This window comes from Manis javanica, chromosome 14, assembly GCF_040802235.1.
Source record: "Manis javanica isolate MJ-LG chromosome 14, MJ_LKY, whole genome shotgun sequence".
Taxonomy (NCBI): domain Eukaryota; kingdom Metazoa; phylum Chordata; class Mammalia; order Pholidota; family Manidae; genus Manis; species Manis javanica.
Window position 1 is genome coordinate 51516428 of NC_133169.1, and position 243793 is coordinate 51760220.

The 243793-nt window shown below is 44.7% G+C and overlaps 4 protein-coding genes and 2 long non-coding RNA genes across 11 annotated transcripts; 3 read left to right on the forward strand and 3 right to left on the reverse strand.

Moving 5' to 3' along the window:
* The first annotated feature begins 27581 nt into the window (after positions 1–27581).
* LOC140846254 (uncharacterized) lies at positions 27582–30555 on the forward strand. The gene is made up of 3 exons (XR_012125270.1): positions 27582–27662; positions 29869–29984; positions 30452–30555. It is a non-coding gene; the product is annotated as an uncharacterized lncRNA (long non-coding RNA).
* A 16619-nt stretch (positions 30556–47174) lies between these two features.
* On the reverse strand, positions 47175–50284 carry CSF2 (colony stimulating factor 2). Its single transcript, XM_017653350.3, has 4 exons — positions 48910–50284; positions 48769–48810; positions 48215–48340; positions 47175–47544 (listed from the first exon to the last, which is right to left on the reverse strand). Exons 1-4 carry the CDS (start codon positions 49066–49068, stop codon positions 47437–47439), a joined length of 435 nt encoding a protein of 144 aa, XP_017508839.1. The 5' UTR covers positions 49069–50284; the 3' UTR covers positions 47175–47436.
* A 10336-nt stretch (positions 50285–60620) lies between these two features.
* Positions 60621–62426, reverse strand: LOC108392856 (interleukin-3-like). The gene is made up of 3 exons (XM_073221452.1): positions 62187–62426; positions 60919–61114; positions 60621–60844 (listed from the first exon to the last, which is right to left on the reverse strand). Exons 1-3 carry the CDS (start codon positions 62424–62426, stop codon positions 60621–60623), a joined length of 660 nt encoding a protein of 219 aa, XP_073077553.1.
* A 37490-nt stretch (positions 62427–99916) lies between these two features.
* LOC108406593 (uncharacterized) lies at positions 99917–101579 on the reverse strand. Its single transcript, XR_001855487.3, has 2 exons — positions 100877–101579; positions 99917–100782 (listed from the first exon to the last, which is right to left on the reverse strand). It is a non-coding gene; the product is annotated as an uncharacterized lncRNA (long non-coding RNA).
* Positions 101580–101794: 215 nt separating this feature from the next.
* On the forward strand, positions 101795–155958 carry ACSL6 (acyl-CoA synthetase long chain family member 6). 6 transcript variants are annotated; one of them, XM_017675365.3, is made up of 21 exons: positions 101795–101951; positions 116999–117219; positions 119065–119179; positions 119814–119878; positions 120148–120249; positions 120762–120861; positions 121460–121638; positions 122588–122620; positions 123825–123876; positions 131817–131890; positions 133426–133503; positions 134941–135075; positions 135456–135590; positions 136628–136723; positions 137669–137741; positions 139769–139857; positions 140623–140739; positions 143269–143412; positions 144370–144471; positions 145367–145438; positions 152369–155958. In XM_017675365.3, exons 1-21 carry the CDS (start codon positions 101903–101905, stop codon positions 152504–152506), a joined length of 2169 nt encoding a protein of 722 aa, XP_017530854.3. In that variant the 5' UTR covers positions 101795–101902; the 3' UTR covers positions 152507–155958. The 6 variants fall into 6 exon arrangements, with proteins under 6 accessions (XP_017530854.3, XP_017530855.3, XP_017530857.3 ...); XM_017675366.3 differs by lacking the exon at positions 133426–133503 and adding an exon at positions 133560–133637; XM_017675368.3 differs by lacking the exon at positions 101795–101951 and adding an exon at positions 112044–112301.
* A 3251-nt stretch (positions 155959–159209) lies between these two features.
* Positions 159210–242477, forward strand: MEIKIN (meiotic kinetochore factor). The gene is made up of 10 exons (XM_073221620.1): positions 159210–159822; positions 160260–160347; positions 161993–162053; positions 168827–168961; positions 175467–175586; positions 180423–180493; positions 184632–184712; positions 189022–189141; positions 226679–226802; positions 242243–242477. The coding sequence occupies exons 1-10, from the start codon at positions 159449–159451 to the stop codon at positions 242272–242274; spliced, it is 1206 nt and encodes a 401-aa protein (XP_073077721.1). The 5' UTR covers positions 159210–159448; the 3' UTR covers positions 242275–242477.
* The last annotated feature ends 1316 nt before the right edge of the window (positions 242478–243793 follow it).

Here is a 243793-nt window from a genome sequence, read left to right on the forward strand (position 1 = left end):
GAGTTGATGGGCATTTGTATTGTTCCCACTTTGTGACTATTCTGAATAGTGCTGTTGTGAATGTTTGTGTTCAATTTTTCATTTGAACAACTGTTTTCAATTTTTATTATATACCCAGGAGTGGAATTGCCAAGTCAATAGTAATTCTATATTTAACTTGCTGAGAGACACCAAACTATTTTTCACAGGAGCTGCCCCATTTCACATTACAGTTTCTTCACATTCCTGATAAGATATATTTTCCTTGTTTTTAAAAATATTATAGCCTTTCTAGTAGTTTTAAAGTGTTATCTCATTGTGGTTTTGATTTGTATTTCATTAATGAATAATGAGTTGAGCATCTTCTCATGTGTTTATTTGCCATTTGTCTTTTTTTAGGGAAATGTCTATTCAAGTCCTTTTCCCATTTTAAAATTGTGTTATCCCTTTATTATTGACTTGTAATATGATTTCTTTATATATCCTGGATAGTAGACCCATGTCAGATAATACAATTTGCTTTCTCCTGTGGGTTGTCTTTTCTCTTTCTTGATGGTGTCCATTGAAGTACAAAAGTTCTTAAATTTTAATGAAGTCCAGCTTATCTGCCTTTTCTTTTCTCTTTGGTTGGTTGCTTTACTTGTCATATCTAAGAAACCATTACCAAATCTGAAGTCATGAAGACTTACCCCAATGTTTCTTCAAAGAGTTTTATGGTTTTAGCCTTTATATTAGGGGTTTTGATCCATCTTTAGTTAATTTTGTAAGTTAGGTAAGGTTCAACTTCATTCTTTTGCATGTGGATATCTAGTCATTCTGGCACCATCTGTTGAAGAAATTATTCTTTCTTCAGAATGGTGTTGGCATTCTTGTCAAAAATCAATAGATGTATAGAATCATTTGTGGACTCTTAGATCTAGTCTATTGACCTATATGTCACTCCGTATACCAGTACTACACTGCTTTAATTTCTGTAGCTTTGTAGTAAGTTTTGAAATTGATATAAATGTAAGTCTTCCAATTCTGTTTGACTATTGTTTTAGCTATTTCTGTTTCCTTGCAATTCCATATAAATTTTAGAATCAGCTATTCCATTTATGCAGAAAAAGTCATTGAATTTTGACTGGGATTGCACTGAATCTGTAGATTCTTTGGGGAGTAGTGCTATCTTAACAATCCATGAACATGGGATGTCTAAGTCTTGTTTAATTTCTTTCAACCATGTTTTATTGTTTTTAGTAGACGAGTATTGCATCTCCCTGCTTAAATTTATCCCTCAGTATTCTTTTCTTTATCATGCTATTTTAAATGAAACTGTTTTTAAATTTCCTTTTCAGATGTTCATAGCCAGTCTATAGAAGTACAACTAATTTTTGTGTGTGCTTGGATTTTGATTGGGATTATATTGAATCCATAGATCATTTGAGGGAGAATTAACATATTAACAACATTGAGCCTTATTATTAATGAATACAGTCTCTGTTATTTAGGTCTTCTTTGATTTTTTTGTTATTGTGGTTTTCAGTATACAAAATCTTCACATATTTTGTTACATTTATGCCTAAGTATTCATTTTTGTGCTATTATAAATGGTACTCTTTTTTTTAACTTCAGTTCCCATTCACTGATAATATATAGAAATACAATTCATTTTTTATTTTGACTTCTTATCCTGTGACCTGTTTAACTGTTAGTTCATTCTAGTATCTTTCTTATAAACTTCAAAATTTTATATGTAGACAAGTATGTCTGCAAAAAGACAGTTTTATTTCTTCATTCCCAATCTGTAGGCATTTTATTTAATTTTCTTACCTTATTGCATTGCCTAGGACCTACCTGCACTATGATGATGAAAAGGAATGGTGAGGGCAGTTCTCTCTGTCTCAAGTTCAGTCTTAGGGAAAAGCACTTTGGTTTCTCACCATTAAGTATGGTGCAAACTGAAGGTTTTATGCAGATGACTTTTGTCAGGTTATGAATATTTCTTTCTCTTCCAAGTTTGCTGAGATTATTTGTTGTGAATGGAAGTTGCATTTTATCAAATGCTTTTTCTTTAACTACTAATGCATTCAGTCACATGGGATTTTTCTTTAGTCTGCTGATGTCATGAATTACATTAATTGAGTTTTAAATGCTGAACTCTTCTTGCATTCCTGGGGTAAACCCCACTCAGTCATATTGTTATCCATCTGATATATTGATGGATTTGATATGCTAATATTTTGTTGTAGGTTTTCATGTCTATATTCATGAGGAGTGTAGTTTTATTTTCCTTTTTTTTTTTCTGGTCTTATTATCAGGGTAATGCTGACCTCAAAAAGTGAGTTGGAAAATGTTCCCTTCTCCTCTTTTCCAGAAGAGTTTTGTGTAGAATTGCTAGTATTTCTTCCTTAAATGTTTGGTAGAATCCACCAATGAATCTGTTTGTACCCAAAGGTTTCTTTATTGGAATATACTTTTACAAGTGTAGAATTATTCCTGTTTATCTCTTCTTGAATGAACTTTTTGTTGTTTGTATCTTTCAAGGAATTTTTTTCTTTTCATCCAAGTTCACTGGAATGTACTTTTATAGTGTATGATTATAACTGCTATTTATTTCTTCTTGAATGAGCTTTTGCTAGTTTGTGTCTTTCAAGGAATTTTTTCATCTCATCCTAGTTGAATTTATTTATCTCAGAGTAGTCTGTAGTGATAGCCCTTCTTTTATCTTTGATATAGGTAATTTGTGTCTTCTTTTTCAATATAAGTCTCACTAGAAGTTTGTGTTTTATTGATCTTTTCCAAGAGTTAAATTTTAGTTTCATGGATTTTTCTCTATTGTTTCTCTGTTTTCAGTTGCACTGATTTCTGCCTTTACCAAATTATTTCTTTCCTTCTGCTTGCTTTCCATTTAATTTGCTCTTCCTATTCTATACTCTTAGGGCAGAAATTTAGGCTATTTACTGGAAAGACATATATTCTAATATAAGCATTTAATGATACACATTTCTTTGTAAGCACTGCTTTGGCTATATTTGCAAAAATATAATTTTTTATATTGGCATAATTTTAGATTTATAGAACAGTTTCAAAGATAGTACAGAAAGATCCTATATATATATACAAATATATATACAATATCTATTCCACCCAGTTTCCCCTCATGATAACAACTTATACAACGATAGTATGTTTTTCAAAACTAAGAAATTACTAGTGATATATTACTATCCCCTTAAGATCCAGACTTTATTCAGATTTTGCCACATTTTCTATAGCGTTCCCTTTCTGTTCCAGGATATAATCCAGGACACCACAGTGCATTTACTCATCATGTCTCCTTCATTTATTCTTTCCCTGTTGTTTTCAACATCATTAACAATTTTAAAGAGTACCAGTCAGATATTTTATAGAAGGTCCATCAACTTATGTTTGATGTTTTCTTTTGATTAGACTAAAGTTTTGGATTTTAGAGAAGAATGTGTCCTTCTCATTGCATCCTTTTGAGGCACCTAACATCAACATGACTTGACTTGTTACTGCTGATGTAAACCTTGATCACTTGGTCAAGGTTATTGCACAAATATTTGTATGATGTGTTTTCATTTAAATTCAATTCAGAATATTTTCTAGTTTCCTTTATGACTTCTACTTTGACTCATGAGTTATTTAGAAGCATGTTGCTTAATACCAAATATTTGGGGATTTTCCATACATCTTTCTGTTTTTTACTTCTAATTTTATCTGTTGTGGTCAGAGAACATACTTTGCATGATTATGGTTTTAAATGTGTTGAGCATTGTTTTATGGAAAAGAATATGGTATGCCTGTTGGATGTTTCATGCGCACTTGAAAAGAATATGTATTTTGCTGTTGTTGAGAAGAGTGTGTTATAAATATATCAACTAGGTAAACCTGGTTGATAGTACTGTTAAGGTTTTCTATATCCTTATATATTTTCTCCTTGTTCTATCAATCATTGAGGAGTGTTGAAGTCTAACTATAATTATGGATCTGTCTATTTCTGCTCAATTCTGCCAGTTTTTGCTTCATGTGTTTTAAAACTTTATTAGGTACATTTACAATTAGGATTGTTAGTGTTTTCTTGGTTAATATACCCTTTATTATCATGTCCCTCTTGTACCTGGTAATATTTATTGTTCAGAAGTCTATTTTGTCTGATATTCATGTAGCCACTCCAGCATCCTTTTGATTTGTGTTTTAATGGCATATCACTTGCCATCATTTTACTTTTTTTAAGTCAATGGACTTTATTTTTTAGAGAAGTTTTAGATTTACAGAAAAGCTGAGCAGTTTTCCCATTTACCTTCTTCCCCTCCCCACAGTTTTTACTATCATTAACATCTTGCATTAGCATGATACATTTGTTACAGTTCATGAGCAAATACTGATACATTATTATTAACTAATATCCATAGTTTATGGAAAGATTTACTCTTTTATACAGTTCTATGGGTTTTGACAAATATGTAATGACATGTATGCACCACTACTATATCATACTGACTAGTTTCATAGTCCTAAAAATGCCATGCTTCCCCTATTCATTAATTCCCCTGACTTGTTGAGTTCCTGGCCAACTACTGATCTTTTTACTGTTTCCATAGTTTTGCCCTTTCCAGAATGTTCTGTAGTTGGAGGCACACATTATATAACCTTTCCAGTTTGGTTTCTTTCACTTAGAAATATGCATTTAAGATTTCTCCATGTCTTTTCATGGCTTGATAGCTCAGTTCTTTATGCTGATAAATAGTATTTCCTTATATGTCTCTGCCACAGTTTATTTATTCATGCACCTATCAAAGGACATCCTGGATATTTCCAGATTTTGGTAATTATGAGTAAAGCTGCTATGAACATCTGTGTGCAGGTTTTTGTGGAAATAAGTTTTCAGTTCATTTGGATAAATACTGAGGAGCACAACTTCTAGATCATACTATAAAGCTATGTTTAGCTTTGTAAGAAACTGTCAGACTATCTCCAACGTTACTGTTCCGATTCTTCATTCCCACCAGCAGTAAATGAGAGTTCCTGTTGCTCTGTGTTCTCTCTAGCATTTGGTATTGGTGTTTTGGTTTTTCAGCATTTTCATAGTGTCATAGTTTTAATTTTTCAATTCCCTAGTATTGTATGATGTTAAGCTTCTTTTCATGTGCTTATTTACCTTCTCTACATCTTCTTTGATGAGGTGTCTGTTTAGATACTGTACCCATTTTTTGACTGGGTTTTTTGTTATCTTATTGTTGAGTTTTAAGAGTTCTTTGTATATATACATAGTTTGCAAATATTTTTTCTGAGTCATTTTACTTTTAATCTGTCTTTACATTTAAAGTAGGTTTCTTATAGACAGCATGGAGTCACCTTGCTTTTTCATTGAATTTGCCAGTCTTTATCTCTTGATTTGTGTGTTGAGACCATTTATACTTAAATATTTATGAAATAGAAAAAAATGTACCATTTATATAATCTATTACTATTTGTTCCCATCTGTTCTTTGTTCCATTTGTCCTCTTTTTTATGCCTGCTTTTGGATTGATTATTTTTTATTATTCCATTTTATCTCTACTATTGGCCTATTTGTACTTGTTTTGAACAAATTTTAGTAGTTATCCTAGAGTTTACAATATACTCCTTTAATCAGTAATCAGTCACAATCATCCTTTAATACTATGCTATTTTGTGTATAGTTGAAGAACCTTGTAATCTCCAAATTTCTCCCATCCAATTTCCGTGCTATAATTGCCATATTTTACTGTATCACATACTATAATTATACAATATTTGCTACTTTTTTATCTGAAAAAATATTTCAGATATCTGGTTTTCAGTCTAGCATGTAAGGAGTTTAGAAGTTGCCATTCCATCTTAACAAGTAAAAAAGTTAAAAAACTTAAAACTCAACAACTCTTCTTAGATCCATCAGAGGAGGGAGGTCACAGCACAAACTTCTGCCCCATAAATCGGAGAGAAAGATTCATAGATAGAGAATCACAACTTACTAGAACAGAAACCCACCTCCATGGGATAGAAAAACCTGAACTATGATTAACAAATTGTTGGCAGCTCACTGTGGACAAGCTTGAGAGATTAAAATCTCTAGGGGGATCCCAGTCATCAGAAGTCTCTCACATTTTCATGACTGTCTTTTCCCAATGTATATTCTTGCTTCTTTTGCTGTATATTAATTGACCAGCTATATGTGGGTTTATTTTTGGGCTCTCTATTCTGTTCCTTTGATCAGGTTTTTTCTTGTGCTGGTACTATACTATTTCTGATTACTGTAGCTTTGTAGTATGGCTTGCAGTCAGGGACTATAATAATACCCCCATCTCTGTTCTTCTTTCTCAAGATTGCTTTGGCTATTTGGGGTCTTTTGTGGTTGCACATGAATTTTAAGATTATTTGCTCTAGTTCTTTGGAAAATGCCATTTGTGTTTTGATAAAGATTGCATTGCATCTGTAAATTGCTTTGGGCAAGATGGCCATTGAGACAGTATTAATTCTTCCTATTCCTGAGCATGAGATACATCTCCATTTATTGTGTCTTCTTCAATTTCTTTCATCAGTGTCTTATAGGTTTCAGAGTACAGGTTTTTCACCACCTTGGTGAGGTTTATGTCTAACCATTTTTTTATTTTTGATGCAATTGTAAATTGAATTGTTTTCCAGATTTCTCTTTCTTCTAGTTCATTGTTAGTATATAGGAATGCAACAGATTTCTGTGTATTAATTTTGTATCCTGCAACTTTGCTCAATCCATTTATTAATTCTAATAGCATTTTGGTGGAGTCTTTAGAGTTTTCTCTGTATAGTATCATGTCATCTGCAAATAGTGACCGTTTTACTTCTCCCTTACCAATTTGGATAACTTTTATCTTTTTATCTTGTCTGATTGCCTTGGCTGGGACCTCCAGTACTCTGTTGAGTAGAATTGGTGAGAGTGGGCATCCTTGTCTTTTTCCTCACCTTACAGGAAAAGCTTTCAGCTTTTTGCCATTGAGTGTGAAGTTAGCTGTGGGTTTGTCATATATAGCCTTTATTATGTTCAGGTATGTTCCCTCTATATCCACTTTGGTGAGAATTTTTATCATGAATTGGTTTTGAATTTTGTCGAATGCTATTTCAGCATCTATTGATATTATCATATGTTTTTATCCTTCATTTTGTTATGGTGGTGTATCACATTGATTGATTTACAAATACTGTACCACTCTTGCATCCCTGGAATAAATCCTACTTGGTCATTATGGAGATCCTTTTGGTGTATTTTTTAATTCAGTTTGCTAATATTTTGTTGAGGATTTTTACATCTGTATTCATCAAGGATATTGGTCTGTAATTTTCTTTTTTTTGTAGTGTCTTTGTCTGATTTCAGTATTAGAGTAATGGTGGCCTCATAGAATGCATTTGGAAATATACCCACCTCTTCTATTTTTTGGAATACTCTAAAAAGGATGGATAATAGCTCTTCTTTAAATGTTTGGTAGAATTCAGGTGTCAAGCCATCTGGTATTGGACTTTTTTGTTTGTTGGGAGTTTTTTGCCTACCAATTCAATGTCATTACAGGTAATTGGTCTGTTCAGGTTTTCTGTTTCTCCCTGGGTCAGTCAGTCTTGGAAGGTTGTAATTTTTTAGGAATTTATTTATTGCTTCTAGGTTGTCCAATTTATTGGCATATAATGTTTCATTGAATTCTCTTATAATTCTTTGTATTTTTGTAGTGTCTGTTGTAACTTCTTTTTCATTTCTGATTTTATTTGTGTCCTCTTTTTTTCTTGATTAAGTCTGGCTAAAGATTTGTCTGTTTTGTTTATCTTCTCAAAGAAGCAGCTCTTGGTTTCATTTTTTTCTATTATTTCTGCTCTGCTCTTTATTATGTCCTTTCATCTATTAACTTTGGTTTTATTTGTTCTTCTTTTTTCTAGTTTTGACTTTAGACTGTTTATTTAGGATTGTTCTTGTTCCCTGAGATAGGCCTCTATTGCTGTGTGCTCCCATCTTAGAACTGCTTTTGTGGCATTGCACCTGTTTTTGAACTGTGGTTGTATTTTTATATTCAATTGTCTCCATGTATTGTTTGACATCTCTTTGATTTGTTCATTGACCCATTGATTATTTAGAAGCATGTTGTTTGGCTTCAATGTGTTTGTAGGATTTTTTATTTTCTTCATGTAATTTATTTCTAGTTTCATACCATTGTGATATGAAAAGATGCTTGATGCAATTTCAATCTTTTTTAATTTATTGAGGCTCTTTTTGTGTCCTAATATGTGACCTATTCTGGAGAATGTTTCATGTGCACTCGAGAAAAATGTGTCTTGCTGCTTTTGGGTGAAAAGTTCTGTAAATATCTGTTAAGTCCATCTGATCCAATGTATTGTTTAGCACCTCTGTTTCCTTATTTAATTTATGTCTTGTTGATCTGTCTATTGATGCAAGTGGTGTATTAAAGTCTCCTAAAATGAAGGTGTTGCAATCTATTTTCCCCTTTAGGTCTGTTAGTATTTGTTTCATATATTTAGGTGTTCCTATGCTGGGTCCATAAATATTTGCAATTGTTACATCTGCTTTGGAACTGATCCTTTTATCATTTATGTAATGTCCTTCTTTGCCTCTTGTTACTTTCTTTTGTTTGTTGAGTGTATTTTGTCTAAGTACTGATACTCCTGCTTTTTTCTTCCATTTATTTTCATGAAATAACCTTTTTCCATTCCTCCATTTTCTGTCTGTGTATGTCTTTAGATCTGAAATGAGTCTCCTGTAAGCAGCGCATAGATGGATCTTGTTTCTTAATCCATTCTGCCACCTTATGTTTTTTGATTGGTGCATTCAGTCCCTTTACATTTAAGGTAGGTTTTGATAGTATGTATTTATTGCCATTTTATTAATTGTTTTCTGGTTGTTGCGGGGTTTTTTTTGTAATTCCTCTCTGTTATTTTCTTCCCCTTGTGTACTCTTGTTTTTTGTGGTTTCCTTTAGTGTTATGCTTGGATTTTTTTTTCTTTTACTTTTTGTGTATCAGTTATTGGCTTTAGGTTTGTGGTTACCATAAGGTTCCTGTGGTCTATAGTAAGTTGATGGTAGCTCTATTTTTCAACACAATCTAAAAGTACTACCTTTTTATTCATCTTCCTCTACCATACTTTATGTATAAGATATCATAATCTATGTATTTTTGTGCATCCCTTGACTGATTTTGTGCATACTTGATTTTACTACTTTTTTTAACTTCATACTTGCTTAGTAAGTAATTGACCTACTATTTTACTGTAGGTTTATTTTCAGTGGTGAAAAACATTTAGGGTTAAGAACTTTTCAGTGTCCCTTTAATATATTCTATAAGGCTCGCTTAGTGGTGGTGAATTCTTTTAATTTTCATTTATCTGGGAAGCTTAACCTCTCCTTCAATTCTGAATTATAACATTGCTGTGTAGAGGATTCTTGGTTGAAAGCCCTTCTGTTTCAGTACATTAAATATTTCATACCACTCCCTTCTGACCTATAAAGTTTCTTCTGAGAAGTCTGGTGGGGTTTCCCTTATAAGTAATTTTTTTCTCTCTCTCTGGCTGCTTTCAATACTCTCTCCTTATCCTTAATCTTTGCCATTTTAATTATTATATGTCTTGGTGTTACCTTCCTAGGGTTCCTTTTGTTAGGGGATCTCTGTACTTCTATGACCTGAGTACTATTTCCTTTCCCAGAGTTGGGAAATTTTCAGCTATTATTTCTTCAAAGAGACTTTCTACTCTTCTTCTTCTGGTACCCCTATTATGTGAATATTGTTTTGTTTGGAGTTGTTACACAGCTCTTTTAACATCTTCTCATTTTTAGAAATTCTTTTATCTCTCTGTTCTCAGCTTGCTCTTTTCCTGTTCTCTCCTCTACTTCTAGCAGTCTACTGTTCATTCCTTTCATTGTATTTTTTATTTCTGTTACTGTATTCTTCAGCTCTAATTGACTGTTTTTCAAATCTTCTATCTCTTTGATGAAGTTCTTGCTGAGATCATCAATTCTTTTTTCCCAGGTCAGTAAATATCTTTATGACTGTTACCCTGAAATTTTTATCAAGAAGATTAGTGATCTCTCTTTCATTTACCCCTCTTTCTGGTGTCTTATCTTGTTATTTTGTTTGGAGCATATTCCTCTACTTCCTCATTTTGTCTGGGTTTTGGTGTTTCTTCCTATGTATTAGATCAGCTATACCTCTTGGTCTAGAAAGTTATTGCATTATGAAGTGGGCATCCTGTGGTGCCCAGAAGCTCAAGATTCTTTGCTCACCACTATCTGCTTCTCCTTTAAGGTGGAACCACAGTTGCTGTTGAAGGGTTGTGGGCAGGGCTGCCTTTCTGCCTCTCTGCTGCCTGTGGCTGATCTCTGTCAGCAGAGACTAACAGCTCACCTCTGCATGATTTGTTGCAGGTGGAGCCATCCTTTGCCTGCTGGTCAGCAATGACAGCTGCTCTGGGCTGGCACACAGGGAGCATTGCTCTGGGTCTGAGTACCCACTGAGGGAGCTGGGGAGTTTAGAGCTGCCTCCCACAAGCACCCACCAGTTGGGTTGAGGGAGGGCTGGGAAAGCCTCCCTCCACCTGCCAAGCAGCAAAATTGGACTGCTACTGGGCAGAGCAGGCTGGCTGGTGCAGGTGCCCAAGAAAGTGCAATGTGGCACTGAGTTGCCAGCGAGGGAGATGGATGGAGCATTTAGAGCTGGAGCATCTGACCAGTTGGACTGAGGCAGGGCTAGGGAAGCATCATTCACCTACCCTTTCCCCTCCTGAGATAGCTCCCTCCAACCCCACCCCTGACCTCTGGCACATTTCCCACTGCTGGTAAATCTTTCAAACTGCTGCCTTTGTGTTGGGTCTCGGCAGGACTGATGGACTGTGCCTGTCCTCCACAAGTGACATGAGTCTTAACCTCCCAAAGTGCTCCAACTGTCTCTGGTATCTGGCCCCATTAATTACCAAAGCCCAATGCAGTGTTGACTCGTGTTCCCAGTGCAGATCTCCAGTGCCAGGTGTGTACTTATACCCTCCCCACTCAGTTCCTCTCCCTCCTGCTTGTGGGGCTGGAATGGGGGAAGGGCTTGGGTCCCATCACTCACAGCTCTGCTACTTTATCCTTTTCATTGTGGTTTTCTCTTCTTCACTGGGTATAGATGGTCTGTTTTGCAGTCTTCAGGTCATTTTCAGGGTTAGTTGTATTTGCTGTAGTTACTTCCTTGGTGTGTATGTGGGAGGCAGTTTCCACCTTGCCTTCCTACTCCACCATCTTTTCTATTACAAAGTCCATGTTTGAGTAATTTCTATTGTCCTATCTTCAAGTTTCCTGGTTTTTCCTTAACTGTGTTTTTCTTTGACAATGAGTCAGTCACAGCTCTCTTACTGTGTTTTTTATTTCTAGGATTCCTATTTGATTCTTTTTTATGATTTCTATATTTCTGCTGATATTCCCCATGTTCATATATGTCATCTATTTTTTTTCATTCAAGCCTGTAATTTGTTTATCATAGACTTATTAAATTCCCTGTCAGATCATTTTAATATCTGGATTTCCCCTGATTGCTTCAGATAATTGCTTTTTCTCTTGAGAGTGCTTTGTGTTCTTGCTTTTTTATGTGTCTTATAATTTTTATTGTATATTTTAGCTTATGTAAGATTATGATGTTAATATTACTTTTTCTGGATGTATACACCATCCTTCTCCATAATCTATCCCATATGTATTTAAAATATAGCATGATACTTGAGGGTTCATTTTATTTATTTGCAGTTTTGATTCCTCTTTGACCTACAGCTATTTAGATAGAGACTTTTTGAAAAAATTCAAGGAGGTTGAGATTTTTACTTAACTTTTTTATTTTTATTTCTATTGTTATAATATTATGATGGAAGAATATGGGCAGTTAAATTTTCCACTTCAAGAAATATGTTGTTTTTATGCTTTTTGACCAAAAGATATATTTAATATTTATGGGATACAGAATTTGCTGTCTCTATTAAACCAAGTTTATTAATTATTGAAAGTAGTCAAGTTCTCTAGTTCTCTATGTCCTTGCTTGTCTTTTTGATCTGTTAAAGATTGAAGGAAGTATTTAAAGGTATGATATGATAATAGTTTTACCAATTTTTTCTTGAATTATAGTTCTTTCTTCCTGGTTATTTTATTTTGTAAGCTATTATTCAGCCTAGAAATATTTGTGAATATTTCCATTTTTGAAATATCACAACAAAACAATCTGATTCCACTTAGTCATTTTTTTCTATTGCTACTTCTGATTTCTTGCTTCATCTACTTTTTTGCTCATCTCTTTACTTTTAATCCATCTGCTTGTGATCATATCACTGCAAAAACTCAAGCCCATGTTTACTGTGGTCCTTTCCCTAGACTACTGGAGTAGGTACCTAACTGGTCTCCTTGTTTCTGAAAGCTCTCCCATGGCATCTCTCACATTATACTCCTTACCATGGCTTCTGGTATATACTCTATCCCCAGCCTACTTCTCCAACCTCATTTCATACCAGTCTCCCCTTTGCTCACCATGCTTTAGCCATACTGGCCTTATTTCTTGTCCTTATTTGTCTCAGGGATTTTGCACTTGGGAGTCCTTCTATCTAGAATTCTTCTTCTCATGACTAATTCGTTCTTTTCATTCAGAACGAAGTGCATTTGTCAGAGAACTCTTTCCTAATACATAATCTAAAGTTCTATCATCAAGTCACTATATTATGTTGTTTTATTCTTCTCTTTAAAGCATTTGATAACATCCGAAGTATTCTTGATTATTCATTTGCGTACTCAGTGAGAATGGGAAGCTGGTATGAAAAGCTTACTGCTGTGTCCTGTTACAGGCTCTGTAACCCTGCATGTCTCAGGGGAGTTCTCTTTAATCATTAGATATTCATCTCATCAGCTCTCTCCTTCTAAAATTTCTTTTATACTCACTTTACCTTGTCTGGAGTTTTTTTTCCCAGATGTCATAATTTTCTTCTTTTTATGTTTTTCCTTCAATTTCTCAGAATTTCTTTCAAGATAATTCACTGATTCTGTTTTCTTTAGAATATAGTATTCTGTTCATTGCTTCCATTGGGATTTTAAAACTGTGATAATTTTTTTCTCTTCACAGCTTTTTTTTCTGATTATATTTTTCCTCTTGACACAACATCTTTTGGAACTGTCTTGGGAAAATTATTCCTCAGGTTGGGTCACTTCTTTTGAACGGGTAAATTTTTTTTTGTTTGACTCACATTTTGATTTGTTTGCTTATCATTACAGAGAGAGGTCTGAGCTTCCTCAGTACCAGAAGTTGAGGTGGATTCTGCCATAGATTATACCTATCCCCCTTACATGCTTTCAGGCTTCTGAGTTGTGCAAGAGCACTATGGAGAATGAGGCTGTGATAAAAGGAAGAGTAAGGTCTGATATATAGAGAATAATCTCCTTCATCAAAGGGAGGCTGCAGCCTTGGAGTCAGAAGAATTGGTAAGTGGCCCAGCAGTGTCTGCAGAGTGGACAAATGTGCTGATAAGCTAGAGCCTCCTTCAGTTGTCTATCGGCTCTGGCAGGAACACCAAGCATGAATCCTGGCACAGAGTTAGTATTCAGAATATGTTTTTCGGAATGAACCAAAGCTGCACAACTGCTCTGTGCTGGCTGCTATGGGAAATGCAGAGACGATAAAGGCATCTCACCTTCCTGCACGGGCTCCTTGTAGCAGGGGATATTAGCTGTTTGAAGAGTTAAAAAACAAAGAAAGGAATTTTTCAGGAACTATAGAGTGCTAAAGGGAGAGATCCCTCTGCACTGCTGGTGAGGGCTTCCAGAAGGGGACAGTATTAGCTGGGTCTTAAAGAAGTGGTTGGAAAAAGGAAGGATGTGGTTAGATGGACTAGGTTGTAGGAGTAGGTGATAACAAAGATGATGTGAAGGACCTAATCAGCATGATGTGTGTGGGAGAAGTAAAAGGATCATTTTTTTCTGGACAGTCAAGGCATGTGGGGTATAGGGTAGTTAGGCCCTGGCCTGGTGAGTCTCTGGGCCTTGATTGCTAAGCATAGGATTTTAGCTTTTACCTTGTGGCTGAAGGAAGGTGTTGGAAGCCTTTGAGCCAGGAAAAAAGAACTATAAGTAGAACTGGTCCAGGAAGCTCTAGAGGTACATTTCCATTGGTATGATGTGAACAAGACACAAGATGTCTCCTCTCATGTTTTCCTCCCTTCACCCCACCTGTCTCTGCTCTATTTCTTTCCCCTGTAATCCGGATCAGTCTCCTGAGATACTCCCTAGAGTAGCTTCTGACTCCTGCCATCCCCACAGCAGTAGCAAAGTCAGCGCCATAAACTTTACTTGCTAGTAGCTATTGGAATCCTGGCTAGAATGTCAGATACAGCAAAGGTACTAGAGTTGTCCAAAGGGGATCTGTATCCTGAACTCTGACCTAACATATATATGTGACAGACAGGCTAAATGTCATATTATGGCTTATGAAAATTTTCCTTAAGAAAAGAAATTACAAATAGAAATTACAAATATTGTCACTGCATGCCTTGGGGATGAATGGGGTGGAGGGAGTGTTGATCTCACTGATTATCTAATCTTCTAAGATTTTTTGCACAACCATCTGAAAAACCACCTTGCCTAAAGGGCCCAAGAGATCTTCATATAGTCACGTGGTTAGAAAGTTGTGGCCTCCCTCAGCCCTTTACTCTGCCTGTGGAAGCCCAGGTCCAACACTGTGTCCAAACCGCTGCTCCCTTTGGCCACTTGCTGAGTGGGGCTTCTTACCAATGGGAAAGGAGATAGAGGTTTCATCCAGGTGTCTTTGGGATTACACTGTTGTACCGTTTTGAGTCTGCTATACTTGCTCCAAACCTCTCCATCTCATTAATATACCCCTTTCCTTGGACTTTTCTAAAAACATCCCTTGTACAAAGTTTTGGTGTATGCAGCAGACGATTGAGAAGATTTTAGGTGCCAAAGGTGATTTATTCTGCCATGGTGCTTGCTCCTTGTGTCACCTGCCCTGAGGGCTTTGCTTCTCATGTGTTCGGAGTGTTTTCCACTACCAGTCTCCACTGTGCATTTTTCCTGTCCTTTGGCAAACTCTTCCCCCGACAGGACCAGATTCAATCTAGAAATGTGCTGTCCAGTGTAATAGCCACTATGGTTATTTAATTAAATATGATTACTCGATTAAAATTAAATTAAATTAAAAATCCTCAGTTGCCCTAAACATGTTTCAAGTGCTTGATAGTCACATGTGGCTGATGATTCCTATATTGGACAGTGTAGATATATAACATTCTCATCATCACAAAAGTTCTACTGGAAATGCTGGTCTAGAATAATATTGCAAAATCCCAGCAGGACTGTCCAGGTGTGTGTAGGTACTCCAAGTCAAGTTGAAGTTCTGCATTGCCACTGTGCAAAGCAAATATACCTCTTCCTTATTCCATTTGCTCATCTGGTAACTATTAGATTACACACACACACACACACACACACACTTCACCCATTAATTCTTACAGATTAGATATCATGAAACTAAGGAACAAGAGAAGCATTTTCCAAATTGCTCCATAATTCCTTACCCACAATAAAGTTCATACCTCACATTATTATGCAAAGAAGTCCCTCTTTTTCAAATTGTGCCCCTTTGGGACTTTCAGAAATAGGAAACCAATATCTGAACCTGTCTCATTTAATGGCAGGTCACTCAGCTTTAAAAGCATGCAAGGGAAACTTTTCTTATCTACTCCTTTGAAGAACTCAGTGAAGGGTTCATCTTCTTCTCAGTCTCTCCTGAAGCTCTGGAGGTAGAGAAGGGGGTCTCAGCATTGGGAAGCCCTTTTTGGGTGCTGTAGTCTTTGTCATCTCACACCTTAACCTCAAAGAAAATGCTTTTTCCTGGGATGGAGCACTTTAGTTCCCACAACTCTTCTCTGAAGTCATTGATGAGTGGGTGGAGGGAGGTGAGGGTGATGGCTCCGGTCTGAACTTTTTGGGTAACCTTAGGAGTGGATCTATCGAAACCAGAGGGTTTTTCCTCACCACACCACCCCCAGGATTCCATTTCCTGCAGATGTGGTATCAGCACCTCTAGCCACCTTGGCCCAGGCCTTCAGCCCTTGTCTTGGGAGGGCTCTGCCCTCTGGCTTGAGCTCCATTTGTACCTCTCCAGTGGAAACAGTGACTTTCTTTGCTCTTGCCTAGTGGGCAGGCTCTTACCTTTCTTACTTGGTTAGCTGAAGTGGGAATTAGAATTACTACCTCTGTGGTTAAAAGACATTTAACCATTTTGCTCCATGAGAAAAAATGGAGAAAGAGGTAGGTAATGGTTTCATCTGCCATACTACCCATGGATATGAATAGAACTTCTGCTCCTAAATGCGGTGGCTGTTTCCCAGTTGCTGTTCTAACTTATGTTTATCCCTTTTACTGACCCTGATGCTATCCCAAACCATCTTCAGTCCTTTGCCCTGTCCCTGTTTCAGCCACTGCTCTAGACTCAAGATGAGCTGGGGGGAAAGCAGTTTTTCAAAGTCTGGGCAAAGAGCCTTAGGCATAAGGGTACTGCTGAGAGGTGAGATGAGGGAATGGAGAGAGGCATTCAGACTCTCTGGCTGCTGGTAGCTGTCTCTCAGGGCTGGACCTTCCATAATCTTCCTTTCTTTCTGTCTTTGAACTTTTTTCCACAGAGGAGTTCTTATCATGTGGCCCCCTGGCTCTCCAATGCCTTGTGTCTTCCCTCCAGCCTCTAGTGGAGGCATTCAGCTGTTCTGTGAGAGAGAGAGTGGGTCCATACCCCTGCCTCCAGGGGCCAGGGAGATCCGTGAGCATGGCAGCAGGCACACGCAGAGACATGGCAGGTGAGCAGAGACATGTGGAGTCAAGTCGTCCATGGTCCACAGGGCCCCCTGCAGAGGAAGCAGGCTCCAAGCTCTAGCCTTTGCTTGGATGACAACTAATGATCCTATAAAAATTAGTTCTGTTTTTTCATTATCCAAATGATGCAAGAATACATTTTCTTCTTGTAACATCTCTAAAAAACAGAATATTCTTTTTATATTAAAAAAGTTATTTAGCCTTACAATTGTAAAGTGGTAAAGTTAAATAAAGTGCCCTTTGACTGCCTCAAGTGATCCCAAGCCCCTCTCCGAGTTCCTACCAGTAACCACAGTTCTCAGCTAGGAGTACATCCTTCCAGATAATTTCTGTGCATTTACCCACTGACTCCATATATGAATAAAAAACAGATAGGATTGGCTTGTGTTTTTCAGCTTTCTTTCTTCCTCCCTCTCCCCTCCCCTCCTCTCCCCTCCCTTCCCTTTTTTTCCTTCTTTTCATAAATGATCTACCATACATATCATCTGCAATTATCAGTCAGTAACATCTCTTAAAGGTCTCTGCATGTTGGTTCAGAGACATCATCTATCCATCATTTTGGAATTACTGCACAATATTCTCTAGCATGAACACACTTCACTTTATTTATTCATCTCTGGTTCATGGACATTTTCTGTCTCCCAGAATTCACTATTAAAAATTAGGCTGCAATAAATATTCTTGCATATGCTTCATTAGACACATGAACAGGCATCTTCCTTGGGTAGATACAACGTAAGAAATTATATTCATAAGGTATATGTATTTACATTTAGTAGAGTCTGTCAACTTAATCTCTAGAGAAAAGTGAGACCCACTAAGAGTCACTAACATTACACACCCTGTTGAAACCACTGTGTAGATAATTATTGAATATTGTATATGGAATTCCTGACTTTTGCATTTCCCAAGTTCCTTAGTGATATTAAACATCTTTTTATGTATTTATTGGGCATCTCTGTTTCATCTTCTGTTAAATACTTGTTCATATCCTATCTCAATGAAGTTAAGATTTTGCTTGTTAACTTTTTTATACTCTGTAAATACTCTGAATATTAATTCTTTGTCTATCACAAGTGATACAAATGTTTACTCCCAGTGTCTCACTTGTCTATTATTTTATAGTTTATTTTATTATACCACAGTGTTTCATTTTAATGGAGTAAAATGAACAATTTTTTAAATGACTTAATTTTTGGTGTCTTATTTTGTCTTTTCCTCCAAGGCCATAAATATATTATCCTGTATTTTTCTACTATGTTTTTTCTTTATATTTAGGGCTTTAATATTTCTGAATTTATTCTTGTGAGTGGTGTGAGGAGGGACTAGTTTTATTTTTCCTCCTAAATGATAACTGTGTGGAAGCTTTATTGATTGTCTCCCCAGTAATTTATTTTTCCCTCATCCTGCTGTTTTGAATTTCCCAGCTGTGTGGTGTTTGTGAAATTGCTCTCACCTACTTGGCTTATAGCAATCAATGCACCCCATACCCCCTCGCTAAGGGCATCAGTGGGTCAAATGAGTAAATGATAATTTGGGGGCCATTGACACATGAAGCAATATGCTCTGTGAGCTTCTGAGAAAGAAGCTTTCTTTTTACTATTGACTCAGTTACCAATTAAAATTATCTTACTCCCATAAGGAAAGTTAGTCTTAGGATGCACCAGTATAAATGAAGGCAAAGAAGAGAGAATGAAAGAAATCAATTTCTTGCTAATATCATTGATCTGCTGGATTAATCCTATTCTGAAATCTAACCTACCTCTGGATATTACTTTTACATAAGCCAGTACATTTTCTTTATTATTTAAGCCAGTTCGAACTGAATTTTCTTTTACTTAAAACTTAAAGTATTTCTCACCAATTTAATAGCAATTGTCTCAATAGTGTTTAAGGAAAGATTCATCTGTTTCACACTGAAACATTACTTGTGGTGGACTGAGGCCTGCTTACTGAGCAGCTTAGAGTAAACATGAATACAAAATTCCAAGACTCTACAGCTAGGTAAAGACAGAACACCAAAATATTGGAAATAAGGGTTTTTAAGGCCTGGAATATATATACTGGGCCTGTGTGATGTGTCTTACTGAAAAGCAAAGTTATTACTTTATCTGGTGCTGATATGGGCAGGATTACAAAAGGCAATGAGTGCTCTTCTAGGCTTTTCTGACCTGGTGGCCATCTCATTCTATGCAAGCAGCCAAGACCATTGAGCCTGGGGGATGCCTTTGTGAGAAAGCAAGAAAGGCAGGGGGAGCCACAACCCCCACATGAACCCTCATCTCAGAAATATCCTTTGTACTTCCGTTACCTACCTCAGGAGCAAACCAAAATAAAAGCAAGCTTGAAGAGAGTCCAAGTCAGCATTACCACATGTTCCTGAATCTGGACTTGATCTCACTCATAAATATATGGATCTGTTTCCAGAACTCTTTATTTTGGCTTATTTGTTTATTTATTTATCACTACCACACTTTAAACTTCTGTTGCTTTACAGCATATTTTGATAGCATATAGGGCAAATCTTTCATCATAGATTTTAAAAATGATCTTGAGTTTCTTCCATAGGAATTTTAGAATCAGTCTGTCAGGATCTATGAGAATTTCTGCAGGAATTTGATTTTGATAGAATTAGGATAGAATTTGTAGACTAACTGGATAATTGGCTTTTGTGGTATTTGGGAAAGTTGTTGGTGTTTTGTTTGTTGATCTTCTGTCTGACCACATCATTCAACTCCTGGGTTTTCCATGTAGTCTCACATCCCCAAGAGATAATTCTGATAGTGATTAGGAACACAGAGTCTGAAGACAGACTGCCTGGGTTTAAATTCTAGATTGCCGTTTACTAAACAAGTACCTCAACATCTCTATTATTTAGTTTTCTCATCTGTAAAAATGAGTTTGATACTAATACCTACCCTCATAAGGTGATTGTTAGGATTAAATGAGTTAAGATACATAAAGCATTTAATAAAAAGCAAGCAGTCATCACCATCATCATTTATTTATTTAAAAATAATCTCTAGTTTTTGTTTTTTTCCATCCTCATACCTATTTTTCTTGCCTTAATTGCACTGGCTGGAATTTCAATACAGTATTGAATGGTAATACAGATAACAGGCCTTGTTGTCTTATTCCTGACTTTAATGGAATTTTTTTTAATGTTTCATTATTAAAATATATCTGCTATAGATTTCTGGTATAATCCTTGATCTTATTAAGGATGGTTCCTGGCAGTCCTACTGTACAAAGAGTTGGCTCAAACAGTGAGCAGAGGCCAAGCATTAGGTACTAGCTAATCTTGCTCACATCCCATTAGGCACAAAGTAGCCAGGGGCACAGAGAAGTAGAAACAGGGCTGCAGATTCTCCAAGCTGGCCTGATAGCCACCCTCCGTCCTCCCTTGGTGAGTCCCATGCTTGAAAGGAGCATCGTGGAAATGTGCCCGGGCTGTGCAGGCAGTAGTCTCTGCAGCAGTGGAATGGGCTCCAGTGTGTGTGCAAGCACATGGCAGGGTGTACATGTGTGCATGGGTACCCACGCGTGCTCACACTCGTCCTGGTCCCTGCAGCAGCAGCATGTGGTTCTGCTTAGCTGTCCTTCCTGCAGTTAGGACAGGGGCTCCTGACTGCTGTGTATCCGTGGGACTGTCATAGTTGTCTGTGTGCAGCACCCCTATATCGCCTGCCCCCATCCCCTAGAGGCAAGCAGGGTGATGACTAGAGCATCAGACCTGCGGTTTCCATAACAGGAAGTCATTTAGATGCTGAAAGCTAATTTTAGATGTGTTGATATGGGGTTTTCAAAGAATGTTTCAGGAGTGGTTTTAGGCTCAAGGCACAGCCCCCTATTCCTCTCACCTACAAGGGCCTGACAGTTTCCCACTGTTGTTGTCACTGTCTAGCTGGGTGAGCTCATGCCCTGCTGGGCAGGGCTCTTGGGTGAAATGCTAGGGCTGATTTTCCCTGGATTCCAGGCTGCCTGAGTCACTGTTTTTGGCCTTGAACTTCAGGCACTTGTTGTGACTCAGCGTGCTGGCTCTAGGCTAGGCAGACACAGGCTCTCTTATCCCTGACGAGGACTGCTTGGAGGCTCCAAGCATCCTATCAGGACAGGGCCATCCACCCTGACCCAGGCAGAGGCCTGGGCAGAGATGACATGAAGCTTCTGGCCCAAGAGAAGCGAGATCTTGGATGGCAGGCACGTCGGTGGGGGATCTTCTCCAGGTCAGCACCTTCCTGAGCCTTTTAGAAGGGAAAACACTCAGACCCACCATGGCTGCAGGAGAGATCACATCACTGTTTCAGCTCTGAAGGTTGGGACTCCTTCTGGTGGCAAAGACACAGAAAAATCAGAGAATAAGCATAGAAATTTCAAGTTCTGTCCTCCCAGAATGAAAGCGTCACTATATGGCACCGTCAGAGCTGAATGGTTTCTATCTGTGCCAAGGCCTGAACAGAGGAAATAAAAGACTAGGGCTCCCTGCTTGCCTCTGCAAGGGTCTGCAAAGACCATTTCATCTGCTGTCCCATCCCCTAGGGCTTCCACAGCAACCCCTGCAGCAGAGAATGCCAGCCCCACTTTAGAAGAGAAGCTGTCTCCCCCAACTAAGGGAGATGGCCCAGGGTTACACAGGCAATACAGGCAGCGTTAGAGTCGGACTAGGTGCTAGCCTCTGCACCACACTGCCGACGAGGTGCCCGTGTTCAGGGGAGGAACTCTGCATGTGTGATCCAGGCCACAGCCAGCCATGAGCCCCTGCCACAAGCCTACAGCCTCTGAAGTCTCTGCCAGAGCTTTGTCTCCCGTTTGCCCTGCTGTGGGATGAGGAGTAACCTGGTTGATGAGGCTGAACAGCAGGCAGCCTTCACTTTGGCCTCCAAAAGCAATTGGTCTCCTGAGGACGACCAAGCAGGGCAGGACAGGTGGCCAGCTCAGGGCCAAGGCTGGACTCAGATCTGGAGAGGAAGAGAACATTCTCACAGAAGCTCCAGTTTGCAGCCTAATGGCATAGAGTTAGATGGCGTGAGCTAAGCCCTGCTTTGAGAGTTCCATAGGAGGTGTCTTTGACCTATTTTCAAGGGCTGTGGTCGCAAGAGGAATTTTTGGCCACATCATAAAGAGTTTTGTGGCCACCTCCGATAGACCCAGCTCAGGAAGTTGTAATTTTCCACAATTATGTTGTTAGTCAGCAGAGTGATCCCAGCCCCCCGCTCCTGGCTTCTGTGCTGCAGCAGGCTGACAGAGGTGACAGTCCAGCACAGAAGCCCTTTCTCCTCAGTGGCAGGCCAGAGGCCCGGGAGGCCTGAGCACTGAGACTGGACCTCTGTGCACCTTTCTTGTTGGTGGAGCCTAATAGCCCCATTCCGAGATTTACACAACTTCCTGAGTGTGTTGTCCTCACCAGGAGATTTAATTTGGGCAAGGAATACCTTAAGATCTCAATGAAAGGATGTGGGTAGAAAGTTTAGCTCCCAGAAAGTCCGCTTAAGGGAAGACCCATGTTCTTTGTAGTATCAGTAACTGTGATGCCCCAGTATATGATCTTTTTGAGGCATCTTGTTTCAAGAAAAGAAAGTGTTAAGCCAGATGAATACATTAATGGAGGCATTTCATAAAGCACTTTCAGGAAGCTCGCAGAGCTCTGAGTTCCTCACCAATTAGAAAGATGGGGCTCTGTGGTGTTCACACCTGGATCCCAGGGTACCCTTCACTCAGGGAGGTAGAATTATGTGCAACCTACCCCTTGGGGAGTTTCTCCTAGTTAGCCTGAGATGGATTGTCTCAGCTCAGCTCCTGGGTTCACCCACGTGCCTCTGAGGAGCATTCATGCTCCTGGAATCGGCGGGGCACTGGCAGGCTGAGGGTTGAGGAGAGTCCTGCCCCCAAGCCATGGGGAGCTACACATCTCAGTTGCCAACTGGAGGCATTTTCCTAAATAGAAAGGACCACAGTGGGGGATCCCTCATGGCCTCTCAGCAGGACTCTCCTCCCCGAGCCTACGGCTGCCTCCAGCTGGGCCTCTGTGATGATTTCTGCCAGGGCATGTGTGTGGTGGACAAGAGCACATGGAAGGAGGAGTCGCTGCCTTTGAGGCAGGCAGGATGGGATGGGGCTGGAGGAAGTGGGATTTTCCTGGTTGTGTTTCTATCAGCAATCATCTTAATGTGGCCACCGGGGGTTGGTTGTTCAAAAGTAACCCCTATTTTTCTGAAGTCCTGGATGCTGCCTTGGTTCTAAAGGGGCCAAGGATTGGCCCAATGTCCCAGATGTTTGGGGTCCTCCAAGGGTCCTTTCCATGCCTATGAAGTGACACAGCCCGTCTACCTACCCTACCCAGGCCCCTGGTACTGATGTGGGTCAGAAGAGGGGACTGAGGAAACGCTTAGCCTCCACATCCTTTATGATGTGGCCAAGAAACAAAGCTGAGAAGCTCTGGATAGTCTGCTCAGAACTGAGGAAGACCATGGCTGACTCCACACAAGGATGTGGGAGTGGTGAAGGAGCGAGTGCTACATCCGGGGCAGGTTGAGAGGGAAGCTGTCTGATGAGTGGTGGTTCATGTACAAACTGCAGACACGAAATCAAGAGGACAACTGAGTAGGAGTGAGGTGGCTACTTGCTGCCCTTAGAAGCAGAGTCTGAGTTCATAGGAAAGTGATTCTTAAATAACACAGGTGGGCAAGCCCCGGGCATTACTATAACCTTCTTTCACAGACATCCTTTTCATAATGTTTCTCATACTTCCCCCACCTTAATCAACAGAGCTTACCATAGCCCAGCGTAACTCAGGGCCTCTTCTCAGCTTCGCCATTATGCATTGAATCTAGGCAGGGACACAGGTGCACCTGGAGGTGGGACCAGCCTTGCAGGGACACCTACCCATACAGAGTCCCCATACAAGTCAATTTGCTTCTGGATCCTTTGCCTCATTCTCTCTGAGAGGCATTTGATAGAAATAACCTTATCTTTGGAGTCCAAGAGTCCTAGTTCAACTCCTCTGCCAACTACTCATTGCCAGACCTTAGACGGTTTCCTGACTCCTCATTTTGCCCATGTTCATTCATTCATTCAACCTATATTGCTTGACATCTTCTCTGAACCAGATACTAGTTAGGTACTTGGGAATCATCAGTAGAGGAAACAGAGTAGTATGTCTGCCTTCAGAAATGTGTTACGATAGCAAGAGAGGTATAAAACAAACAAAAAGCCTAATAACATCTTAGACAGTGACAAAATAATGGAGATTTGGGAGGTTTGGAGTGGTGGTAGAAGGGGCTGTAGTCTTAAATAAGGTAGGCGTGGCAGATCTCCTTGGGAAAATAACATCTGAGCACAGACTTGAGAGTGGTAAAGGAGTTAGACTGTTTCAGACAGAGGGAAGAGCCAGTGCAAAGGCCCTGAGGTTGCTATATTCAAGGGAGCCCGCCTGGCCAGAGTAGTGTGCGTGGGGGGTAGGAGCATGGGGAAAGAAGTCAGACAGGGAAGAAGGATGAAGGGGCTGAAGACACTGGGCCCTGTAGACCATTGTGGGTACTGCGGTTTTTGCTCTGGTAAAACACATAGCCACTGGAGGGTTTTTGAACAGAGTTGTATGATCTAACCTACATTGTAGCAGGATCACTCTGGCCGCTGAGTTGAGAATAGGGTATAGAGCAGGACAGGGAAGTTAGCCAGGTATCTATCAGCAGAGAATAATAGTGGCTTTGACCGTCTGGGTGCGGTGGAGCTGTTAAGAAATGTTGAATGCTGGATATGTTTTGAAAGAAAAGCCACCAAGATTTATGGTGGTTTAGATGTAGCATATGAGAGTGAGAGAGCAGAGTCAGTGAGGACTCCAAGGGTTTTGCTTTGGGCAGCTGGAAACAAGGACTTGACAGCACCCGAGATGGGACAGGTTTGAAGAGGAAGCATTTGCTTTCCAACATGTAAAGTGGGGTAATAATATCCCCCTCAGAGGGTTAAATAAGATGATACATGAAAGTGCTTAGCCTATAGCTAGCTCTCAGCAAAGGCCACTTTCCCTTTCCCTCTCCTGTAGGTGGTGAAGCATGAGCAACTGGGGGTCCTCCAAGCCAATTTACTAATGGCTTTCTGTAAAAATACCGAGCCAATCAGATGCCAAAATAGCCTCCTCCCAGGTGGTTTTCTCACCCTTCAGAGAACTTTCACTGTTGTTGGCAGGGTCTTTCGGTTTGTCACTGGTTACTAGGCGATGTGGGCACACTGGCGTGATGGAGCGCTGCTGCATCGGCGGCACCTCGGGGCCCAGGCAGACCCTCTTCTGGGCGCTCACCCTTCCCGCATCAGTCACTCTGCAGCTGTCAGACGAGCAAGAGGCAATACCTTCTCGGAACAGTGAATTGAGAGTAAGGGAAGGAGTTTCTCCAGAACCTACACCTTTCATTATCAAAAGACAGCTGACATGTATTAGGTCACAACTTCCTCTAAGCTCTTTGAATCATTTGACTCTGAATAAAATTGCTGGCATGTAGCACATTCTAATTGCTGAATGAACAACACATGTATACTAAGAAATTTATTCACAAAGTCTGTAGACACATCTTGACTCTCTATAGAAGAGGAAAGAGATGCCTGCAGGATGCTAACCAAAGTGCTACCTCTGAAAATAGGATGCTTTTACTATACTTGTTTGGATTTTTAACAATGAATTTATATCATTCTTAAGACAATAGCATGATTTTAAAGAAGTCTGTGAAGTGTTCAAGTAAGTTTTGTGTGGTGCCCATAATGGACCAGCTTTCCCAGGAACTGTTTTCAGTGGTTGCATTACTTTGTCTGATGCTACTGTCATTACAATGGGACAGGCCAAGCAGGGCATGTGGGTGGCCACAGCTTAAGAAAACACCATTCCTCAGAAGTGCTCACTCCCCTGTCCCACTGAGGTTGGTGACTGTCCAAACCCAGAGCGACGTTCACTCTCAATCACCTGCTCACTCTTGGAGTGAACCTTTGTTCCAGATGGAAACGTAGGAACAGCTCTGGGTTTTCATTATGCAATTGTATGTGGGTTGAAGGTACGAGGCTTCTAGGTAAACATGGGATATCTTGACAGCTCCAGAATAATAACACCTCTATATCCAGAACGTCTACTTTAGGGCTGCCTATAGGGCTGACTTATGTGAGAAGAGTGATCTCATCCTTATTCTGTTTAAGTTTTGGAGACTGGTTTGTGGGCCCCTGCCAGTAGGGGCATTAGTAAGTGAACCCCAATACATAGGCTTTAGTGGCCTGTAAAATAGTTCAAGAGACAGGTTAAGTTCCCACATGGTCTCTCCAGAAAGCTATCAAATTGTGCAGAAGCAGTCAGTTTGAGTGCCTGCCTTTGAGCCTAGGGTCCTCTAGATTGGAAACCCTGGTATTGTCCCAATCCAACATTTCCCTGGGCTCATACTCAGAGTCCAGAACAGTCCAATTCTTAAAAAGTACATAATTCTCATACTCTTTGACCCTTGGGGTCCCACTTGGGGTGGCAAACCAGCTAGGGGGAATATCACTGGGTGTGTCACAGATACCGCCACCCTGGTCCCCCAGGCCATTGAAGTGTGCTGATGGGAGGGAGTGACTCTTTTTGCCCCAGTGCTGAGTGTCCCCACAGGGCCTCAGCCTCAGCCTTGATATTGCCATTTATGTTGCAACTGGTCCTTGCTTCTGTTTCTTCCCCCGTCATCTTGACACTCCAGTCCTTGTGGTATCTCTGGGGCTGGGATGCCTAGTGGAGAGGAGAGCATTCCTTTGTGGTGAGCAACAGCATGAGCAGGTGGTGAGCAGTGAGCCTCTGCTGACCACTGACTATTCTTCCTCCTGGCAGCAGTCCTCCCAAAGCCCTACGTTGCTAACCCCTGTGTAACACTGCTCTCTGCTCTCCCATGGCCAGGAGCTTAGAAGCTGTTCCAGACGGGGAGGATGTTAGCTTGGGTATCTGATGACCAACATGCCACAGCTTCAGTGGGCATCACCCTCTGGGCATCAGCCTGGATCATGGCCAGGTCAAGGTGCTGAGTGTCAGGCAGGCAATGGGCAGCATCTCCTTAAAGTTCCAGCTGTCCAAGGTACAGGGCCATTAGGCAGAAGGACACTTTGCTGCATTTCAAGTCCAACTCCTCATCGACCAGGGTCAGGGTACTCTGAGAACAAGGACAGAGCTCTGTTGGGTCAAGCCCCAGGGCTCCCTCACCATCTCCCCTGCTTCATTTGGGATGTTTCTGGCTCTGTCCAAGAGCATTTGGCAGAGGCCTCCAAGAGCCCAGGCCAGCTCAGGAGCAGAGGGCGGGAAAGTTGAGGCAAGAAGCCTCCACCTGCCTGGCCTTGAGCACTGCGCCTGCTTGTCTCCTGTGCTCCATCCTCTGTCCTCTACTCCCTGTGACCCCCTTCCTGACCACCTTTTGCCCCCTCTTACCCCCCAACCCCTGCCCAGTTCAGGGCATCATCTTTGGCAGGACAATTATAACGACTTCCTCTCTGACCCTCCCTATTGGTGCTTTTGGCCTGAACAGCAGCCACAGTAATCCTTTAAAAATGTAAACCCAGTTCCTTCTTGTCAGGTCTCAGACAAATGCCACCTCCTTGGAAAGGCTCCCATTAATCATTGCAAAGTCTCCATGCTATCATCTGTTTTATTATCTCCATTGCTTTTATCTCTGACATTACTTGGAGAATTCGTTTGTTCACTGCTTGACTGTCTATTTCCCCCTCTAGAATGTAAGTACCAAGAGGGAAGAGATTCTGTCTTGTTTCCCACTTGTCCCCAGTGCCCAGGACAGTGCCTGGATACACAGTAAGTAGGTGCTCAATAAGTATTTATTTATGAAGAATTTGTCCATCTCTCCATCTATCCACCCTGTAGGAGAGCTCATGCTCCAGGCATTGGGCTGTCGGGCAGTCCTTAGAGGGACCTGGGTACTTAGTGGAGAAGAGAGTGCCTCCTCCCTGGTGGTGAGCAGGGCATGAGCCTGTATGGCCCTGTGAGATGGGGCAAGGGCCCTTGGCAGGGTGGCAGCCAGCCGGTAAGCCACGTGTCTTTTTAAAATCAGCAGGAAGCCAGGCTCTGAGGTAAGAAGCATAACTGCCAGTATGATAAAGGCAGGGAGAGGGTGGCCAGGTGGGGCTGCCCCATGGGGATGTCCAGGCCTCTGCATCTAGCCAGCCAGTCCCATATGCTTCCTGTGGGGAACAAGATGAGGAGAACCCCTCTGAAGGTGCTGGAGCTGGGGCTGCACCAGGTGCCTCACCTTTGTCCTCACTGAGGTGGCTGAGGCACAGGGCTTCTGTCCCTTAGGCCTGCCATTCCTTGAGGCCTGGGATGGGACCCTGTGCTAGGGCGGGTGTTGACCCACGTGCTCTGTGCCCTGGCTGCCTGTGCTTCTCTGTGTTGTAGTCTCTCTGTTGGTAAATGGTTGTGTCTAGGAAAAGGGGTCTCATCTGGAACTGGGGGCTGGAGGCCCAAGGAGGAGTGAGCCTATGGAAGACTGAGATATGAGGTATGAGAGGCAGCCCAGAGCTGGTGGGCGAACCGGAGTAGGGCTCAAGCTGACAATCCTGAGGCAGGATGGGGCAGACGCTTCAAGGCCCCTAGGTCAAGCTGGCATGACAATGACCTGGCATCCCTCTCAGCATCTTAGCCTGGCTGGTTCGAGTGGCAGGGATGGTAATAGAAGAGCACCTGGAAAGCAGTCTCAGAGCCTAGGGTTCAAGTCTCATTTCTGCTGTTCGCTGGCTACATAACTCTGGACAAGTTATTTCTCTGCTCAGAGCTTCAGTTACGCCATCTGTGAAAGGGGGGTGATGGTCTCACATGACTATGATGAGCATTAAAGCATTTATCTAAGTCCTTCCAGTGACACTATAGGCTTCAGTGCCCCACTCCTACCAGGCTCATCTTCTAGGGTGGGGATAGTAGGGGATCTATGGACATAAACTAAGGGAGCCAGCAAACCACTGTCTTGACTCAGTGGCTTGCCCCACCCTGGCCTCTAGCCCAGATTCTAGAGGCCTTAGTCAAGGGGTGGGGGTCAGAGCTGGGGTTTCCCTGTAGGTTCTGTGGGACAGTAACTTTGTAGCTCACTGGAAAGCCCTCAAAACAGCTGGATGTAGCCCTGCCTGAGAAGAGCTCAGAACTGCCAGAACAGATGGGTGGACCAGTTGGACCTGCCCCCTGGGGAAACCCAGGCATGAGCTGGCCCCTGGGCCTGCGTACCATCCCTGTCCATCCTGCTCCAGTGAGGCTCTGAGGAAAGTTTGGGAAGGGAGGCTAGGGTGACCCACAGGCCAAGGGCTGCTCTCACCTGGATCCTTCTCGACGTCTGGCCTGTCCACAGCTCCCAACCCACAGTTCCTGAACTACCCAGGCCTCTTCCACCCCCATCATCTCCACATCCCCATTGCCCCCCTGCCACCCCTCCCGCACACCTGCCCCAAGTCCACTCCCAGCAGGTGCCGCCTTACCCACACTGACCTGCTCTCTGGGGCCAGGGCTGTTATCTGGCCTGTCGGGCTTCCCTGCCTCCATGCCTTCCCACCACTCCCAGCTTCCTTCATCCTCTAGAGGCCGGCCCTTTCTGGCCTCTTCTGAAGCTGCCACCTCCTAGGTTCGCAAGTTCCTTGGAGCTTGATCATTTCTCTCCTTGGCTATATTAGATTCTCAAACTTGTGGTCTAAGGGTCAAATTAGGCCCTGCACCCTCTAATCAGGGTCTCTGCCTTTTCTTGACATGCTTCCCCACACTAGTATTATCTGGTATTCCCCAGACACGTGTGTGCATGCCCTTTGAGGAGAGATTCTGTGATTATGGAGCCACCCTCACCATGAGCTACTAGGGCCAGAATTCTCCCATCTGGCTTCAGCCTCCATGCCAGTATGAGTTTATCCCTGCCATGCCCCTCACCAGGCCTCCTACCATGACCGAAGAGGCATCCTCTTACAGGCATCTTCTTCCCCACCCTTTGCCACCTAGCTAATGACTCCTCCTCCTCTTCTCTTCAAAGACTGGCCTTGATCTACTTGCCCAAGGAACTCTCCTGAGCCCTGCCTGCCAACCCAGATGGGGCTGAATCTGCTCATTGCCTGAGGGGTGTCCCTGGTGCCTGGTGGCCGAGGCACAGTGAGTATTCAGACTAGGGAGGGAGGGCTTTCTCCTGACGACTTTGGTAATAGCAGAGTGAGGCCCCTTCCTGGGCTCAGATGTCCCAATAAGAAAGAGGCTAAGCTAAAGCAACAAAATCTTAATGGAGGATTTCTAAGCTTCAGGCTCTGACCTGTTTGCCCAGGCACTGGTTTTGTGTCTGGCCTTTGGAAGGTGCTATGGTGGACACTGTGAGATGTAGCCCAGACCCCCATTTGTAAATGAAGGATCTGTTCCACCAGCTGCTGGGAGGGCTACCAGAAGACAGCCTCAACTGTCAGCCCTCTTTGGAGCTGCCTCTGTTAAAGCAGATTAACGTGTATAAGATCACACCTACTTCCAGGCAGCACTCAGATCTAGTGACTGATAAATGTGAGGATAAAAAAGCATGGCTTTTTTCCATGCATGACTCTTTTCCATGTTTTTACATCTCTTTCCTATCTTAGGAAAACTCTGAAGGATCTTCCTAGGGGAGCTCGCTGGGCTCAGCCCCATGGAACCTTTGTTGGAACTGCTTAGAAGCTAAGCCTCCCTCTGCCAGAGCCTGCTTCCATCCTCACCCTTTCACTGGTGTCAATCCCAAGGGCTCTCTCTAATAAAGCTCCTGCATGCTAATCTATGACTCAGAGTCTGCTTCCCACAGCAGGGACCTGACCTATGGTGTTTGGTTCCAGGAGTGATGTTTTTAACAAGGAGATGCTGAAATGGGGTTTTAGGGCTGGATCACTCACTGTCTGGCTATCAGCAAAGAACTACTCCTCACTGTTGACAGGTGAAGTACCGACAGCCTAAGGCACTAAAGCAGCAGGGCAGTGTTAAAACTTTCCCTCCTGTTGAAATAGCATGCATTCACTGGTGCCATTTATCAGGTGTTGGAGAAGCCGGGCAGAATCAGCTTCTCTACAGTGGAATTGGCTAACTATTGCTAAGCTTGACTGACTCTCAGAGAAACATAATGAAAAGTCTAGTGAATAATTGGAAATTGAAAGCCAAGTGTGAAAGCCCCAGGTCTCCTTGGGGTATATAAAGATTCCACTCATCTCTTGCAGTGGAAGAAAAGTTAAAAGCTGAGAATCAGCCCAGGATTTATTTGTCAAACTAGTTAAGCTCCTAGGAAAGTTAAACTGCCAGCCAAGGCAGTTTTCCTATGCCAAGGACAGAGCTCTGGGCATGAAAGAATGAGACCCTGACACATGTAATGGGGCCATCTGTTGCACCTGAAAATCTTGAATCTTCAGATTTCCCTGAACCCTCTGAGCCTACCTAAGTGACCCATTCATTTCTCTTAAGAGAGATTCTAACTACTGCCTAACTAAAGATCATACAGAGGCCTCTGTCCTGCAAGACATGTTCACTCATCTTCCCAGGATCTGCTCTCACATCCACCCTTGACCATTAGGCCAGGAACTAATCTGGACAGAGATACACTGGACCTGCTAAAGGGGAAAAGGATCTATACCTCAAAGAAAATGCAGAAGCTGGCCAGCAAGTATGAGCAGGAGTTGGGAATACAGGACTGGCTTCTGGATCAAGGGGGTGGAACAGAAATTTGGATAAAAGAGTTTTTGGATATGGGATCATACTCTCCAAGGACACAGTATTTAAAACTGGCATGGACCCCAAGAGATGGTGCAAATATACCATAGAATAACTCCTAGAAGCATGGAAACATACATGAGATATGTCAGAATTGCTGCGGCAGACTGTGCAGGAAGGAAGTATACAGAAGTGGACACACTAAGCAAGGTTGAAAAATCCACCCAAGGGCCCAGAAAATACCAAAACAAAAAGGAATGTGCTGAAAAGAAGGGCACCAGCATCATTCAGAAGTAAAGTGGTGGCTGTCCTCTACAGGCCTGACAGTAAGAGGAGATGTCACAGAACTGAGCTCACTGAGCAATGCTGCTCATCCTGTAGAGTCAGAATCAATCAGGGGTGATGAGTCCAGTCACCCCAATCAAAAGTCCCTTGCCAAGTGTTCATATCTGAGCCATATCCCCAGAAGGAAGGATCCCACAGCAGCACAGCATGTGTGCTTGAGAATCATGTCCCCAGCTTCCCCACAAGGACCCATGGCCATCTATTTGGGTGACTGGAGATACTGGGAAAAGAAGAATATCCAAACATTTCGGGACTGTTGCACACAGGACTTGAGTTGAAATTGTTATCTGAAGTACACCAAAAGACCCTCTTGTTAAAGTTGGGGGACATTGAATGTCCAAATAGTTAGATTCTTGACCTGAATCCTGCTCACAGCAAGCCCTCTTCTATAGACTCATCCAGTGATATAATCAGACAAACACACTTGATGATTAGCATGTCCATTACTTTGGGTCCTTGGCCAATGTGGCAAGACCTATCACGGTGAGGAAACCAAATGGAAGCCTCCAAAACTTCTCTCCATTCCAGCCAAAATAGTAAATCAAAAAAAAATGTATTTCAGAGGTAATGGCAGAAATCAGTGCCACCACTGAAGACCTAAAGGAAGTCTAACATATCTTTATTAGTTCACCAGTAAAACCCAGACAGATCCTAGAAGATGACAGCAGGCTACCACCAGTTTAACAAGCAGCAGCCACAGTTGCAGCTGCCATGCCTGCCAGATGTGCTATCTCTTCACTGCAGCAGATTAACGTGACCTCAGGCCCACTGTGTGGCCGCTAAGTTGGTGACTACATTCTTCCCCATCCCATCAGAAATAGCTTCATTGGAACAAACAACAGTGTGAATTTCCAGGGCGAGGTTATCTCTCCTTCCCTCTGTCATAATATAGTCCAAGAGGTCTGGACCTTCTGATTAACCCACGGGACATCACACTGTTCTACCCTATCAGTAGTGTTGCACCAATCAGACCAGATTATGAAATGACTAACACTTTGGGGACCATGACAGGACACATGCAGTGCAAAAGATAGGCCCTAAGAAGGTTCAGAGCCTGCCACAGCAGTGAAGCTTTTAGGAATCCAGTGGTCTACAGCATGTTGGGAAATTTCCTTCAAAGTGTAAGACCAATTTCTACTTCTTATACTAGTCACCAGGAGGAAGGAAGCACGATGTTTGGTAGACTTTTTGGGGTTCTGGACACAACCAATTGCCCACCTGAGAATATTCTGACCAATATATCTGGCAATAACACAAAAGCCTGCCATCTTTGTGGGGCCCCAGGTAGGAAAGGGCAGCAGTTTCATGCTGTAGTACAAGCAGCCCTGCCATCTGGGCCATGCAAATCATCAGACTCTGGTTTTTAAAGATGTCAGTAGTAGGAAAAGGTGGCATATCCCTAGGGTTCTGCAGCAAGGCAACAGCAGCTGCATGGGGAAATTACACATCTTTTGAAAAACAGCTGTTATACTCCTGAGTCTTAAAAGGAGCTGGAGGGCCTGGTCAAGTGGCCACACAGCTAGAATGACCGGTGATGAGTTGGTTTCTGTCAGACCTACTAGGCGTTCTGTCAGACCTACTAACTCAGGCAGGTCCAGCAACAACCTGTTGTAAGGTGGAATCAAGTGTGGGCAGGACTGGAGGCCATGAGCAAGCTGCACAAACGAGCGACCAGATCCTCATGCATCCCCCTCCACAACACCAGAGGCTCCTCCTGTGCACACCATGGCCATGTGGGTGACCCCCCAGGACCAGCTGATGGAGGAGGTAAAAGCCCAAGCTTGGTTCACAATAGGTCAGATCAGTATGTGGGTTGAGCCAAAAATGGTTAGTAACTATACTATAGCCCCATTCAGGGGTGACCCTGAAAGAAAATAGGAAAAATCCAGTGGGCTAGAGTTTCAGGTGGTACACCTTGACATCAGCTTTGTGTAGAGAGGTTGTCTGAAGTTAAAATATGGACTTATGGACAGTGGCTAATGGCTTGGCTGTCTCACCAGGGTCATGGAAGGAAAAAGACTAGAAGACCTGGGACAAGGAAGTCCATGATAGAGGCATGCTGTGGACAAATATTAGTGGTGTGAATTATGAAGAGTTTCATATCATATGAAAATGCCCACCAGGGAGCATAGCATGTGGAAGAGGTAAGATAATTGGTAGACATGACTCTTCCAGTTGATGCTACCCAGCTTCTGCCATCCTGCCCCAGTGCTGGCTCAATGCACACATGAATGGAGTGGCCATGGAGGCAGGAATGGAGGTGTGCTTAAACCCTATACCAGGGGTTCTTACTAACACAGTTGACCTAGCTATCGCCACTGTCAGATGTTTGGCCTGCCATCAGTGGAAACCAGTCCTGAGCTCTAGATGCAATATTGTGCCTCAAGGAAATCAACAGGCCACTTGGTTGCTCATTGATTACATTGGCCATCTTACACCCTGGAGGAGCCAGTGATTCATTCTGAGAAAAATAAATACGCATTCCAGGTATGGGTTTCTTATGTGCAGGGCCTCAGCCAAACCACTATCCAAGGGCTTTCAGAGTTTTTGATCCACCAGCATGGGATCTCACATAACAGCATGTCAAACCAAGGGAACAACTTTATAACAAAGAGTAGGGTGTACGGTTATATCACATACTGCACCATTAAGGAGCAGCCAACCTGGTAGAAATTTGGGCAACAACTTGTTTGGAGTCCTAGTTGAAGTGCCAGTTTGGGAGTGGTACTTTTGCAAAGATAATGAGCCATCCTCCAGAACACATTTCTCACTACAAGCCAAAGACCCTCATATGGAGCCAGTACCACTATGGATATAATACCTGTGAACCGGGAGATAGAAGAGGAATTGCTTCTTTTACCATCAGCCCCCAAGATTGTCTTGGGAAATTTGTGCTTCCCATCCCTGCAACTCTGGGCTCTGGGTTTAGAGATTCTGGTTCTCTGGGAAGGAACACTTGCACCAGGGACCACAATGAGAGTCCCATTAAACTAAGCCAAGGCTGCTGTCAGGGCACTTGGACCTCCTGTGTCTAACAGAAGAGAAGTCACTATTGGCAGGGGTACCTGCGCCTGATCCTCAGGGGGAGGGAAGGTTACTGCTACACAGTGCTACCCGAAGGGGTCCGCTTGGCTGCTCTTTGTCACTCCCTCTACCATTTTGACAGTCAAAGGACAATGCACCAAACCCCAGCCTAAAATGGAATCAGAGCCCTCGGAGACGAGGGACTGGATCATGCCACCAGGGAAGTCACCCAGACATGTATTTGTGCTGAGGGGGAATGTGGAATAGATCGTACAGAAGCAGATGACTATCAGTTGTGGCCCTGAGATCAGCCACAACAACAGGAGAAAGAGGTTCATCTCACCAACCTTCCTCTTCTAAGTTTCTTCCAGGGAGAGAAGCCCATCAAAATTATTGGTGTACTTTTTTCTGAGAGCCAGTTTTAAACATGTAACAGCATAGCACTGGAGTCCTGGAGGAGCTGCACCTAGAACCTATGGGAAGTTGTGACATAAGGAAGTGGATCCAAATAGCTCAGGAGGTGGACAAGACAGCGTGCTACCCAGAGCGCCTTTCAGGAGTCCAGAGTTTATTCCCCCAGCTTAGGAGCTCTGATGGAAGACAGCTTTCAGCAGGCATCCCCTCTTTTGAGGACTTCTTTGGCTGAAAAATTTGCCACCCAGAAGTCATGGCTCCTCCTAAGGACAGCTACACCCAATTAATGATCAACATGAAGAATACAGGCTTGACCTCCTCCTCGCCTGAACTTGGAAGAGGCTGCAGGGCCCTCCCAACTCGAGGACTCTTCCTGGGCCAGCTGAGGCTTTGGCTGCCTCTGCACTGAATCCCCACCCCCAACCCCTCTCTCCTGTTCAGTCCTGCTTCCTTCCCTTCTACAAAGTCCTGTATGCTAGTCTCTGTCACAGGGTCTCCATTCCAGGGACCCACCTGAAGCAGGTATCCTAGTCGTGGTTTTGGCACAGAGGTCCCTTCAAGGTAGGAAATACTCCCCCTTCCTAGGAGGTTCTTAGACTCTGTAGACTCAGAGGTGAGTGTCAACCTCAGTGTCCCTAGATATGAAAGGGACTAATTACCCCATCTTCATCTGGCCTGGAATCCCTCCCCTTTATCAGGACCTCTTAGGCCCTCAGATCTCTGAGCCCTGAAGGTCATGAGGATGAAGAGAAAAGCTGGCCAACTGGCACCGAGCACCCTCCGACGACCACAGGACCACCGGCCCGCAGCCCCTGTCCGGCACTGTCCGCTGTGCTCACAGTCTGCACCAGCAGTGGTCCCTACAGCCTTTCCCAGGACAAGCAGCTCACCAGCTGTGGGGACGTGAGTAGGTGGCCCCAGGGGGGATGTGGGGAAGACTTTCCCAGCCCTACTAGGCTTAGAAGGGGAGGTGGGCACAGGAATGGGCTGATTCTTGAGTCTGGCTCCGGGGACAGTGAGGGCCACAGCGGCTGTCTTGCTGGGATCACGGGGAAATGGTGGCTCTGGAAAGAGTCCCTCATAGCCTCTGATTATGGAGAAACTCCAGGAGCCTCTGGGGCTGAGCTCAGGGCATAACTGCCACAATCTACCCGACTACAGCAGCAGCTCGGTCTTTGTCCCTGCCAGGGACAGTAAGTCTATCTGTCCTTCTACTTCTATGTCTGTCGTTCTGTCATTGACACTGTTCCAAGATGGTCTGTCCATCTGTACCTTCCAAGCTCTGATTGAACCGATGTCAGTGCCAGGTACTCTGTTGTTTTATAAGCATCTGTTACTGTCGGGAGCCCCAAGCTAGGTGTGTCTGTCTGTCTGTCTGTCTGTCTGTCTCTCACTGTCATGGGACTACTCTATCTGCATGTGGCTCCTGGACTTTTGGACTGGCCAACTCTAAGGTCAGATGCTCCTTTATACCACAGGGTTCACAATAACTAGGGGGTCCAGGCCCATAGCCACGTCTGGTGTTTTGTTTGGTCCTGGAGCCCAACCAAGGCTGTGTCTCTGTCCCTGAGCTTCAGAGACAGCTGAGCCTTTGGTGTGACTGTGGCCCAGGCCAAGGCTCTTTCAGCTTCCTCTAATTACTGCCTAGGTTCCAGCATGGTTGGTATACACTTCCAGGGGCTGAATTGGTGAGGGGGGTTTTAGGGTCTATCTGAGTCATAGTCCTGTGGACTGGGTACAGCCCTGCCCAAGCCCTGGGAAGGGCTAAGGCTTCTGTCTCAGTTGAGGGGCCCACAGCAACTGGCCCAGAGGGATCTTGGTGGGAAAAGGAGCCAAGAGTTGTGGGGGTCAGTCAAGGAGACGTGTGGGGGGAGACAGCAGACTATGAGCTATTGTGTAGTTTCTGACTCCAAATGTGGCTCTAGCAACGATTGTTGTTTCCTTGGCCTTTCCTCCCAACACATGAAATGACTTCACCCTCATCAAGCCCTGCTGCCAGAAAAGGCCTGGGCAGGAGCCAGGACCTCTACCAGGAGAGCTTGGGGCTGCCCCAGGCTCCAGGCAGGAGGAAGTGTGACACATTGCCAGAGAGCTAGGCTTCCCTCCCTTCTACTGCTTCCTTTGAGATAGTTCTCAAAGCCATTAGCTAGGTACAGGAAGAGGCAGCTATACTGATACTGGGTCCACAGGTCCCCTGACTCCTGAGTGGCCTAACCTCTCAAATGCTGTTGTCAATAAGCATAATGGTAACACCATCCCTGTCTGTGTGTTGAGTATAGCCGGGTGCTGATCTTTGCCCCACAGAACATTTCCTATACTTTGGGAATTCATGCTGCCTTTCCATCCTGACTTCCATAAAACCTGTGTGCATTTATTTTAATCAGAGATGAGAAGAGGTTCACTTTTATCAGACCCTGGAACATAGCGGCTACTGGTACCTATGCAGTGAGGGATTCTCCCTAGACCCAAGGGATAGAGCAGTAGTTCAGAGCAGAGACTCCACAGCCCCCTGAGGGGTCCATGGTAGTACATCCCTGCGGCCCAGAAAGTGGGCAGGCAAGCCCAGGAATAAGTGTCAGGGAGGAAGATGCCCTAGTAGATGTCACATCCACCTCCCACTGGACAAACTGATGTACCCTATAGGGGGAACAGATGTCAGCCACTTGTCTGGGATACATTCCAAGCGTCAGGGGCCAGGTAATGGTGGGAAAGTGTCATGTTCCTGGGGCCCAAGGCTGTAGTGAGGGAGACAGAGAGGTGTGGGTGGTGAGGCTGGGGGGTCCGGAGGGATTGTGGAAGCTGGAGTGGCAGGGCAGTGTCTTAGGCCAGCCCAGAGGGCTTTGAGTTCACACTGAGCCCATGTGGGACCCAGCCAGACTAATCCCTAAAATGCAAGCACTTCAGGGGTGGGTTCCCTGCAGAGCCCGGCACAGTTCCTAATAATTCACAGGTACGCATAAGTATTTGTTAAATGAATTAATGGATGCATGAATCCATCTAGCTGCCATGGGGAGAGAAGCAGGAAGGGTCTGTTTAGGGACAAGTGCCATGGAGAATTTGAGGTGGCTGTCTGCATGGAAGAGGTGGAATAGGTCAGGGCAAGACTGTGGGATGGAGAGAAGTAGGCAGATTGGAAAGGGCAGGAAGGTGAAAGCATCAGGACATAGTGGGGGACTGACTAAGGGAACGAGACCTAAGAGGAGCCCAGGAGTATCTGGTGCTGAGCTCCTCGGCCCAGTCTCTGCTAGGACAGCATTAAATCCATTTCTTCAGGGCCTCCCAGAAGCTCTGGAGCCGAGGGACTTATGAACAAGGACTGCACCCCACATGTGCCAGCAAGACACTATCCACAACCACATCAGACTAGACACTTCATGAGCTGGCTCCTCCAAAAAGGTGTGGGAGAGGAGGTAGCCCCTCCACAGCTGGGGCAGCAGGGCCTTCTGGCAAGTGGTAAACTGCCTACTGCTCTTGTCAATGAGCATGCTTCTCTGCAGCCTGCACAAGCCAGGCTCCCCAAGAGTAGGCTCACAGCCCCGTGAGCAAGCCTGACCTCGGCCCAGGCTTAACCGGATTTGGGTTTTATTTCCCAACTATTGGTTTGTCAGAATGTTGACAGTTGGGCAAGACTGAACAATGTAGAGAAGAATTTCCAATAATGATGAGGACATTTGAGAAGCAGCTTCAGATCATGTGAAGCAAAAGGAGAGATCCAGTGTCTGACGGATAATCAGCATCTTCAAAAAGCAGGAAGACCAACGACATTGTTTATAAAAGACTTCCTTGGAAAAATGTTTCACAGTACTTACTAAAGCAAAAATATGTATATCCGGTGACCCATTATTTTCTTACAATTCCCAACATTTCCAACAAAAATGCATACATTTACTCACCAAAATGTAAGTGCAAGAACACCATAGTAGCTTTATTAATATTAGCCCAGAAGCAGAACTAGCTGAGGTATCCATCAGCAAAAGGTGGTAATACACGGTGGGACCCAGTGGACTACCACATGAATAGACTACAGTTCCATGTGACAACCAGAGACAATTGCACAGATATAACGCTGAGCAAAAGAAGCCAAACATAAAAAAGATCAGATGAAGTTCCAGAATGGGAAGGAAGAAGGTGCAGGGATCCAGGCTGGAATGGGGGGTGTACTTAGGGGTGGACGTTGACTAGGAGGGAGAAGGCCTAGGAAGCCTTTAGGGTGCTGGAAAATGTTCTATATCCTGCTCCAGGTGGTGCTTATATGGGTTTAAGCATAGATACAAATTCACTGAACTGTACACTTAAGATTTGTGTACATAATTGCATGATGAATCAATAAAAAATAAAAATAAAAATTTAAAAAGCTTTTCTCCACCTCTAGAATTGCAGGATCTTGAAGGAAACGCTGAACTTCCCTGCAGGGGAGGGCCCAGGGAGTATGTTTGAGGGCAGAACCAGGGGAGCGGGTGCTGATCTTCCCTTAAAGTTGAGAAAAAGGAAAGGGAGAAAGGTTTTCAGTAAATCATCTCTCAGGTTGAAGGAACAGGTCTGGGCCAGAGATAACATCAGTGCAGCAACATGAAACTGTTTCGCTGCCCTTATCTCAAACCACAGCAAACAATATCTTGTGAAGCTGTATCTTTCCTGGCAGCCATAGCTCAGAGGCTCCACACAGGAGGGAAATTGGTCAGCCATTTCCGAGGGCAAGGTCTGTGCCTAGCAGCCCTTCCAAGGGCTTCTCTGAAAGGGGGCTTCTGTGGGGCCAGGCCTGAGGATTCCATCTAGCTCACCTCCTGTGTTGTCCCAAGGAAGTCCCAGGCCTCTCTGCAGGGCCTTGGGAGCAGGGAACTTCCGGGCCTGGCAGTAGGTGCGATGGCCCTTCCTTATCCCCAGCTCCTGTCTTGAGGGCTGGCCCTGCTCTGACCCACCCGCTCTGATCGCACCTGGGTGCCATGAGCATTCTGGCCTCCCCTCTCTTCAGAAGAACGGAGCCAGCAGGAGGGCACTCTCTGCAGAGGCAGGTTCTCCCAGCTCTGCCCTGGGCCTTGGGGCTACAGGACTCTGCCTCTGTCTGGGCCTCCTTGTGTTGGGGCAGACTGGTCTGGTGCTGGTGCTCCTCTATCCCTGCCACAGCCCCACTTCACCAGTAGGAAAACTATGGCCCAGGAGAGACCTACATGCCAGATTGCTTATTTGTGAAGCCCATGTAACAAGGGGGGAGGGTCCAGGGCGGGACCAGCTAGACCCAGAACGACTGGCCTTGTGCCTCCAATACAAACAGCAGCTTGCCCAGAAGCCCAGTTTGGCACAGTATGGGTCTGATCCCTGCTCCCAACCATACAGACCTTGAATTCCCAAACATACATATGTACAAGCAGCCAGGAAGCCAGCAGAGTAAGGGCTCAGAGCCTGCTTTCCAGGGTCAGCCCTGTCCACTTAAGACTATGCAATGCAGGTCATGCATGTAGCCCACAGTTGTAACTCCATTCGTAGGACCGTTGTGAAACTAATTCAGGATTCCTGGCAGCGCCTTGAAACCTCCAGGCCCATACTGAGAGCTGTCCTGCCTGCACAGGAAAAGACAGGCCTCTTTTTCTGTCCATCCTATCTCAGAAAGAAAGGTACCAGTGCTCTAGGCTTTGAGTGGATCAGCCCTCATTGTAAGCTAATCACTAGCAACTTGCCTGAAGAGCTGACTTGGGGAAATCAGCTGATGCAATTCAAGCCACCAGCAAGGACTCCATTTAGCTGGGGACGCCATGGAGGCAATTTTTCTATGAGTAAGGATGTCCTCTGACCTGAGGTACTCAGCCTCTCTCTTCAGATCCACATTTACAGCCATCACAGTGTTGAAAACTAAGGAGAACACCCACCTGCCATCCCAACACCCTAGTCATCATCCTGGTACCCTTACGACCCTTGGCTCACGTAAGGGGTCATCCTGCATCGATGCCGTTCTGGACCTTTCACAGGTGCCCTGCCATGCCGCTGTGTCAGCCTCCCATCCATCCTTTCATTGCATGGACTGACAGATGGACTGTTTCTGTGGATGAAGCTTCCTTCCTTTTGTGAGACCTCCCTGAATATGAATGCCGTGTCAAAGGATGTGGCCACACTATGGCCCATGACAAAGACTGCATGTGGCTGCCAACAGGGTTGTTCCAGCTCCCAAGACCTAGCATATGAGAGGCTACCTTGCCGCTTTTGTTCATGTCTTGGATTCTTGGTTCCAACCTCAGTATCACTGACTTCTGAAGGGCAAGGGGCCCCAGGAGGCACGGGAGGAAGAAGGTGATAGAGAGCTCAGGTGGTCCCTGGGGAGGCCCTGTGACGTGAGGGGTACTGTTCCATTGTCCTGGGGAAGCTCAATGTATTGATGAGTCTGCCTGCTCAGGCCACTCAGCCCTGCTTTCCTGGCCCGGGGGTGGGCCTAGCACAGCCTAGAGTGTTTTCTCAGGGTCAAGATGGTCCTGTCCTAGGTCTGCCCATGGTTATTTCCCATGAAGGGATATTATTTGGATCTGTTTCCTGGCCCCCTAGGTAAAGAGGATGTCCAGGCTCAGTCCCAGACAACTGGGGGTCAGAGCCATGCCTTCTGTGCCCAGGTATCATGCCCAGAGCTCTGGCCTTCCAAAGTACAACCTCTCCTTAGATCCTGAGGCGGCAGTGTCAGGAATCTCCCAGGAAACTGTGGGCTCTGACCTGCCTGGGTCTCTAGAGCAGTGCCCACATGGCCCTCCCCCCTGGTTCCAGTTCCCAGCAGCCTCGCCAGTACCTCTGCCCAGACCTGAGCCTAATCAAAGGGAAAACTAATCATATGGAAAACCCAAGTGGCCTTCACTGCAGGGTCTCTCATGGGTGGCTTTTGATGGCCTTGGCCAGGGCTTAAGGCTGTCAGGGGGATGAGGGAAGGTGCTCTATGTGGTGCAGCCACCCTCCTACCTATATCTGTCCCCAACATTCCTGTTTCCCACAAGAGGCACCAGAGCCTCTCTGTTCACCTCATTTTTCCTAGTGCTGAGCCAGATGCTCTGAGGCCCTCTGGCTTGACAAAGACCGTCAGCCTAGGCTATGGTCTGGCCTCTGGTACTGGAATCTACCCTGCCTTTGTGGGCTCTGTGCCTGAGAGGCTGAGGCACCTGTCCAAGGCCACACAGCAAGCTAGTGGCAGAGTCATGCTCATGCACACCTGCTGTCCTGAACACGGCAACGAGGTGACAAGGAGGTACATGCAAGCCTCTGATTCTGCTGTTCAGGGCATTGGGCTTAGAGCGGGTTGTGGCAGCAGAGTGCTGGGTCCTCCTGCCTGCACGTCTCAGCAGCCCCAGTCTGCAGTGCAGCCCATGGACTCTGCTGCCAATCACAGAGGAGTGGCCTTGGGAATGCCGAGCACCTGTGTGGTGTTGCTCACAGTTGCTGGTGCTGGACGGTGGGCTTTCTCAATGCTGCAACCCACCTTGGCTCCTGGCTCCTGGCTCCATACCAGCCTTGAAACCTGAACCTGTGTTACAGGGCCAGCCTCCATGTTCTGAGAAAGTTTGACAACTTTGCTCAGTCACATTTGCTGACTTCCAGCCCGATGAAGCCTCTCGAGGTGGAGATGAACAAAGAGTGGCCTGGGGATCCAAGGGCAATGGGTTGGGGTGTCGGACAGGGCTGTGGTGGGCCTCTGTGCTGGCTGCAGGCACGTCCACAGCTTCCCACTGCGCCAACCAGTTTGCCAACAGGTACATGTCGCAGACTGTGTGAGTCTGGCCCCGGCTGGGCTGTGGGTGCAGCTTGGTTCCTAATTATATTCCAAAACAATAGGTATCTTCCTTTTCTACTTTGGTGAGGGAGTTGATGATGGGAGAGGTTTGGATTGTAGGAGGCTGTTTGGATTGTGGGGTAATCTAACAAACAGTTCAAATGATGAGGGTCAGGGTTAGAATTGAGGATGGGGGTCAGACCTTGGTAGGCCAGTCCAGCAGCACTTCAGAACCTGAAAGACCAGTGATTCTCCACAGCCAGTGCCCAGTACTTTGGAGATATGAGTGCGTTAGAGGTGGGGAGGAGCCTGTTATGCTAAGGACACACTGGAAGCTGAGGTGAGGAGCTTTCAGGCCAGAGGAGGGGCTTTTCTAGGAAGTCAGATAGCTCTTTGTTGGTCTAGAAGAAGCTGGGGCTTTGGAGAAGTCCCTGTTCCCTGAGGGCTCCCCACCTGGTCCTGGTCTCCCACTGTGTGCAGCCCTCTGGGAGTAGCCTGCAAGCCGCCGTCCCCTGAGCCATAGGCTGCCCGTCTGAGCCTGTGGTGGACATGAATTAGACTTAGAGCTCCCCAGAAACTATAGCATCTGGAAGTGGGTGGGTGCTGAGTGAGGCTGGGGAGCTGGGTCTGGGAGAGTATCCAGTCTGAGTTCTAAAGGACACAGGAAGGAGGGGGGCAGTAACAAGCTCCACAGACATTGATAGAACCCCTACTCTGTGTCCATTGGCACTGGAGGTGCAGATGACGTGAGGTTCCCCTTGCCTTCCTGGGCTTCTCTTCCTGAGAGATCCCTCACCTTCCACTTCAGGCGCCCTAGCTATGGGGCCATTAGTCCCAGGCCCCTGCCCCTCCAGTCTGTTGAGGCCACAGGAGACTGGACTCTCTCACCAGCATTTCCATACCCCGCCTTTATTGAAGCAGCAGGAACTGATGTACCAGTTACAGAAATATTCCCTTAGGCACCCCTCCCTACCCCTGTCACCCAGCCGCAGCTCATCTGCTGGCCCAGGGCCAGCGAGCTCCCATCCCAACCTCAGTTGTTCTGAGGCCACTGCAGTCCCATCTCCTGTAGCTCTAACCATGTGCACCAGGCTCCCGTGAGAGCACAGGGTCCTTGATCCTCGTGCATGACTTCCACCCTTCAATAGATATGACAACACTCTGTAAGGCTTCCTTGAACTGTAAGAAATCACTTTTCTCAGTAGTACAGTTCTTGGGTGAGTCTGTTGGCTAGATAAGAAATAAGTATTTAAGTCATTTTCTTAGCAAAAAAATAAAAGTAACTCTGTCCTCCCTGCCACCAGGGTCCTATAAGTTCCTAACTCCCCGGGAGGCAACTTGGGCAGGCCCCTCCATCTCTCTGAGGGAGGCCCCTGAGAGCCATCAGGTGGTAGTGGGGCCCAGGGTCTGAGGACCATCCAGAGCTTGGGAAGGGAGCCAGTGGGGTGTGGGTAGGTCCCACAGCAGCCCAGGGCAGGGACACTAGGCCAAGCAGGGTGGGGATGAGTAAGCAGTGGGCAAAGAGAGAGGAGTACCTTAGTCATTTCTCCACAGCACGCTCCTTCAGCCATTGCCCAGCCCCACATCATGGGCTTCCAGGGGGTTTCATCAGCACAGAAGGGGTCCCCAGGGCAGGCAAATGAGCCAGCTTGGACTGGCTGCCTAACCAGGGTTAGCGCCATGGCCCTTCTCTCTCTCCAGGCTGTCTGCAGCCAGCCCTGCCTTCACCTGTCTCAGATCTGCCCCACACTGACCCCTATGTGGAGGGCTTGGCAGAGGGCATAACAGAAACCCCCAGAGCAATCCCTGAATCCCCACTCCCCTGAGCACCAGCCCCTGTCCGTGAATGGACTTCTTTTGGATTGAGAAGTAGTGCCTGAGGCCTCACATGTGGCCAGGGGGGCCGTAAGAAGCTCTTTGCCCCATGGGCCTTGAGCTGTGGTGGCAAAAGAAATGATGTCTCTTGTTCCCCTAAGAATAAACAACTCACTTGCAGCTTTGGGCAGATTCTGGTGAGTTCTTCCATGTCCTTGTAAACCTTTTGTATGTGGTGGTCATGCTCATTATACTTTGTAAGTTCGTTCAGGGTGGAGATGAAATCCTTTGTAAACTCTCCATAGCAGGGCTCCTGAAACAGGGTTGGGGACATCGGGATGGTGGTGGTGCACAGCAGCGTGCCAGCTGACCCCTGAGGACCATCCATAGCCTTGGGAAGAGAGCCAGCACGGTGTGGGAGGTCCCACAGCAGCCCAGGGCAGAGACACGAGGACAAGCAGGATGGGAATGAGTAAGCATCCATCCCTCATCACCCTGGGCAGTTAGAGCCCTAGACCCAAATTCAGGCTGCCCCTGACTCTCCCACAGGAGACCCGTGGGCCCTTCAAGCTGTGCAGTGGGTGTCTGGCCTCTTCCCAGGCCCAGGGCTGATCTGGGATGGTGATCAGAGAGCCCACAGTCTGGCCACTGGCTTATCTCTTGACTGAGCTGGAGGCTCCATTCTCAAACTCTCAGCTTTCTCCCCAGATTCTCATTCCAGCATCTTCTGTTATCTCTGCCCAGGGTGCCAACTGGGGTGATCCCTTTCAGATGTGGTCAGAAAGTCCACGGGGTGACCGCTCCTTACCTCACTGGTGTTCTGGGGCCTTTTGAAGGAACCCTGGAAGGAGGAGAAGTTAGTCAGAAACACAAAGGGCCACCAAGTGCAGTGATGTTTGGTGCAGACTTACATTGTAGATGGTATTGTCAGCCGAAAGCTCTTTCTGAATTTCAGCACAGACTGCAGTGTGGTTGTCCCGGGAAGGAGCGTTGGTGATCTTCAGGGAAGCGAAATGGCCTTCCAAGCCCCAGAGCACACAAGCCAGCAGCATGTACAGGTACATGGTATGGCTTGAGGGTGGCTCCAAGCCAATCCGCATTCTGGGCTTGGCAGCATTTCTGTGGGGGGCATACCTATATATGTGAGTGTAAGGAAATGCTGCATCTCTTATCAGTCATCGCTGGCTTACGTGGAAAACAGAGAGGGCCTTATCGCTGGGCGAGATGTGCTTTTCATGCATTTTCTATGACCACAGCACACTTCATGGATTCTTGTCTGCTGAAATTCAAGCTTGGTCTAAGAATTTTTATTCACAATCATATCTCAAGTTACGGCCTTTCTGCGTGTGAGTGAGGAAGGTCTTTGGCTAGGACTGGCTCTGTCTGCAGATGCCATCCAGAGTGGGAGAGCTGCTGGGGTGCAGAGTCGGGCAGGGGCTCCAGCCGCACCAAGCCAGACTTCCCAGGCCCACCTGTCAGGGAGAAGCCTGGCCCCACTGCTCACCTGACACCTGGGGACAAACCCACTTCCTCACTGTCCCCAGGGGGACATAGGGGGACAGGTTCTGGAACAAGGGACCCAGCCTGCTGGCAAAGCAAGGCAACAGAAGAGAGCTGCTATTTCTTGGCCTGAGCACTATGAAATTTAGGGGAAAGTGCCTAATTACATGCAAAACTTCATATAAAACAAAAACCAGCTCAGAAAAATGCCACCCAAGAGCCATGTGTCAACAACTTACATTCTGCCTCTCAAAGATTAAGATCACTCATTTTAGGGAAAGTTTGGTAAATATGCTGAGCTCTGACCCCAGTGGTTTGGTTTCTTTTTTCCTTGAGCAGCTATCTGCCCATCTGCCTTAGGAGTGGTTCAAGTCCTAAGTGTGAGGGGCAGGGCGTGGCCGTAGGGTCTGGGCCTTTGAGGGTCGCTGGTGTTCTGTCTGACACTAGGGTGTGCCCACTCAGCCGGCGGGCAGCCAAGCTCCAGCACCCCCGAAAGCCTGCCCCAGAATGATGACGCCCCTTCTCTGGGGTGGCTGGCCAAGTCCAAGGGGACCTGGAACCAGTGTCTGGGGTGGGAGCCCATCCTAGTGAGCAGCACAGGGCCCCACGGCCGGCTCCTGCCCCCCGCCCGTCCAGCGGTGCCCATGTGCCTCCCTGCCCCCCACCTCCTGGTTTCCTCCCCTCCCTGCCCTGTGGGGACAGACACTTGTCTCATGGTCAAAACAAACTGGACAACTGCACAAATAACAGAATTTCATAGTTTATTATTATGGTAAAAATCTTGAATAAATATGGAGTATGAGTTTAAATAAATAAATAAATAAATATCAAAATACATAAATATATAAATAAATATTACTGTTCCCTGACAGTGTGAAACATCCCCCAGTCCTCTACCAAGCCTGTATCAGGGTGGGCGTGGCCCAGAGCCAGTGTGTCCTCCATGGCCCTGTTGCCCATGACCCCTCGAGGGGAAGATCCTGCGTTTCAGCTCTGGGTTGGCGGGCAGCAGTCCTTGGGTAAGCTGGTAGAGCTGGCTCCTTGCTGGACTGGCCTGCCTCACCTCCGGACTGGCTCCCAGCAGTCAAAGGGGATGATAAATAGAAAATCCTTCAGGTTCTGTTTGAAACTTTGGAAGGTGATAATCTGGGTTGCACAGGAAGTTTCCTTAAAAAAAAAAAAAGCACAAGAAAACTTGAATCCAGGCAAGAGAGGGTAATGTGGGAGGAGTGTGTTTCTATGCGGCCTCTCAGCACTCTTGGGTCAGGTGACATGTTGCTACCCAGGTGTCACCCACAGGGTGAACAGCTCTGCCAATAGTAGCCAGGGCAGGGGACTGACAAGATGCCAGCCTGAGGTTGCTCTCTCACTGCCTCTGCTCCCAGGCCAGGATGGAATAACTGGGCTGAGGCTAGCTCTGGGAGCTCAGAAGGGACAGGAGTTAAGGCCGTACACCTCACTCCCTTCCCTCAGGAAAGGAACCTTTGGGGCCTTTGTCCATCCTGGGTATGCCCGCATCTTTGCTCCCGTGCAATCCAGGCACCCCACAAGGGGCCAGGGGAAATTCCCCTTGGGCCCTGAACTTCCCCTGGACTGCAGGTAGGCCCTGCATTTCCTGGGGTTTGCCTCACCCCTGACCTCATTCATGAGCACCAGAGCAATACCAGCGTGGTAGCAGGGGCTGCTCCCTCTCTGGAGGGGCCCATTGTTACAAATCTGTTAACAAAGAAACCCTTTGGGGCCCTGAACAGCCACAGTCCTGAAGGTCTCTCTCTATGCAGTCCTCCAGTGCCCTACACTGAGACCTTTCCCCTCGGGGCCCTGGCGGGGCACTCACCTGAGTGGGGGGACAGTGCTGCTTGTAGTGGCTGGCCATGACGGTCAAGGGGCCTGCGAGGGTCTTGAGTCCGCCCTGCAGGCCCTGCTTGTACAGCTCCAGGCGGGTCTGCAGGCATGTCGGCTCCTGTGGGAAATGTCCATCCCTTGGTGAGCAGTGGCCACGTGCCCTCCAGTGGGCACAGGACACCCTCCTCATCACTCCGTCCTGCTCTTACCCCTGTGACCCAAGAGTAGGGCCTGGGAGGGGCACAGGATGATGCCTGATAGTCTCAGGCAGAGCCCAGTCACATACTGCCCTGTCCCTCTTACCCGCCTGTCCCCTGGGAGCCCTGGCCCCTTGCATACTAGGGATGTCCACGGCTGCTAAGCTGGTAAAGGAGCTCACATGACTGCCTCAGGGCAGAGCCAGTGGCCTCCTGAGCACCCCTCCTGGCAGCCAGCTGACTGGAGAGAAAGTGGACAACACTGTGGGGGTCCATCTAAGATGCCACCACCGCCCACCCCTGCAAAGCAGAAACCTCTGGGAAGGTGTGTCAGAGAGAAGCATCTTACCTGGGGGTCAAACATGTCAGAGATGACTTTTACTGTTCCATTCTGTAGAAAAGGAAAATTCATGTTACTCAGATGATAGGCAGGGCAAGTCAGGGCCAGCAAGGTGGCCCGGGCATGGCCCTTACTCCCTCCCTCGCTCACCATTGCAGCATCAGTACCACCGCTCTTGTTCAGAAGGCTCAGGGCCTCCTTGATGGCATTCACATGTTGCCAGGGCCGGGTGACAGGGCTGGGTGTGCGGGTGGGCGCTGAAATGCTGCAGACCACAGTGCCCAAGAGAATCAGGTTCTGCAGCCACATCCTCCTGAGGACTTTAGCCTTTCTCTCTGAGCACTGGGCTCGCTGGCAAAAGAGCTCTTATATACACAGTTAGAGGAAATGATTAATGGTGACCACAAAACGCCAGGGAGGTGGGGGAACTACCTGAACTGTGGAATCTCCTGGCCCTTATCAGCTGCACATGGGAACGGTGAGCCTTTCCTCCAGGTGGTCAGGCTTGGGGGTTTTCATTAATGAGCCTTTCCAAGAACCGGCAGCCCACCCGCCTGCCTCCTTAAGCCCTCTCCAGCCTTCCCTGGGCATTCTGGCCCGTGAGGCTGCCCCCTCCCGCTGAGGGGCCTCTGAGCACAGCTTGGACTTCCTGGCCTGGAGTGGCTGGGGTGGGGCCTCGGAGGCACTGGATCCGTTCCTACACCCAGGCTCTCCATCCTGCCTAGTATCCCAGGAGGCCTCCAGGCTGCCTTGTACCCACCCTGGGGCCCATTCCGACCCCCACCTCCCCTTCTCCTCCTAGAGCCCTCTCCTCTGGCCACAGTGAAGGGTTTGAAGGTGAGGATGACTCTCACAGGCCTGCCCCACTTTCCGCCTAGATGGACTCCTGCCAAACAGTCTAGTCCTGCGACAGTTCACCTCAGCAGCGCCCAAGTACCCAGGGCAGTCGGCACACTCTACCCAGCCAGGGACCTCTACCCCACTGCCCCTGTGGGCAGAGGGGAGGACAACCATGTACATGTGCAGCCAGCAGCCTGCAGAGTGCTCCTTCATGGTGAGATCCCATCGGAGCGGCAGTGGTCTACACAGCCGTATTCAGCCCCAGGCTGCAGAGGTGGGTTGGGCTCTCAGCGGAGCTAGGTCAGGGCCTCGAATCCCAGCTCCAGCACCACCTTGCTGAGTGACTCTTCTCTCTGAGCAATTTGAGCCTTACCTCCTTCTGCAGGGCAGCCTGCCACTCCCCCTACCTACAGCCCCCGGCAGGCACCAGGAGCTTCGGGGGACAACGGTGTCTCAAGCCAGGTCTCCCAGGTTTAATTTCCAATGTGGCCCCTGCTCCAGCCCAGCTCCAGAGGCCTCTCTGTGGGACAGAAACTGCTTCTGGGAAAGCCACAGGCCCTTGAGGGGTGGACAAGTGTTTGATTTTCACAGTGGAACTTGAAGAGGACGGCATGAGCCGGTGTTTGCTGCCCCATGCTCTGGGTTTTGTGGCCGCAGGAGTGTGGGGCCGCACACGTGCCTTTCTGAATGTCAGTGCCTGTGTGCTTGGGTGGGTCTGAACTTACAGATGCATCGGCAGGGGTGAATATTTCACATGAGGTGCATCCTTGTGAGCTCCCCCATTCCTCTGCAGGTGCCCTGCTGATGTGGCAGGAACACCCCACCCAAGATGCGATGTTTCTGGGCCCCAGAGGCTGATTCTGCCTAGAAAAGGGGTTGGACTCGAGTGAGGACCTTCTACTGGGCTCAAGTGGATGGCCTTGAGAGCAGGAAGAACTCGTGGTCTGAGTACTGTGGCCCAAGCCGGCAGCCCTAGAAAGTTTCACTGCATGGCCAGAGGGTTCCTGCACTTGCATAGGAAGCCAGACCTTCATTCTTCAGACCCCATTGAGGTCCTTGCTGGGATCGGGGCCCACCATGAGGCCAGCCCTGCTTTCTGAGCCTGGTAGAATGTTACTATGTGGCCAGGCTCGGAGTGAGAGTGTGGCATGGCCAGGCCCTGACCCATCCTCCACCCTCTCCATGAGGCCTCTGCTCAGCCCTTGCAGGGAGTCCTCAGGGGTCAAGTACACTAGATGCAAATGCCACACAGAGTGGAAGTCTGTGTCAGACAGTGCCCTGGAGGCTGGGTGGTGGCGAGCAGGTACTACAGGCAGTGGCTAAGCTAGTGGTCAGGAGGCAGAGAGCTGTTGTGGCCCCTCAGAGACAGAAGGTCACCTTCATACTGGAAATGAGTCGTCACTGCTCAGACAGTTAGTCAGCAAAGTTTTCCAATATTCTTCAGGACCTGTGCTGGGGAGGAGGCAGTCGGGACCCTCCTGCTGGTCCTGGAGGCCCTCACCTGATGAAGGACAGCAGTGGACAGTCCTGTTGTGTGGGCTGGGCTGTGAGGCGGGAGTGCAGAGCTGAGCAATCCCGAGAAACCACTCCTCCCCGCTGGAGGCGCAAGGGAACCAGAGAGCTCCTGGGAGATGCTGCCTCCCCACACAGGCTGAAAGGGCAAGTCAGGCTGTGGGAGGGAGGGGAGGACAGGTTAGATGGACAGCATCGGGGGCTCAGAGACAGAGAGTTTTAGGAGCAGGTATGGTGCGAGGAGGCAGGCTCCAGAGAGATTTAGGGAATAGAATTTGGTAGACTCAATGATGTAATGGACTTGTTCATTCACTATTTATTGAGCACCTGCTAGGTTTCCAGCAGGGGAAGGGGACTCACGGATGGTAAGAAACAGACCCCTGCCTTTATGGACTTTGTAGCCCCATGGATGGAGGAACAAAATTAATCCATTCACCCCCTTCCCAAAGTGTGCTTTTGAATGTAAGTAGGAAGAGTTAGAACCACTGTCCAGGTGTCTAAGGCAGGGACCCAGGAGACAACAGAAGTTCTGGTGGTCAGGAGGCTGACCCGGGCGTGGCTGTGTCCACATGATCACTAAGGTCACAGGAGGTTATTCAGGAAGAACAGCTAAGGGCCAGGGCAAGATAGCTGGACAAGAGGCTGGACAGCGGCCAACGGCTCTGGGAGAGCAGGAAACAAGGGGAAGCAGGAGCCCCAAGCAGAGGGCCTGCCAGCAGCACGGCCTGTGGTCATGTGCCAGAGTCAGCACACGAGGGGCAGAAGTCCGTGGGCTCCATAGTAAGGTTCATGGGTGGCCACATCTTTTTCTGGAAAGATGACATCAGGGCTGAGGCCATGACACAGGCAGACATTCCTAGATTGCACTGCATGGAAAGTGGCAGTGATAACACCAAGGGGCTACTGATTCAGGGGCCTGATGAGACTGTGGGAGGGTGGGGGCGGGGCCTACGGGGGCAACATGACTCCCCCTTACCACAGGGCCAGGAGAAAACCCTTGGGAAGGGGTTTCCTGTGAGCATCCCTCCCACAGGCTCTGGAGGAAATGGGGCCTTGTGGTCACCCTGGGATCCTTATCACAGAGGAAGTTATCAGAAGGGGAAGGAAGTGGGCCTCAGAGTGCCACATCCCTTGGGACCTCTCTATGGGCACCTGAGCTGGCCTCACCCTCCTTGGACTGCCACCCTTTGATGAGGGTCCTTGTCCTTTCCGGGGACCTGAGGTTCAGGAGAACAGTGGCCCGCCCGGTCCACACAATCAATGATGGCAGAGACAGGATTCAAACCCATATCTGTTCCTGCTCCCCTGATGTCTTCCATTATCTCAGGGATCAGAGAGCCAGGAGATGCTGGTTACCTGGCCAGACCAGCAGAGGGATGCCCTCCTCAGGGCGTCTGTAAAGGGAGACTCCCAGCATTGGCAAGGAAGCTAAAGGAGCTTGTCACTGTGCCAGGGAAACCCTGGGGGCCAAAGGCAGAATTTCCCCAGCAGAGGCTGCATCCAGGCAGCTCTGTGTCTGTCCTGGGCTCTCTACTGCTGACCCCTGGGCAGCCCAAGAAAGTCCCACCCCCTGAGCCTCAGTGCCTTCATCTGTCTGATGGGTTTAGTTATCTCCACCTCAGAGGAAACTGCTGCTCCCAAGAAGCTTTGTGAGGGAATCCTCCGGGCAAGGACGCAGTGCTTCAACCTTCCCTCCCCATTCCCCACCCCTTTGGAGGCTTCTGAAGCCCAAACTATGCAGAAAAGTCAGCCTTGCCAGAATGTTCAGGGACAGTGGCCCCTTACACAGCCCCAGCCCTGAGAGCATCTTCCTGAACAGGTATGAGGTGGAGAACCCAGCCTCCATCCAGATGTGGAGCTTACAGGGCCCTGCAGCCCCCTCAGAAGACTCCAGTGCAGGAACAGCACCGTGAGTGGCTCGTCCTTCCCTGAGCAGGTGTCCTGGTCCCTCCAGGACACACCAGACACATGAAGCAACATCCCTGGCCTTTGTGGTCACTGCTCCAGGTACACCTGTCCCACATCTCTGTCTAGGTCCCTAGAGGTGCACCTTGAAAAGGCCAAACCCCAGTTCTGGTCCTGCTCACAGAGTGTCCCCCAGGCCCCTGGTGCTGGTGAGTCCTGACTGTCTAGGAGGGTATGAGGGTGGTTACCCTGCAAACACATGTGGACTCTGCATCCATATAGCCAAGCTTCCAGGAGGCCCACCACGTGTGGCCAGCCACACCGACTCTGCACACAGAGATCGTGTCTGGTGGTCACACTGTGGGGCAAGGTAGACGAGGCCAATGCTGACAGTCATAGTGTTAAGGGCACCAACCAATAAGGGCACAGAGAATGGGTGGCCAGGAGGGGGCGGTCATGAGGGAGAGTGACCTGGGTTCAGGAAGGCCTTGAGGGGACTGTTGGGTGTGTGGTGTGAGCAGGAGGGGAGTGCGTGTCTCTGACATTTGGGAACCTGGGTGGACAGCAAGGCCACCTGCCGTGATGGAAGGGACCCAAGGGAGCAGGGAGCTTGAGGGCATCAGTCCAGACTGAACTGGATATGGCAATTGAGAGGCCAGGGGACCTTCAGAAAGTCGGTGTGGCCCAGAGATCAAGGAGAAGTCAGGACCCAAGACATCTCACCGCCAGTGAAGAGGAGGTTCCCACCACCAGAGGGCCGCACAGGGCAAGCCGGGTGGGGGTGGTGCCCAGGGAAGGACAAGACGTCCTTTCTCGCTTCGTTCCTTGGTTCTTGGGGCTTCTTTGCTGTTCCCCCAGGACCCAGCAAGTGCACGCCCAGGCTGAGGACACCCATGGGTGGGTGTACCAGCCTGCCCACCATCATGTCTTCCCTCCATCTCTGCCTCCCACCAGCCAGGGTTCTACCTCCAGGGACGGAAACACATTCCCCACCTGTGCCTCTCTACCCGTGGCCTCACCCCCAGCTCAGTTTCATCAGGCGCTCAAAGGCGCCACTGCCTTTATCTGCCTGCTTGGGGAAGAGCCACTGGAAGCTGCATTAAAGCTTAAACAGGGAGACATCAAGGTTTTACAACTCCCAAAGTCCCCAGGTGCCCCCGCTGCCCTCCATGTTAGGGGCTGGAGTCCCGGCCAAGGTGCTGGAAAAGGGCCTGCAGACTGGGCCCAGCTCCCATACCTGCCTCCCCCGGGAGCTGATGGGCCAGAATCAGTATCGCGCATGTGGGATTTCTGTTCTGGCGGCTCTGGAATGAGCTTCCTTCAGGACTTTTCTGTTTGGGCGGGCATGTCTTTTGTCTCTGGTCTTCAGGTCTCAGGAGCCTTGGCCGTGAGCCTCAAAGCCACCCTCTGCTCCCTGTCAAGCACCTCTGCCTCTGTGCAGAGCCCCTTCCTTCTTCTAGTACCTCCCCCAGAGGCCCCCAGCCCCTCATGGGGGTGGGAGTCCCCCCGTTTCCCCCACCAGTCAGACTGAGGGCCCAGCAATAGTGGTAAAGGTGACAATGAATTGGGGGCTTCGGGGGGCCATGAAGTGTCTCAGGGATGGCTGGAGGGGGTCCTTGGGGATCCCTCTTCCCAGCCCTGGGGCCACCAACCTGTAAGTCTCCCTCCCTCAGCACGTGCTCCCCTCTCCCTCAGGCCGCATCCCAGGAAGCCTGTACCAAGCCCCCCACCTGGGGGCACTGCAGCTCCCTTTGTGATGAAGGCAGAGCTGGAGGCTGACCGGAGGCTGTGGGCGTGGCATCTTCTTGCTGCACAACCTCGGGTGTGACCTCTGCCTCTGAGCTCCCTGGGGCTCATCCCCACAGGGCTGGAGGCCTGCCTCGGGGGCTGTCGGGGAGCGCTGGCCCACTGGAGGGATGTTTCCTGTTTGGGCTGCTGTAGGAGAGGCCAGGATGCCAGGGTCTGCCCAGTGTCCACAGCCTTCTGGGTGTGGGGGTGGATTTAAGCTTCCCTGACGGGGCTTTCCCCGTGAAGACCCTTCCCCACACCCAGTGCCAAAAGGCAAATCCTGTGGGCAGCCTGGATATGCAAAGTCAGTCATCTGACTGGGAAATGACTCAGCCACATGGATTCTCCTGTAAAGAACCAGCTGAGAACACCAGATGGGGGACTGGCCCCCCCAGTCCTGCCCCATCCTTGCCAGGAGAAGGTGGCCCCAGCCTGCCAGGGGCCCAGGAGCTGCCTGGTAAAGTCAAGCAGCCCCTGAGTGTGGCTGTCAGCCTGGGAGAGCAGAGTCACATGTATTGGATACCCTCTGATGTGGGGTAGGTCCAGCCCCAGTGCCTCAAACCCCTCCCTGATTCAAGGCTCATGGGCCTCTGAAGGACCACTACCCATTGTTTTGGTTACCCATGTGTCCCTCCCATAAGGCTCAGGACAGACACAGAGGACGGAGCAGGGGAAGGTGCGCCCACCACTGTCACCCCCAGCACTCGCAGCCGTGCCCCACAGCCCTCCCCACCCCAGGGGCTCCCACAGCTCTGCTGTGACTGTCCCCACACTGGCCCCTTCCCCCAGGGGCCTCCCTCCCCACGCCTCCCTGGCACAGCCCCTCTCAGGGACGCACCTCTTGGTCACGTCCCTCTCTGCTGCTGGTCCCTGGCACGGCCCACATGCCCTCCACTGCAGGGCTGCGTCAGGGCATTCACCCAGTGTCTGTAGAGCAAGTCCCAGGGCACCTAGCAGGGAGGGCACCTGTCTGAGGGATGAGGACACCCTGGGGAGCAGGCAGGGCTCCTGGTAGGGAGAAGGGGGGTGTCACAGGGGGCCTTGACTGCAGCCAAGGCAGGAGCGACTGAGCCGTGGTCTCCCTCTCGCTCAGAGGCTCCATGAAGCATGGGGACGACGGACGCAGGGACAGGAACACGCAGGGCCAAACTCCAGAGCTAAGCCCCAGTGAGTAGGTACTGGGGATGCTGGGTAGGAGAGGGGCACCGAGGAGTTGGTGATACACATATGGTGCCTGGGTGAGTGGACGGGGGAGCTGTGGCGCTGTGGCTGTGCTGCTCACCCCTGGAGCTGGAACCGGGGGGTGGGGGCTGTGGAGCCGGGGGCTGCCTCTGGGGGCCTGGGACCAGTCAAGGGGGCCCTGAGCTTCAGAGGGCACTGGCAGCAGCACTGTGGCCTAAGGACTCAGTGACTCTGGAGTCAGACCCCTTCAATTTCTGGGACTCTGTTTCTTCATATGTAAAACAGGGGTAGTGGTGGACTTCAGCCGCACACTGAGGGGCTCCCTAGGCCCCTCTCCTCCCAGGAGGGCAGCAGGTCCTTGGCCTGCCTCCTCTTTCTTCCATGAGGCTGACCTGAGGTTTTCAAGGGGAAAATTGAGGCCCCAGCAGGGTAAGCACTCACTCAGGCCCCCGTGCTCCAGCCTCTCCCTCACTCCCCCCACAGGCCCAGGGATCCTGCTCTGCTCAGCCAGCTCTCTTTCTTCCAGCAGCTCTCTACCCTCAACACCCTGGCTCCTTCATCTTGGTGTCAAACACAGTGTCTGATGGAGCCCCATCCTATCCTCCCCCTCCGCGCACCCACCACTCCCCAGACCATGGGTGTCCCATCTTGCTGTCTCCACAGCGGCCAGGCCAGGGGCCCGGAGAGGAACACGGATGGGGGAAGGCACCAGGCTGGGAGCCAGAGGTGCCTGCGGTCCGGAGGCAAGGCAGTGGCCAGGGTGCTCTGGGGGTCCTGCCCCCACCTGGCCCCCTGGCCCCCACACTCAGGCGCTGTATGCTGCCTAGGCTCTCAGTGCCCCAGCTCACCCTGCACTCTCAGACCTCCATGCCTTTGCCCCCTGGGGCCACGTGCCTCACATCCTCTGCACCTCTCCACCTGACGAATTCCCACTCCTTTCTCAGGCTCCCTGGGTGTGACTCCTGCGGGAAGCCTCTGTGATGAGATCCACACCTGCCCATCCATTGCTTTGTCTGTGTAATGCCCATCACACTGTGGGGGCCACCTGGATGTGGCCAGCAGGCCCCCAAAGGCCTGGCTCAGTGCTTCCCCAGCTGCCCACACCGGCCTGGGCTCAGCCATGGAGGGTCCTCGTGGGTCTGCTGACCTGAGCCAGGCAGGGTGGGAAGCCAGGGCGGGAGGAGCAGAGGCCTTACCTGGAGCAGGAGGGCCCCCAGCGTGGAGGGGGGCGGGCTGGGCCTCTGTGAGCTCCCCTCTCCTCAGACACTTGCCTTCCTGGCAGTTTCCCTTTGCTCTCTCTCTGTGTGTCTGTATTTCCAAATTTTGTCATATTGCCCTCAGAGTGAAAAACTATAATACTTTTTAAATTAAAATAAAATTCCTGGTTGAGGTAATCTATTTTCCTGCTGAAGAGGCAGGCACCTCAGGTTTGGGAAGTTAGGAACTGGGCCATCAGATGCCATCCTGGGATTTACAACAGGGCTTTGCTGCCCCCTGGTGGCAACTGGTCTTACAGACCTGGGCAGGCTCAGAAAAGACCTCAAGCTGACAGAACTGCAGGGGAGACGCAATACCCCAGGGCCTCCCACTGGGGCAGGGAGTCATCAGCCATCTCCACAGGCAGCTGAGCACTGCTGCAGAAATGCCCCAGCCTGTCTGGGAATGACCAGCACTTGGTTCTGGGCCCCAGCTCAGGCTGTGCCTGGGACGGGAAATCTGCCCACAGGCAGTGTCTGAGGTCTGGGATTAAAGGTGAACTTGAGTGCCTCAGGCCCTTTGTTCATCCTAGTCCAACCTAGAGCAGGCTGGATGGCTCCTTAAGAAGGCCACTGATGAGCCCCCCAAATATCGGAGAAGGCCCAGCCCCTCTCAAGCATGTCACCCCCATCACCCACCTCCAGCATGGGTCTTGTCCTCCCTCCCCTGCACCCTGTGATCTTCGTGCACCAGGCCTGTGTCTGAATTGACCACTAGTCCTGCGGTCCTCAAGCACTAACACAGGGTCTGGGCCAGAGGAGGGGTGAGAGAGAAACTGAGGGAGATGTGCAGGCTCCCTACCAGAAGCCACTCCTGTCGCAGGCCTTCCTTCCCTTCCATGAATGCTCACAGCCTATTCCAGGCTCCGGGTCTTCGCACCTGCCGTTGGCTCTGTCCAGAGCTCTTTCCTCCCTGATTGCCACATGGCTGGCACTTTCTTTGTCATTCAGGTTCGGCCATTCCCTGTTGTCACCTCCTCAGGCCTTCCCAGACCAGCCAATCTAAGGCAGCCTCCTGGGGCCAGCACCCTCTGCTAGTTCACTGCCATATCCCCAGGCCGGAGACGGGGCCTGACACACAGGTGCTCAGCCAGTGTGTGCTGACAATATGAGTGCCGAGGCACGGAAGAAATGCAGTGCCCTCCAGCCTGGAGTGAGGCAGTGCCGCTGCAGGACAAAGGGCCAGGAGCGCTGAGGAGGGGCCCTGGAAGGGGACAGCCAGGTAAGAGCAAAATGGCAGACTGCTGGCTACCTCCCCACACCTCAGCTCAGGGAAGTCCAGCAGCTGGTAAAAGTTTAACAACAGACCCTCAGGGAAAATCTGCTTTGTAGCGTTTGCCAGTGCTCAGTGTAAATACTCACTGTGGTCCATTTCAAGCACCAGGTGGTTTGATAAGTGGCTGGCAATTTCTTAAAAGATTTAACAATTGGCTCTGTGAGCCAGTGTGAGCAGGTCCCAGCGACCCCAGGCTCTGGCCTGCCGAAGACAAGGTTCAGGAGGAGCATCTCAGGACAGGCCACATGGCCCATCTCCTCCCCACCAGGGCAGAGGGTAGGTAGCAGGACCCACGTGCCTGGAGGGAGGCAAGGGAGTGAAGAGGTGACAAGCAATGACTCATCCTGGAAACAGGGGTATGGGGCACAAATACTTACCTCACCCAGGATGAAAATAGGACCAGCTCCAAGGTGTGGGTGGGAGGGGAGCAAGAAAGTGAGAACCCCAGTCTAGATTCGGGTCTCTCCCCACCTCCTCTCGGGCTACCTCCCGCCTGGGCCCTGGAGCACCCGAACCCCGTCATGTGCCTCCCTCTAGTGGCTCTGCCAGAGGCTGCAGCAGCTGCAGCCCCGGGGGCCAAGTCCCAGAGGGAGTCTTCCCTGGGCGCCACAGAGCTGTCCCTGCACCAAGCAGAGGGGAGCCCAAGGTAAGAAGGAAGTTACTTTTGTGGGAACACAATCATTTGTTAGGAGGAGGAATGTGGGGGAATAGATTGGTGAGCTGGTAGTAGAGGACTCTTCCACTTCCTCTTGTTCCACTCACCTAGCTGGGCTATTCCCTACTCAGCCTGAGGAGAGGATGGGTCAAGGCAGAAAACAGAGACAACTGGGGCTGGACCCCAGAATCCTGGGTCAGCACCCAAAGTACTTATGGGACTTGTGGTCAGAGAGGGTGACATTGCTCCTTAAGATGGTGACAGAGGAAGGCTCACTCTGCCCTTCCTCCCCGTCCCCCACAGACTGGAGGGGATGCTCCTGCTCGGGGTGCAGACGAGCCAGAGGGGGAGGCACACAGCCTGACAGGCTGGTTGGTCCCCATGGGTCAGGTCGCAGCCTGGAGCCACACACAGGGGTGTCCCAGCCTCCATCTCCCACATCAGTCTGTGCTTCCTCAGGGCCACACTGGCTGTCCTTCCAGTGGGTCCCCGCCTACCCACCCATTTCAGAGAAGAGTCCTGTCCTAGACTAGTGTGCACGACCCAGAGGCAAGCAGCATTTGAGTTGGTTCTGAAGTAGAAACTCGCCATGCTGAGTCAGGTGTAGGGCGCAAAAGACCAAGGTGACAGTGTGGGTAAAGATGTAGTGGTGGGACGAAAGGTGTGTGGTTCATCTTGGAAGCCACAGCACTTCTGATGGCTGCAGTATCAAGAGGGTTGGCAGCTGTGGGAGTAAGGAAACAGAAAGAGCAGGTGGAAGAAGGCCTCTTATGCTATCCTTAGTAAGTGAATAAGGTCCAAAAGACCCTGAGGACTGGGAAATAAAGTATCAGACCAACCTGGTCAGATATTCATGGTTTAAGAGGCAATCTGTCTCCCCAGTGGACCACAGATTGGCAGGGTGTGGGTTCTGGGGCCCACTGGTGGCAGGGAAGCCAGAAGGCTGGGGTGGGAGAGAGCTGCTCTATTATCAGGCAAGAGAGTTCCTAAGACCTGAGTCAAACTGAGACACTGGTGACAAAACATTTGTTCCAAGAGTGTAATTTATTTTCACAGATGTGAGAAATCAGTTTAAAACCTGAAGTACAAATAAATGTACCCCCGAATCCCCCTGTTGATTCCTGTTTAGAAAGAGCAGGACACAGCTCCCCTGCTCAAATAAATACGGTTCACATTGCACAAAGTAATAAATAAATACATAAATAAATAGCCTTCATAGGATCAAAATGAGAACATAGTCACAAAAACAGCCAAAGAGGGGTGGCACATTTCAGAAACTAGACAATTAACAATTCTCTGAGTCTACAGTAAATGAAAATGTTCTGGTCCTGGACTGTGTGAGAGATACCCCGTAATCTTCAGATGTTCTGCTCTTTCTGACGTCCCAAGGGCCTGCGGTGAGAAGGCCCAGAGAGGGAGCCAGACATCGGACTGAGGAAAGTACAGCTCAATGCCTGTTCCTGTCACGCAGGAAACTATTAATGGTTACCAGATACTGCTTCAATTTACGCTGGAAATCACCCTTGTTACTCTCCTCGATACGGATTTGGTCTGCCTGTGAAGAAACGATGAAGGTGGCGTTAGATGAGGCAAGGTTGGAAGGTGGATGACAGGCTGGGGTCAAGTCATGACTGAAGGCAGCACCTGCAGGGGCATCTTGGGGCAGCTCACCTCAGTCGTGGGGGTGGGCAGGATAGGCCGGAATTCCTGTGGAAAGAGACCAAAGCAGACGGGCAGAGACTGACCTGGGAAGGAGGAGGCCCTGCTACCCTCATCCCCGGGAGAGGGGGCAGGGCCAAGGCAGGGGTGGTGGTGGGGGTCCCAGAAATCCTCGACAGCTTCACACACCTTAAGATTTTTCCTGATTTGTGAGTCGTTCCCATACAAATTACTGGCAGCTTCCAGAAATGCATCCAGGTTTGGCCTCAGAAGGGCCCTGTTCTGAGGGGACCAAGAATACATGCGGGGGGAAAGGTTGAGGCGTCTCCTTTCGTGAACAGGCTAAAGTCACCCCACCGTTTCTAAGCCCCTTTCAGGGCATCCTTGGGCACTCCTCTCCTTGTGCCTTTCTTGTCCTGAGTGGGTCCCCGAGCTTCCCTAAAGGGCATAGGCCCGGAGGAGAGGGCACACCCTGGGTGAGGCCCTCTTCCCTCATGCCCAGAGCCCCTGACTCCATGTCAGCTGTGTAGAGGGCCCAGGCGGACCTTTCTACACCTGGGGAAAAAATATGTATTTCCCAAAACTGGCTCTACCCAAGGTGGAGTGCTGGCTAGGGGAAATACTCGCAGCTAAGAGGCCAGATGATAGGGTTAATGCCTTGACTGAATTAAGGGCTCCTAGAAATTAGGAAGAAAATCACAGAGACCCCAGCATGGGAGAGGGAGCTGCATGAGAACCCTGAGTGCCTAAAAGGGGAGAAATACCAATGGCCAATAAACTCAGGAGAGATTCAGCCTCTTGTGTGACCCAAGAAATGCCGTTCAAGCAAAGGAGAGGTAACCCCTGAAGCCGACTGGAGCTCAGAAGCTCACTCTATGTAATGATGTCCAGGGTCACTCAGGGTGGAAGGCGTGGCTCTGTTTTTTAAGGAAAAGGAAGGAAGCAGGTGCAGTCATGGGGGACGTTTTATTCTGCCAGTCCAGGGACTGCCCCACTGAAAACTGAACTTGAGGCCTTTGGTATTGCTCACCTCAAGCTGCCCCTTTCAATTTTGCAACAACAAAAAAAATCATTTTCCTATCATAGCCATGAGCAGGCAATGTTCTAAGCAAGTCCTTTGAGCATCAGACACAGGTCTGGGACCTTCACTCACATTGTGCTGCCTAATTCTAGCAACACACTCACTGGGATAGATGCTGTCAACCCCATTTACAGATGAAAGCTAAGGCCAGGCAGGTGGGGTGACAGGCCTGAGGCCCCCCATGGAGGGGATGGATTGGGCCCCAGATGCAGCCACATGCAGGGCTGAGCTCTTACCCGCAGGATCAATTTGTCATTCCAGTTCAAGGGGTTCTGTGGGGGCAGAGAGAGAGACAGCCCGTTGAGTGAGTCCCGTTGGCTGACAGCACCCTCCCTGCCCATACTTATCCCAGCTACTCACTTGTGAAGCCAAAGGTGACTCGTTGAGGGCTCTCAGAATCTCAGTGACTATCACAGAGTACTGGTCAGGCCGGAGTGTCGGGAAGCCCTGTGCCTGAGGGACTTGGAGTCTGAGCAGGAGCAAGAGAAAGTGCAGAATGGGGAGGCTGCTCATGCTTGCTGGCAGGATGCCGTCTGTCTGGTCCTGGTCCTTCGTGCCGTTCTGAAGCGTCCGAGACCGTCTCCCGTCTTTTATGCACAGCAGCCGCGTGCCCACACCCAGTTGATAGGGGGGCAGGCATCGGAAGAACCTTTATCTGACATGGAACCTCCACAGCTAACCACAGACTTATTCATCACTTTCTAGTACTTGAGATCAGTGCAACTTGGAAAAAAAATTATCGAAAGGGTATCTCCTCATCTTGCCAAGGAGGCTAAGAGCTGGGCAGGCCACTGGCAGAGCAGAGACAGGTGACAGGACCCCTCTAGCAGGTGAGGGCCCACCCGAGTCTGAGCTCCCTGAGCCTCCCGCCCATTGGGCCTGGTCCCGCTGTCCCTGGACAGCTTTGACCCTCAGCTGTCTGGCCACCTGTCACACGGTTCTCATCCACGTGTGGGCTCGAGCACCGAGAACATCATCTGACGCTCTCCCAGCACTGAGTTCCTGGTGGTACAGCCCCCAGGGTTTGCCTCACAGGCTTCGCACAGCTCCTTTTCAACACTTGCTGCTCCTGGCAGACGGAGCCCAGACACCAGATGCCCGTTCTTTCACTCGTCTGGTGGCAGCACAGCCCTGCACTGTGGACTCCTGATGCCCGCAGTCCCCTGCGGCACGGGATTGCTGGGCTCAGGGACCTTGAGGAAGCCGTCACCAGGACACAGGAGGAGGGAGCTGGCCAGGGTCCTAGGGAAGAGGGAAGGGAGGAGAGGAGGGCAACCTGCTAGTCTCGGGCCACCTCTAGTGACAGGGGCTGGTCACCAAAGAGAGAGCTGTGTTGCAGGGTCTGGACCACAGTCGGTGCAGCTGCAAGGACTTGGCAGTGTGGACTGATGGGAGGGTTTACAGAGTGGGGAAGGGGCCAGGACAGACTGGGGGGACAAGGGACCCAAGAAGCAGCAGCCAGAGAGGAAGCAGGAAGCCCAGGAGGGTGGGAGCCCAGGGGGCAGCCCTGCAGGACAAGGTGGCCCCTGCCCTGTGATACCAGTCAAGCTCTGACACAGGCCCAGGGTAGGGCGGTCAGGAAAGGGGTAAGTGTGAGGGGGTCGTGGGGCAGAGTTCTTTGAGGAGAGTAGGCGTGGGGTGGGGAGGTGGAGGCAGGATGGAAGCCAGGGCCCAGGGTGAGGGGCAATGCAGTCAGTATGGGAGACGGAGGAGAGGAGGCCATGCCGAGGTGGGAGAACCTGGGTGTTTCAGGCTTCTGAGCAGGAACAAGTCTTGTAAAGACGAGGACCGGGATGTGGCTGCAGAGGAGGCAGGTGGAGAGGTTGTGACCCAAGGCAGTGTGGTGATAATAGTGCCCACAGCCAGTTAACATGGCTTCTGGCTCAGCCCGGGGCTGGGCCCAGAGCATCCTCAGAAAGCAAGTGGACCGTCTCCAAGACCCCAGGGACGTGAGGCCACACGGGGACTGGGCACAACTCCTTCAGCAAGCTTTCGTGGAGCACCTGCCATGGGCAGGCACTGTGAGTGACACAGACAGGGTCCATCTCCTAAGAAACTCAGTCTTGTGGGGAGACGCAGGCTGAGAGTCTTGCTGCTCCCGCCTGGACCTTGGACCTGTGGCTTCAGCATTACCTGGGAGCTTGTTAGAGGTGCAGACTTCACCCCAAACTTTCTCAACCAGAAATCACATTTTGACAAGGTCCTCATGCCATTCACACGACACTGAAGAAGTTCTTACTTAAAGTCCTCAGCTCAGGCAGGAGTGGGGTTCCCCAGAGACCCAGGGCTTCAGGACTCAACGACGGGTTGGTGTTACAGTCCATATAAAAGTTTTGGGGACCTGTGCACAAAAAAAATGTGATTTTTACATAAGAAAAAAACACCTGTTTTTTTTTTATGTAAACAGGCCTTTTGAGGGAATTTTAAAGCTATGGAGGTTGAATATTCCTGTATGTATTCCTTTGAAAGTTCTTCTTTTGTGTTAGATTATAGCAAAGAAAAATGCTGAGTATTGCTGTTGTAAATATTGATATTTGTAGCATTTGTCTCTTGTTTTAAAAATGAGTCTGAAGTCTATTACAGAAGCAGGAGGTTCATGCTAGGAGCACTGAAAACATTGCAGGGTTTTCAGCCAGGGAAGGGTGGGGTCCCAGGAAGCCCAAAGGGAGAATGGCTGGGAGGTCAGGACAGCAGGGTAGCCAGGGAGGGGTCAGGAGTTCTCCGGACCATAGAGGCAGGGAGGCTGGATTAGAGTGATTCTGATGCAGATGGAGAGAACTGGACAGAGGGAAAGAGTACAAGCTAACTTCCACTGAGCAGCCCTTAGTGCATTTGGGGCACTAAGCTGTTTTCATGGATCAACTTGTTTAATCCTTACAAGGAGCATCTGAGGCAGGTACTCTTTTTACCATTTTACGGATGAGGAAATCAAGGCTGAATTGCTGAGCTCCTGAGGATGAATGCGGGCAGGCCTGTCTGACCCCAGAGGCTGAGCACCCACCTGGGCAGCACTGGAAAGCAACAGATTAGGGGTGAGAATACAGCGCAGCCCCTGGCATTACTGACAAGGAGGCCACTGGTGCCCCTGGAGGGGCAGTTTTAGCGAGTGGTGGTGGCAGTGGGGGGAGTGAGGGTCAGACAGAGACACTGGGAAGAAGTTTTAATCTGAAGGGAGAGAGGGATGGGGCAGCCTGAGGAGCCAAGGGTCAGAGAAGGCACTTTCCAGACAGGAGCGTGAGTATCTCCTGCTGGAGATGAACAGGGTGATGGGCCAGAGTCTTGGGTGCCTGAGGTGGGTGCATGCAGGGAGAGCTCCCAATACCAGGTAGCACATGCCCACTGGGCAGGGTGCTCAGGGAGAGGCTGCCTGGCACGCCGTCCACCTGGCAGGAAGGTGCAGTGGGTTGGGTCCACAGGTTTAGTGGCAGGGAGGCAGCAATGGCTTCTGTGTGCTCCCTAGGGAAGGGGAAGCAGTCAGCCCCTGAGGGTTTGGGGAGGTAGAGTTTACAGGCAAGGAGGGCAGCTTGGTTGGGAGTCTATGAATTGACTGCCTGGGGAATGACCTTGAGGGACTGAGAGCCTGGGGTCAGAGGTCAAGGAGGTGGGGAAAATTCAGGGCCTCTCTGGGCCAGAGTGTAGAATGGAAGACCCCAAGGCAGGGGCCTTGGGCCATTGGAAAAGGTCATGGGGGGCAGGGAAGGGAGCAGGGACTGCCGAGCAAGGGAGGCAGGAGGCGCTGTGTCCAGCCCCTCTAGAAAAGCCCGTTGAGTGCAACCCAACACCATCCCCATGTGCATTCCACAGAGTGAATGTGTTCTGAGGGGCTGCCCAGCCTTCACTGTGGAGGCCATCTGGGTGCCTCCACAAGCCCCTGCTGCCTCTCAGGGGAACTAGGTGGAGCCTGGGCCTCCTCTGGAGTTGACTTTGAGGTTTGCCCTTGACTCTAAAGGAGCCTCTTCAGGTGAAATCACAGGAACTCCCCTTGCCTCCCCCGCACACAAGCCACAGGCCTAACCCCTCCGGAGAGGCCTGGCCTCCTGTAAGAAAGTAATTCCGCCCGGGCATTTGCGTCAGCCTAGCCAGGGAGAGCCTCCTCTGCAGCTGAATGGCTGATTGCAATCAGGAAGGGAAATGAGCTGAGGGTGCCCAGCCCTGGGTCCCACGAGGGAGGCCATGCTAGGGCTGGAGCGGGAGAGCCAGTCCAGGACTGCCACCCGGAGTCTGCAGGGAAGAGACCCTGTGGGTGTCAGTGTGCATCTCCAGGCCATGCCCCGCAATCCCAGCAGGCATGGCCCCATCCTGCTAGGGGCCTGAGCTCACTCCAAGTGGGGTACAGTGCCCAAGGTCTTGGCCCTTAGAGCCATGCAATCAGAGATCTGCCTGCTCCTTCCCGTCCCTTACCCCCACAGGTCTGGTGGAATCTTCTGGGGTGCCCACCACCAGCAGGAACCCAGGCCTAAGTCATCACGATGAACTCCCCTGCCACCCTCTCCATGGCTCATGTGTCAGATTTAGTATGCCCATGACTTCAGTCCTGTTTCCGCTGGTGCCCTGACCATACGGCCTGGCTTTGTCTGGGCAGGAGGCAGCTCAGGGCTTCTGGCCAGCCAAGCAGTGCCATCAGGTGTCACAGGCCCACCGGAGCAGAGCCCATGGAAAAGCCACTTGGGGGCCTGAAGAGGCCCAGCCTCCAATCCCACCCAGCTCTGTACTCTTCCCATGGGGCCTGCCCGGCCTTCACCTGTGCACTCTCAGCTTCCATCCCACGCTGCACACGCAGCCTCTGTGGGCCCTTCTGTGCCAAGTGGCCTTCCTCCCCAAGTCCAGGCTAATAGAGAAGACAGATGGAAAGCCACAGCCTAGAATAATTGGCCCTCAGTGGGGAGCAGGGTCCCAGAAATAGGGTGGCCTCACCGCTGGGCTATCCAGGGTGACCAAGGAAGCACAGCTAAGACCTGAAGGGTGGTCTGGAGCCCACTGTGTCACAGAGGAAGCACTCCCAGACAGAGCAGGATTTCTGCTGCAGATATTCTGTCAATCTCCATTCTACCTACCCCTGCTCTGACACCTGTCAGTCTCCATTCTACCCACCCCTGCTCCGACAGCTGGGCAACTGGGGTGGCCCTGTCATTCTTGTTATTAATAAATATCTGGGCATCCACTGCCCATCACTCTTTTGTTGCCCACCTGAAAACATAAAGATTTGGGGCACACATTCCTATTGTGTTCATAATATTTATCTCAGACAAAATCAAGAGCCAGGGGAGGGACAGGCAGCCCCCCTCAGCCCCACCCTCCCCATGCTCAAAGAAGCTGCCCCCAGACTGTGAGGTGACAATGTTGGGACTTAAATGCTAGCAGCACAATGTTCCAGGACCTTAAGAAATGCCCTTCAAAGTGGTGGAGCCTTTGTGTGTATTGTTAGCCATGCAGATCATGTTGTCGGGCAAAATCTTGTCTGTCAGAGAGAAAGGGGAGGCCAGCACGGGGGTCAGAGCTGCCTAGGGGATAGCAAACCAGGTCCTGGCTGGGCAGGGGGAGCTCAAGCCATGCTGCTGCCTCCCCTGGGCCCACTGTGCCTGGGGGACAGGGGTTCTTATCTTCCTTTGTAAGGTGAGGTGAAACCCCTTGAGGGTGTCTTTTTAAGTTTCACTGGTCTTGAGTTCCAGAAAATGATGAATAAGTTGATGTGTTTGTCATGGAGGTTCCCTATCAGAAAAGAATATCAGCCTATCTGGGGCTTCTCTGTACCTCCACAGTCACCCCACTCCCCGCCCCAGGCCTATAAGAGAGGATGCAGGCTTGGCTGCCTCATATTTCTGTAGGATCAGGGAGGACCACAGAAGCTCCCAGAAACCCAGAGATGGGGAGATCTGTCTGCCTCCACCTTCTCCTCCTCTTCCTTCCCTTCAGCTTCCCAAACACCCTGCCCTTAGGGACCCGTCACCCCCGGGCCTGCTGCTACTGGTATGCCATCTCTGAAATCCAGAATAATCTGACCATCAATTCCGTGAGTAGCTGGGGCCCCACTGGGCAGGGGCGGGGGCAGCTTGGCTCGGTCTCAGACCAGGGCTGTCATGGTTCTGTCCCCCTGCAGGAATCCAGTGACTTTAATCAGCGGCACATCCTGAAGGTGAGGGCTCAGGCTGAGGGCTACGGTCTCCTGGGAGTGACTGTACCCTGCTGCTGGGCCCTGCCCTGGGCTGGGGTGCCCTGGGGTCAGGCACTCCTGGCTGGCCACACCTGAGTGGCAGTCCTTTATCTGACATCTTATCTGCAAATACTTCCTCAGCCTATTCTTTGCCTCAGGTGGGGTAGTAGATGTTTTCTGCCAGGTGTGGGAGCTCTATCTTTTATGTTGGCAAAGCAGGCCTCCTTCCTTTGGGTCTTCTCTGGCTGCTGACTCCGAGTTCCCCCACCCACCCAGGCCCCTTCCCCAGCCCACCTGGAGCCAGGAGGTGGGACAGGCCCTGCCTTGCCTGGGCTTTTCCAGAATGTGCTGTAACCTGGTGATGCACAGCAGGTTCTTCCTGGGACCTGGGACAAAACAGCTCTGGGAGGAAGAGGACGGGGGCAAATGGTATAGGGCACTGGTGGAGACCTCCCAGAAAGGAGGCAGAAGGGATGACACAAGGCTATGAGAAGGACAGCACCTCCCCAGCCCTGCCTCGTGTACTCTGTCCTGCAGGACAAGACCCTTCTGAAGTCTAACCTGGCTGCTTTCAGGAGAATCTCAGAGAAGTTCAACGTTTCTACTGCATCTCCAACCATCAGTAAAAATCTGGAGGGCCTTGAGGTGTGTGAGGCTGGAGAGGGTCTCGCTGGCACTTGGGTCTCCACATCCCAGGAGAACCCACCCCAGGCCAGAGGGAATGGCTGTGGCTTGCCCTTTCCCAAACAGGAGCAGTGTTTCTGCCTTCACCCCAGTTCCCAGCCTGTCCCCTGCCACAGCTACTCCGGGGTTGGGAGCAGAGAGGTCACCCAGTACCTTCTTAGTCATGGAGGCCCTGCTACTCCTAGTGAGACCCCCATTGCCTTCCTGTCTTCCCTGTAAGCTGACTGGCTTCTCTTGCCTCTGGTCCACAGAAACTCCTGGGAACCTTGCCCATACCCACACCCACATCCCAGGTAAGCTACCAGCCAGGCTGGAATGCCCACTGCCGCATGACCCTACCACCCCCAAACCCGACCCAAATTTCTGATTTCCTTAAAGGGAGAAGAGCTCATCCTAGCAAGAGATTTTAATGAGTTCTCAAAGAAGTTGAATGTCTTCCTAAAAACCCTGGATGATACCCTAAAGTCCTTGCTGAGATGCTCAGAAACTCTCAAACTTCACCTGTGCTGAAACCCTTGGTCCAGCATGTGCCTGTGCACAGCCAGGGCCCAGAGCTGGGCTCAGGTCCTGGGCCTCCAATCCTCATCCTCAGTATTGTGGTTAAAGGCCCGGTCTGTCACACGTCTCAGCTGTTGAACATGTGGCTTCTGAACTGGGCTGCTCAAGTTTGGGCTCAGGGTTACCAATGATCATGTCTATTTATGTAGCGGTTTATTTATTTATTATTCATCCTGTTGTGGAGCTATTTATTTTAATAATAGAGCCCTTTCCGGAGCCTCTGAGCAGAGCTCGGAGTGTGAAACTGTGTTCATTTGCTTCTCAGATTTCAAAAGGGTTCCTTCTCCTCTGGGAAAAATAAACACTTTGTAAAGAGTCAGTTTGTGCCCAGTGTTCTGTATCTAGAGTTTCTCCATATGACTTGCATCTGGTTGCGGTTCCACACTCTGCAGTTGATTTTTTCAGTGCTGTGGTTTTGATTCTCTGGGGTTCTGTCTTGAGTGTTTCCCCGTCCAAGCCCTTGCATGGGCTTGCCCAACCCTTCTCCTTCTCCCTGGCCTGGTCACCCCTAGCCCCACCCTCCTCATCCCTGTCCCCACTGCCCACATCTGCTTCCTAGCACCTCTCTGCTCCAGCTGCTTCTCATCATTCCCACCGGCACCTCCATCCGGGCCCAGGCCTGGCTGCCTGAATTCCCCAAGCACCCAGGCCAGGCACCTCCTGCCCCAATCCCCAATTCCCTCTCCAATAGTCAGAGAGGCCTTTCCAGACACCCCTGTGCTCGCATCACCCCTGCTAGCATCCCTCTGGTGACTTACGGTAGGCTCCCTTGGACCAGGCCCCAGGAGAAGCAGCCTAGTTTCTGTCCTAAGGAAAGACCCACTGAGGATACACAGGGCTCCCTCCAGTCCAGGGAACACTTGCTTCTTGGTATCTTAGGATCCTGACCCCCCTGAAGTCCCTTGACCCCGGTTTACACCTTCAGTTCTCTCTCATTCCTTTGCCCTCCTCCAGCTCCTGGGAGCTATGCCTGGGGGTCTGTGGGATGAGAATAGTGTAGCCCATTTTTTTACATTCGAAAACCTTCCCATCTTACTCAATATAAAACAACTCGAAAGGCCAAATGCTAAGCCACTGCAGTGCCACCTTCTACCCAGTTAGCTGTCAGCTAGAGGACGTTTGTTCTAAAGGAATTTACTTACTGCCCTGCATGCAGCCCCCGCCTGTCTGAGCCGAGAAGATAGCCACTGGGGTCGGAGGGCCCTGGAGCCTCAACCCTCCCACAGTTTGCAAGAATGAAGGGCCCAAGTGGACACCTGGAAGTTAGAGGGGCTCAAACCCAGAGTGGAGAAGGCCATCTACTGGGCAAGGTGGCCCATGAAGAGATCGTACGATGACCGCCGGGACCAGAGCAGGGGCCTCAGAAGAGCAGGGTTTTCCCTTGATGGGGAACTTTGAGTAGGGAGGTTCCTGCCGGTGCCTGCAGGGGATCCTGAAGGCTGCGCACATACACCCGCTGGGGACCTGCCTGCTGCAGAGAGCCTTACAGCCAGACAAGCCCAGCCCCAAAAGCAACTCCAGATAAGGGGATACCTCCTCTCCCAGCATACCCAGGAGGAAAGGGCCTAAAGATGGGAGAGAAGAGAAAGGGGAGACCGTGCCCCCCCCGACCCCACCATTTAGGCTCTGTGGTCAGAGCTGACCCACCCTGGCTAGGGAAGAACTGCGTGGCAAATTGGCTCTAAGCTGTACTCACTTTTGTTTTATATTGCAAATGACTCAAGAGGTGGGAATCTACCCAAGAAGCTGACCAGAGTGAGGAAGGAGTATTAGAAAGGGACATATCTGAAGGCAGTGACTGGAAAAAAATTAGAGCAGCATTTCAGGTGTGCCCTACACGTTGCAGTCATTCTGCAGCCGCTGGCAGGTACAGAGCCTGCGGCCCACTGCATGCGGTCCCTGCTAAGCTCAGCCCTCACTTAGAGCCAATTATTCCCACGCATTTGCCTCTGGGTTCAGACGCCCTAACTTGTGCAGGAGCTCTGGCAGGTACAGAAGGGAGCCGGAGAGGAGAGCTGGGGTGCATTTCCACCTCTCTGTCTCTGACTCATGCTGCCTTCCTCTGGGGTACTTCTTTTGGGAGCTTAAGCACTTTGGCTCCTGGATGATTACCTTCTCTCTGTGGCCTCTGGGTGCCTGGATGATGGGTCCTTCTCTCCTCCACCCTCAGTACACAGGAATGAACCTGCATTTGGCTTCTTAAGCAGCTTCTCTTAAACTCGCAGTCGTTTAGGTTGAAATATTTACTGTTGAGCAGTGAGTCATGGGTCTCACAGGTGTATTAGACTTTTTCACCCTGAAAACGTTTTCAGACTTAACTGCTGAGGCACATGCTTGTCCTTCCATTGAATGTGTCCAGGGTGCCACACTCAGGCTGGGTGAGGGTAGAAGGCCCATGGCCTAGAAGGCCACACCTCATTTCTGTGCTGCAGCCCCAGCCTCCTCCTGGCCTGCTACACCTGCAGTCCTCTCTCTGATTATGATAGTATGTGTACCAGGCCCAGAGGTTTCCATGGGGAGGTTCTGTGCTCCTCCCTGAGGCCTGGGTAGAGGGTGGGGACTGGTCTGGGAGTCCTGGGAAATAAACATTCTGGGCTCCCACACCAGGCAGTCGGCGTGGCAAGCAGGTTGGAAGCGCCATGTGAAGACAGCATTCCTAAACGATATAATTTAACTGTGCTGGTCTTCTAATGTTAAATGAATGGATTTGAGTTGTTTCCAGTTTTTCTTGCAAACAAATCTATGAATATTATCCTGGTGTACGTGTATGTGTGTTTATTAGACAGAATATGCCTCCCTTTCCCCAGATGTCCATGTCCTAATGCCAGGAACCTGTGAATATATTATCTTACTTTAGCAGAGAAGGATTTTTTTTTTCATATTCCTTTTTTTTGTTGTTGTTGTTGTTATCATTAATCTACAATTACATGAAGAACATTATGTTTACTAGACAGCCCCTATCACCAAGTCCCCCCTACATACTCCATTACAGTCTCTGCCCATCATTGTAGTAAGATGCTATAGAGTCACTACTTGTCTTCTCTGTGTTGCACAGCCCTCCCTGTGCCCCCCACACACATTATACATGCTAATCATAATGCCCCCTTTCTTTTTTCTCCCCCCTTATCCCTCCCTTCCCACCCCTCCTCCCCAGTCCCTTTCCCTTTGGTAACTGTTAGTCCATTCTTGGGTTCTGTGAGTCTTCTGCTGTTTTTCTCCTTCAGTTTTTTATTTGTTTTTATACTCCACATTTGAGTGAAATCATTTGGTACTTGTCTTTCTCTGCCTGGCTTATTTCACTAAGCATAATACCCTCTGGCTCCATCCATGTTGTTGCAAATGATAGGATTCATTTTCTTCTTATGGCTGAATAATATTCCATTATGTATATGTACCACAGCTTCTTTATACATTCATCTACTGATGAAAACTTAGGTTGCTTCCATTTCTTGGCTATTGTGAATAGTGCTGTGATAAATATAGGGGTGCATATGTCTTTTTCAAACTGGGCTGCTGCATTCTTAGGGTAAATTCCTAGGAGTGGCATTTCTGGGTCCATATAATGATTTTTTTTTTGAGAGGGCATCTCTCATATTTACTGATCAAATGGTTGTTAACAACAATAAAATTCTGTATAGGGGACTCAATGCTCAATGTACAATCATTAATCCACCCCCAGCCTAATTCTCATCAGTCTCCAATCTTCTGAATCATAGCAAACAAGTTCTTACATGGTGAACAAGTTCTTACATAGTGAATAAGTTCTTACATGGTGAATAGTACAAAGGCAGTCATCACAGAAACTTTCAGTTTGATCACACATTATGAACCATAAACAATCAGGTCAAATATGAATATTCATTTGATTTTTATACTTGATTTATATGTGAATCCCACATTTCTCCCTTATTATTATTATTATTATTATTTTTAATAAAGTGCTGAAGTGGTAGGTAGATGCAAGATAAAGGTAGAAAACATAGTTTAGTGCTGTAAGAGGGCAAATTTAGATGATCTGGTGTGTGCCTGTAGACTAAGTGTTAATCCAAGCTAGACAAGGGCAATAAAACATCCACGGATGCAGAAGATTTCTCTCAAAACAGGAGGGGGTGAGGTTCTAAGCCTCACTTCTGTTGATCCCCAGTTTCTCACCTGGTGGCCTCCCTGCTACTGTGCCTGTCTTAGGTTGTTCCTCCCTTGAGGAATCTTACCCGTCTCTGGCTAACCAGTCATCTTCCAGGGCCATACAGGGAAATGTAAGCTTGGTAAGTGAGAGGCAATATTGTTTGAAAAGGTTAGCTTTTTACTTCTTTGAAGATTTATGCCCTTTGGCTTTTATGCCCAGTATTTGTGTTGAGGTATCTTTACCACTTGGAAGAATTATGATACTTGGTAAATTCGATATGAGGCACGAATTCTATTTAAGGGTTGTAATTAGGAAGGAAGAAGAAAAGCTATAGGAGTAGCATACGGAAGATAACATGGGAGGATTGATTATTTCTTTGACATGTCTTCTTGTAGAGTAACTTCAGCATGTATAGGTTTTAAACTACTAATTAAATTGTGTACACACATTAACATAATAGGAATACAGTTACATAACCAAAGCAGACCTATAATTACCAGTCATCTTCAGTGAAACCAAGAAAACCAGTTAGGCACCTTAGGCATTTGTGAAAACTTATCTATGATACGGTGGATATTGTTCAATTGAACTTGAACAGTCTGAGAGAAATCAGACAAATTAAAACAACCCATTCCTGGGAACTGTGCACATCCCATATGTTCTTTTAACAGTAGATAGTCTGTAGTCGTAAGATTTTGGAGTGCTACAACTTGCACTTCTAATTCTTGGTTGAGTTCCAACAGTATAGATCCAGTCAAATTTGTTGTTTTATTGTATGCACAGGCCAGCTTAGATATCTCCTTCTTCATTCCAATGGCAAGTCCAGGAACTGGTGGGATGAATGCAGCTACAACTGCAGCATCGCCTGGATCTTTGTTGAGGTTTTTTGGTGATCAGACAAGTTCTTACATGGTGAACAAGTTCTTACATAGTGAATAAGTTCTTACATGGTGAATAGTACAAGGGCAGTCATCATAGAAACTTTCAGTTTGATCACACATTATGAACCATATGAACTTGTTCACCATGTAAGAACTTGTTTGATTAGCACTGACTCTTCCAGACAGTGCTAATGTTGGAAGTTCTTCTTCATATCGTATCTTAGTTCATTTTCTGGGTAGCCAAATTAGGCTTTGATCCTCTGTATAAACACAAACAGACCCTTTGCCCACACTTTGATATGCCCTTTATACCATTGTGTAGAACTCATTGGAGGTCACCACACAGGAACTGCTTTTTTTTTTAAGAGAAAGGAATACTATCAGAAAAATGTACCTCCATAGCTGATCATCTGACACCCTTTAAGTGATCAAGGATATTTAAAGCATGCATTAATCATTGATTTACAGTTAGTTTTATCCTATCAGGGAGTAATCCCCCTTTTCTTTCTTTCTTTCTTTTATTTTTTGTTATCATTAATCTACATGTACATGACGAATATTATGTTTACTAGGCTCTCCCCTATACCAGGTCCCCCCTATAAACCCCTTTATAGTCACTGTCCATCAGCATAGCAAAATGTTGTAGAATCACTACTTGTCTTCTCTGTGTTGTACAGCCCTCCCCTTTCTCCCACCCCCCCATGCATGCTAATCTTAATATCCCCCTTCTTCTTCCCCCCCTTTATCCCTCCCTACCCACCCATCCTCCCCAGTCCCTTTCCCTTTGGTACCTGTTAGTCCATTCTTGGGTTCTGTGATTCTGCTGCTGCTTTGTTCCTTCAGTTTTTCCTTTGTTCTTAACAAATGAGTGAAATCATTTGGTATTTCTCTTTCACCGCTTGGCTTATTTCACTGAGCATAATACTCTCCAGCTCCATCCATGTTGCTGCAAATGGTAGGATTTGCCCTCTTTTTATGGCTGAGTAGTATTCCATTGTGTATATGTACCACATCTTCTTTATCCATTCATCTATTGATGGACATTTAAGTTGCTTCCAATTCTTGGTTATTGTAAATAGTGCTGCGATAAACATGGGGGTGCATCTGTCTTTCTCAAACTTGATTGCTGTGTTCTTAGGGTAAATTCCTACGAGTGGAATTCCTGGGTCAAATGGTAAGTCTGTTTTGAGCATTTTGATGAACCTCCATACTGCTTTCCACAATGGTTGAACTAATTTACATTCCCACCAGCAGTGTAGAAGGGTTCCCCTTTCTCTACAGCCTTGCAACATTTATTGTTGTTTGTCTTTTGGATGGCAGCCATCCTTACTGGTGTGAGGTGATACCTCATTGTGGTTTTAATTTGCATTTCTCTGATAATTAGTGATGTGGAGCATCTTTTCATGTGTCTGTTGGCCATCTGTATTTCTTTTTTGGAGAACTGTCTGTTCAGTTCCTCCACCCATTTTTTAATTGGATTATTTGTTTTTTGTTTGTTGAGGTATGTGAGCTCTTTATATATTTTGGACGTCAAGCCTTTATCGGATCTGTCATTTACAAATACATTCTCCCACACTGTAGGGTTCCTTTTTGTTCTATTGATGGTGTCTTTTGCTGTACAGAAGCTTTTCAGCTTAATATAGTCCCACTTGTTCATTTTTGCTGTTGTTTTCCTTGCCCGGGGAGATATGTTCAAGAAGAGGTCACTCATGTTTATGTCTAAAAGGTTTTTCCCTTTGTTTTTTTCTAAGAGTTTTATGGTTTCATTACTTACATTCAGGTCTTTGATCCATTTTGAATTTACTTTTGTGCATGGGGTTAGACAGTGGTCCAGTTTCATTCTCCTACATGTAGCTGTCCAGTTTTGCCAGCACCATCTGTTGAAGAGACTGTCATTTTGCCATTGTATGTCCATGGCTCCTTTATCAAATATTAATTGGCCATATATGTTTGGGTTAATTTCTGGAGTCTCTAATCTGTTCCACTGGTCTGTGGCTCTGTTCTTGTGCCAGTACCAAATTGTCTTGATTACTATGGCTTTATAGTAGAGCTTGAAGTTGGGGAGTGAGATCCCCCCTACTTTATTCTTCTTTCTCAGGATTGCTTTGGCTATTCAGGGTCTTTGGTGTTTCCATATGAATTTTTGAATTATTTGTTCCAGTTCTTTGAAGACTGTTGCTGGTAATTTGATAAGGATTCCATCAGATCTGTATATTGCTTTGGGCAGAATGGCCATTTTGACGATATTAATTCTTCCTAGCCATGAGCATGGGATGAGTTTCCATTTGTTAGTGTCCCCTTTAATTTCTCTTAAGAGTGACTTGTAGTTTTCAGGGTATAGGTCTTTCACTTCCTCGGTTAGGTTTATTCCTAGATATTTTATTCTTTTTGATGCAATTGTGATTGGAATTGTTTTTCTGATTTCTCTTTCTATTGGTTCATTGTTAGTGTATAGGATAGCTACAGATTTCTGTGTGTTAACTTTGTATCCTGCAACTTTGCTGTATTCCAATAACAGTTCTGGTAGTTTTGGAGTGGAGTCTTTAGGGTTTTTTATGTACAATATCATATCATCTGCAAATAGTGACAGCTTAACTTCTTCTTTACCAATCTGGATTCCTTGTATTTCTTTGTTTTGTCTGATTGCTGTGGCTAGGACCTCCAGTACTATGTTAAATAACAGTGGGGAGAGTGGGCATCCCTGTCTAGTTCCTGATCTCAGAGGAAAAGCTTTCAGCTTCTTGCTGTTCACTATAATGTTGGCTGTGGGTTTATCATATATGGCCTTCATTATGTTGACGTACTTGCCCTCTATTCCCATTTTGCTGAGAGTTTTTATCATGAATGGATGTTGAATTTTGTCAAATGCTTTTTCAGCATCTATGGAGTAATCATGTGGTTTTTGTCTTTCTTTTTGTTGATGTGGTGGATGATGTTGGTGGATTTTTGAATGTTGTACCATTCTTGCATCCCTGGGATGAATCCCACTTGGTCATGGTGTATGATCCTTTTGATATACTGTTGAATTCTGTTTGCTAATATTTTATTGAGTATTTCTGCATCTACATTCATCAGGGATATTGTTCTGTAATTTTCTTTTTTGGTGGGGTCTTTGCCTGGTTTTGGTATTAGCTTGATGTTGGCTTCATAGAATGAGTTTGGGAGTATTCCCTCCTCTTCTATTTTTTGGAAAACTTTAAGGAGAACGGGTATTATGTCTTCTCTGTGTGTCTGATAAAATTCCAAGGTAAATCCGTCCGGCCTGGGGGTTTTGTTCTTGGGTAGTTTTTTGATTACTGTTTCAATTTCTTTGCTCGCAATTGGTTTGTTTAACTTTTGTGTTTCTTCCTTGGTCAGTCTTGGAAGGTTGTATTTTTCTAGGAAGTTGTCCATTTCTTCTAGGTTTTCCAGCTTGTTGGCATATAGGTTTTCATTGTAGTTTTTAATAATTCTTTGTATTTCTGTGGAGTCTGTCATGATTTTTCCGTTCTCATTTCTGATTCTGTTGATTTGTGTTGATTCTCTTTTTCTCTTAATAAGTTTGGCTAGAGGCTTATCTATTTTGTTTATTTTCTCAAAGAACCAGCTCTTGGTTTCATTGATTTTTGCTATTGTTTTATTCTTCTCAATTTTGTTTATTTCTTCTCTGATCTTTATTATGTCCCTCCTTCTGCTGACTTTAGGCGTCATTTGTTCTTCTTTTTCAGTTTCAATAATTGTGATGTTAGACTATTCATTTGGGATTGTTCTTCCTTCTTCAAGTGTGCCTGGATCGCTATATACTTTCCTCTTAAGGCTGCTTTTGCTGCATCCCACAGAAGTTGGGGCTTTGTGTTGTTGTTGTCATTTATTTCTATATATTCCTTGATCTCTATTTTGATTTGTTCATTGATCCATTGATTATTTAGAAGCATGTTGTTAAGCCTCCATGTGTTTGTGAGCCTTTTTGTTATCTTTGTAGAATTTATTTCTAGTTTTATACCTTTGTGGTCTGAAAAATCGGTTGGTAGAATTTCAACATTTTGGAATTCACTGAGGCTCTTTCGTGGGCTAGTATGTGGTCTCTTCTGGAGAATGTTCCATGTGCACTTGAGAAGAATGTGTATCCTGTTGCTTTTGGATGTAGAGTTCTATAGATGTCTATTAGGTCCATCTGTTCTAGTGTGTTGTTCAGTGCCTGTGTGTCCTTACTTATTTTCTGCCCAGTGGATCTATCCTTTGGGATGAGTGGTGTGTTGAAGTCTCCTAAAATGAATGCATTGCAGTCTATTTCCCCCTTTAGTTCTGTTAGTATTTGTTTCACATATGCTGGTGCTCCTGTGTTGGGTGCATATATACTTAGAATGGTTATATCCTCTTGTTGGACTGAGCCCTTTATCATTATGTAGTGCCCTTCTTTATCTCTTGTTACTTTCTTTGTTTTGAAGTCTATTTTGTCTGATATTAGTACTGCAACCCCTGCTTTCTTCTCGCTGTTGTTTGCCTGAAATATGTTTTTCCAACCCTTGACTTTTAGTCTGTGTATGTCTTTGGGTTTGAGGTGAGTTTCTTGTAAGCAGTATATAGATGGGTCTTGCTTTTTTATCCAGTCTATAACTCTGTGTCTTTTGATTGGTGAATTAAGTCCATTTACATTTAGAGTGAGTATTGAGAGATATGTACTTATTGCCATTGCAGGCTTTAAATTCATGGTTACCAAAGGTTCAAGGTTAGCCTTTTTAGTATCTTACTGCTTAACTTAGCTTGTGTATTGAGCTATTATATACACTGTCTGGAGATTCTATTCTTCTCTCCCTTCTTATTCCTCCTCCTCCTTTCTTTATATGTTGGGTGTTTTATTCTGTGCTCTTTTTAGGGGTGCTCCCATCTAGAGCAGTCCTTTTAAGATGCCCTGTAGAGGTGGTTTGTGGGAAGCAAAGTCCCTCAGCTTTTGCTTGTCTGGAAATTGTTTAATCCCACCATCATATTTAAATGATAGTCATGCTGGATACAGTATCCTTGGTTCAAGTCCCTTCTGTTTCATTGCATTAAGTATATCATGCCATTCTCTTCTGGCCTGTAGGGTTTCTGTTGAGAAGTCTGATGATAGCCTGATGGGTTTTCCTTTATAGGTGACCTTTTTCTCTCTAGCTGCCTTTAAAACTCTTTCCTTGTCCTTGATCCTTGCCATTTTAATTATTATGTGTCTTGGTGTTGTCCTCCTTGGATCCTTTCTGTTGGGGGTTCTGTGTATTTCCGTGGTCTGTTTGATTATTTCCTCCCCCAGTTTGGGGAAGTTTTCAGCAATTATTTCTTCAAAGACACTTTCTGTCCCTTTTCCTCTCTCTTCTTCTTCTGGTACCCCTATAATATGGATATTGTTCCTTTTGGATTGGTCACACAGTTCTCTTATTATTGTTTCGTTCCTGGAGATCCTTTATCTCTCTCTGTCAGCTTCTATACATTCCTGTTCTCTGGTTTCTATTCCTTCAATGGCCTCTTGCATCTTAACCATTATGCTTATAAATCCTTCCAGGGATTGTTTCACTTCTGTAATCTCCTTCCTGGCATCTGTGATCTCCCTTCGGACTTCATCCCATTGCTCTTGCATTTTTCTCTGCATCCCTGTCAGCAAGTTCGTGATTTTTATTTTGAATTCTTTTTCAGGAAGACTGGTTAGGTCTGTCTCCTCAGGTGTTGACTCTGTGATCTTTCTCTGCCTGTAGTTTTGCCTTTTCATGGTGATAGAGATAGTTTGCAGAGCTGGTATGAGTGACGGCTGGAAGAGCTTTCCTTCTTGTTGGTTTGTGGCCTTCCTCTCCCCCTTCATGAGGCGCTGGGTTCTTGCAGGTGTGGATGTGGTCTGGATGTTGTCCTGTGTCCTCTGGTCTCTATTTTAGGAAGAGTTGTCTTTGTTATATTTTCATAGATATATGTGGTTTTGGGAGGATATTTCCGCTGCTCTACTCACGCCACCATCTTGGCTCTGCCTCTCCAGATAATGATTTTTAAATGGGAAGATTATCCTGGATTATCTAAGCCCAGTAGAGCTGCAAAGGTCCTTATAAGAGGGAGTCAAGAGGGTCAGATCCAGAGAAGGGGACTGAACAATGGAAGTAGAAGTCAGAGACAGTGAGAGAGATTTGAAAATGCTACACTGATGACCTTAAAGATGGAGGAAGGAGCCACCAGCCAAGGAATGTAGGAGGCCTCTAGATGCCCAGAAAGTCAGAGACATAGATTCTTCCAGAAGGAATGGAGCCCTACCAATACCTTGATTTTTAAGACTTCTCTTCTCTAGGATGGGAAGATAATAAATTTGTATTATTTTAAGCCAATAAATCTGGTTAGCTGTGTATACACACATGTACCCAGGAGTAGAAGTGCTGAGGCATGCAATTTTACTAATGTTAAATTCAATTTTACTAATGTTAAACAGTATCACAATGTCCAATTTATATTCCCACCAGCCATATTTAAGAATCCCATTGCTCTATATCCTTGCTGCATGTGAAATTGTCTAAAGTTTTCAGGCTTTTTCTGTTTATACCAATCTGGTAGACATACATGATATCTCACTGACATTTACATTTTTGGAGTTCCTCTATTGTGAAATGCCTGCCAACCTTTTGCCCAGTTTTTTTCTGGAATCATCTGCAATTTTCCTATTTGTAGGATTCCTTTAAATATTCTAGATACTATATATGTGGATTATATATGTTGCAAATATCTTCTCCCACTCTTTTCTTATCTTGTCACTCCATGGCATGCTTTGAGGAACCAAAGATCTTCATTTTAATGTACAGATCTTCCTCAATTTATGATCAGGTTACAACCCAATAAACACATCGCAGGTGAAAATGTCCTTAAGTTTAAATGCTTTTCATACCCTTAACCTACTGAATTTATCTTAGCCTCACCTACCTTACTGTGCTCAGAACACTTACATTAGCCTGCCATTGGGCAAAATCATCAAATACAAAGCCTATCTTAGGATAAAGTGCCTAACATCTCATGTAATTTATTGACCACTGTACTGAAAGTGAGAAACAGAATGGTTGTGGGGGTGCAGAATGGTTGTGGGGGTGTCATTGCTGACCTTCTTGATCACATGGCTGACTGGGATTGTGGCTTGCTGCCACCATCCAGTATTGTGTACTACCAGCCCTGGAGGAGATCAAAATTTGAAGTATGGTTCCTATTAAAACATACCACTTTTGCACCAACATAAGGACAAAAAAATCCTAAGTTGAACCATTTTAAGTTGGGGACCATCTGTAGTCACATCTTTTCTTTATGGGTAGTGCTTTCTGTATCTTGTTGAGGAATCCCTGCCTTCCTTACCTTAAGGCCAGGGGATTTTCTTGCATACTACCTAAAAACATTATAGTGTTGCTTTTCGCAGTAATGTCTTTAACCCACCTACAACTGTATGATTTGTTTCCACATTAATACTCATTTGTCCCAGCTGCATTTTTTGAGAAGGCTGTCAAAGCTCTCCCTGTTGATTTGCAACACCATCTTTATCTTATTTCAAGGGTTCATACATATGTGGGCATAGGTCTCTTTCTGGGCTCTCTATTCTGCTCCATTGTCCTATTGATTCTCAAGATTACACTGTCTTAAATATGATAATTTTATACTACACCTTGGTATCTGGTAGAGAGTTCTCTCACCTTGTCCTATTTCTTCAAGAGTGTCTTGGCTATTCATACATATCAATTTTAAATCAGCTCAGCAATTGCTCCCTGAAACCCCCCCCCCAAAATGCTGGGACTTTGGGATTGCACTGATTCTATAAATCAATTTAAATAAAATGGTATCGTTAAAATATTGAGACTTATAATCCATGAATATAGTATATCTATTTTTTATTTCTTTAATGTCACTCAATAAAGTTTAAAATTTTCTCAGTAAAGGACTTATATGTCTTATGTTGAATTTATTCCTGGGAACTTGATATTTTTGCACAACATTTAAAATGGTGTCTTTTTTTTAAATTCACATTAATAAATGTCTTTTTCTGGTATAGAGAAATATAATTGATTTTTATGGATTGAATTTGTACCTAGCAAACTTGTAAACTTTCTTATTAATATTAAACTTTACTTATAGATCTTTGTGGGTTTTATACATAGGTATGTTCTCTGTGAATAGGGACATTTTCCTTCTACTTTTCTTATTTTTAAGCCTCTTCTTTCTTTACTACACAGGCTAGGATATCCTGTAAAATTTTTAACAGAAATAGTGATATGAGGCATCTTTGTCTTGTCACAGATCTCAAAGGGGAAGATTTCATCATTTTACCATTAAGCATGATGTTTCCTCTAAGTATACTGCAGATATACTTTATCAGATGAAGTAAGTTCCTTTCTATTCCTAGGTTTGCAGAGAGTTTTTTTTTTTAACCATGTTTGGATGTTCATTTTATCAAGTTTTTTCAACATATATTGAGAATCGTATGTGTTTTCTTCTTTAATCTGTTAATGTGGTGGATCACATTATTTTCTAATATTAAAATAATCTGTATTCCAGATATACCCAACATGGTCATCATATTTTATTGCCATTTTTATGTATTGCTAGTATGAATATCCTCAAATTTTTTTAAGGATATTTACATCTATGTCATTAGTGAGATTTACAGGAATATATGTCCTGATTTGCCTGGGACAACCGCAGTTTCTACATCATATTATTAATAGTACTCTCTTTCACTCTCAAAAGTACCCTCGTTTGGAGGATAAAGTAAGTATTTGATCACCCTAGTGAAAATAGTTATGATATCACCTTCTCATATTGTCTGTCTAGTTTTGGTATCACAACAATGTTTGCTTATTTTATATTTTCTGGACAAGTTTGTATGTACCAGAACCATGTTTTCCTTAAATGTTTGGTAGAATTCACTGTTGAAGCTATTTGGGGTCAGAGTTTTCTTACTGAATCCATTGTTTTATAGGGTATATGATTATTTACATTTTCTATTTCTCCTTGAGTCAATTCTGAGATCATAATTTTATGCTGATTTGTCAGTTTTTCCTAAATTTTGTTAGCATATGGCTTTCAAAATATTTCTTATCATTTTAATGCCTTCAGCATCAGCAGTGGTAATCTTGATTTTGGTTATTAATTCTTCTCTCTATTTATTATTTCACTAGAGGTTTGTTCATTGTTGTAGTCTTTTCAAAAAACCAACTCTGAGCTTTGCTGATCCCAAGTTGTATTGGATGCTCATTCTCTATTTCATTACTGTTTGCTTTCTATTATTTCCTTTCTTACATTTTCTTTGGTTTATTTTGCTGTTCTTTGTCAAACTTCTTGACATAGATACTTAATGTGCTGCTTTTCACTCTTTACTCATCTCTCATATATATACTTAAGGCTATGAATCAATATGTTTTTCTATAAAAGGCTAGATAGTAAATATATTTGGCTTGGCAGAGCTCTCTCAGAACTACTCAATTCTGCCATTGTAACAGAAAAGCAGAAACAGGCAATAAATAAACAAATGGACCTGACTGTGTTCCAATAAAACTTTATTTACAAAACTAGGCTGTTGGCTGGATTTGGCCAACCCCTGCTCTAAACTTTGCTCTATGTACTGCTTTAGCAACATCTCACAAACTTTGATTAAGTTGTATTTTGTTACTCAGTTCAAACATTTTTAATTTCTATTTTGAATTCTTCTTTGATATGTGAGTTATTTTTTAAATGTGTTATTTAACATCCAAGTAATTAGGGGTTTGTAGTTTTCTTTCTCTCTCTCTCTTTTCTTTTGTTGTTAACTTAATTGTATTGTGGTCAGAGCATATGCCCTATATCATTAATATTCAATAGAAACATAATGCAAATCACATGTGTAATTTAAAATTTTCTAGTACCATCTTTTAATAAAGTAAAAAGAAGTGGATAAAAATTCATTTTAACAATGTATTTGACTTAACTTCATATATCCAAAATAGTATCATTTTAACATGTAATCAATTAAAAATTATTAATGTCATAGTTTAGATTACTTTCTTTTTTTCATAATAAGTCTTCAAAATACAGTGTCTATTTTATGTATACAGCACATCTGAATTAAGACTGGCCATATTTCAACTGTGCAGAGTTCACATTTTTGTGCCTTCTGGCTACTATACTTGACAGTGTAGTGCCAGATGATGGCACCCTTAGAGATTTCTTAAGACTTACTTTATCATTTAATATAGTGTCAGCTTTTATAAATGTTCTACGCATCTTTGATAACAATCTTTATTTTTGAGTTACTGGATAGAGCATTTTACACAAAGCACATTTATCCAAATGTCCATTTGGTCAGGTTTTCTCACTGTGGTGTTCAAATCTTTGTATTCTTACTGAACTTTTGGCATTTCTGGCATGTTAGTCTGTCCACCACAGAATGGTATGTGACAATCTTTCACCATATTGTGAACTTGTCTAATTACCCTTGCAGTTCTGTTGGTTTTCCTTTACATATTTGGAGGTTATGCATATAACATTTAAGTTGTATCTTCTTGAATTGAGCATTCATTTTTATAAAGTAATGATGAATGCTAAAATTCTTTTGTTTCTAGAAGGATGTTTGCTTTACAGTCTATTTTGTCTTACTTTGCTTTCCTTTGGTTATCTTTTGCTTGGTACATCTTCACGTTTTGTTCTTTTTTTGTCAGCTTTTCTTACGTTTTACATGTGTCTCTCATTTTGATTTCTAATCCAGTCTGACAATCTTTATCTTTTACCTAGAATGGTTAGTAGATTTTAATTTGAACATAATATTACTATAATATTTGGATAAACTGATCTTCTTATAGAGAGACTTCCACTTTTTTTCCATTCTATTTCTTTTTTTTCTTTTGGGTTAGTCTTTTTTTTTTTAATCTTTTCTTCTCCCTCTACTAGTTTGGAAGACCTCTAACTAAACCAGACAAGGATGTGTCCTTCTGCATTGAGATCTGTTAACTCCTTCTGGCCAAACCCAAGAAAGGGATAAGACTTTGCCTCCCATTTTCCCAGGGGTCTTCACTCTCCCCTTGGCTGCCCCTACCCTAAATGCTCCTTCCCACCAGCCCAGGGAACCTTATCAAGTTGGGCAGGAGGCCTGGCCCTAAGTCATCTTGCATTGATTCACTGGGCCCTGGATCCCTTAAGAGGCTAGGGTGAAAATCATAGCCCAGAGATGTTAGGCTACAGGTGGCCCCTAAATACCTGCATGTGTACCCCTTGCCCTGTGGATCAGTGGGATTTCCAAGAGCATGGAGCTGGAGAGGGGAGTGCTGGCCTGCCCAGAGCTGCATCGTCCGTCCAAAGCCAGAGCTGACCTTCCTCAAGACATCAAGGCAGCTGACACTAAACATGCCGCCTTGGGAAAGGTGCCTACCCCTGTGTCTCGGCAAGGCAATCACTAAGACTGTGGCTGTGGCTTCTGATCTCAGAAGGCAACAGGAAGCTGTGGCCGAGGCCTCAGCAGCAGCATTTGCTGGTCTAAAAGGAGAAGGAAGTATGTGCTAGGGAACGGGCAGTGGCCCCTCCCTGGCCTGAGCCTGAGTGGCCTCAGTCCAGCAGAGTCCAGGGCCGGACATGAGGCCTCTGATGGCAGCAGTGCCCACTCCTTCCCAGACCACACAGCCCACCCTTAGAGCTGCAGTGGTGCCAGGGACTCTGGGCCCAGCAGAGGTAGAATCTGGGACCAAAGCCCTCAGGGTGACTTGAGACCTCCCCACACACTCCCTCCCTAGGGCTTCTCTGAGTTGGGGCTTCCCGTGATTGCAGCCACAGAGGTTTCTTGGGCCCCTTTTCTCTGACGCTTTTTCCATAGAAGAGCTGGAAACTGATGTGAGCTGCCATGTGGAGTCCCCATCTCTGAAAACCTCACAAATTCTCCCCTGTACCCTCTCATCTGCCTCCACACTCCTGTTCTGCCCAGAGGCCTAGCAGAGCCTCTGGGCTTCCATTTCAGTGGGGCATAATGCCCACATTAGTGAGGCCTGGCCACCTTCTGCCTCTAGGATGGCCATAGACATTCTTGGAATTCATAGTCTGTCCACAGGCAAAGAATATTAGGTCTTAGGATACAGCAAGACAGACAATAAAGAAGTGAATATATGCACAAACAAGATAATTTCAGACAGTGAGAAGGGCTAGCAAAATCCAACAGGGGCTATGGTAGAGTTTGACTGGGTGGGCACCATGAGATTGGGTCCTCAGCAAGGCTTCCCCAAGGAGGGGACATCTGAGCTCAGACCTGGATGGCAAGAGGGAGGCAACAACAGGAAGAATGGGGGGGAGAGAGGAGCTGTGCACAGACTTCCGTGGGAGTACAAGGAGTCTGAGGAACAGTAGACCTTGCAGTTGGCGGGGGACTGGGGGGTGGTGTGCAAGGGGATGAGTCAGAAAGCTAGGCAGGGCCAGATCACACAGAGTTCACAGGCCTGGTAAGGACTCTGGATTTCATTCCAAGTTGGCAGATTTTAAAGCAGACTAATAATGTCACCAAATTCAGTTTTTTCAAGATTAGACTGGCTGCCGTGACAGCGTGGGTCACAGTGGGACAAGCGTAGGAGTGGACGGACTTTCCATATATTTTGAAGATAGAGCTGAAAGAAATTGCTGACAGACTGGATATAGGGTGTGAGAGTCTGAAAGGAGTCAGAGATGAGCTGAAGGGTCTTGGCTCAGCCCCTGCGTGGGTTGGGGTGCCATGAACTGAAATGGGAAAGAGCACAGAAAAGCAGGTTGAGGGGTGGTAGAAATATGGAAGCTCAGTGGTGGCCATCCTATGGTGTACATCCTATGGGTCATGATGCTCCAACCAGCAAGTAGCAGAAAACACAAGTAAAACTGGCCTGAGCACCAAGGGGAACGTAGGGGCTCTGATAACTGAAAAGCCCAGAACTCGGGCATGATTTAGTCAGGGCTTCTCCATGGCTCCTCACTCTGGCTTTGCTTTCAATCTGGCTTCCCACAGTGGGGAAAAATGTCAGCACAGGGTTCAGTCCCAACACCCACCAGAAGAAGAAGCTTCTACTGCCCAACCATTAAACAGAAGTCCTGAAGTTCTGTTCAGTTTGACTGGACCACTTAAAATCCCTAACCACTGGGGCAAATGGGGATAGGGTTACATTAGTTGTCTTCACCCATCAGAGACCAGGCCTGCTGGGTAGGAGCACCTGCTTACCAAAGGGGCAGGAATGGGGTGGAGGCTGGGAAAGCTGCCCTGGTGTCCGCACGGCCGTGGGCCTTTGTAGATGCCACCCAGGTGTCCAGTGGGAGCCGCCAAGAGGAGAGCTGTGTGTGGGAGTCCGAAGCGCGGGAGAGAGGTGGGACATGGAAGGAAACATTTAGTTGTTGTTGATGTACAGACACTACTACACCATGAGGCCAGGAGATGGCTGAGTGGTGAGGACTCACCCACAGGGTGCTCTGGAAAGAAGGCAGCGCAGGAGGGTCAGAGGAGCAGCCAGTGCAGTAGAAGGGAACCCAGGGAGTGTGTGGTCTCAGAACTAAGAGAGGAAAATGTTTCCCTTCAACTATGTTGAAAGCTGTTGAGCCAGAAAAGCAAGACGATAACAAAGTTGTGGATCCTGGATTCAGCTACGTGGTAGTCATGGTGCCTTGACAGTGACACCTCAGTGCATAGACTGAGGTGAGGAAGTGCAGACAGCGAGTAGAGACAACGCTTTCAGGGAGTTTGCTGTGAATGGGGAGGACCAGAGATGTAACATCTGGAAGGGATGTGGAGTAAAGTAAAGGTTAGTCCCTCATGGCTGGAGCCAGAGCCCCCCTGTGGTCCACAGATGTGGTCCCAGAGGAGCAGCCAAGTCCCAGAACAGTCATCCTCTTCTCTGTTCTGGGATGAACTTGGACTCAGAGCAACCCTAGACTAGGAGCCCCTCTCTGCCCCTCTGCCCCTCAGTGCCCCTCTGTCAGAGCGTGCAGCCAGCAGGCTGTGACTACCCACATCCACCTCTGCTCTGCAGCCCAGGCTGGAAAAGAGGCCTGATCCCTGTTCACTGTGGCATGAGGCCAGAGGGAAAGTCCTTGGCTCTGACAAAGGTGAATGTCGGGGGCAGATGGGGCAGGCAGCAGTGGGTTTGGGACAGGAACAGAAGTGAGCAATGAGGAGCAGTAGATCTCCTGGGCGGCATGTCAGGAGAACAGATGAGTGCTGGAAAGTCAGGAGGCCATGTCTGTTGAGATTGTGAGGGTCAAGGGGCTGCAAATGCCTGGAAGGACAGGACAGAAGCAGGGTCCTAAAGGTCCAGGTCATCCTTGGAGGCTGTCCTAGGATAACGGTGGAACCTGGGCTAGGAGAAGCCCTAGAAGCTGGTGCCAAGCCATTGAATGTGTCATGAAAGTGTTTTAGTGTAGTAACCTCCTTCTGCGTTGTGTTGTTTCTTAGCTCATTCCACAAAGAGAAAACATCAAACTCCAGCCCAGAGCCCCATCCACACCTGTGAAAGAAGCCACGTGAGGGATGGTCAGCATGCATAGACCATCAATCTAACTCCCAGGGGCAAGATCTACCCATGGCTAAGTCCAGGACCTCAGGTCTCTCTGAAGAGAGACTTGACTTGGACTTGGCCCAGTTGATCATCATGAGGTGGCGGCAGGGGCAGTCCCTAACAGCTCGGAGTGCAGGAAAGGATCTTAGCTATCCATTGCCTGGACAGAGAAAGAGCTGAAAGAGACAATGTTTGATGAACAGAAGTGAACAAGTGACTGAATAATGGGTCATCAATTCTGAAACTCAATTTCCAAAAAAGTGATAGTGGCTGAAAAAAAAAAAAAAAGGCCAGGTTAGGAAGTATTGAGTCAATCCAGCGAGCATCCTATCTCTTGTCCTGGCAGCTCAGGGGAGGTCCGGGCCCCAGCCGTGCCTGGGATGGGAGGACGCTGACTCATGGGAAACACACTGTAATCAGGATCAGTATGATTTTGTGGGGGAGGATATTAGAGAAAGACCTTTAAGATGTTCCTTTGCCTGGACTTTTCTTTCCTCCCACTGCCTCTTTGTTATCTGGATCCCACACCCACTTCTGCGGGGGCCCTTCCCCAGGACCCCTTCACCTCCTTTCCTGAGCAGCCAGCCCATCCCATTTACTCCCTCCTCTGTATAGCAGGGGACAACACATTTACAAAAAATGAATCCCCTATTGCATATTTGAACAATGCTAAGAGAGTACATCCTAAAAGCTCTCATCACAGGAAAACAATTGCAACTATGTATGGTGATAAATATTAACTAGAGTTACTGCAATGATCCTCTTCACAATATATACAAATAAAGAATCATGTTGTACACTTGAAAAAAAAATGAATCCCTTTTGAAAAGTCACCTATTACATATGTCTTCACTTGCACTCTTTGAAAAAAGGTCACATTTTTCATTTTTCTCTCTGGCTACAAACATGATATATGTTCATTATAAAAAGTTTGGAAAACTCAGAAAAGCATCAAAAAGAGTACAAAAACCATTCTCAATCCCAAACTCAGAGACAGTCACTTAACTTTTGACACATTGATTTAGGTCTTTCCTGACTCCCCTCCCCATATCTTCTTTTTGTTAATTGGAACCATACCTTACATTCCTATTTATAAATTTTATAATGGAATGTAAGTGTCCTTCACAGTAGGAGTTTTACTTATTGCATTCACTGCTGTTTACTCCATGTGGTAGCCACTCAATAAATATTTGTTGGAAGGATGGAATTCATAACTTGTTTTCTCTTAATGCAATATAAACATTTTCTGGCATTACTATGTGCCATTATTATTATTATTATTATTTTGTTATCATTAATCTACAATTACATGAAGAACATTATGGTTACTAGACTCCCCCCTTCACCAAGTCCCTCCCAACAACCCCATTACAGTCACTGTCCATCAGCATAGTAAGATGCTATAGACTCATTACTTGCTTTCTCTGTGTTGCACATCCCTCCCTATCCCCCCCCAACTTAAACATGCTAATCGTAATACCCCCTTTCTTTTTCCCCACCCTTATCCCTCCCTTCTCACCCATCCTCCCCAGTCCCTTTCCCTTTGGTAACTGTTAGTCCATTCTTGGGTTCTGTAAGTCTGCTGCTGTTTTGTTCCTTCAGTTTTTCTTTGTTCTTATACTCCACATATGAATGAAATCATTTGGTACTTGTCTTTCTCTACCTGCCTTATTTCACTGAGCATAATACCCTTTAGCTCCATCCATGTTGTTGCAAATGGTAGGATTTGTTTTCTTCTTATGGCTGATAATATTCCATTGTGTTTATGTACCACATCTTCTTTATCCATTCATCTACTGATGGACACTTAGGTTGCTTCTATTTCTTGGCTACTGTAAATATTGCTGCGATAAACATAGGGGTGCATCTGTCTTTTTCAAACTGTGTGCCATTATTTTTGATGGCTGTATAGTATATTGTCCTGGGTATATACAATGATTGATTTATCTAGCCCACTCTTACTAGATATTAAGGTTGCCTTAAATTTTTTATACCATAGGGAGCATCTTTGAACATTTATATATAGCTATTACTGCATATTATTTCCTAAAGGTAAATTCCTAGAAATGGAATTGCTAGATAGAATGCACTCACTTGAAATTTCTATACCCTTAGCCATATTGCCCTCCCAGCCACAAAAGGCTGATCCAAACACATGTTCTGAATCCTTCTCAATGGACTCTATTACCATGTTTTAAACTTTGATAATTGATAGAAAAGATGTACCTGATTTATTTATTTATTTAAATTTTTTATTCAGGTGTTATTGATATACACTCTTATGAAGGTTTCACATGAAAAAACAATGTGGTTACTACATTTACCCATATTATCAAGTCCCTATCCACACCCCAATGCAGTCACTGTCCATCAGTGCAGTAAGATGCCAAGAGTCACTGTTTGCCTTCTCTGTGCTACACCGTTCTCCCTGTGATCCCCCACACCATGTATACTAAACATAATACCCCTCAATCCCCTCCTCCCTCCTTCCCCACACACCCTCCCACACCCCTCCCCCCTGGTAACCACTAGTTCATTCTTGGAGTCTCTGAGTCTGCTGCTATTTTGTTCCTTCAGTCATGCTTCATTGTTATAACTCCACAAGTGAGAGAAATCATTTGGCACTTGTCTTTATCCTCCTGGCTTATTTCACTGAGCATAATATAAGGTGTACCTGATTTTTATTGAATTTTTTCTTTGATTATTTGTGGGATTGACTCATTTTTATATGTTTCCTAGCTGTTTGTATTTGTTTCTTTTTTGTATTGCTTAGTCATCATCTTGCTTCTATTCTTTCCATGTATGTTTTCTTATAACTGATTTGTAAGAGCCTCCTCATATAATAAATATATTGGGGTTATAAATTTTTTCTAATTTTGTGGGATTTTTTTTAGTATATGAGCTTTCTACTAAATTGATCTATTTCTGGGCTGGTACCACAGACTTAATTTTTGTATTATTCGTTATATTATTTATTGTGGTATTTTAATTTTTAGTGCAGTTCTCATTTCAAAAATATCTTAAGTCAGGATTGTAAATGTGTGTTCTTCAAATGAAATTTAAATCCATTTTGTTAAGTTTAAAAAAAAGATTGCATTAAATGTAAACATAACATTGGAGGGAATTGACCTTTGCAATATTTAGTATTTTAATCCAGGAATAGGGTTTATGTCTTTATTCATTGAAGTCTTCTTTATGTCCTTTTATAAAGTTTTGTCATGTCCTTTATCTAGGTCCTGCATGTATCTTATTTATTCCTAGTTATTTTCTATTTTTCTGGTATATTTTCTGTTATATTTATTTACATATTTCATAAATATTCAGTCACCTTACAAACTCTGCTGTTCAGTTCAATAGTTGTGAGTTGCTTCCCTTGGAGTTTCTCCATTCTAGGTGCTTGCTTGGACCCTTCTTCTTTCTCTCCTCAATCGGCGCATGGAGAGTCCCTCATTTGAGTGCCTGAAGCAGGAGTGCAGATCGGCCAGCACTCCTGACCTCAGGAAAACGGGTCCTCTTCCCCCAAGGGGACTATTTGTGCTTGCCTTGGGAAGATGAGTCTGATCTGGATGCACAGATGTCCAGGGTAAGGCAGCAGGGACCAGACTTCCCAGCTAAAGAACCACAGAAGCAGGTGTCCTGGAAGGAGAAAACCTGGCAGAGGTAGAGTGCATGGAGGCAGTGTGGTCAGTACAGCGGGAGGTTCAGCAGGACCAGGCCTGGGGTGCTTGGGGCTGGCTGGACATGGACATCAGGCTCTGGCCAGAGGATGCAGGCCTGAGGAGCATGGTGATGGCCATGGAAGGGCCCAAGAGGGAGGAGGAGGGGCTGGACGTGTGTTCATGTTGCGCAGGGACCAAGGAAAGGGCTGGAGGGAGCAGAGGTGCCTGGACGAAGACCTGTCTGCCTGAGTCTCCCTCTTCAATGTGGTGAAACTGTCTGCCCCGCTGGAGACGATACCCCACCACTGCAGGAAATCTCTCGTGTGCTTTCCAAAGGCACAGTTCGGAGGTCCATCCTCCTGCTTCCAAAAGGCCCAGGTGGACTCTGGCGCAAACAGCACTGGCCCCGTGTAAATTGTTTCTAATTCTCCGCCAGAACGTATCCTACTGGTACTCACAGCTGCTTAATGATTTTTCTTTCATTCTAAAATTCCACACCACCAAACTTTTGTGAGTGTCTCCTCAGTACCAGATGGCACTTGTCCTGGGTGGCAGAGGTGACAGGCGTCAGGCCTATCCTGGTGCTGAGGTGACAGGCATCAGGCCTCTCCTGGGTGGTGGAGGTGGCAGGCATCAGGCCTCTCCTGGGTGGTGGAGGGGACAGGCATCAGGCCTGTCCTGGGTGATGGAGGTGACAGGCATCAGGCCTGTCCTGGGTGGAGAGGACGGCACTGTGGGTGTCACTCCGACTCTCCACAGGTGTTGGTGGCTGAGTGACCCACCCTCCACCCAGCTCCTTCCCTCATGGTCTCTGGGAATCTGCCTTAGGAAACTGTCCTTTCATCAGTGCACACGTGGCTCCCCATGTCCATCAGTGTTTCACATTCCATCACCTCTCCTTGTTTGGGAGCTTTCTCCTACAGATGAAGCAGACTTCTCTGGAGCTATTTTGCCCAAAGTTGAGTTGCACAGCATGCGTGTCTAGGATGCCCTGGAATTTGGGGTGGAGTGCCTTGTCTGCGTCATCTCTGAGAGCTCATGGCTGAAACTGATGTTGCTACAAGTTCAGGGAATATGCTTTTCCCTTCCACCTGGGGTTTGCCCTGACACAAACCACCGTGAGGATGTCGTCACTTCAAGGATGAGAGCAACGGCTCTGCTTACTGGGGTTGCACTTGCCATCTTTTCCCATGAAACTGTCTTGGCTCCTGAATTCAAATTTCCTCTTCCTGAGACATTAACTCTTGCTGTTTCCATTTTTCCATAGGAAATCGTCTCTTCCTAATTTTAAGTGATTTTCTTGGGAAAAGATACTGAATTGCAGATTCCTCTTGATATGATTTTCACCAGTTTTCCTGTAGTAGGTCTAACGGAAAGAACAGGGCTTGGGGACTGATGGCTTTGGTTTCAAGTCTCAGGCCAGCTGTGGGATCTTGGGCAAGTCCCTTCAGCTCTCTGAGCTTGCAAATCCCCATCTGCAAAACTAGGTAACCAAAAGCAGTAGTGACGTACTCAAGCCTGCTACAGTCTGAATGGAGGGTCCTGGGGAGTAGCTCACATGCTCTAAGTGCAGGAGTGCAGCTGGGCCTCCGGGGCACACTTAAGTCAGGGACAGTCAGAAACGAGGGCCCCTGAAAGCTCAGACTCCAACATGGGCTGGATGAAAAACTATTATGGGGTATTTGTTTGGAGATAGAGTATCCTTGAGCCTGAGCCCTCTTCTGGTCTGGTTTTGCATGCTGACTTCCTCCACCCCTCACTGGCCCTGGAGAGAACTCAACAACGAATTCCTCTCTGTTTCTCATCTCTGTTTCTCTGGGTACATTTGCTTCACTTTTACTGTTTTTTGCAGATGTGTACTCTCTACAGAAAAGGACTAAAATTCCAATTCCAAATTTCCAGAGAACTGTGATGGGTCCAGTTAGCCAACTAGTTCATTGGTAATCTGGACCAATCGTCTGTGCCCAAGGAACAGAGCCGCATTGTGTGAACATGGTGGCCCCCACAGTAAACTTGTGGATGGAATGAAGGGCACAGTGAGAGCAACATTTTCTAGAGAAGCTGCTACTGTGATGATCCTAGCATTCTGATGTCACAGAGCTGCTCTGGGCTGACTGTGAGTGAGCTCATCAAGCAGTTGCCCTGGACGATGCTCAGCAAATCTTTAGGTACTGCCCCTGGCTGCTTATTCCACATCAGCCTAGCACCCTGGAGATGGATTCTGCTTTATTTTAGTGGATATTTGATTTACATATTTAATCCATCTGCTAAAATTTTATTTATAGTTTCTGTGCCTATATTGATATTTGTTATTGGCCCACTTTTAGTTGTTTAAAAATCTGATGTCACATCAAGTTTTGGAATTCTATCTTTACCTCATGAATTGAATGACAAATAATGTTTTTATATAGTATCAAATACTTTATATAATATAGGGATTATTTATATTTTCAATTTTTAAAAATCTCCCTAGGAAATAATAAATGGGACGTTAGGCTGGGAGTCAGAACGCCTGATCCTGCCTTGGGTTTGGTGTCTGTCTTCATTCTGAGTGAGCCTGAGCAAGTGCTGCCCTCCCTGGGGCTCTTGAGGACCAGGGAGGACATGGCCATTGGCTCAGATGTCTTGGGGCCCCACCCAGCAGAGCTTTCTGGGGGACCACCTACTGTGCTTGGGCTTCTTTCTCATGGCAGGTCCCTGGGGACCTCTAGCAGATCTCTGGCCAGTGGGCTTCTTCCACCTCTGAAGTGCTTTGGGCTGTTTTGTGTCTCTCCTGGGCCTGCAGGTACCCTCCCAGAAGGCTGTTTTTATTATATTTTCTTTGGGTCTGAGCCCACATGGGCAGTGTCTTAGGAATTGATTTTTTGACTCCCTGTAATGAGCTCTGAATGGAAAGCATCCTGCCTGCCTCCAAGAAATGCACCATCCTCTTCTGGAAAATCTCTTCCCTTTGGTTTCCCTGGCACTTGGTGCCTACTTCAGAGCTCCTCCTTCCACCACCTTAAAAGGGGCTGGCTCTGCCCCCTCCCTTTCCGCTGTAACATCTTCCTGAGCTGGCATGAGTCACTCTGAAGGTGTTCATGGCCACCTCCAGCCCTACCCTCCCTCCCCAGCCCCAGATCGATGTGGACTTTTAATGGCCACCAGAGAAGGGGGCTGGGGAGAGCCCAGCAGATGAACAGACCAATAACGTTCACCCTCTACTCTTGCGCTGCCGTTCGTGCCACATGGGAGGGCACCATTCTGATTCCCCCAATGATCTTCCCCTGACCTGCTTCTCCTTCCCCAGCACCCCAGCCCTTTCTGAAGCAAGAGAAGGCTCTGGAAGCAGCTCCGTCTTATAGTAGATTTTTCCTTGTTGCATTGTATTCACTCCAGAAAATTGGGAAAATACAAATAAATTCAAAGAAGTAAATCACCTTATAATCCCATCACTCAGCGATAATCACTATTAACCTTTCTTCCAGTTTTTTTCCCACAAATATATAAATGCTTTTAAGCATAACTGGAATCCTACTGGATATACAACCTGCATTTTTGACTTGGCTGCCTGCCGTGACCATCTCTCTGGGTCATGGGGCCGTCTTTTGTGCCATCATCATTTTACAGGCAGCAGAGCGTACCTCCTTACAGATATACAGAAATGCATCTGGCTTTGTGATTGGACATTTGGGGAGTTCCCAACTTTGGGGCGCTATTGTAATCATACTGCAGCAGCAGTCCTTGCCAAAAAATTGCTCCTTTTCTGGTCCCCTTTGTATTCATTCCTAAGCAAACCCACTGGTGGTCGTCCAAGTTGAGAATTTTTTTGGTTTGTGATACATGTTGCCAAACTGCCTTTTAAAAACGGTTGGCAGGATGTCAGCCCCTCACACATTTTCTTGGTCTCTACCCTGCTTTAATTGTTGAGATCATCTGGCCTGGCCAGTGGGCCAAGCAGCCTAGTGGCCACCAGGGAAAGGGTCTGGATCCCGGGTGGATGGGAACAGTGACGGAAAGGGGCTTCCAGGTGAGTGAGGTGGGTCCTCCCTCCTCTCACAGGGATCAGCACCCCTGTGACATGGCTGCAAGAGGGGACCCCACCACAGTCTTTGGAAGAAGGGGACAGAAAAATGGGTAGTGACATTCAGGCAGCAGCTTCACATTTCGCCCAGGGGGGCAGCTAGGCAGGGAAGGGCTGCATTTCTTCTTCCTTGACTTGCCCTTCATGTCCTTTACTTATTTGCCTTTTTTCTTTTTGATTTGGGTTTCACGTCAAACCTTTGTTTCTTTTGAAGGTGGTATACTATCAATATTTTTGGCAAGTTATCTATTTATCTTTTAGATTTTTTAAATGGTGATTTTTAATATGCAGACATTTAAATTTTACATGTAGTCAGATCTTCAAATCTACCAGTCTTTTCCTTTGTGGTTTCTCTCTCCTGTTGTACTTAAAAAGATTTTCCCTACCCCCAGAAGTGGTATAAACATTCATCTGTCTTTTCTCCAAGTTTTTTGTTTGCTTCCTTTCAAAATCTTAAAAATGTGGTTTATTTCCCATCAAACCCTGGGCCTGTGTGAACAGGAGACCTATGTGGTGGTGTCTCTTTACAGACCAGTCCTAGTGGTTTGACCAGCCCTGACTCACAGTGCTGTGGCCTCCGGCTGAATCCCAAGGGGTCCCTCTGTGTCATTCTATGGTTCTGGGATGCCCCAGGAGCCTCTGGTAATTTAACTGGCCTTTTTAAAAGAAAAGAGTCCCATTGCTTGTGTCAGGCTAATTGGCTCATCAGAGAATTTTCAATCAAAAGAAACCTTCCCAAACAAGTGGGTTACTTTGTGTCTGACAGCTGGGCAGTGGCATGTCCATAGAGCAAGTATACCCCACCCAGGCAGGGATGGCTTGTTTGTCCACTGCTACAACCCTAGTCCCTACCTACACAATGCTTTGCACATTGTGCAGACTCAACATATACATGTTAACTGAATGAGAGCATGAGTGACTATCATGTATCCATTTTTTTTTTAAGTGGAGAGGTAGTAACATGGGAAAATACCCCAGGTTTTAAAGAAGTAGCATATAGTACTGAATAAACTGTATCCATCATTCACCCATTTAACAAATATTTATTGAACTGTGGTATGCTTGAGGAAAAGACAGGGTAGATGTAATGATTAAATGAATTAACATATTGTATTAATCTAATTAATCTGTAGGGTTGGTTTCTAGTGAGGCCTCTCTCCTTGGCTTGCAGATGGCTGCCTTACAGGGCCTTTTCTCTGTATGTCTCTTCCTCTTCTGCTAAGGACACCAGTTCTGTTCAATTAGGACTCTACCCTTCTGACCTCATTTCATCTTAATTACCTCCTCACAGGCCCTATCTCTAAATACAGTCACATTAAGGGTTAGGGCTTCAAAATATGATTGTGGCAGTGGGGGACATAATTTAGTCCATAACACATAGGTAAAATGTTTAGAAATAATGCCTGGCATACACTAAGCACTATATAAATATTTGTTATTGTTAGAAATACATAAAATTGCATTGGTCGTTGTCCTCAGGAATGAGATTACAAATGATTTTAGTTTATACTTTTCTGTATTTTCCAACATTTCTACATTGAGCAATTTTATTAATCTGGGAGAAAAAAACACTTCTGTGAAATAAAAGACACAGGTTGACCATTGTTTGCAGCTCTCCAACCATTTTCCCATACGTTCAAAGCCTATGCTCTGCATAGGGTTTCAAGTTCTTGACTCAGCTCTCCCGACTTGTGGTTGTCAGAGTAGAGGGACAAAGGTCTGGCTCAGCTCACTGAGGCTCACCAGCCAGAGCTTCTATCTCCTAGGGATGTAGTGATGGGATGGGGGTGCATCGGGCTATGTGCTCAGCCCCTAGAGCCCACATCCACACCTACTAGAGGGCTGGAAACCCCCTTAGCAGTGGGACAGCGAGTGGGTCCATCTGAGTGCTTGGTTGCAAAAAACAAAATTCATGCTATTTTAAGCAGAAAAGGGGCATATTAAATAATGTTAGGTAGCTCACACCGTGGCTGGGAGGGCTCAAGAAAGAAGGTCATATGTTGGCTTCCAAGAACCACTCCCCAACTATCCACTCTCCATTGCTCCTGCTCCCAGCCTGTGCCATCAGGATGGGGCCCGCATGCAGGACTTTCTCCTGCTCATTGCTGGCTTTCGACTCAAAGGTTCACAAGGGTGTCACTCATTGGCAAGGTCTAAGTCACTCATCTGTCTCTCCCTGCAAGGAAGGCTGGAAAAGAAAATTTTCTGGATTCTACCTTGGGAAGGAGGTACTTACAATATGGGAAACTATCAAAACATAGGGAGTATTCAAAACTGTTAGAAAGCTCAAATGACAGAGGGCCCACCACTCTCAGAGAAGCATGGCCCAGATGGCCTAACTGCAGGACAGCCTGAGTGCAGAGTGGCTGAGCCAATTCTTGGCTGGCTGTTAGGGCCACTACAGGCTGGACACAGGGTGGATGTGTCCAGTGGGGTCTGGGCTTCACAGACCAAAGAGTGGCTGCTTATGATGATAAAGGGATAGCAGAGTCATGGCTTGATACCCAGAAGCCTCTAGATCAGTGCCTCCTTAGCCATGAACACAGAGAGGGACAGAAGCTTGCCCAGGGATACACAGCATGACAGAATCAGAGCTGGTCCTGGAAGTGGTGTCTTTTGCCCCACTTTGAAGCCTGGTAAGATTTAAGGCTCAGCTCGAATATCTCCTTCTCCAGGAGGTCTTCCCTCAGTTAGGCTAGGACCAAATATGTGTCATCAAAATCACCACCATGGACTATTGTCACCACTGCTTCCTAGCTGCCCCCACCTGGCTCCAGTGTCCAGCAGGGGGCTAAGCACATATTAATAGACATTAGCTGAATGAGGGAATGAGAGAACAACTGAATGTGAGTCTGGAGACCAGAATGCTGTGTGACTTCAGGCAGATGCTCTCCTCTCTAGACTTCATTCATCTGCTGTGTTGAATGGGATAATGTTCTGCTTTCTCTGGGCCAGACCCTATGCCAGGGCTGAAAGCATAATAAGGATCCTGCCTGCCTGCTCTCTCCAAGGTGCTGATCTGGGAGGAGACAGGTGTGGACAGAGCTGGCCACTATGGTTGCTGACCTTGCTGACTGAGAGAGAAGTCCAAGGGCCCTTCAACCCAGGCATCTCTGGGCCCTGGGTTCTCTCCTGTGGCTACTATGGCCATCCACACAGTCTAGGGACCTCAGAGTCACAACTGCCTGGGTCCATGGATAGTCGTCAGGAGACCCACAGAGTGGGAAGGAGATCTCTGGAACCCAGGATAGGAAAGAACAAGTCTCCTTGGCCAGTTTTGGAAACAGGGCTAGAAAAGAGATATCCCATAGGCAGGCCCAGGGCCTTCCCCTGTTCCTCAGGGAGACCAAGCCATGCTAGAGGAAAACAGAAAAATACTCAGCTGAGCTTTAAATCTGTCACAGCTCCAGCACAGGTTTTTTAATTAAAATATTCACAAACAGCAGAGACATCTGTAGGAAGAGCAAGTGGATGCAACATCCTGCAGGAGGCCAGGCTAAATGTGTCCCATGACATCACTCTGGAGAGGAGGCTGCCAAGAGCCGCAATGTCCTGGAGCACTTCTGCAGCAAAGCTCCTGATGCTGAGTGCTGCAAAGCAGGGCTGGGCCCAGGGCCTGCTGCCTGGCCCCGGGGCTGCTGCTCTGCAAAGAAATGTTTTGCTGGTCCCCCTGCCTAGGCCTGCCCACTTCTCTAGGCCAATCTGGTCTGGGGGAGGTGTCTTCTTTCTGCCCAGCCTTCTGGATCCCCCTGGGTCTCCTCCTGAGCACCAGCAGGTCTTCAGTTAATCTGCTGCCAATGGGAAAGAAGGGGGCATTCTGACAGTCACATGACACATTTATGGAGAGATCCTACCAGGCTGTGCCGAAGTTTTAGTGGAAACAACTCTCCAAGAGCCCAGATCTTGCAACGGGGAAGAAAGTGGAGGGTCCTATAGTAAACATGGGGAGTGCCTCAGAGGTACACATCTGCACACTTGCACCTACAGGGTATACACAGACAGGCCAGGGCACACATCTGCCGGTACTGCAGGCCCCAAAGGAACAGGCTCCCCAGCCACTGAGCTGTAAGCACATGTGCAGAGGGTAGGTGGTCTCCAGCGGCTCCCAGGAGGCCCCTGGCTCTTCCACCCTCTGCTGCCTCACCTCTGCTCTCTGGTTTCCTACCCTCTTGTTCCTGGGCCAGCTGGGGCCAGGCCTGGGAGAGCAGCAGGTATAGAGCCAGGGTCGGGCTGCCTGAGCGCTGTCCTCGGTGCTGGAGGCCTGCTGGGAGATGCACAGTTAAGACCAAGCAAGAGTGAGAGGAGACTTTGAAATCCAGGTGCCAGTGTCCTTCGGGGCCACCAGAATATCTACTTACTCTTTTAGAAGAATGTGCAACTGGGCTTCCTCCTTTCAATCCCAGACACTGGAACAGAAGGTGTCCAACCCCTCAGCCAGCAGTGTGATCATCCAGATGTGGGTGGCTGTGTGGCCACTCACTGCAGCTCTGAGGGGCTTGTTGAGACTTCATGTGCCACACATGGTTGTGTATGAATATAATGGCCTCTGTCCTGAGATTCTATGACTCCATGTGATCCGCATGAGACTTCCCTGACCTCGTGTGACCCCACGTGGCAGCCTGTGACCACACAGGGCCTCCTGTGACCTTGGGTGGTCCCATCTTCTCAGAAGGGGAGATCTGAGGTCTGGAGACCCCAGAGGATTTGGGCATATTCGGGCCAAGCTGCACCGCCGTCAGAACCTAGATAGAGCCTAATCCTCCTCTCTCTCCTCGCTGGCCGGCACCCTTGGCACCCAGAGGCTCCGTGTGCCTGCAGACTTGGGTCCCAGGGGCCGGCAGCCTCAGCGGGGACCGGCCCACAAGCATGTGTGCCTCCTCTTAAGATGGGTGGCCGCGACCCCTCTGCCACCCAAGCGTGCCCAGCCATAAAACCCAGGGTCGCGCAGGGTAGGGGCCGCCAAGGGTGGGGGGCGCCGCGACGCGGCTCCGCGCTGGCTGCCAGCGCGCTCCTGTCCTGCAGGTTTCCCCGGAACGCCGGGGCCTGACGTTGGGGGCCGGGGGCAAGGTGGGGTGGGGGGGCCGGTCGGCGCTGGGCCGAGCCCCTCCCCCGCCGAGGCCGGGGCGGTTCTGACGCGGCTCGCTCGCGGGGGGCGCCCCAGACCCGGCGGCTGCGGGGTTGGCAGGGGTTCCTGCGCCCGGCTCGCGCCGCCGCCTCCCGCCGAACCTCCGCAACGGCGCGGGGAAGGGGGGGGGCTGCGGAGCGGGGGGCGGGGGCTAAAAATACCCGGCGGCGGCGGCGCGACTGCTCGGGCGGTGGGGCTGCGGGGCTGCGGGGCTGCGGGCCGGAGGCCGGGCCGGGCCGGGCCAGCCCCGCTCACAGACATGCTGACCTTCTTCCTCGTCTCGGGAGGCTCCCTCTGGCTGTTTGCGGGTAAGTCCCCGACCTGTGAGCATCCCCCAAACCCCGTCTCCCGCACACTGGGGGTCTTGGTCCCCCCACTCGGGCTGCCGAGCAGGCCCTTCAAGGCCCCCAGGCCACCCCCTCCCCAAATTCTTACGGGCTCCAGGCCGGGTTTGGGGAGCAGCTGGGTCTGCGGATGAGGGGCCTTGCTTTCTGCGAGCCCCCCCACAGCCTTCCTCCAATCTCGCGGAGGCCAAGACCTCCGCAGGCCAGGACCGTCGGCTGGTTAGACAAGGCGCTGAGCCCACTCATCCCCCGAAGGCTAATCCCGAGGGCTTCCTTGCCCATCTCCAGGGTCCAGAAACCCGGGTTATTGGTCGCAGAGTTCCCGCAGTAGGTCGGTCACGTAACCAGAGCTGATCTGGGGCTTCGTGATCCTGATCGGGGGTGTCCTGCCTTTCCACCCTTCAGCCAGAGTACAAGGTTTCTGCAAAGCGGGGTCACCTGGCTCCTCAGCTCTTCCCAGGGCTTGTGTCCCCATGGCTGTCAGGCCTTTTCCCTTCTCCTCACAGGAGTCAGTCCCAGGCCCCTGCATCCTCTCAGGAGGCTGTGAGGACCTCTTCTGAAGCCCTGCACGGTACTCATCCCCACTCCCCCAAACACGCACACCAGGGGTCTCACCAGGACCCAGTAAGCCACCAGTTCTGCTGCCTGCACCCAGCCGCTCCCCTCTGTGAGCCTTGGGTTCCTCCAGGGTGTAATACCATGGAAGGGTCCCCACCCCCACCCCATCTGCAGGTTCAGCCCTATAATGTATGTGAAGAGCTTGGACCTCAAACTGGCCTTAACCCAGAGCAAGCCCAGAGCAATGCTCATGGATGTTAGTATTTACTACTTCACATTCAGACAGAAGAATCAAAGGAGATAATGAGGTTCTTTTCGAGCCAAGGAAGGGCAGGACGCTGACCCTTCTAAAATCTTTACCTGAAACTCTGCATGTGTTGTTTAATGTCCACAGCAAATCCCTGGTGGTGCTGCGGCTGGTCGTGCTCTCCCCTTTTTTCTGGGGTTCAGAGGTTAATTGACTTGCCCAATGGCACACAGATAATATTTGGCAGAGTTTGATCTGAGGTTTTAATTGATCGATCTTCACTAAGTGCTGGTGGTATCAGGCCTGAAACTCGAGGAGTGGTAGGTCGGTTAATCCCCACCCTCCCCAGCCAGCACCGTTGCCCTAGCCGGGCCACAGGGACAGTTCCCCTGGGCGGGGGAGCTGGCAAGGCCTCTCTAATCCCCTCAGCCCCCTAAGCTCCTTCTGTCTGCCAGCATCCAAGGACAGGCTGTGCACGGTCACTCTGGGCTTGATGTGCTCATCTCGCAGGTGAGGCTGAGGTTCAAGCTGGCATCAGAGTGATCGAAACAGTGGTGACAGTGGCAACACTCGTGGTAGGATCTGCCTGGGTGATGGTCTCAGAGCCTTTCGCCAGTACCAGTACCCCTTTGCCCTACGCTTGGGAGGTCCCCGCTCAGCCCCGGGTCCTAGGGCAACTCTCTGGGGCCTTGGTCTTCTGTGGCTGCCGAGAGGTGTTGGGGGCTTCGGGGCCGCATGTCAGGAGTCATCAGCAGCCTGTGAGAAAACGCCCCTCACAGTGTGGGGTCCTCATGTTATGGAGTTCAGAAGGCACTGACTCAAACTGACCTTCTTATCCAGATCCAGCTTCATTACTGAGCATTTCCTCAAACAGTCAAGTGCCTCCCTGGTAGGGGGAAGCTGCCCATACAGGGACCTCAGAGTGGTGGAGCAGGGTGACTCCAGGTGGAGGGAGCAGCTACTTCCATAGAGGACAAACTTCTCAGTGCAAATATGAAATTCACCAAGATGCCACACCTGGTGTAAGAGAGACTGAGGCTGATGTGTGGCGCCTGTTGGTTGGAACACTCCAGATGCACACTGGAGCATTCCTAGAGCATGTGTCCACCTTGCTTAGGACTTTGCCTGGAATCCAGCCTTTCTCTGGGGGCAGAGGGGACTCCTAGGTTAAGACTGAGAACATGCATCTGCCCTGAAATCTGCAGGGTCCTGTGGCAGCTGCCAGATCCCTTTGGCTCAGTCAGGAAAAGAAGAGGCCCCTGATGTGACACCATCTTTGGTAGACTTGTGTGCTCTTTGTCACCCATTCTGGCCCTGGGGAGATGAGGGTTGCGTCAAGAGGCTGCAGGGAGAGAATGACATGAAGGGTAAGGGGCAGCTACCTGGGGGAGGAACTGACTCTCTGGGGAGGCTGCATGAGCTCTGAACCTAGGAGAGCAAGGGCCACATCTGTCCTTTTCCTGCAGGAGAGGCCAGTGCAGTCTTGGGCCAGCCCAGATCCCACACGTGCGTTCAGTAGCAAAAAAGAAACAAATAGAATAGATACAGCATGAGTCAGATGCTGTGCCCGGCCTGGGAGAACAGTCTCAGCACCACGGGCACTCAGAGACTATGGAGCAGCGCCTGCCTACATGGCACCATGGTGCAAAGCAGAGAGCTACATCCCTCTTAGGACATGGATTTCTAAGAGGGCTCCCCTTCACCTAGGCCAATGCAGCCCTGAGCCCTTGTCATGCAGCAATCAGGTGTCTGTCAGGGGTGGGTCAGCCGAATGCCAGGCAGAGCAAGCCAGGTCAGTGAAGGTGTTCAGGAAGACGTGTTGTGGGGTGGGTCTTCAGGGGCTTGTGCTTGGGAAGCCAGGCAGTGGTAAGGGAATAGAGTCTTGGTAGGGAGGATTCTGGAGGGAAAGTTTTATTTAGGGAGCAGAGGAGCCTGGATTTAGCTGCAGTGGCCAGGCTGAGCCAGTGGGAGAAGATGGAGACCAGGAGAGCAGTGGGGCATATTGTGATGTTTTGATTGAGAATAGATGTAGCCCAGTGATGGCCCACTTGAGGCTGGGCTTCAGTCCCTGAGGGGATGGGGGCTGGCCCGGGTGGAAGAAATCGGCCCTGCAGCCATCTGGCTGTAGGTGTCCAGGGCGGGCTCAGACCTGCACATCCTGGGTCAGTTTAGCCCAATCAGATCCTCCCTCACCCCCAGCTCGCATTAGAGTGGAGGACAGATGTGAGGACTTGGGGCCATCCCAAGGGGCCCAGAAAGGTAGCTAGGACCCCAACAGATGATGGCTTTCTAGGCTAACAGCTGAGACCATGCCTGTCAAAGGAAAGCCTAAATTTGCACATGGTGCACCTCCAGAAGGGAGAATTCTGACCTCAACACCCTTTACCCTCCCCAGCCTATGTAAGATAGAGGGTTGCTCGTAGTGAGAGCACACCACCACCAGGGGGCGGCAGAACCTGTCCATCCTGCTCTCTGACTGGTTTTCTGCCCCCTTGTGATTATAAGGGCTCTTAGGTTGACCTTTAGAAGGCTGGATTTGGTTCACTCTGCTCCGGATGGGACCCAGGCAATCCCATACACACAATAAGCAGTATAAATGAGCACGAGGTTCTGGCTTATTTGCAAAAAGAAGCAGAAGTTCCAGGCATTGGTGTAACAGAAGTTGCCCTGTACAGCTAGCCAGTGGCTGGTGCGCAGTAGACACTCAAATAGTCCTTGGGTGAAATGCCTTGGGGAGGGGGCATGGGGAAGTTGTTTTATGGGGGAAGTGCTGTTGCAAACATGCTGTTGACTCCTGTTCCCTGAGCACCTACCATGTGTCAAGCCCTAAGTTCTAAAGTTCCACAAGCTTCCCTCCGTCTTCCCCACGGCACTGTGGCGCTGTCATCCCCATTCAATAGACAAGGCACTGAGTGAGACACAGGGAGGCTCCGTGGTGACGTGGCTCCTAAGAGCTGTGAGCCAGAGCCCCCACTCTCAGACCTCCATTCTAGGGGGAACCACCGGGCATGAGCAGCCAGGGCCTGAGCCCCTCTAGCAGGCTTGCCAGGCGGCACAGGCAGGCAGCAGTCCTAGGACTGGGGGAGTTTAAAGAGAGAAGAGGTGTGAAGTGCCAAGAGCAGGGCTGGCACCCAGGGAAGGGCTCATTAAATGTTAGCTAAAGTTGTAACAACTTTAACTAGGCCCTGCTTAAAGACATGCAGGGTTCTGACACGCAGAAAGGGAGTAGGGAAAGAGAGGGCATTCCAGGCAGAGGGAGCCGTGTGAGGAGAAACTGGCTGTAGGGGTGAATGAGAGCTAGGATCGGACTCTGCCCAGCCAATGAGGTCGCCATCGCTGGGTTCTGCAGGCCCTGGAACACCCAGCCAGGTGGCATGAACTGAGTTCTGTGAGGAGCTGCGGTGAGGACATATGGCCCAAACTGGGTATGTGAATGGCCACGGTGACACTACCCCTTTGCTCCATAAGCCACCTGCATCTCCTGGTAGCATGTGTTCCACCTACGTACAGTCTTTGGCCTCCACTGCTGGCCTGATGGTCTCCTTGAGGGCAGGGCCAGGGTGTCTCCTCTCTGCGCCCCAGCCCAGGGCTGGGCACACAGCATGTAAATGGTGTGCATCATCTAAATGGATGATGTGAAGAATTCCCTGGACTGGCTCACTTGCTTGCTGCCTTTCTTTTCTTTCTTTCCCTTGTGTTGCAGAGCTAAGACTCTCCAGTGGGCTCCTCCTGACTCTAACCCCTGCCCCAGCTCAGGCTATTGATCATTCTGGGCATTGACTGCAGATCCTGCCAAGTTGGCAGAAGGGCCACTGGGAGGGACAATAAGGTCAACCAGACATTGACGGCAAGGCCTCAGAGAAGGAGAGTCAGAGATGGGGGAAGGTAGTCAGAGCTGGGATAGAAAGAGCAACTGGATGGGATAGGGGCCAGCCAGGGAGACTGGACAGGGAGGTTGGCCAGAGGCCACTTGGTGAGGCCCTGGGGGCCACCAAGGGGAAAGCAGTCACGAGCATGGAGAAGAGGGACCCAGCTGGGGCCCACACATCCAGGCCTGTGGTGACCCCTGGGCTTTGGAAGGCCAGTGCTTCTGACCCCTCTGCTGTGCCCATTAGAGCTGGGCTGTGTGAAGCCACCCAGACCCCAGGGTCCTGCTTAGTGGCTGAAGAGCTTCCGTTTAATGGTGACAGTTCCTTCCAGAAGGTGGGTTGGATGTGGCTGCCTATGGGGATCCTTCAACTGCCGCACAGTTACTGAGTGCCCCATCCTGCCTGCAGGTTCTCCCAAAGCCTGGCTCTGCCTGGGGTGGATAGAAATGGAGGGTGGGCCTTCCCTTAGCCAGCAGGCTGGTGGGCGGTTTCAGTACATAGGTCCCTGATCTCCTTGCCATGGGTCAGGGAAGGCTGTGGCCTGGGAAGCCCCCTTCCATCTGGACTGAAGGTTCCTTTCTCTGCCTCGTGCTTCTCCTCCCCAGGGCAGCTACTTGAACTCTTACAGAGACTTGGACATAGTTCATGGCCCATCTCCGGGTAGGAAGACTGGAGAAGGGAGGCATCAGGTGTGGGTACTTTCTTTAGGCTGAGAGACCCACAGGGCCTGTTTCCCTCACTTACAGGGCATCTGCAGAGCACCCACCAAGCCTCCTGTGGGTCCAGAATCAGCTCCTGAAGTGGTTCTGCCCCAGATTGCTTCTCAGGCTACACGACCACATGGGTTTTGAGGTCACTGTCTCCTGTTAATGGGAGTCTGAGTAGCATCTGTGCTCCAGAGAGGACAGGTAACATCTGTGGCTCATGGACAGCTCCTGGTAACCCTGGCATGTCAGAAAATCAGTGTGTCTGACCTCTGGAGTCTGAACAAAATCTAAGTCTGACTTTGTCATGGTCCCTCTATTGGGTATGGAGTCCAAGCTGAGGAGTGTCCCAGAAGCTGGTCATGGTGCAAACTGGGCTCTGGGCCATCATAGCCCCACCCACAGCCCCAGGGCTCCTGGGGCAGCTGCACTGTGCTCCGCCGGCAGAGGACACATACAGTCTTCCTTCTCAGCAGTCCTCTCTATGCACTGCAAAGCCTGCTGTTTCCCATCACGGTTTCTTCCCGTCTCTTTCTCCATGTTTACTACCAACACCATGAGCATTACCAAAGTTCCCTTACTTAAAAGGGTGCTGCCTCACATCCAGCCATTACTGTTTTTGTAGAAGTCCAAACCAACAGAGCCTCAGCCAGGAGGGGCTGGTCCCGCCCACCCTGACCTAAGGGCCTTCCCCAGGCCACAGAGGCCTCGGCTCCCTCCGGCAGGGGGTGGGGCCAGTGAAAATCCAAGTGGTGGGTGCTCTTGGTGGGTCATTGTAAGCAACGTCCAGCAGCTTTCCTGGGGCAGCCAGGGCCTCGTTTGGCTTTGGTCTGAAAGAGATTTTTGTTTTCCAGTGAGAACAGCCGGGGCCTGGCGCCTGAGCCAGCCGCAGGAATATAAACCCTTTCATGTGACAGGCTCAGAGTGGAGAGATGCGAGCCTGCCAGCAGCAGGCCCTCCCCAGCCTCTCCGCTCCTCGGGAGGTGGTCATTTGCATAGTCCCCATTCATCCTGGCCTTGGAAAGGAGGCCTGAGTTCTCCAGCTCCCTACCCAGCTGAGGGCTGGGCTCTTGAGCCGGGCCTTGACCCTTTCACTGCCAAGGGTTCTCACTGGCCCATCAGGGCTTGGCAGCCCCGGGGGTGGTGAGAGGCAGCAGCTGCTGCCTGGCCCTGGCCTCCAGAGGGAGGATCCAAGAGGTGGCAGGGTCCCCTTGACAGGCACGGCCTTCCGTGGAACTGAGTGAAATTCAGATTTGTTTCTTCTTGTGACATTCAGAAGAGGAATTTTGTCACAGTCTGGGGAGGCCAGAAAATTAAGCTGTTTATCAAATTTGCTGGAAAATTGACCTTTAACCATAGACAAAGCTCTCTTTTCTTTGCCCCTCATCTACCCCATGAAAACATGATGGCACCAGGAACGGTGGGTGCAGGGCCCATGCTGGCTCTGGGCTGCAGGAGCAGCCCCTCGGGTGGGCATCTAGGGACACCACTTGCCTGGGGCTCTTTGGCATCCCATAAACCCAGGCCCTAGGTCAGGTGAGCGGTGGGCGCCATTAGCTCGGGGCTGGGGCTGCAAAGGCATGGGGCATATACACAGCACCAGCCTCTCTTCCTTCTGCAGCTGAATGCCTCTGCCCAGCCTCAGCTTCTTGCCCCAGGCTTCAGGGCAAGCGCCCCTGCCTCCTTCCCAGGAGCCTTGGCTTCTTACAGGCTCTTCCCAAGACTTGCCAGCCCACTTCTGCCACTCCGACCCCTTCTTAGAACATTCCTCCCCGTCCTGCTGCTGCGCCTCTCCTCATTCCCCCATCCCCAGACTCAGGATGTGTCTTAGGTTCTGTTTTTGGTGCTTTCTCTCTGAGCAGGTGTCCCCAGGTGCTCCTGGGTGAACCAACGGGCAAGCCAATCCCTCTCACTTCTCAACCCCAGTGACCTCAGCCATATCTTAGCAGGACCCTCCCTACTTTAAGGAGCTCCCCCCTGATGGGAGGAGGTCCTGGTAACCCTGGCATGTCAGAAAAGCAGCGTGTCTGACCTCTGGAGTCCTATCCTGCCTGTACCTCAGCCATCTGCAGCTGAACTCTGCAAGGGCGGCCCTGCCAGGAGCTTGAACCCCTCGGGTATGTGGTGTGTCCTCAGTTTGGGCCAGTGATGGGAAAGGATCCTGCACCTGAGGCCAGGACACTGCGTCCTAACGGGGACTGGCTGGGATGGGAGAGGGTCATGTTGCAGCCCCGGGATCCGGCTCCTGCATGGTGGGGCCCAGCTAGTGGGTGTCCCTCTGCTTGTGTGGTGCTCATAGCCCCAGCCAGTGTCCCTGGGTCCTGACTGCTGACCCAGGGTGTGGTGTGGAAGGAAGGGCCACGGGCTGAGGCTCATCTATGCCCTCAGACCTGGCTGCTGGACCCCCTCGCCACTTCCAGAGGGACCACTGCTTGTGTCAGGCCCTTCTCTGCTCTGAGCATTTTGTCGGGCTGAGGACATTTATCTCAGCTCATGAGAGACACTGTTTCTGTTTGCGCCTCTGTTCTCAAGGCTATTTGTATCTTTAAGTTCCTGAAAGTGTTTGAGCCTGGCTTTCTGGTGCTGTTGTTGAGAATGTGGGCCTGCGTTCCCAACCAGGGCTTGGGTGAGTGTGCTTCCTGAGAGGTACTGACACGAGAAAGGGAGCCAGAGAGCAGCAAGGGCTGCTTCCTGCCCGAGTGAGCCGGAGAGAGAGGCCTGTTCACAGTGAGTCCAGGCTAGCCTGGACAGGTGGCCCTGCACGGTGCTCGGGCACAGCCCACCTTAGTTGGGCCTTTTCATGTTCTAGGGGTTTAATTGAACCTTCAGAGCCATAATCAGGCTCCTTGGAGAGGCTGGTTAGGTGAGCCGCTGCGTAACCCAGCAACCTGGCCTGTCTCTCACAGGGGATGTGCTGTGGGTCTCACCTGGCGATTCCCCAGGCAGGGAGGCCCTGGGCCCCATCTCTGTCCCAATCACCTGTGGTTCTGTGTCTCTAATTAAAACCCAAGAGAAGGCTGGGGGAAAGGCCCCTCTCTCACCAGAGAAATAAGCGCAAACCCCTGGATGGATGGGGTGGCTGCTGGGCCAAGTGTGGGCTGCTGTGCTTGCATCTCTGCAGGTCACATAGGTATGATGGCGAGACTTCTGCTGTCCTTAACCTGGTGACTGGGCTGCATGCTTCCTGTGGTGTTGCTGCTTCCATGGCTCCCTGCCCCTGGTGCCATGTGTGGTTTCTGTTGGCCAGGACCTAGATCATGGCCGCCCAAAGGGGGCCTGAGAAGCGTTAGGGAAACCTTTTGTCTTAAAAATATCTCTGAAGAGGTCTAAAGTAGGGGTCCAGTCAAGAAGGAAGAGGAATGGGTTTGGTAGCTGAAGCTAAGTTCTCAAGCATTTATGCATTTTAAAGCTTCCTCTGCATGGACTATGGGAGGCTGGGGCCCCTGTGCTCAGGTAATCCCATGCCTTGTTCCAGGTGTGGGCTGCCCAGCCCGGAAGCTTTCCACACGGCTGCTCGAGGTGGTGGGGTGAGCAGTGGAGGTTTTCTCAGCCCCAGGGAAGGTGTTACAAGGCCTGTGGGCTCTAAAGTTGCCACTCAGGATGTGCAGACAGCTCTCAAGAGGTGGCCCAGTGCACTGGGTCATGTTGGGACAGTCTCACTGATGAGGACGTAGACTGGGTTTGGAGGGATAGTGGCCCCATCCTGGCAGACTCAGGAATGCTAGTTGTGGTTAGGGCCTGGCAGGTGGTGGGCTGTGTCCCGTGGCCTGGAGGATTTGCCTTTTACTTGGCAGCAGTGGCCACCATGTGCCTACTGTGTGCCCAGCCACATGCTAGTCATGGAAGTGGAAGTAGCAAAAGGCCAGACCTGGTCCCTGCCCCCCACCCCCCTCTGCCATGTGGAGACAGACCCTGCAGGAGTGGGGCCCTGGGAGGCCCTGGAACCTCAGGGTCCCAGTCTGTCTGCCAGAGGTGCTGAGGGTCTCAGAGCTCAGCTGTGGTCCCCACAGGCCAGGTGTGGATGCTGGCACCAGGATGGCCAGAAGTCAGGACACAGGGCTCTCAGGGCAGGCATTCAGGGGGGGCTGTGTGCCACCCTGGGGTCTGGTGGAGGAGATGAGCCAGTGAGGCCCACCTGCCGGCCCGGCCCCACAGGCTGCTGGGAGGGGCGTGGAGAGCATCTCAGCATGGATGTTCCCCCTGGGGCTGCGCCCGGTTTCCTCCCTCCCCCGAAGCAGACACAGACCGGGCTGTGACCTTGTGGGGAGTGGAGTGGAAGTGGCTCCTGGGAGGGGCTGGGGGCCTCCTGGGGTCGGTGCCAGCCTCCCACAGTCCCAGAGATCCGGCCCCCCACCCTCACTCCCCACTCCTCCTGCCACGCCGACCTCTCAAGCTGGCTGCAGGTCCCCAGCCCAAGGCAGAAGTCCTGGCCCCTGATCAGTGTAGCAGATGGAGGTGTAAAGAGGCTTTGTCCTTAAGCAACCCCTTTGGGCAAACTCCTGTCCAGGACGGAAGACAAGGTGGGGGTGGGGGCAGACGCCGAGGGGCGTGAGATGAGGCTATGGTAACCTGGCAGAGTGGGGGTTAAGGCTGGGTTGCTCGGCTGTGAGCTGCTCTGCACCAGCGCTGCCCAGTGAGCAGATGGAGGGGGGCCAGCCGGGACCTTGAGTGGCCAGCAGCTCCTCAGAGTGTTCTGCGCCCAGGGCCCTGCCAGAGCTGCTCCCACAGCCTCCGGGAGCCTCTCCCACCGCTGCTCACACCTCCCCCACCAGCCAGCTTCCCAGAGCAGGCGGTTGCATCGCTGTCCCCAGGCAGCCAGGCTCCGGGCGGGGCCTTCGCCGCTGCTGTGCTTTGACCAAGATGTGGTAAGCTCTCTCCCTGAACCCCACACGCCCTTTAGAAGGGAGGCTGGTTCGTGCCAGGAGCCCGCTGGAAGGTAGGCTGTGAATGCATGGACGTTTGCAAGTTGTCTTTTGGCACCTTTCCAAAGAAATGGAGCAAGCTCTCCAGCTGACTGTTAGATCTACTGAGTGTTTCCTTTACTGCGGGCCTGGCCCCACCCTCTGTCCATGTCCTTGTTTGAGAGGAGGCCCAGAGGGATGAAGTAAGTAGTCCAAGGTCATTCAGCCATCAGAGGGCTGAGTCAGGGTCCGGCCCCAGCTCCACGCAGCGCAGCGCCAGAGTTCCCCCTTGGGCCCTTCCCCAGATTATCTGCTGGGCATCCTGGGCCTGCAGAGGTGGTGTTTTCTCTTTGAAGCTCCTCGCCGGAGGCAAGGAGGTTCTTTCATGATCTGATGGCTTGTCTCATAGTTCGCCACGGTTTCTGAAGGCCTCCGATGTTTGCAGAGACCCAGAACCCCATTGTAATAACCCTGCCCCACACTTCAGGCATATACAGAAGGAAATTGGGGTGATTCTAAGGGAAGAAAGACTACAAGATCATGGAAGGCCTCAGTGCCAACATGATGAGTTTGGACTTTTGTCCTTAGGTTGTAAGGAGCCAGGTAAGGTTTTCTAGCAGGGCATGATATGGTCACCTAGATGTATCGGGAAAATAACACTGGTATCAGTGTAAGCAAAAGTAATCAGTTAGAGGGGAGGCTGGACTCAACTTTGTGGTGGCTGCACCAGCCCAGGGGCTGTGGGTGTGGAGAGGAGTGTCAGGCATGGTCAGATTTGAGAGAGGTTTAAGAGGTTGTCCTGGCAGAGCCCTCTGGCTAGACTGTGAAAGTCTAGAAGGTGGGGTTAGGAGGCTGGACCAGCACAGAGGTCTCGGAGCCCTGCCATGGGCCCCAGGGCCTTCCGCACAGGACCTGTACCCGGGGGTCAGCCTCTGCCACCCTGCCACCTTGGAGCCAGTATACCCCCCACAGGGGTCCCCTTCCTCCATCTCTCCTTTCCTGGGTTTTGAGAGCTCTCCCCACCCACCGTTCTTGTGCCCTGAATCAGCAGAGGACATGGTGAGGTGGGGTGGCGGGGGTCCCAGTCCCTCCAGCCTGTGGCACCCTTAGTGCTCTGAGCTGGTCTGTGCTGGAGGGAAAGAAGCCTAGGATATGCCGGAGGAGAGGAGGCTACTTGGTGCTGAGGACTGTGTCCTCCTGCCAGGTGAATATTTACAAACACTCACGCTGCTCACTTGGCAACACCAGCCCCACTGACACCCCTGGGGCCCCCCCCCCAATGCTGAGCCCCATGCTGCTGCAACCGTAGAGCCTCCGAGGCAGGATGGGACCAGCTGAGGCCGGGAGCCCAGGGACCACCGAGCGCCACCGCGGGCCCACGGGGAGGGAGTGGAGGTCAGAGGAGGCTGAGGCCCTGTGCCCTCCTGAGGGGAGAGCACACTCTGGGCCTGGGCCCCACCCCGCCCCGAGCCAGGGGTTTGGTGGTGTGGGCTGGCTCGGAGGCCCATGTCCTCAGAGGACCTGAGTTTGCAGCGCTGCCCAGCAGTGGCTTCCAGGTCTGAAGGGAATCTGAGGGTACATGAGAGCAGCCCTAAAGATCTGAGGTCCGTGCCTGGGAGAACGACCCTGTCTGGTCACTGCCTAACCTGGGAGGGGGCGGGGAGGCGCCGTCACTCCGGATGCCTCCCTGGGGGTGGGCAGCTAAGCAGGAGCCTGAAGAGGAGCGGGTGGGCAGCCTGGCTTTTTCCCACTGCCCTCCGTTGCCTCAGGTGAGTGGGCTTCCTGGAGGAGGATCCAGCCGTGACAAGAGGCGGGTCCTCGGGGGGAGGCCAGCAGGGCGCCCACAGCAGTGTCTGCGTGGTGAAGAACAGTGACTCTCCCCTTCCAGGCTGTATTGCTCCCTTGCCCATGCAGCCTGGGCCTGGGGCTTTCTGGGCAGGTCTGGGGCTGGCTTTCTGTGGGTTCAGCACCCACAGAGGAGAGGACAGGTTGTGGGTCTGGAGAGCCCAGTGGTGGTGGCAGGTGGTGTCGGTACAGCACAGGCCCAGTTGGGAGCTGTAGTCTGGGCTTGAGTCCTGGCTCCCCCAGCTGCCCACTGTGTACCTGTAGGTGGGTAACATCTTCAGTGGGATGTCTGTGTCCCCACCTTATCACGAGTCCATGGAGCAGTTCTGAGGGTCAAACAGTGCAGCATGTAGTCAAGAGCCTCTGGGCACCAGGAATTCAGACAGTTTAGCCAAGTTCTGTTCTTCCCTCTCGTGGGGACTGTGATTCTTTGACTTCTGAAAGCTTAGCTCCTGTAGGAGGCCACCCTCACAGACTGTGGCCCTGACCCTTTGCATGATATTTCATGGGCTCAGGACTATTCTCATGTAGAATACTCAGTTCTCCATGTGCTCCGGGCTTGCTCTCAACTCTAGCCCTTATATGTTTGCTTCCCTCTGGTTAGGACACCCTTTCCTCTCTATCCTCCAGTCTCAGCATCCATACTCCTCCCAGGCAGAGGCCTGCCCTGACTCTGCGTACCTGGGTCGGGCATGGGCTCACAGCCCTGGCCGCACTGCATGGCACTGCCTGCTATCTGGTGACTCCCCATGGGACGGATGGCGGCTGCCCATCTGGCTTGTTCCAGTGCCCAGCGCTGAGCTAGAAGGGCCTGCTAGATGGCTGGGTGGGTGGGTACACACGTGGATGGGTGACTTGGCCATTCTGTGCTGAGGTTTGTGAAAACCCCACCGTTGCCACAAACACTCACAGGCTGCAGCAGCTGAGGGCCTGTGAGCGGCTGCCAAGGCCCGGGGCCGGGTGACAGTGAGGGAGCCTTCCAGGGCTCCGTTAGAGGAAATGCCAGTCAGCTCAGAGCCCACCCCAAGAGCCGATCTTCTGCTCCTTCGTGAGTATCTGAGAGGCCTGGCTGTGACTTGGTCTCCCCACTGTAGCTTGGGGAAGCCAACTGGCTGCCTGCCTGGGGTCCTCCCCAGAGTGGTTTTCCTTGGTGAACTCACTGGGGTCCCTAGCTGGGCCTGTGCTTTTCTGACATGGGACAGTGTGATCAGGATTCCTGAGTGGTTCATTCCTGTGGGATGGCCTCAGACTGATCCAGTTCAAGGAGGCTCCTGGTAAAGGTGGGTTTCCGGCTCAGGAACTCAGTGAGAATGATTGGGCTGCTTAGGGGCTCATTTTCTCTGTGGAAAAATGGGGGTCAAGCAGCTGCTGTTTGAGTGGCCACTGTTGGGTTTCTCATTGTTTTCTGAGAAGGGAATCACAGCCATGCTTCCAAAGGTCAAGGGTGGGTGAGGAGGGTGCCGGTGGAAGGTGCTGGCGGCCGGGAGCCCACCCAGCCCTCATGAGGCTGGCAGATCTGTAGGTGTCATGCGGCACTTGCAGCCTCAGGCCCTACTGGGCAGCGATACCCAGGAGGCCCTGGTGAGGACAGCAGCGTCCAGCGCCAGCCCTCCCTTGCCACCATCCCCAGCCCTGGGCCAAGTGCAGAGCCCGGAGCCCAGCTGGCCCTTTGTCTGCCCTGCCAGCGCTGCTTCACTTAGCGGCTGGCGGGAGGACACGGTAGCCTCTGCTCTCTTTGAATCAAGGTCAGTTGCCAGTACTTCTCACAGGAACACTCCCACTGCCCACCCCAGGGCATCCTCTGTGTTCCCCTGACAGGCCCCTTCATCCACTTGGGCTGTGGCAGGTAAGCATGCACCCTGAACACCATCTGTGATGTCACAGAGATGCTGATTACCCCTGGAATGCACATACAGCTTTGCTGAGTTCTTTCTCTCAGAACCTTGAATATCTGCTCCCCACTGCCACATGCTTTTCCTCTGGACTTTAGTTGAGGGGGTCCCGGGAGTGCCTCCCAGGGCCCAGTTAATGGTAGGCAGCTGTGCCTCCTGGGTGTGCAGAGCCACGGGGCACATTGGTCAGCAGCCTGGAGCCAGGGAGCAGGGCCTGCCCCCACCCTGGCTGCTCTTAGGGTCTCTGCTGTTCCTCAGAAAGGCAACCCCAGATCACCTCTGGTCCTGTCAGGCCTTTGACTCTAAACTTTCTCCGAGCAGAGCCCCTGGTGGGCCAGGATGTGGGTCTGGGGGACCTGCCCTGGGTCACCCACTGACCCTTGTCAGATCGGTCCTAGTCCTCCTGTCATGAGGGCTGGAGGTGTCTGTGGGGGCTGGTCTGTGGGCCCTGCCCCCTTCCCTTCTCCCCTGGGGCTGGGAGCTTTGTGGTGCAGTGGGAGGAGCCTGCATCCCTCACCCACCCTCCTCCAGGGCAGTGTGCTCGGCATGTCTGCTGTCCTTCTGTCTTCTCCACATGCCAGGGACACGGATGTGCCACACACCGTCCGCACAGGAGAGGCAAAGCACGCAGGCCCTGGGGCTCAGGGGCAGTAACCCCGGAGCTGTCAGAGCGTGCCCCGGGCACTGGAAGCCATGGAAGCGTCTGTCAGCCATGGCCCAGGCCTGAGCACATGGTTCTCAGGAAAACTGGGCCAGATGTCTGTCAGCTATGATGCCAGGGGTCCTGGTCTGGCCCTGGGAGAGCCCCTCCCAGGCAGCCAGCCTCTGGGATACCCCGTGTGGCTCCAGGAGACTGTGCACCCGGCTCACCTGGGGCCTGCCCTGCAGTGTGTGTCACCAGGGCCTGGCTGAGGCTGGTGGGTCACTTGTGATCCAGGGCTGAGGACTCCTTAGCCTGCCCTCAGGCCCTTCTTTCACTGCTCTTGTCCCTACAGAGTTCATCCTTTCACTTCTGGAGAAGATGCAGGTGCAGGAGATCCTGAGAATGCTGCGGCTGCCCGAGCTGGGTGACCTGGGCCAGTTTTTCCGCAGCCTCTCAGCCACCACCCTTGTGGGTATGGGGGCACTGGCTGCCATCCTCGCCTACTGGTTCACGCACCGGCCAAAGGCCTTACAACCACCGTGCAACCTCCTGATGCAGTCAGAAGAAGTGGAGGTGAGTGGGGTGCAAGTGGCTGGGCTCTGGGAAGTAGTGGGCAGAGACGGGTATCTTGAAGGTAGAAGCCAAACTTGTGGCTTATTTGACCTTAAACAGCCCAGAGAATCTGTTTCCCCAGCGGTGGGCCAGTGGGTCCCCATGGCCTTGGGCAGGGGCTTCTACCGGGTGCCCCTGCTCCTCCCAGGAACTGAGCCCCAGGCAGAGCCTGGCTGTGGCCTTGCCCTGGGCCTCCCGGGTGGGCAGCCTTGGCTCATTGGTGCCCCAGTAGGGAGGCCTAAGCAGGTTCTCCAGGGGCTGCCAGGTAAGTTCCCTCCCTGTGCCCAGCCTTGGTGTGGAGCCGGGACTCGGAGCTGGGCCCACCCCGGGGCCCTGCCCCCCAGAGCACACCGACTCTCAGGTGGAGCTGCCAACAGGAAAAGGTGCAGCAGCCCAGGCTAGGCAAGAGTCTCCAGGCTGAGTCTAGAAGGACTGGTGAGATTTCTTTATTAAGCTTATGGGATTTATTTTGCCTTTTTAAAAAATTGCCTTTTTTCTGAACTTTAATGTATTTGTTCATTTTGAATTAATAATATATTCACACAGTTCAAAAGGAAAAGACATAGATTGCAAAGCCTCCCACTTCTCCCCCTTAGAACCATGCTCATGACTGTCCACAAGTGAGTGTGTGCAGATACCTGGCCCCCCTTTAAACGTTGTCTCTCTGCATACATGGGTCAGCGTGTTGCTTTTTGCCCTTGATAATCTTGGCGTCTTTATCGTCTCACTGCTCCTAAGCCTGGCAAGATTTTGCCTGGTGGTAGGGGGCACAGGTCAAGATAGGGCTGGGGTCTTCAGGGCATTTTCCCAGCAGAAGGAATGACGTTTGCAAAGGTACAGGTATGCACCGTGTGGCTTTAGGAAATGGAGATCACATGCAGTGCAGCCTGGCTGCAGATGGGCTAGCAGCGCGGTGATAGGAAGGGCTGTGGTGACCGGCAGCTGTAGGTTTGGAAGTCGGTTGTGCCTCCTGTTGGCTCTATGATCCTGGGCTGTTCTTCACTCCCTGGGCCTCAGTTTCCTTAAATGCCGAGTCAGTGATAAAGAGCCCCCGCTTGCTGGGGTTCAGTAAGGCCTTGGGGGTATGGCACAGAGAAGGCACTAAGGCTGGCTGTGCTGGGTGAGCCTGTGATCACAACTCCCCTGCAGAGCCCAGCAAGGACAAAGCCCTGTGACCTGGGCAGGGACCCCTGGGGATCGGGTTTATTTTGGGTTTTCAGTACAGGGAGAAATGGCCAATTTGTGCGTAGAACAGTAGCCATGGCAGGGCCAGGTGTGTTCCTGGGAGAGTACCTTCAGCCAGTCCTTCAACTAATTCACGCTGTTATGTGAATGAGGGGTGGCACCCAAATGGTTCTTAACAGAAGGGCCTAGGAGCAGCAGATGGATGGGGCCGTCTTGGCACATGGGTGCTGATGCCAGGAGGAAGCCTGACTCTGCCATGTCTCCCCATCATGTTGGATGAGTGAACCATCGGTGAGTATGAACAGTAACTGAGATTTTAGACACTTTATGTGTGCTGACCAGGTGTGTGAGCACTGTGTGCATGAGCCAGATATGTTTGAGTTTGGATGCCCACCGGTCGAGTGTGTACCCACTACACATACGTGAACAGGTATAGAAGTAGTGCGTGTCCAGTCCAGGTGTGTGTAGGCCATGTGTGTGAGTGTATACAGAGCATTCTCAGCCCCAACCATGTGGCCTGGGTGTGCATGCAAGGTACCTACAGCCTGGTGTGTGCTGGCGTGCCCTCCTGATGGCCCTGCCTGCCTCAGCCAGCTTCTCTGGCCTGTGCTTGGCTTGCAGGACAGTGGTGGGGCCCGGCGATCTGTCATTGGGGATGGCCCTCAGTTGCTCACCCACTACTATGATGATGCCAGGACAATGTATCAGGTGTTCCGCCGTGGGCTTAGCATCTCAGGTGAGAGCAGCCATGGGGGCGTGGAGGGGTGGAGGTAGGCAAGCATGGTGCTGGGACACAGTAGGTGAGGGGTGCCCAGGTTCAGAGGAGAGAAGCCACTCCTGACCTTTCTCCCACCCACTCAAAGAAATAACTGCATTATGAGGCCAAAAGGCTGATTTCAGCTTTGCTCCAGTCCCTAGGACTGTCTGACCTTAGCCCATACTCTTTATCTCCCATTGGCACCTCCTGGTGAACCTTAAACTTCCAGGCCACTGACGGAAGGATCCAGAGGCCTCTGAAATGTCTGGGTGACCCAAGGCATCAGGCAAAGGGAGGTGGTCACAGAGCAGCAGCCTGCCACCTCTGCCCAGTGGCTCCCAGTTCTCCATGCCCTCTGGGGCTGCGTCACACAGGTCATCATGGAAACTGGCACTGTGTCATTCCCCATTCCTGGGCCTCCCTGACTCCTGGGGAGGGCCATGTGTGTGTATGCAGGCTTTATTGGGCTTCAGCAGGTTAGAAAGGCACCCAGGGGACAGTTCCCCCGGGCCATGGCCACCCCACAGTATGGGATGTTCACGTGGGTGTCTGACAGGCAGGTGCAGGTGGCACCCCCACCCTGCCTCCACAAGGCCTGCTCATCTCTCTGCAGGGAATGGACCCTGTCTTGGCTTCAGGAAGCCCAAGCAGCCTTATCAGTGGCTGTCATACCAGGAGGTGAGTGAGAGGACAGACCCCACCCCACGTGCTTGTGCAGACGCGCTGCCTGGGGGGCTTGTGGGCACCCTGCTGGGTCTCAGAGGGGAACTGTTTCTGTGCCCAGCCTCTCTGCCGAGCTCCTGGCAGCAGCCTCATAGGGCTCCCTGCAGACCTGAGTAGGGGGATAGGCAGGCCCCTCAGACCTGTAGGCTCTCCCTCCACTTGGGGATCTCCATCCCCTGCTGAAGAGTCCTTGCATTCCCACCAGTTCCCATGTCTGTGTGCAGGTGGCTGACAGGGCTGAATATCTAGGGTCCGGACTTCTCCAACACAATTGTAAAGCATGTACAGATCAGTTTATCGGCGTTTTTGCACAAAATCGGCCAGAGGTGAGCATCTGCCTTGACTGCTTTTAGAGGTATCAGTGGAGTAGGGAGTTGGGTAATGTAAAACAGCCCTGCTCCCACTGTTTTGAGGGCCTGGAAAACAGGAAAACTGGGCATTCCTGTTCCATGCCACCCCACCCTCTACTCCCCTGGCATTTCTCCTAACCAGGAGTGGACATGCCAGCCAGCTGCCTATCCACAGCCCACCCAGTCCCATAATCAGCTGTTCCTGGAGCCATGGGGGAGGAGAGACCTGGGGAAGAAGCCTGAGCAAACCCTGGAAGTGGGCTCGGGGCTGTCTGGAGTCCGGATTCCCTGGGGCGGGCATGGTCTAGAAGGCTGTGGGTGAGCAGGCACAGCTGGTTAGCCTCGGGGATTCCTTGCCACGTGCAGAGGGCCAGGACAGAGCTCTCTCAGCGCAGGACCCAGAACAGCAGCTCTGGCTGCCTGGGCCTGCGGGCAGTATGGCCCTCCTGTCTGCTCCACTCCCCCGCCCCTGCCTTGCGTCCCCACAGTGGATTATCGCAGAGCTTGCCTGCTACACCTACTCCATGGTGGTGGTCCCGCTCTATGACACCCTGGGCCCTGGGGCCATTCGCTACATCATCAACACAGGTGAGTCCACCACTGCCCCCTCCTGCCACGGGCAGGCAGCACCGCGCCCCGTGGCACAGGGATGGGGACACAGGGCACTGCCGACTGCAAAGCGCTGGGTCCGCGTGTGCTTTCCACGCTAATATAGTGGCTGCTATATTAGCAGCTGATGCTATATTAGTGGCTGATGCTAATAAGCACAGTGCTGCCACTCCAGGGAACACAATGGGTTTCCCTTTTGGCCCTTGAATTGCCTGGGTCCAGGTGTCCCTGCATGGACTTTACCTAAAGGCTCACACACACCACAGGGCCCAGCTGCCAAGAAGGAGCCTCTGCACCAGCCCCCACACAGGCTGCCAACCCTGCAGGTCACTGCAGCCTAGGGCAGATTTGGGGGGTTGGTAAATGTCTCAAGCAGACTTGGGGTGATGAGGGCTAAGCCTGGAGCGAAGGAATGCTTGGAAGCCACTCTAGAAGACTCCCTGGGCTTCTGCCCTTGGTGCCAGGCCCCGTGCACTTCCTTCTGTGCACGGCCCACGGCCCACAAGGCCTGTCTTGGGTGTTTATTTCCACACAAGCCGTGGCACGCACAGCCTGACTCTCCCTGACGGTCCCGCAGCTGACATCAGCACTGTGATTGTGGACCAGCCTCAGAAGGCAGTGCTTCTGCTGGAGCACGTGGAGAGGAAGGAGACCCCGGGGCTGACGCTCATCATCCTCATGGAGCACTTTGAGGAAGCCCTGAGAGACAGAGGGCAGGAGTGTGGGGTGGCCATCATATCCATGCAGGCTGTGGAGGTGAGGGGCTGCCTGCGGGCTACCACTGGGCCCCTGCAAGCCAGAGCTGTGGGTCAACTGCCCTCTCACACCCTAGGGGGATGTCTTAGACCTCAGGGCATGTCAGTGTTGAGATGGGGCAGGCTCCCCAAGGGCTGCTGGTGGGTGGGGGTGTTACCTCTAGGCAACAGGCTCGCTGGGCTGGCACAGTTAATGGCACGCCTGCCCCTGAGCTGCTGACATGGCCTCAGCAGCCTCTGTGTTTCCAGCTAGCCACCAGCCCGTGTGAGCCTGAGGACTGTAGACAGGAGGTGAGACAGGAGGCCCAGTAGTCTTTGAGAGTCTCACAAATGTGTCCCAGACTCCCCACAACCAATGGAACTGATTTTTCTGTGCCTGGACTCTCCAGAGGTGTCAGGTGGGCGTGACACAGGACATCTTGGCCTCCAGGACGTGCAGCCCTGCTCAGTGGCAGCTGACCTCCCCTGTGCCCTACTGGATGTAGGCCCCAGGGCCCTCTGCTCACCTCTTGCCTCCCTGTCTGCTCCTGACTATGCCCATCATGCCTGTGCTCTTGTCCCTTCTGTGGCTTTCAGGGCTACCCCTCGGCTTACAATCACCCTGCCCACTTCTCTGGGAGCCCAGACCCCCAGCCACTATACTCTGCTCAGGCAGGTGTCCAGATGTACCATGGGTACCTCAGGCCATCTCCCCTGTTGTGCATGGGCACAGTGCCTGGCCTGCCCTGGGCCTCAGAGTCCCCATCTGTGATGTGTAGGTGGCCGAGGCCTGGATATATATATGAGGAAAGGCCAAGGAGACAGTGCCTCCATATGGGCTGCGTCAGGCAGGGGTTCCTGAGGCTTGGCACAGGAGCAAGGCATACTATGCTGAGTTTATTTTTATTTATTTACTTATTTGTTTTTGATGAGAACTTTTGAGCACTTAAAAATAGTATTTCCCTCTCCAGGACTGTGGCCAACAGAATCATCATGCTCCTGTGGTAAGTTTATCTGCCAGCAGGTCTTTATTGAGCACGAGGGTGTGCAGGGCCTGTCCTCACAGACCACTCACTATGGTCAGGGGCTCAACAGAGAGGCCAGCAAATGCCCCCAGGACTCCTGTGGTGCCCAGGACTCCTGTGGGTAAGCATGCAGAGAGGGACCTGGAGCAAGAGTCAGGTGCCTGGGAGGGAGAAAAGGAGGCCGGCCAGCCCCGGCCACCCTCAGCTCTCCAGGAGCTTCTGCTTTGGGAAGTCTTGTTTGTGCCCTCTGAATGTAGCGAAGTGTCCAGAGGGTGTGATGGACAAGCAGCAACAGCACTGGAAGTGGACTCAGGACTGAGTGGCCTGTGTGAACTCTGTGTCAGCCCCAGGGGATGCTGTCTGGATCGAGTTACCAGCTCAGCCCTCCTTCCACTACCCCAGAGTTTTCTCAATCACAGGCCTGAGCAGGCCCCTGCTTCCCAGGGCCCTTCCCAGGTATACCCTGCTGTGTGCCCACCACCCACACTGTGCCCCAGACATAGGACACTGCTCTCGGGCCCTCAGCACGCCCTTGTCCTGTGAGCCTCTGCCTGTGCCCAGCTGGATCCCCTCCCAGAATGCCCACCCCCCACTTCATCTGGGGAGATAGAGCTTGTCCTTCAGTCACAACTCGCACCACCTCCTCTGGGAAGCCGTCTCTACCTGTAAGTGAACGTGGCGGGCTCCTCCCGGTGACCCCAGGACCATGTGCCCAGTGTCAGGGCCAAGGCCTGATGCAGAGCGGTCTTGGGGACACGGGCATGCTCTATTCCCAAGCCTGGCCCCAGACATTTGGGAGAAAGCAGGAAGGAGGGCGGGAGCTAGGTCATACCCACTGGAAAAGGGAGATGTCAGTAGAGGCCTAGCTTGCAGCCCCATCCCTTCTAGAATTCAGCTCAGACTCTAGTGGCAGAGGCAGCAGGGCCAGGTGCGAGCTGGTGGGGCAGATTGACATCCATCCCTCATTAGGTTTCTTCAGCTTCTTTCCCCCTTCTTGGGACTCACCTGCCCACCTGTCTGACTGTAGCACTGAGGGCCATGCGTGCACCAACAGACACAGTCACACTCATCTACACTGCACATACCGTGCACACTGGGGGCAGCTAGTGGAGTGGCTCAGAACCGTGGGTCCTGGCTGAGCACACCTACTCTCTTTAACATACACTTCTTCTTGCCTCGGCAGCCCCCGAAGCCCAGCGACCTCTCCATCGTGTGTTTCACGAGCGGCACGACAGGTAAGCAGAGGCACCCAAATGAGCAGCTGGGCCGGGCTCGCACGCTTCCCTGGCAGCCGGGCCGGACGACTACAGGGCTCTCCGGCGCCCTCTGTGGGACGCGCTGGGTCTTGTTCTGTACCAGGCTCAGAACCTGGGTCCTGGCGGCTCCCAGGACCCAGCACGAGGCTGCACGGGGTGGCTGGGCACGGGGTGGATAGTGTGGACTGGGAGGTCCAAGGCAGCCCTTGCCACTTCCCGGAGCTGGGGCCCCAGGAGGGCTGAGCAGCGGGGTCACGTTATTCCTCCTTGAGAAGCAGCTCTCACCCTCCTGCTTCCGGCCCCTGCCTGGCCTTCCCCTCAGGGAAAGGAGGGCGGGGTTTGGGATCTGAGAGCTTGGATCTGAGTCCCACCTCCACGGCTTGCTGAGGGACTAGCAGCCAGTCACTGAACCTCTCTGCCACCACTGTCCCGATTAGTAGGAGATGGAAGGGTGTCTGAAAGGGCAGAGCGGGTGCTCTGAAGGCCGGGCGAGTCCCCCTGGCTGGGCTGTCCTGAAGAGGACAAGCCAAAGTGCCCTACCCTGTGCCTGCAGCTGACAGGAGCGTGCATGGTGGATCAGCAGCAACAGCCAAGGGAGGCTTCCTTAGGGGAGGTGGAAAGCACACGCGGACCCAGCGCTTTGCAGTCGGCAGTGCCCTGTGTCCCCATCCCTGTGCCACGGGGCCTCAGTAGGGCCTGTGAGGAGAGCAGGCCTGCAGACCTGTGCCCTGCCCTCCCAGGTCCCAGTGCAGGGCTCTTCCCACCGCTGTTGCCCCGTCTCCTCTCACAGCTGGGGAGGTCCCTTGCCCTTGTCAGGGATGCGCAAGATGTTTCCAGCCTTCTTTTTCCAGGCCGAGGCCTGGCCACCCCAATGACCACTCTTGGTGGGTAGTGAACTGGGGCTCCCTGCACTTCCACAGATGCAGCCTCTAAGGATTTGTCAGATCCGTGACTGGCCCCACAGGGAGCACCGTCCATGTGGGCGGCTCACGATCAACACAGCTTAATTGAACGGAGATGGATTTTTGCCATCATCCCAAGTGAGTTTGAGGATGTCCGCCACACTCTCCAACCCTGTCAGCCAGGAAATAACAGGGCCCCCCCGCTCTCCCGGAACTGTCATCCAGACCCAATCCAGAATTCAGAAATGCCCTTTGTGTTGATGTTGCTTTTTGTCATGAGTCTCACAGTGTGAAACTGTGGTGGCGTGTCCTTCCACACTGGGCTGGGGAGCAGGTCAGTAATTACTGTGGCCTTTAGCTTTGGACCCTTGCTGCCCAAGACTGCCCCTAGGCTTTTTAAGGGTCACTTGGTCACAGATGCTACCCCTGTATCTGGGAAAGAATTTCCTGATGCAGAAACATGCTGTTGCCCAGCTGGAGAGGTCAGGCCTAAGGTCCAGTGCCTTCCTAGACCATGGAGTCGTAACTGGAGGCTAACCCAACCTGCCCAGGCTCTGGGTGGCAGAGCAGGATGTGTGGGTCCTGGAAACCAGGTCATGATTCAGCGCCCAGCCTTCCACTCTGGAGGCATGGCTGGTGCCAGGCGGAGCCAGGAGAGGGAGCAGTCCTCTCACCCCAGGTTACCCTGTCTGGCTGCACCCTTGGGTGTCCTGTGCGCTGCCTCTCGTAGCCAGCCTTTTCTTGAGCACAGCAGCCATGCATGTCCTCAGCCTCACAGCCCCGGATTCGACTTCCCTTCTGCACCAAGGAGCCTGGCTCCCAGCTTCAGCAGGAGCCACATTGTTCTTTCAGTAGAATAGATGGAAAATATGACCTGCACCTGACATTTGGCTCATGATTCTGGTGGAATCATTCTGGGAAGCATTTCTTCTTGGCATAGGATAGGAACATCTGTGGAGATTTCCCTAATAAGCCAGTGCTTTAGAGGCCCTAATCAGGTGAACAAGGCCTTGGAAGAATTGAGAGCTGGGGGTTTCTCTACGCTTAGTGATGGCCAATGGGTGGGTTATTCATTTCAAAATAGCTGTTAGCTGGGCTGGAATCTGAGCCCCACCCAAAGAAAGATAATTTGAGGGTATAATACAGCCCAGTTTGGGAAACTGGTCCCTGTGAATGATAGTTAGGATGTATCCTTAGGAATTCCTATACCTTCTCTTCCCAGGGAAGAAAATGCAGGGGTCTTTTAAAATTTATCCTTCTCAGTCTGTGTTTTCAGCATTCTTTTTCTAATATATGTAGATCCATTCATTCAGCTCATTTATTGAGTATCCACTATGCAGCAGACCTAGTTTTGTGCAAAGCTGGGGATGGACACAGCCCTGTCCTCATGAGCTCTGAGTTCACGTCATTAGGCAGCTCAATACACTGTGGTCGCTGCCTGGAGGGTCTGCAATCTGGGGTGCATGCAGTGGTAGGCCTCCGAGAGATCAGAACAGCAGGACAGAAAGGATTCCCAGAGGAAGTCAATCTGAGCAGAGTCTTAAATGAGAGGCAGCTATAGAAGAAGAGGAGGAAGGGCATTCTCAGCAGAGGGAGCAGCACACATGGAGGACTGGCAGAAAGAGAGAAGATACTGCTTTGAGGAAGAGAGGGCTGGGAGCTGAGTCTGGGAACACTGGCAGGACAGGAACCCTAGGGGTTGGAGTTTCAAATGGAGGTGTGGCAGGAGGTGGTGTGGAAAGGCTAGAGGAGAGTGAATCATCTGGTGGCTGGATTGTGCCCCTAGGATGCCGCCCTGGAAACGCCTGCTGGTGCTCATACAAAGGCTGCTTGTGGGGTGGGGGCTGCAAGCAGCCACCAACTGTGGTGGACTGAGGAGGGAATGGGAGGCGGGGGCGCTCACCAAGTGTGGAGAGTTCTTCCAAGAGGCTCACCGGTGTCACCAAGGGCACACTCCACGATGGTCAGAGCGACATTGTTTGAATAGTCAGAATCTGGAAACAGCTCACATGGGTGTCAGCCAACAGCACGGTATGCCTACAGTGGGATGTCATACCTCAGTACCGAGGACAGAAACCTGGCACAGGACAGAGTGCGGTTTCTTCTACATAAAATTACAAAACTCAATAAACTCTCCGTGGTTTTAGAAGCCAGGACAGTGGTTGTCTTCCTGGATGGTGGTGCCTGGAATGCTGATGATGTTCTGTTTCTCACTCTGGGTGCTGGTTGCACAGATACATTCACTTCGAAAAACAAAATGTGCTGCGCTGTGCACCTATTTGCGTGCTTTTCCATTTGTATGTTATGCTATAAGAATTTATTAAGCAAAGATTAGCTCTGAAGGAATGACAGCAAGAGTGGCTGCTGGTAGAGGCTGTGGGGTCCAGGAAGAGTGGGGTTTGTTGTTTTCAGGAAATACCTGGAAGTGTTTTTTATAACTGAGATGGAGACCCTAGAGGGGGAGGACGGGGAGGTGGTGCTCCAGGGAGCACAGCCGTCAAAGCTTTGGTTTGTTCAAGGGAGAGAGAAGGCTTCCAAGGGCCATGGAAGAGATGTGCCTTGCCTTGGGGAGGAGAAGAGAGGATCCTGGGGGGCTGGGAGGATGCAGGGAGCCCTCCTCTGTGGAGTAGGCATCAAGGTCCTGGTCTGCTGGTGAGAGGAGTCATGAATGGGCTGGAGTCTAAGGAGGCACAGTGTGGCAGTTTCTGCAAAGAGAGCCCCTCTGGGTGGGAGAGTGTGAGCCTCGGAGTCATATTGTGGGAGGAGTGGGAGAGGCAGGTCGCTGGGCCGGCTTGGCGGGGTTATCAGAACAGCCTGCTCCAGAGCAAGCCTGGGAGCTGAAGCCCAGGGCAGGAGAGTGGCTGCAGGGAGGGACAGAGAGGGACAGCAGCGGAGCCCAGCTTGGGAGGGAGCGAGGAGGCGGAGGGTAGGCAGGGGAAAGGCACATGTCTGGAGTCACATGAAAGGGTCTCGGCATGAGGGAGCTAGCTGGGTCAGTTCTTAGCAGGGGCAGGGCCAGGAGGCTGGGGTGGGGGAGAAAGCATTGAATTGGGGCATCTCTTCTGTTCTGATTGAGGATCCCAGGAAAGGCATTGGCAGGCATTTAGCTGAGCATGTAAACGCCAATCAGCCCTGTAGCTGTGGCTGCTCGGAGGCAGCCTCTCTGGAAATGCTCACCTTTGCCTGTTTGTTCGGCACCATTTGGCTCAAGACTTGTGTGATCATGTGCATGCAACTATATCTCGGTGCTCCTGCTGCATGGCTGTGGGAGCATTTTTAAATGTCTCTTAAGCCTCAATTGCCTTGGATATTAAACAAAGACATCTAATACCTATAGTGTAGGGTTGTTTTCAAGAAATAACTGAGCTACCATGTATGGCATGCCTAGCACAGAGCCCACATTAGTGGGTGTTTAGTAATTGGCTGCTATCATAGTTATGATTTGTATTCCTACTAGCTCTCAAGTCTGATTTTTTTTTTAAAGGTAGATATGGGTTGGGTGAAAGCAAGACTCAATCTCAAAGAAAATCTGGGAGCCTTTAGCAGGGAGATGAACTCTGCCTGCATTATAAAACTTCCAGAGCATTTCTGTCACCAGTACTTTTTGGGACCCACGTGGAAACAAGAAGTCATAGGAGCCCCAGCCAGAGGGTCCAGCACTGTGCCCAACCCCATGCCCACCCAGCCCTGCAGCAGAGATGCCAAGCTCAGCTTCACCCCACAGCTGCTGTCGCTTGAAGCCAGTGTCCCCCAGGGCAGATCTTCACCCAGTGGAATGACCTTCTGTATGTCAGCCATGGGTGACCCAGGAACACCGCTGATGCTAAAATGCCAGAAACTGAGTTTTTTCCCTTCAGCATCTGGAGAGGAAATGAAATGCAAGGATGGCCAGCCTTTGAGGAGAAGATGGTAAATGGACTAGGTGTCCTGCCGCTGAGACGCTGGGGCCTGGCGAGCAGCGACTTGCTTCAACGGAGCATGACGTAAGGAGCGAAGCAGGGCATAGGCCGACTCTGCGATTTTGGTGGCTGTAGCTGGGAACGTGTAGCCTGTTCCTCCGTGTGAGCAGCTTGGAAAATTTTTCATGTCATGTTCAAAAGAAATGCTGCCAGAGGGAAGCACTTGTCCTGAATCAGAGAAGCAAGCAGAGCCTTCGTAAGGCTCACCTCTTGCCTCCCAGTTCGGACACTGCGTCTCGTCTCAGGATTTGTTATCACCATTCACTTCTCCATCTTTTGGAATCATGTGTAGAGATGGCTTAAGGAAATAACTTTAACACTTTTGGGAATATTTAAAAAATCTGTAACTCCTATAAACTCATTAAGTTTATGAAATTGCATCCATATCCACAACGAAATACTTGTTTCTAAAAGGTGTAACTTTTCCCATCATGTTGGAGAGGAAAAGCAGAATTGAATAATTCTTACCATCCTATGTGTATTGGCCTGAACTGAATGGAGGCTTTTGAAATTTTTCAGCAGTGAAGAGAGCTCTCTCTTGAGATTCTCAAACCATCCACCCTGAGGTTACATTAGGCATGAGCAAGTCGGCCGCCCTGGCAGCTCTAAAGAAAGCTCTATAGCACAGGTCCCTCCTTCGTGTCAGTTCTGATTTCATATGTAGTATTTTGTGAATGTTCCTTAGAAAATTCTAGAGCTTGAGAATCCCCAGGTGAAAATTTCCAAGTGATACTCTCAGATTAATTTGTGGACCTATGGAGTCTGCGGGATTTGTACATAGGAGGCAAGTCAGAGGATTTCTTAATATGGGCCTGGGTTTGAGGAAAGTTACTGAGCCGAAAGAAGGACCAGCAGAGATAAAAACAGATCCCACGGTTGTCCTTTCCAAAAGGAAGATATTTTAGCAGCTACTTAGTAGGAAATGCAATTTTTTAGATCTTGTAACCTTCTGTGTCCCCCAAGTGGCCTCTGTGATTCGCAGTGTGGGTGTTAGTGCAGAGCGCTTGCTAAAACCCTGCCCACCACACGCCTTGGTCAGCAGAGATGGACCGTTACTGGTGCTCTTGTCTCTGATGAATGTGTCACATTCTGATGAATGAGGTAAGTTGAGCCTCATGGGATAAAATTATGAGAACAACTTTATCTCTGTCTGCCCCCACTCCTTTAAACTTGTCAGTGGAGGCAGCTCTCTTTCTGCTCCTGGATAAAAACAGCATGTCCTGCCTTCTCTGGTCACTCTCAGGGTAGCCACATGGGTGGCATAAGTCACACACATGGTCTTAATTCAGAAATACTAGCGTCAGTCCCAAGCAGGAGTCCATCCTCTCCATCACGACATCTCCAGCCCCAGCCCCAGCCGGGGCTGGCTGCCAGCCCAGTGGGGAAGGTGCCATCTGTCTTTCCTCTCCTCCTCTCTCGCATTTCTCCTTTCCCTCCAGCCTGCTGATGAAGGCTTCTGCACTCTCCCCGCAGGAGGGAGAGTGAGTAAGTGGGAGAAGGCGATTGGGAGATGGTCTGGGACACTTTCAGTCCTCTTGATGCAGGCAGCACCCTTCCTTGCCCTGCAGCAGGTGGCCTGCCTCCTACCCGGCTTCGGCTTCTGCCTCTGCTGTTCACTTTACTGCTTCCCCCTGACTTGGTGGGGGGAACTGGCCTGCGGCAAGGCTCCTTTTCAGCCCACCATTCCCACCACCACCAGCTCAGACTGCTGTTCCTTCTGCAGACCGCATCTCCAGTCCCTGGGATTTTTTGTTTTTCGTTTTCCATTTGCAGCCACAGGCTCCTTCACCTTTCTGTTTAGACCCTCAGCTGCAGGCCATGTGGTCGGACTCTCCAAGCAATCCCAATAGAGTCGGGGTTAGCTTAGATTCAGGTTGGGGCTGGGAGAGAAGACCCCTCCTTACCCCCCATTTGATGGGCTGTAGAACTCAGGATAGCTCTCTCCAAAGAAATGCTTCCCACAAATGGATTCTTTTATTGAGGTGTAATGCACATAGCAGAAAATTGACCATTGTTAAGTGAATAGTTCAGTAGCATTTACTACAACCCTCTCTTAATTTCTACTCACTTAGCCCTTTTCATACCTCTTTCTGGCCAAGGGTTGCAAACTTAACATACTGGTTTATTTGGTATTTCCTGAGTGAATTCTGCATGTGGTCTGGCCTCTGGCTATTGAAGTTTCCCACCCATCAAATCTGCTGCCTCAGTGGAACTTCTGATTTTACATCTTTTGCATGTGGGTCATATCCTTAGACCCTATAGAAGCCCTGTGAGGGGGGTGCCACTGCTTATTTCACAGGTAAGGAAATCAAGAGAGGAGACATGGCTGCTGGCGTTATGCAAGCAGTGAGACACAAAGCCAGGAGTGGAGCCCAGCCACACCTGTCTGTCAGCAAAATCACTGCTGTGTCCACCCTGCCATGCAATGGTGGCCAAGCTCCTTCCCTCCCCAGCCAGCAGTGCCCTAAGTCCCCACCTGGCCTCTGTCCACTGAGTCATCCTAGCAGCCCTGGGCTTCCTCAGGAGCATTAGTGAACAGCCTTGTCAGAACAAAGCAAGAATATCTGTGTCCCATCTGTGCTGATGAGCAGGCCAGAGGGGATGCCCTCATGCCCTGAACCTCCAGGCTGGCCTGAGCCTGGGCCTTTCCAGGTGCTGGGTACAGCAAGGAGGTCCTGTGCTGAGTTCTGGAGACTTGCCCAGGCCCAGACAGCAGCACAGGGCACTGGGTGTGTGTGAGGCAACTGGAGGCCGAGAGCCTGCGCTCCCCGAGGGAACAGGAGAGAGGAAGGCACAGGTCACCAGTAGCCAGCCCGTCAGGCCTTGAGCCACCCCCCTGTGCCTTCTGCTCCCAAGCTGCTGGAAGTCTCCATGTAGGCTTTGTGCATCTGCAGGACGAAGGTCCCTGACACGACGTTCATCTGCCTAGGGCTGCCGAGGGGCTGTGGACGAGGCCAGAGGCTCAGGTGGATGGCGTGTCTGGGCTGCTGACTCGGGCATGTTCTCGGGGTGGCCCTGGGGCCTCCAACTAATTCACCTTCTTGCCTTCTTCTTTCAGGGAACCCAAAAGGTGCGATGCTTACCCACGGGAATGTGGTGGCTGATTTCTCAGGCTTTCTGAAGGTGACAGAGGTGAATAAAGCAGACTCATTAATGCAGGCGTCTCTTGAGGACACCCTCCAGCAGCCTCAGGAGTTTTGTTGCATTTGTTTCCTTTTTTCCCTGATACAGTGTGGGCTTCCTTTCACAGGTGGGAGTTTCTGTTCTCATTAGAGCAATCCCACTTTTACAGACTCTTATCCCCAAACACTGCAGTGATCCAGACCTGATAAGATCCAGTTGGTTTCTATGAGTGCTAAGATCCCAGAAAGGAAACCATGTAAACCTATTTTTCATTTTTCATTTCAAAAACTGAGATACCTATGGGGTTTTATTTTTGCACTTTTATTTAGAAAATAATCTTTAATAACTTGCTTTTCAAGTAGGTCAGGGTTTAATCTGGTCATTTTGTGTTTAAGGACTCGTAGAGTCTAAGAAACAATGGCACTGCTTATTTATAAGGCTGTCCTTAAAAAGGTAAATCTTAGCTCAAAAAAGCTTGATATCTTTAGCCTGACAAAAGCATGTTAGCATTTATAACCGGCTAAGAAAGAAGGACCTTTTCCACAAGTGGTGCATATCTGAATGTCCTGCACTTTTTTTTAGGGAGAAAGGCAGGTACCTGTTCATATAAGTTAGGCTTTTTCTCCACTGTGGAGAACAGTCAGCACCCACATTCCTGCCACGTGGCACCATAGAGCATGTGCCCTGAACGGTCACGTACTGTGGTAGGAAATGGTGAGAGGTGGTTGGTGGCTGAGCCCAGGTCAGGAGCCTCAGCCAGGTTCCCACGGCTTGCTCAGACTTGTCCAAAAGCCAGCCCAGGAGAAGGAAGGCCCCTGCAAAAGGCCAGAGGGCAGTGAAGTCCAGCAAAGGAGAGGTGCTGAGGGCTTGGCTCGCCCCAGAGCTCAGCCTTGTGCAGGCTCCCCTGGCCGCAACAGCCCCTGTCACCAAGGCCAGTCCCATCTGTGAGACGTGGGCTGGGGGCACAGTAGGGCTCCCTCCAGGCCTTCCTTGTTAGGACCCTGCTTTCAGGCCGGGGCCTTGAGGCCTGGTTCAGCCACCTGTCTAGGCTTGGCCTTGCTCCCCACCCTGTCTGGGGAAGATGCCCGGCCACAGTTGGTACAGACCTAGGGTTCTCTGGAGGAAGGGCTAGAAAGTGCTGACGAGCTGAGGCCCTGTGAGCTGGCCCAGGTGGCCCAGAGCACCTGAGAAACGGGCCTGGGCTGGAGGAGACTTCCCGCGGAGCTGGGCTCTGCCGGTTTATATGTGCTTCATTTGGCTCTTTGCTTCTGCAGATAACCTAGCCCCAGGCTGCGGCCTAACACTGTCTTCCTGCACTGCCATCCCTCTGTCCCTCCTCCTGCGTCTTCATCTTCCCCCTCCCTCTCTCTCTCTGTCTGGCATTGTTTCTCTCTCTCATCTGGAGTCTCTCTCTGCCCCATTCCCCCTCCCCCTCTTCCTGTTTGCCCCTCCAGGACCATTTTCTCTTTAGTGTTTTATGACTCTCTTGTTGTCTTCCTGTCAGTGTTTCTTTCCTTTCTGTCTCCCATGCCCGCCACCTGCAGAAAGTGATCTTTCCGAGACAGGACGATGTGCTCGTCTCCTTCCTGCCTCTGGCTCACATGTTTGAGAGAGTGATCCAGGTAAGACGCCGCCTGACTGACCGGGCCTTGCCTGGGCTCCCTTTCTTCTCTTACAGAGCCAGTGGGCTCCCACTTGTGTGGATGTGCACATTGCCTACTTGCCTTTAGCACACATGTTTGAGCGAATGGTGCAGGTAAGGCCCTGGCTTCAGGGAGGTGCAATCTGTGCCCAGAACCCAGAACCCCAGCAGGGCACTACTTGTCACTGGCACCATGGAGTAGAACTAAACTGCCTTGTCCTCGTAGGCCAGAGGGATCAGAGGACCTTGGCCAGCCTTCCCGTCCCACCTAGGAGCATGGTGCCAGGGAAAACCCCAGGCTTGCCCTGCCCCACCTGTGGACACACCTCAGCTGGCAGAGGCCCCAGCTGATGGCATCTGCTCCAGAGAGTATTAAAGCTTTGCAGAAATGCCCCACCAGTCAAACTCTGTGCATTGCAGCTCTGTTTAAGGCCCAAATGCGTATATTCCATCACCTCCATTAACTGATGACCTCCTAAAAAAGAAACCCACCCAGTCAAGTTGAGGCATCAAGTGGTCACACCCCTCAGGCTGTAGGTGGGACTGGTGTTATGACTGGCCCTGGGACAGGCCTTGTAGGGGTGCAGAGGGCGCTGGGGGCAGAGGAGGATGGGACGTTCACAGAAGGTTGTGGGAGCAAGGAATTCTCCATACGTGTGTCACACAAGGGATCATCCTATAGATAAACTCTGTCTTCTAAGCCTCTCACATCTTGCCTTGGGGGAGACTTGATATCCTAGGACATGCTTTCCAGCTTTCCAGTAGAATGCGAGCAATAGCTGTGAACTAGTTTTGTGACCCTGGACACGCATCTTCAGTTTGCATATTCCTCACCTGTAAAATGGAGGTCACTTAGAGCGCTGCTATGAGCATTAAGGTCAGGAGCATATATTAGGCCCCTGGTGTACCCCTAGTCCCATTAGGAAACAGGCTGGCTCCCCCTTGGCCTCCCACCAAACAGCACCCACAGCCAACATCTCCAGGACTCAGGGGCACCGGGAGTTGCAGAGGTGCTCTGGGGAAACCCACAGGCTCTCTGAGACCTGGAGCAGCCCCCTTGATAGGGTGTAGGACAGCTCAGAGACCTGAGTCCCCAGGGAGGCCCCTGACCAGGGTTTGGGGGACAGCATGAGGGGCAGCACCAGTGAGACTGGCTGCTCTGGAATCTCCCAGAGGCCCAGGATCCCCTCCATCTCTGCCTCTTCCTGCTGTGCCTGTGCAAGACTTAGCAGGTGGGAAGTAGGGAGGCAGGGGGAGTGTCGCCTCAGATAGTGTTCTTCAGTGTCTCATGCAGCATCCAGGTCTGAGTTATGGGGTCATGGGTGCCCTCCATGTAGGGCAGAACCTTGGGAAGCTCTGGGTGGCAGCTGGGAGTCACTGTCCCAATGACGCCTCCCTTCCTGTCCTTTCCCTCCAGTCTGTCGTCTACTGCCACGGAGGGCGCGTTGGCTTCTTCCAAGGGGACATCCGCCTCCTCTCGGATGACATGAAGGCTCTCTGCCCGACAATCTTCCCTGTGGTCCCACGGCTGCTGAACCGAATGTACGACAAGGTGAGCCCTGAAGGGAGTCTTGGGCCAGGCTGGGGGGGCTGCATATCTGCTTGTATGGCCAGGGTCTGGAGCTCTGTGCCCACACCCACTGGGCCTGGAAGTTGCTCCTCTCCTGTATTCCCGGACTCACCCTTCCTTCTCCTGTTTTCTTACTATTCTCCAAAATCCTGGCTGGGGAGATATTTTTTAGGAACTGCTCTCCCTACAATGTGCCCAGAGCTTGGCAATATTAACCTTTAGCTGGATGTCACACATCTGCTGACCTCCTGCAGGGGCAAAATGAGGAGTGCCTCGTTGTTGGCCTTCTGGGCCTTCTTCTCTGAGGGGAATGTCCAGAGGTGGGATATGCAGCTCTGGCAACTGTTTCCAACTGTCCTCAGATCTTCAGCCAAGCAGACACGCCATTAAAGCGCTGGCTCCTGGAGTTTGCAGCAAAACGTAAGCAGGCTGAGGTCCGGAGTGGAATCATCAGGAATGACAGTATCTGGGATGAACTCTTCTTTAATAAGATTCAGGTAAGAAAATGAACAATTATATTGTATAGAGTGGCACTACATGTCCAGTGGGTCATGGTACAGAAGAATGAGAGAAGCTCATCCCAGTGGCCTGTAATCACACAGAATAATAATAATTCTTTTGCTCATGAAATCGAAGCTTATGCCACCACTGAAATCTTAAAGGACTGTTTTCAATGTTTGGAGATGTGATATGTTTGCCAGCAGGCAACCAGCAAGGACTTGACCTCCTCCTGGAAGGCAGGTCCCTTGATCTCCACAGACATCAGGGGATCCTTGCCCGTCGGTGGCCAGGTCCACCAAGGGGCTCCTGAGGCCCGAAGTCTCCTTTGCCCCTCCATGTAGTCTGGGCTTTCCAGCCACTCTAGGTTCTTGCCAGATGGCCAAGAATCTTTCTTTCCCTTCCTCTTTCTTATCCCTTCAACCTGTCCCAAGCCAGGCTGGTCATGAGTTACTTATTTCTGTATCCCGCTGAAGTTTTCAAGCTCTTCATTACTCAAGGAATTTGTAGTTGATTCATAGCATTACTCATTTTTTTTCTTACTACTCCATTGTTAGGTATGAAAATTAATATTTAAACTCCCTTTGCTCAACTTACAGTTGAGTGTTTAGAGAATTCTTCTTCCTCTGCATAATAAATAGAGTGGAATGTGGTATTGATTTACAAATGAAAAAGACTAGGCCATTAAGATGGAAGTGGGAAGAAATTGTCCTAAGTAATTGGTGTGGGTGCTTGCAAATGATGGGAGAAGGAGGGTACAAATGTGTATTTTAAAGAAGGGAGAACCAAAATTATAGACTGCCACCCTGAGTAATGGCACTTAGAGCAAAAGACTTAACATAAACAAGTTGGCCATATTGCGGACTGAGCTGCACAGCTGATTGGGTGAATCCATCTGGAAGGAGAAGGGGCAGATCCTTACCCTAGGGTCCAGGTGGCGTCCAAGTTTGGAATGTTGACCTCAGATGGGGCCCACATGGGCTGGGTGCCGCCTCCTGCAGCCCAGACTTAGGTGGTCTCTGCTCTCCTCCCACAGGCCAGTCTCGGAGGGTGTGTGCGAATGATCGTTACCGGAGCAGCCCCCGCGTCACCAGCTGTCCTGGGATTCCTCCGGGCAGCTCTGGGGTGCCAGGTATTGCCTTTGTGTGGCCCTTCCTAGGGACAGTGGGTTCTGTATGAGGGCAGAGCAGGGAGTCCATTATACCCTCTACCGTACAGAGAAAGATCTTGGGGGCAGGATTTTAGTGGAGAAAAGCCCCTCCCCTGAGGATTAAAGAAGCCCAGAGCCAGCAAAAGCCAGGATGGCCTGGCGACACTCTGGAAGGCGCACGTGTATTCCTTCTGGGAAAAGAGATTAGATGAGCTATCGATACATACTGTCGATGTGCAGGAGATTCCCAAACCACACCTGTAACATCACCCTTGCCTTCTCCAGCTTGCAAAGTGCCTCCCAACCCAGGAGAAGAGCACAGGGAGGCAGAGGAAAGCCATCTGTTTTCTTATTTGATCTAGTAGGTTTTTTCATCTCTAAAAACTCCATTCCTTCATTTATTCATGCGCTCAACTAATATTTACCGATTTATTCAGTACTTGTGCAGAGTATAGTAACATGGTCGTGACTGATGGGTTTTAAGCAAATAGGCACACCTATTTCATAAATGTGTTCACTTAAGTTTTATACTTTAGAAGCCATGGGCTCCTCACACTGTCCTAGTCTACACCAACGTGGCCTGGCCACTCCTCCAAGCAGCCTGTCCCGCCTGGTGTTTCCTGCAAACACATGGAGCTCTGGATGGGAGCATCTTACAGAGTCAAGACAAGACATGTAATAGATTTTTAAATATTTGTCTTCATACATATTACTGAAATGAGAAATGGAGCCAGTGTTGGAAAATAAATCAATAATGTTTACCACGCCTCTTGCCGGTGCTCAGCGTTACCGACCTCCAGAGCACCTCCTTGCCCACCAGCCCCAGCACAGAGCAGCTGGGTGCTCAGTGGGGGATTAGCTGGCTGGAAAGGGCTGCTGGTCAGCTGCGGTAGGTGCGTGTGCTGCAGGTTTCTGTTTTGCTCGAAGGTTTATGAAGGTTATGGCCAAACCGAGTGCACAGCGGGATGTACCTTCACCACGCCTGGAGACTGGACCTCAGGTAGGAAGGCCTGGAGATGTGGGGATGCTTCAGGGCACTGCTGAGTTAAAGCAGCGGCTTCTGAATCCTTCTCATGGAATGTAAGTTTACAGGGGCCCTTAGGAAAAAAGCAGCAGAAACATGAAAACCCCTGATCCTGGTTATGCCTGGGTTGTGGCATTATGGATCTGTTGTTCTCTTTGTTACACATTTTTGTACTTTCCTACTGTTTTTTTGTATTTTCCTATTTCTTTGTAGGTAAGTAGAGCTCATGTTAATAATAACAGTAAATCACAAAATACAGCTCCAGGTGGGAAAGTGCTTATAATATCAGTAAATGTCAACATACTGGATTTTATAAATTCTAAATAGAACCCAGACTTGCATATAGTCATTTTAGAGTGAAGGAAGCAGGCTATGGATTGGACGTGATTTAAGGAGAGGCAAGTGCTTAGCAGCCAGGGCACTCTTGCCTGAAGGGCTGATCCCAAGGCCCTCTGGTAGCTGTGGTCTCCTGTGATGGTCATGTCTAGAAGAAAGTGGCAGCCTCAGAAAGAGCAGCTCCTCCTTCTAGCAGGGCTCATCGTTCAGGGCAAGGAAGAAGCAGCAGGTAGCCTCCGTGCTATCCATCACCAAATTTACCCCAGACACAAGGGAGGAGTCTGAACAATGCTCAGCCAAAGAATCCTTCGGGATACCGACTTTCTCTGTGAGCCTGGCGCCACTCTTCATGCTTGTCTGCTCAGCTACAAACTAGAAAACTTGGGATGATGTGCACGGAAAAGAAATATGCTCCATAGGGCAATACTCTTTTCAGAGCCCCTTGGGGTAGTCAGCAGAAACATGGTAGGATTCTAAAGTGAAGTCATATTTGGCCAAGTCAACTACAGAAGAATTTTCTCCTGAGTTTTATTTCTTTAAACTCTAGTTGAACGAAGCCTATTTTGCATATTAGTCCTCTGATCTCTCTACTCCTGGCAAATTTACTACATGAGCTGTCTTCTGAGGTCCCAGCTCACTAGCTTTTTTCTTATCACTGCCATCGTATTTACTGATGACTTGTACCTACCTCCTTCCTTTTGGACTCTTTCTTCCCTTTTATGTCATCCTCTCCATTTTCCTATGTAGAACTTCCAATGTTTTGCCTTTTTTATTCTTACCATAAAACTTGCAAAAGCTATCGAGGAGAAGATAGATAACTCTGTACAATATTGTAAAAGAAAAAAACCCCAAAAATGTCACAACTTCGTTTTTCATCTACATGGCTTACTTATCTTTTAGGACCTTGGACAGAACCTGCTTAAAAATCCTCTACCTTGCCAGTGAACAGTGTAACAAGCACAATTATTAGGATATAACTTAGACATACTTCTGTGGTTGGAGCATCTAAGAACAAGGAAGTACGAAGTCTTAATTTTGGGAGGCAGGTCACCTCATCCTTGTTTTCTATTTGTTACTCAAAGTATAGCACCTAGACCAGTGAATCAACATCGCCCGGGTGCCTGTAAGAAATGTAGGCGCTCAGGCCTCACCCCACACCTACTGTATCAGAATCTACATTTTAATATAAGATTTCTAGATGATTACTATGCACAGTAATCAACTGTCTGGTGACTGGAAACAAAGAAATATTTTATGATCCCCAACCCATGACATGTGAGCTCGCAATGGGGAAAATATTTTAAGATGGGCACTATTATAAAAAGTCCTGACTTTGGGGTTGGTGTGAGTATGAGCCCCCCACAGACCTCAGCAGGTTGTGCTGACCCCACATGCCTGTCCAGCTCAAGAATCAGATGTAAAACAAGGGCCCAGCAAAGACTGGCCTTTCCTGTCTCCCAGAACTTTGTTCTATCACCGGTGTTTGCCTGTGACACATGCCCACCCGAAGGTGTATTGCTTTCTACCCGTAATTCTGCGCTTTGACCACATGAGGGATTTTACATGGTTTTACGTGACTACTCAAGGGGTTCTATGTGGCACAGAGCACCTTCGGTGCAGAAGTTGCTCAGAGCGCTGACGTGCGCTGTGTTGTTCTGGCGTTGCAGGGCATGTAGGGGCACCGCTGCCCTGCAATCATATCAAGCTCATCGATGTCGAGGAACTGAACTATTGGACCTGCAAAGGAGAGGGAGAGGTAAACGTAGGCATTTAGCCACGTATGTTTCTGGATGCTCCCTGCAGTTAGTAAAAGGAAAAAACATGGAAATGGAATAATATATTTTCCATTCACCCTATGTGTAAAGTCACTTTTGTTTACTGATGTATTAGACTCAACTGAATTTGGCATTTCCTCTCCTGGTAATGAAGCAACCAGCCCCCAAGGCTGGGATGGGGCTCTTCTAAATCAAGATTTGGAATTCCTAAACTTTTCTAAAAATCCATATTTTTTTCCCCTGACTGGCATGGCCTGCTGTTGTGTATCTGCCCTACTGGAAACATGACCATTTGCAAACAGGCCAGATGGGGTAGGTGGAGCAGGCCTGTGCTTGTTCATTCCATGGGAACAGAAGGGAATGCTGCCCGGTCATGAGGCAGGGGGCTCAGGACCTCTGGTGGAGGCTGCTAGCCATCAACATCTGGTGGGACCCCCTCTGGTGTCACAAAGCAGCATATACCAAATGCTGGGGTCCCAGAGGAGGAAGAAGAGGTGGGGGAGGGTCTGGGGTGGCCAGATGGGAAGGTAGGAGGAGAGGGCAGAGGATGCTGTTTGAGAGGAGGCAGAAGGCAGTTGGGACCACCGGTGACTCTCCAGTCCTCTGCTTCCATTGCTGCAGCTCCCACCGCAGATTTCCTGAGGGACAGAGCACGTTGGCACACGTTATTCTACAGGGCCTCCTGCCAGCTCATATCAGGGTTCCTTATGCCATGGGCTGAGAGAAACCCGGTGTTTGTCCCACAGATATGTGTGAGAGGACCAAACGTGTTCAAAGGTTACCTGAAAGATCCAGCCAGGACAAAGGAGGCCCTGGACTGCGACGGCTGGCTTCACACCGGGGACATCGGGAAATGGCTGCCGGTGCGTACACATGGAGCCCCACGGCTCCAGACGTTTTGAGGCGGGGAGTTTCCATAATGTGATCCACTCTGGGGCCAGGAGCTTTTCCTGGGTGGAGAATGCCAGGTGTCCTTTGGCTCTGCCAGCACTCACTCCCGTGACGTTGAGCAAAGCCCTCCATCTCTGGGGCTCCGTACTGACTCGCTGGCAGAATAAGAGAGTAAGGCTACATGGCATTCTTGCATGGTGGCCCCTGGGTTTAACCAAAACCCAGTCATTGTGCCTCATTTCTGTCATTTGTCAAATCGGGTTGGTAACATCTGATGCTGTCCTCTGTGGTTGTCATGAGGAATAAGTGAGGTTACACGGGTAAAGTGCTGAGCTCAATGCCTGACAGAAGATACTTTGATGAAAGCTAGGACAGGAAAGGACCCTGTCACTGAAAACCAGAGCCCTGGCCTGACGCAGCTACCCCAGGAGCCTCTCCTGTGTCTCTGAGAAGCTGCTAAGGTTTGGAGTGGACATACTGAGATGGGTTTATCTGGCATGTGAACCCGTTGAGCCGTCCAGGGCCATCTGGGCTGGTGAGCTGATTTGCCCTGGTGTGGATCTGTGCTTCCCTTTGAGAAACCCTCATTCCTGCAGCAGACACGGATGCATCCAGCTCTGTGCCCTGGGCCCAGGACCCTGCTCAGGAGAGGACACATCTTTAGATGGTTCCCAGCCCAGTGTTCTGGGCATGACCTGAGGGCCACACTCACCTTGGGCGAGGCAGAGGACCATGGGTGCAGGGCATGAGCTATAGTCTGAGGGGAGAAGAGAAAGTGGGACGGACAGTCAGGGCAGCCTGTGCTGAGCAGAGAGACACTAGAGGAGAAAAGCAAGCAGTTCTGAGGGCCCACAGGTGTGCAGAAGGGAGGCTGGGAGAGCAGCAGGGCCCAGACACCGGCAGAAGGTGCATCGTCCCATCAGCCAAGAAAGCCTAGGCTGTAGGGGCCTCTCACTTCCAAGGCTCTGCACTTCATTTTGTATTATTTTTCTTATAGAGGGTGGGCCCTCAAATTTGGAAAAAGCTTGAAGCCCCACCAAACCTTGGATCTGCTGGGATGAAACCACCCACCTTGCAGGGTGTTGTGGGAAGCAAACAAATCAACTCATGTAACACACCTGGGGTTGTGCCTGAGGGCAGCAGGCAGGCAGTCTGTTGGAGTGAATTTTTTAAATTAGTACTATTTTGAAATAGTAGATCAGGTAAGGGTATTAAGCTTCTGATCCAGAAAGACCTGCCTCAAAGCCTGGTTCACCTACCTCCTGGTAGTGTGGCTTTGCCAGCGTTCAGCCTCGCTTCTGTCATCTGTGAAATGGTAGTGCAGATCCCCCACCCCAGCGGCTTGGCTGCTACCAGCCAGAGAGACCAGGGAAGGGAAGGCGCAGGAGGAGCAGCCCAGGCTGGGGCAGAACCCTGCTGTTTTTCCCTTTCGGAGAGATGTCCCCAGGAGCAGGAGCCGAATGTAAGCAGGAGACCCCCGAGGAAGTGGTTTGACAGAGAAGGGGGTGGATGTGAGGGGACGTCCAGGCAAGGACAGATGATGGTGACTGCTAGAAGCCCCAGGACAGGGAAACCAAGGCCATCTCCAGGTTTGGGGCGAGGGGACCAGGAGGACGAGCTTGAGGAAGATTTGCTTCCTTCGAGGCATGTGGCATCCTGCAGGGCCCAGGGGCGGGTTCTGAGGCATTCTGAGGATAGCTAGGCCCTGGGTCTGAGATTCGCCGAGGAGGCCCGGTGGGAGCCGAGACATGCGTGCGGGCAGCCGATGGCGAGATAAGCGGCCGGTACCCTGAGGAGCACTGTCAGTGGAGGCCCGCCAAGCACAGCCAGCGCTCCAGGGTTGGCCAATGGAGACAGGTGCACCCATTCCCCTGGGAAAGCCAGAAAGGCTGAGGGGAGTCAGGGAGGTGAGTGGGGGGGGGGTGTCCTTGACGCCAGGGCACCAGCCCTCACTGCCCACAGTGGTGGTCTGCAGAGGCCCTGGAGGGGTGAGGGCACCTAACGCCATCCGGCTCATCAGGCAGGGGTTGCCGGGGCCTCTGCCAAAGCTGCACGGTCTGCTGGGGTGGGAGGGGCTGCTCCTGGGTTGTGGAGGCAGTAGCTGGGGCGAGAGGCCCAAGCGTGGTTTAAGGGGGTGAATCTGAAGATGCTGGTAAGCAAAGGGGCAGCTCGCACAAGGGCCTGAGTGAGGGGGGCCTATGGGAAGGGAGGTGGGCCTTCTGGGGAGAATCCCTGGTGCTGGGTACGAGGCTGGCCGGGGCGGGGGGACAGGGGGGAAATGGGGTAAATGCCGAGGAGAAAGGACACTGGGCCCTTCGGGCCCCGAGAGCTTGGAGCCGTCGACCTGCGGTGTACAGTGGCTCTGTGAGAATGGAGACCTCAGATGGAGGGGCAGATTCCAGAGGGCAGGGGTGGGGCGCTGGGGCACTAATGAGCCAGGGGTTCAGGCTAGGGAGTCAGGACTGTTTTCTTTTTATGATGCTGTTTGTCCGACTCCACAGGCGGGAACTCTTAAAATTATTGATCGGAAGAAGCATATATTTAAACTTGCTCAGGGAGAGTATGTTGCTCCAGAGAAGATTGAGAACATCTATATTCGGAGCGAGCCTGTGGCGCAAATCTATGTCCACGGGGATAGCTTAAAGGTGAGTCCCCTGCGCATCAGCCCCTCCTTCCCACCCTGCACCTACTGGGCCTGTTTGGGAATAATTTCCTAAGTATTTGGTATTTGATTAAAGTGGTACATGTTAATTGTTAATAATTGTCACCAGGATTCTCCCACATGTTGATCATGAGAAAAAATTCCTTTTAAAAGGAGAAATCTGAATTGCTTCTCGTTTGATAAACTGCAGTTAAGTAAACAAGGTGCTTGAAGTAGTAGTAATGAAGCAGTTTTAACTTAATGCTCTGCCTACTTCCAAGAGGAACTTTGGGATAAGAGGCTCCTGTTTTGATTTTGAAATACGCAAAAGAACTTTTCAGATAAATGGGTACAGCATCACAAATAATGGTTCTGGTGGTAATATGTCTAATATGGTCATCTGGTGAGGATTAAATTATTTGGAGAAGATTTATATTTTGCTTTCAACATCATTTAGATTTGAAGTCAGAAAAATCACTGTGAATGTATTATGTGCTATTATTGGATTTAAATAATTAAATATTGTTAAAGTATTTTGTAAGAATATGCTTTAAAAATTAAGATGGAGCTCCTCACAAATGAGGACCCTCTGGATGAAACAATTTCAGAGTGGTCTAGAAATTCTGACAAATATGTGTATTTTGGTTCATAGGGTTGATTAGCATCCTAAAGACGGATGCATTTAAGATATTGGCATGAGAACTGAAGGTACACAGAAGTCTTAGTGATTTGTAATCTTGTTAAGCTTATTCTGTATTAATTTTCTTACAGAGCTAGCAAAATATATCAGAAAATAAGCAGTCAAGAGTGTGTTAGATTGGTGGAGACGTTTCGTGGGCATAGACTTATTTTTGGAAAAGGGTGGAGTCTGAGAATACTAAGATTATTTTTCATGTCGGACCACAAATAAACACTTGTAAAGCTTCTGTCCTGACAGTGTTTTCTTTTGCTGGGACTGCAGGCCTTTTTGGTGGGCATTGTCGTGCCTGACTCTGAAGTCATGCCCTCCTGGGCCCAGAAGAGAGGAATTGAAGGGACGTATGCAGAGCTCTGTGCTAATAAGGTCTGTACCTCCACGCTGCTCCCAGAACGCTTGCTGGGATTTTTATGATACTTCATAATGAGAGGACAGAGAAATAGTAGACCAGGGAAATTTGAACACATAGGGGTATTTCTAAATGTATTTTATAAATAGTGGGAATCCTAAACCAGAGGTTCATTCTGTTATTGTTGAATGACCTCATATTTCATCTTAGAAAGTTAGACGCACTGTCGACTTAAGGAGCCAGGAGACAGCACAGAAAGCTTGTCCAGCCCTGGTGTTTCACACTTGCAGGAGAGCCCAGAGGGGGTGGGAGCTTACCAAGGGCCACACAGCTCAGATGCAAGCATTGGCCTGCTGACTCCCTGGCCATGCTCTCTCCAAACGTGAGGTGATTTTGTATCTACTAGGCTCAGAGACACAGTCATGGAACTGAAGAAGTAGCACAGTTCTTGCTAACATTCTGGCTAACGTCGAGAGCATTAGCCTCTCACACCTTCCAGGAACCTCATGGCTCGTGTAGGGTCCCGGGGAAGAGGATCTCTGTACTGTGGGTCAGCGTTGGCCTCTCCAGTCACATGGTCACTTCTCAGCAGCCATCATGGACCCTAGCACCCTCCTGGGCCTTGGGCTATGCTGGGGGTGGCAGGGCCCCTGGGCCTCACCAGGTTGACAAGAGGGCCACTTAAAAATCAAGTGGTCCCTTAGCCTGTTCCTGGTCACCTTTGGGTCATGCCTGGCACCGCCTTGCCTGATAGGAGGTGGTGACGTGCACACTGCCAGGGAGCATCAGCCCCAGCTGGTGGAGGGGGAGAGCGCATTGGCCAGTTGTACTTTGCTCAGAGCTCACTGTTCCTACCACCTCCATCTTGAAATGTGTTTTTCCTGGTAATTTTACCTGTATGGTTCGATTCAGGAGCTGAAGAAAGCCATCTTGGAAGATTTGGTGAGGTTAGGCAAAGAAAGTGGACTCCATTCTTTTGAACAGGTAACTGTTACCTTCTTCATACATGTTACAGCCCTTTATATAGTGATGACAATTAAATTAAGCCACAGTGACCCTGATCTAGATTCCCGCACCCTCTGTGCTGGGGCCTGCAGGCAGGCTGTGTACCAGCAGGCCCCTGGGGGCCTGTTCCAAGCTGACTCTGCAACAGCCTGCATCCTACACTAACAAAGGCCATATGTCAAGTGAGACTGGGCGTGTTGTCCTCATAATCACAAGTGTTTGTAGAGCTGAAATGTTACCCTGCCCATCACTAGTAGAGCATGTGTACATTGTCTATCTCCAAGGTGCCTGCAATACTTATGACCAGAGTCCTAACTTATTTTTATTTTGGGGCACTGTCTTCCTGGCTTCAGCAGGCAAGCTTTCTTGCTGGGATATGGAAAGGCTGTCCTCCTCAGGCCAATGGTCTGTCAGTCCAGCAAGCCCTCTACAAAGAGGATGAAACAAAGAATGTGCAGGCTGATGACACAGCATCTAAGACTTTCTTTCTGTCTTTGCAAAATTAGGGGTTCTTATGGTAACTGAGTTCATACTTGGTCCTACTCATGTATTACATGTATACATCCTCATTAGTCCAAAACTCAGAAAGAAAAATTCTTCAAACAGAAAAACATTGCTTTTCTTATCTTTAATATACTGATCTTTAAAATTTCCTAGTATGTATTTAATATAATGGTTTTACATAAAATTTTGTTTGGAATCTGGGAGGTTTCTGAGAATGTTTAATTTTGTGTATTCATTTTGGTGATAACCTGAAAACATTTTAAAACTAGTTTTAAATAGAAAAGTCTTACCGCAATTATTAGCAATTTAAAAACAATTCCACAGATACAGACTTTAATATAAATATCTTAAGTTTCAAACAGAGGAAATCCAAACAAAGTTTCAGGGTCTGAGAGATTGTTTTTCTTCTTGAAACAGATCTTTCCAGTAATCTAGTGTGAGAAACACTGCTTTATCCACATCTGTCAGCATGGTTTAGGGCAAATAAAGCTTGGATGAATATTTTTTAATTTTCAATTTTTCAATTTTTAATATTTTTTAATTTAGTCCTCGTTTTAAAAAATTATGAAGTCGGAGGCATTCCAACAAGTTGTATTTATCTTTCTGAGTGAAAGGTCAATTCCTGCATAATAATTATTTAACTTCCTAAATTTACTAGAACTAACTTCTTTGCCTTTCCAATAAGGGGGACTGTGTAATTGGATCATGTGATCATGTAGAGCAGGGGCCACAAATGGGTGGTTTGCGACGTGGCTGGTGTGGATCTCCATGGCTGGCTGTACAGACACTGCACAGTTTGGGGCCTGGGGACGAGACTGCCTAAACCTCTTATTAGTTCCTGGAGTTGCCCTCTGCTGGGTTGGGTATGCGGGTTATGCCCCAGGCATCTCCCCTAGGCCACGTGGAGACTCTAACATCTAGATGGAAAAGAGGACTCTTAAGATTATGTTCACAAGGGACCTTTGGGTAAATTTCCTGTGTTAACCATCAGTCAAGTTAGAGCTTTGACTGAGAGATGTATTCTTAACATATGCCTCAAAGCAGGGTTTCTGCTCTACTAATCTGCCCTCACCATGGTAACATCAAATGCAGAGACGTCAGCTGGCGCCCCAGAGGCCTGAATCCTGCTGCCAGGGCTGTCGCCTCTTCATGTGCTCTTTTCTCATTTTCCTCATTGCTGGTCTGTGGCGTCCTCCCTTCCACAGCTGATGTGTGCCCTCCACTGACCACAGGAGGGCCAACACCAGGCCTCATGCTCCCGGAAGGGTGGGCTGCCAGATCCAAAACTCAGCATAAATTATTTGAATTGATCCATAATCTGATGTCGGCTTGTCCTTTTCCCCGTAGACTCTTGTCCCAGTTACAGTGTTCTCCGTGTGCTTGTTAGGATCTCAGATGACCTGAAACCCAGGCAGATGCTGTAGGAATTAGATCTTAGCCTTTGAGTCTCCTTTGAAGCCATATTATTAATTTTATTTACAAAAGAAGGTGGATAGATGGTTTGCACTTACCAAAAGTCTGTGAGATACTGTTTCTATCAGCAGAGAACTATTTAAAAAAGAAGTTAATGGTGTTAGCACTGTCATTTTTTCAGGTTTTTGTTTTATGACAGTAAAAATGAGTAACTAAGTTAAATCACTGTTTCTAAGATAAAGTTTGATTTAGGTGTTCATGGTTTCTTCCAGTTAACGAGTCTGGTTGTCAAACGGTGACTTTCAAATTTGGATGAGCATAATGTAAATGACATCTTACAGGGAGCTGAGCATGCACAGAACATGAGAGCAGGGTGCTCCGGTGGGTCCGGGGCCTAAGCCAGAGCCTGCCTTGTGCCCCCACCCCTGCAACCCAATCACCTCACGCCTCTGCCTCTGCACCAGCTCTTCCGGCCCCGTCCGTCCACAGCCCCATACACATCCCTGGCAGTGGTCTCTGCAGGGCTCCTCATTCTCAGAGCATGATGGGCTGAAAATGTCTCCCTTGGGACCTGTCTCCTGTGGATTTGGGTCCCCTAGAATAGTTTCTGCTTGATAAAAACAAATTAGGATAAAATTATATTCCAGAGGGTACAAAAACATGGCAGCCTGTTCCTTACCAAATCCATGCTGCTTTGAATATCAAGAACACTGAATTTTTAAGCAAAACACTTTTTACAAGAACTTAACTAATTTTGAAACATTTGATAAATGTTTTTAGCCAAAAGCCTCAGATTTCCAGCTATTTATATCGGATGTCCAAGTAGAAATCCTTTCCGTGTGTGAAGTAAAGTTTAGGCAGCCACCTATAATGCTAGTTCTAGTTTTAGTCTAATGTCCCTCCCCCGCCACCATGAAAACCTTAAATGCTATTCTTTTTCTAGAAAAGTGAACCCTTCATTTCAACAAACTTCTAATACACAAAGAGCATCTGATTTACTAGTGGTGTGCTCATTTTAAAAGTTGTATTTTAAAATAAATAGAGGTTTTTAAAATGCCAGAATTTGTTAGAATTTTTCTTGAAAGCTTCTGAAGAGTTGGAAGTGTAGCTGTGTTTTGTTGTTCTTGTGTTTTTGAACTGTAAGTCAGTGAATCTAATGGAGAGTTACTGAACAAAGAATTCTTTGCCATCAAAAAATACCCACCTGCCAGGACACTAGAGGGTTAGCATCAGAGATTCTGAAAACAATCATTGACGTATTGAACATTTTGCAACTATTTGCATACATTGGTTTTTTTCCCAAGTTTTTTATTGTGGAAAAATACACATAACATAAAGTTTACCATCTTAACTCTTCTTAAGTGTACAGCCCAGTGGTATTAAATACATTCATAAGGATGTACAACCATCACCACCATCCATCTCTTTTCATCTTGTAAAACTGAAAGTCTGTATCCATTAACCAGTAACTCCAGATCCCCTGCTCCATACCCCCACCAGCATCTTGCAACCACAATTTTACTCTCTCTATGACTTCGTTCTTCTCCATCCTTCATATAAGAAGAATCATACAGTATTTGTCTTTCTGTGACTGGCTTATTTCACTGAGCATAATGTCCTTAAGGTTCATCCATATTGTAGCATGTGTCAGAATTTCCTTACTCTTTAAGTAATACTCTATGGTATGTATATACCACATTTTGCTTATCCATTCATCTGTCAGCAGACATTTGTGTTGCTTCCATATTTTAGATATTGTTAATAATGCTGATATGAACATGGATATACAAAAACATTTTTTCAAGATCCTGCTTTCACATCTTTTGGGTATATACCCAGAAGTGGAAATGCTGGGTCATATGGTAGTTCTATTTTTAGTTTTTTGAGGAACTGCCATATTGTTTTCCATGGCACCTGTACTGTTTTACAGTCTCCCCAGCAGTGCACAAGGGTTCTAATTTCTCTATGTCCTCACCCAACACTTGTTATTTTCAGTTTTTTGGATGATGGCCATCCTAATGGGTGTGAGGTGGTACATACATTGATTCTGAGAAATGTCTCAGAAGCATTTCAAACTTAACATGAATACTTCACTACTGCAGGATCTTTCTGCTCCTCCTCATTTTTCTGCTCAAGCAAAAACCTAGAAGCTGTTCTTATTACCTGTTTACCACTTACCAACCAAATTATAAGTCCTGTCCTTTCTACACTCCAAAATCTATTTCCATCCCCACAGCCAACTTTGTAGCGTGAATCACCATCAATTTTGTCTCTTAGATAGTCTTCCAGTTTCCCTTTGCCTCACTTCAATTTATTTAACATAGAAATCTTGCCAAAGAGCCATTCTGGGTCTGTCTCTTACTGCTTAAAAATTGTTTAAAGAATCTTGTCTAATTCTCTATGTTGACATATTGATCCTTTATAATTTGGCTCCCATCTGTCTGTTCAGCCCTCTCTTCATTTGTACCATATCTTTCAGCCTACACTTGTAATGCCCAGATGTGCTTTGGCACATGCACCTCTGCCTGGAGCACCCTCCTCTCCTCAGGCCATATAACAAGGACTCCCCCTTCCCCTTGCCATCTTCCTCTGGCTAAAGCCTACTTATCTGTCAGAGTTCAACTCACACAGACCTTTTCAATGAATCCTGCCCAAGCCTGGGTGGGGGTGCTGTATCAGAAATCCATTCAGCTCCAACAGAAAACCCACAGTGACATATAGGGTGTGTTTGTGTGTTTTCTCCCATGTAGGAAGACCAAAGAGCGGCAGTCTGGTGCAGATATGGGTCCTCAAAGACCTAGGCTCTGCCTTTTTCTCTCTCTATTCTTAATACAGTGGCTTATCACTTAAAGCTATAGCTTTGGACATTGTCCATATTCAAAGAAGAAAAAAATGAGGGTGGGTAGAAATAGCTATGTCTGAACCTTTAATAAGAAAGCAAGAACTTTCCCTTCTCACTAGTCAAAAATGGATCTCATGGCTACCTCCTAGCTGCAAGGGAGGCTAGGAAATGAGGGAACAGGATCGTCATGATTGACAGAGACCATTTGACCTCAAACTTAATCAGGGTTCTATTAGCATGGAAGAAGTAGGGAGTGGGTACTGGGAAAGCAAATGGCTTTTTTTTTTTTTACTGGGTATCAACGGCAGTGCTGTCTGTTTGTCCTTATAGGAGCAGCGCCATAGTGCAGCCTTTCTCTTGGGGCTGTAAGCTCCACATGGGCAGGGACTGTATCTTGTTCTTTGTATCCCTGGTGCCTAACACAATACCTAAAACATAACAGTTGCTCAATAAATAGCAATCATACAAAACAAGAAATGAAGGTATATGTGTGTTTCACAAATATATTTGAATCAAATTTTGAAGGTCTGTCACATCCCTAGAGAGTAAGTAATTAAGATTTCGTGTGATTCTTACTGGTTCTACATTGGCTTCTCTGCCAGTGGATTCTGAGAAAAGGTGTTATTTCAGTTCAAAATTGCATTTTAGAACAACTCTTTGAATAGAGTGCATGTAGGGACAAATGGCCTGAAAGTTTAGCAAGTGGCATTTGTATTCACATTCTGTCTCTGTGCCTCAGGTCCATGACAGTGTCTTTCAGAAGTGTAGATGATTGATACTTTTTAAAAGTCTATTATAGCAATTCATAACCCTGCTTGTTATTTAATGATAGAGTCTACTATCTCAACATTGAATTTTGACTTAGTTGTCAGTCAGGATACAATTTCTTGGAGATAGTGTCACTCCAGGATTCAGCTCAAGCCCAGATCATAAAATTCTCATAGAACTGACAGTGGTCTTTTCAGCTGGAGCCCCACCTGGAGGAGCCTGTCCAGGCCCTCCTAGATTAGTTCATCTGTCTCTCTGGCCCCCCATTCACCTGTGCAAAGAGACTGTGTGGGTAAGACTGGGGTCTGCCTCATGGAATTAGGAATGTGAATGCTAAGTCTGATTCCTTCATACCTCCTTCTAATAGACATGATAAAAGAAAAACTTTTTTTTCATCATGCTTCCCTAGAGAGTATATTCCTCCTGCAAATGGCCCCATCATCCATGCAGACATCCAAGCCAGAAACCTGAGAGTCCTCGAGACTGCCTCGCTCTTTATGTCTTGCCCATTTATCTGCATCATTCTTAGAACTGCTTGTCTCTGTCTGTACCACTGGCCCTTATCTTCTCTCCTGTGGATCAGCCAGATCCTTCTGACTGGTTTTCCTGCTTCCGATCTTAATGTTCTTAAAAACCATTTTCATATTTCTTTTGGAGAGCTCTATCTAAAATGTGTGTTCTTCCATATCATTGTCCTGTAAAAAAACCTTTAGTCGCCCCCTCCTATCCTGCATAAAGTCTGAGCTCCTTTATGAACTGTCCCGTCTACCACTTCAGCTTCATCTCTCACCCTCTTTCCCATTTACTTTATGTAACTACAAGAAACCGCTTGGGTTTGCTTTCTCACACTCTCCCATAGCTTTGTTCTTGGCTTTGCCTCTGCCTAGAATGCCCTTCTCCACCCACCTCCACCCCTGCTGGTTAACTCTTACTCATTCCTTAACACCCACCTGAGTTGGGTCGGCTTCCCTGATTGCTCCTCCTTCAACCCTCCCGTAGCTGAGTGAGGTGCCGTCTATCCTGTGCACACTCACGCTGTCTAAGGAGTTCCCTGTGTGTCTGCATTGCTGGATACCCATGTGCACCCCCTGTGGGCAGGGCACTTATGATTCCCCTGTGGACGGACCCTCAGTGCCTGGTGCAGAGTAGGCAACCAATGCATTTCTGTTGACTGGCCAAATGATGACATAAGAAGGAAAAACAGTGGCTTTCAAACATGTCCAATAGGCTAAAAGGTTATTAACATAGTTTTGACTTTTAATTAGGCATAGTGTTTTTATATCGATATATATCTATTCCCACATACCTGTTTACTTTCTCGTGTATGCTATAAATGCTGTGTTATATTCCTGATAAAGATGTATTCTGCATTTGGTTTTTAGGTTAAAGCCATTCACATCCACTCTGACATGTTCTCAGTTCAAAATGGCTTGCTGACACCAACACTCAAGGCCAAGAGACCTGAGCTGAGAGAGTACTTCAAAAAGCAGATAGAAGAGCTTTACTCAGTCTCCATGTGAAGTTCAAGGAAAGTGCTTCTCAGCATAATGGACTGTGTAGTGATACTATAGTTATTCTTGAAAGTAATGAATCAGAATGATGCAGCTGAAAAAGAATGAGCACGTGACCTTAAGACTGAGCCTTTTCCTGTCCCAAGATGTCTTTAACAATATTTTCTCTATCATCACCGAGTACACTTTATTTTTTATTAAAATGACATTGTAACAAGCTGCTAAAAATATCACAATGGCAATGTAAAAATCAAGACTCTTCTCAAGAACTGTGTACCACTAAAAGTAATATATTCTCAATGTTCATAGAACTCCTATTAAACATAAAGGAAAAACATAACTGATATACTGTACTTAATTTGTGGAATAGTAACCAGAAACAGTGAATAGCTAGGGCAATGTGGACTACCTCATTCAGAAACTGACTGTCAAAATCTCAATGAAATCAGACTTAAAAAATTAAAATTAGGTGTATAGAATCATGCTGAAACAAAGCATAACTCACTTCTACATATCGTCAGACTCTCTCAACATGACAATCTTTATTGATGTGAAAGTTTTCTCTCCAATTTTTACTTTTATTCATGAAAAATGAAAATTCAGATATTCTTAAGAGAAATGTTATATTTACATAACAATCCACAAAGAACTTTCAGTAAATTGTCTCATTTGTTAAGCCCATTAAAATATTCAGGAGCTGCCTAAAAAAATGCAATATGTAACTACTTCAAGGGTAGTGTGTGAATATTCATGGACTTCTTACCACATGAATTCTAAAACATATCTGTAGACTCTACAATGTAGGGACCTTTGGGGAAGACTTTGGAGAAAAAAACCAGAATTATTTCTCAGGGTGGGCAGCAATTAATGTACTTATGTTCCTTGCTGGCTTCTTCCAATCTTCCATTCTCAATATGACCATGCCAGGCCTGGGAAACGTAGTATGGCTATAATTCTGAACAATGTCACTTTCTTTCAATAAGACTATCAAGGCAGGATGTAGGGAGGAGGGGATGCTAATTACAAATAAAATAATTTTTCAACAGCATAATTTTGAAGAACCTCTTCAAAATACCCCTAGAAAACTGTTTTAAGTCCACTACAGAGAAATATCTCCTTAAGGATAATATAAAATCTTTAAATACTTCTAAGCTTAACCTTGGAAGCATCCTCTCTTACATTATGTGTTTAGACATATTTCATATAATTAAAGCCCAGCACAGACAGCAATCAAGTTCCAAGCTACAGATCACACTTCTGCAGAAGAACCATCTGTGAGTGTTTTCTTCTGTAGAGAAGGGGTCAGTGTTCACAGCCCAGACATTCCTTTCCCCTGAAGAAAATTCAAACTTAAATAAATTGTATTGATTAAAAACTACATAATCACAGTCTTACTACTGGATGAATCTGCATATACAGTTACATTCAGGCTTGGCAAAAGTGGACCCCGGCTTCACTTGATGTATTTATGCAATCTTTTACATATTCATTTGTTGTATTCTCTCCGCAGACCCAATGCTTACACTTAACAAATTTGACTTTTAGTAAATGAGCTAGTTCTATTCATGTTTTTTAAAGGCATTTCTGAATAAACAAATTCTGCAAATGTCCAAGGCCACATCGATATAGCATTTATTTTTTTATATTTAATATGTATATGATTAAATAAGAGAAAATCATACCTAAATTGGATATACATAATGTTTTAAAGGCAAGTTGCTTCATATTTTGAAGAAAAATGAAGCTGTTTTCCATTGTCCTTCCACTCAACTACAATTTCATAATTTGTTTCCAAAAGGATTTTGAACAATGTAATATAAGCAAATAAATTAAAACTTATTTTGATTCTATTTATACCTCAGTAGTTAGATAAGATTGATTATGGCCAACTTCAGTTTTTTCCCTCACTTTAAAGATCTTGTTTCTATTAACTTTCCTATCTTTTATGCAAAAATCATCACACTTGGGCCAATAAATAGGTCGCTACAGATGTGCTGAGAAGAGTAAACAGTGGACATTAACTATTTTACATGTACATGTATCTAATCCTCTGTTCAACTTCACTGAATTTTTTTAATAAAAGAGAAGTGAAACAATATGTATTAATGGAAAAATCCTTATTTCAGATTTCCCAACTTTATTTTGGTGGAAAAAAAGTTTGTATTTCTCTCTAACCAATATAGAAAAGTCTATGTACTTTCAGATGTTTACCATCATGGACATAAGATCTGATTTAAGTCTAGAGGTATAACAGACCAATTACTTAAGCATAAGTATGTTCTTGGGTTAAATGTTTGACTACTTACTTGTTTGGCATTCGAATGTGTTAGTAATTCTCACATTTTACAAACTAATCTCGTGTATGTTATAAAATAGAATATACAGCAATATTTTTTCCTTTTGCCATAAAAGACATCTTTATATTGTGATTCCCCTCCAGGTGAGAGAGGAAACTGACCAGGTGTATAGAGGCCTAGCACCATGTATTAGAAACTCACAAACTGAGAAGTCCAAGAAATAAACAACCATGACTCTTGCATATGAACAAGTCGACCTTTCATTCTAAATTTAGGTAAAACTGCAAGCATGAGAAAAGGTAAAACTGGAAATTGCAGTTTTTGTAGTCGTGATGTTTTAGTAACTTGAAGCCAGCACTTAATTTGATTGTATTACCCATCAAAGAACCAATAATCTTTTATTTTTCTGCAGTAAAGAAAACGAATTATTATTTTCTCAGATGTATAAAGCACAAATGTGATACAGTTATTTAGAATACAAAAAAATGAAATGAATGTAAAGAATGAAAAAATTTATTTTTGCATGACAATAGACTGCTTACAAACTTGCTTACTATCTCAGGAAAAAAAGAACAAATAATCATGTATAAAACTGATAAACTGTATGTTGAGCTAATTTGCTATCTTTTCTTGCCTATTTCTAAGAAAGCATATACATGAAAAGAAATCAATGGTCCTGGTAGTCCGAATTTTCAGTCAGGTATGCTGCACAGTCCTTTCTGTGAATCTACAATTAATTGCAGCAAGAATGGGAGATTAGCATTCAAGTGAGGACAAAGCCCTAAATGAGAAACTCTTCAGTTAGAATGCATGAATGGTTATAACTCAGAGGCAATAGATAAATACCTGGAATGCAGGCATTTCTAAACTTAGTCCCACACTGAAAAGGTTTTCATGAGGTGACAGTGGCTTTTAAACATTCATTTGATTGATTAATTTTCCTTGTTAAGTCATGGCAACAATTGCATGGGGGAAAGGTGGACATTTTTTGAAGAACTGCTTATTCTTTCAGTCTTTAACAATTGATACTACCTTTTAAATATGCTTAAAAGTATCTTAATTGTAATTATATTTTTAGTTGCTTTGTTATAACAGCATGCATATCAAATATAAAATGCATTTATGAAAACTTTTGTAAACAATAAAAATTTTTCATTTGTCAAAGTTGCTTATAATTACTATTTTATATACTTAGATAACATAATGCCGTGGTGTAAGTATATCTGGTGATCATTGTGATCATAATGTTTATGGTAAACATGATATCAAGCTGTATCACTAGCTTGCATATTCTACATCCTCTGTAAGGGTCCCCAAACTCCAAAGACTTATGGTCCCCACAGAGACACTCTCCTTTGCTATTACCAAATGTGTCCTGAATTTAAATCATTTTTATATTTTTAGAAGAAATAACTGTATCCAAATTTTCCATCATGATGGCCCTTAAACAGTATCTCCATGTCCTTTACCCAGGGTACGCTTTCTTAAAATGGTACATTCCGCCTCTAAGTAGTGCAGATTCTGCCTTCTCTATGTATTGACTCTCCGTTCTCACAGCTCTTCATGTAGTTGGGGCCCCTGTGCTCTGTCTGCAGTATTAACAGGCTTTCTTAATTAGTCTTCCTCTTTCCACCCCAGCTTCCTCAAAGTTCACCACCCACATTTCAGTCAGAGCGCTCTTCCTAAATCGAAAATCTGATCATGCCACTCTCCTGCTTAATATTCCTTGGATGACTTCCCAGTTGCCAGGATAAAGTTCAGACTCTGGTTCAGCACACAGGGTCCCTTCTCCAGCCCTTCCCCCATGGAGCCTTGGCTCCAATCATACCCACTATCTTTGTAGTGTCCTAAAAACATCATGCTTTCCTGTGCCTCCATTGTAGCACATATGCTTCCCTTTTCACAGAATGCCATTTCTTTATTATATTCCTCCTGTCTAACTCCTACCATTCAGCTCCTAAAACTCAGATCAACTATCTTTTCCTCTGAGAAGCCTTGCCCATGGCTGCCTGGCTGATTTTCCCTACGCCCTACTCCCACTCAGACTGCCCTAGAACAGAGGTCTGGCCCACAGTGGATGCACAGGAAATGTCTATTGAATGAAAATTGCCTTTGCCCTCTTCTGTATGTTTAACAGCATTGAGACTACAGTGCCTGAAGTTACATTTCCTCTATCGTCATGACTTTTCCAATTCTTGTCAACTAAGCAAAGAGACATTGGTTTTCAGGTGGACCCTGGAGCCTGTAGTGCCACAAATAAGGCTGCTGCATGGGCCACTCCATAAGAAAACATCCAGAAAGATAGCCTCTGGGCTCCAGGGAATCCTAAACCTCTGAACTGTTTTCCAAAAAGCTTTCTTCAAAATTCTTCGAAATTTGGCATTTGTTTTCCAGTGGAAGTTAGCATGTCTGTGACTGTTCCAAACCTAGTCAAACCCATCACAAGACAGAACTGAAACACTGATAGAATTCTGAGTCTGGTTATATCTGTTACATAGTGCAACCATGCAACAGGGAAATGGGAGTTCAACTGAACACTCATGGCTGAATGCTTGCACCAGCATGTGTGTATTTGGGGATGGAATGGGGGTGATGTGATAAGAGAACTGAGTTGAGATGTCTCTGCTCTACCTCACCCTTTTGTAGGGGACACATTTCCTTCTGCTTTTATAGGCTGGCTCTAGGTGAAGCTTTAAACAGACCAAGTCTGTCTGTAGGTCCTTCCCCTCCCTTTGCTACCAAGGGCTTCAGGCTCCTTTCCTTGTCCTCACATCCCTTTTCCAGCCATATGTTAGGAGGAATGGGAGCATAACAAGAACACCAGCCAAATGCCTGGTGATCCACACCAGCTATGCCAACCATCTGTCATAACAAGCCTCCCTGAGCTGTGGTTTCCTCAGCTGCAAAATGAGGAGGCAACTAGATCATCTCTAAGGACCCCTTTCACTCAAGAAATCATACCAAAGGGTATTTCCAGGTTTGGAACCCCATGCATTAACTCCCTTAAATCTTTACTTGATGGCACTTCAGTGAGTGTAATTCAGTATAGTGAGACAGAGTTCTAGGGAATGAGGCCACCAAAGGGCAGATCAGCTTTTGCTTTACACTGTTTTCCTTTTTCAAAGTTTCTTCCCTTTCTAGACCTAGGGCTTCCAGGACCAGACCTCTCAGAGGTCATTTAAAAACTCCAAGTATTTTTTCACAGCAGCCCCCAAAAGGAGAGAGGGGAACCTGGAGACCTGGCTTGTAAGCTAGAAACTGCCTGTCAGCACATTAGGGATGTTACTAAAGAAAGGATGTTGAAATATGATAGTTGCTTTGCACTACAACACACCTGTGAGATCCTTAATTGAAGAGCCATTTCTAATTCACCTGTATCCCCAGGTGAATCACCTACCGCAATGCGGACACAGAGTAAGGTGCTAAGTGTTGATTCAGTGACTCAGAGCACTGTATCTCATCAGGTAAGAATGCTTATCTTCTGTTCTTTACAAAGTTTTAATGATTCATTATATATTAAATTGGTGGTCCTAAGTGACTTTCTATGAACAGATTTTAAATAAGAGTGATTTTGTTATGAAAATATTGTGGCTCTATATGTGTTTATAGTCACACACAGTATCTCAGAGCATCAAAGAAAAAGTCTTTGAGTTTTCATAACTTCATCTCTACAAATGCATTTTTAAATGTGAACTGCCATATTTAAAATAAGATGTGCACAATATGCTTATCAGATGGAGCCAGACGCCTCAGCCTGGATTTACAGAGAGAGGGGCATCAGTCCTAAGTCCTTCCAGTTGCTTGGAGCAAAGGAGCTGCACCCTAGGGACTAGGAGTGGAGTCCATGTGTACTTCTCTGCCTTGACCACAAGGCTGCCCAGATGTCCAGGAGGTAGCTCCTGGGCAGGGGCTACGGATTCTGTTTGTCTTTAAGAAAAAACCTCCTGGAACCCAAGATCTTCAAATGCTTGGTTAGACTCTCAAGTACCATGACCACCCCCGACACCCACCCCTAAGAAACTGGCAGCCTAGGGACTGAAACTGCTCAGGAAGACACTCTCTGTTGCTTTAACGTGCTCTCCTTCCTCTCTGACCTTGCTGCACCAAGTCAGGCTGAGCCCCAGCTAGACTCCTTGTGCCCAGAGACCTGAAACTCCACTACCAGGGCCTTACTGCGTGTTGATAAGAAGAGCGGCCAAGGCATCAGGAGCATGTGCTTGTTGGGTCCATCGGACCGACGGGAAAATTGAGAAACAAAAGGGCAGCCCCTTGGATGAGAAAAAAAGCTTTTTTCAATAAGCGTCCCTCCAGCACAGGGCGAGGAGGCTGCCTCTGCGCCCAATGGGCACAACTCACCGCCAAGTTCGCGGCGCCGGGCGTTTCTCCGATATCCCAGAAGCCTTTGCGCAGCTGGGCCGAGATAAAAAGGCGGGAGCCCGGCGGGCGGCTGCAGTCCAGCCTCGGTGTCGGCGAGGAGGGCCTGCTGCTCCCCCTAAGTTCGCCTTCTCTTCTTGGGCGGCTCCTCCAGCCATTCCCGCACTCGCACTCGCCCCCGGACCCGGACGCCCTCCGGCTGAGGCTCGCTTCCTCAGCAAGGCAACGAGACAGGCCGTTGGGGGCCCACAAGTCCCCGAGGCCTGGTGGTGGGGTGGCAATGTGGTCGCTACGGGTCTACACCCGCAAGAAGCGGGCCAGCCGCAGGCTCAACGTAACCCCGACGCCGGACCCCGCGCTCCCGGCGACGGCGGAGGGCCCCGCAGGGCCGGGCCGAAGGCTCCCCGTCCCCTGGAAGCCCCGCCGCGCCGGCCTGCGGAGCGCCACCGGGAGTGGACAGGCGCGCAGGGCGGGGCGGCGGGGCCTCGGCCCCAGGGCCCCCCGAGTCCCGCAGGCTGACGTCCAGGGCGTTTGCCCTGAAACATGCCGCCCTTTCTCAGCCCTGAAAGGAAATGACAGAGCGCGCGGTTTGCCGAAGATCGCCGAGAAAGCGGAGCAAAGTGGGCAGGGAGGTAGCCAGTCCGGGCCGCCAAGGTGCGTAGCCACGGAGTTGACAGCCCCAGTACCTTCTGGCTCCCTTCTCGGAAATTCAATCCTAATTTTCTGCTGATAGCCTCTCAGCAAAGAGAATAGATAGACTACCTCTCAGCAAAGAGAATAGATAGACTACTTTGATTTCGTTCTCAGAACATAGGCCCAGAAATTTGATTCAGAAAGATTTATTTAAAAGAAAAGAAAAAGGGAAAAAAGAGGAAACCTTGCCAAGTTACCCAGAAGCCACTGAGAAGAAAACCTCCAGGAAAGCGTTCATAGCATCGATTGGGTATTAGTACCTTTCACCCACTCTGGTCCTTACTTTTTCCTAATCAGGTCCCCAAAGAGCCTTTCAGAGTCTGGACAATGTAAACAGTGAACAGACGTGGAGAGCCAAGTCCAGACAGTGCAAACTAATTATGTTGTTTGTTTGTTAGCACTCAGTTAAGAGTTACAGGAGAGAAAAGCCTGAATGAAAATAACACTAGTGAAGAGACCCAGGATGAGAAGATTGCTCCTTTGAGTGTATGTATGTTTCTGCTATGGTCCTTGGATACACTTAGTGTAGAGACCAGGAGTACCTGATGTAACTTGAGATGAAAGTAGAATGTGATCTTCGTTCAGTAGAGACTACAGAGCTTTCAAGTGTTTTGCTAAACATTGATGTTGTGTCTTTAGACAGGGCCTTGAATTTGTGATTCTGGTAGATTCAAAGCCATGCATTTCTGGTTTTTCTTTCCTTTGACAAAAAATGTCCATTATTGGCTCATTTTCTGTGACACAGATTTAAAACGTTTCTCAGTAACTCCCTTATATTTAAACATTTTAAAGCTATTTTCATAGTTTTTCATTTAACTTTATACTAACAACTAGAAACAGGATTCATTGCCATGGGACTATTATATAACTTCTTGATCTACTGTGTTTAATATGGATTCTGTACAGTATTTTAAAGATGGGTAGCAGTAGTTTGGAGAAAATCATAGATTTTTAAACATTGCTTATGACTCATCTGACATTAGCATTAAATTTAATAGTTGTGTTCCACTGTTGTAGTTTATTTATTCCTCTGTCACTTGTTTTGGGGGGAGGGCAGCTTCAACAAAAGGCATTTTTTTAAAAGGCTTTTATCCCAGATTTTAACAGTGCTGAGTGTTCCTTGTAGACGATTCAGGCTGCAAAAAAAGTTTAAAATTTCTTCTAATTTTCATATATTTCTTTTCATTCATTCCTTTTTTGCTCTGCTTTTATTTTACAAATTATCTTGTTGCATCTTCCTTTACCATTAAATAGTCTTCAAAAATATTATTTTTAGTATCTGCAAAGTGCTTTTTCTTATAAATAGATGTATGTAAATTGTATGGCTATTTTCCTATGGTTGGAGGATTGAGATTGTTTCCAAGATTTTGCTGTTGTAGGGATTAGTGGACATCGCACTTCAGAAGGTTTTTGGTGTATCTCTAATTGTTATTCTAAACACAAATACTTTGCAGTGGATCAAGGGTCTGTCAGATCATGTTTAAAGTTTTTGATTCATGTTGGCCAGTTGGCACCATCTTGCCTGAAACTTAAAAAAGACATTTGATAGATTAAAAGTAGCATGCTGTTTCACTTCCCATTCTTTGAATGCTAGTAATTTTAATACTTTATTTTTCTCATTTTGTTGGCTCCTTATGTTTCTTTTTTTGTGAAATGTGTATCACTACATATTAAAGATAGTTATACTTTTACAGACACATGTAACAAGTATTTCCATATTTGTCTTTAATTTATGGTATTTTAAACTTAACTAGCAATCTTTTCTTTTGATTTATTTTGTTTTCATACTTGGAGGAAAAATAGCCCTTCCTGCTTAGTGGATCACAAAAACATTCACCTTTACCTTCTAGTTCCTGGCTTATCTCACAGTGGCTAGTTGACTAGTATACTGTTGACTCCCTAGATATGTTCACGATATTATATTTTAGTATTTATCTTTAGATTTAATATTAAATATCATTGCATCTGTAATCAATAAGCTGAAAGAATCTGTTACACATATGAAACTGATTTACAAAGTTGGCATTAGTTTTTCATTTTCAAATTGCCAAATCAATGTGATATAATATTATAATATAAAAATATTCAATCTCATAATTTGTGCTCTACTTTTACTTCTTATTTCACCCAGGAGTCAGTGACTGATGGCCTCCAGGTTGACAGTAGTTCGTCAAATATTGACCTACTATCAGGTAAGTCTGTCAGATGTGAATCCCCTCAACTTTCTTACAAAGCATCCATTTGTAGCTCTGCCCCATCTTCCCATCTCAGTGAAAGAGGTGCCCTTCTCTTAGTCCAAGGTCAGTCATTTTGGCTGTGCTCTGGACCTCATCCTCAAAGCCTTTAAAAGCACACACCAGTAAATTATAAATTGTGGTAAGTGCTGCAGAAGGGAGATTGGCTTAAGTGTGACTAATTGAGTTTAGTTGGAGAGATTAGGGAAGGCTTCCATGAGAGAATAGCAATTTAATTGAGCTGATGAAGAGCAGAAATTAACTCTGCAGAGAGATGAGTAAAGAGCAGCCCCGGCAGAGGGGACAGCATATGCAGAGAACGTAAGGACTGAGCACCACAGCTTCAGTGAAAGAAGGCCAGTGTGGCTGTAGCCCAGAGAAGAAGAGGAAATATGATAATGAGACACGGTTGGACAGACAGTGAGAAGCCTTGCACAGCCCTGCGGGCCATGTCAGAGATTTTGGTGCTTATGTTTAGAGCAGCAGGAAACCACTGAAGACTTTTAGAGAATGATAGTCCTTTAGCCACAGTGTAGAAAGAAACAGGAGTGGACCCAAATAGACCAGTTAGGAGACCATTGTGGTAGTTTAGAGGAGAAATGATGGTATTTTGTATTGAGGGATGACTTTGGAAATGGAAAGAAGTGGGCATATCTGATGGTTAATTTAAGAAGTAAAATTGACAGATTTTGGCAAATGAAGAGTGAAGGAGATGGAGTGTCAAAGATGACACCTGTTTCTGGCTTGTATCACTGGATGTGAGGTGGTACCATTCACTGAAAAAAATCTTGAAGGAAAGATAATAAGTTTTTTTTTTAGTATATTAAATTATGGGTGCCTTTAAGATAACTAAGGAACAGTGTCAAATAGGCAGTTGGATATGAAGGGCTGCCTATAGAAATTGTGAGCCATCTCTACATATTGGTGTAATTGAAGTTATTTTTGGATACAAGAAAGGATGTTACCAGCACACAGAAATACTGAGAAATTGTTCAAAGCAGATGAGATCATATTGATGAATATATGAAAAGCCGAGAAAAACCTGTGCAGAGGTAAGAATAACTCTAGGCATACTCTAGATGCTTGGTCAGTAAATGTGAAACACCATGAAAGAAGGGGCGTGGAAGGAATCATCCAGGTGATGGATTAATCACCACATTCTGGCACTACAAACTACCTCTTCTGTTCGTCCCCTGCTTATATTGGAAGCACTGGCAGCTATCAGTGCTCCCAGGATAAAATCCTGGTAACTACTCCCAAGCAATGTGGATCAAAGGTTTGGCTCCTAAGGATCAGTGTTGGGGCTGGAGTGAGAAGCAGAAGAGAGTCTGAAGTAACTCCAGATTGCCATAGAATAGCAGAGGGAGAAAAAGGTAAAAGAGATGGATTATGTTTATGCTTGTTAACCCCAGAATAAAGATACAGTATGGTCCTCTGAAGTGGGAATTCTGATACAGCAGGCATCCAGTGTGGACGCAAGCCAGATAAATAGGGCAGTGCCCCCATGTAGCGCACAGTCCTCAGAAAAAGAGGAGGACAAAATACCTAGAACATAAATTCCTAGAATATCTCATCATTCTTCCAACATCTCCAGACGTAGGCTATTGTTTCAGAATTTATACTCACTGCCATACAGAGATCCTCAGACATATGAACAGCCAAACCTTTGAAGAAAACTAATGCCATGGAAAAGAGGCAATGAATGGAATGAACAGAAGAACTAACATATGAGGAAATGGCAGAAAACTGCATCTCTCTTTTAGAGTGAAGAGGCCATTGAATCCACAATATAAAAGGCTGCTACAAAAAATATATGTATATACATACATATATATATATATGTATATAGTCTCTGGAAACTAAAAATAGCATCATAAGCCTAATATTGGAATGAATTCAGCTGAAAATAGAAAATAGAACAGAGGAATATTGCCCAGAATATAAATGCAAAAGAACATGGTGGGTGCTCAGCAAATGCTTTTTCCTTCTTCTCTCTTTACCTGGTCAACTTGTAATTGTTCTTCAGAAAAATACTCAGGTGTCATCTCTACTGGGAATCCTTTCCTGGCCACTCTTCTCTCTTCCCAGATGAGCTGTTCTAGCCTGGTAGTTCTGTGGCACTCTTTGTACACTCTTTGTTTTGAGTCATAAGACTCAGAACAACAGTATAATTGTTTTCGTTTCTTTTGGTTCTAAAGCCATTGAGAATAAGCACTACCTATTATCTTCCCATCCCATGTTGAAAACTAGAATACTCATCCCCATAATAAAACATAAATGATTAGGTATTGAGCAACCTATGGAATTCTATTTACCATATAGTTTAGTTGTCTTAATTCTATCTTGGAATATTGTAATTTTGCAACATGATGAAAATTAATCTAGGACTTCAATATGGAAGCTCGAACATACACATTTACTTCTCCATTTTGAAATCTCACTAAAATATCAGTAAAGGCATAGGTAGAGAAAAAGAGCATGAAGAGACCTCAGCTAGCAAGGGATAATCAATAAAAGTCTGGAATCTGGAAAATAGGTGAATAAATTATGATCAGCCTAACAGAGAAAAAAATGCTGAAAGCCAGGTGCCTAGGGTAAGGATGACCAAGGAGCAAACACACAATTTTTTCAGGCTGTAGGGTTGGGAATTAGAGGCATTACATATTTCTTAAGTAAAGGATACAGACAATTAAAAATAGGATTTTTGGAAATCTTTAGAAGTGGCAGATGCTTCAATCCCTTCCCCATTACTGTATGGCCAGTGTTTCCCACCCCTGCAGTCCAGAAATATTGAAGCAGGTGCTCTGGACTTAGGGATGTTATGTGCAGCTCAGGGTGGGGGCGATTTATTGAAAACTAGCACTGGGAGAAGGAGAGAAGATGATTAAGTCTGTTACACTTAGTGGTGACGCCTCCAAACCCCTTATCTCACTCAGGAAAATACACCCAACTAGGAGACTGGAGGATTCTCTTTTGGAAACTTCTTTGTCCTGAAGACCTTTCTTCTGGCAATAATGACCTGGTCCCTATCTAAATAGCCTTCAATAAAGCCCACTACTCCCTAAACTCCGCTCATGAACCCACAGTTTCCAATTGCTATTTAATACCTCATTCTTGAACTTTTAAGAATCACCAGACATTTAAAGGAAACATTTTAAATGAAAACCCAAATAAAAACCTGAAGAATATAGGTAGTACAAAACTTTTAAAAGCTATATTTTCATTTATTATCCTCAGGATGATTAAAAAAATTTTTTTCCATGAAACAAAGGCAGGTTACTATAAAAAGGAACATTCAGAGAACAAAAGTATTCTTAAAAAATAAAAATGTGAAATCAGAAATAAAACATCCTAAGAAGTATTAGATGATGAATTTAAGGAAATATTCCAAAAGTTGAACAAACATCAAAGAGAAGATAAAAGATAAAAATAGTGGCAGTGGTGACACAACTATGTGAGTATACTAAAACCACTGAATTGTATACTTAAAAAGATTGAGATTTATGGAACATGAATTGGGTTTTAATAAAGATCCTATCTAAAAAAGAAATGATTATGAGATGAGTCTAGGCATATTAACATCTAAAAAATAGTAGTTCCAGACATTATAGAGTAAATTGAAATAAATGATAAAACACATAAAACTAGATATTTTTCTGGAATTTAAAATGGTCATAACTGTACACTTTGAAAGACCCACCAACTATGCATCACAATAAATGAAAAAGACCCACACCAAGGTATAACAGAATGTAGTTGAAAAATCCTCAGGATAAAGAGAGAAATCCTTCAGTCATTTAGAGAAAAAAATTGTGGATTGCAAATAAACAATCAAGAAGTCAATGGCACTGAACTTTGCGAAAGCAACCCTAGAAGCTAGAACATGGGAAAATGCATTCAAAATTCTGAAGAAAACTGATTTTGCAGAGATAGGATGGATCCCCACCCAAAATTTGGTTCAGATTTCAAGACTGATGATGCCACCCACCTAACCAAGAGGGTATGGAAATGTTTACTACTCATATAATGAGGCTTCCTGGAGAGGAGGGCATCTTCCAAGCAGGGCTGAAAATGACTTGAGAGAGCAGAGAAAGGAGAATGGGTTGGGGTTTTAATGTGGTCAGAAGGTAGGGCCAGGATGAGGTTTCCCATGCATGATTTTAACTCGTCATTTCTCAAAGATGGAGCACCAGGGCTTTCTTGTCAGCCTGCCCAGATATGGGGCAGAAGGGCAAGAGGGAGCAGAGACGTGTAAATCTGTCAAATATCAATAAATGGAATTAGTGTTTTTAATATACTAGTCTAGAATTCTGTACCTAACCAAACAATCACTCAAGTGTGACAATAGTATAAACAATTTTTTAGACAAATCTTCCATGAACCTTTTCTCAGGAAATGAAGGAAATACTCCAACAAAACCAGAGAGTAAATCAACAAAGAAGAAATCATGGGGTCTAGGAATTAAACCCTCAATACAAGCAACATATGAAAGAATTTCTTAAAATAATGGTAAAGGGAAATCCCAAGAAGATACCTGTGCAGCATGTCTATAGAGGATGACTGGTCCAAACTTGAGTAAATGTCTTGAGACCTCCAATAGCAATACTTCCTTTAAGAAAGAAAAAAGAAAAAGAAGGAAAGAAAGGGAGAGGAAGAGAGGGTGAGGGAGGAAGGAAGGAAAGAAAAGAAATAAAAAGAACTGGTAGATAATCTGGCATTTTTTAAAGGAATTGAGCAGAAGTTGGGATGAAGTAGTAATATGTACTTAGAAAACTAATTTAAAAATAAGGTAATCAGTAACTCAAAGAAAAAACTAAAACTATTAGGAAAAGCAGTGAATGTAGTTCGTAGTAAATGGCTCAGCTGTAAGTATATTTGAGCAGTCATAATAATAGTCATTAAATACATGTCCTTTAGAAATATAAAAGTAGATAAAAATAGTTAATAGAGTTGAAAGTAGATGCCTCTAGAGAGTAGGGAATTCTGATGGGGAGGTATGAAGTAAGACTGCGGTTTTTAACAAGATAAGATAAACTTTTAGAACTATTTGACTTATTAAAAATGTATAATGTAATTTGATATGAATAATTTTAAATACATTTACATTTTAAACTTTTGACACTGGGAGCAACCTTCCACTGATAAAGTCATGAATATTTATTTAGTCTTTCCTCTACCCAGCTACCCAGATTGTGAATATGGGGTTCTTCTAATTTCTGAGCCTGGCTTGAATTCTGGGGTTTAGTGGAAGGGATAGTTCTCCTGTGAGTGATATTCATAGAATTTTGAGAGATGGAAGGCAAGAGCAATTACAACCTGGGGGTGAGAAGGTTGAAGACAGAGTGAGAAGAGTAAAAAGTAGCAAGGTCAGGAAGAGGACACTCTAGGGCAGCTGGAGTAGGGGAAGCAAGAGATACTCGAGGGATAACCTATTTCCGGCATCTGAGGTGAATAAGGATAGTAGATCGGGTCAATCAGTTAAAGTGTTGCACTATGACTAGAGGAGGTGGACAGGTAACAAACATTTGTCAACTTAAAGGAGGGGTTGGAGTGGAAAAGCAAAGGTGTGGTGAGGTCCAAGTAGGAAGAAGAGTTAGTTGTCTCAGGTAGGTAATGGATGAACAGAGACTGGCTCTGTTCAAATATTTTGCCTGTTTTCATATTGAGATGTTTGTTTTCTTACTCTTGAATTTTTCATATTCTTCATATTCTGCTTTCCAGCCCATTTGAAAATGTTTTCTCTTAGTCTGTGGCCTGTCTTTTCATCTTGATAGTCTCTCTTGAAGAGAAACGTTTTAATTTGATGAAGTCCAATTTGTCATTCTGTTGCTTCATGAACCATCCTTTTAGTGCTATTTCAGAGAAATCATTGCCTAACTCAGTGTCATGACAATTTTCTCCTCTGTTATTTTCTAGAAGTCTTTTAGTTTTAGGATTTACATTTAGGTCTATGATCGACTTAGAGTTAATGTTTTGTATGATGGACAGTATGAGTGCAATTTTTTTCTGTTTTGCTTCTGCATATGGATATCCAGTTGTTCCAACATAATTTATTTAAAAGAATATTCTTTCTCCACTGAATTGCCTTTGTATTTTGGTTAAAAATCAGTTGCTCATAACAGAGAAGACAAATAGTGACTCTATAGCATCTTACTACGCTGACAGACAGTGACTGTAATGGGGTATGTGGTGGGGACATGGTAATGGGGGGAGTCTAGTAACCACAATGTTGCTCATTTGAAACCTGAGCATAAGATTGTATATCAATGATACCTTAATAAAAAAAAAAATCAGTTGCTCGTGTATGGGTGAGTCTATTTCAGGACTCTGTTCAGTTTCTTTGATCTATTTGTCTATGTTAGGCTCGTTTTTTAAATGAAATACCTAGAATTACACTTTCTTCTCCTCAGCTAGTTAGTATAAAATTAGTAGCTTATTTATATATAAAACCTGGATTCTGGGGTAAAGATTCACAACTGAACCAAAATAGGGAAAGAATAAGTTATAAAACTTTGAAAAAAAATGGAAAAGGATTTTCTCTATATCAAAAACAGAATTATTTCCTAAGATAGAAATTAGAATGATGTACAGTTATAGGCCTTTTCAGTTATATATGTTATTTCACATTCTTAGTATACAACTGCCTATACATTTCTACAAATTTGAATTTTTAGGATTTTGAGCTGTTTACTATTGAAACGTTTTACCCTTTTTGTTTGTTTATTCTACAGGACTAAGTTTGCAAGATATTTCCAGTTCTCTTCTTAGCGATTCAGTCATAGACTCTCATACAGAATACAAGAGTTTTGAAGAGAGTTTAAGTAGCTTCCCATCACCTGAACTCTTCAGAAGATCAGATTATTTAGGTGAGAAATTAATTTCAGCCTTAAGGTGGCCTACCACAGAAACTGTTTCTTGTCCACAAATCCTCCAATAAATAATGTTCCTTTTGAGAAGGTGTACTATCTTTCACACCAAAACCTCCTGCCCCTGCCCGCTATCCACTGTGTTCCACACTCCATCACACAGAACTATACATCAAAAGCCCTCAGATCAGGGAATGATGAAGAGAGTCACACATGCAATACACATCCAATTATTAAGCAGTTTTACACATAATGAATGTATACTTGTTCTTTTGAACAATCAGCTATCTTTATTTCCTGTACTACTTTTACTTTTCAGCAAATAAGTTAAATGTTAAGTAGGCCTTCTCCCTGCTTGAATTTTTCCTACAAATTAGCAGTTATTTACATTTACTGTACATTTAATTAAGAGCCTTCAGTTTAATGATGGCAGATTGAACACATGCCTTCCTCCACAACTTTCTACAGTGGCAGAAAACAGCATGTTTTTAAAAAAACAAAAATCATTAAGGGTAGAGAATTGGAGGAAATAAAGCACAAAGTTTGAAAAGTTAGAGGGCATCTAGTCTGTAGCAGACCTGAGAAAGCTGAGTTCTAAATCAACAATAGGATAACCCAGAAATAAGCCATTTTACACAATATTATCCCATAAAAGCTCTCAACTTGGCTGCACCAAATACTTGTAGAAAGATATGTCTGCAACATGGAAGTTGTGGTGACTACCCCTTTCCTACTCAAAGAGAGCCTGGAGATTTATTCTTTGGGTTGTTTTAAAGCAGACAGACTCTGGACTAGAGGATACTAGGCACTGTTAATAGCAGGGGTACTCTGCTGTTTTGAAACATTGGTACCAACTACTCATTCCCATGTAGTAATATATTACCACGCCTCTGCCATAGCCTCAAAGTGAGTAGAGTATCCTTTTTCACTTTTTGGCTTTGGGGTTGGACATCTGACTTGTTTTAGGCAATAGGATATCAGTGAATGAAACAAAGGAAACCTTTGAAATATCTTTAAATTATTGGTCTTGTTGTCTTACCCCTTAGCCATCATGAGAAGAATATGTCCTAATTAGCTTTTTCCTCTCCTGTGGGACTTCACAAAAAGAAGTACAGAGCAGAACAACCTCAGGCAACCTGCAGACTGCAGAGTGCTTCCCCAGCTGATCAGCAGACCTTAACTGGAACCAGAGCTGCCTGAGCCAACCAGTAGGCATGGGAATAAGAAACAAATGCTTTCATTTTATGCCACTGATTCTAAGGGTATTTATTATATAGAAAAAGCCGACTGCTTCAAATACTATACTGAACACAGAATTAAATGAGAGTATACTTTCTAAATGTGGGACCTGCTTACCCGGTGCCAATCTGCATCCCAACCCAACAGTCCATTTCTCTGCTCAGCTTCCTGAATCCTAGCCCCAGACTTGAACCTTCCAGACAGAAGAAGATTCTTTCCTAGGAAATCTGAGCAACCCTAAAGAAAATATCTAAAGATACTGACCTCAGTCCTTTGTAGAAACTGACAAGAGCTCCCTTCAGTGAAACCAACTGTGTGACAGGCCCCAACTAAGTCACTGGCATGCCATTGGCCTTTTATGGACCCCTCTTAAATATGAACAGAGAGTCAAGTATCACCAGACTTCTGAAGAATTCCTCTAAAATAAACCATGGAGATTAAAACAAAGGAAAATATGGGAGTGATATCACCAAGGAGTTGAAGTAGGAAGCCCTAGTCCCTCCCTCTCCCACAGACACACCAATTCAACAGCAATACATGGACTAATTACCTTTTTGAGAAATTTAGAAACTAGCTGAGGGTCTCCTATATCCCAGGAAAGCATAAGACCAGCTACATCAAAGCCAGTAAGAAAATTCAAGACACTCCCTCACCTAATACATACCCCCAGCACAGTGCCATACAATTGGAAATAAACCCCGAGTTCTCAGCTTCTTCCTAGGAAGGGAAGAAAACGACTGAACCACATGTCAAATGTTCTAAATTGTCTGGGAGCTGCTCAAAGCATTTGCTACTGTCTTGCCTATCTCAGAGTACTGATGGGACCTGACATAATCTAGAAGCTTGATAGATGCTCAGAACAAAGCAGTTTAGCATGCAAACATGCACTAGATTCCAGTTTTTCTCTGGGGAGGGAGTTAGACTGTATGTCCAATATTCCAGCATTTCCAGGGCTTCCCAAGGGAATGGATTCTGTCTCACCTTTCTCAGAGTAATGATAAGACTGTATACTCTAGGTGCGTGGTGGCCACTAAGAACAAAGGTGATGGTTTGGATTAGCAAGAAGGTTTGAGAGGATCCCAGAATCTCTGGTTGGGCTGATTAGTGGGAGTCACCTGTATGAGGCCAATCTGCAAATCAGAATGGGAGAGGTGGCTGTTCTTCCAGATGTGCAGATACCAGCACTAAGAATCAGAGGAAAAGAACTAGCAGGGAAACATGGTCCCAAAACAGGAATAATATAAAGCTCTAGAAGCTGACCCTAATCAAATGGGGGCATATTAATTACCTGACAGAGAATTCAAAATAATTGTAATAAAGATGTTCAGTGAGCTCAAAAGAACAATGCATTAAAAAGTGAGAATTTCAAGAAAATAGTATAGAAAATTTTTAAAAGGACCAAACAGAAATATTAGAGCTGAGGAATGCAATAACTGAACTGAAAAATCCAGTAAAGGAATTCAACAGCAGGTTAAATCAAGCAGAAGAAAGAATCAGTGAACTCAAAGATAGCTCATTTGAAATTACCCAGTCAGAGGAGCAAAAAGGAAAAAGAATGTAGAAGAATAAAGAAAGCATAAGAGTCTTATAAGACAGTCAAACAGGTCAATGTATACATTATGGGAGTCCCAGAAAGAGAAGGTGGAGGGAGGAAGGATCAGAAATCTTACAGAAGCAATGGCTGAAAACTTGCCAAATCTAGGGAAGGAAATGTACATTAAGAACAAGGAAGCCCAACAAACCTCAAATAAGATAAACCAAAGAAATCCACACTGGGACAGATAATCAAGTTGTCAAAAGTCAGTGACAAAGAATTTTGAAAGCAGCAATAGAAAAGCAACTTGATATGAACAAGGGAACCCCCATTAGACTACATACAGACTTCTCCACAGAGTTTCCAGGCTAGTAGGGAGTGGAATGACGTAGTGAATGTACTTTAAAGACAAAAAAACTGTCAACCAAGAACACTATAAGTAGCAAAACTCCTTAAAAAACAAAGAGATAAGGCCTTTCCCAGACAAATTAACCTGGAATTAAAAACCATGGACCTGTGTCAGAAGAAATGCTAAAGGTAGTTTTTCAAGTTGAAGCAAAGGACTCTAAAGAGCCACAATAAAACATAGAAAATGTAAAGCACTGGTAAGTATATCAATAAATACAGAATACTTAATACTTTAGTGGTATATAAATCATTTTTAATCCTAGTATAAGAGCTAAGACAAAAATATCAAAAATAGCAATAACTGAAAATATGGTAATGGATACACAATATAAAAAGATGGAAATTATAACATCAGTAATGTGTGAGGGGAGAAGTAAAGTGTAGTTTCTGTATATGATTGAAGTTGCTGTCAACTTAAAATAGACTGTTAAAATTATGTTTTATGTAAGTCCCATGGTGACCATAAAAAATACCTATAGAAAATACACAAAAGAAAAATAGAAAGGAATCAAGATATATTAATATTAAAAAATCAAACACAAAGAAAGATGGCAAGAGAGGAAAAGAAGGACAAAAAAACTATGAAACAGGCAGAAAACAATTAACAAAATGGTAGCAAGTCCTTCCATATCAGTAATTGGTTTAAATATAAATGAATTCTCTATTCAAAACACGAAGAGTGGCTGAGTGGGTTACAAAAAGATTAAATTACATGCTATCTACAAAAGACTCACTTTAGATTTAAGGATACACAGGCTGAAAATAACAGATGAGTAAAGATGTTCTATGCAAATGGCGACCAAGAGAAAGCAGGAGTGGATATACTTAGATAAAATAAACTTTAAGCCAAACCATCACAAGACACAAAGAAGGATATTGTATATAATGATAAAAGGGTCAATTCATAAGGAACTTATAACAATTATAAATAAATATGCCCCCAACATCAGACACTCTAACATATAAAGCAAATACAAAACTAAACTGAAGGCAGAAATAGACACTAATACAGTGAGAATGGGAGACTTCAGTACCCCACTTCCAATAATGGATACAACAGTTGATTTAAGACCTAAGAATATGACCAACAGCTTTAAAACTCCTAGAAAAAAAAATGGGAAAGCTTCATGAACTTGGTCTTGGCAATGATTTCTTAAATATGACACAAATAGCACAGGCAACAAAAGCAAAGATAGGTAAATAGGACCTCCTAAAACTAAAAAGCATTTGTTTGCACAGAAGAAACAATCAACACAAGGCAATCTACAAAAATAGAGAAAATATTTGCAAACCGCATACCTGATAAGAGATTAATATCCAAAATATATAAGAAGCTCTTACAACTCAATAGGAAAAAAAAATCCAGGTAACTTGATTAAAAAATGGGCTAAGGTTGAACAAACATTTCCTCAAGGAAGGAAGAATTACAAATGGTGGCAGGTATATTCAAAGATGCTCAACATCAGTAATCATCAGGAAAATGCAAAGCAAAACCACAATGAGATATTGTCTCACACCTATTAGGATGGTGTTATTAAAAAAAATAAAGATAACAAATGTTGGCAATGATGTGGAGAAATTGGAACCTTTGCACACTGTTGATGGGAATGTAAAATGGTATGGCTGCTGTGGAAAACAGTATAGAGGTTCATCAAAAAGTTAAAAATAGAACTACCATATGATCCAGTAATCCTACTTTTAGATAATAATCCAAAATAATTGCAATCAGGATCCTGAAGAGATATTTGTCGTGTTCATTGTGGCATATTTAAACTAGCCAGATGTGGAAATAACCTAAGTGGCCATTGATGGATGAATGGATAAAGACAGTATGTTACATACATACAATGGAGTATTGTTCCACCTTAAAAAAGAAGGAAATGTTGCTGTATACAACAACATGGATGAACCTTGAGGACATTATACTAAGTGAAATAAGCCAGTCACAGAAAGACAAATACTATATGAGTCCAGTTATGAGATAGCTACAATAGTCAAGTTCATAGAAGTAGAGAGCAGAATGTTGATTGCCAGGTTCTAGGGAGAGAGGGAGAGAGGGATTGACTATTCCAACAAGCATGAAGTTTCAGTTATACAAGCTGAATCAGTTCTAGAGATCTGCTGTATAACACCATGCCTGTAGTTACAACTACTGTATTGTAAACTTACAAACTTGAAAGGGTAGATTTTCATGTTGAGTGTTCCTACCACAGTGAAATAAGAAAAGGAAACTAAGCAGAAATAGAAACACAAGGAGAGGAAAATCTTGGGGGAAAAGTCTTCATTGAGATAAGAAAATATAGCATCCATTAAATAAGAATAAAGGGTATTCAGAGAACAAATTAAATGCAAAAGCAGAATGGAAGATTCAGTAGAAGGATTAGAAGATAAGCTTGAGGAGATTTCCCAGAAAACGAGGAGAAAAAAATTTTTAAAGATTACAATTAGGGAAAAAAAGTTGTTAGAGAAGCAGTGTATGAAATCAAATATCAAATAGTAAGGTTCCAGAAAGATAGTGAAATAAATAGCAGGAAGAAAATTATCCAGTATAATTCAAGGACATTTTATATAGCTAAAGAATATGATTTCTAGCCACAGCATGGCTAGCAGAGTAGATAAAAAACATGAAGATAGAGCATTATGAAACTTCAGAACACCAGAGAATGGAATAAACAATGAATCTACATAATTTGGTAGAGTTTGGGAATAAATACTTGAAAAATAACAGAAAAGTAAATAAAAAAGACTTTTATTGGCTCCATGAAAAACAAAAAAAATTTTTGGTCATGGTATACCATAAGAATAAATAGCATTTTTATAGCAATTACAATCATAATGTCTATATTAAATACTGATCTAACTAAATATGTGACATGATAATAATGAGGACAATGGAAAGTGTGGGAAAGGTGGGGATAGGAAGATATAAGAGAGAATAGCCTCATTTTTCAATAGTGGAAATTCAATAAAAAGCTTAAAACTGGCATTTATTTAATAGTTGTATGTTATTTAGTGATATGATTTTTAATGGGATATACGTATAAATTATACATGAGAGGCATCTCCCATGTATACTGTCTCCCCTTAGATCAATAATCTTTATGGACCAAAAATCTATGTGAGAAAGTGAGTTACAGCACTGGAATAGCCCAAAGATTATTTACTGTACTGATGCCATCAAGGCTTCTCTTTTTTCTCTGTCTCATGCAAAACCTTCTTGAATTACCATAGCTGGTATAAGTTGGGGACCTAAGTTGGGGGGGAAAGGCCACCTGCCCTTGTGTGCTGGTCCATGTTTTGGGCCATGTCTCCTGGCTTTTTTAGATTGGGAGTGTCCTGTGTTGGAAGAACACAGGCAACGCAAGAATTCCACTCTGCTGGACACCAGTAAAGCAGTATCAATAGAGAAGGCACCACAGTTTCCAAATCTTTCTGCAATTCTAGGTGAGTTTCCACATTATTTTTTCTCATGCCAGGAGAAAACCCTCATCTATGTTGGAAAAAGCTAAGTATTTTTTTTCTTTTGAATGATTTGTAAACTAAGTTTATCAATTAGGATTACCTTTGGCTACATATATCTGACTAATGCTACCTAAGCTTATATGGGTTTGCTCTTTCATAATTTTTATCTTGAACTAATTTTAGACTTGCAGAAAAGTTGCAAAAATAGTACAAAGGGTTCCTGTACACCTCTCATCCAGCCTTCCTTAATGTTGTATAACTTCAGACCAATGATCAGAATCAGAAAGTTAACATGGGTGTAAAACTATTAACTCAACTACAGCCCTTATTCACATTTCACAGTTTTCCACTAATGTCGTTTCTTCAGGATCCTATCTAGGATGTGATTGTCATTTCTCCCTTAGTCTGCTGTACCCATGACAGCTCCTCAGTCTGTCTTTGTCTTTCATGACCTTGATTCTTTTGAAGATTACAGATCAATTATTTGGTAGAATGTTCTTCAGTTTGAATTTGTCTAATGTTTTCTCATGACTGGGATGAGTTTATGCAGTTTTTGATAAGAACACCACAGAAATGATGTGCCCTTCTGAGTACATTGTATTAAGGAGTTCTTGATGTCAGTGTATCTTATCACTGGTAGTGTTAGACTTCGTCACTTCATAGAGGTGTTATCTTCTGGTTTTCTCCATTGTAAAGTTACTAGTTTCCTTTTGTAGTTCATAACTATCTAGGAAAGGTAGTTTCAGACTCTGTAAATCCTGCTTCTCCTTTCATTCACTGATATTACCAGTCATAGAGGAACTTGACTGCAACTGCCCAGTGGTGATTTTCTATTTCACTCTTTTTTGCTACATTTATTAATTGGAATTTTATGGTTACAGAACTCTTTTCTGCCACTTATTTATTCAATTTCTTATATCAGTATATATTACTCGATTATATTACATCATTATAAATGATGGATATTTATATAGAGTATATATGGAGTATATATGTAGTATAAGCTCATGGATATTTATTTTACTTTATGCATTAAAATCCAATATTTTATTTAATTCCAGTATATAAATAAAGGAGTTTCAGAATTGTTTCCCAGTTGTGTACAGTTGTTTGTGTTTAACATTACAGTATCCAGTCAACATGCTGTTTTCCAAAGTTATGTTGATTAATTCTCTTCCTTCCCTCCCCTTTCAGTGCAGTTGTGATTCACTTGTAATATTGTTAAATCATTTGTTAGTGTTAAATCCAAGTTTTGGTTCTCCCATCCTATTTGATTTTGTTCATTTATTTGGGGAGCTGGGGAAACGCAAAGGCATATGAAACGTTACTATGGTTCTAAGAGCCATAGCTATACAAAACAGTATTTTCACAAAAGTATCACTTTTCCTTCTTCCCCCTGATACCCTGATCCTATTCTCTCTACTTTATATCCCTTTCCTACACACCCCTTATAGATAACCAGTCTCTTTAGTTTAGGATTCACCTTTCTTGTCTTTCTTTTGCACAAATAGATAACTATGTATTTTACTTCTTTCTTACATGAAAGATAGCATACTTTTATGTATAGATACTTTTTTCATTTTGCTTTTCCCACTTAATAATATGAACTGGAAATCACTTCATATGGTTTTACAGAGATATTTTCCATGTTTTTCACAGCTGCACTCCACTCCATTATGTGGATATATTTTCCTTTACTTAACCACTCTCCTGTGAATTGGGTATTTGGGTTTTTTTCCTAGTATTTTGCCATTATAAACAATGCTTCAATGAATAAACTCATGATACATATATTAATATTATTGGTAATATATCTTCAAGGTATATTCCCATAAGTAGGATGGCTGGGTCAAAAGGTAAGTGAATATATAGTTTTGTTAAGTATTCTCAAATTTTCCTTTGGAAGGATTGTACCAGTTTGCACTCTACCCAGCAATGTATTGGAGTGCCTGTTTCCCCATACCCACACCCACAAAACATATTGTCATATTTTTAAAGTTTTGCTACTCTAGTAGATGAGAAGTTGTATCTCAGTATTATTTTAAATTGCATTTCCCTGATTATATGTGAGTTTAAATATTTTTCATGAATTTGAGGGCCATATTTATTTTGTGTGTGTGTATGTGTGTGTGTTGTGTATAAATTTTCTGTTCATTTCTTTGCCCCATTTTCCAATTGATATTTTTCATCCTTTACCCTCAATTTTTAAGAGTTCATTGTATATTAGGAACCTGAGCCTCTTTGTGAATATTTTCTCCCAGTTAGTCATTTGTCTTTTTGTTAATGGTATTTTTTGTCATGCCAAAAAATGTTTATTTATATTGACTTTTCTTCCCAGGCCAGAGCTAGATTGTGTTATCAGCTTACTAATGTCCATAAGATACTAGACTCTTTCTGTCTTTTTACTATGAAGTATGTTGGCTTGTTACCCCATAGTTGTAAGATGGTTGCTAAGCCTCCAGGCACGACAGCAGCATTCTTGGCAGAAAAAGCCTCCCTAGCCAAGTACATTTCCTTTTGTCAGAAGAGCAAAAGCTTTCCCAGAAATTCCCCAGCAGACTTCTATTTAGGTCCACTGGTCAGAACTAAGTCATATATCTACAGACCACTTGGGAGGCTACTTTGGTAAAATTTACCAAAAAACCAAGGATTTTGCTTTCCTAGCCTCTTTACTGGTAGAAAGCAAGAGAAAATGGAAAAATGAAGCAGGGGAGTAGGAATGGATGCTGTCAGCTGTCCTAGCAGAACCTGCCACAAAATGGAAGGAAGATCAGCTTAAGAGCTAATATTGAGTATGGGGTCCTTTATGGGAGAGCTGAGAGCTATCTGGACGGCAGTATTTCTGACAGTGTTTGAAAGCCTTGTCTTGTATTTCATGTTTAGTTTGGCAACTCCATCGCTGATATAAAGCACCCAAAGAAGCCTCCTGTCTCCTTAGTAAATATTCCACTTAGATTCTTCATCCCCTGTAAATGACAAAAAGTCTACCTCAAACTGTACTAGATTAAAAAGGAAATTTATTACTATGTGATTCTGAAAAATCTAGCAGTAAATCAGTTGCAGATATAACTTGATCCAGGGTTTCAAATGATATCAGTAGGACCCAATCCTTCCATCTCAGCTCAGGATCCCTCTATATCAGTTACACCCTCAGCCAGGCTGCAGATAAATATTTAGGGTCTGCATAGATGTTTTGAAGCCTTAGGATTAGAAGAGATTACCTAGGAAGTGAAAATACATAGAAAATAAATATGTAAAAAGAATATGACTGAAACACTCCAACATTCAGAACAAAAGTTACCAAGAGATAAATAAAACAAGGATAGAAGACTGAGAACTGTCATGACCCACATCTCTCCTGGTCCTCCATCTCCATTAGCAAATGTAGCACAGCAAACCAGGAACATGGCAGGTATTCTCGACACTTTCCTCTTTGTCACTTCCTATATCCAATCTCTTACCAAATCTTGATAACAATTTTATCTCTTATAGAACTCTCAAACCTACTACTTCTGTTTTGGGAGATGAAAATGAGAGGAGTGATTAGCCTCAAGTGTTGTCAAATTTAGCAAGTAAAGATACAGAAAGCCCAGTTAAATTTGAATTCAGATAAGCAGCAAATACTTTTAAAATAATTATGCCACAAGTATTATATATGCTTGTACTCTTACTTGGGAAATACACTAAAAAATTACTTGTTGTTTCACTGAACTATGTTTTCTACCTTTATCTTGCATCTACCTACCACTTCAGCAGTTTATTAAAAATAATAATAATAATAATAAAGGGAGAAATGTGGGATCCACATATAAATCAAGTATAAAAATCAAACGAATATTCATATTTGACCTGATTGTTTATAGTTCATAATGCGTGATCAGAACCGAAAGTTTCTGTGATGAATGCCCTTGTACTGTTCACCATGTAAGAACTTATTCACTATGTAAGAACTTGTTCACCATGTAAGAACTTGTTCGTTATGCTTCAGAAGATTGGAGACTGACGAGAACTAGGATTGAGATGGATTAATGATTGTGCATTGAGCATTGACCCCCCCTATACAGAATTTTATTGTTGTTAACAACCATTTGATCAATAAATATGAGAGATGCCCTCTCAAAAAAAAAAAAATAAATTACTTGTTGTTTATCTGGAATTCAGACTGAAGTGGGCATCCTGTATTTCATCCAGCAAACTGTTTGTCCAGAAAGGCAGGACGGTTCCTGCTCGAGAGGAAGGTTCCTGCTCGACGATGGGAGCTGAAACTAGATGGCTGTGCCTTGGGAGTCGGGCACAGGAGAGGGAGTTACATTAGTGCATGAGGACAGCTCTTTGAAAAAATATGAAATGGATAAGATGAGAGAGAAGGGTATGTAGCAGGAAGGGGTATGAGATACAAGTAGAATTTTGGGGAAGATGAAAGAGACCTGAATATGTTTTAAATACTGACAGAAAAGTTGCAGTAAAAAGGGAGAGCCCGAAAATCCAGGAGAGTGGAAATGGAAGGCTAACTAATGAAGAATTTTAATCACAAAAGCCTTCTCTACTACCTAACAGTAAATCTTTTATACAGAATTTATTTACTCCTGTGAAACCTGGATCTCTTGAGATAAAGATATTTTTAAGAATGCTTTCTCTTATCTGCAGCAGGTCAGATCATCAACATATATTAAGCTTTGTAATCATTCTAAAACGATTATAAGACACAATCACTAAAATCAGTTTTATTTTGTTTTCCAAATTTGAGTTCCTTTTTCTGTACTTATAAGTACTCACAGGTTAAATAATTAAAATACTAAAGTATGTTTTTATTTATAGATAATACAACTTGTGAAGTTTTACTTGCTGAGAAAACTTACTCTTCGACCTCTGAAAAAACAAAGAAAAAAGCAAGTATTGAAGTAGAGTAACTACATAAACTATAAAGTTCATTAATACGGAGCATATTTTTAACCAACATTTTTATAGGAATTATTGTTCAGATATTTAAGTCAATAATTTAAAACCTACTTGGAGTTTAGCAATTAGATTACATTATTCCATTTCCTTTCCTGCTTCCATGCATACTATCTCAGGCTCAGGCTCCACCAGTTCTCTCTCTCACACACACAAACTTCCATATCGAATGGAAATCAAGTATCTTAAATATGTCACAGCTTGCATTAAATGCCATTTCTTATAGTCTTGTATGTTCTGCCCTTTTTCAAAAGCTTTGGTCCTAGCATGTGTCTCTTTCTGACTCTAGTTTTCCCATCCCTAAGATGCTGGTATATAAAACCTTACTTGTATTTCTCCAGAGAAGATACATAAATGGCCAATAAGCACCTGACAACATGTTCAATATCATTAGTCATTAGGAAAATGCAAATCAAAACCACAATGAGCTATTACTTCATATCTACTAGGATAACTATAATAAAAAAGACAGATAATAACCAATGTTAATAATAATGTAGAGAAATTGGGAACTTCAAACATCCCCATGGGAATATGAAATAGTGCAGTCACTTTGAAATACAGTTTGGCTGTTCTCCCAAACTGTAAATATGGAGTTACCATAGGACTCAGCAATTCTACTCTGAGGTTATACCCAGGAGAAATAAAAACATATACCTTCTTGAAAACATACATATCAATGGTCATAGCAGCATTTATTAATAATAGCTACAAAGTGGAAACATTCAGAATGCCCATCTACTGATGAATAGATAAATAAAATAGAGTATGTCCATACAATAGAATATTATTTGACAATAAAAACAAATGAAGCTACATGCTACAACTGGATGAACCTTGAAAACATTATGCAGCATGAAAGAAACCAGTCACAAAGACCACATATTATATGATTTCATTTATAAGAAATATCCAAGATAGGCAAATATATAAAGAGATTAGTATATATGTTTTATATATACATATATATATACACACACACATTATATGTATTTTTATATATACATTATATATACTTACATTATACATTATATGTAATATATATATATATTACATATATATACACACACACATAAGGTGTACATAGATTAGTGGTTACTTAGGTCTGGTGAGGATGAAGTGGAGCTTGACTGCTAGTGGGCGTGGGGTTTCTCTTAAGGGTAACAAAAGTATTCTAAAATTAGGCCGCTGAGGTGATTGCGTAACCCTGTGACTATACTAATAACCATTGAATTTTACTCTTTAAATGAGTGAGTTTTATGGTTTGTGAATTAACATCTCAGTAAAGTTGCTTAAAAAACCAACAACTTCCCTTTCAGGCCCAACTCAAATTCTACCTTCTCAGTTATGCTGAATATATGTAAACTTTGAATACTGTTATAAATGCCTCCGGAAAGCCTGAGACAGGTTGCTGAGCAGTCTGAGTGTTTGGGGCAGGGATTAGTTGGTAAAGCAACACGCTGTCTTGTAGATGCAGCTTTCTGAAGTGTTAGAGAGGACTTTGGGCTTCTTAAAAGAAGGTTATCACACAGTAAAGACATTTATACAAATATATTGAAAGTTTTCTCTAAAATTTAGTTTTAAATATTGATAAATAGAGAGATGTCATTATCATTTCCTTTCACAGAACACTCTTTGGGAGCTGTAACCTTAAATGTGATAGAGAAATTCTTTGAGCTGAGTGTACTTCAAACTATTTTGTCTTGCAAAGATTTTTTTCCTTTAGATATATAAAAAAATGTTTTTTAAGAAAAACATTTATCTTTAAGTTGAAAAAACTTTTCACATTAAAGGAATAAGAGCTAAAATAGATATTCCATTTTAATTGAAACAATTGTAACATATGTATTATATACATTACAGTAAAAATAGAACAACTGAGAAGTGCTACAAATGTTTCTATAGCACTCTGAAATGTATTTTATAATTATGAATTTGTTTCAGCCTGAAAAAGATTCTGATCCTAAAGATAGAAATTTTCAGACAAAGTTAAGTGCTCATCATCTTCAAGTCAAGGCTCCATCATCTCACCAGAAGTCTGCTCTTGAAAGCAGTTCAGGTAGATCAGTTTCCAAAGTTCTGCTGCCTTGGTCCCTGGAACCTGCTTTGGTAAGCGCTGACCTTTTATTAACTACTTCTTGAAAAGAGTATAAAAAGCAAATGTACTTATTGGGAAGGTTTAGAGATGCATAATTTCTTAACCAATCTAAGAAAAAATGCAGAGAAGCTATATACTTGCGTCTATTTACAGGCGGATGTTGTCTAAATGGACTGACAGTTGACAATTTTGTCCCTTGGGACCACTGGGAAGCAGATATTCAGACAGAATTAAGAGTTCAGGTGGAATATTGGAGGGGATAATAAACAGAGGAGAGCTAGGAGGAAGCAGAATTAGGCAGGTAGCCTCAGTCCTCGATGAAGATCTGATGAAAGCTCTCCCAGTGGGAGGTCTGGAGCAAAAATTGTCCGTTGCAGGAGTCTGATGTTGGGTGGCTTTGCTCAGATGTTGCTGGAGGGCTGCTGGAAGAGGCAGTGGCCTCAGCCCAAAATCTGAAGCAGATGGTAAAGCTTTTGTAGCTGGTCTGTCCGCTGACTGCCAGCTCTTTGATTAAGGAGATCTGAGCAGAGCACCTCTGTGGCTGCCACAGTGATGATAATTACAACTATCATTGAGTATCTCCTACTCTCCAGGCACCATAGGTTCTCTTTAGCAATCCCTAGGGGTAAGAATAATCCTCATTGTTCAGATGAAGATATTAAAAGATTATATAGCTAATAAAGGAGAGAGCTGACATATTCAGTATAGCAGGTAAGTACACACATACATTTTTTAAATAAAAGTTTTTCTAATAAACGAGTCCAGATTATTTCTTAAACAAGCAACTGTTTTTAAGAGATTTTAAGCCAGAAAGAAAAAAGGAAACCTTACACAACTTTCCTGTGATGTTCAAGTTTTAACTCTGACTTTGGGTTCCAGACTTGGCAGCATATAATACACACCTATTCAAAGAAATATATCAGAGGGACTATTGTTTCATGGAATCCAAGAGTTAAAAGGCAGCTGACTGCTAAAAATAAAGCTGCCTATCTTCTGTCTCTGACCATCTCTGTCACTGTTTCTGCTCTGCCTCTACCTGTTTCTCTGTCTTTTCTCTCCCTGGTTTTGTTTTTTGCCTTGAAATCTTAAGCACTGTCTCTCTCTTCTCTGTGTCTCTGCCTTGATCTCTGTCTGTCCTTCTCTATCTCTGACTGTTAATCTCTGTTTTTCTGCTCACAGTTGCTGTTGTTCTGTCTTCTCCCTGTCTCTCACCTCACAGTCTTCCTTACTTTTTTCCTCTTTTTCATCTCCCCATCCTGCCTATCTCCCCTTATTCCTTCCCTCCCTTCCTACTCCGACCCTCTGTCTTCTCCCATACCCTACATCTGTTTCCCTGCCTGTTTTTTAAGGTTTTTAGCTCTCTGATCCTGTCATTCACTATTTTCTCTGTCATTTGATCTTTCTTGATTTGTCCACCTGTCTCTTTGCATCTTCAAGAAATAGAAATCAGGTTTGTATCCTACATTATCATTTCTTGAACTTTGCTGTTCTATAAATGAAAGTATGTATATACATTTAAATGTATGTATTTTAAACTGATTATCCTTGCTTATATATATGTTTTAACAGTTTCAGAAATAACTTATAATCCATTTCCATAAAAAGTACAATAATATACTAGAAATTAAATAAATACTAAAAGTAAAATACTCTTCTTAACAGTTATCAAAGATAATCAAAGCACCATTTCCAATGAAAGCTTTAATTAGCTTTTCTTCCTAAATTAATAATAATTTTAACCAAAATATTTTTAAACAGTTTTTAGACTGTAGAGTTCTCTTGGTATTTGTTTGACCTATCTCAAGCCAGAAAATTCTTTAGTTACCTGTCAAATTGTTTAAAATTTAATTCACAGATTAATTTTATTACTATAATACATTATGATCTAGTATACTAATTTTAAATTGTGTTCTTACTGTATTATTTTATTTCTTTCTGCTGTTCCAATCCCCTGTTTCACAAATCATTGACAGAACACAAATCCCAGTACCCAAGGTGAGAAAAGCAGAGGCCCGTTAACAAGTACTCCATCTTCACAAAAAGGTGCTTTAGTGGTAAGTATTAGTGCTTGGAACTTGTAGTATCTATTTTCTGGCCCCCACCCACCACCATTATTTTTCTCTTGCACCAGGAAAACATTGTATGTAGAAAATAATGTCTGTATTTTTCTGCTGCATAAGCACACTTTCACTGGAAGTGCTCCAACTACTGCTATACATGAAAGAAAGATTAGAATACTGCAGTATTAACTAGCATTCTTCTATCTTTTTCTTTTGTGGCAAAGTATGCATAATATAAAATTTACCATTTTAACCATTTTAACCAATTTTAAGTGTACAGTTCAAGTACATTCACATTGTTGTGCAGCCATCAGCAGTATCCATATCCAGAACTTTTTTCATCTTGCAATACTGAAATTCCATGCCCATTAAGCAGTAATTCCCCATTCCTCCTCTACCCCAATCCCTGGAAACCACCCATGTGCCTTTCTGTCTCTATGAAGTTGACTGTTCAAGGCACTTTGTGTAAATGGAATCATAAGTATTTGTCCTTTTGTGACCGGCTTATTTCACTTATCATAATGTCTTCAAGTTTCTTCCATGTTGTAGCATGTATCAGCATTTCTTTCCTCTTTTGAGGCTGAATAATATTCCATTTGATGTACATACCATATTTTATTTGTCTGTTCTTCTGTCTATGGACATTTGGGTTGCTTCCATCTTTTAGCTATTGTGAATAATGCTGTGATGAGTATGGCTGTACAAATATCTCTCCATGTCCCTGCTTTCAATTATTTTGGCTATATACTTCAAAGTCGAACTGCGAGATCATATGATAATTCTCATTTTAACTTTTTGAGGAACTGCCATACCATTTTCCATAGCAGCTGTACTAGTTTACATTCCCACTAACAATGCACAAGTGTTCTCTACATCCTTGTCAACACGTGTTATTTTCTGTTTTAAAAAAAATAATAGCCATCCTCATGGATGTAAGATGGTATCTCATTGTGTTTTTCATTTATTTTTCCCTAATGGCTAGTGATGTTGAGTATCTTTTCACATGATTATTGGCCATTTGTTTATTTTCTTTTGAGAAATGTCTATTGAAGTCCTCTACCCAATTTTTAAATAACATTGTATATTTTATTTATGTTTTTGTGTTGAGGTGTAGACGTTCTTTATATAGAATGTTTTTTAGCCACTTATCAGATACATGGTTTGCAAATATCTTCTCCCATTCTGTGGGCTACCTTCTCATTCTGTTGATAGTATCCTTTGATGTGCAACAGTTTAATTTTTATGTAGTCCCAATTTAGCAGTTTTTTTCTTTGCCTGTGCTTTGGTGTCATAGCCAAGAAATGATTGTGAAATCCAACATCATGAACTTTACCCGCTCTGTTTTTCCCTAAGAGTCTTTAGCTCTTACCCAACCAGATTTCTTCTTAAGTTCAGCGAAACAATGGGAATACATTTTGCAAGTAGGGCAGAATCAGGTGTTTCACTTCAGTGAAAGCATTCCTCACAGAACACATGCAGCAGCTTACATACAGTCTGGGGACAGCTCAGGTACAAGGAGGTGAGGTCTAGTATCTTTTGCATTAACACATAGACATAGCTTCCAGGGTCCCTACAGTGCCTAATCAAAATGCCTAATTACAAGAGGCAGGGAAACCCAGAGCATGGTATCTTTTACAGTATTTATTTATAATGCATTTATTAATAGTGCACGTATACGTCTTCCCAGTCCAGATACAATTAACCAATCAGACATTGTTTTTACCATAAGCAATGTTGCCTAGTTATACAGTCGATATTCTCACTTTTGTTGTTTTCTGGTGGAACAGAGCTAGAGAGTTAATCAAAGATCAGTTTTTAAGCTGGAGAAAAGGTTTCTGCTAACACTCTGCTCACAATCTTTCCGGTGTTCTAAAGATTAATAGTTTTCTAGAAAGTGTTTCATTTTCTATATTTTTGTTTGCTATTTGGGGTTAAAATGTATAGATGAGGGATAAATGTCCAAAATGAGTTTTTTCCCCAGCAAAACTAATTTAATGACTAATTTATAAATTCCAACATCTTTTTAAAATTGAGCTATAATTCACATTTTATAAAATTAAACATGCTGAAGTGTGAGTTTAGCGGTTTTTGTATAGTCATAAGGTTATGCACCAATCCCCACAATTTAAAAGCATTTTTCATCATTCCATGAGCTGTCACAGTCCCTCCATCTCACCCTCTAGCTCCTAGGAATTACAAGTCTGTTTTCTGTCTATATAGGTTTGCTCATCTTGGCTATTTCTCCTAAGTGGACTCATACAATATGTGGCCTTTTGTGTCTGGCTTCTTTCACTTAGGATAATGTTGTCAAAGTTCATCCACATTATAGCATGTACATTGTTTCTTATTTATGGCCGAGTAATATCCATTGTAAGAATAGACCACTAATTCATCAGTTTATGGGCATTTGGATGAATAATATTGCTATAAATGTTCATGTACAGGTTTTTGTGTGAATATGTTTTGTTTTCTTGGGTATATACTTGGAAGTGAAAGTAGAATTGCTGAGTCACATGGTAACTATATGTTGAACATTTTTTTATAGTGGGATTTTTCAAAACAGCTTTTTTGAGGTATAATTCACATATCACAAAATACACCTATTAGAGTATAAAATTAGTGGGCTTTAGTATATTTACAGATATATGGAATCATCACCACAGTAAACTTAGAATTATTTTTATCAGCTCAAAAAGAAACCCCATGCTCTTTAGTTATTACCACTTTATGCCTCAATCCCACTTTCTAACCCTAAACAACCCCTAATCTACTTTCCATCTCTGTGGATTTCCCTGTCCTGGACATTTTATATGAATGACTAATGTAATATGTAGTCTTTTATAAGTGGCTCCTTTCATTTAGCATAAATTTTCAAAGTTCATTCATATTGTAACATATATTCATTTTCTTTCCTATTCATGGCTGAATAATATTCCATTATGTTGATGATCATTTTGGTTATTTCCACCTTCCGGCCTTTATTAATAATGTTGCTATAAACATTTTAGTATAAGCCTTTGTTTGAATGTATGTTTTCATTTCTCTAGAGTATATACCTAGGAGTAAAATTGCTGGGTTATATAGCAATTCTATGTTTATTCATTAGAAGAACTGCTAGACTATTTTCCAAAGTGGTTTGGACCTTTTACACATTCCTAGCAGCATATGAGTGATCTTATTGTCCATATTCTCACCAACACTTATTATAATCCATCTTTTTGGGTTTGAAGTGGTATCTCATTGCGATTTTACACTTGAGCCTAGTGGCCATTTGTGTATCTTTTTTAGAGAAATGTCTACTCAGATCCTTTTACCTATTTTTAAATTAGGTTGTCTTTTTTATTGTTGAGTTTTTCTTTATATAATCTAGATACTAGATCTTTATAAGATAAGTGATTTACAAATATTTTCTCCCATTCTGTGGGTGAATACTGGTGTCTTTTAATAAATAAAAATACTTTTGAGAATATTTAATGGCTTGATGTTTTAAGGTCTACACTTTTTCCACCAAATGAGTCTGAGAGTAATCACCCTTTGGGTCATTCTACAGCTTGCTGCCACCAAATGAGGCATGTAGATCTACCCCAATTACAAGCTATCAGTCTTTGACTGGCATAGAAGGCTATAGAAGGCTAGTTGGCTCAAGGACTTTGGGAGAATTTTATTTTCCATGGTCTCACTTTAATGTGGCCTTCTTAGCATTGTTATAAGATACACATAGATAGGCATGAAGTTGTCCTGTCCTCCTAAGAAGGGGACCAGTTAGGCAGTGGTGGACACCCACCGCTTCTTATCCAGTAGAGCTAATAAAACTTTCTGGGCACCCATGCACATGTGTATTCTAGCCTAGGATCAGGCCAGATTACTCTGGTCAGATCTAGCTGGCCAACATGACAAAGCTTCTTGGAGTCCCAGCCTGAAGAGTGTGGATCATGAATTTGGTTTTAAATATGTTGAGTTTGATGTAGAAATATGTGGTGATTTCAACAACCTAATAGCAATATGGATGTGATACTCAAGAAGTGCTCTATGTTAGAGATTTTGAAGTCTCTGGTAGTTATTGATAGGCAAGAAGAGGTCAAGGGCATATTACTGGGGAAAGCTGACATTTAAGGAAAAGAGCAGGCAAATTTTTCCAGGGCGTGTGGTAGCTGGGTAGGTGAATTTCATTTAGTAGGCACTTGACAAATTAATTAGATTTAGATAAATAAACAGGGAAAAATTAAGTGATACTATAGCAAATAAAATTTCCTCTTTAAAACATTACTTTCAAGCTAAAGAGTATTATAATCTTCTTTTATAGATTGATTTGTCCTCAGTGCAAAAAGCGTCTTTTGAAGAGCTATTTCCACATGTCAGCAATTATGTTAATTCAAATGAAATTGTTCCTGTGTCAAGTTTGCAAGAAAATTCTTCAAATGAGGTAGTATTTTCATTATTTTCTTCAATTGCTAAAAGAAATAATTACTATTATATTAGATACTCTGTATATGAGATACTTTAAGAAATCTGTAACTCAGTTGAAAGTAACATCACCTACATGGGACGTTAGCAATCAGTTACAATTCCAAATAAAGGGTCTTAGGCTTCCACAGCCAAAACACTTTACATGGTAAGGACTTGAGGGTGTTCAACAGCTCAAGGAATCAGTATTATCCTAATACTGATTAAAAACTCAGTTTGGTATATATAAATTTTGGTTACCAATCTCATTATGTTAAGATGCATATATGAAAATACTGTGCTCCATTAATAAAGAAGATATAAAACTAAGAGCTGTGGGTAATCAGGACAATTTGGTACTGGCACAAGAACAGACCCACAGACCAGTGGAACAGAATAGAGAGTCCAGATATTAACCCAAACATATGGTCAATTAATATACAATAAAGGAGCCATGGACATCACAATGGGGAAATGACAGCCTCTTCAACAGCTGGTGTTGGCAAAACTGGACAACGAGAATGAAACTGGATCATTGTCTAACCCCATACACAAAAGTGAATTAGAAATGGATCAAAGACCTGAACACAAGTCATGAAACTATAAAACTCTTAGGAAAAAACATAGGCAAAAATCTCTTGGACATAAACGTGAGCAACTTCTTCATGAACATATTTCCCCAGGCAAGGGAAACAAAAGCAAAAATGAACAAGTGGGACTATATCAAGCTGAAAAGCTTCTGTACAGCAAAGGACACCATCAATAGAACAAAAAGGCATCTTACAGTATGGGAGAATATATTCATAAATGACATACCCAATAAGGGGTTGACATCCAAAATATATAAATCAGCCCATGCACCTCAACAAACAAAAAGCAAATAATCCAATTAAAAAATGGGCAGAGGATATGAAGAGACAATTCTCCAAAGAAGAAATTCAGATGGCCAACAGACACATAAAAAGATGCTCCACATCGCTAATCATCAGAGAAATGCAAATTAAAACCACAATGAGATATCACCTCACACCAGTTAGGATGGCCACTATCCAAAAGACAAACAACAACAAATGTTGGTGAGGATGTGAAGAAAGGGGACCCCTCCTACACTGCTGGTGGGAATGTAAACTAGTTCAACCATTGTGGAAAACAGTATAGAGGTTCCTCATAAAACTCAAAATAGAAATACCATTTGACCCAGGATTCCCACTTCTAGGAATTTAAGAATGCAGGATCCCAGTTTGAAAAGGACATATGCACCCCCAAGTTTATCGCAGCACTATTTACAATAGCCAAAATATGGAAGCAACCTAAGTGTCCATCAGTAGATGAATGGATAAAGAAGCTGTGGTACATATACATAATGGAATATTATCAGCCATAAGAAGAAAACAAATCCTACCATTTGCAACAACATGGATGGAGATAGAGGGTATTATGCTCAGTGAAATAAGCCAGGCAGAGAAAGACAAGTATCAAATGATTTCACTCATCTGTGGAGTATAAGAAAAAAGAAAAACCTAAAGTAACAAAACAGCAGGAGACTTGCAGAACCCAAGAATGGACTAACAGTTGCCAAAGGGAAAGGGACTGGGAAGGATGAGTGGGAAGGGAAGGATAAGGGGAAAAAAAGGGGCATTATGATTAGCACACATAATGTAGGTGTGGGGGGGCACAGGGAAGGCAGTAAACACAGAGAAGACAAGTAGTGACTCTATAGCATCTTACTACACTGATGGACAGTGACTGTAATGGGGTATGTGGTGGGGACTTGATAATGGGGGGAGTCTAGTAAGCATAATGTTGCTCATGTAATTGTAGATTAATGATACCAAAAAAAACACAAAACTTAGACAATGCACCACCCTGGGGCTCGGCTCTCCTGTCCCCTCCTGGAGTGAACCAGGAGCTCTGTCCTTTCACTTTCTCCATAAATAAAACCCTCTGTCTTGCTCTCCTAAAAAAAAAAAAACCAAAAAACTAAGAGCTGTGGGGTTGGGGGCTGGAAGTAGAGAGGAGATGAGCAGAAAAAGAGAAAGGAGGAGAGGGAAAGGGCCAGAAAGAAGGGGAGTGGGAACAGACAGAAAGGGTAGGAGAGGAAGAGGTAGAGAAGAAAAGGAAGAAACAGGCACAGCTTTAAGGACGTATAGTGGTTCAGTGTAGCGAGGCCTTTTCAGTGTGACCCTGGGGTGAGGGTGGGGATCTGGGTGGTAAGGAGGAAGCTGGGGAAGAGATTGTGAAGGTTAAATAAAGGCCAAGATTTTAAAGGCCCTTGGAATCCATATTAAACAACTTGGATTTTTTCCTGAGGGGAGTCCATAAAGGATTGTGAACAGGAGATGGTATCATATGTTCTTGCATAAAGTATTTTCTGACTCCAGCAGTGGAGAACAGATTTTCGAAGGCTGAGGCTAGAAGTAATTCGATGGATAATCTGCAGAGACAGGGTGGGTAGGCAGTAGGAGAGAGGGAAGTGGAGAGAGGGAAGGAATGTAGGGTAAGAGGCTGAAGGAAAGTAGAAATAGTTTGAAATAGAAGTTTGGGCCAATGGAAGAATTAGGGAAACACAAGACTAAAGCACATTGTTGAGAGCCCCATTGAAACTGGGAACTATTACTTTTTAAAAAAGAATCTTTAATGGAGGAATAATTGACATGCAATAAAGTACACATATTTAAAGTGTACAATTTGAAAGTTTTCATATGCATGCACCTGTGAAACAACCACCACAACCAAGAGTGAAAATACCCACCAACCCAAAATTTTTTGCTCACCGCTTTATAATTTCATCCTTGCCCCTGCTGCCTATGCAACTACTGATCCAGTTACTGTTATTATAGATTGTAACATTTTCTAGAGTTTTGAGTCACTCAGGAGTAAAGGGGATGGATTTATTTGGCCTGGTTTCTTTGACTCAGCATAATTATTATGAGATTCAGCCCTATTGTTGAGTGTATCAATAGCTTGGTCCTTCTTTATTGCCAAGTAGTGTTCCTCTGGATGGTGTGCCAAATATACCCACCCATTCACCTGCTCGTGGACATCTGGACTGTTCAGCTGCTAGAAGCATTCATGTGCAAGTGTTTGTAGTGACAGACACTCCCCTGATCAAGCCTTAGTTAGCCTCCTCCGAGCCCTCCTCAACTTGGCCTTGACCTTGGGCTTCATCCTTGGGGACTACGGTTTTAGCAAGAATTCTAAGCCAGTTTGGAGAGAGTCCCCCACCCATAATATCTGATCACTCAACCAATCCTTAAGTATAGTTAGGTCTGATTTAGGTCTAATTAGGTTCCTGGATCCAGTTTCAAAGTACATTGAGGAGAGGGGTTTTTCCTCATCCCTCCAACAAACAGCAGCTGGGTGTCCTAGAATTCAACTCAGTTCTGACACTGTCTACCTGGAGATAGTATCAGGTCCCATAGGTACAGGGATTAGTCTCACAAGAGCACCCTCCACTTAGGACACCAGTCACAAGCCCAGGTTGTTGCCTGAGTTTCTGATGGACCGGTGACATATTGGAGGTTAACCCTCCTCCTTGGACTTCAGATGCCAGTCACAAGTCTAGGTTTTTACCTGTACTTCTGAGCAACTTGCTATAAATCAGGGTTTCCCATGACCCCCTCCTTGGGTTTTATTAATTTGTGGCTAGAGTGACTCACAGAACTCAGAGAAACATTTTACTTACTATATTACAAGGTTTCTGTAAAAGGATATAATTCAGGTTAGCCATACAGAAGAGATGCAGAGGGCAAGCTGTGGGGAAAGGGTGTGGAGCTTTCATGTTTTTTCTTAGGCAGTCTCCTGGAATGTCCATGTATTCACCAACATGGAAGCTTTCAACCCTGTCCTTTTGGGTTTTTATTGAGACTTAATTTTATAGATCTGATTGACTAAATCATTGGCCATTAGAGATTAAATCAACCTCCAGCCTCCCTCTCCTCCCTGGAGGTCACAGGGTGAGCCTGAAAGTTCAGTCCTCTAGTTACTTGCTTGGTTCCTGTGGCAACCAGCCCCCATCCTTAGGTGTAGTCCAGAAGTCACCTCATTAACATAACGAAAGACACCTTTTTTGCTTTCATCGTTTAGGAAATTACAGGGGTTTTAGGAGTTCTGTGCCAGAAACAGGAATGAAGACCAAATACACATTTCTTATTATAAATCACAATATTGTTGTCAGGCAGCTGCATCTGAGGAGGTCTCTCCCTGTGCCCTAGGTGAGAAACCTCAGCCTAAACAGGAGGTTTCTTGTCTCTGAACAAGAAAGAATTCTGGAGTAGGTCAGACAAATGTAGGTAATGCAGGATTCATTAAAGCGGAAGCAGCAGGGAATGGCATCTGAGAGCAAAGAACAGCAGAAGGAGGAAAGGGAAGCTCACTGAATGCCAGCTTGGCAGAGGGCAGATCCCTTGCCAACTCTTAAAGCCTGGGTCACCTGGTGTCCAGGGTCCGCTTGGATCTGCACAGCATGGGAACTAAGTCCCTCCCACCCAGGATTTGGGGGAGCTGCAGAGCACTGGATGGAGAGAGATTATGTTCTGAAAACTTCCCAAAGCAAAGAAAGGAGGTTTTCAGGCAGGCCACTGAAGAGCTTGATTGTACAGCTGCAGCCCTGTCCAGGTCACCCAGAAGACGGGAACTTGCAAGCCTGTATCAGAGATCTTGGTAGCCCCTCCCTACTTGTCTGAAGTAGGACAGAGTGAAGACTGTGCTTATGTCTAGAAGATTGGATGAAATAGCAAAGCAACAAAGACACCACTAGAAGAGGACAGAGACAAAATGCAGTAAGTTGAACAGTGAGAAGTCTTTATTTAAGGCAAAAAGTATGCACTTGAAAAAAGGGAAATGCAAACAACCTGAGAGGTGGCACCCTGAAAGCTTAGGATTTGTGTCTTTTAAGGATTTAAAGAATGGGGCAAAGGGCTAGGCCAGTGTGGGGGAGTGTTAGGGGGTGCGATATGTTTGACGTGTGGTCTCATGATGTCTGTCTCCAGTGAGAGACATTATGTCATCTTCCATAATCTGTCCTCTAGATATTCTGTAAGATAAACTTAACACAAGGAATTTCTTGATCCTGCTCCTCTCCAAGATAGTGGTTACCCTCAAGCACTGGGAAGATGTCATTTATGACTACTTGTGCTACCTTAAGTAGGATAGGTTATTGTCTGATTGCCATAAAATATGTTAGGAATCTTCCTAACTCCCTGGTTTTCAAAATGGAATCTTAGCCTTAAGATGGAGTCCCTCTTGTTCTAACTATACTGTTTATATCTTGGCATTTTTCATCATAGGCAGGAAAAATTAGTCATGATGCTTGTCCCATGTTCCTGATCTACTTCAATATCACAAGTCAGTTAAGCAAGAATCCCCTTACCTTTGATGTCTCAGTAGTTTCCCAACCACTGGTGCCCTCACTCTGATCTTGTTCATTGGCTATAAATCCCTAGATGTCTTTGCTGTGTTTGGAGTTGGGCCCAGTCTCTTGCCCCTGTTGCAGTACCCTATTGTAATAGCCTTAGTCTCCCTTATTATTTTAACAAGAACCAGAATAATTTCTTCTTTAACAGTATGGTTGTGTATTTCCTTTTGTCTGGGGTAAATACCCAAGAGTGGAAACTGCCAAACTGTTTTCCAAAGTGGTTATCCCATTTTACATTTCTAGCAGCAATGTTTTAGACTTAGAGTTTCTCTACACCCAACACTTAGTATGATCAGTCTTTTAATTTGAACCATTCTAATAGGTATGAAGTGATATCTTACTGTGGTTTTAATTTACATTACCCTAATGACTAATGATGTTGCTCCCTTTTTCATGTGCATATTTGCCATCTGTATATCTTCTTTGGTGATGTTATCTGCTCAAATCTTTTGCCTGTTTTATAAAAAATAGTTAATTTTCTCATTATAAAGTTTTGATCATTCTTTATATACTCTGTATTCAAATCCTTTTAAATGTACATACTTTGAAAAATATTCTCCTAGTCTGCATCTTGTCTTTTCATCCATTCCACCATCTTTTTAAAAAGAATGAAAAAACAAACCTTTTTGTGTTATATTTTACCTATCATACAATTCACCCATTTCTAATTTACAATTCAATGATTTTTAGTAAATTTATAGAGTGGTGCAACCATCACATATGTCAGTTTTATAATAATTTCATGCCCCTCAGTAGATCCCCCATGCCCATTTACAGTTAAGTCCTTTAAGTCCTGTTCTTACCCACAGCCCCAGCCAATGCTAATTTACTCTTGTCTCTAGAGTTGCCTTTTCTGGCCATTTCATATAAATGGAATCAGACAACATGTAGTTTCTTGCAAAACAGTGTCACTTGAAGAACATAAGTTTTTAATTTTTATGAAATACAACTTGTCTGTTTTTTCTTTTTTTATAGGGTGTGCCTTTGTTATCATAGCCAAGAAATCTTTGCCCAACCCAAGGTCACAAAGATTTTCTCCTATGCACTTTCTAGACGTTTTTATGGTTTAAAGTTTTGTATTTATGTCTATGCATTCATTTTTGTATATGATGTGAGGTATAGATTTAAATTCTTTTTTTGCAAAGGGCATTCAATCATCCTTGCACCATAAGTTGAAAAACTATCCTTCCTCCACTGTATTGCCTTTGCACCTTTGTTGAAAAACAGTTATCTCTTTATTTGTATGGGTTTGTGTCTGGACTATTTGTATTGTTACATTGATCTACTTGTCTATCTTTGTGCCAGTACAGTGTTGAATAATGTGGCACTATAATATTTATAATATTATAAATATTTATAATAATGTGGCACTATAATAATTCTTGAAATCAAATAATGTTAGCCTTCTAACTGTTCTTCTTTTTCAGTTGTTCTGGCTATTCCAGGTCCTTTGCATTTCTATATGAATTTTAGAATCAGCTCGTCAATTTCTACAAAAAAAAATCTGATGGGGTTCTGATTAGGATAGCATTGAATGTATAGATTAATTTGCAGACAGTTGACATAACATTGACTTTTCTAACCCAAGAACCCTATCTATTTACTTAGATCTCTAATTTCTCTTAGAAATGTTTTGTAGTTTTCACTGTACAGGTCATTATTCCTACCTGATATCATTATTTACCATGTGATGACAGTATTTCATATTTTTGAGGCCATTGTAAATGGTATTCTTAACTTCAGTTTCTATTTGTTGTTAGCATATAGACATACAATTTTTTCTGTATATTGATCATTGTATTAATCTGCTTGGGCTACCATAACAAAATACCATAGACTGGGTGGTTTAAAACAATAGAAATGTATCTCTTCACTGTTCTGGAGGCTGGAAGTCCAAGACCAAGGAGCTGGCCTATTCCATGCCAGGCAGGGCTCTCTTCCTAGCCTGTAGATGACCATGTTCTTGCAGTGACTTCATATGGCCTTTTCTCTCTGCAGTGAGAAAGAGCCCTGGTGCTTCTTTCTCTTCTTACAAGGACAACAGCCATTATGAACTCATGTAAGTAACCTTTATCACCCTTTTGCAGACCCTGTATCCAAATACAGTCTCACTGTGGGGTTAGGGCTTCAACATGTTAATTTTGTGGTGACACAAATATTCAGTTCATAACAAGTACACTGCAAACTTGCTAAACTTAATTATTAATAGTCCTAGTAGGTTTTTTCCCTCTTAATGTCCCTTCATACCACAGGCTATTATGTTGTCTGTGAATAAAACCAGATGTACTGCTTTTTTCCAATCTGAATGTCTTTTTTTCCTTGTCTAATTGGCAAGACACTCCTGTACAACACTGAATGAGAGCAGTGCAGAGAGCAGCATGCTTGCCTTGTTTCTCTGCTTCAAGAGAAAGCATCCAGTAATTCCCTGTTACGTAAGAGATTAGCTGTAGGCTTTCTTAGGTTGAGGAATTTCCCTTCTATTCCTAATATGCTTTAGAGTTGTTATCAGGAATGGATGTTGGATTTTTGCCAAATGCACTTTTGTGTCTATTGAGATGATCATAGGATTTTTCTTTGTCTGCTTGTTAATATGGCAAATTGATGATGATGGTGAATTGAATATACTGATTGATGCTCTAATGTTAAACTAACTCTGCATCCTGGAATAAACTACACTTGGTTGTGGTGTATTTTTGTTTTTATATATTTTTGGATTTTATTTGCTGAATTGCTTTTTAGAAATTTTGCCTTTATGTTCATGACAATCTGTAGTTTTATTTTATTTTAATGTCTGTGACTAGGTTTGGTATCAGAGTAATGCTAGCTTCACAAACCGAGTTGAGAAGTATTTTCCCACTTAATTTTCTGGAAAAGAACTAATACTATTTCTGCCTTAAATGTCTGGTAGAATTCCTAGTGAAGCCCGCTAGACCCGGAATTCTATTTTTGGGGACGAAGTAAACTACAATTAAAACCTCTCTGGGGCACTCAACAGGAATATAGCAGCATGAGCAGGGCAGCAGAAATCTCTTCTCAAAACCATATATATATTGAAAATACAGCGAATACAACTATTCCTCAAAGAGAGACCAGAAGGTACAGTACAACAGCCAGGCTACATCTATATATGCGAGAACTCAGCATCCCATGGAAAGGGTAAGATACAAAGCCGTGACCCGGTAGGATCCGAGCACTCCCCCCACCCCAGCTCACCGGCAGGAGGAAAAGAATCAGAGTGGGGAGGGAGCAGAAGCACAGGACTGCTAAATAACCAGCACTAGTAATCTGCACAGGGAGCATAGACACACATAGCATGGTGTGCTGGATATTAGAGAAAGGGAAAAATAAAATCCAAGACAGAGACTATGAGTGGGTCCCCACAGCTGGCTCCCCTGGGACAAAAGAAAAGCAGGCACTTTAAAAGTATTAAAGGGACAAGGGTATAACAGGTGGACAAAATCGCCCTGGCACATTCAGCCCAGTAGGCTGGGAATCTTAAGGAACTTTAGGTGCCCTAACGCCATGGGTGGCAACACAGTTCTGAAGCCCCTCACAGTGATAAGCAGCCTGCCATTCATTCCCCCACCCCTGCTTGCACTGCAAACAAACCAGCTAACCTGCCATTGCTGCAGACTAGCTGGGAAGCAGCCCCGCCCACAGCAACCACACAGAGTCTTCTCCCACCATGAAGCTACCCAGGCCAGACCCAGGGGCTGCCCCCAGTGTGCAGCTTCCCAGCACAGGCAGAGGAAACTGGAGCAAAGTCCAGAAGGCATGAAGGGGTGCCGTTCTCACAGGAGAGCACACTCCACGTACCTGTGACCCCCAGCAGTGTACTAGGCCATCCCGAGGGCCACCCTTCCTTGGGGGATTAACCCAGAGACTGCTCCCTGTGTGTGGGTAACTGGTATAGGCAGCAGAGAAGGGCAAGGCAACCAGCAAGCAGGAAGAGACTTTGTTTTTCCAGCTGACACACATGCCACTTGCTGGCAATCATTTCTATCGCCATGAAAAGGCAGAGAACCTGGTACAGTCCAAAATCACTCAAACAATGCCAGAGAGAGGGCCTGGCAAGATTGATATAACCAATCTTCCTAAAAAAGAATTCAAAATAAAAGTCATAACTATGCTGAAAGAGCTACAGAGAAAAATGCAAGAGCTAGGGATGAAGTCTGGAGGGGAATAACAGAAATGAAACTATCTATAGAAGAACTTAAGAGCAGACTGGATGAGGTGCAAGAGCCTGTTAATGGAATAGAAATCAGAGAGCAGGAATACAGAGAAGCTGAGGCAAAGAGAGATAAAAGGATCTCTAGGATTGAAAGAATATTAAGAGAACTGTGTGATAATTTCAAACAGAAAAATATTCACACAATAGGTGTACCAGAAGAAGAAGAGAGAAAAAGGGATAGGAAGTGTCTTTGAAGAAATAATTGCTGAAAACTTCCCCAATCTGGAGAAGGAAATAGTCTCTCACACCATGGAAGCCCACAGATCTCTCAACACAAGGGACCCAAGGAGGACAACACCAAGACATGTAATAATTAAAATGGCAAAGATAAAACACAAGGACAGAATATTAAAGGCAGCCAGAGAGAGAAAAAAGATCACCTAAAAAGGAAAACCCATCAGGGTATCATTAGACTTCTCAACAGAAACTTTCACAACAGAAACAGGCCGGAAGAGAATGGCATGATATATTTAATGCAATGAAACAGAAGGGCCTTGAACCAAGAATATTATATCCAGCAATATTATCATTTAAATTTGAATGAGGGATTAAAAAATTTCCAGATAAGCAAAACTTGAGGGAATTTGCCTCCCACAAACCACCTCTACAGGGACTGCTCTAGATGGAAGTTCTCCTAAGGCTAAATAGATGTCACCAGAGAAAATAAAATCACAGCAAAGAAAGCAGATCAACCAAATACTAACTAAAGGCAAAAAATAAAACCAGCTATCCACAAAACCAGTCAAGGTAAACACATAAGAGTACAGAATAAAACACCTAACATATAAAGAGTGGAGGAGGAAGAATAAGAAGAGAGAGAAATAAAGAATCATCAGACTGTGTTTATAATAGTGTAATAAGTGAATTGAAGTTAGATGTTAGATAGTAAAGAAGCTACCCTTGAATCTTTGGTAACCATGAATCCAAAGCCTGCAATGGCAATACTTACATGTCTATTGATAATCACCCTAAATGTAAATGGACTGAATGCACCAATAAAAAGACACAGAGTAATAGAATGGATAAGCAAGAAAGACCCATCTATATGCTGCTTTCAAGAGACTCACCTCAAACCCAAAGACATACACAGACTAAAAGTGAAGGGATGGAAAAAGATATTTCATGCAAACAATAGGGAGAAAAAAGCAGATGTTGCAATTCTGGTATCAGACAAAATAGACTTTAAAACAAAGAAAGTAACAAGAGATAAAGAAGGACATTACATAATGATAAAGGGGTCACTCCAACAAGAGGATACAACTATCATAAATATCTAAGCACCCAACACAGGAGCACCGACATATGTGAAACAAATATTAACAGAATTAAAGGAGGAAATAGAATGCAATGCATTCATTTTAGGAGACTTCAACACACCACTCACTCCAAAGGACAGATGCATCAGACAGAAAGTAAGGACACAGAGGCACTGAAAAATGCACTAGAACATATGGACCTAACAGACATCTACAGAACTCTACACCCAAAAGCAGCAGCATACACCTTATTCTCAAGTGCACATGGAACATTCTTCAGAATAGACCACATAATAGGCCACAAAAATAGCCTCAGTAAATTAAAAAAGATTGAAATTCTACCAACCAATTTCTCAGATCACAAAGGTATAAAACTAGAAATAAATTGTACAAAGAAAACAAAAAGGCTCACAAACACATGGAGGCTTAACAACATGCTCCTAAATAATCAATGGATCAATGACCAAATTAAAACAGACATCAAGCAATACATGGAGAGAAATGACAACAACAGCACAAAGCCCCAACTTCTGTGGGATGCAGCGAAGGCAGTTCTAAGAGGAAAGTATATAGCAATCCAGGCATATTTAAAGAAGGAAGAACAATCCCAAATGAATAGTCTAAAGTCACAATTATTGAAACTGGAAAAAGAACAAATGAGGCTGAAAGCAGAAGCAGGGAGATAATAAAGATCAGAAATAAATAAAATTGAGAAGAATAAAACAATAGAAAAAAATCAATGCAGCCAAGAGCTGGTTCTTTGAGAAAATAAAATAGATAAACCTCTAGCCAGACTTATTAAGAGAAAAAGGGAATCTACACACATAAAAAAATCAGAAATGAGAGGAAAAATCATGACGGACACCACAGAAATACAAAGAATTATTAGAGAATACTATGAAAACCTATATGCTAACAAGCTGGATAACCTAGAAGAAATGGACAATTTTCTAGAAAATACAACCTTCCAAGACTGACTCAGAAAGAAACAGAAAATCTAAATGGACCAATCACCAGCAATGAAATTAAATCGGTAATCAAAAAAACTACCCAAGAACAAAATCCCTGGTCGAGATGGATGCACCACTCTGTTTTATTAGACATTTAGGGAAGAAATAATACCCATCATCCTTAAAGTTTGCCAAAAAATATAAGAGGAGGTAATACTCCCAAACTCATTCTATGAAGCCAGCATCACTCTAAAACCAAAACCAGGCAAAGACACCACAAAATAAAAAGAAATTACAGACCAATATCCCTCATGAACATAGATGCAAAAATACTCAACAAAATATTAGCAAACCGAATGAAAAAATACATCAAGAGGATCATACACCATGATCAAGTGGGATTCATCTCAGGGATGCAAGGATGGTACAACATTCAAAAATCCATCAACATCATCCACCAAATCAACAAAAAGAAGGACAAAAACCACATGATCATCTCCATAGATGCTGAAAAAGCATTTGATAAAATTCAACATCCATTCATGATAAAAACTCTCCAACAAAATGGGTATAAAGGACAGGTCCCTCAACATAATAAAGGCCATATATGACAAACCCAAAGCTAACATCATACTTAACAGTGAGAAGCTGAAAGCTTTTCAACTAAGATGGGTAATAAGGCAGGGATGCCCACTCTCCCCACTGTTATTCAACATAGTACTGGAGGTCCTAGCCATGGCAATCAGACAAAACAAAGAAAGATAAGGCATCCAGATTGGTATTGTAGAAGTCAAACTGTCACTATTTGCAGGTCACATGATATTGTACATAAAAAAAAACCCTAAAGACTCCACTGAAAAACTACTAGAACTAATATATGAATTCAACAAAGTTGCAGGATACAAAATTAATACATAGAAATCTGTGGCATTCCTATACACTAATGATGAATTAACTGAAAGACAAAATCAGGAAAACAATTTGATTCACAATTGCATAAAAAAAATGTCTAGGAATAAACCTAACCAAGGAAGTGAAAGACCTATACCCTGAAAACTACAAGACACTCTTAAGAGAAATTAAAGAGGACACTAACAAATGGAAATTCATCCCATGCTCTTCGGTAGGAAGAACTAATATTGTCCAAATGGCCATCCTGCCTAAGACAATCTACAGATTCAAAGAAATTCCTATCATAATACCAACAGCATTCTTCAACAAACTGGAACAAATAGTTTTAAAATTCATTTGGAACAACAAAAGATCCTCAATAGCCAAAGCAATCCTGAGAAGTAAGAATAAAGCAGGGGGCTATCTTGCTTCCTAACTTCAGCTCTACTACAAAGCCACAGTAATCAAGACAATTTTGTACTGGCAAAAGTACTACAGACCCACAGACCAGTGAAACAGAATAAAGAGTCCAGATATTAACCCAAACATATATGGTCAATTAATATACACCAAAGGAGCCATGGGAATACAATGGGGAAATGACAGCCCCTTCAACAGCTGGTGTTGGCAAAACTGGACAGCTACATGTAAGAGAATGAAACTGGATCATTGTCTAACCCCATACACAAAAGTAAATTCGAAATGGACCAAAGACCTGAATGTAAGTCATGAAACTATAAAACTTTTAGAAAAAAACATAAGGAAAAATCTCTTGGACATAAACATGAGCAATTTCTTCATGAACATATCTCCCCTGGCAAGGGAAACAAAACCAAAAGTGAACAACTGGGACTATATGAAGCTGAAAAGCTTTTGTACAGCAAAGGACACCATCAATAAAACAAAAAGGCATCCTACAGTATGGGAGAATATATTCATAAATGACATATCCAATAAAGGGTTGACATCCAAAATATATAAAGAGCTCATGCACCTCAACAAACAAAAAGCAAATAATCCAATTAAAAAATGGGCAGAGGATATGAACAGACACTTCTCCAAAGAAGAAATTCAGATGACCAACAGACACATGAAAAGATGCTCCACTTCACTAATCATCAGAGAAATGCAAATTAAAACCACAATGAGATATCACCTCACACCAGTAAGGATGGCCACTATCCAAAAGACAGACAACAACAAATGGTGTTGAGGATGCAAGAAAGGAGAACCCTCCTACACTGCTGGTGGGAATGTAAACTAGTTCAAACATTGTGGAAAGCAGTATGGAGGTTCCTCAAAAGGCTCAAAATAGAAATACCATTTGAACCAGGAATCCCACTTCTAGGAATTTACCCTAAGAATGCAGCAGCCCAATTTGAAAAAGATATATGCATCCCTATCTTTATTGCAGCACTATTTACAATAGCCAAGAAATGGAAGCAACCTAAGTGTTCATCAGTAGAGGAATGGATAAAGAAGCTGTGGTACATATACACAATGGAATATTATTCAGCCATAAGAAGAAAACACATTCTACCATTTGCAACAACATGGATGGAGGTAGAGGGTATTATGCTCAGTGAAATAAGCCAGGCAGAGAAAGACAAGTACCAAATGATTTCACTCATCTGTGGAGTATAAAAGCAAAGAATAAACTGAAGGAACAAAACAGCAGCAGACTCACAGAACCCACTGATGGACTAACAGTTACCAAAGGGAGAGGGACTGGGGAGGCGGGGTGGGAAGGGAGGGATAAGATGGAAAAGGGGGCATTACGATAAGCACACATGTTGTGGCAGAGGGGGTCTCAGGGAGGGCAGTGCAACAGAGAGAAGTAGTGATTTTACAGCATCTTACTATGCTGATGGACAGTGACTGTAATGGGGCATGTGGGGGTGACTTGGTGAAGGGCAGAGTCTAGTAAACATAATGTTCCTCATGTGATTGTAGATTAATGATACCAAAAGAAAAAAAGAAAAGAAAAGTCAAGAGAAAAAAAAGGAAATCACCAAAGGCCATAGTTTAAATTAAGGTTCACTCTTGGTGTTGTAAGTTCTATGGTTTGGATAAAGGTATAATAACTCCATCATTTTAATATCATACAGAATATTTTTGCTTCCCTAAAAATCCTTTTTGCTCTACCCATTCGTCTCCCCTTCCCCACACCTGGCAACCACTGATCTTTTTATTATCTCCATAGTTTTCCTTTTCCAGAAGGTCATATAGCTGGAATCAGACAGTACACAACTTTTTCAGGTTGGCTCTTTCACTTCGTAATAGTCATTTAAATTTTCTCCATGTCTTTTTGTGGGTTTTTTTTGGTTTCACTAATGTACAGTTACATGGACGACATGATGGTTACTACACTGCCCACATTATCAAGTCCCCACCACATACCCCATTACAGTCACTGTCCATCAGAATAGTAAGATGCTACAGAATCACTACTTGTCTTCTCTGTGTTGCACTGACCTCCCTGAGACCCCCGCACCACAACATGTGTGCTTATCATAATGCCCCCTTTTCCCCCTTATCCCTCCCTTCCCACCCATCCTCCAAGTCCCTCTCCCCTTGGTAACTGTTAGTCCATTAGTGGGTTCTGTGAGTCTGCTGCTATTTTGTTCCTTCAGTTCATTCTTTGCTCTTATACTTCACAGATAAGTGAAATCATTTGATACTTGTCTTTCTCTGCCTGGCTTATTTCACTGAGCATAATACCCTCTACCTCCATCCATGTTGTTGCAAATGATAGGATGGTTTTCTTCTTATGGTTGAATAGTATTCCATTGTGTATATGTACCACAGCTTGTTTATCCATTCATATTCTGATGGACACTTAGGTTGCTTCCATTTCTTGGCTACTGTAAATAGTGCTGTGATAAACATAGGGGTGTATATATCTTTTTCAAATTGGGCTGCTGCATTCTTAGGGTAAATTCCTAGAAGTGGGATTCCTGGTTCAAATGGTATTTCTATTTTGAGCCTTTTGAGGAACCTCCATACTGCTTTCCACAATGTTTGAACTAGTTTACATTCCCACCAGCAGTGTAGGAGGGTTCTCCTTTCTCCGCATCCTTGCCACCATTTGTTGTTGTTTGTCTTTTGGATGGTGGCCATCCTAACTGGTGTGAGGTGATATCTCATTGTGATTTTAATTTGCATTTCCCTGATAATTAGCGATGTGGAGCATCTTTTCATGTACCTGTTGGCCACCTGAATTTCGTCTTTGGAGAATTGTCTCTTCATATCCTCTGCCCATTTTTTAATAGGGTTATTTGCATTTTGGGTGTTGAGGCATGTTAGTTCTTTATATATTTTGGATGTTAACTCCTTGTCAGATATTTCATTCACGAATATATTCTCCCATACTGTAGGATACCTTTTTGTTCTGCTGATAGTGTCCTTTGCTGTACAGAAGCTTTTTAGCATGAGGTAGTCCCATTTGTTAATATTTTATTTTGTTTCCCTTGCCCATGGAGATGCGTTCAGGAAAAAGTTGCTTATGATTATATTCAAGAGATTTTAGCCTATGTTTTCTTCTAAGAGTTTTATGGTTTCATGACTTACATTCAGGTCTTTGATCCATTTTGAGTTTACTTCTGTGTACAGGGTAGACAATAATCCAGTTTCATTCTCTTGCATATAACTGCAGTTTTGGCTACACCAGTTTTTGAAGAGTCTGTCATTTCCACACTGTATATGCATGGCTCCTTTATCGTGTATCAATTGACCATATTTGCTTGTTTTTATATCTGGGCTTTCTAGTCTGTTCCATTGGTATATGGGTCTGCTCTTGTGCCAGTACCAAATTGTCTGGATTACTGTGGCTTTGTAGTAGAGCTTGAAGTCGGGGAGCATAATCCCCCCTGCTTTATTCTTCCTTCTCAGGATTGCTTTGGCTGTTCAGGGTCTTTTGTGGTTCCACATGAATTTTAGAACGATTTTCTCTAGTTCGTTGAAGAATGCTATTGGTGTTTTGATAAGGATTGCGTTGAATCTGTAGATTGCTTTAGGCAGGATGGCCATTTTGACAATATTAATTCTTCCTGTCCATAAGCACAGGATGTGTTTCCATTTATTGGTATCTTCTTTAATTTCTGTCATGAGTGTCTTGTAGTTTTCAAAGTATAGGTCTTTCACTTCCTTGGTTAGGTGTATTCCTAGGTATTTTATTCTTTTTGATGCAATTGTGAATGGGATTGTTTTCCTCATTTCTCTCTTTACTAGTTCATCATTAGTGTATAGGAATGCCACAGATTTCTGAGTATTAATTTTGTTTCAGGCAACTTTGCTGAATTCAGATATTAGATATAATAGTTTTGGAGTGGATTCTTCAGGTTTTTTTATGTACAATATCATGTCATCTGCAAACAGGAACAGTTTAACTTCTTCCTTGCCAGTCTGGATTCCTTGTATTTCTTTGTTTTGTCTGATTGCCATGGCTAGGGCCTCCAGAACTATGTTGAATAAAAGTGGGGAGAGTGGGCATCCTTGTCTTATTCCTGATCTTAAAGGAAAAGCTTTCAGCTTCTCGCTGTTAAGTATAATGTTGGCTGTGGGTTTATCATATATGGCCTTTATTATATTGAGGTATTTGCACTGTATACCCATTTCGTTGAGAATGTTTATCATGAATGGATCCTCCATGTCTTTTTATGGCTTAATAACACATTTCTTTTTAGTCCTGAATAATATCCCATTACCTGGGTGTATCACAATTTATCCATTCATCTACTGAAGCACATCTTGTTTTCTTCCAAGAGTTGACAATTATGAATAAAGCCGCTATAAATATCCACATGCAGGTTTTTGGTGGATATATGTTTTCAACTCATTTGTGTAAATACCATAAATATACATTGAGCATTTCTGTGCCAGACACTGTGCTTGAGTTCACACAGTAAGCAAGTGTAGGAGATCTCCTTTCTGTCTGGTGGGAAGGCACACGAGAGGAAACATGTGTTACACCTCTGAGAGGGTGACAAGGAGAGGTACATGTAAGTGTAAGAGCCTGTGAGAGGGGCTCTGGCCTAGGTGAGGAGGCAACAGGAAGCTTTCCTAAGGAGCTAGCAGTTGACCTTACATTTTTTTGGTAAGTGTTATCTAGACAAGAGAAATTAGGATGGATGTTTCAAGATGACCTGGAAGTAAAGCCCTGTGGTGGGATGGATATGAACACTAAAGGGCCTGAGGGAATGCTGTTATGACTGGAGTGACGACTGAAGGTGAGGCTGGATGATGAGAAAAATTTAGTCAATTTGCCATGTTTTCAATTTTTATCATTATGATTTTGTTAGACTTTTAAAATTTAGTAACTTAAAAAAAGCCTTTCTTTTTTTTTTTTTGAGAGGGCATCTCTCATATTTATTGATCAAATGGTTGTTAACAACAATAAAATTCTGTATAGGAGAGTCAATGCTCAATGAACAATCATTAATCCACCCCAAGCCTAATTCTTGTCAGTCTCCAATCTTCTGAAGCATAATGAACAAGTTCTTACATGGAGAACAAATTCTTACATAGTGAATAAGTTCTTACATGGTGAACAGTACAAGGGCAGTCATCACAAAAACTTTCGGTTTTGATCACGCATTATGAACTATAAACAATCAGTTCAAATATGAATATTCGTTTGATTTTTATACTTGATTTATATGTGGATACCACATTTCTCTCTTTATTATTTTTAATAAAATGCTGAAGTGGTAGGTACATGCAAGATAAAGGTAGAAAACATAGTTTAGCATTGTAAAAGAGCAAATGTAGATGATCAGGTGTGTGCCTGTAGACTATGTGTTAATCCAAGCTAGACAAGGGCAATAAAACATCCATGGATGCAGAAGATTTCTCTCAGAACAGGGGGGGTGAGGTTCTAAGCCTCACCTCTGTTGATCCCCAATTTCTCACCTGATGGCCCCCCTGCGACTGTGCCTGTCTTAGGTTGTTCTTCCCTTGAGGAATCTTACCCGTCTCTGGCTAACCAGTCGTCTTCCGGGGCCATACAGGGAAATGTAAAGTTGGTAAGTGAGAGAGAAGCCATATTGTTTGAAAAGGTTAGCTTTTTACTTCTTTGTATATTTATGCCCTGTGGCTTCTATGCCTAGCATTTGTCTTGAGGTATCTTTACCACTTGGAAGAATTATGATACTCAGTGAATTCGATATGAGGCACGAATTCTATTTAAGGGTTGTAATTAGGAAGGAAGAAGAAAAGCTATAGAGGTAGCAGGTGGGAGAAAACATGGGAAGATTGAATATTTCTTTGACATATCTTCTTGTAGAGTAACTTAAGCATGTACAGGTTTTAAACTACTAATTAAATTGTGCACACACAGTAACATAATAGGAATACAGTTACATAACCAAAGCAGATCTATAATTACCAGCCATCTCCAGTGAAGCCAAGAAAACCAGTTAGGCACCCTAGGCATTTGTGAAAATTTGTCTATGATATAATGGATATTGTCCAAATGTACTTGAACAGTCTGAGAGAAATCAGACAAATTAAAACAACTCATTCCTGGGGACTGTTCACATCCCATATGTTCTTTTAACAGTAAATAGTCTGTAGTTGTAAGATTTTGGAGCGCTACAACTTGCACTTCTCCTAATTCTTGGTTGAGTTCCAACAGTATAGATCCAGTCAAATTTGTTGTTTTGCTGTATGCACAGGCCAGCTTAGATATCTCCTTCTTCATTCCAATGGTAAGTCCAGGAACCGGTGGGATGAATGCAGCTACAACTGCAGCATTGCCTGGATCTTTGTTGAGATTTTTTGATGATCATCTTCTGGTATGACTCTTCCAGACAGTGCTGATGTTGGAAGTTCTTCTTCATATCATATCTTAGTTCATTTTCTGGGTAGCCAAATTAGGCTTTGATCCTCTGTATAAACACAAACAGACCCTTTGCCCACACTGTGATATGCCCTTTATACCATTGTGCAGAACTCATTGGTCACCACCCAGGAACTCTTTTTTAAAAAAAAGCCTTTCTTTTAAATTTGTCATCTAAAGTCAAATTTGATCTAATAATAGTCAATATAATTCAATAAAATGTATATCCCACAACTTAAAAAACTCAGATTTTTGTTTTTATTGTATTTGTTTTGAGAGTTACCTTGTATTTATGACAAATAATAATTATTTTCCAGTCATGAAAATGGTAGTTGCTATCTATCTACCTATTTATACATTATTTTAGTTTTATTTTGATAAGAATATTTAAGAGATTTGCCCTCTTAACAGATTTTTAAGGGTATAATATACTATTGTTATCTGCATATGTAATGTTGTACAGCAGATCTCTAGAACTTACTCATTTTGCATAACTGACATTTTATTGCTGTTGATTGGTAATTCCTCATTTTCCCCTCCCTTCAGCCCCTAGCAACCATAATTCTGTTCTTTGTTATTATAAAATAAAAAAAAACAAATTTTGGCGAGGTTATGGAGAAACAGAGCCTTTGTACACTGTTGGGGGAATTACAGAAATGTGCAGCTGCTATGGAAAACAGTGTGGGGGTTCCTCAAGTAATTAAAAACTTCTGTATGATCTAGCAATCCCACTCTGGGTATTAATTCAAAAGAAATGAAATCCGGATCTTGAAGAGGTACTAGCACTCTCTTGATTCACTGTACCACTATTCACAATAGTCAAAATGTAGAAACAACCTAAATGTCCCATCAACAGATGAATGGATAACAAATTGTGGTATATAGTGAAAGTTAGTCAGCCTTTAGAAAAGAAGGAAACTCTGAAATACAGACAACATGGGTGTACCCAGAGGCCATTATGGTCAATGAAATAAGCCAGTCATAGGGAAAATACTGCATTGTTCCATTATATGAGGGATCTAAAATAGTTTCCTTTTAAAATTAAGGAATAAGTTGGTCAATTTAAGAAAAATATTTATTAATAGTATGACTGATATGTGGATATGACAAAACAAAGAAGAAGGTACTAAATAACTAAACTTTGAGATCGGTGCATTAGAGAGGAATTTGGGTTGAGGGGGAAGCTAGGAGGCCAGAGCTGCAGTGACAGGGACCCTGTGGGAGGGCGGGTGCTTGACTGGTTGGCATGTTCTCATACAGATTCTTCATTATCTTGGGGCTCACCCCCATAGCCTGCTGCTGTTCAGTTTGTTGATACCATTAATTCTAAGTTTGGAGCTTTTCTGGGATGTTTTGGAAAGAACAATGCTAACTTTACCTCGGGTTTTCTTTTTTGGTTCTGTTGAACTATAATTGATGTCAAACACTGTAAATTTAAGGTGTGCAATGTGATTTGATACATAAATACATTGTTAACCACAATATATTTTTTGTAAGGTTAGTTTAAAAATATATTTGCAGTATATTTTGTAAGGCTAGTTTATGTTTTCATTTTGTTTTGTTTAGTTAGTTTAAACAACAAATCTACTTTCTCACAATTTTTTGAGGCTGAAAGTCTAAGATTAAGGTGATTTATTTTTAATTAATCTGAGATTTCTCTGCCCCGTTTTGTTATGTCCTCACATGGTCTTTCTCCCATCCCTCCTGCCTCCACAGTAAGGTTAGTCGACACATCCTTTACCTCATTTAGTTGTCGTGTGAAAACACTAACGCCCTCCTCGCACAACAGCTTTTGAGTATTCAACACAGTATGTTAACTTTAGTCATCAAGCTGTACCTTAGATCCCCAGGATTTACTCATCTGATATCTGAAAGTTTGTATACTTTGACCGACATCTCCCCATTTCACCCACCCCTCAGCCCCTGGCAACCATCATTCTGTTCTGTTTCTGAGTTTGATTGTTCTAGATTCTGCATATGAGTGAGATCAGACAGTATTTGTCTTTCTCTGTCTCACTGATTTCACTTAACATGATGCCTTCAAGGTCCACCCATGTCACAAATGGTAGGATTTTCTTTTCCTTCTTTTTATGGCTGAATTACATCCCATTGTATATGTACATGTGGTTTCATTCTTCTTTAATATACATGTACGTGGTCCAAAAGCTTCATCTTTAAACTTCCCAAAAGTATCCTATACCTTATATTTGTTCATTGTCAGGAGAAAACAGTATTATCTGAGTCCCACCAATTTAAAATGATGATTTTAATGTACCTTTCCTTACTAAGCAAAACCTTTGCATTCAGTTTTGTAGCCAGATTTACGATTACTAATATGTATCATTGTTTGTCTCAGTATTGAACACCAATTATCTTACCTCATGACCCTCTATTTTTTGAGTTCTTAGTTCATTTATTTCTTAATGAATTCAGACACAAGAATAATAAACTCAGACACAAGGTGTGTCTGAAGGCAAGATTTTCGTGAAGACTGCAGTAATACATTTGTAGAGCTTTTATTATTTGAAAATCTTTTCTTGTCTGAACAAGTGAAAGATGAATGTAAAAATCTTAAGTTACAAACCTTTTCTTCTAATAATCTAATTAATCTTTTCTTCTAATAATTTAGTGGACATTGTTTTATCATTATATTTTACAGATTTCTTTGGTTACAAACACAGAAACTCAACTCAAGTAACCTAAGCCAAAAAGCAAAAGGGTGGAAGGTAGATTTATTGACTCATAGAAATGATAAGGAAAGTGTTGAGTCCAGACACTCACTTGGTTCTTGTGAGAAGTTTCTAGGTGTTTTTTGTTTGTTATTTAATCTCAACTTGCCTTGGGTTGGCTTCATTTTCTTGGGCACCTACTGGAAACAAGCTTCCACCATTCTCCTGTGGTCTACCTCATCATAGCCTGGATTAGAGTGGGGAGATTTCTTTCTCCGTGTATTTCAGGCTTGGATAAGAACTCCAGTTAGCTTTACTTGGGTCGCGTGTCTGCCTCTTGTACCAATCTTCATTGCCAGGGAAATGTCATACCACAATTGGCCAGTCCTCAGTCATTTGCCCACTTCTGTAGTTAGGGAACAAGGGTTATGACCAAAAAGAGGATGAGAAAATGAGAAACTTGCTGAGCAGACAAAACAATAGCTTTCAAAGTTTGCTCTAATTATTTTTCTGTGTGTTTAGTGTTGAAAAGAGAAACTATTAGACCAGACTTATTTTTGTTCCTTTCCAGATAACTTGTTTATTTTTCTACCTTGTCATTAAGAAGCAGAAAATATCCCTTTTTTGATATTATATTTGAATGTAATTCTTTTTTATTAAAGTAAAGAGAAGGGAACAATACCCTATGGTATATTTGAAAGTAGATCCTAAAAGTTCTCATCACAAGGAAAAAAGAATTTCCTTCTAAATATATGAGGTGATAGTGTTAACTAAACTAATTGTGGTAATTTCTTTTACAATATATATGTATGTCAAGTCATTATGCTGCACACCTAAACATATATAGTGTTGTATGGCAATTAGATCTCAGTAATACCAGAAGGATAGAAAGCGTGATGGAGAGCTTAAAGAATATGTTGAGGCCTTTCAGTCCTCTTGCACAATTTCTTTTTTAGCTGAAAATTTTCTAGTATATCTCTTATTATTACTTAATTTCATTTATTCTCTGATCAATACAAATACTCTTTCTTTGTATTTTCTGTAGTGATCTATCTTCTCTCTCATTGTTTGCATCCTTCAGTTCTTTTTCTCTGTGTTTTAGAAGAGCTTCCAAAGTGTTTCCTTCAAAATACTGGAAATTAACTTCAAAGCGCCTGCCTATAAAGAGGCTTTTCATTCTGGAAAAGCATTAAATGTTTGAGTTAAGAAAGGGTTGATCTTCAAAATATTTAATGTTTCAGGCAGAAGTACAGACACTGATCTGTCAAAATGGATGTTGGCGCAATCACATCAACCTCAGACTGTAAACAACTGCTAGTGATGAGAACCTCAGCTGAACGTCAGGTCAGCCCTGGAGTCAGTCAGAGGGTGGATAAGTGAGAAGAGATCTTCCTTTTTTTTCTCTTTTTTGCACTCTGAAAATGGAAGTTTTATGAGACTGAGATTTAATGGGTTTTTCTCAGTGTAGTTTCATAAATCCTAAAATGAATATTCTACCTTTTTATGGAATATAGTAAACTATGACAACTTTTCCCTGTGTTTTTTTCTTGAGTAAATAATTATCTTGTTGGGGGCGGAGCCAACATGGCGGCGTGAGTAGGACAGTGGGAATCTCCTCCCAAAAACATATATATTTTTAAAAATACAACAAATACAACTAATCCTAAAAGAGAGACCAGAAGACACAGGACAACAGCCAGACTACATCCACACATGTGAGAGCCCAGTGCCTGGTGAAAGAGGTAAGATACAACCCCCGGCCTGGCGGAACCTGAGCATGCCTCCCCCCAGCTCCCGGTGGGAGGAGAGGTGTAGGAGCGGGGAGGGAGCCCAGGACTGCTAAACACTCAGGCCCAGCCACCCGCACCAGAGCGCAGACACAGTGCATGCATGGAGGGCTGGAGACTGGGGAAACAGGGCAGCAAGACCTCTGAGCGGGTTAGGAAGCTGATGCCCCTGTGACAAAGAAAAGCGAGTGTTTTTTGAAAGTATTAAAGGGACAGGGATGTAACAGCTGGATGGAAACAACACAGGTCACAGCCCAGTGGCTGGAAATTACAGGGAAAACCGGGTGCACTAACCCCCTGGGCAACAACTTTGAGACCCCTCATGGAGGTAAACAGCCAAATAGCCCCCCGTCCATTACCCCTCTGGGTGCTGCGAAAGCAGAGAAGCAGCCTAAGGCAGGCCCTGCCCTCAGAAAGGGAGCTTCCTCCATACCGGCCGGGCAAGACACAAAGACCCAGTCTACATGCAATTACACAACACAAGCCACTAGGGGTCGCAGTTGTCCCAGTAAAGAAAGGCCAGTAGCAAGTGAAAGGTTGCCCCCCCCCCAGCTGACAGTCAATAGAATCTATCAACATGAAAAAGCAAAAAAATAGGGTCCAGACAAGACTAACCCAGACAGCTTTGGCATCTGCTGCATCTTCCCCTGAGAAGGAACCTGGGGAGATAGATTTAACCAGTCTTCCTGAAAAAGAATTCAAAACAAAAGTCATAACCATGCTGATGGACTTGCAGAGAAATATGCAAGAACTAAGGAAGGAGAATACAGAAATAAAACAAGCTCTGGAAGGACTTCAGAACAGAATGGACGAGATGCAAGAGATCATTAATGAACTAGAAAACAGAGAACAGGAATGCAGAGAAGTTGATGCAGAGAGAGATAAAAGGATCTCCAGGAATGAAAGAATTCTAAGAGAGCTGAGTGACCTATCGAAACGGAACAATATCCGCATTATAGGGGTACCAGAAGAAGAAGAGAGAGAAAAAGGGATAGAAAGTGTCTTTGAAGAAATAATTGCTGAAAACTTCCCCAAACTAGGGGAAGAAATGGCCTCTCAGACCACAGAGATACACAGAACTCCCATGACAAGGGATCCAAGGAGGGCAACACCAAGACACATAATAATTAAAATGGCAAAGATCAAAGACAAGGACAAAGTATTAAAGGCAGCCAGAGAGAAAAAAAAGGTTACCTACAAAGGAAAACCCATCAGGCTATCATCAGACTTCTCAACAGAAACACTACAGGCCAGAACAGAATGGCATGATATACTTAATGCAATGAAACAGGAGGGCCTTGAACCAAGACTACTGTATCCAGCACGAATATCATTTAAATATGAAGGAGGGATTAAACAATTCCCAGACAAGCAAAAGTTGATGGAATTAGCCTCCCACAAACCACCTCTACAGGGCATCCTACAGGGACTGCTCTAGATGGGAGCACTCCTAAAAAGAGCACAGAACAAAACACCCAACATATGAAGAAGGGAGGAGAAGGAATAAGAAGGGAGAAAAATAAAGAATCATCCGACCGTGTTTATAATAGCTCAACAAGTGAGTTAAGTTAGACAGTAAGATAGTAAAGAAGCTAACCCTGAACCTTTGGTAACCACAAACTTATAGCCTGCAATGGCAATTAGTACATACCATTCAATAATCACCCTAAATGTAAATGGACTGAATGCACCAATCAAAAGACACAGAGTAATAGAATGGGAAAAAAAGCAAGATCCATCCATATGCTGCTTACAAGAGACTCACCTCAAACCCAAAGACATGCACAGACTTAAAGTCAAGGGATGGAAAAAGATATTTCATGCAAACAAAAGAGAGAAGAAAGCAGGTGTTGCAATTCTGGTATAAGATAAAACAGATTTCAAAATAAAGAAAGTAACAAAAGATAAAGAAGGACATTACATAATGATAAAGGGCTCAGTCCAACAAGAGGATATAACCATTATAAATATATATGCACCCAATACAGGAGCACCAACATATGTGAAACAAATACTAACAGAACTAAAGGAGGAAATAGAATGCAATGCATTCATTCTAGGAGACTTCAACACACCACTCACTTCAAAGGACAGATCCACCAGACAGAAAATAAGTAAGTACATAGAGGCACTGAACAACACACTAGAATAGATGGACCTAATAGACATCTACAGAACTCTACATCCAAAAGCAACAGGATACACGTTCTTCTCAAATGCACATGGAACATTCTCCAGAATAGACCACATACTAGGCCACAAAAAGAGCCTCAGTAAATTCCAAAAGATTGAAATCCTACCAACCAACTTTTCAGACCTCAAAGGCATAAAACTAGAAATAAATTGTACAAAGAAAGCAAAAAGGCTCACAAACACATGGAGGCTTAACAACACGCTCCTAAATAATCAATGGGTCAATGACCAAATCAAAATGGAGATCCAGCAATATATGGAAACAAATGACAACAACAACACAAAGCCCCAACTACTGTGGGACACAGCAAAAGCAGTCTTAAGAGGAAAGTATATAGCAATCGAGGCATATTTAAAAAAGGAAGAACAATCCCAAATGAATGGTCTAATGTCACAAATATCGAAATTGGAAAAAGAAGAACAAATGAGGCCTAAGGTCAGCAGAAGGAGGGACATAATAAAGATCAGAGAAGAAATAAATAAAATTGAGAAGAATAAAACAATAGCAAAAATCAATGAAACCAAGAGCTGGTTCTTCGAGAAAATAAACAAAAAGATAAGCCTCTAGCCAGACTTATTAAGAGGAAAAGAGAGTCAAAACAAATCAACAAAATCAGAAACAAGAAAGGAAAAATCACGACGGACCCCACAGAAATACAAAGAATTATTAGAGAGTACTATGAAAACCTATATGCTAACAAGCTGGGAAACCTAGGAGAAATGGACAACTTCCTAGAAAAATACAACCTTCCAAGACTGACCCAGAAAGAAACAGAAAATCTAAACAAACCAATTACCAGCAACGAAATTGAAGCGGTAATCAAAAAACCACCAAAGAACAAAACCCCCGGGCCAGATGGATTCACCTCACAATTTTATCAGACATACAGGGAAGACATAATACCCATTCTCCTTAAAGTTTTCCAAAAGATAGAAGAGGAGGGGATACTCCCAAACTCATTCTATGAAGCCAAGATCACCCTAATACCAAAACCAGGCAAAGACCCCACCAAAAAAGAAAACTACAGACCAATATCCCTGATGAACATAGATGCAAAAATACTCAACAAAATATTAGCAAATCGAATTCAAAAATACATCAAAAGGATAGTACACCATGACCAAGTGGGATTCATCCCAGGGATGCAAGGATGGTACAACACTCGAAAGTCCATCAACATCATCCACCACATTAACAAAAAGAAAGACAAAAACCACATGATCATCTCTATAGAGGCTGAAAAAGCATTTGACAAAGTTCAACATCCATTCATGATAAAAACTCTCAGCAAAATGGGAATAGAGGGCAAGTACCTCAACATAATAAAGTCCATTTATGATACACCCACAGCCAACATTATATTGAACAGCGAGAAGCTGAAAGATTTTCCTCTGAGATCGGGAACAAGACACGGATGCCCACTCTCCCCACTGTTATTTAACATAGTACTGGAGGTCCTAGCCACGGCAATCAGACAAAACAAAAAAAATACAAGGAATCCAGATTGGTAAAGAAGAAGTTAAACTGTCACTATTTGCAGATGACATGATACTGTACATAAAAAACCCTAAAGACTCCACCCCAAAACTACTAGAACTGATATTGGAATATAGCAAAGTTGCAGGATACAAAATTAACACACAGAAATCTGTGGCTTTCCTATACGCTAACAATGAACCAACAGAAAGAGGAATCAGGAAAACAATTCCATTCACCATTGCATCAAAAAGAATAAAATACCTAGGAATAAACCTAACCAAAGAAGTGAAAGACTAATATTCTGACAACTACAAGTCACTCTTAAGAGAAATTATAGGGGACACTAACAAATGGAAACTCATCCATGCTCATGGCTAGGAGGAATTAATATCGTCAAAATGGCCATCCTGCCCAAAGCAATATGCAGATTTGATGCAATCCCTATGAAACTACCAGCAACATTCTTCAATGAACTGGAACAAATAATTCAAAAATTCATATGGAAACACCAAAGACCCTGAATAGGCAAAGCAATCCTGAGAAAGAAGAATAAAGTAGGGGAGATCTCACTCCCCAACTTCAAGCTATACTATAAAGCCATAGTAATCAAGACAATTTGGTACTGGCACAAGAACAGAGCCATAGACCAATGGAACAGACTAGAGAATCCAGACATTAACCCAGACATATATGGTCAATTATTTATTTGATAAAGGAGCCATGGACATACAATGGCAAAATGACAGTCTCTTCAACAGATGGTGCTGGCAAAACTGGACAGCTACATGTAGGAGAATGAAACTGGCCTATTGTCTAACCCCATATACAAAAGTAAACTCAAAATGGATCAAAGACCTGAATGTAAGTCATGAAACCATTAAACTCTTGGAAAAAAACATAGGCAAAAACCTCTTAGACATAAACATGAGTGACCTCTTCTTGAACATATCTCCCCGGACAAGGAAAACAGCAGCAAAAATGAACAAGTGGAACCATATTAAGCTGAAAAGCTTCTGTACAGCGAAAGACACCATCAATAGAACAAAAAGGAACCCTACAGTATGGGAGAATATATTTGAAAATGACAGATCCGATAAAGGCTTGACGTCCAGAATATATAAAGAGCTCACACGCCTCAACAAACAAAAAACAAATAACCCAATTAAAAAATGGGCATAGGAACTGAACAGACAGTTCTCCAAAAAAGAAATACAGATGGCCAAGAGACACATGAAAAGATGCTCCACATCGCTAATTATCAGAGAAATGCAAATTAAAACTACAATGAGGTATCACCTCACACCAGTAAGGATGGCTGCCATCCAAAAGACAAACAACAACAAATGTTGGCGAGGCTGTGGAGAAAGGGGAACCCTCCTACACTGCTGGTGGGAATGTAAATTAGTTCAACCATTGGGGAAAGCAGTAAGGAGGTACATCAAAATGCTCAAAACAGACTTACAATTTGACCCAGGAATTCCACTCCTACGAATTTACCCTAAGAACACAGCAATCAATTTTGAGAAAGACAGATGCACCCCTTTGTTTATCACAGCACTATTTACAATAGCCAAGAATTGGAAGCAACCTAAATGTCCATCAATAGATGAATGGATAAAGAAGATGTGGTATATATACAGAATGGAATACTACTCAGCCATAAGAAAAGGGCAAATCCTACAATTGGCAGCAACATGGATGGAGCTGGTGGGTATTATGCTCAGTGAAATAAGCCAAGCGGAGAAAGAGAAATACCAAATGATTTCACTCATCTGTGGAGTATAAGAACAAAGGAAAAACTGAAGGAACAAAACAGCAGCAGAATCACAGAACCCAAGAATGGACTAACAGGTACCAAAGGGAAAGGGACTGGGGAGGATGGGTGGGTAGGGAGGGATAAGGGGGGCGAAGAAGAAGGGGGATATTAAGATTAGCATGCATGGGGGGGTGGGAGAAAGGGGAGGGCTGTACAACACAGAGAAGCCAAGTAGTGATTCTACAACATTATGCTATGCTGATGGACAGTGACTGTAAAGGGGTTTGTGGGGGGGACCTGGTATAGGGGAGAGCCTAGTAAACATAATATTCTTCATGTAATTGTAGATTAATGATAACAAAAAAAAAGAAAGAAAAGGGGGAGTACTCCATGATAGAATAAAACTGACTGTAAATCAACGATTAATGCATGCTTTAAATATCCTTAATTTTGATCACTGAAAGGGTGTCTGATGATCGGCTATGGAAGTACATTTTTCTGATAATATTCCTTTCTCTTAAGAAAAAAAAAAAGCAGTTTCTGTGTGGTGACCTCCAATGAGTTCTACACAATGGTATAAAGGGCATATCAAAGTGTAGGCAAAGGGTCTTTTTGTGTTTATACAGAGGATCAAAGCCTAATTTGGCTACCCAGAAAATGAACTAAGATACGATATGAAGAAGAACTTCCAACATCAGCACTCTCTGGAAGACTCATACCAGAAGATGATCATCAAAAAAACCTCAACAAAGATCCAGGCGCTGCTACAGCTGTAGCTGCATTCATCCCACCAGTTCCTGGACTTGCCATTGGAATGAAGAAGGAGATATCTAAGCTGGCCTGTGCATACAGTAAAACAACAAATTTGACTGGATTTATACTGTTGGAACTCAACCAAGAATTAGGAGAAGTGCAAGTTGTAATGCTCCAAAATCTTACAACTACAGACTATCTACTGTTAAAAGAACATATGGGATGTGAACAGTCCCCAGGAATGGGTTGTTTTAATTTGTCTGATTTCTCTCAGACTGTTCAAGTTCAGTTGGACAATATCCACCATATCATAGATAAGTTTTCACAAATGCCTAAGGTGCCTAACTGGTTTTCTTGGTTTCACTGGAGATGGCTGGTAATTATAGGTCTGCTTTGGTTATGTAACTGTACTACTATTATGTTAATGTGTGTGCGCAATTTAATTAGTAGTTTAAAACCTGTACATGCTGAAGTTACTCTACAAGAATATATGTCAAAGAAATAATCAATCTTCCCATGTTTTCTTCCGCCTGCTACTTCTATAGCTTTTCTTCTTCCTTCCTAATTACAACCCTTAAATAGAATTTGTGCCTCATATAGAATTTACTGAGTATTATAATTCCTCCAAGTGGTAAAGATACCTCAAGACAAATGCTGGACATAGAAGCCACAGGGCATAAATATGCAAAGAAGTAAAAAGCTAACCTTTTCAAACAATATGGCTTCTCTCTCACTTACCAACTTTACATCTCCCTGTATGGCCCCGGAAGATGACTGGTTAGCCAGAGACGGGTAAGATTCCTCAAGGGAAGAACAACCTAAGACAGGCACAGTCGCAGGGGTGCCATCGGGTGAGAAATTGGGGATCAACAGAGGTGAGGCTTAGAACCTCACCCCCCTGTTCTGAGAGAAATCTTCTGCATCCGTGGATGCTTTATTGCCTTTGTCTAGCTTGGATTAACACATAGTCTACAGGCACACACCTGATCATCTACATTTGCTCTTTTACAATGCTAAACTATGTTTTCTACCTTTATCTTGCATGTACCTACCACTTCAGCATTTTATTAAAAATAATAATAAAGAGAGAAATGTGGTATCCACATATAAATCAAGTATAAAAATCAAACAAATATTCATATTTGAACTGATTGTTTATAGTTGATAATGCGTGATCAAAACCGAAAGTTTCTGTGATGACTGCCCTTGTACTGTTCACCATGTAACTTATTCACTATGTAAGAATTTGTTCTCCATGTAAGAACTTGTTCGTTATGCTTCAGAAGATTGGAGACTGATGAAAATTAGGCTTGGTGTGGTTTAATGATTGTTCATTGAGCATTGACTCCCCTATACAGAATTTTGTTGTTGTTAACAACCATTTGATCAATAAATATGAGAGATGCCCTCTCAAAAAAAAAACAATAATAATTATCTTGTTTACTTGTATTAGTTTCTTAGAGCTACAGTAACAAAGTACCACAAGCTACGTCGTTCTTAAAAAAAGCAACAGAGATTTATTCTCTTAGAGTTCTAGTTCTGGAAGTCTGAAATTGAGGTGTAATAAGATTGTGTTCTCTCTGAAGCCTCCCTCTGATTGGGAGGAATGTTTCTTGCCTTTTCTACCTTCTGTTAGCACCAGGCATTCTTGACTTGTGTCAGCACAACTCCAGTCTCTGCCTGTAATTATATGGCTCTCTTCCCTCTGTGTCCATGTCTCTGTCTTCATATGGCCCAAGTCTCCTTGTGTGTCTTTGTGTCCAAATTTTCCTCCTTTTGTAAGAATACCAGTCATATTAGACTAAGACCCTCCCTAATGACCTCATGTTAACGAGTAAATCTGCAAATACCCTATTTCCACATAAAGTATTCACAAGTCCTGAGGGTTAGGACTTCAACATGTCTTTTGTTGGGAGGACAAAATTCAACCCAAAACACTTGTTCTCTTATTTTTTCTGATTAATGAATCCTAGGCTCTTCACCAGTGATCCATATGGCCTCTCTAGATCATCAGTTGTATCAAATTTTTTTATGAATTTAGTTCTCTATAAAAGTCTCTCCTGGAGTCTTCTGACTTCTAATGTCCAGTGAATAGTTGTCACCCTGGGATCTACCTACAGTATCATCTTGGAAATGCACTTTGCTTTTCTTTTGGTTTGGATCTCCTGTTTCTCCTATCCCATAGCTTTCTCTTTCTGCCTTATTTTGGTGAAGCTAAACATCCATCGAATTCCTGAGAAAGTGACACTGAAAGAAGAGGGGATGCGAACTCAACCGTCTAAGCAGGTTTATTGCTGAACCTGAGAGTGGCCCCTCTGTCCTGGCCAGGAGAACAAAGGAAAGAGAGTCTCTAACAGGTCAAGAGGCTTTTTATGGCCAGGGCTTTGGCGGGCTCTTTGAGGGGAGGGGTCAGGGGAAAGGTGGCCTTGTGGTTTGCTGACGTGTCCTCTGGAGAATGCTTGTAGCCTAGGTAAGATAACACCTAGTTCTCTCTGAGAAGGTGGGAGGGTTTATTTAAAAGGTGGTATTCAGGTCCGGATTCTATCAAACATGATTATAGAAATTATTTAAGACCTTTAATGACTGAAATGTTTTTATTCCTTTCCTATATATAAGAACAATAGTTTAAGCTAGTTAGAGAATTGCTGGTTGGAAATGATATTCTTTAGAATTTTTCCAGCTTTATTTATTATAACTTTATTATAGGAATAACTTACAGTGTGGATTTGAGAAGCATAGTGATTCCTTGCTTTTATTAATGACCAACTTTTTCTCTGGAAGCTAGAGGATCCTTTCCTTATCCTCAGTGTTCTTAAATTTCATGAAGATGTGTCTTGGTATGGGTCTTTTTCTATGTATGTGCTAGATTCTTTTAATCTGTTAACATATGCACTTTGGTTCTGGGAAATTTTTTCTAATTATTTCATTGATAATCTCTACTTTTTTTCTCTCCTTTTTCTGGAATATCTATTATTTAAACAGTGTACTCCCTACACAGTTGCACTCATCATCTTATTCTTTAAAAAATTTCTTTAATCTTTTCTACTCTCTGAAAGATTCTCTCAATTTTATCTTTGAAATCTTATACTGATGATTCTACATTGATGCTATAATATTTTTTAATGTACAAGAGCTCCTATCTCTGGGTGCCCTTTTACTAAATCACGTTTGTTTCTTGGCTGCCAGATCTTCTAATTGTAGTTAGTTAGTCTTGATGTCTTCTTTTACTACTGTAGTCTCTATTTCTCCAAGGCCCACCCTTCTTTTCTTTCTTCCCTTCCCCTTCCTTCCTCCCTCCCTTCCTCCCTTCTTTCCTTCCTGTCTCTATCTGTTGTACTAATTACTCTACTATCTACTCATATTTAAGATTGTGGATCTAAAAAGCTGATTGGACCCTCTTGCTCCTAGTTAGGCCATGTCAATTATGAAGTTCATTGTATGGCTGAGCCTTTTACTTGTATTAGCAACATCAGATTATTGCTTCTGGGCTGCTGGGAACAGAATCTTTTAATCTCTTGCCTGGAAGATAAAGGCCTCTTTGGGCTGGGAGTCACAGCATTACTTATTTTTAGAACAACACCTTCCCCTTCAACTGTCAGAAGTACTTCATAGAGAAAACCATCTGTTGTACCCCTTTTCACAGAAAAATTCTCCAGTCTTTTGCTTGAGGTGGGAGAGCAGTTACAAGAAGTGGGAGAGTAGACCTGGGAATCTGACTGCTTTCTCTTTATAGAAGTACATCATTCATATAAAAGAGAGTATGCATTATTTAAAGAAGAAAAATAGATGAACACCCTGGTGCCCACCATGCAAACAATGAAATAGAACATTACAAATACCATCTCCCCCAAAAAACCAATGGGCCTCACTTTGATTCCATTTACTCTCTCTCATAGGTAACTATTATCCTGAGCTTTGTGTCATTCATTCCTCTACTTTTCTTTTTCTTTTTTAGTAAATCCTTTTTTCAGTAAAGATGTTACTTCTAGAAAATAAAAACACAAACCTCAGGATAATGTTATATCTCCTCATTCATTTAGGTGTAATATTTTCTAAAAAAGAGTTTTATCATTTTAACCAGAATGCTCTTGCATTTTTTTGTTAGACATATTCCTAAATACTTATATTATTGGATGCTATTATGAATTACATCTTTTTATAAATTATATTTTCTAACTTTTTGTTAATGTAGCTGTTGAAATACACTTGATTTGTATATATTTGTGTATAGCCAGAACACTGCTAAATCTTATTAATTCTAATATGTGTCTGTAGATTCTTTTGGATTCTCTGTGTAGACAATCTATTATCTGTGGGTAATAACAATTTTGTTTCTTCTATGTGAATTGTATCTTTTTGTCCTGGATAAGACCTCCAGTACAACATATTTCTTCTTTGGAATCTTAAGGGAAATTGTTTTCAAAGTTTACCTGTTAAGATTAAACTTGTTTAAATCATTTTATAAATAACTTGTACTAAGTGGAATAAGCTGTAGTAACAAAGAAATCAAAAAATTTAGCAGATAAAACAATAAAGGTTCAGTTTTTATTCATGTTATACATTCATTGGGTTGACTGAAGGTCTACTCATTATAGCTGACAGAGCAGCTACCATTTTGAATGTTGCTAGAAACTATGCCAATGAAAAAGAGAAACTATGCCAATGAAAAAGAGAAACCTCTTACACTGGCAATGAAACATTCCAGCCTGGAAGTGATATTCATTACTTCTGCTCAAAATTCATTGGCCAGAAAAAGTTACATGGCCTTAGTGAACTACAAGGGCAACACAAAGTACATCTTCAAAAATAAACCTCCAAAATCTTTGAAAAACAATACTCAGGACCACCAACATCCTTTATTAGTTTGAGAACGTGGCTATTTCTAGTTTGCTATATTGTGAATATGATTTTTATTAATTTTTTTTTCCTGCATCTATTGGTACTTACTACTGTGTTGACAGCCATTTTTCTCTCTACTCTTTAGGTATCATTCCACTGTCTTCCGACTTCCATGCTGCTATTGCAACTCTTCTGTTAGCCTAATTTTCACTTCCTTGTAAACTAAGTATATCCAGAAAATGGTTAATTCAGCATACCTGCAGATTCTCCTGGTTGCCAGGACTATCTTGTGGAAGATGACCTCTGACCCTCTGGAGTATGCTAATTAGAGTGTTTATTTAAGACTTGAGCCATTCCAGATAGTTTATGCTAACAACATGATTTATGGTAAACACTTGTTTTTGATGCTTGAGGTTTTGGGCCACCTTGTATCAATTTGACCTCTGGGGGACTGGAATCTGGGAAAAGATTTACTGAGCTTCCCTGGTTGGCAACACTTTACACATGCAGAATTAAATACCATCCATCTGACTTAACTGGGAGAGAACAAGGGGAAGCTTGTCCTCCTGGATTCAGCTTCATGTGCCTTCTCCTGGACCCCACCCTATGTGTCTTTTCCCTTTGTTGATTTAATCTGTGTCCTTTTGCTATCATAAACCCTAATTGTGAGTACAGTAGCTTTTCTGAATCCTGTGATTCCTTCTAGCAATCATAGAGCATGAGGCTGGTCTTGGGACTACTGTATCTTTTCTTTTTGGCTTAAGTTCCCCTTATCTTGGGTATGCTATGATTTCACTGGAATGTGTATATAATGGATTAGTAGTTTTGTTTGCTGTTCTTTTTTAATTCTAATTTTGCTTGAGATCTTAGGCTTCCTGAACCTGTAGACTCATGTCTCTCATCAGTTGGGAAATTTTTCAGCTATTATCTGTTTATTCTTTCTGACATGGTAATTAGTATATGTTAGGCCTGTTTCTATCCATATCTTTCTGCCTCTATTTAATATTTTTCACTTTATTTTTGTTGTCTGGATAATATCTTCTGTGGTTCTCTCTTCAGCTGTCTATACTTTGCTACTTAAGCCTTCTATTGAATTTTTTATTTCAACAATTTTATTTTTCATTTCAAGAATTTATAGGTGTTTCTTTCTCAGATCTGCTTTTCATCCCTGATAATCACTTGTTGATTGCTCATCGTTAAGATTTCAGTTGTCAGTTCTTTAATCATTTCATGAATTGTTATTCTGTTCTGATTTGGCAATTCTAATATCTGATGTTCTGGGAGCTTAAATGCATTATTGACATTCCTGTACAGTCTTACACCTGGTAGGTTGATGTCTCATGAGTCTGGTACTTCCTTTATTATTGTAATAATGAAATTATAGAGGAGGTAAAATGTATTTTGTCCATTGTTTCTGCTTGGAACTGTTCTGAGCTGAATCATGACAACAACTCTGACCCTGATCATTTAATTTCTTGCTCTGATTTGATAAGAATCCTATGGGCCTAAATTGGAGATCCCATACTCCTAAGAGGATTTATATTTGTTTCTACTGCAACACTTATAACTATGATTGGGTATCAATTTAGGAGGCCATTTTATCCCCTGTAAGGATTTTGGCTTAGTGCCAGAATCTCAGGTTCAGCATTCCTTTCTTCCTGCTGGCCCATTTACAGTGTCCGAGCTAGCAGTCACTGTGTCCAGGGGTATCAAATATGTTGGTTGGCTAGGCTGGGTCTTATGGCTATCTTGGTGCTCAGAAATATTATCAGTTCCTCGTGATCCATAAGAAAGGGGTGGTGTGCAGGCTCATAGAATTAATAGATTCTCCCAAGAAAACTGGTATGATTCCGTACCAGAGTATGAAAAGTGAATGCTGAGTAGGAAAATAGCAGATGTCTACCACAAAGGATAAGAATTCTCTAGTAGAAGACGTTTCTCTATAGGTTTTATTTAAAATGTGTGGAGCTTTTAATAAATACATATTTTTACTTCTGAGTTCTAAGAAACAAGGTATATCACTTTTGAAACAGTGGTATTTCTTCTATGAGTGTCTGATGGGAAACTGTCAAAATTAACTGAGTTGGGAAATCTAGTGTTTGACTCAGACTTAAATTTAAATTTGTGTTTTAATTCAGTAAATCATGTGAACTTTTCCACTTTGGAGTGCTTGTATCTCAATTCTACCATACTTTTTCCTCTGGCCCTAAATAAATTACCCTGCCTCTCAGAAACTAAGTTTACAAATGGGGATAATCTGCCTTGTCTGGTTCTTGTGAGTATTAAATAAGCAAATGTTTTAAAACTAATTAGTGTCTGGAGTGGAGTAAACATTTCATAAATGCTCTCTGTTGTTAATATCTATGAAATATATTGAGACTATTTGCCTTTGATATCAAATAACATATAAATATAGTATCTGGAAAAATTGTACAATATCTGCTTTTCTTTTTTTTAGGTCCCTTCAAATTCTTCAGAAATATGTTGTATTATTAGAGCATCACCAGGAACTAGAAAAGTAAAAAGTAAAGGTATTACTTTAAAAAAGAAGAAATATTCTCCTCCTAAAGATATTCCTCAAGGTACTGTACTATGAATAGAGAACCTAATTTTTGGAAGATATAAGACATTTTTTCATTGTAAATACTTATGTACATAGGAAATTCAGTAATATATTTTGAGAGTTCATGTACTAAGTGGAAATGGTAAAATTATGAAGAGTTTAGTCAGGTTGTAGAACCTGATAAAAAACTTTTTGGAAGTTAAAAACTTCTTTTAAAAAATTAACTTATGTCATTGATTCAAAATATATTTATCTAGGATACTTCCTCTTATATTTTGAAATTTAGTGTTGTTGGGTTTCATTTTTAGTAGCACTCTTTTTAAAGATGTGGAGATATTTTTCCATTCACTAACTTTGGTTGAGCACTTCCTCTGGGAAAGGCACTGAACTAAGTACCTTATTATACCTCATTTCTTTCTTACTGTGACTTTATGATAGACAGGATGTGTTCTGTTATCCTCATTTTATATATTAAGACTCTGAGGCTTAAAGTAGTATGCAATTTGTCCAGGATTCTATTGTTACCAAGTGATAGAGAAAAATTCAATCCTTCAAGGCTTCTAACTAAACCCCAAGTTTAGTTTTTCTGTATTTCTCTCACTGCATATCAGGCAGAATGTCTAATTACTCAGTGGAGCTTGGGAACCTTTTGTGAGTAAGCAGGCAATGAGGCAGTTGAAATTTAAAAGATTATGTATAACTTCAGTCCAACCAAGCTGTTTGCTCTTGATCCTTGTTTGCATTTCCTCCACAGAGCCTGCCCTGAGCATTCCCTAAGTCCACAGAGATCTTTTTCTTTTTTGATGAGTTCCTTTAATTCAAGGCTACTCATTTAACACTCAACAATATACTACTACCTGACATAGTTTACAGTGCTGACTCTTCATATTCCTTATGTCATGAAGTTTTCAAGGACAGAGGCTACATAATAAACTTCTTTCTATATCTGTGATATCATCAGTGTAACAGTAGTTAATAGTAGATACTATATCATTCAGGGTTCTACAAAAGAAAGGGAACTAGTAGGATGCATATATACACATATATGTATATGTATACGTGTGTGTGTGTGTGTGTATATATGTAAAGAGATTTGTTTCAAGGAATTATGCAGTTGTACTGACTGGATGAAAACTGTAGGGCAAGGCTGCAAACTCTTGGGTGGCAGCTGGTAATGGGGTCCTTGGGAAGAAATTTCTTTTTCCTCAGCAAAACCTCAGTTTTGCTCTTTAGGCCTTTCAACTGATTGGATGAGGCCCACCCACATCCTCAAGGATAATCTTTACTTGAAGTCAATTATTATAGATATTAATCACATCTACAAAATACCTTCACAGCAATGCCAAGACTAGTATTTAATTTAACTGGGCAATATAACCTAGCCAAGTTAACACATACAACTAACCATCACAGTCCACACCATGTAACTATACATTCATATACATCACCTTAAACCATATTTGATCTCCTAATAAAAGCAATAACAAATTCACACATTTGCCTAACATAGTACAATTGTTCTACATACAACAAAAATGTGCTTTCTCTCCAGAAGAGGATGCAAAGTCCTTTTTCTTATTGAAATGTAGTTGATGTGTATGATTTCTCAGTGATTTCCTGCAGTATTGGTTCCTCCCTTGACATTGGGAGGCAGTAACTCCCATCCAGGGAATTCTCAATAAATTTCTGTTACTCAAGCTGAAAAAAAAAGAAATTTAGTTGATATACCATATTATATTGGCTTCAGGTATATAGTATAGTGATTTGAAAGTTATCTACAGTATTAAATGCTCACCCCAAAAAGTGTAGTTACTATCTCTCAACATACAAAGATACTATATTGACAAAGATATATTGATTATATTCCCTATGCTGTACTACCATCCCCGTGACTAACCTATATTATGATTGAGAATTTTTGTGCTCTTTTATACCCATTACACCCCCGCCCACCCACCTCAACCCCTCCATGGTAACCACCAGTCACTTCTTACTGTCCATGAGTCTACTGCTATTTTGTTCATTTTGTTTTGTTTTTGTATTCCACAAATAAATGAAATCATATGGTATTTGATTTGTTGTTCTCCACCTGGCTTATTTCACTTACTGTAATACCCTCTAGGTCCATCCATGTTGTCACAAATGTCAGGATTTCTTTCTTTTTATGGCTAAATAATATTCCATTGTGTATATGTACCACATCTTCTTTATCCATTCATCTATTGATAGACACTTTGGTTGCTTCCATATCTTGGCTATTGTAAATAACGCAGCAATAAACATAGGGGTGCATATTTCTTTTCCAATCAGCAATTTTGTTTTCAGGTAAATTCCTAGAAGTGAAATTACTGGGTCAAATGGTATTTCTATTTTTTGTTTTTTGCGGAACCTTCATACTGTTTTCCACAGTGGCTACACCAATTGACATTCCCACCAACAGTTCACAAGGGTTTCCTTTTCTCCACATCCTCTCCAACACTTGTTATTTCTTGTCTTTTGGATAGTGGCCATTCTAACAGGTGTGAGATGATATTATGGTTTTAATTTGCATTTCCCTGATGACTAGTGATGTGGAACATCTCTTCATGTGCCTGCTGGCCATCTGTATTCCTTCTTTGGGAAAATGTCTGTTTGGGTCTTCTGTCCATTTTTTAATCAGGTTACTTGGGGTTTTTTTGGTGTTGAGGCATATGAGTTCTTCATGTATTTTGGATATTAGCCACTTATCAGAAAAATTGTTTAGAAATATATTTTCCCATATTATAGGTTGTTTTCTGTTGTATTGATGGTATCCTTTGCTGTACAGAAGCTTTTTAATTTGATGTAGTCCCATTTGTTCATTTTTTATTTTGTTTCCCTTGCCCAAGGAGATGTGTTCATACTTATGTTCAAGAGATTTTTGCCTATGTTTTCTTTTAAGAGTTTTAAGGTTTTATGTCTTACATTTAATTTAGGTCTTTGATCTATTTTCAATTTACTTTAGTGTATGGAGTTAGATAGTAACCCAGTTTCATTCTCTTACATGTAGCTGTTCAGTTTTCCAAACACCAGTTATTGAAGAGACTCTCTTTTACCCATTTTTATATTAATGGCTCCTTTATCATATCATATAAATTGACCATATACGTGTGGGTTTATATCTGGGCTCTCTGTTCTGTTCCATTGATCTATGGGTCTGTTCTTGTGCCAGTACCATACTGTTTTGATTACTGTGGTTTTGTAGTATAGCTTGAAGTCAGGGAGCATAATGCCCCCAGCTTTGTTCTTCTTTATCAGGATTGTTTTGGCTACTTGGAGTCTTTTGTGGTTTCATATGAATTTTAGGATTATTCGCTATAGTTCATTGCAATTTGCCAACAGTGTTTTGATAGGGATTGCACTGAATCTGTAAATTGCTTTGGACAGGATGGCCATTTTGACAATTTTAATTCTTCCTGTCCTCAAGCATGGGATACATTTCCATTTATTTGTATCTTCCTAATTTCTGTTATGAATGTCTTAAGAATGCAGGTCTTTCACCTTCTTCATTAGGTTTATTCCTAGGTATTTTATCTTTTTGATGCTACTGAAAATGGAATTGTTTTCCTGATTTCTATTTCTGCTAGTTCATTTTTAGTACATAGGAATGCAACATATTTCTGTGTATTAATTTTGTATGCTGCAACTTTGCTGAATCCAGTTATTAGTTCTAATAGTTTTTGTTGGAATCTTTAGGGTTTTCTATGTATAGTATTGTGTCATCTGCAAATAGTGACAGTTTTACCTCTCTTACCAATTTGGATGCCCTTTGTTTCTCTTCTTATCTGATTGTTGTGGCTAAACTTCTAGTACTATTTGAATAAAAGTGGTGAGAGTGGATATCTTTGTCCTTTTCCTGATCTTAAAGGAAAAGCTTTTAGATTTTCACCATTGAGTATGACCTTAACTGTAGGTCTGTCATATATAGCCTTTATTATGCTGAAGTATGTTCTCTTTATGCCCACTTTGTTGAGAGTATTCAGCATGAATGAATGTTGAGCTTTGTCAGGTGCTTTTTCTGCATCTATTTAGAGGAACATATAGTTTTTATCCTTTGTTTGGTTAATGTTGATTTATTTGTGGATATTGTACCATCCTTGCATTCCCAGAATAAATTCCACTTGGTCCTGATAAATGATCTTTTGATGTAATTTTTTAATCTTGTTTGCTAGCATTTTGTTGAGGATTTTTGCATTTATGTTCTTCAGGGATATTGGTCTGTAATTTCCTTTTATTGTAACATCTTTGTCTGATTTTCATATTAGAGTAATGCTGGTCATGTAGAATGAGTTTGAAAGTATTCCCTCCTCTTCTATTTTTTGGAATACTTTAAGAAGGAAAGTATTAGTTCTTCTTTAAATGTTTGGTAGAATTCACCTGTGAAGGATTTGGTCCTTGACTGTTGTTTGTTGGGAGCTTTTTGATTACTGATTCAATTTTGTTAGTAATCAATCTGTTCAGATTTCTTTTTCTTCCTGGGTCAGTCTTGGAAGATTGTATTTCTAGAAATTTATGCATTTCTTGTAGGCTGACTTTTTATTGGCATATAATATTTCATAGAATTCTATTATAATGCTTTAAGTTTCAGTAGTGTTAGTTGTAACCTCTTTTTTTTTCTTGCTAAGTCTGGCTTAAAGTTTGTTGACTTTATCTTTTCAAAGAACCAGCTCTTAGTTTCATTGATAGTTCCTATTGTTTTCTTAGTCTCTATTTCATTTATTTCTGCTGTGATCTCTGGTATGTCCCTCTTTCTACTAGCTTCAGTCTTTGTTCCTCTTTTTCTATGTTTAGTTGTAAGGTTAGATACAACCGGTTCTTTTTGTATTTTCTGTTGCTTTGTTGAAGTCCTCCCTGAGATTGTCTATTCTTTTCCCCAGTTCAGTGAACATCTTTATGACTATTACTTTGAATTCTTTATCAGGTAGATGGCTTATATCTGTATCAATTAGCACTTTTTTCTTGTGTTTTGTCTTGTTCTCTTGTTTGGAAATTGTTTTGTTTTGAGATTGTTCTTGTTTCTTGAGGTAGGACTGCATTGCTATGAACTTCCCTCTCAAAGCCAACCACTTTTGCTGCATCTCACAGGTTGTGAACCATTGTGTTTCTGTTTTCACTTGTTTCCATGTGTTGTTTGACTTCCTCTTTGATTTGTTCATTGATCCATTGACTATAAGCATGTTGTTTAGCCACCATGTGTTTGTGTTTTCTCCAGTTTTTTTTTCATGTAACTGATTACTAGTTTCATATCATTATGGTCAGAAAAGATTCTTTATACAATTTTAATTTTCTTATATTTATTACAACTTGGTTTGTGACCTAACATGTGATTCATCCTGGAGAACATTCCATGTGCCCTTGAGAAAATGTGTATTGGGCTAATTTGGGGTAGAATGTTCTTTATATATCTGTTAAGTCCGTCTGTTCTAATGTGTTGTTAAATGCCACTGTTACCTTACTGTTTTTCTATCTGGACGATCTATCTATTGATATAACTGGGGTGTTAAGTCTACTAATATTTTTGTGTTACTGTCCATTTCTCCCTTTACTAGTATTTATTTTGTATATTTAGGTGTTCCTATGTTGGGTACATACTTACAATTTTTATATCCTCTTGTTGGACTGATCCTTTCATCATTATTGAATGCCCTTTTTTAATCTGTTTTTACTTTCTTTGTTTTGAAGTCAATTTTGTCTTATTCAAGTATTGCTATTCCTGATTTTTTCTCACTTATATTTATATGGCATACCTTTATCCATCCCTTCACATTCAGTCTATATGTCTTTCGATTTGAAGTGAGTCTCTTATAGGCAGCATAAAGATGGGTCTTGTTTCTTTATCCATTGAGCCACCTTATGTCTTTGATTTGAGCATTTAGCCCACTTCCATTTAAAGTAATTATTGATAGGTATATAATTATTGCCAATTTATTAATTGTTTTCTGGTTGTTTTTGTAGTTTTTCCCTGTTCTTTTCTTCCTCTCATGCTCTCTTCCCTTCTGATTTGATGACTTTCTTTAGTGTTATGGTTGTATTCTTTTCTTTTTGTATTTCATGTATATAGTGTAGGCTTTTAGTTTGTGGTTATAATAAGGTTCACGTATAGCATCCTATATAATATATATACATATATAAAACAGTTTACATTATGTTGATAGTTAATTTAATTTTGAACACATTCTAAAAGTATTTTTAAAACTATTATTATTCCCCCTCCACACTTTATGTATATGCTATCCTAATTTACATATTTTTATTTGTATATCCCTAAACTAATTTTTGTGTATAATTGATTTTACTACTTTTGTCTTTTAAACTTCATACTTGCTTTGTAAGTGATTGGTCCACTACCTTTACTGTGGGTTTGTTTTCACTGATGAAAAATATTTAATATGAAAACACTTCTGTTTAAAGAAGTCCATTTAACATATCTTATACAGCCAGTATTGGTGATGAATTTTTGTAACATTTTTAATCTTTCCTTCAATTCTGAATGATAACCCTGCTGGATAGAGTATTCTTAGTTGTTGATTTTTTCCCTTTCAGTACCTTGAATATTTCATGATGTTCCCTTCTGCCCTTCTGGCATGTAAAACTTCTGCTGAAAAATCTGCTGGTAGCCTTTTGAGGTTTCTTTGTAGGTAACTATGTGCCTTTTTCTTATTACTTTTAAGATTCTCTCTTTATTTTTAATCTTTGTCATTTTAATTACTATATGTCTTGGTGTGGAGTACCTTGGGTTCATTTTGTTAGGGAATCTCTGTGCTTCCAGGACCTGGATGTATGTTTCTTTCCCCAGACTGGGGAAGTTTACAGCTATTATTTCTTCAAATAGACTTTCTACTACTTTCTCTCTCTATTCTCCTTCTGGAATCCCTATTATGCAAATCTTGTTTCATTTGATGTTGCCACAGAGCTCTCTTAGCATCTTCTCATTTTTGGAAATTCCTTTTTCTTTCTGTTCCTCAGCTTGGTTTTTCTTTACTGTCTTCCAGTTTGCTGATTCATTCTTATGTATCCTCTAATCTATTAATTCCCTCTATTGCATTTTTCATTTCAGGTATTGTATGCTTCAGTTCTGACTGGTTCTTTTTGTGTTTTCTATTGCTTTGTTGAAGTCCTGAGAACATCTATTCTTTTCCCCAGTTCAGTAAACTTGTTCATGACTATTACTTTGAATTCTTTATCAGGTAGATGGCTTATATCTGTATCAATTAGCACTTTTTCTGGTGTTTTGTCTTGTTTCTTTTGTTTGAAACATATTCCTTTGCCTGCTCATTTTGTCTGGTTCTCTGCATTTGTTTTTATTTATTAGATAGATCAGCTGTGTATCCTGGTCTTGAAAGTAGTGGCTTTATGTAGTAGGTCTGTGGTGCCCAGAAGTGCAAAACTCCCTGTTCACAAGAGCCAGATGCTCCAGGGGTATCCCTCACATGGGCTCTTCATGCCCTCCTGCTGTGGCTGAGCCATGACTGCTTTGGCTGGCTATGGGCAGGGCTCACACCCAACCTGGCTGCCAGCAATGGCTGACCCCCACTGTTCTGCTTCTGTTTGTGACACTGGTGCACCTTAATGACTGACTGGGCTGCTCTATTGCTTTCAGATGTGGGCATGGCCTGTACTCAACTTGGCAGCCAGCAGTGGCCAATGTGACTAACTATGGACTGGGTGTGTTAGGTGGGGCAAGTGTTCAGGGAAATGCCAGCCAGGGCAGGGCAAGAAGCATAGTTAGAGAGTTTCAGAACTGGCTCCCACAAGTGTCTGGCCATCTAGGTGCAGGAAAGGCTGGAAAAGTGGCATCCACCAGCATTTTCTCCTCCAGGGAGAGCTCCCTCAATCCTCCACCCCTCCAGCACACTTCCTAAAGTTAGTAAATCTCCTTTCAAACTGCTTTTTCTGTGTTGGGCCTCAGAACAATCAACAGCGCACACAGATCCTCCACAAGTGAAGACTTAGCCCCGCACAGCCCTCCAACTCTCCCTGGTGTCCAACCCAGTGATTTTCAAGACCCAATGCTATGGGGACTTGTCTTTCTGGAGCAGATCCCCAAGGCCAAGTGTGCTAGGTTTTCAGGCATTTATCTCCTCCCTGCTCTGTTCCTCTGTCCCTCCTATTTGTGGCTTGTGCTGGGGGAAGGGCTTAGATCTCAATCAGTTGCAGCTCTGCCCCTTTACCCTTCTCAATGTGGTCTGCTCTTTTTCTTCAGGTATCAAATGTCTGTTTTGCTGGTCTTCAAGTTGTTTTCATAGTTAGTTGTATTAGATGTAGTTGCTTCCTCAGTGTGTGCATAGGAGGAGGTTATCATAGTGACCTCCTATTCTGTCATCTTTCTCTACTGCTTCTTGAGGATGCAAAGTCCTTGGGTGATGTTTACTCTTCCCCTTGCTATCCTGAAACTCAAGTACTATGATATAAAGTTAATTATTAATAATATATCTTATGTTAGATGATATGGGAATAAGTGAAGGAAGAAAGCTAAGATATTTGCTAAACTAGTCATGTGGTTATAACTGGTATTTATAATGACCTTCTTCCACTATTCATTCCATATTCCCTTTGCTTTGCCCTCAGTAAGCATCTCAGGTGGTTGTGGTTCTTTAACTGGTCTGGTAATACAAACACTCATTTCTGAAGGGTCTGGGCCATTTGTAGTCCTCTTGTAGCTCTCTATTGACTTTAACCACAGGGCATGGTAATACAATGTGAGATGCCCTAAGGGATTTCCTGTATTCCACATATACTCTTCCTTGCCTCCGCTGTATAGTAGTAGTCCTACTTCCCCTTGGTAGTCAGGATCAATCATCACAGCCCAGTAATTCCCCTTTTTGACTTTTGACTCAGAGTTATGAGGAGCCAAAGATGGCCAGCTAGCAGTCTTAACATCATTATTTTGTCTTCTGGTGGATTCATTCCTCCCTTTGGAACTAAGACCTCTAGGCCAGCAGAGTGTAGATTCATGGGAACAGGACACAAAAATTTTGCTGATGGGTCACCATGGATAATATTGAGTGGTCTCACTTCCATTTCCATGTCTTGATTCCTGGACCTGTGAATCTTGGCTATTGGAGGAACAGTACCATATATTGGAATCTAATTCAGGGCATATACAACCTTCTGGAGAACTTTGTCCCAGCCCTGTAAGGTATTACCACCTAACTGTTGTAACTGATTCTTCAAAAGACCATTCCACTATTCTATCGAGACAGCTGCTTAAGAATGGTGGGGACATAGTAAGACCAGTGAATTCCAAGCAGTGAGTACTTCTTTTGCTGTGAATTTAGTTCCTTGATCAGAAGCAGTGCTGTGTAGGATACCAGATGTAGATAAAGCATTCTGTAAGTTCTTAGATGGTGACTTTGGCAGAAGTATGGTATGCAGAGTAGGTAAATCCATATCCAGAGCATGTGTCTATTCCAGTAAGAGTAAAATGCTGCCCCTTTCATGATGGATGTTGTCCAGTGTAACCAACATGTCACCTGGTAGCTGACTGACTCCAGAGAATGGTGCCATATTGGGGACTAGGTGTTGGCCTCTGCTACTGACCCACTGAATATTCATCAGTAGCTGTAGCAAGGTTGACTTTGGTGAATTGAAGTTCATGTTGCTGAGCGCATGCATAACCTCCAACACTGCCACCATGTCTACTTTGTTCTTCAGCTTATTGGACAATGACAGAGGTGGCTAAGGAAAGAGACTAACTGGCATCTACAGAACGGGACACCTTGCCCACTTGATAATTAAAATCCTCCTCTGTTGAGATCACCTGTTAGTGAGCATTCACATGGTACACAAATATCTCCACATTTTTTTTTATTCATCCATTCAGAGAGGTCTATCCATGTGCCTCTTCCCTAAATTTCTTGGTCATCAGTTTTCCAGGCATGTCCCTTCCAAGTCCCTGACTATTTAGCCAAACTGTTAACTATAGTCCATGCATCAGAATATAATCCCACATCTGGCCATTTCTCCTTCTAACAAAGTGAACAATGAGGTACACTCCTTGAAGTTCTGCCCTCTATGAGTTCCTTCAGGGATGTTCCAGAGAGGAGCTGTAGGTGCTGCAGCTGTCTCTTTAAGTGTGATATGCTGTGCCTGCATATCATGCAGACCATCTGTAAACCAAGCCTGAGTTTTCTTTTCCTCAGTCATCTGATGAGAGAGAACTCCCTGTGATACATAAGTGCAGGCTGGGAGAGAGGAGGTAGTGTAGTGGGGGTGGGAGCCATGGGCATTTGGGCCACTTCCTCATATAACTTACTTGTACCTTCAGGGCCTCCTCAAGCCCCGTTTTGTATATACCATTTCATTTGATAATGGAGTGCTGCTCTTCACAGCCGACATTATGGCTTGGTGCATCAGACCACACACAATTCATGATGGGCAGCTCATCTCTCTTGGTGGCCCATAGTTAAGTACTCAGCCTCTACTGAGGCCCAATAGCAGGTCAAAAGCTGTTTCTCAAAAAGAGAATATTTATCCACAGAGGATGGCAGGGTTTTGCTCCAAAATCCTAAGGACCTGTGCCATGGTTTACCTACAGGCTGCAAAGAGCATTTCTATTTGCCACTTCAAGTACTATTGGATCTGCTAAATCATATGGTTCAAGTAGGAGAGCACCATGCCAGCAGCCTGGACTTGTTGCAGAGCGTTCTCTTGTTCTGAGACCCTCTCAAAGCCATCAGCTTTTTAGGTCACTCTGTAAATGCACTAGAATAGTACACTCAAATGAGGAATATGTTGACTCCAAAAATCTAGAAAGATCCACTAAGCATTGTGCCTTTTTTTGGTTGTAGGAGTGACCAAATGCAACAACTTACGCTTTACCTTAAGATATCTTTACCTCTCTCATATCACTGGACCCCTAGAGGTAGAAAGAGACCCAGCAATTCTATTTCCCTGGACCCTGGAGACCCACCAAATCCATTTCCAGTAATATATCCAACCATGATGTGTACATATGTTCATGAAAGGATATATACTAGAATGTTCATAGCAGCACCATTGATAATAGCCACAGAAACTGGAAATAATCCAAATGTCCATAAACAGTAGAATGGATAAATTGACATATTAATTCATTGGAGTGCTATATAGCAATAAGAATCCACAGTGTAGTTACATGCAACAATATTGACGAATCTCACATAAGGAGCCAGACACAATGTAGTACATTTAGTATTATTTACATTTATGCACAACTAAATTATGATATAAATTACCATGTGGACATCCTTGTTGGGGATGGATATCTGTTCCATCTGGGAAGGGGTCATGAGAGGTATTTCTAGGTCTGATAATGTTCTGTTTCATTATTTGGATGATGGTTACATGGGTGTGTTAAGTTTGTGAAAACCCATCACACTGTAGAGTACCAGATATGTATTTTTCTCTGTGTATGCTATAGTTCAGTTAAAAATAGAGAAACTTCTAATTTGATCTCTTTAGACTGTCATATTAGTTTATGACATAAGTAATACCACAATTTTGGGTTTAAGTGTGTAAAAAATCTAAACTAAGATGTGTCTGGGATGTTCTTTTGAGTGTTCAAACCAAAATTTTCAGTTTAATTCAGAGACCCCCCCCAATGCACGTCAGACCAATTGTGCCACCTCCTGGCTTCTTTCTAGGTTCTCACCTCATTTAGCAGCCTCCCCATTAAGTAATTCCCTTTCAACCTTTGGCCCCTTGTCTCTTTCCTTTAGTAAAAATAGCAAAGCCCCAAGCTATCTAGTGATCATGTTATTTTAAACATGCAACAGCCTATTTTTAGTCCTGGCATTTAACGTTTTAGCTAGTTTGGCAGTAATCTAATTAGGACAACAGGGTGAAGTTCACTTTTGATGGTCTAGGACCCCTGTTGTGTATGCTGTTTGTTCATTAATAACTGATACTATGTTGATTAAAGAAAAAATTGGTGAAAGTGGACATCTAGAGGCATCCAAAAGAGGTGTGATAGAGGAGGGAGATAGTGTGGGCAGGTAGAGGTTTGAGAATAGTGACAGCCAGATAGAAGAGGCTTTAGAAAACAACTGGTCCAACGTTTCTCAGTGTATGATCGTCTGGATACCTGCACCAGAATCATTGCAGACCTGGTAAATTACAATCTCTAGAGATAGGGCACAGGAATCTGAGGTTTGATGAGTTCGCAAAGTGATTCCAATAACTACCAAAATTTGAGAACCGTAAAATGATCTAGTTTATTTTGCTCATTTAACAGATTAACAAAAATGACCTTCTATGATAGATAGCTATCATATAGGGGATGAGGGTAGAGTAGTTAGGGCTCTGAGTTTCCCAGTTCATCCAGACAGGACAGTTTGCTTCTCTTTGCTTTACACATTGGGCTTCTGTATTCTATGTAAACTGAGACTTTTTTTTTTTTTGCCAATAAGAGGCTTGGATAATTATTGTTTTGTATTTCTTACAGTTACAACAATGGGTGTTTGATATAGTGGTACTTTAATTTGGTCAACAAGCACATTAGGCACAGCAATATTCACTAGGGATATGAGTACAGCCTTAGCCCTCCAGGGCTTACAGACTAGTGAGGAGATAGATCCCAGGCTTCCCTCTAAGGTGATAAGCTAGAAGTGGAACACAGCACTCTAGGAACCCAGGAGGCATGCGGTTAACTTTGTTTTGAAATGTCAGGGAAAAATTATAAGCTAATACCTTTTGGAAAACCAGACAAAACCTGTAACTTTCTGTTAGTAAGATTTTAAGATTTCTATTTTATTTTGATCTCCAGAAGAGACGATAAATGATGTTTTAAATTCGTATCTCAAGCTAGTAGTAGAGTAACAGCCTTTAACTGGATACATATATATCTTCAGTGAGAAATTTGAATTTTTAAATAATAATAGCAGGTAGAAGTATCACACTGAAACTTGACAAATGAGAGGGAGAAAAACTTGAATATCTGAGGGATGGTAGTAGAAATCAGTTAAGAGCTGGACATCCCTAACTTCAAGTGCTAGCTCTGTCACATGAGTTGATTCCTTAAGTACTCTGGATTTTACCCTCCCATCCGTAAAATTGGCACAATATTAGTTCTTGCCACAAAGAGCTGTTGCAAGGATTAGAGATAGTGTCTGCCATATAATAATCACTCATTATGCAGTAATTATTATTTGCTTCTATAGGGTAGGTTAATTCTCAAGTCTAGCTTACTCATTTCCCTTTGAAAGTATTCTTTTGTTTTATCAAATTGCAAAAAGCCTGAAATATATTGTGTGGTTATAGTAGTTGATGATAAATTTGGTTATGCCATCTGATGTAAAGAATCTATCAGCTAAGTGTGTGTAGTCTTTGACACAGACACATTGATCTAGTACAAATACAGAGATGGAGTATGCCAATCAGTCCTTGGGGAAAAAGAACCAAACTAGTTTGACATTACAGAGACCTTTTAAGCCTGTTGACTTGGAGTCATATAGCTATGTGATGTCATATAGCTTATTACAGAATAAAAAGATAAAGTTCTGTAGTTGATTGGGTCATTCACTCAGCAAATATTTATTGATTCTGGGTATTGTGTGATAGATGCAGTTAGTTCTTAGAAATACTGAGATAAAAACAGAGTTGTCTTTATGGAGTTTGTAGCTTCATAGAGGAAGTCAGGTATGTAAAACAAATCCAGTGGAGGCATAAGTGCTTTCATAAAGCTATATGTGGGACCCTGCTGGAGTACACAGAGAAGGCAGGAAATGCTCTGAGGTGATCTGATACCCAAGCATAGGCTTTCTAGGTAGAGGCACCAACATAAAGGCAGGTGTTTAAAGCATCCTCAGGTAGTTACAGAACTGAAAGTAGTTATGTTCAGCTGGAGGGGAGATTGGATTCTCTGAGAACTGAGTCTTGATAGTAATCAGGAGACAGATCATAGATAGTCTCCTGTGTCACACTCACTTTTGAGTTTAATCCTGGTCAGACTGTTTTTTAATCAGATCCTTGTGGCTAGAAGTGTGGAAGTGACTTCAAAAGAAGTGAGCCTGGAAACAGAAAGATCATGTGGGAGGTTTGAAAAAGTCTTGATGAACAAAGTTGAGAAAGTAAGGATCTGAGCTTGTGTATCTCAAAGTGTGGTGCTCAGACTACCTGGGGAATTTATAAGTAATGCAGATTCCCAGGTCCTTGGTTCAAAGATCTGATTCAGGCATTCTGGAGTTTGAGGACCAGTGTAAACTAAAAATATTTATTGGTATAACTGCCAGGGCTTAGTGATTAATTAGGTAGTGGTACAGGATAGTGAGAGAGAGAAGGGCAGTTAGAGGATGACCGCCAGGTCTCTGGTATTGGAAAGGTTCAGAAATGATGCATTTCAGTTGATGTCAGGGGAAAATATAGGGCATGACCCTGGATGTATATATGAAGGCTGAGGAGGGGGTGAGCAAGACTAGTAGTTGGGTTGGCTGTTTACCCACTTAGGAAGTTACTCAAAAGTTGGTGTGGAGAGGATGACTGTGACCCAGTTTCCAAAGTCTATAAATGAGTAGATGGTATCTGAGGTCAGTAAAGATAACGATAAGGAGTAAAGGGTAGAATAGCCAGTGCTTCCCAAACTTTAAGGTATTTGTGAATTGCCTGAGGACCTTATTAAGATGGATATTTTGATTCAATAGGTCTAGAATGGAATCTAAGATTCTACATTTCCAATAATCTCCTAGGTAATAAAGTTACTGTTCCGTGGACCACACTTTGAATAGCAAAGATATAGGTCTCTGGTGTTCAAACTTGGCTGCATATCAGACTTTGCAGGAGTCCTTTGCCCAGAGATTCTGATCTATTTGGAATGGGAAATGGCCTGGATATTAGGACATTTAAAAGCTTAGGTAATGCAAAGGTACAACAAAGTTTGAGAAACATGATATAGGCTGATTAGCCAGTGGTGGGGGGTTGTGCGGCATGTGAGGAATATCATATTTTGAAAGTGGCAATGGGAATATGAAAGTTGGCTTTGCTCTGGATCTCCTAGTACAAGATGTGGGAGGAAAGGCCCCAGAACCCAGAATCCTGTTTGGGGAGCTACAACAGAGAGTAAGAGAATGCAAAGGAAGGGTGGGTAGGAAAATGGAAAGGAAGGGTGAGGGGCTACTTCCTGGATAGTGGCTGAGGGGGACAGGGATGAGAAACACAACTGGATCAATTCCTCTAGTGTACAAGGCTGGGGCTAGAGGCCTGGTGATTGCCGGGCTTTCCACTGGAATGTTACTGAGCAGATCTCTTTGTGTCTCCAGAAGGTATCCTCAGCATGTCCAGGAAAGTGTGAGCCAACTATTCCTTTTGTTGTTGTTGATGGCTTCTGAATTTGTTTCCTAAGGCTCAACGGGGTGAAACTAGAGTGGTCTGGACATCAAGCGTTCTCTCCTTAGGGGCTGGTTTAGTAACTATTGCTCACCTGCTGTGATATATATGAAGTAATCTATTGTCATATTTTTTCTCCAGATATTATAATAAAAACAAATGGCAGGATGTAGCAGCTGTAGCTGAATTTTCACTACTTTGAAGACATGAATGTGAAGTCAAAGTCCGTAAAGCAGAATGTCTGTCTGAAATTAAGAAAACATAATTCTCTAATTATTTGTTATATATCCTGGTGTTGAAATTCCACTGAGATTCTTGTATAATTTACTTTTAATTAATTAAGAAACATTCTTCTGTTTGCTTCTTAAATATATGTATTTGTGTTATAAAATAAGAATAGCTTATATTAAAAGACTGCATAATAACTGGTTGATTTCAGCTATTTATAGGGTCAATACCAGGGTACTACATAATTTCCTTTGATTGTTTTTTCCTAAAGACTGTCCTTTGTTGGGATTAAAAGTAGTAAAGCTGTTGAAGCACTTAAAATGGAAATACTTATATTACGAGCTATTTTTAACAGAACTTAATTGAAACCACATGAGTGAGAGACCTAATTACAGGTCTGACTGAAAGAAACTCTATACTCAAGGTTTGCTGAAGTAGGGAATGTCTAATATGTAAATCAATCATACACTAAGTATTTAATATATTACCTCATCCCCAAACAATATTTTTTAGCTAACACCGTCTGTAGGAATTTTTTTTTCTGGTAATGTTATTGGAACATCTCTAGGACAATGCCCTTCCTAAAAGCCCTGATCCTATTGTCAGTGAACATAGTACAGAGTAACTGTTGCTGAGGTTTTAACTCTGATGGTTTACTAAGTAAACAACAGTAAAAATTTCAGAGCCCCTTCAGTAAGAAAGAAAATTCTAAATTTGATGAATTAATTTGAAGTTACATAACTCAAATATACTATATAGTATTCATTTTCAAATAGAAGTCCCATGAATATACTCTTGTAAATGTTTTGACAAGGCCTTAAACCACTAACAACGCTATTTGTGATTTTTCTTTTATATTTTCATTTGGAGGTGAAATACAGGAAAGTTGTTAAGAAAAGTAGAAGAGATCAATAATGGTGGAGGCCAAAAGCAAATTTAGACCTGAATTCTAAATCAGTACTCAACTAACACAGCAACTCTTGTGGATTTAAAGGCAGAAATGTGATAAGCAGTCCGGGGAGAAGAAATGAAACAGAAGGCCTGTTCTCTTTCAAGGAGTTTACAAGCCAAGGGGAAAGGGAGAGAATGAGAATGCATTATTTGGTAGTTTCTAATCAGGTGGTAGGTTCCTGTGAGAAAGAATACCTGATTCTTACACGGGGTCTCCTGGGACTGGAGGAAACACATATTGTTTCCTATTGCTGATAAGGAAAATACAGCTAGCCCAGAGAGGTAAATGCCTGTCCAGGCTAATGTTATTTAGAACATGACAGAGCCAGGATTGTAAGGGAGGACTATCTGAGTCCAATATTTTTGTTTAATTGGCTAAAGCACAGGGAAAGATGGGAGAGAAGAAGGAGTTAACAATTTGTGTTCAAAGCTTAGGAGTGGAGGACAGAGTTTCACTTATGATGAAGAGGAAAGAAAGTACAATAAACCTGTTTGTTGTCTGGCAGACATGAG

Bases quoted from the DNA above. Each gene is read 5' to 3' on its own strand.
- CSF2 (XM_017653350.3), bottom strand. From the start codon at position 49,068: ATGTGGCTGCAGAACCTGATTCTCTTGGGCACTGTGGTCTGCAGCATT. The intron at 48,341-48,768 runs GTAAGATGCTTC...CATTTCCCACAG, and splicing joins CTGACATGTTTGACCCCCAG to GAGCCGACATGCCTGCAGAC. The intron at 47,545-48,214 runs GTGAGTGCCCCG...TTTTTTTTTAAG, and splicing joins AGCACTGTCCCCCCACTCAG to GAAACTTCCTGTGCAACCCA.
- LOC108392856 (XM_073221452.1), bottom strand. From the start codon at position 62,426: ATGAGCAGCCTCCCCATTCTGCACTTTCTCTTGCTCCTGCTCAGACTC. The intron at 61,115-62,186 runs GAACCCCTTGAA...TGGTCCCCTCAG, and splicing joins TCTCTCTCTCTGCCCCCACA to AACAGGGCCCTTCTGAGGCC. The intron at 60,845-60,918 runs GTCAGTCTCTGC...CCCACGACTGAG, and splicing joins CAGGGCCTCCTCCTTCCCAG to GTGAGCTGCCCCAAGATGCC.
- ACSL6 (XM_017675365.3), top strand. From the start codon at position 101,903: ATGCTGACCTTCTTCCTCGTCTCGGGAGGCTCCCTCTGGCTGTTTGCG. The intron at 120,862-121,459 runs GTGAGTCCACCA...ACGGTCCCGCAG, and splicing joins TCGCTACATCATCAACACAG to CTGACATCAGCACTGTGATT. The intron at 136,724-137,668 runs GTATTGCCTTTG...TTTTGCTCGAAG, and splicing joins GGGCAGCTCTGGGGTGCCAG to GTTTATGAAGGTTATGGCCA.
- MEIKIN (XM_073221620.1), top strand. From the start codon at position 159,449: ATGTGGTCGCTACGGGTCTACACCCGCAAGAAGCGGGCCAGCCGCAGG. The intron at 189,142-226,678 runs GTAGTATTTTCA...TCTTTTTTTTAG, and splicing joins AAGAAAATTCTTCAAATGAG to GTCCCTTCAAATTCTTCAGA. The intron at 226,803-242,242 runs GTACTGTACTAT...TTTTTTCTCCAG, and splicing joins TCCTAAAGATATTCCTCAAG to ATATTATAATAAAAACAAAT.